Genomic DNA, 288,358 nt, shown 5'->3' on the forward strand with positions numbered 1-288,358 from the left:
AAGAAATCTAGATGTAGTTACATAAACAGAACACATATTTCAGATCATGCCAAAATAGATGCTACAGTGTAGAAATTTAAACTGATGTGCCCAGATAGAACTCCTTGGCAGAAGTTTTGGAACTAGAGAGTTGTAGTCCAATGAACCTGGAGAGCATTAGGTTGAGGAAGGACGTTTCAGAGTATCAGGGTCCCCCAGTACGGTATTGCAATGATCATTGGCATATTTTGCTTTCTTATTAGGGAGGTGAGCTCAAAAGTGGTACACAAGTACACTTACTGGGGATATTTGTAGGCAGTGACTTTCAGGTGCATACAGACACCTTCATAATTTCCTTTCCGTACACTGCTTGCCAGCACTGTTGCCTTAAAACATGATCTTGAATTGTGGAAAATGTCACAAGAGAGTCTGGGAGTCCTAAAGAAACCTATGAGAAGAAGAGGTAGGGTTGAGAATGATCCCTCTTTGTTCTAGGATTCCCTGAGAAGATCAGAATGCCAATGGATAGTCATGGAAGCAATGCCACTCTCCTCCTGAATGGTTCGAATTCATTCCTGAAGAAATCTCATTTTCCAGCCACAGATTTTTTTTTGAAGAAAGACTTTGAAACATCTGACTTACAGTAACCTTCTGAAGGGCTGGAGCCTTTCCATGGCAATTCAGAGAAGATAAAAATGGCTAATAGCTCTTCACCACCGTGAAAATCTTGTGTCAAATGGAGCTTAGCCAGGCCTTGTAGAGGGCTCAGTGATTGACCCAGTTCTACCATCCACAATAGCAAAGTGTGGCATGCAAGAATTCAGGGCTCCAAGTCAATAACCTCAACTTTAGAATTTCCAAGGTGGTGGTATTTGTGTCCATTTAAGCCAGATTCTTGATATTATGTTAATGCCATTGTTATGTGCATGGATAACACATTCCTTGTGCCAAACCATATATCATGGAACTAACATTTCATAAAACTGTCTTCCAGTTTTGAAATTAATGGCATTTATTCAGCAGATGGGGGTAATGTCTAAAGAGTTTCTGAAGGCTGCTATTTTCCCAAGGAAGATAATGAAAAAACTCTATTTGAAAAGGAGTAATTAATAGTTGCAACACATATCATGTGGTGCAACAATTTAAAGGGCATCTTCTCCATTATTTGTTTGCCATCTTTGACCTTATCTTCCCTCTTTTCCTCCTTGACAGCCATGAAGATAAACAGCAATGGGTGTTTTTTCTTTCCACAGACCTGAAACTGAACAGATTTGTTTTATCTTCCCTCACAATGTAACAGGTTTCTTAGACATCCTTTTACAATTCAGTTGTTGGCATCAGCCAGTTGCAAGTCCATCCCCCACATGACTCTGTGCTTGTTTCCATGGCTACACTGCTGAGTTTTTAAGTTGTTCATATTGTTCTGACAAGGTGAATATTTAAGCTGTTGCACAGAAAAAAAGTTTAATCCACAATTTAGTCTAGTGTTCTTGTGTATTTGTGACAGGCAGTCTTTGTCAGGAATATGATGCATACGTACCCAACAAACAGACCCATACATGCACCATGCATCACTTTTTATGCTCCAGCAATGGCAGGTGCCCATTCATTCTACCTGCAGTTCCCTCCATCAGTCTTGCTGGATGGGACTCCTAGCAGCTATAGTATGCTAATAGACATGGCTAGCTGGGGAATTCTAGGAATTGAAGTCCACACTTCTTCAAGTTGAGAAACACTGATCTAGAGGGCCACAGTTTTCTTGTCTTGGCAGTAAGGCGGCCCTCCTTAGTGACAGATTGGCAGAGTGGTCCTCCAGTTACTGAAACATGATATGCACAAGGATTGCAGGTCCCATTTTTCTATCTTGCTGTTTTCCTTCCTTCCCTCCCTTTTGCTACCCTGGCTATGGTTGAACTTTAGCATGCAGGTTTCTCAGGATCTGTCTTGGGTTGGGTTTGCTCTGCAAGTTTGCCGATGGCCAAATGCAAATCAGTCACTTGGACCATTTGCATCTCAGCAAATAAAAAAGCAAGTAAAAAAATTGCATTCTCATCATGGAGCAAATGTGACATTGGTTTCAGACAAGATGCCTGAGCTGATGTTCTTCTCTCAAGGGGAGTGACCACAATGTTTCCAGATGTACTGCATGTGTGAACATCAGGATACTTTTCAGAGACAGCATCCACTGAGTTCAGATTGCACTGATGGCCATCTGGAAATCACTGAACAAACACACAGAATTGTGTTGTGCTTCTTGATTCGGTCAAAGCATAACACAACTGTTAAATGCCTGTTGGTTCATTTACATGACAAACACTGCTGTTCCAGAAAGCTGCAGGAATAGCATCAAGATCAATTAAGAAGGAAAATAGTTTTGTTGCTTTGCTTAGTCTCTAGTATTTGTATAATATCTACACAATTACAGCGCTGAACATTAACAAGAACAGTATTTGTTTCAAAGGAGTTTCACAGTACGTATTTTGTTAAGGTTTTCAAAAAATGTCAGTGGACCATGCCAGCGAACTTCAGACATGCCCTGGAATGTATTTCTTACTTGTTGCTTTCAACCTTATTGCAGAACAACTGACTCTTAAACACAGAAAGAAGAGAGAGACAGCAAGACCAGGAGACAATGCATCTGAAATAAGCGACCAATCAGAAAAGCTATACAGTCTGGGATTAATTTTTTACATTTATATTATATGATGTTATTTATATGATTTATAAGGCCACTCATCTCACAACACTGACTCTTCCAGGCAGTGCAGTGGGGAACGGCAGAAATGCATGATAGCTTGTGACGTGGGGGGTGGGGTGGGGGAAGACGCCCTGTTTATTGGGATGACATAGTCAAAAGCCCCTTCAGGCAAGTGTTGAAAATTGCCATTTTGAGGCAAGTCTGCAAAACACTAGTGCACAACCTAAAATAGTTTTCATGTAGCTCAGCCTGGCTGCCCAAAACCTCCAAACCTCAATTGTGCTATAAATGAAATGCAATATTGAATGGGACCATTATATCTGGCTTCAAGGCTAACCTAGAGGGTTGTTTTTGTAATTATCCACAACTAATTGTGACTCGGTCCATTAGCAACAGTGAGTTGGAATTTGTTTATGACTAACTTAAATATTTCTCCTTTCAGTGTGTCACAATTATATGCATGGCTGGTTCAGAGATCCTAAGGGGGTTACATGAAATGTGAATAATAGATCAGAAGTGTTGGCATTCTTAAACATTTTTACAGAAGAAAATTCCAAGTGCTAAAAAAACATGGAATGGGAAACATTTCTTTTCCTGCTGGCCATTTCTCCATTTCAAATGGTCCTCCTCCAGAGCTGCCTTCTCCTCCGGAGTTAGAAATGCTAGGGCAAATAGGCATGTGCTCTTAGGGTATCTGGGACTACAATTCTTTGCCACTACGTTAGATGCACACGGAGTATGGGTACTGTGATCCAGCACATCTGGCAGGAACAGGAATAGCAGATAAAGAGTAAATTTGGAGCTCCAGAGGGAATTAAGTCCATTGGGGATGAGGTACAACAGAGAAATGGCTATTTGGGAAAGGATTAAGCATCCTCCCCGTTTCAGTGTTCCTAAACCACCTCAAGGTCATTTTTCTTCTTTGAAAGCAGCACCAGTGTTTTGCTACAAGTAGTTGCATGTCAGCTGTAGAGAAGCCCTTACAGAGCAATCTCTCTTCTAGGGATGTTCCTTAGGCAGTGTTGATCGGATGAAAAGGGAAGGCAAGAAGCTTACAGCAGGGACCTTGGGAAGAAGGAAGAAGCCAGGAGGCTCTTATTTCTCCCAGAACATTGCTTTGGCATTGCCATAAGCAGTGAGAAGTCAGCAATCTGGTCTGTCCAGATTGCTGGTCAAATGGACTGGTGGGCTGCTGGTGGTGGTAGTGGTGAATGGCAGAAAGGAAGCAGAAGGACCAACACTTGAAGCTCCAACTGCTAAAAAGTCCAACAAGTGAGGAGGAAAAGGACTTTGGCCTTGGTGTCCTAACCAATTTTGGCTGCATTAGGTCTTGATTGTCTAATATTTTAATATAACATGTCTTGCTTTTTCATTAATTTAATGTTCAGCAAAAGGAACAATTACCATAGCAACATTTTTCTTCTGGCACCTATATAGGAGAACATGCCGTTGAACAAGCTTCCCACACAAGTTCACAGATTTGCACATTGTAAACATCTGCATTTATACATGCAAGAGAGAATAGTTCAAAGAATTTACACATTCTCATGTTACTGTTACCTAACTCATAAATACATCTTCCCTTCTTTTTTCATGGTTCATCTCCATCTTACTGAAATCTTGACAGTGGTTCATGCCACCCCCAGACCTCCAACTACAAATTCCTGACAGAAAGCCCATACTATGCAAATACATCCACTGATAATCCATCTTATACTATTTTTAAATACATTAACTGAAATTTAACATTATAAATAAGACCACTTAAGGAAATATAGTTTCCACCATTGGCATTATGCTATTGCATGACCCTTTAAGGAAAATGTGGAGGTGCACATGAGATGCAATTATAATTTGTATTCATAATACAAGCTGCTGAAACAACCCATGCGTGTTCCTTGGGCCTTCATCCATGCTCTGTTGCATAGAGATATTTTAGAAACAGCCACTAACCAGGAGAAAAAAACCAAGATTGGTGACATTTGACAGCACTGATGCAGACAAGCATTAAATTCAGGTTTCTCATAAAATAGTCAACAAAAAGATGGCCACCCAAAATGAAATGGTTTGGAGCTTCCAATTCTAACTTTTAATGTGCAGTTTGACACAGATTAACTGCCCGAACACAAGGATTTCTTTTTTAATGCAAGATTTATTTGGAAAGAGAAATTGTGTGTCTGTGAAGAGACTCTTGGGATGCTGGGAGCGCAAGACTTTACCAGTGCATCTTTGTAGCTTCTTGGAGTTTCTTGTTTTATCAAACACAAGAAACTCAGTTAGTTTCAATTAGTTTTGAGTTTTTTTCCCACTGGGAACCAGATTGTCTGCTGAACAATATTTTTAGATGCAAATATTTCATATGTATCTTTGCCCCCAATTAACGTTTCAGATAAGCAAATTGCATTTTGTCTTTTTTTGTTGTTGTTGGTGTCAGTGCCCTTTCCCTAAAATTACCAGCACGATAGAGTCTGCCTGGAAAGAGGGTTCTACAGTGATTTAAAATACGCAGGACAAAAATTAACCCCCCCCCCCTACTATCAAATCATTTTCAGGCTTCACAGTTAGGATTTTTAACATGAAATTTACCATGCTTTCCTATCTCACAATTATTGAAAGCTGCTCACACTCCGATCAATACAGCAGGACAATTATTGGGTGAGTTCCAATATTTTGGTTAACGCTTACTCCCTTCCTTTCAAGGAAAAAAAAAAGCAGAAATGGGACTAAAGTAATTTGCCAGTCAACTTGAGACTGCAAAATCTCTAGCAATCACCAGTTTGCTAAGTGGCTTTAGACGTTCCTACCTTCACAATAATACTTTGGTGGTCCCATGGCTAAAGAGCAAGATTGTCACCTAAAAGACAAATCAAGCATCTTCCTCTGTTTCAACAAGTGACTGGCTTCAACATTGAAATGGCACATACACTTCCCAAGTCCTCAAAATCTATAGCAGCACCACCTGAAGTTAGGTTTTTGCTCATTGTTACAGAGGTCTTCACATGTGCTGGTCTCCATTTGGGTATATTTTAGAGCCTTATGTTTTGTTTGACCTCATTCAGAGATGTTAGTTCTGAATTGACATTTAGGTGCCTTTTTTGTCCCGTGGCAGACAATTGTCAGTGTGCCTCTGTGACTAATTGGACTAAGGACAGGAGCCTGCACATCTCAAATGAGTAGGTCCAAAGGAATTTCCCAGGTTAGGTAGAATTGTAAATTCACTACATAACTTTGTTAAACACACACACACACACACACACACATGTGCAAAAATCAAGTATACAAAATTGTTTGGTAGCATGAAAGGGAACTGGCCTTTCATATGCTTTGGATTTCTAAACTCCCTCCACCCCCATCCTCCAAAAGCTTGGGTTTAGAGAGGAAATGTGCATCATTATTAGCATGCAATATCTGAATAATCACAAATACACCGACTTGTACTGGAATATGCCATCTCTCTCTTGTGTCATGAGCATGCAATGTATTTTACAGAGAAAACTTCCAGCCCTGAGGACCTTACAGTTCACACTTGGCACAGGGAAGCCATGGCAGGAAAGATCATACAAAAAGAACAGGCCAATCTCAGCTAAACAGACAAGGAAATATGGAGATTTAAATAACTAAATAGCATTTTTATACATCCTTTTTCTGCCACTGAGGACATTAATTTGGTCAGTTACTTGGGGAGAAGTTGGAGAAAAAGAATTTTCCAATAGCATTGCTGTAATGAAAAGGAAGTTATTTCTATCCAGTGCTATGAAAGAGTTTTTGTTATACCAGCTTTGTAGGAGGCAGTTTCCCAGACGTCAGTCTGATACTAGAGTCGAATATGATACTCAGTCCACAAATATGTGATAAGGATCAGGTAGCTATCTGGATTCTTAAAACATTAGAGCGTTAGGGAAGGGAAAAAGGATTACTGGAGGAATAAGCAGGGACTCTTGTTAACATTTGAAATGTATTAGGTTTCTAATCTTTCTCCTGCCTTGTACTTAAAAAAATGCTTTAAGATACAATAATAGAAAAGAAAAAAATATAAACACCATAAGAGGAAAAAAAAATAGAGAAATTATTTGGGAATCTAAGTGATCAACTTCAAGAACCATTATGAGTACTACTAACATAAACACCTGGCACCATGGCAAGGTCTTGGTTCTCTTTTAGTCAAAATTGAGTGGTACTGGTGGTGAATTATATAATGAAAATGTGGAAATTATCACCATATGAAGAACTTTGACTTTATAAAGCATAAGGCATAACGAAGAGGACTATTTTATTATGATGGAAGTAGAGTGTCACCCAGGACTTAGAATCTTGGACTGACTTGTGTTCATTCTCTGCTTATGAACAGTGCAGTGGAAAGATTGGGCAATATTACTCTGTGTGGTAAAGGTTTAATGTTTTTATAAACTTTCCTTTAAAAATATGTATAACATGACTTCTACTTAAATTGGTATCAACCCCCCTCCCCCCAAAATTGGTCAGACTGAACTGAAACAAACAAGATATATTTGCACATATCTGTATTGACCATATCAATCTTCACCAATTATTCACAGACTAAACATGACAAGTCCAAAGATTAGTCTTAGCCTGACAAAGGTCAGCAAAGGAATATAATGTTTTGGATCCAGATTTGGTTCCTGCGGGGGAGGAGTGATTTTCCAGATTTCCTACCAGCCATCTAAAAATATCTGGCCATTGCTAGAATTCTGGAAGGAGCTGAAATTACTAAGTCACCATCTCCGTAACGAATGGGACCTCTCAGCTGGATCAAAAGTTCTTTGTTGACAGGAGAGCTTCTGTTAATGGAAAGTGTTGCCTAAATCCAAATCATTATGTTACATTAACATATTTGACACACCAATTTATCATAAAAGCTGTTAACAGAACAGGGCCCCACAATTACTGACTTGTATCTGAACTGATTTCTGAGAGATTCTGGAAGAAAGCATGAGCATCTCTGTAAACCAGAAAACATTAGTTATGCTACTGATGTCCAATTTATGTCCAATTCATTAATAAATCTTTACTATGTACCTGCTTTTTCCTAATCTTGATACTTAAAATATTCCCAGGTGGTTTGCTATTGAATTCACCAAGATTATAGCTGTAATCTGTTCTTTTGTTGAAGAGGGGGCACTGGTGGCCACCCCAAATTATCAGGTGGAGGCACATTGGCTGTTTTCCACTCTTCGGTCAGTTGTGGCATGCTAAGGACCCCTCCTCACATTATCCTTATCAACAAAATAAACACGAGACTTCAGCCAGCAGTAGGAATTCACACCGTAGTTTCTAGGCATCAGCCACTTCCTTGGAAAAAAGAAGTGGAGAGCAACAGCTTCAGAGACAATCTCCATAACAAGGAAAGAACAGTGCTGCTGCAAGAACTCAGAGGAAAGAACCTCAAGTTCTAAAGGGAGAATGCTGGTCTAATCACATCAGTCATCTCTGATAGGAAGGAGGTGGAACTCCTCTACAATCTTAGGATTTCTCTCACTCTTTTTTAAAATTTGACATTTGTGCAGTGAGGAGAGCAAAGTATAGACAAAGGCCAGCATCTAGCAGTTAATGAATAAAAATGTCAGTGAGAAATACAGACTTAAAGTCATGCAAGTCCCAGCAGCAAAAATGACTTATGTAAGCCTTATCACATGAACATGCTTGAGTATTATTAACAACTGTGGGCATTTATCAAGCTGAACTTGCATTGTTGACAATGAAGCCTTAATTTACATTGTACCAAGTGTTTAAATACCTTGAAGTGTTTAAATACCTTGCATTAAACTACGACAGTATCTGTAAATATTTCCTGATAAAGGAATGTGATTCAACTGAATTTTTTTAGCCTTTGTTGCAAGTATTAAGTGCAACCTTAAGCCACTTACCAAGGAACAAGCCCCATTACAGCACTGAGATCTCTCACATAGACATAAATAGGATTACATCATAAATTCCTCAGCTACATGGGAAAACTCTACTATATAACGTTTGGACACTCCTCACCTTAAAACTCCTCCATTAGCCCAGCAACCCTTTGTTTTGGTACTCAGGATGCTCTTTCCATCTTGTCTAGTGTTACCTGCTTCATCCTTCATGTTTGTCTTTAAAAACATGCAGTTGGAAGTTTCCCTTTCTAGCTACCTCCTATCATTTCAGGATGGTATGCCTGAGAACTTCATTAATTCTTTTCTAGTCCACCTTGGATTCTGCTTAGATCTATTGTTGCTAAATATTTTTCTAGCCTCAAAAGGCCTAGAACAACCCTACCAATGATTTACTAGGATCTCATGCAATTTTTCAGGGGATGCCCTTAGATGAAAAATCACTGTGCTGTAATAGGAAGCTCTGTTGGCAAGCGTGATTGTTTCTCAGAGTCACCACTGCTGCCTTCACTACTGTTACACCAAACTGTAATGGTCTGATCAGAATTTTCCCAATTTCCTTTGCAAGTAAAACAGATACAGTTTCAAACATTACAGTGACATAATGCACATTTAGTGCTGCTTGTATGTAGGAAGCTGGCTGTTTTACAACTATGAAGTTGTTAATACTAGTTTAAATCAACATGCAGTTGGAGCAGTCCATTTCAAGAACAGAACACTTCTGGCCCGACTAGAACACTTCAGTCTACTCTCTTGTGTACAACACAATAAGCATCGCCTATGTCTCTCCTGGGATCTTACAGCAACCTCCTCAAACTGTGTACTGTTCAGTTCTAATGCTGCATGCTCATTGCTCTCTCTGTCATTCTGAGTCATTTGGGCACCAGAACCAGTTCTAATTCAGTTATTCCCATTAGATGCATCTCCGTTACAGTCTTTTTGTGTAATATGGATTATAAACCAAGTTCTAAATAAATATATAGCAATATCCCATGAGTTATTTCTCATTTAGGAAAAGCCATAATGAAAAAACATCATGAGGATGAACTTTTGTCATTTCTTGATAGGGAGAAAGCTCATCAAGATACCTGTTGTTGCCTATAGAAACCTGAATAGAAAAATACATTTGGGCAATAGGTAAGGGGAGAAAGGGGAGATAGGATTACGTTTTTTATTAATTTGTAAGAAACAATATGCATATGTTTCAATTATAAATGGCATTTTCAGACTGATGTAATTATTAGTATCAATGAGTTAAACCAGTTTGATATTACTTGTCTTGAAGAAGTTATATTATTCTTCAATGAATTGTTTAAAAACAGATTTTAAAAAGTGAAGGACACTATCGTTTTGTTTTGTATCTCTCAGGGGGACCCATCTTTTATTGACAACCTCCAAACCTGAATGCCCTATGCTCCAAATACACCCTGTTGTATCCAGGATGTACTGGCAGCAACTCAGAACTCTTTGATTTATAATCAAAACTCCTGAATTTGTTCAAGGGGGCTTATCCATCCTTTCACAGATGCAACTTCATGATTCAACCCAAATGATTCAGTTTTGACTTGCCTAATGTTTTCAAATCTAAGATAAAATAGACCTCTCTTAATTCTTATTGCAGTCACCAGAAAGAAATATATACATACATGTATACGTATATGTATACAATATGATGTATTCAGCCCATGAGATATACCCATTCATCAATCCCTCCAATGTTGTTGCAAGGGTAGATATGGTATCAAGAAGGAGATTATAAAATCAACATCCCATTTTAGAAAAACAATCAAAGTATTCGAATGCACTGTTAATATAAATGGCTTCCTTGAAACTCCTTTTGATAATGAGATGTCTTCCATATAGCAGCAAGTCTTCTATTTCCTTCTTTCATCTTGTGTTCAGTCTGATTTAGGTTTTCCTTTTCCTTCTTCTATACCTGATCACAATCAGAACAACAGCTTTTGAAATGCTTGTGTAAATAAGGTGAATATTCTTATTTTTCTTCTGCATAAGTTGTGCTGTTTTCAGTTAGTAGTCTTCCCAATGCATGAGGAGAGCTGTGTTAGTCTATGGTAGTCAAAAATCAGGAGAAGCCTGATAGTTCCTTTTCAGAGTAACACATTTTATTAAAAGGCATACAGTAAGCTTTTGTGAGCTACAGCTCACTTCATCACATGAATTTGTTAGTTTGAAAAGGTGCCTACCAAGACACTGATTTTTGAACAATACATGAAAATAAGCTTTGGAATGCTAACAAAATATAAAGCTTCCAACCAAATTAAAAGTCCAACTAATTTTTTATTGTTAAATTTCATGTATTTCTTTCTCACATGATGCTGCATCTCTTGAAAACACTGTGAGGTACAATGGTAAGACTTAGAGCCATTTATATGTGAACAAGCTACATTTTATCCAGATTTACAAAATTAACAATGTATTTGTCTAAAAAGTAACAAAATACACAATGTTCTTTATATCATATAATTAACTAATGTTGCATAAGTTTTCTGTCATTCTTTTAAGTTAGCATACTGCAACATACTTTTATCTGTAAATTAATATTCTGCAAATAGTTGATATAGTTAAATCCTTGACCTGAATAGTGCTCCATTTCAGGGCTTCTTGCTAATCCTACAAATGTTTATTCAGAAGGCAACCCCACTGAATTCAGGACGCTTTCTCTGAAATAAGTATGTATAGCAATGCAGCCATGGTATGTGACCTAATACACCTTTAATGCTGCTATTCTACACACGGCATAGGGCCAGCCTGCCTTTCTCCCACTGTTTCTGCTCTACCTACCAGATCTAGCAAAGAGGGCATGCTCCAGGTCCTCTCTATTCAACAATATAATCTTGTTGGACCCATGAGTTGTGCCTTCTGGAACAGCATTCCCAGGGGATCCAAATGGCTCTGAGCTTATTGGCCTTTCCTGAGGCTCTGAAGACCTGGCTGTTTCCCCAGGACTTTGGGCCAGGAGGCTAGAGTAGCCCTGTTTTTGATGTGGTTTTTTTATGATTGGAAGGTGTCTGTCCTAACAGCCAGGAAACACGCTGAGACAAGGAACTGGTCTCTAATGTTTATTGCTAGTACATAACAGGAATCCTAACAAACTGAAGAAGCGTGGGAAAAACCCTGACATATAAACCCCAAAGGTTAAGGCAGTCCCGATCTGTGTCTCTTTGAATGGCTGACCAATTCCTCAGTGCTACGCATGCGCTTAACAGTCTGGATGGGAGCCCCCTGCTCGCCATCCTTACTCATGACAGTGTCATTTACCTGGGATGCCATAGGTTGTTGTTTTAATTGTTGGATTTTAATTTCTGTACACCACTCAGAGTCACTGTTGTGAGATGGGGACCTCATATAAATTATTTATATACAGGTAGTCCTAACTCAATTGGGATTGGCAACTCCATTGCTAAGCAATGTGGTCGTTAATTAAAACATCACATGACTATGCCTGACTTATGATGCCAGTCCTGCTGTGGTCATTAAGCAAATCACCAGTGGTCGTTAAGCACAATGTCACATGACCACAACTTGTGACTTACTGTCAGCTTCCCTATTGACTTTGCTTGTTGGAAGCTGGCTGCAAAGGTTGCAAATGGCGATCACATGACCATGGGATGTTGTGACCATTATAAATGTGTGCTGGTTGCCAAGTGCCCGAACTGTGATCATGTGACCATGGGAATGCTGTGCCGGCTGTAAGTTCAGGGACCAGTTATAAATCTACTTTTTCAGTGCTGTTGTAAGTTCAATGGTCGCTGCCTTGTTCAAGACCGAGGATTACGTATAAATATATACATGCATACAGGCACATATACGTATATACATATCTTCCTAGGAGTAACTCCACTTAAGATCACTTCTAAGTAGGCATGAAAATATTAACTTTATCACATGGACCCAGCTTTGGAATGAATTCAGTTTTGCAAGATTCCATGTTAAACTTGCTCCTTTATTATCAGAGCTATACAAAAGTTTGGGTTTTTTAAATCATTCTGATGTGCATTTGTGCATTCCATGCTCATTCTTTATTACTGGAAAGTTTTTTCTATTTTATTTTGCAAGGTTGCTCACTGATACATTATGTCTATCTCATATTTGTATTTATATTTATACTAGAGTATTTTAATGTTTTCATTTTTGTTGTAAACCACTCAGAATCCCCCCTTTGGGGGGAGATGGGTGGTGGCTAAATTTAATAAAATAAATAAATAAATCAGTGTAAACATGTAGACCCTTTATGGAGAAAAGCTGCTACTGACCTTTGTCAATTATCTACTCAGAGATATCTTGTTAACATCTATTCTTCTTTCACTCTTTGGAGTGAAACCCAGTAGACATACAGGTATCTTAGAGGACATCTTGTCTGTTTATCAATTCATAAGTAACTGAACTTCAATACAATTCATAATCCAAAGATGAACATGAAGTACAGTAAAAAGCTTCAAGAGTGCAATGCAGGCTTGGTCTGTCATGGATTTAATGAATGGCACAGACTGGTCATTTAGGAAAAAGGGGTTCATGGAAATGGCCTCTGCCTGATTTTTAGATTTCTCCTTACCAAACCATACCGCATTCAACAAGGCAGTCTGACACTGGGAATACCTGGACACTGCAAGGATGGGGAAATCTCCTTATCTCAGCTGTTATGTGTTTGTTGATCTGTACACAACTTTATAGCATATTGTATTTGAAGGCAAAAAGATGCTTCAGAGTTGGTAGTGACTCTCACATAGCATCTGGCTGCAATTCCTTAAAGCCTTCGAGTCTTGTCCTGCGATCATCTTCCTGCCACTGAATCTGAACTGCTCCACAGTCCTTATGTACCTAGGTAAGAGCTTTCTTTGAGAGCTGAAAGCATTTTCAAAGCAGAATCACTGCTTGTCTGTATGCTATGCTTCCCAATGGTTTATATGTTTCAAAAACCTGAAAAATCTGCTTGTCTAAACTGTGCCAACCTTTGGGGGCTGATTGGCACAGCTGGAAAAAGTGTTATGGGTTCAAGTTGCAAAATGGTGTGATCAATCACCACACACAGATTTCACAGAGGAGCAAATTTCTAAGGCTAAGTACCAGCAACAGAGAAGGACTGAACCTTAGGGTGTCTGTGTGTGTAGACAGACAAATATAGATAGGCTGCTCTGGCAAAAGCCCATTTCACAGAAAGGTACATGGCAATGCTAAAAACATGATGCACAAGAATCTGAATATGAGGCAAAAGGTGTTCTCGGTTTGGGGGAAAAAAGCCTTTGAACCTACAGTTCCCTCCATTTCTATAGCCTCCAGCTGCTAACCATCTTTCCTTCCTAAATCGCACATCAGGCTGAGAGTGATCCTGGAGAAGAGATACTATAGGTAGCTGGAACCCAACATTTTCCCTCAATATCTCATTAAAAAATAAAACAGGAAAATCATAGCAAACCATAGGTCAATAAATAAATAAACAATAGGGCCACTCTGGGTGGGGGGCATGACAGTTTTTCTTTTGGAAGCTTCTAAAAGTGATGCATTTCCCAAAGAAATGTTTCTGATTTGCTCTCTCAGTGTGCCAGGGATACAGCAGAGAAGCATGGACAAGAAGAAAACTTCCCTTCAGCTTAACTTTGATGACTAGATGTCCATGTAGATTCGTAGCACAAAAAATGGTTTGCCATTGTCCAGTTTAGCCTACAGCCCTGTGATTTCTTCATAGTCTCACATCCAAGTACAGTACAACCCTTAGTGTTTTTTTTTTTTTTAAGATTAGCAATGATCACTGTGACAAGATAATTGTATGCAAAAAGTTGGAAAAGCAATGAAATACCTACAGTGGAAGATTGGATCATAAAATTAACTGAGCTTGCAGAAATGGCGAAGCTGACCAGTCTAGTCAGAGAAAAAATGAAAAATACTCTTTTTGAAAGACTGGAAACTTTATACGGACTTTTTGTTGAAAGAAGAAAAGATCAAACTGATGATCTCTGGATTTGGGGATTAAAAAGGGCCAGATAGGATGGGGAAAAAAATAAGATAATTACTCAATAGAAAGATCAGCAGAAGGTATAACTGAATTTTTAAAATTCCCTTTCTTTTTTCTTTTTCTTACTATCTTTCTTTTTTGTATACTTTTATTGTACTGAAAAATTCTAATAATAATAAAAAAGTAATGATCACCTAGGGGCTGCCATTGTTATGGTATGAAAGGAAATGTGACTTTTTTTTTACCCTTTTAATTGCTGGGGGTGGGGATCTGGCTGGTTTAAAATACTAACAAACTATGGGCTCTTTTGAAAGATGTTCATATTCTGCTTTGATTATGGCAGAAGTGCAAAGGAATCTGATAGTGATAATTTACTGAAATACATAATAAGGAAACAATTGAGAGGTTGGTTAAAGCCAATAGTCTAAATACAGTGAGCTGTGGCGTATTGCTGACAAATCCACAACAATTGAATTGCAGTCAAAGGTTTAAGAAAACAAACAGTGGCATGGCTCCAGGGAGGCATTTTGGCTTTGGATGCCACACTGATGCCAATTTCTAGTCTTCTGTTTCCTTTGCTGTTGGAGGAACATTTTCCACTGAGTGGTTTAAATCTCCACAATTTTATTTGCCTTTTATAAAAAGGTCATCTAAGCTTCCTTCAGAAACATTTCATTGCCGATGGATCCAATGTTAAAAATCCTAATATCCAGGCCCATGAGTCAGACCTGGCCTGGAGAATAAGGTGGTGCTTTTGCTCACCTGGTTTGTGGTTTACCTTGGAAAAATCAACTGCAAATTGTTTATTCAGTTGTGGTATTTAAACATAACTTGAAAGAGGAAAAAATGTTCAGATTAAGAATTGCCCTTTGTAGATTTTTTATTTTTACCATCTCATTTTCTACATTTGATGGCATGTACACACTGCATTATTTTAAGATCTGTCAAGAGCTTGCAAACTATTTAAAAGAATATCTGATTTGTGTATATTTCTGTACCTTTCTGTGTGATCCACAAGAAGATATTGATAAATATTTTCTAAATATTTTATATCATTCCCCAAAAGATAACATAGTTAGGTAACATCTTTACTGAAGTAAGAACCTTTTCAACTCAAGACTGAATTCATGGGCACATCCATGCCATTTCCTTAGCAACAACACAGAGGTAATTTGCTCCTGCCTTCCTCTTGCATTCTTAGTCTAGTTACATTCCTGCTATTCATGGAAGTCTCCAATCCTAGCCCAACCATGCTTATCTCCTTAAGCCCAGCAAGATTCTGCCACCTACTGAGAGACTCTGCCACCTCTTTTATAATTTCAATCAGCCAAAACAAGCCAAAGTTTATTTTTGCTTTGAGATCTGCATAGCATGATAAATAGCTTCATACATGCTAATACTGTTTCATTTTGAGGGTGGGGGGGTGAGTACTCTTTACTGATGTGTTAATCGAGGGGATCTGGTTAGTTTGGAGTATTGTCCAAATCCAGTAAATAGGTTAATTCAATAATTAGATTAAATATTTCTATGAACACAGCCAAAATCAGGTAAGGTATCAACAAAAAGGGGGAAAAAGGATAGGAAAGAAATAAGAAATTCTAACAATCAGGCAGATGCTTTTAGCCACGAGATAGCTCAAACTATCTCTTTTGGGGTCCAATCCCATTTGTAATAATATTATGGGAAATAACCATTATATTTATATTTAAAGAAATGGAGTTATTCTGTAAAATCTTTTCAACAACAAAAAAGAGGTTTCTCAATCTGATACTCACATTTTTGTGTATCCCAGATGCAGTTGTTTAGTATCTCACCCAGCAAGTAGAAGATGTTTATTATTGCAGTTACAGTGGCAAAGAAGACAATTTTAGCAGCTGAACTAAGGTAATCCAGGAGAGGATATACCCAAACCCCAGTTACATGATATATCCAACAGACCCTAACAGAAAACACATACAGAAAATATCACTACTCATAATGAAATATTCAGTAAAAACACAGTAAATAATTCAACTCCCTCCATAAGAGCAGAAACCTTTGGATCCAACCCACTTTATGTAACAACTGTAATACTATTTGATTTCCAATCAACGTATTTAGAATTACTTACAATCAAAAGCAACAAGAAAATGAGGTATCTGTAGAAGGTAAGGAAGATGACCTCAACTGGGATAGGCCAGATCCGTTACCAAAACAACAAGAAGAAAAATGTAACTGAAGTACAGAACAAACATACAATACATGATTTCTCAACCAGGGTTCTGTGGAACTCTAGGGTTCTGCAAGAGGTCACTAGGGATTTCCTGGGAGATCACAATTTATTTAAAAAATTATTTCAAATTTGGGCAACTTCACATTAAAGAGGTAAATTTCATTCTTTATTTTTAGTTTAAGAATACTGTTAATGCATATATATAGGCCTATACATGAAACAAATATAATAATTTTGTAACTTCTGGCCTAAATTTGAAGCTGAATGTGCAGGGGTTCCCCGAGGCCTGAAAAATATTTCAAAGGCTCCTCCAGGGTCAAAAAGTTGAGAAAGGCTGGCATAAAGGCATGGGGCTTATGATTTTACTCCACACTTTGCAGATCAATCTCACAAGAGATAAACAAAAGCAAATTTTATTTTAAAAAAGAAACTAATATGAAACTCATTTTACAAGATACATGCAATGTTTTGACAGAACCCAGTGTATTAATGATCTACTATAATAATGAGCTAGAGCAGGATGTCCATTTGCAACATATTCAGTTCACAAGAAGTTAATAATGAGAAAATAAATCTGGAAAACAGCCTGAATTTGCATGGAATGTCTACTTTTGCCAAGGAAGAAGTACAAGATACAGCAAGGCTTGGCTTAGGTAAAATAAGTTAAAACGTAGCACAGCTTCTGACTAAAACAATTCCAAAACAAGTTCTCTGCTTCTTTTCCCTGGATCTCCAGTCATTTATTAGAGCTGTTGGGGAAATGGTACACCCCACTTGTTTTCCCAGCTGCGATACAGCAGCTTCCTGCTTTGCTTTCCCAGAATTCTGCCTTTATCTTTTAAAAGAATGAAACTGGTATGTATTGCAACCAGATGCTATCTGGCATTTAAACTGGCTAGGAAGGTGTGGTATTATAAACACCGCCTAGTTATTTTACAGCCCTGGGTGAGATTATTTCTCTCTCTCTCTCTCTCTCACACACACACACAAAATAAAGAAAAAGTATCTGCTATATTCAATTGTCCAAAATTTGCCACTTTCACTTTGAGGTTATTAACTTGTGTAAGAATAGGAGATTCTATCAGTTAAATAAATTTTGATTAATTTATAGTTCTGATGTCTAAAACATGCAATGGCATGGTACTATGGTCCCCTTGTTACCCTCTCCTATTTTATATTAAGAAAACACACACACACACACACAAGAAAACTTTTTAAAAACCCTTAAGTTTGTTCTTTTTTCTTTGCATGGAAAATGACCATCCGGAGTCCCATAAAATTCTGTAAATCAGTCAGAGCAACTACATGATAAAAGCCTCACTTGGAAGCACACCCAAAAGATCTAGACTGCAATCCTGTCAATCAGTGAGCTTTACTCCTGAACAATGTGTATGATTGCATTGCTACAGTGATACAGACTGTCATAAACTATCACCATTTTCATCAGGCACTCAGCAAATATTTTCATCTGGAACATTTAGGGTCAGAAACTCCATTTTCTCTCTATGATCTGCCCAAGCCCTGCAGGGGAGGAAGGTGATTATGTGGCATCACCAGAATGACAAACATGAAAAACTTAAGGCAGTCATTTTATCTCTTTTGTCCCTTAAAAAAGTCCAAATTGGAAATATTTGATCCCACCCACCCTAGAGGACTTCGGGGTACACAAATGGAGCCTGAGAGCTGCATGTGGGCAGTAGATTACCGGCTGCCCGTCCCTAATTTAGAAGGCGGATTAGATCAATTCTAATAAAGGAAATATTTCTGCAAGTGCTGCCATCTATCTATATGCTGGATACCTTCGGCTGATGTCAGAAAAGGGCAGAAATAAGAATGAAAATAAAACTGAGCATTATTTCCACATAAATCCATGTTGAAATTCTATTAGTCATGATGAGCTGTGGTTGCCAATTATTAGTCTCTGATGACAAAAGTAAATTGAATAAAGTTTCCATTCTCTTACTTTGTTGATAGGAAATATCATAAAATAGTCACCATTTTGCCATAGAGAGAACATGATCTTTGGATTTGTACTGAGGAACAGTATTTCACTAAAGTGTACTCACTGCTGTTGAGTTTTGAAATTCATGCAATCTTATTAGAAAAGGATTTGGGGAAGAACTTAATTGGCAGGGTGATTATCAGAAGTGGATATGGTTATGTCACTCTAATGGCAACATTTTCTCAATTTTTTCCTCTTGGGTTTTTGGGAGGATTTTAAAAAAATAAACAATGCTAAAACCATTTGAGGGCTAATTTTAATGTGTTTCTCATCTCAAAGTATAAGGAGACAATGCATTAGTTTGCAATTGGTCAGGGAAGCTCTGATGTCTAAAAAACAAGTTTGGAATTGTACGTTAGCCACTTCTGGACTAGACAATACAGAAATAAGTGAACAGATAGCCTGACCAGGTCTAAAGTGAAACTATGTTCCCTAAATATGGTCTGGTTTGGAAAAATAGAGTGATATGCTCCAAAATACTTTGTGTGAGAAAATCTCAGAAAATCTATCTATCTGCTTCACCTAATGAACCAAGATGTGCTAAGCATATTTCCAACAAAGTTTTACTGAAATCAATACAATATTTCTCACACATTTAATTGTGCTGTAATCAACACCATTACAGCACGATTGCTGTAAACGTGCTGTAAATATAACATCTAAGATAAGTGTTACTGGAACTAAAATGCTCCAGTAACACTTATTTTAAATGTTATATATCCAATAGCAGAAATTGATACTTACCCATTCACCAAGTTTTACTACAGAAGCCTTATATGTGAATATTCTAATGATTAATGGAAGGTGTTTTAAGGGAATGAAGAGTAGTGGGACAGAGTTCATTTTTTGGATAACTTCTTTAAGATACGGAAATCTTATTCTCCTGTCAACACTGTCTCCACCAACACCTTTTCCACCAAATTTGGAACACGTTTCTAGCTGGAATCAGAATAGGATTAGCCCTAGACCCTTTGGATTGTCTAATGTATGTTCTACAATAAATTGCCACTTATGATGTTTGTTTAGGTCTTGCATGCCTGACCTCAAAGCAACATTACAAGTAAATGAAAGACCAGATTAATAATGAAAAAAATTGACTTAAATTCTACATCAAATGTAAAGTCAGAACTACCCATGACTAGCCAGTCTGACCTCATTTGAACATCTAACTAAGACCTGCTTAATGCATTAGAATTACTATTGTCATCTTTCTCTTCTCTGGAAGTGTGGCATTATCAGTATTCTTGCATTGTCTATATAGGGAATTGGAAAAGTAGTGCTGCTGCCATAGAAACATTACCTGATAGCCTTTGTTGTGGAGCTTATTCCTCCTTGAATGCATGCTAACTCAATGCTGCACAATAATGGCCTGATCAACGTTAGGCATAAAGCTTCCATACAAGATTATTTGTTATTAACTCTAATGAATGCCTTCAACAGTGCAATTGTTGTCTAGGCTCATTATTAGATAAGCACAAGGGAACATGCATTAAGGTTCATTTTAGAGTGCCAAGTTGAAGCCATTTTGTTGAGTCCCTACCATTTTCCGGTGTTATAAAATAACAGACAATTTAGTATTAAATATGCCTGGAAAGAAAGAAATGAAGCTTGAACTTCCACTCAAGGTAGGTAAAAAAAAAAATTAAATGCACATGATATCTCACTATTATCATGGCAATAAAAACTGAAATTCTTTTTTTCTTTGAAAAGGAGTTAGATACCATAGTAACTTCAACTTTTGTTTATAGACTAATGTCAGTCTACAGACATACTAGCAGTGCAAACTGTTTCCAGATATTCAAGAAATCTACTGGATTATAACCTACCTTGTGAAAATGGTTTTGGTCTAAAAAGGAAATCTATTTGGCAAGTAGGGCAACAAGACCCACATCTTGAAATATTATGATTTCAGAATCTGAAAGTAGAGGTCACAGTCTTGGAACTAGGGCATATAAGATTTAGCTAAATCCTAAACCAAGCCAATCTATCTGGACCAACCTTGTGGCTCTGGCAGGTAACAGGAAATGAATTGGGACTGTCATAAAATAAGTATGACTCAGTCCTACACAAAAGTACTATGTTCAGCAAAAAGTGTTATTTTAAGGTTTCGGTGCAAAATACCAGTTTTGGAACATAGCTAACAGATGTGTTACTGTATGACTCTAGTCTACCTATCAAGAGGTCTGCCTCTTGATCATGGAGAACTGTTGGTCAGATTTTTCAATAACTGCTTTTGGGGAGAGATGTGGAATATTACATTATTCTCTGCTGCATTTTATTTTGCTCTGATAGTTACAGGTAGTTACTGTTCAGAGCCCACTCGTTCAGCAACCATTCAAAGTTACGATGGCTCTGAATGAGGGGACTTATGACCATTTGTCATAGTTGTGGCCATTGCAGAGTCCCCAGAGTTACATGATTGTGATTTGGGTGCTTGGCAACTGGCTCGCAATTATGATGGTTGCAGCATCCTGTGGTCACATGATCTCTATTTGCTACCTTCACTGCTGGCTTCCAACAGGCAAAATCAATGGGGAAGCCAGCAGGAGGTCACAAATGGCAACCACCAGCGCTGTGACCACACAGGATTTGCCTAATGATGGCAACTGGAACTGCCGCAACTGCTGCCATAAGTCAATGCAACCACATGACGTTGCACTTTATGAACACATTGCTTAGTGACAGAGTTGCCTGTCCCAATTACCATTGTTAAGCAAGAACTCTTTGTATATTTCATTGGAGTAAGACACTTTTTACAGAACTCACTTAGCTTTGGGTAGAATGGGGTAAAATTGTGATCTTGCATTATTTATACTTCTCCTTCCTGATTCTATTGATTATCCTTCTTCCAAGGAAGGTATCCTCTTTCTTTCAATCTTTAATTTTTATATCATTCACAGATATCAGCAATTAAACAACAAAAGGGATTAACAAAAAGTTCCTCACCCAAACTGTGAAGGTGCCCTTTTGCAATCCCCCAATTTGCATCCATTAGCCTGAAATTGGGCAATAAATCTCCTCAGAAGGCATAGTTCTGCCTCTATATGTCATCTAATTATGTCAGAGATGAAAAATGCAAGTTATTAATCTCATTTAAAAATTAGAGGGTTTTTTGCATCTATTCTCTGATGGTTTCATTCCTTCAGAAAAGCCTGTTCAGCTAGCTTTACAAAGGTTACAGTTTGCATTTTTCCTATTTTAATCAATAGGGAAGATCAAAGCTTTGAGTTTCTTAATCTTGTTTCAGATTCAAACCCTAGCTTGAATTGGGCAACTTTTGATTTGGTTTGAGTTAAATTGCATTTCTGCATAAATCCTCACAATGAGGCCCAAGCTAAATCTTGTGGTCTGTATTCATCTTTACTTGAAACACCTCACTTTTGCAAGACTGAGCAGTGAAAACTGATAGGAGAAACAGAACGCTTATTTTTAATTTTGTTGACTAGAAAAAGAAAGAGGCACAGCAACAAATTCCTAAATAATGTCTCATGGGGGGAAAAAGTCCCTAAAAACGTAAGCCATATAGTATCAGAAAAACCACAGTGTGAAAGTTTCCATCAAATCCTGCTTGTGAAGTCTGGCAAGACTTCGAGATATCAGTGATTAGATTTCACAGTGTGAAAATGCATTCCTTACCATAATATGTAGCCAACTGAAATAGTGCACACAGCAATCAGTCCATAGGTCCTGCTGGGATATTCATGATGGGTTGTTCTCATCTCAATTAATATAAACGGTAAAACAGTTGTATGCTACAATGAAAACAAACAGTAGAAAACAGTTCATACAAGCATCATCTTCCATGAATTTATGAAGTAAAGTGTTATATTAGCATTTATTTCTGAGGTATTTCAACTTAATGATTGCATCCTGTAGATATAGAAAAATATTTTTAAAACTGTATAAGACTGCATAAAAAGATTATTGGGTCTATCCCTGGTGACTGAATAGACAAATGCCTGCCATCTTGACTGGATCCTGGCAATAATCATTAGCTCAAGAACATTCCAGTGGTCTCCTTGGTTCCAGCCATCCATTTTATCTATTGTTTCCCCTTCTTCAACTTTCTTCAATCTTGCAAAGAGTTTTTCTAGTCCATCATCCATTCCCATCACCTGCTCAAGGGATGTGAGTTTCTGCTTGCTGATCATTGCCTTCTTGAAGCTGATTATCTTCTTTTTCTTGCTCTTTCTCAATGTCCACCTTTCTCAGCCATAGGCTACTACCAGGAAAACACTGCTTTAATTCTGATCTTCTTTGTAATAGAAATATCATTATCATTTAAAGAACCTATCTAAGTTTGTTAACTGCTTTCCTCCCTAGGATTAAACTCTTTACTTCTCTGTGCATATATCTATTCTTGAATCCTCCAAAACAAAACTATCCTCCTTTATTTCCTGTCAACTGAAGTTTACTAACCATCAGACTGACATTATCTTTGCCTTCTAAATATTCAACATTAACCTGGATTTTTTCACTTTGTTTTACTTTCATGAGTTCTGTTACAAACTATTTTTGGATACCAAATAGTATCTCAAATTAGTATTGTTAGTATTTCTAACCTCCAATTTTGTTTCCTGCTGTTATCTCTTTCTATCCTGCTATTCCTATCCCTGCCATATATATTCTGTACTATTTGAAAAGTTATAGGGATAATATGCGCCTTGGTCTCACTCCATTCCTACTACTATATTCTATTTCTCCATTCACTTTTTACATTAGCTTCTTGTTTATTTTAAAGGTTCTTCAGAAGAATAATTAGGGGATCTGATATGCTAATGAGCCTTAGCATATTCCACATTCCAGCATGATCCACATAGACAATATATTTTCTTGCTTTTTCCATTATCCATCTTATGTTAGTTATCTAATCTCATGTCCCTTTAGTTTTTCTGAAACCTTCCTGTTTATTTAGCATTTCTCTCTCCATATATGGCTCTAACATGAACAAATAAGAACTACTGGCAATGGACAATAGAGTTGCTCACCAGCAATTAAAAGTGCATTCAGAGTGGTAACCATGTAATAATTAACATAAATTGAAGAACAAATGAATTTTCCATTTTATATACACTGCTTCACAGTCAATAAATTTTTGTAAAGACTGAGCCCAAACAGAATGTTAAGTTTGACAGTGTGATCTATCAATTATTATACACAGGAGCATTATGTTTTAAGTAGAATTAGTCCCACTGTTGACAACCAAATAAAAATCAATATAAATACATATATTCAGCTGTGACAGTCACAGGATGAAGAATTGATCAGTAGAAGCAAACTTATTGGAAGGGAAAGATTATGAGCAAGAAACAAAGTGCTAATATTGTTCCAAATGCATTTCCCCCTTCTCATATATATATATATACACACACGCACACACACACAGACACATACACACATACATACATACACACACACACACATATACATACATACTGTATATAATCACATCATGTTTTTATATAAAGAGACTGTTCATTTCCCCATTCTCATCTTTACAAGAAGAGAGAGGCAGGGTGCAAAATTCACAACACAGTGAAGGAGTATTACATGTTGTATTACATTATATACTATGATTGATTTTTATGTTTCCCAAAACAATTTTTTTTAATCCTAATTTTTCATATTCCTGAAGTACACTTGATTTGAAAGCAGCAAGAAAAATCAAGAGAAAATAGTTCAATTTTAACATCTAGTTTTGCCCAAAATATAATAACCACTGACACTATATAGAAAAAACACTTCCTGGAGGTCAGCATATTTTATTATGAGACAATACCCAATTGTCCATATCCTTACAAAAACAAAAGTATTTTTGTTGCAGAGTTACTATTGATAAAATTTTTCAAGAGACACAACTGCTGTTGAAAGGAGAACGCTTCTTTTTCATGAGAATTACATTTTTGCACTTCTTTATTATTGCATTGTTCATGGGTTTTATCCAAGTATATTATATTAGAGTAGTAAATTACCTTAGGAAAGAACAATGCCATGACAATTACTTGGAAAAAAAAGACTCAGACATTAACAATTCAAATCAATAGAGAAGGCAAATGCTCTTATGGTACTTAGCAACACTTCCTTGTTTAATGCCACTTTTTCTATTCTTCAAGGAAAATAAGCTAAATCTGAAGTAATCAGATATGCAGTTTATCACTCCTTTGCCTTGTGTTGTTTTTGCATAATACTTGAAGCACCTTCTCTGAGGCAGCTGTGCTCAAGGAACATAAGCTATCAATTCCTGTACAACTCCATTTCAAAGGGCCTTCTGCCAAATATTCTTGAAGCGACAATTGTCCAAATTTCAAAATCAGATTGCTCTTTGAAGATGTAGTAAATTCTGCCAGCCTTTGATAATATTTATTTCCCTCACCTCAATCTCATGTATTTCCCATGAGAAAAAAATGCTAATATCAATCTCTGATGAAATCTGTACCTTACATTTAAAAAAGTACCCTAAGAGCAGCTATTAATTGTAATTGACGTGCTTCAAGGCACTAGGTCATGGATGTACAATGGAGATCCCAGAGCTATCTACGGTCCCTAGAAGCATTCGGGCTGGCTCTCAGAACTGTTGCAAAATTTGTAACTGTGATTTAATGTTATAGCAGTGTACAGTGATTAAACACATGGGAAGGAATTTAGTTTAATTACAGCGTATTTAGTTTTGTCCTGCGTCTTCTGGTTTTTGGTTTTTTTGTTTGCAATAAAGGGTTTGGTCAAAAGAATGTTTGTGTAAGTCAGAGGTAGAGAGACAGCATACTTCTTATATTTTAGAAACTTAAAATAATAATCATGTATCCCATAGAAGAGAATATATGTAGTTCAGGGTTGAACTGTGGAGTCCTTGGTGCTCTCTGTGCTTGGTTGTTTCCTTGCAGACGTTTCATTACCCAACTAGGTAACATCATCAGTGCTGGTGAGTGTGGGGTTTGCTCCCTGTTTATATACAGTAGCTTGCCCTGCCAGTTTTGGTGAGGGGGTGGTTTTCTCCTTGGTAGTTCCTTGATTAGGGTGTTGTTTTCTGCTTGTTTGTCTGATGTTAATCCCTGCTTATCAGGGTGTTGGCTGATAGAGGGGACGTATGTATGAATTAATAATACATACATTAATAATACATATGTTAATAATACTGTATATATGAATTAATATATTGTTAGAAGAGTAGCGTAATATCAGAAGGCTGGAATATGACTATATTACTCCATTTTTTAAAAAGGGAATCTAGAACAAACTACAAATGAGAGGTTATTTAAGTCAACACTTCTGAGTAAGCTGGTCATAGTATTCTTTATAGGTCATTCAGGCTTCTGAAACCTTAGAATTACGTTGTTATTTAAATATTCATAGACTGCAAACATATATATATATATATGAAAAATATAAGTAAAACCTATTACAGGCAGTCCTCACTTAATGATGATAATTGGGACTGGGACTTGTCGCTAAGCAATGGGGTCATAAAGCACGATGTCACGTGACTATATTGCTTAGCGATGGCAATTCCGGCAGTCCCCACTGTTGTTGGTAAGTGAGAACCTCATGTGACTGCAACTTGCAATTTCCTGCTAGCTTCCAACAAGCAAAGTCAATGGGGAAGCTGGCAGGAAGTCGCAGCTCTCAAGCAGGCTGGTGGGTGGGTGAGTGAGTGCTATGGAGTGCAGCAGGAGGGGGTGCTCCTGCACCGTATGAGGGTGGCTGGGTGGGGGAGGGAAGCTGTGGCACCATGGGAGTGTGGGTGGTCAGGGAGGGGTGCTGTGGCATGGTGCAAGTGCAGGTGGGTGGGGAGGGGGGCTGCAGGGGTGTGCGAGTGCAGCTGGGCAGGGAAGGGGGAGCTGCAGTGCTGCACAAGTGTGGGTAGGCAGGGGACAGGGGTGCTGAGGTGCTGCATGAGCGTGGCCCAGCCTGCATGCATGTGCTATGGGGTGCAGGTGGGCTCCTGCATGTGTTACAGAGTATAAGATGCCTGAGATCTCATACTCCATAGTGGGCTTCTTGGGAAAAAAAGTGGCAGGAGTGACTTACCAAAGCAACTTCTGACTTCCCCTGCAGGCTTCCCCCATTGACTTTGCTTGTGGGAAGCCAGCAGGGAAGTTACAAATGGCAATCACATGACTATAGGATGCTGCAACCATCCTAAGTGTGAGCTATTTGCCAAGTGCCCAAATCACGATCACGGGTGTACTGTGACGGCCAGAACTTTGAGGACTGATTGTAAGTATCACTCATTCAGCACCATTGCAACTTCTAATGGTTGCTGAATGAGTGGTTGTTAACTACCTGTAAAATCTTTGTTTTAAAACATAAAACAAAAAGTATGTTTTCAAAGCCTTCTTAAAGGCCAATAATATTGTCAATTCCTGCATTTTTAGGAGGAAACACATCTTATTGCCCAGGAGCAAAAGGCCAAAAACTGAGTTATGCTGACCTTCATAAGCAATGGTGAATCCTTTATAGCAATAAGTCTTCGCTTATTGCAGAATTTTGCAAATTTTGCCAGACTGAGGATTACATTTAACTTTTCTGTGGTGTGCTGGACCCCTCATTCCAAAGAGCTTGTTCATGTTTAAAATTAAATGCAGGTAGTCCACATTTAGCAACTGCCTTGTACAGAGACCATTCACAGTTACAACAGTGATGAAAAAGTAACTTTGCCAACAATCCTCGCATTTACAACCTTCGCAGGTCTATAAAGCAAAGGAAAGCTGAAGTAAGATTGTAAGCACAGTTGCAATTTCACTTAGCAATCGCTTTGCTTAATGATCAAGTTGCTGGTCCCAATTGTGGTTGCTAAATGAGGACTGCTTGTATAGTTAATAGGATTACTTTTCAATCATCCCTCCCTCTTCTGTCACATTAAAAATACATAATTGACAACTATTTTTAAGGTCTCTGGGGTCACCATCTGAAGTTTTGAAGCAGTGCATGTAGTCATTGCAAGTTATACATCTCTATCAGAGTATTTATCTGGATAGGGATGATCTGAAAAATATAATTTATCTGGATTTTTACATAGGCTTTGACAGAGTCTTACATAGACACCTGTACAATGTCTATGTACAGACATTGTACAAGAACAAGAAGAAGACAGCAGGTATCAACAGAGAGCTTTCACAAATGACAGATGTAAAGTTAAAAAGTATCTCCCAAGAATATGTTTTGGAATTGGTGCTTTCCAATAAATTTAAAATGAACTGGAATTAGCAGTAAAGTATTAGATATTTAAAACAAAAAACAGCAACAAAGAACTTCAGAAACTTAACTAGATCGGCACATATAACACCTTTACTGCGCGAGCTGCACTGGATGCCAGTTTGCTTCCGGGTCCAATTCAAGGTGTTGGTTATGACCTTTAAAGCCCTACATAGCATGGGGCCAGGCTAACTGAGGGACCATCTCATCCCCACAACATCGACCTGCCCCACCCGGTCAGGCACAGAGGGCATGTTATGAACCCTGTCGATAAGAGAATTCCATCTGGCGGGTTCCAGGAAGCGGGCCTTCTCTGCAGTTGCCCCTGCCCTTTGGAACATCTTGCCCCCAGAGGTGAGGCAGGCGCCTTCACTTCTGACCTTCAGGAGGGCCCTGAAAACCTGGTTCTGCCATCTCGTGTGGGGCGGGAAGGTGGGCAACCATTCATGGGGTTGGCTTGTCCCTTAGACCCCCTCCCACCTGATCAGAATTTTTAAGCTCTTGGATTTTATACTTATTTATATTGTATTCTATATTTGTAAATTGTTTGTATAAGATCTTAATTGTCTATTATTATAGTCTTAATTTTGTTGTAAACCTCCCAGAGTCCCTCTTTTGGGGGAGATGGGTGGTAGCAAAATTTGAATAATAAATTTGAATAATAAAAACTTCACACTGGGAAATGGACATTACAATCTAAACCGCATTTCAGTATGCAAGCAATGGATATTATGAACCCCCCCAAACCAATATATGCTGATCAGTTCTGAAATGGTGTGTTGAGTGAATTGCTCAGTGAAACACATGAACTGGAGTGTGTGGCAGTTATGAAAGTTTCACACTGAGTATTAATAGGAAATTGAAAATAATACCGCCAATATTATAATTTTTTTTTTTTTACAAATCCATGGTGTGAGTTGCAGAAAAAAACATCAAAATATTTTCTCTATGATGAATGACAGTATTTGTGGTTTTATAGCTTAGGGAAAAAGGTAAAAATATGGCAGAATTGTATAAACGTATGTGTATGTGGAGAAAGTAAATAGATAGGTCTATCTATCTACCTACCTACCTCATATAATACTAAAATCCAGACTCATCTAATTAGCTAATGGTAGAATATTTAGAACAAATAATAAGTACTTTTTCTCATAGGACACAGTTAATGTGATTTGTTAATGCAAGAAATCATGATAGCCATCACTGGGATGGGATAAAAGGTGATAACACATACTCATAAAGAATATAGCTATCTACAGATCTTACTGATGGCTATATACCTTTAATAATAATTACAAAAAGACTTGTTTCTAGTGAGAATATTAAGCATATTTAATTTCTACTTATGCTTTAAAAACCCAGGAAACCAGAAATTAAGTGTTCAATATCCATGCAGTATAAGCTACAGAATACTTTGCTGAGTTCTATGTGCTGCTATGGACTGAGAAGTCATAATCCCTTCCCTATCTCTACCAACAAAATTTCCATTATTCTAAACAGCTCCTGTTACTATTATATCAGAAACTGAACAAGTCTACAATCCATTCACAATGATTTTCATCAGATGTCCCTGTGGATTTCTGTTTGATAGATAGTGATATAATTTGCAATACTGTACATGGTTCCTGATGCTATCCTAGCTGCTACAGTAGTTGGGCAAGGATAGATTGAACAGGTTCACAATTCATCTATTATCACTTCCTATACTTACATTTGATAGACTTCTTCCATCAGCTGATGACCAAATATTGTAATAACCAACAGCACACCCATGTGGGGCAAATACGCGAGTTTGGTTATGAGCAGCAGGAAGAAATCCTGTTTGCATGCCCTTTGTAATGGATGCATTTTTCAGTATAAAATTCAAATTCCACAATACAGTGAAAAGTGAGTAGTCAGGTTCCTTAAAATAGCCTTTAAAAGGGAAGTCTGCTAAATATACACAAATCCTCTCAGTATGGACTTTGATCACACAGTTGTTCCACCATCTTGACTTTTTGGACACCTCCTACAGATACCTCTGCCCTCATCCTTTGGCAATGTCCAGCAACCCCTCAAAACTCATACATTCCACTTCCAGGCCCAGGCTTAAGCATCTGTCCAGGAAACAGCAAATCCTCAAAACTCATCAAGTTCTGACTTTTACAATGGTGTATGCTGAAAATTGTTCTGAATACCTAACAGAAGTCTGAATAGCGAAAAGTGTAAACAAATGTTACAGGTAGTTACTGTTCAGAGCCCACTCGTTCAGCAACCATTCAAAGTTACGATGGCGCAGAATGAGGGGACTTATGACCATTTGTCATAGTTGTGGCCGTTCCTTTTATTTTATGAGCAATCAAATGTAATTCAAATGTCAGAGTGAAAAAAAGAATGAAAAATGAAAAATCTGTGCTTATCTGTCCACTGTGAACAGATATTCCTTTGCAAGACTAGATATTCCTTTGGTCTGAACTTGTTTCATTGTATGTTTTTGTTCTTGTCTTATAAGACATATTGAAGTATCTTCATTCTAGAAAGCAACCATCTTATGCTATTTTAGTTTGTTTAACTTAAATGAATGTCATTGTAATTGATCAGTAAAATATGCAATTATCAATATATGCAATAAAGCCTGCTATAGAGACATTCTTATATCTATGCGCTGAACTTTTAAAAGCTGACTTAAACCATTATTTTTGACTTATGAGTGTGGTTACAATACTGCATTATGCAAACAGCATTAAGTTAATGCTAGATGAAGCTACATTGCCAAGCGTGCACAGGTATAATTAATCAAATATATTTCAAAAACCAAATGCTTCCAAGAGGTTATTGATTTCTGGTCATGACACATTTTCCATATGAGGTGGCGCAGTGCTGGTGTCTCAGATGTGCTGGCATGTATTTTTCAGTGACTAAGCCTTAATCCATCTTCCTGGCTCCCTGCCACTGATGCACTGACATCTGCAACTACTCATGCCTGACAGTCTCATGCATGAACTATGTGGCTTCAGAGTTGGACAAAATTAGTACAGGAGTTTTTCAGTATACTGTGAGCATAATCAAAAGCAGATATGTAAGAGGACCAATTTTGAGAGGATGACATACCTATTACAAATAGTATTATGTAAAATTATATACATACTCTCTTATGGTAATATTTCAGCAACATGAAGTACATTCATTCAAATAATTAAATGTTAAATAATATTTTGTACAATGCTAATACAATAAATGTGCAGAACAACAAGCCTGGGACAGTATGCTAAACATACCACAATAAAAACATTATCGAGGTGTAAGTCAGTGGCAATAACTCTATCTGCCCCTTCTCACTTATTCAATATGTTAGGGTATTTTATATATAGTATTGTGTAATATATATACTATATATCACATATACACACATAAGCTCCCCAAAATGTCACATAGCCACTGTCCAGTGCTCATTTCTAAATAGTTCTCCTACAAAATAAAGGAAAATATTATTTTTTCATTTTACAGATGACGATTCCAGACAAGGACAGATGGGTAGTCAAGCACCATCTCTAAGGTTATGGCTGGCATTACAACCATTCAGGTCAATGGAATGTTTTCTACATGTTATTGTCAAAGCATACTCCTGAAGCAGTGACAGTCCAACCATAATCCCAAATGTATTTATAAGCATTTCCAAGTATCATTACATTACTGGATGCCTATGTAAAATTGGAATGGGATAAAACCTTAACTTTTCTGGTCTGTAACCCCTGGACTGTTTAGCTAATTGTAATGTGAACATGCACATACCAATATCTAAAATTTAGCTTTACCATGTTTTCTTTACTTTTAGTAGTTAACAGGAATGCTATACACATTCATCAGAACATTCCATAGTGTATCTATTATTTTTTAAAAAATTAAGCATGGTTAGATTAATTTTACATGATGAATCAATGTCTTATTTCAAGCAAGACATCTTATTTTGGTGACACCAAAAATGTATTTTGCTAGCATAGCCTGTTTCTGGTCTTGCTTTAATACTCTTTCTTCCTGGTTTTAAGTGGACCTGTCCTGACTACCAGGAAACACACTGAGACAATGACTTGGTCTCTAATATTTATTACTAGTACTTAACAAGAATCCTAACAAACTGAGGAAGCGTGGGAAAAACCCAGCCATATAAACCCCAAAGGTTAAGGCGGTCCCGATCTGTGTCTCTTTGAATGGCTGAACAGTTCCTCAGTGCTACGCATGCGCTTGACAGTCTGGGTGGGAGCCCCCTGCTCGCCATCCTTACTCATGACAGGACCCAGGACGTGGTTCAAGGCAGCCTTTCTCAACTTTTTGACCCTGGAGGAACCCTTGAAATAGTTTTCAGGCTTCGGGGGACCCCTGCACGTTCAGGCTCAAATTTAGGTCAGAAGTTACGAAATTATATTTGTTTCATGTGTAGGTCTGCATTAACAGTGTTCTTAAACTGAAAATAAAGAATGAAATTTACCTCTTTAATGTGAAGTTGCCCGAATTTGAAATAATTTTTTAAATAAATTGTGATCTCCCAGGAAACACCTAGTGACCTCTCAAGGAACCCTAGGGTTCCACGGAACCCTGGTTGAGAAACCCTGGTTCAAGGGTAGTACTTGTTGTTCTGGTTTGCATCTCGATGGGTGACCATAAGGCCTATATCACCATGATTTTCATGATGGCAGAAAACTGGATAAATATAGGAAATATCTGACAGGAAGTCACACATAAGAAGATCAAGACCTTGCCCCTTTTGTTCCAGAGTGCAGGACAAAGAATAATGGGTTTAAGTTACAGGAAGGAAGTTTTTGACCAACTACTGGAAAAAAACCTTCTAAGGGAAATGGCAGTTGGGCAGTAGAACTAATTATCCAGAAAAATGGTTGGCTCCCTTCCATTAGATGTATTGATGTATGGGTTGGATAGTTGCATGTTGGAGATGCCTTAATTTGGATTCCCACAGTGAACAGGGGGATGGATTTGATAGTCTAAATAGCACCTTCCAACTTTATGATGCTGTAATTCTAAATAAATAAAAAATTGAAAGACCATTTTATCTTAAAGTAGCTCACAGTTTCTCAATGATGACAATTTTTTGTCCAGCTAGAACTTTTTTACTTCAGGAGTAGAGCCTTATCAAAGAATTTAGATCATTCTTTGGAGCATTTGATCTAACCTCCTTCATCAGTAGGGTGGCTGGCCCTGTTAGTTTTGGTATACACTCACCTGTGTTTTTCTGGGTTTCTACTACCTTTGAAGACTACTGAGAATAATTCTGTCTCCTCTTCTCAGTCTCGCCAATTTACAAAACAAAGGACTTTGCCAAAGGTTTAACATTCCTCATGATATAAGACACTTGGGAGGTATTTGTGAAGGCTTAAATTAAATGTCTTCCAATGACAGCATCAATAATAATGATTACCTTGGCAGAGCTAATGCAATTTAGAATAAGAATGTGATCTAAAAAGGTTCAGGATCCCAACTGCTATAGGATGGTAGAATAGCTTTTGAACTTAACAACAGATCCAAACCCTAAATCCTCTTCTTCAGTTGCATTCATTTTTATTTATTAGGTATTGAGGAGAAGGGAGATCTTATTTTCTGGCTCTACTACAGAAAAAAATACATATCTGCATGCACCACTGGTAGCAATATAACACATGAATATATACATAATCAAGCTATTTTCTCTTTTGCCCATAAATACTTCCATTATTGTTAAGGCTACACTGACTTACACTGACAGGTATACAGCAGGATTTTATGTCAACACCTTTTGTAAAGAAAAACTGCTCTATTAAATAAGTTGTGGTGATGTTTATATTTCCGTGTTACAGAAATCTTGAGTAAAGTATCATTGGGACTCATTTTAGCTTTGTACTTGTTTAGGTTTATTGTTACTGTGCTTTTATGACTAAAAGAGATTTTAGGTCATTATGATATTTCACTTTAATTTAGGCAATTATTATTCATTATGTGTAGTATTGGGCCTGCTAATGTCCAAGTAAAACAGAAAGTAATTAGATTAGAAAGTGAATCTGAGAATTAGCCCTCATTATGAACTGGACTGATACTTTTAGTGATGAAAGCACTAAATAACTGATTAAGTTATTAGGCTCCCCATGAACTAGATATCAAACAAACTAGATATTTGGTACTCTTAAAGTACCCTTTCATATTTTCATAGAATTGATACTTATTTTGTATTAAAAAAGAACTGTTGACACTTTAATTCCATGCAAGGATAAAAAGGCAGAAGATAACAGCAATTAAAAAACAAAGCCAACATTTTTCTCTAACTATTCCTATGTGAAAATTTGATGGCATTTTTGTGATTTAACTGGTGAATTTCTTCCAGTACTGAATGGCGACAACTAAGCAAGACTTGAACCTTTTGAAAAGGTTTTGATTACCGTATGGAATTAAGTAGTTCTTTGACGAGGTAGGAAAGCAGCTTGAAAATTAACTCTTATTTTTTTAGACACAATGGTTGTGGGGATTCAAAGATTTAACCACAATAATTGCAAAACTGCATTTGAAAATGACCTGATCAAATGAACATTTTTTTACCACACTTTCTAGGGCAGTACAAATTTTTCTAAATTTCAGCTTCAGAAGGAACTAGTTTCTGTCTCCTTATGTGTATTACAGCATCACTGGGAAAAGAAAAACAAAAACAAAAACAAAGAGAAGTGGCTGGCCTGCACTCAGACGCAGCCAGACGTCGCTCACAAAGAAACATACAAGGCTTGAAACTGATGCAGCTGGTTTAATGATTTGAAGAGAAGATCTCCTGCATGTTGTAAAACGTCTAATACTTACATTACTCTATTAGAATATAAAGTGTAGCTTTCTCACATCTACCTTAATTAACTGTCCACATTCCGATAATACTTAATCCCATCTTAAACAGAATTCTGATTCAGGCATAGGAATGCTCAATATTTTCACACATGCTTACTCTGCTTTTAAACCCCCCATTATTAGCAAGAAGCTCTACAAACATCTTCTATCTACATTCATCTGAGCAAGAGCAGAATTTGGTTACATGGTGCTTCTACAGACCTTCAAGCAAACTTTGATTGCTGCTGGAAAAAATATCTCACAAAAATCCTGTAGTTGTCTACCTTGTAGAAAGGACTGTATAAATTGATATAATCTACATCAGTTTGATGTCTTTTTAAATAGACTATGTCACATATGTCAACTTAGATCCCCTCACATATATAGAACCCCTTAAATGTATACAAAGCCTAGAATTTGTCGTAAAAAGCAACTACAACTTTAATGTTAACTATACCTTTCAAAGAAGTCCCTGGAAGCATAGAAAACAATCAGCAGCTATTTCCACCAAATGTGCAAATTGTCAGACAAGTTATACACTTAGGTTGTGCATTGACAATGGCTTGAACATATTTTTATTCACTCCCAAAATCACCTTAAACTTAATTTGGCACAGAGATTTTTGGTTCATCAAGGCAAAGTTCTTAAACTCAATTCAGCAGAGAAATTTTCTGTTCTTCAAGACAGAATCCTGGTTTATTGTTTTTGTTTGTTATGAATTGCATAACTTCTTCATTGCAAATTGAAAAGTTTATGCTCCAGATATACATCAAGTCTCGTAGTGCACCCAGGGCAACATTACTTGTCACGGCTAAACAGTCTACACATCTGGCTGCTGGACCTCACAAGGATTTCCCAGCAAGAAAAGCAGCATGAACACAAAACTGCTATGCCATACGATTAAAAAAGAAATCATATTTTTGCAAGCTCCATAACTTTGTTAAATGACACAATAGGTATTTTAATATGAAAATACTATCTGCTAAACAGAAACTTAATCTGCTTAGCAAAAAGGCCCTTAGCTTCAGGTGCAAACCACTGATGCAAACTAATCTGAGCACATATCATTACATCGGCGTTAACGCTATTCCATTCTTTAACAATTACCACTGCCAAATAGGAACAGCCAAAAAGAACAGTGTTGAAATTAGGAAACGCAAATAAGAGGATCAGAATGGGAGAATACAGTTGCTTATGTTTACAGAATCATAGAATTAGAAAATGCCATTTAAGGCATTGAGTCCAACCCCTTGCCCAACCTCTGCTTAAACACATCCAATAATTGAGACCCTACAATCTTTCTGGGTAATTGGTTCCACTGGCAAATTGCTGTTACCATTACTAAGTTATTTCTAACATTCAAGTCACCTTTGGCAAGAGTAGTGCAGCATTCTCCTTGCTGACCTTTTCTGCTGACATTTCTTCTGTTCAATAAATTCTGAATGAAGCTACTAAAATAAATTTATTGTCTATTGTCTACTGACTATATTAACCCCATTCCCAAGTCTCTGCAGTTGCTTCTTGTCATTTGAGCATCTTGCTCTGCATTTAATCTCTCCAATTCTTCTTCCTTCCCTAGTATAGACTAACATTTGTAGATGTACCAGAGATTTGGCTAGATTCACATATTGTGCTAAGCCACTGTTTGGGTTGATTTAATTTATGAGGCTGTGTGAATCCAGACAGATGGGATTTATTAAATAAATAAATAAATAAATAAATAATGATTAAACAAATTAGCATGATGTATGATTATCTCAAATCCTGCAGTGCTGCCTCATTGTGATGGGGGGAGGGGAGGATGTTCCTGGGAGGGATGAGTGAAGAATGGTGTGAGTATATGATCCCAGTAGGTACACGCAAGGTGTGAAGGTCATCTCAGCTGCCAAGCTAAAGCAAGCAGGCCCCTATAGAGGGCTGTAGTGATATAGGAAGATGCTGGAGGTGGATGATCACTTTTGAGACAGAGGCAAAGGCATAATTTCATACTGAGCACAAGAAGGCAATGATATATCATTCCTGTATTTTATCAAGAAAACACTATGGATAGACAATATAAAGTGATTGACGATACAGTGCCAGATGATGGATTCCTTAGGTCAGATGGCACTCAGCATGCTATTGAGGAAGAGCTGAGGATCTTTTGGAGTACAAATGGTATTTATTTTATTTTTTTCATATATAATTTTTATTAAGAATTTTGATTATAATAGTAAAATCTAAAACAAACTAAAGAAAGTAAAGAGAATAGAAAGATGGAGTAAAAATTGCAAGAAAAAAGAAAAAAGGAAGAGAGAAGAAAGAAGAAAGAGAAAAGTAAGAATATGAGAGCCAGTTTGGTCTAGTGGTTAAGGCAACAGGCTAGAAACCAGGAGACTAAGAGTTCTAGTCCTGCCTTAGGCATGAAAGCCAGCTGGGTGACTTTGGGCCAGTCACTCTCTCTCAGCCCAACTCACCTCACAGGGTTGTTGTTGTGGGGAAAATAGAAGGAGGAAGGAGTATTTGGTATGTTTGCCACCTTGAGTTATTTATAAAAATAATAAAGGCGTGATAGAAAATAAATAAAATAAAAAATAAAAATAATAAAGATAAAAGAAATATATAGAGAAGTGACTTTCAACCTTCATCACAAAAAGTATAAACAAATTTAGAGACTCTTCACCCCCTCTAAGGTTACAAACATTTATATCTTCATCCCATATCCCACCTCTTATCTATAAACAAAGCCATAGAACATCATTTTTTCAGTCCTGGAGTCAGCAGAAAGTCCATAAAAGGTTACCAGAAGTAACAACATATTGTCATGAGTGAGGATGGCGAGCAGGGGGCTCCCATCCAGGCTGTAAAGCGCATGCGTAGTACTGAGGAATTAGGTGGCCATTCAAAGAGACACAGATCGGGCCCGCCTTAGTCTTTGGGGTTTATATGTCTGGGTTTTTCCCACGCTTCTTCAGTTTGTTAGGATTCTCTGTTATGTAGCAGTAATAAAACACTAGAGACCTATTCCTTGTCTCAGCGTGGTTCCTGGCTGTTAGGACACATATCTTGTTTTAATGACATCTGTAAAGATGTTGAAGATGGAACCAGCTATACAAAAACAAGAAATTCTTCTAAAAGAACTCTGAACTCAGGAGGTTCCAACCCCAGATTGGTACATCAATGGACAGATAGTAACTGTTTCAAAGATCAAACAAAGATGAAAGGAGTATACTGAAATTCTGTACACTAGAGATGTCAACATCCAAGATACCTTAGAAGATATTCCCTACTTATGGGTTTCTGGGTGAGGTTCCATGGCAAACTAGATGTCTCTGTAGGGGATGGCACTGTGGCAGAGATCAGCAGACAGATTGTGGATTCTGAATTTCATACTGAGCACAAGAAGGCAATGATATATCATTCCTGTATTTTATCAAGAAAACACTATGGATAGACAATATAAAGTGATTGGTGATATAGTGCCAGATGATGGATTCCTTAGGTCAGATGGCACTCAACATACTCCTGAGGAACAGCTGGTGGAGTCTCTTTGGACATGGAAAGATCATGAGATTGCCCATCTGCACTCTGGACAGCTGCTCCTTCAGGAACGGAGTTTTTTGTGGTTGACTTGTGAGTTGAGTAATTGGGAGTCAAGGGATTTTAGTAAGGCTCATAACCAAAATGCAGCCTGTAAAGAACCTAAGGTTCACAAAAGCCTCACTTTCTTAATCACTATCACATGTAATCAATTTACAGTTAAAGAGAAATCTTCTGATCGGCAGGGTAAGAGAAAGCCATTTGGTGAGTCAATATTTTTTCTGGATTAAAGAAGGAGGAAAAGAAGTATTAAAGGATTTAAATCTGTAGCAAAAGCTTAACAAAGATTGGATGCAAGAAAGTTTAAATGGATAAAGGGGACAGTAATTTTGAAAGATTAATTTTTGGTGAAAGTGCTTATGAAAATATTGGAACTAAATAGATAAATGGACTGGATTTTTGTGGGAATGTTGTTTAATATTGAAGAACGTCGACAACTGGTGGCTTTTACAAAACAAAGAAGATAAGGTAATATGAGATGGACTATGACTGTGACTGTAACTACGGAGTGCCAATTGAGACTAAAATATTAAGGATACAGAAAGGCAAAAGAGCAAAAAAAGGAAAGCCTGCCTTTTACTTTTTACCTTGTAATTGAGACACTTTCACTTTTGTATTATAATATTAAAATGGCAACCACCAGAAAAGTGGCAAAAGCAGAAGGGAGGAGAGGATCATTAGAGCAGCAAGCAAAAGGAGGAATTACACATTTGGAACTACACACATCTGTTGCAGAAAATGTTTGAGGAATTGGGTAAGAAGTTGTCTGAATCAGTTAATGCTAATTTGACAGCTTTTGAAGAAAGAATGGAAGAAAGAATTGTAAAGAGAAAAGAGAAAATGAAAGAAGTTAAGATGAAAGAATCTATAGAACGAATAACTGGAGATGTAAAACAAATTAATGACAAAGTGGAAATTTTGGGAAGTAAAACAGAAGTTATAAACAGAGAGATGGAAGAAGGTTCAGATAACCTGGCATTACTAGAATTGAGAGAGAAAGACTTCTGCTTGGGATTCAGAGGGATCCCAGAAGATTTTGGTGAAGATACTAGAGTTATCAAAGCCTTATCAATTTTTTTGGAATGGGATGAAGAGGATACAGGGGCAGAAATCGACAAGGTTTATAGAATAAATACAAGAACTGCAAAATTAAGAAATGTTCCAAGGGATGTCCTGATGCACTTTGTCAGAAAGAAGACAAGAGACCAAGTTCTGCAGCAGCATTTTAGTACAAGATTGAAGATTGATAATACAGATGTAATTATGCCTAAAGAAATTCTGATTAGAATACTGTGTAAGAGAAAAGACTACTTTTTTCTGACAGATAGACTTAAACAGAAAATGATTCAATTTCAGTGGGACAAACTGGAAGGAGTGATTTTTATTTTCAAATAGCAGAGGTTTTGACTGAATTCTGTGCAGAAAGTGAGAGAATTTCTAGAAAAATTTAAAGAACTGGAGAAAACACAAATTGATCTGACAGATGAGACCACACGAAAGCCTCAACAGCTGCAAGAGGAAAGTGAAAGGGATGTTACTGAATTAGGTGCTACAGGTATTGACTTTTCTAAATTGTTGGCCGGATTATGGATTACAAATGTTTAATGTGGAATATAAATGGAGCAAATGCTCCTTAAAAGAAAAAAAAAATCATTATTTCAATTAAAACAAGATATAATTTGCTTACAAGAAACATATATTAGAAAAAAAAGGATATAAAATATTTGACTTGCAAAAATTTGGGTGAAGAATTTATTGCAGCACGAACAAAAAAAATGCGTTGTTTTTATATAAACCTCCAACTGCAACTGGAACTTTTACTGACTGATGAGCATGGCAGATATGTTGGGGTGGAAGTTAATTTGCATGGGGTTAAGAGACTGATAATGGGAATTTATGCCCCAAATGAGGATAAATAAAGCAATGTTGTATAAAGGACTTACAGATGGACTAATGGGCTTTTCTTATGAAAATTGGTGTTTAATGGGAGATTGGAATGGAGTACCCTACTAGTAGACAGACCTTCTGAGAAAAATATTAAAATTACGCAGGGTAAACTACCAAAAGTTTTTTTTAATTATTTGATTTGATAATCGTTGGTGTGTGGAGACATAAAAATGGCAATTCAAGAGAATATACCTATTTTTCTGAAAGACATAAATCCTTTTGGAGAATAGACATGATTTGGATATAGAAGAATTTGGCTACTAAGGTTCATAAAATAGAGATACTACCAAAGACTTTTTCAGATCATAATCCAGTGAGTTTGGTTTTTAAATGGAAACCCAGTTATTTCAGATGGAGGTTAAATGAAATGCTGTTGCAGAAAGAGCCAATAGTGGAAGACTGTAAAAAAAATTAAAGTTTTTAAAAATAATCTTAATAAAGGTACAGATCTAAGAATGGTTTGGGACACAAGCAAAGCTTTCATGGGAAGTTACTTTATACAACATAATAGTGAATTTAAAAAGAAGAGGCAAGAGAAAACATAAGCTTATTTTGGATAAGATAAAAAGAAGAGGAATTAAAGAAGTTTCTAGAGAAGATACGTATATCTCAACAAATTAAGCTTCTACAGAGACAATTATTTATATTAACAGTAAGAGAAATGGAAATGAAAATGAATCATGCAAAACAAAAAAACTTTGAGTTTGCAAATAAAGCAGGGAAGTGGCTGGTATACAAATTACAAAAAGAAAAAAAATGATATTGAAATTACAAGATAATAACGGATAATGTGGCTATACAAAAAGTATTTCATCAATATTATTCCGATTTATATAAAGGACAAGAAATTTCCCTGGAGAAAACAGATGAATATTTAAAGAAACAAAATTTACTGAAGATTACAGAGAAACAGAAACAGATTATGAATGGACACATAACAATAAGGGAAGTTTGCGAACCTATAAAAAAGACTAAAACAGGAAAAGTGCCTGGACCAGATGGGTTACCAGCTTCTTACTCTAAATGTTTTGAGGATGAGCTTTTACAACCTTTACAAAATACAATGAATTCTATTTTACAGAGGGGAAAGATACCAGAGAGCTGAAAGAGGCTAATATAGCATTAATACCTAAGGAGGGGCAAGATTTGACTTTAACAAGAAACTATCAGCTGATAACATTATTGAATAATGGTTATAAGTTGTTACAATGATTTTGGCTGAGAGGCTGAAAATAATTTTGCAAGAATTTATTCGTAAGAATCAGCGTGGTTTTTTAGCTAAAAGACAGTTAAAGGATAATATAAGAAATTGACATTTTGGAATACTTGGAGCAACATAATGAAAAACAAGCCACACTGATTTTCTTAGATGCAGAGAAGGCCATTGACAATTTGAACTGGGATTTAAAGTTTTGGAAGATAGGAATTTTGGAGAGAATTTTATTAAATGGATAAGATCAATTTACATTTCACAGATAGCACAAATAATTGTCAATGGAAATCTAACAAAACCCTGTGAGATAGAAAAAGGGACAAGACAGGGATGCCTGTTGTCTCACCTCCTGTTTATTTTAGTTCTTTAAATACTGAATACAGATATAAGAGAAAAAAGATTTAAAAGATTTTTAAAAAGATTAAAAAAGAAACTTATATGAGGTATGAGCCCACTTCTGACTCCAAAAACAAAACTTATCTGGAGTCAGAAGGGGAAAACAAAACTTATCAAGAGGGACTTGGAGAAGCTGAACCAGGAAGTGACTCAGCAGAGCGGGAGAATTTGCAAACACAGATTGGACAAACTCCGGAGGGGGATTTGAATCCTCCAATCAGTGCTCAAGACAGGAGAGAAGAGAAGTGCATGAATCAGAGGGCAGCCCAATTGGCTGCAGAAGAGAAAAGGTGTGGAAAGGAACGCATTAAAAGGCAAGTGCACATTGAGCAAGCTGCCAGAGACAACCGATCCTTTGAGCTCACAGCAATTGCAGAAGAGTCCTTACCAGAGTCAGAAGCCTTGCCTGTAGCCAGTGTGGAACCAGCGCCAGCGTCTTCTGCCACTGCGGACCCGCCTGCTGCACAAGCTACTCCAGTCGAGCCTCTCCCTGCCGTTCCTGCGGAGCACAGTCTCACATCCAGCTCCAAGCCTCGTTGTATCGCTCCAGTGCATTCCAGGTGTGCTCCCAGATTCAAGCCTTGCCTAGACTCTCCAGTCCAGTCCAGTGTTGCTTGCAGACTTCAGCCTTGCCTAGACTCTCCAGTCCAGTCCAGCCTTGCTTCCAGTTCTCAGCCTTGCCTAGACTCTCCAGTCCAGCCCAGCTTAGCCTCCAGAGCCAAGCCTTGCCTAGAGGTTCCAGTCCAGTCTTGCCTAGCCTCCACGTGTCAGCCTGGTCCTATCTGCGCTCCAGTTCACAGAACCTTGCCTCCAGCTTCTGCCTTGCCACGCATTCTAGCTTCATCAAGTCTGACGGCTTTGATCCGAGAGCTAGCTGAATTCTGTCTTGCTGTTCTGCCACAGTCTGATCCTGCAGCTTTGCTTGTTCATCCGTCATTGCCTGGGTGGTCTTGATTGAAACTGCTTGCCTTATTTATTCACCAGGACTTTACTGTTGTAAATAGTTGTTTTAAATAAAGAGTTTGATAATAATTCTGTCTGGCTGGCTCATAGTCTGAACAGGACAACTTATAAGTTAAGGGCATTTGCTCATGACTTGGTTTTGGTGGCTCCACTAAAGGGAATTGAAATATTAATGGGAAAATTAAAAGAATTTGGTACACTAGCAGGTTTTAAGATTAACAACTAGATGGCACGCATGGCACGCAACTGGAAAGAGTGTGGCCATGGAAATACATTCTAAACATAAGATTTCAGAATTAAATCTTGAGGCCTGATTTAAAAAATGGGAGAGTGTTTGACGCTTAAGTATTCCTTGTGCCCAAATGAATAAGGTTGAGTATTTGAAGACTGTCCCAAGCCAACAGTGGCAAAAAGGTATATCTAAATTTGTACGGCAAGAGAAAAAGCCACAAGTTAAATATAAGGTATTACAAGATGCAAAGGAAACAGGAGATTGGTTTTACCTGATTTGAAATTGTATTTTGCAGCTTGTTGTTTGGTTTGGATGAAAGAGTGGCTGTTGCTGAGAAACATAAGACTTTTAGAGTTAGAAGGACATGACCTGAGATTTGGGTGGCATGGATATTTGTGCTACTAAAAAGTCAAGGTTAATGTAGATTTCAAAAATCATTATGTTGGATGTGCCATATTGAGAATATGGAATAGATACAATTCCAGGCTGTGCCCAAAAACACCTTTGGGGCTCTCAGCACATGAAGCATTCTATAGATGAGAAATAACAGGCAAACACAAATGGTTAACATATTGTGAGATGCTAGAATTCTGTCAAGGGGAATATAAAATAAAATAAAAAAAACAACTGATGGCAGAGGGACATAGTTTTCAATGGCTTTCTTATATATAGTTATCAGAAAGATTTAAAGTAGATAAAAGAATTTATGGTATTAAACATTGTAAGACTGATTTTGAAACAGAATTGTATACAAATGATGACCATGTGATTGCTAAAATGTATAAACTTTTATTGAAATTTGAAACAGAAGAAGAACAAGTTAAGGAATGTATGATGTGGGCTAAAATTTTGGTTATAGAAGATATTCCCTACTTACAAGAACTTCTAGTATTAAAAGATGAAGTTAGATCAGTACTCCAGTCATTACCAAGTCAGAAAGCTGTGGGAACCGATGGGATATATATAGAAATATTTGCAAGCAACAGAAGAAGAATCAATAAAGATTCTAACCAAACAATGGCAGCAAATGTGGAGAACAAAACAGTGGCCAACAAATTGGAAGAGGTCAGTCTATGTAATACCAAAGAAAGGAGACTTAACAGTGTGTGTAAACTATCACACAATATTCTTAATTTCACATGCTAGCAAAATAATGCATAGGATCATTAAATACAGATTAGAGGCCTATATAGAAAGGGAGGTGCCAGATATTCAAGCTGGTTTTTAAAAAAGCCAAGGAACAAGCAACTTTATTGTTGATGCATGCTGGATAATTGAGAAAATCAATACCAAAAATAAGTCAATATGTGCTTCATTGATTATAGAAAAAAAGGCCTTTGATTGCTTTGGCCATATCAAATTGTGGACTGTGCTTAGGAATATGGGAATCCCAGATACCCATTTCCCATCTCATTGTTCTCATTCCCATCTCATTGTTCTCATGCAAAATCTATACACAGGTCAGGAAGCCACAATCCAGATGGAACATAGCAAAACAAAATGGCAAAGGAGTGAGACAAGACTGTATTACTCTCCCCTTATTTATTCAACCTATATGCAATATATATATTGAGGGAAGCTGAATTGGAAGAAGATGAGCATGATTTTAAAATTGGAGGAAGAAGCATCAGAATAACCTGTTCTATGCAGATGATACTACTCTGATAGCTGAAAATGCAAATTATTTGCAAGTTCTAATAATGAAAGTCAAGGTACACAGTGGAAAAAAGGTCTAAGTTTTATTATTATTATTTAAATTTATATGCTGCCCGACTCCCAGCGACTCTATATAAATATAAAGACCAAACTAATGACAACATATTTATCTATTTATTTATTTATTTCTAAAATTTATACTACTGCCCATCTCCCCCCACAGAGGGACTCTGAGCATATACAGCAACTAGAATTGACAATGAAGATATTGAAGTGGTGGATAGCTTCTGCTTTTTAGGATTGACTGTCAACAGTAAAGGAACCAGCAGTCGAAGATTACACCACAGATTAACATTTGGTAGCGTAGCCTTGGAAAACATATTCAGATGCTGTGATGCATCACAAAGATCTACAAAAACCTACAGAGATTAGAATTATGCAGGAAATGATGTACCCTATGATATTCTATGGAAGCAAAAGTTGACTTTGCAGAAGCAGGATAGAAAGAGTACTGATACTTCTGAACTTTGACAAAGGAGAAGATTCCTGAGAATACAGGAAAACAAATGAATCAAATAATAAATCCAAAGTTTCTCATTTAAGGTACAAATCGCTAGGCTCAAATCATCATATTTTTGACACATTACGCAAAGACCTAACTCTCTGGAGAAGTCCATAATGCTGGGAAAGGTGGAGAGAAAGAGAAAAAAAGGACAACCAGCAGAAGGGTGGATAGACTCAATTATAGTAGCAATGGGTCTACTATTGGAAGAGCTGAAGGACCAGGTTTAGGACAGATTGTCCCAGACAAAAGCTATGTGGTTGCTAAGAGTTGACATTGACTTGATTGCATGATGCAAGAGCAAGCCATTGCCTCTTAGAATAAATCCAAACTGTAACAAGTTTAACATTTATGTAAGTTCTACTGATTTAATTGTTTCAAATTAAAAGTAAATGTGTTAGCAATATCACTCTTAATATGGTTTGTTTCTGTGATCATTTGTTAACCAAGTCATACAGATCGGGTTCATATACTAACATTAAGCTATAAATAATGTTTTCCAAATCACAAAGACTGGGATCACACATTGTATTAAGATCATACCAAGCATCATGGCTTAATGTGAATGTATGTAAAATGAAATTTACTGTGGAAATCATTCTGGAACATATGTGATTACAATGATTTGATATTATTAGAATAGCAATATATCATCCTATATTATTCATATTACATTTCTTAGCAGTATCAAGCAACATACTAGAACAAGATGCATGTCATGAAGACTGACTTTAAGTGTGCATTCATGACATGCTTAGTAATGAACATGCCCTACTAATATCCTTATTATGTCAGCTGGCTCCTCCTTTTGTCCAAGCACAGGATACATGCTAATTCTGAATGGAGAAAGCAGTCATAAACAAACCTTTTGCAAACCATGTTTATATGGCATAGGGCCTGGATATCTGAGGGACCACCTATCTCCAACTGTTTCTGCCTACCAGTACATTCAGCCAGGGTGAGTGTGCTCCAGGTCCTCTCAGTTAAACACTGTCCTCTTGTGGGACCAAAGAAGCGTGCCTTCTTTGTCACTGCTCTGATCCTCTGTAAAAGCATCCCACAGAGATACATAAAGTACCCACTCTTCTGGGGTTCCAGAAGGCCCTTAACTCCTGGCTCTGCTCCCAGGCCTGGGGCTAATGTGCTTGTGGAAGCCCTGTTGTGTTTTTATTATTATGGCTGTTTTTTAGTTCAATCTGTCACATTTTATGTTTTAACTGTGTATTTGAATTTTATAAGCCGCCGATTTTAAGCCGATAAGCCAATTTTATAAGTCTATTGGAATGGGTGGTAATAATAACTTTAATAAATAAATACATTTTTCAGGTTTGTAGCTACTAGGATTTGTACACAACTTGTGTTTGCATGACATTTTTATCATTAACAAACCATGAACAGATGGTTTGGGAGCTAATCCAGTCCTCTTGTTCAGGGCAGGAGCCTGCAGGCACAAAGTAAGCAACAGGAGACCATATCTGTTGCTAAAGTAGAGGCATCTGAAGGATTGAAGGTTTTTATCAAAATGACAAAAGCCGTATTGTGACACTGTGATGCAAGCACCATCCTTTTGTACATAATTTGTGAATGGGCTCACTAGTGCAACAAAGCTACACCTCAGTTTCTAGATGTAACCTAGATGTAACATCTTGAGTATCTAAAATACTTTTCAGGTCAGTTGCTACAGAGCAGGCAGAATAAGGAACTGGTGTTTCAAGTTTAGAGGCAGAGACTGTGTCTTCCAATATTACAATTTGAAATTGTCAAAAATTGTTTATTCATTATTTGACCAGAAAACAGCTACTTGAGGTTGATTTTATGATAATGTGGTCTATGGCTAAAGTGGAGCAATCAAAAATCACCATAAGGTGGACTGAGGACATTTTTGTGAATACATGTGGTATGCCACATCTTTCATTCCAAAGAAATGAGCATAGCAGTGACTATAGCAGTTTGGGATCATTAGACTCTGGTAATCAATAACAGAACTGCAGTAGAAAGAAAGGCAAAAAGCGTTTCCTCTCCTTTCAAATATTGGAACTTGTATTAAGCACAGTACCTGTCAGTAATTGGTCATTAGCTTGTATCTGAAATTACTAGCTTGCAAAAAATTTTCAGGTTTCTCAAAGATAAAAAATACACAGGAGTAGAGATTGCTTGCTTGCTGGAATGGCAAGGAAGTAGTGGGAAGAAAGAAACTTACAAGAACATTCCTGAGTTTGTCCAGTAGCATCACAACTCCCCACCTCCATATTCACAGGTGCAGATGATTGAACGAAGCAGTAATTCTGATTTGGCTTGTTCTTGATCTCACATTCCTTTCAGCTCAGCCCCATCAGTAACCCATATGACCTCATCTCTCTGGCCCTATAATGTACAATCAAGCAGTTGCTTCTCTTAAATGCCCAGGAATGACTATGTGTCACATGTATTCCCAGATGAAATCCCCAAATAGGTTCCTGGGTCTAGAGAAGGATTTTGGCAAGTCAACGTTACTTCAAATTATTGTAAATAAAAAATCTGGCAAATTACCTCTTTAGATGTAGAAACCATTAAAATAGGACATTTATTTTTATTTATATTTTTAAACCATCCAATAGCTGAAGCTCTCTACAATAAAACACACTAAAAACCAGCTTGAATAAAAATATATACAACAGAATGCAAAATAACACCACACTAGGCAGCTGTGAGGCTGGCATCCAAAACTAAAACCATATTAATTAAAATACAATTAAAAGCCAGTGAAAAAGCCTGAGAAAATAGAAAAGTCTTCACCTAGTATTGAAATGATGCTACTATGGGTGCCAGTCAGGCCTCTCTGGGGAGGAAATTCCATAAATGGGATGCTACTACAGAAAAAACTCCTACCTATAGAAGCCCACCTCACCTCCTTTGATGAGGGAATGGGGAGGAGGGACTCATTAGATGATTTAAGCTCCAGGCAGTATAATGGGCAGAAGGGATAACCTTGAGGAACAGGAGGAAGAACCACAACAAAGACAATGGTCAGATAAAAGAAATTTGAGTCCAGCCCAGAACTGTAACCAGAGTAAGCGTCTCAGACAAAACCCTTCCTAGTTCTCTCTCTCTCTCTCTCTCTCTCTCTCTCTCTCTCTCTCTCACATATTTTTTTTAGAATTTTACAACACAATAAAAGTATAAAAAATGAAAACAAAATAAGAAGAAAAAAAGATGGGAAATAAGAAAAAAGGAAAGAAAAGAAAAAAAGAAAATAGAATTTTCACTTCTGCCCTACTTTCTATTGAGTAATTGCCATCTTACTCTTTTCCCTCCCTCTTTAACACTTTCTAATCCCCAAATTCATAAATATTAGTTCAGTCTTTTCTTCTTTCAGCAAGAAGTCCATATAAGGCTTCCAGTCTTTAAAAAAGTCTTTATTGTTTTTCCCCTGACCAAACTGGTCAGCTTTGCCATCAATTTTATAATCCAGTCCTCTACTGTGGGTATTTCATTATTCTTCAATTTTTGGGCATACAATAATCTCACCACAGTTACCATATACATTATTAGTTTTCCATATTTCTTTTCTAGTTCAACTTCCATAAAACTCAATAAAAATAGTTCTTGTTTCATTATAATATTAATCCACAGTATCTTTTGCATCATTGTATGAATTTGCACCGATAATTTCTTTGCTTTTTCACACATTTTACATGCATGGTAAAATTTCCCCTCTTCCTTTTCACACTTCCAACACTGATTTGATATTCCTTTAAATATTTTTGACAGTTTAGCGGCCAGTGTCGTATACCATCAGTACATCATTTTATAAAAGTTCTCTCTTGAATTATGACAAAATGTAAATTTAACACCAGTTTCCCACATTTTCTCCCATATATCCATATTTATATTATAACCACAGTTTGCAGCCTATTTCACCATAGTCTTTAACCTTTTCAGCCTGTTTCAAACCTTGATAACAATTTGTACATTTTAGGTATTATATGATAATCATTTGTACATCTTTCCTCTTCTCAATTCCAACTGTCCTTTTGTTCATATTAAATCTTGCTTTCATCTGATTGTAAGAAAACCACTGAAAAGAATGTCCAAGACCCTCCCTAGTTCTCACGAAGATAAAAGGGAGGTAGGAAGGGGGGAAAGCACATTCAGATTTGCAAGATTCTGTTACTATAACCTTATAATAAAGAAGTATTAGCATGCATGATTTTGGTTTCCTAGTCAGGTTTACCTTGAAGGGCTGACAGGTAGGTACACGTGGGAGAAGATAATCCTTCAGGTAATCTGATAGTAAGCCATTTAGGGATTTGGAGGTCAAAACCAGCACTTTGAATTGGGTCTCGAAAAAAATGGCAGTTAGTGTAGATGGTGAAGAACTGGCCATTCTATTTTGAACTAACTGACGTTTCCAGACTGTTTTCAAAGACAGCTCCATGTACAATGCATTGCAATAATTCAATCAGGAAATTAATAAAATGTAAATAACTGTTGCAAAGCTGTCTCTATCCAGATAAAGTCACAGTTGGTAAATCAGCCCATGCTGATAAAATGGCTTTCTGGGCCACCAAGGCCACTAATGACTATAATAGATTTAGGAACATCCCCAAATTGTGAACCTGCTCCTTTAGGGACAGAACAGGCACGATACAATTCAGCTGGTCAGATACATCACCCACAAACAGTATCTCCACCTTGTCTGAACTGAGTCTCAGTTTATTGGCCCTCATCCAGTCCATTACCCTGCCCAAGCACTGGTTCAGAATGCCAACTGCCTCACAAGTGTTAGATGAAAAGGAGAAGTAGAGCTGGGTGTCATCCGCATATTGATGGCACCTCAACCCACATCCCCAGATGATGATGATCTATCCCAGAAGTTTGTGTAGATGTTAAAGGGCAAAGGGAATAAAATGGAGCCCCAGGGGACTCCATAAACCAACTGCCATGAGGCAGAGGAGTAATCTCCCAGCACCTACTTTCTGGGAAATGGTCATCTAAGTAGGAATGGAGCCACTATAATAAAGTGCCCCCACACTCCAACTCTGACATTCTATTTAGGAGCATACCATGGCTGTGGTATTGAAAGCCACTGAAAGGTCTATGAGGATCAACAGGGTCATACTCCCCCTGTCTTTCTCCTGGCACAAGTCATCCTACAGAGCAACCAAGGCTCTTTCTATTCCATAGCCAGGTCTGAAACCGGATTGAAATGGACTAGGAAATCAGTGTCATCCAAGGCAGCCTTGAGTTGATTGACTACCACCTGCTCAAGCAGCCTGCCAATGAAGGAAATATAGGCTACTGGCCTATAGTTGTTTTCATCCTCTGGGTCCAGGTTTGGTTTCTTCAGAAGCAGCCTGATCACTGTCTCTTTAAAGAGGCTGGAATGGCTCCCTCTCTCAATGAGGCATTTACAATCTCCTGACAGCTCCTTTCTGCTAGATTTAATAAATCAAGAAGGGCAAGGGTAGAGCACCTAAGTGGTAGACTGAACATGTCGAAGTACCTTGTCCAACTCCTCAGGCCTCAAAGACTGAAATTTATCCAGTAAAACAAAACAGGATGGTGCTTTGAACACTTCTACTTCTCAAGTTGCATTAACTGTGGAGACTAAGTTGTGACAAATGGAAGCAACTTTAATTTTAAAGTGTCTTGCAAATTTCTCACAGCAGGTTACTGAGAATACAACAGCCTCTTTCTTTGGGCCAGATTGCAACATCTTATCACTTGAAAAACCTATGCTGGCAATACTGAGAAGATGCAATGGAGGCAGAGAAGAAAAGTTTAGTCACTGCCCTGACCATGACTGAGTATGCAAACTTGACTCACAGAGCTTTCTATGGATGAATGGATGGTGATGTACAGCGCTGGCCACATGTTTAACAGGGACCAACTCCAGGTCAGCAAAAATCCCTCAAGCTAAACTCAAATATATTTGGTCATAGGTACAGAGTCAGGCAACCCTTGGCCCTGGCTTGCAATTTCAAAATAATTTCCAGCTCCTGTTTCTGGAGCCCTCTTGACTGTGTGCTGAAGTTGGCACAACTCTAAAAAAAATCAATCATTCATTAAAAAAAATCAATCATAAAGTAGACAATAAATATATAACCATTGTGTAAGAATTAAAAAGAAAAAAAAGGGGTGGTGGTAAATGCCAAATCAAATGGATAATATCCCGAGATCTTGCTCACTCCATGGCATTGCCTTAAATACTGTGGCTTTTACCATCTCAAACATTTTGAAGTCCCTTTCCACCAGAATGTTGCCCACCCAGTATAGACGAAAACTTAGCAAAAATCTACTGCAGTTTGCTACATGTTTTAAAATGGCAAATCAGGTCCTAAATCACCTTTCAGTCTTATATTCTCAACTCAGATTTATAGAATAATTTCATAGTCTTGTTAATTACAATACCATATTGGCACAGAGTTGTTTAAAGTTTATTAGCAAAAAAAAAAGTATATATATTTTCCTCTAGGCCTGGCTCAATTTCAACTGGGTACTTCCTACTTTCAAGTAATCCACTGAACAGCTGACATTTACACTATGAAATAAATAAAATAAAATCTTTTCAGCCTACAATATATCCCTATCATTAATAAAAGTAATTGTTTCTACAAAGTGGAATTTATGCAACAAATCCTCCTTTTAATAGTTTTTAAACCGAAGAGCTAAATCAAGATTGTTCTTTCTAATTTATGGAATCAGTAGGGTGATGCCTCTTTATTTTAAGAAACACATCATAAAAAACATACTTAAAGAAAATCATTATTATTTTAAAAACAGAGAAACATTAAGAAATAATAAAAACTCAGGAGAAATGAGAGTAGAATCATAATAAATGTTGCTACCTTTCTAATATTGTTCCTATATAGTACACCACAGAGAACCTCAATGTAATTCATATTTTATTTGGCAATAATTAATCGTTTTAAAAAAATAAAGTGTGTGTTCAAAGGAATACATGGAAGGATGTAACCTGGAACAGATGGCTTAAGAATGCCAGAATGAACTGATGCTTCCTGCTGCTGGAGACAACAAAGATGGAAATGTATGGCTGCCAAATTGCCTTAGCTTAAGGTATGTCCAATAAACCATGAGCTGATACAGGAAGGGCAAAGTGGTGGAGAACAGCATAAATCCACTTAAGGTACTAGTACAATTTACATACAGCTTTTTTGCTCGCTTTTCATGTATATGTAAAACAACAGAATAGTTCTGAAAGCCCTCCACAAAGAATGGATCTCTTTTAGGAAGTGGACTTAAAGAATTAATACTAAAAGCAATCACATGTAAAAATAGTTTATAGGGTACATGTAGTTTATGATGTAGAAAACACAAGATTTGAGGGGATCTGTCTCTAAGTAGCATGAAGAGAAAATGATAGAAAATCCTGATTTTATATATTTTTATTTATTTATTTATATTTTGATTTTCGTCACCTTTCACTGATTTTCCAAAAGACTCACTGTTGGAATAAACCATGAATGATAAAGTTTTGGGAAAGGAATGGCCAAGAAGGATAAAACTGGCTTAGTTTTTTAAGGACATTACAGTAGATACAACTGGATTTCTATCCTCATAACCTTTATTTTTATCCTTATAATCCAGCTACTCTATGTGACATTTCCCCCTCTTCTTATTCTAAATGATAGAATTACTCTATCATTTCCCAGCAACTAAATTGCTATTACCATACTCCAGACAGAACTTACATTTTGAAGTGAGTTTTCAACAGGCAATACAATAAACTTTGAAATCTCACTCCAAAGACAAACTTGATGACTGGACTTCAAGAATCTGCAACTATCTCAGCTTTGCACCCACAATATATGAATTTTAATAATCTCCTTGGATGTTGAAATAAAAAGGGTCTTCCCCTTGGCATAAGTTTATATATGTCTTGGCGTTAGTTGGCCAGATTTTCCATCTTGTTCATATTTAAATTGTACTTTTAATCTTATTCTTCTATATTATGAGCAACCCAGAATCAATTTGGAGTTGGGCAGCACTGAAACTGAATAAAATAAATAAAATAATTGATGTTTGCCTTTATTACAGGGCTGCTTTAAAAGATTAACACATCATGTCAAATATTTACAAATGCACTCACGAAAGCAAGATTACTATACATCGTACTGTGTCAACATAAGCAAATGTAAACTTGAATTTTTCTCTCTGTGACAGATGCTTCTAAGACATAAGTCTTCAGATTGGAAGATAAAATTGAAAATGACAGCCATTGTTCCCTGAAAATAAAATGCAGTAAGAATGCACTTAGTTATACTGTTGAGGGTAACAGTCAGGACAAAAATGATTGGATTTTAAGATTGGGATTATAATTTAAATATTTATCAGTATCCAAATATAGAGCTGCTTTGCTGTGTATGTACAATAATAAATAGAACATTTGGCTGCACTGTCGTCCTCTCAGTGATAATAAGATGTAGATTTGTATTTATTACAGCACTTACTCTGCAAGGTATAAGAACCCAGCCATGGCAGAAAGTGTCAAGTTGTTAAAAAACCTGGATTCTGTCTTATTTTTCTGAGTGGGCAGCAGCAGGAGAGAAGATGAATTAAGGTCAGAATATGATTTTTTGGAATCAGTTTAAGAGAAAGTTTTACAGTGATTAGGTCTCTAGTTGTACTATGCATAGAGAGGAACACAGGGGAAAATGCTCTGTTCTAACAAAAGGAAACCAGTGAATTAGAGGCTACAGGAGGCAACATGGACCAGTCGGTCACATCAGGAAAATATAGTTATTTCTTTAAAAATTCTACATTAAAACTGAAATTCTATGCCTTCCAAAAGCAACCAAGAATAAACTAGTTCCCTTCTAAGGTTGGAAACAGGGCTCTATCCTTGGAGGAGACAGAGACCTGATATCTCAGCTTCCTTTCTGCATTTCCATCTGCCTCCAAGGTTGGTAACTCCAGATCATGGACAGCCCCAAAAGAAACTGAAGTAGGGCTTGGACAGAGGCATTCTCTATTTGAAGAAACATTTAGACTAACTTGAAAGGGGGTCTAAATGAAATAAGCAATGGCAAACCACATAGTGTTGCCAAGAATACTACATGAACCTATCTATAAAAACAACAGGGTTTAAACTTAACTGGAAGGAGAATTTACCACCATCCACAGTGGGAGGGACATTTAAACAATTAACAACAATAGAAACAAAAACATTATTTCTACCATAATGGTATACAGAAGGCTATATATACTGTTAACTGAGACTATCAACATTTCTTCTTCACTCTTTGAGCTTCCCTTACATGTTCCAGTGACCTTTGAGGCACATAGATTACATGGAGGGTTCTCCTGGAAAGGCTACAGTAGTTCTACCATCTGGTTAAGAAGTCAGTTTAAAGAAACAGAAACAATATTGCCCTTCTTTCTTATTCTTGGGAAAGGGGACCTAACTGCAGAGTTTGTGATCTCCTGCTGTTATGGGCCTGCAGAACACCAGATTACAAGCACCAATTGTGCCATTACGTCTTATGCCATGCACATTAATGGCAGACATGCATTACGAAACACAGTACCATATTTTTGAAATATATCCATTCAAAATGTGTTAATATATTTTGAAGACCAAATTATAAAAGCTATATAAGAAAAAGAAGGAAAAATGGCAAAACATGGATAGGATGTTTTATATTGTGTGACTCCATCAATAATTATGAGCTCTTGTTCCTTTTTTGTCCATCACTAGTGTTAAAATCTCATGTTCAAAAGTTTTTATATGTCATGGACATAATCAATTAGTGTGATATCCTTATTGTGATTGTGGCATTGGTACATACATTTGCAGAAGTAACTGTTAACCATTGATTGATATCCCTAACACTAACACTAACCCATTTGGTGGGGGGGAAATGTGCAAGACAGCCAAAATAAGTGGGTGTAACTGACTGGTGTGAGCGAAAAAGGAAGAACAAGCCTTATATGATACAGTTGTGACACAACTGCTGCCAAATGCTTCTTTCATGAAATAAGGACTCTATCAAGGCTTTATAGTACATTCTATTGCCTAGATCATTAATGGAAATGGTATGGATTGATTGATTATATGCCATGAAGTCAGTGTTGACTTTTGGTGGCCACATAGATAGATTTTCTCCATGACAATCTGTCTCTAACCTGGGCTTTCAGATCTTCTGCCACTGTAATTGAGTGCATCCACCTTGCTGCTGGTCATCTTCTTTCCTTCCAGGAAATGGCGATACTGAATGAAAAATGTGCATGCTGGCACCAGTTCCCCGTTAGAAGAAGAACAAGCTGAGCCTTTTATTCCGTCTAAGCTTCCTATCTTATGCTTACCATCTGAATTATTTCCTGAAACTACAACTGGAGGTACATACCATTCTTGCCTCCAAACAAGTAAGCTTCTAAATTGTGGTAAGTATAAGACCCAATAGCATTTTATAATATCAGGTTCAGATCAGAAGCAAGCAACTAATCAGTTACGACTCATGCAGAGATGCAATATACAACTCCCTCAGAATGTAGGTAGGTCTGCTGCAGATCTGTATTAAGAGAGTAGATTTTCAACCATACCTCAGCACAAATGGATTAGTGTTTTCTGCTCTCCAGTAGCAGCTTCAAGAGGCACTATGAGTCAAGAACAGTGAGGTGCCTTCTTTGTGAGTGGATAGGTTGGGCTCAAAGGAGTTTCTAATTAATTATCTTATCAATTTATTATGGCACATGCAAATTGTTCTCTCAATGTATACTAAGACTGCCTGGCTCACAGACTTTGAACTCTTGCCTTAAACACATTAGGATAACTACACATAAGTCCTGCCAAATAGTATTAGGCAGTTGCTTTATGTAAGCCAAACCTAACTAAAGGTGAAAAGAAAAAGAGGGAAAGAGTGAGGAAGAAGGGCATTATATAATTCTGTTAGTAAAGTAAACTGGAACAGTACAGAATTATGCATCAAATTTCCTCTCAAATTATTACTACTACTATATGCCATCAAGTTGGTGTTAACTCTTAGCAGTATCTTAAAACTGATGTAAATTATTATCTTCGAAGTGGTAGTGTTCAAACCCTCCTGTGTAGGTTCTAGCATATACCTTTCAAATAAAACTATCAGAATTTGCATGTGAAGACAGCATAAAAATCTATCATACAAATAGCAGCAAAATAAATCAACTACTTTTATCTATTACATATGCCAAATTTCTCTTTTGCAAATCTCACACAGCTTCTCCTCCTTGTCCTTAATTGCCCACTTGAGCTAGCAATGTTTTCCCACTCCTGTATTTTCTCCCATCTCCCTAGAAACAAGCTATAGCCACCTCCTGCTTATTCCACTTTTATCCCTCTTCAAGTGCCCACAAGATTTATGTATCTATTTATTTTCTTCACTACACTTGTTTGCTTATGTAGGTGTGAACAAAACCTGGGTCATCTGTGCCTTGGCCATATGCTTACAAAAAATGACAGACCCCTTATTCAAACATCCAGTAATTCTGCTGTTGCCTGAATATGATTTGCAGCTGTTTTGCAGTTGGGTACTCTTACCCATCTAGGGGTTAGCTGACCGTCACAAAAGCCAGCAGAGTCAGATTTGGCTAGTACTTGGATGGGATGTTACCAGGAAATACCAGAGCTGTAGGCTAAATTGATAAGTGGGAAAAAAAATCCTAAATCAATTCAGTTTGTTACCAATACAAAAGTGTCAGTGAAGACATCAGGAATCAAGCTTGACTTCAAGGTGGTTTTACTTAATATGCCTTTCTTGAAAATTTTAATATATATTTTCCTGTCTCCTACACCAAAAGTGCAAACACCGGTTCACTAAAAAGATACAATGCTGCCTACTTTGCAAATCTAATTTTCTGGAGTCATCTGTTATCTATGTCATCTTCCCTGTGTTATATATGTGATTTCACATATACCTATCATGTATGATCACGGAGGCCTTTATAAAACTCTAACCTGATCTTTAGTACAAAATGTAAAAACTGCTGCCTTTTTGTAGCCTGCTACTAAAGCTGCACTGTATTGCTTTGCAGCCAAAATGCAATCATTCAAAGCCACAAAATTACATCACTCTCATTAGCATTTTATTTTTTCAAAAAGCTTTCTAAACCGCTATACAATCCTCATCTGACATTTATTTTGTTCCTTAGCATAACAGCAAGGAAGATACTTTATTTTTTTAGTTGAAACAAGAACAATATTACATGACTTCAGTGCATTCAAATGCAGTGATAACCATTACTACATTTTGCCAGAAAATTGTTAAAAGATCAAAATGCCAAAATAATATAATTTGTCTGTAAGTCACATGACTTGAATTTGTTATTTTGAAGTTGTTATTTCTGAACTCTTCTGGGAATGGGAAAACCTAATAAAATTGCCAGATATAACAATACTGGCGTATCATATTTAGAGGTATCTTTAAGATTTTGCACTAAAATAATCCCAAGACACACAGAAATGTAGTCTGTAAAAGAATTAAAGGTGTAAGAAAGATACGTATTTCATACTCATAATCAGTGAATGCAATAGGACTGATAAAAATCTGATTTTTTTGTTACATGTAACAATGCTATTTTAATAATCTAACATATCTAACATTTTTATTGCTTATGAACCATCAAGTCAGGGTTGACCACCTAGATATACCTTCTTCAGGAAGTTAGTGCACTGATCACCACCATAATTTGAGTCCATCCTCTTGCTGCTAATTGTCCTCTTCTCTTTCCTTCCATTTTTCCCAGCATTGTGGGCTCCACAAGGGAGCTGGCAGGAGACTGTGAGTTCTAGTCCCACCTTAGGCATGAAAGCCGGCTGGGTGACCTTGGACCAGTCTCTCTCTCTCAGCTTGAGGCAGGACTCAGCAGTGTTCTTGGAGATTAGGGGGTAAATCAAGAAGTTCTGCCAGATTCTACCTGCCCTTTTCCTGCAGGACTCAAGGAGCAGAGTGCTTCAAGCTGAAGGTATACTGACAGGTATACACTAGGTATACTGAACAACCTGAGGCAGAAAGTTTGCTGGATTAAGATTCTTGCAAAGTTTTAGACGATTAATAACATCTAATTCAGAGGAGATGCTCCCCCCTCTTTAACCCTGTATCTGGTAATCATTTTGCATTGCCAGCAACTGCAGGTAATACTGAACTTAGGCACCTACTGTGTGTCGTTTGCCAGACAGAAAAGACACAAGCAGCATCCATCAAAGGGGAAGAATTTGATACCACAGCATATACTGTACATTTTCTGAGGGACAACTTCAGGACCACAGATCAAGAGCACCATGGCTTTAAGTGTGATGTGTTCCCTGAAGATGTAGCCTGAGACTTAGAAATTTACAGAAGGTGAAGAAATATAATTACTGAGTGAGAATGCATTTATCTACTGTTATGGCACCTGAAAACACCAAGGAGGAGACATATGTAATGGATGTTGAAAGGTGCGCTGTTTACACAGAGCCCATTTGTGTGAAAGTACAGAAACAAAAAAGATGAACCAAGAATTTCATAACAAATAGCTCTGTTCCATAGCCACTTGTATGATATACAAATTACATGAGGTTAACAAGACTTTTCTCAGTATAAATGTATGATCTTCCCATCTAAGAACTATGGGTAAAATGCAATAATATTCTACACTTTTGGAATTAGGATGGAACTATTTACCTCTCTCCCAACAGCCTGCAATATATTCTAAAAAGCTGTATTGTCTGCAAGGGGACAGAATGGATTTTGTCCTATTTAACTAACCTTCTTTATTGGTCATATCTCCAACTTATTACCAAAGTTGTATTACAAATTTTAAACAAAGTAGTAAACACCTTTTCTTTTTTTTAGTTGCATATGCAGGCATGTATTCATATTTTATAGTTTATATAAAGCTCATACCAATTGAGATTTGGCTCTCTTTGTCACCTCATAGTGGCATCCCTTTCATCCTTAATGCCTTTTTATGTAAGTACAATATGGTGCAGACTGATTTACTGATGCTGTTTTCATGGTTCTCTGGAAAATTATTCAATAAAATTATTGATGCATAAATCCAAACTCTTAAAAAAAAACTTGGTTGTCTATTTTCTAACTCCAATCTTGTATAATATTTTGGAAAAGGTTACCCTTTTCTGTACTGAGCAGCGTAAATATTTTGTCAGTTGTTAAGGATGAGCTAGAGAGCGAGATCCAGCCACATATCCAAATTCAGCAGGAAGACTCAGAATTGCATTAGAACTTTGTTCCATATTGTGTTTGGTAAAATACTTCAGACACCAGCAGAAATACTAGCTATTCAAGCTACTCAGGAAAACATGAGTGAATCCTTGTTTCCAGTTCTGCAGGGGCTTTCAACTGAAATGTTTTTCAGCACCCTTTCATGTGATTGCTTATTAATAGATACCAAACACATTGCACTGATGAACACAACTCTATGATAACTGAAGAAAACAAAAGATTACTAGTTCTTTGGGTTATTCTACCACATATAGAAATTTGCATATTACAAGGAATGAACATAAATTGACATCTATTTCAAAAAATAGTCAGTTGGTCACAACAGGGTAGCAGCCTTGTCATTTATCTCATGACTCTTCTTATCTGAATTACCAAAATCTTGGTTACATGAAAAAAACAGAAAGACATTGGAATACTATTTGCCAAGGGTGTACCCGACAGAACAACAAACTAACAGAGCTATCATGGATCCCCTAGTCCAGGTGTCCCCAACTCCCGGGCCACGGACCAGCACTGGTCCGTGGCCTGTTAGGAACCTGGGCCGCACAGCAGGAGGTGAGCGGCGGGTGAGCGAGCGAAGCTTCATCTGTATTTACAGCCACTCCCCATCACTCACATTACCGCCTGAGCTCCACCTCATGTCAGATCAGCGGCGGCATTAGATTCTCTGTTAGAATCCAGTCTGGGTTTTGCAGCAACAGCAGGAAAAGTGCTGAGCTCTGCAGCAACAGCAGAAATAAAGTGCACAATAAATGTAATGCGCTTGACTCATCCTGAAACCATCCCCCACCCGGTCCGTGGAAAAATTGTCTTCCACGAAACTGGTCGCTGGTGCCAAAAAGGTTGGGAACCGCTGCCCTAGTCCATTGTAGACCTCTTTGCTGATTATACAGAGTGTGTGTGTTTGTGTGTGTGCATGTAGACACGCCTTTGAGTCAGTCTTGACTCTTGGTGATTGCCTGGACAAGTTCTTGCAGTTTTCTTAGTAATGCTTTTAGAAGTTGTTTACCACTGTCCTTGTCTTAGGGGTGAATGAAAATGACTAGCCCACGGTCACCCAGCCAGCTTTGTGCTTAAGGGAGGGCAGATTTCTACCTCAGTGCCTTTAACCATTACATCATTAATCACTACATCAAACTGGTTCTCTGCTATATTGATAAGTTAAACCAAAAGCTGTCTGTACAATAAAAAGTAATAAAAATACAATCACACAACAAAGAACAACTAGAAAAACAGAACATAAAAAAGCAAGAAACTTTCTAAAGCCTTTTTTTCCTTCTCTTGTTTATACATTCAAATTTATTTTACAACCAAAAGGCCCCCACAATTTATACATACCTAAAGCATGCTTTTTCTTGCTATCTAAAAGAAAGAAGGATGCTGTTTTCTTTACAAAAATTATCTCAAAGCCCGAAAGCCCTATCTTCGACTGTACTTCCTAATGTCTCACAGCAACTGGCTGACGCCCTCTAGTTATGGTTCAATATGATGGGGAACTCTCACACAACATATTACAAAGGCACTAGGCTGGAGGAAGCAGATTTGAGGACTTAAAGCCAGCCTCAGAAACTTAACAGGTTATCTAAAAACCAGCACTGTATTCAAAATATTTTATAATAATTTAAAAAGTGGAAGAAATTTTACTCATATTCATAAAATCGCTACAAATTTCAAAGCATTAAAATGGCATAAAGACTGAACTACATCTTGTGTACCATTCAACCTGGAATAGATCTGAGACCTACACATCTGACCACTGATGGATAATAAATCTGTCACAATATAGAAGCATGCCATTGCATAAACAGTTTGTAGACAAAATGGGGGTAAAGAATAAATATTCCTTCTGAATTTTTTTTTTATCCTGCCTTTATTATTTTTATAAATAACTCAAGGTGGTGAGCATACTTAATACTCCTTCCTCCTTTTTTTCCTCACAACAACAGCCATGTGAGGTGAGTTGGGCTGAGAGAGAGTGACTGGCCCAAGGTCACCCAGCCGGCTTTCATGCCTAAGGCGGGACTAGAACTCTCAGTCTCCTGGTTTCTAGCCCAGCACCTTGGCAGTCCTTAAGTTTCTGCTAGATAGAATACCTGAAAAAGTAAAATGGAAATGTGGCTATTGCTTCACAACTTCTGGAACCACTAAGAGTATACTACTGCTCATCTAAATATATGGAAAAACATAAATGGAAATTCACCACCCAAATGTTGTCTCAAAGTTGAAATGAGGTAGTCAACCTAGTATCTTCCAGATGCTCTGCACAATCTTGCACCCTGGAGCTAATGGGTGTTGAAGTCCCAAACATTTTGAGGGCTCAGTGTTGCTTGCCCCCAGTCCATCATAACCATTAGCACTGTCAGAGTTTCTACTGTGCACAACAACAGATTTGTATGTAGGTTTGTAGAATGTAAACACATACCCATGATTTTAGTAGCAGAAGATTCAAAGTCTCAAAGATGAGGCTCAGATAGGTAAGTTGTTTTTACTGAAGATGTGAAAGAGGTACTTATAATCAGATCAGCTACTTATAATCAGTTCAGCTACTACAGAATCTATGAATCTAGTCATATTTGTAAATCAGCTCAAGGGTTAAAGCAATATGCTAAAATGGATAGGCATCAAAATTGGAGTGAGTCTTGGGTTTCTGAGGGCATTGGAAGAGATGAGAAGTGTGGATGTCATCTGCTATATCCCATGATTTCTTGGAAGATCTGGGAGCAAAGCCAGATCTTCAAAGACTGAAGAGTGGGAGCCACACAGATTTTGGGAGGGGCGGATGCTGTTCCAGACGGCAGATGCTGTGACAAAGAAGGCATGTTTCCTGGGTCCCAAAAGATGACATTGTTTAATTGAGGCGACTAGAGCTTGCTCAATCTGTCTATTTACTGGGTGAGCAGAAACTATTGGAGGTAATCAATCCCTCAAATAGCCAGGCCATATGCCATTAAGGGCTTTACAGGTCATAACCTGCACATGAATTGTACCTGGAAGCCAAATGGCAACTAGTACAGCTCATGAAGCAGCAGTAACACATGAGCATATTATGGCACACATATCAATACTGCACCATTGCATTGTGAGCCAGCTGTAGCTTGAGTGGTCTTCAAAGGCAATTGCATATAGATCACAGTGTAGGGTGCACTGCAGTAGTCCATTTTTGAGGTAACTAAGGAATGAGTGACTGTCTGACCAATGTTGTGCTCATATTTTACCTTGGCTTCCTCCAAGATCCTTGCAACAATTCTCTGACTACCTTCTCAACAGGGAATGGGTCATGCTAAACAAAGCTGCTGGGTGGCTATTGACAGACACAATAAGGGCAGAGAATTAATGATGTTTCATGGACCTTGCCACCATGAGGTAATCCTGAATGTGGGTTCTTACTTGTGTTTGATTGGATTCTCTCTTTGTCTTCCTCTAATAGTACTCCAGGCTTCTCTTCTTCCCATCTCCTGGAGCTCCTCAGAGAAATAAGGTGCACCCCAAGATTAGTTTCTCACAGATTCTCATTAGTCAAATTTATTGAAAGCAAAAGGAGTTAGAGAACAGAATTTTGATAAGGAAGGAATGCACAGCTTGTCTGACCCTGCAATACTTTGCAAACTACCATTCCCATACACAGAAAATTCTATTACATTTATTTTATTTTACGTTGTCACAATTCCTTGATATCTAAGATAGACTGGATTAGCACAGGAAGAATCTCTGGGGTGCCTTGATGAATGACCTTATCTCATATTTCATTAGTCAGATCTTATTTAAATTGATTAATTAATCCTGTTGTTTTCCTGTCCATACCCTGAGCTAACTGAAAGTCAGCAACAAGTCATAAGGGAAAGATATCACAGTTGGCAACCAACTGCTTGAGAGAATCATAAAAGTAGTCCTTAGGAGTGTACATTCTTCAAAGCCTGGTTTGGGGTAGATAGTAGATAGTTTGCATGCAGCTTCTAAAATGTGTAGAAAAAAGTGAAGAACTTGCTCAAGGATATGAATAGTCCTAAAGCCCAACATACACTTACATTTAATTATAATTCATATCCAGGTATATGGCAATTTGATTTTACTGTGTTTATTGTAAGGCTATACAACAATTGGGTTCATAGGTATCTGCAAAATCGAACAGTTATGTCACAAAAACAAAAACAGTTTTGCGACTCAAGCTCTGCCCTTTACCTATACGTGTGTAATATCACTAGGGACATACAAAAGGGGCAGAGCTTGCATCATGATCTCACCCCCCCTCCTACTCTGGATGCCCATGGCTTGGTCTAAGGTTTAATATACGGTTGGATGACAAGACATAACAACATAAGAACCGCCCAGAGTCCCCCCTTTGGGGGGAGATGGGTAGTGCCAAAATTTAATAAGTAAATAAAGAACATTACAAATGGCTGCTACTATAAGAGAACTGTTAATTTTAGTAACAGACCTTAATTTGGTAAATGCCTTTCAAGGGATAAATACTAAACTTCCTGATATACCTATGATAGGAAGGTAGAATCCAAAGATGTTAACTAAAAAATGGTTAAATTAACAAGAATCAAATCAGGCACATAGGGAATCTATTTAAGAAAATTATTTTTCAGATCAATATGATACATGACAAATTATGCTACAAATATTTATTTTTTAAAAAAGTATAGGCAAATTCATAAATACAAGAGGGAGAAATAAAGGTACAACTCAAAAGGCAATATAAAGCAGTGAAATATTGGAATTATGAAACAGATTGCAACCAAGAGCCTCCTTGCCACCCACACTTAATGGCAACAAGTTCAGAGGAAATTCCCTTCCTCCCCCTACACTTCCAACTGCCAGCAGCTGCACAAGATGTCTGGGAATTATGGACAGGTGGTCACATATTTCATTTTGTATTGCAAAGGTCTAAATCTGAAGCATGAAAGCAGACACTAAGTTATGCTGCTTTTTCTGACTGAGGGGTGAATAACCCCATTGCTCATTATATCACATCATGCATTTTGAGAGTATGCCTCGATTAAAAGCAGAGAATGGCCAATGTCACTGAATGACCCATGACTTCGGAGTTTGAATGTGAAAGGCAAACAAAGACCTTTCTTGCTTGGAATACTAACTTCAAACTGTCACTGAAGCTTTGTTGATAAAGACAACCCTATGTACCAAAGAATGATCAAACTCTATTCCTCTTTCCTCTCCAATAGCCAAACTCTTTTCACTCTTAGTACACTTGATCACAGGGATTTCAAAATCAATAGCAAAAACATTGTGCAACTTGCCTGAGCTAGTTTTTTAATGCCTTTTTTGTAACACAACTCTTTACTGGTATTTCATTAATGAGATGAACAACAAAGTGAATTTAGCACATAATCCTGACAGAGAATGTAAATGACAGGAAATAGCCAACAATTTCTCTTGCCAAATGGTATTGATGCACCACTCTTTCCTACTGCTTGTGTCCCTTCAACCTGTACAATTCATAAGTAAGATACATAGTCAAATTCTGTAGGGCCCCATGAGGCTAACATCCGTACCCCTTTATCTGTTTCATCCTTGAACAGTTCTTTTACCACATCAAGGAAGAACTGAAATCTATAGTTGACATGTGGCAGCAAATTAACTGAAAATGTCAAACCCAATCCTTAAATGTTCATCAGTGAAATCTTGTTATGAAGTATGGGATAGCTTGAGAATTAGGAAATCCATGGACAGAAAAAGGTAATTTTCTAGTTCATAAAGAACAAATATAATATTCTTACATGCATTGAATACCTTCCCAACATCCATCTAGCCAAAATGTGGTAACTTGTTTCTTCTGTATTAGAGCTTAATGGATCCTGGTTTGATTCTAGATTAACTTTAAAGAAATTGAAGTTTTAACACTAAATGAAGTCTACAGTATATATTGTTTTAATTGAGGTTTATTTATAGGGCATTTTCCCAATCAGCATTTGAAAATGAAAGAACTAGAAGATAGCATAGAAAGGAAGTGAAAGAAAATGCAATTCAAGGACACAGGAAGCCAAACATGTTAATCGTAGATTGCTTTAGTGCCAAAAAACCAACCTATTTTTATAATGGTAACTCATCAAATGAAAACAGTGAAGAACTTTGAAGGTCTTTTTTCACTTGACATATTCCTGTCCCTATAGTATAAGTGATATTACCCATGAATAATATAAAAGCTAATTCTATTATCACTTCAGATTTAAAATACTGCTATTGGAGCTTCTTTTCATTTTCCTATACAGTAATGTTATTTCCAGAAAAATGAATTTCATATTAACATAGCAATAAAAATATGCAGGTATCCATGGCTACTGTTGTGAGCTCAGTAATATCATTTTTACAGCTGTGAATATTTGTAATTATGCCAACTAAGCTGCATTAGAGAAATAACTAATAAACATTGTGCCTTATCTGAAAAGGGGTATTTTTCAAAGTAGATATAAATTTTTATAACTGAAGATTGACATTATTTTTATAATTTCAATTTATCAACCCCAAACTAGTAATCCGATAAAAATAACTGGAAAATAAAGAGGATGACCTTGATGGAGAGAGGAGAGAGATCCATTAACAAAACAGCAAGGAGTGAGACTTCTGGTGGGGACATGGTGGACTGAACAGCTGTGCCTGCGGGCTTTGCAGGCAGAACTGACAACATGGCATTATTTTCAGGCTCAGGCAGGTTTTTCCTGAAGCGCAGGAGTGTTTTTCCGGGAAAGGAAAACACTTGGAATTACCCCATCTGTCCTCCAGAACAGCAGCTTGTAGCCAGAAGATCGCAAACAGAGTTCACACTTGACTGGTAAGAGTAGCCAGGAGGTTGGGACGTCATCATTCTCCAAGCAGCACTGTAGCCTTAAAGAGACATTAAGACCGGCCACCCCATTTCTAAATCACCCAATTTATGTATACGTATAGGTATATGTACCCCAAGAGAGGCTTTCTACATCAAAGAGAAGCAGTTCTCTTGGTGCTTATCCCAAAAATTAATTTGGGATTAATTTTTTAAAAACATCTTTTCAAGTTTTGGCTTGTTTTCCATCCAAATATTAAGGATTGAGACTAAATACTTGTCTCCCTGTTATTATTTTTGTACTAAATTTGAAGATATTAGCATTTTCCTACACGCTGAATTTGTCATGAGTGAGGATGGCGAGCAGGGGGCTCCCATCCAGGCTGTAAAGCGCATGCGTAGTACTGAGGAATTAGGTGGCCATTCAAAGAGACACAGATCGGGCCCGCCTTAGTCTTTGGGGTTTATATGTGTGGGTTTTCCCACGCTTCTTCAGTTTGTTAGGATTTTCTGTTATGTAGCAGTAAATAAACACTAGAGACCTATTCCTTGTCTCAGCGTGGTTCCTGGCTGTTAGGACAGAATTGGCTGTTTTGAACTTTCAGTTTTCTGCTCCTACTTTCCCTGGGGAACTGTCTGCTTATCACTTTCACTTCTGTAAACATGCTCTGGAACACCTTCATATCCTTGACTTTTGCTGGTTAAACTCCTAGGGGGCACCATAACCTACTGCTTGAGGTATGGAGGATCTTAAACAAACTTTCTCTGACTTCCACTGAGATTTCAAACAGATTCTTTCTGATTCTTACCAAGTTTTATGCAAGGCATTCAGGACATTGTGGAAAATATGAGCTTTAAAAATGTGTCACTTGGATGGGGATGCTGTGGAAGAATTTAACCGTGACAGAAATGTCTCCTTGGCTTCTGTTGAAATGCTGGATGAAGTCTGGATAGTTGAGTTGAAGAAATCACAGGCAGAGATTGAGTTGCAAGCCATAAGTGAAATTGATCTTCTGATGGAATGCCATGGAAAAGAAGGGGTTATTATGTATGGGAGGTTTCCTGAAGAGAAGTTGGAGGTTTTGAAAGGGGCAGTTGGGCTGTTTGATTTCTGTAAGAAAAAAGCTCTGTGCGCATTGTGAGGACATGTAAATGCTCTGGTCTATTTTGAAGTGGGATAAGGGTTTAAGAATATCTCTCTGGATTGTTTTTAGGGTTTGGCTGATTTCATTTATCTTTAGTGATTTGGATTAAGATTACTAAGGTATAAAAATATTATTTGGTTTTGGGTTTAATATATTATTAAAATTGTTGCATTATCAAGTATAATGGTAGACAATTTATATACTTTTTAGTTTGATTTTTATTATAGTAGACAAGAATGTGTAGAATAGTAGTAGGAAGGAAATAATTAAATAAATGTTATCCTGAAGGTGATAGTTGATTAGGAGATACACACAGACACACACAGAGACATTCACACTTCTTCTTCTTCTTTTTTTAATATAAGGGGAAACTTATGTTATACAGCAACTGCATTTAGTGATTTTTATAACTTGCCAATGGAATGATTTATAGAAATAATGTGATTTTGGTTTAATATAGAGTAAGGGATTATGGAAAATTGTTGTATATTGTTGCTGTTAAAAGTTGGAAGTCACCTCTTTTTGTAACTCTAAAAATGTTTTTTTCTCTTGTGTTTTCACACTTCAGTTTTTTATTTTTCTTTGTAGTTTTTTTGTTTTTCTGTAGCTTTTATCTTTGTTTGAAACTTAATATAATTCTTATTAAAAAAAAAAGAACAAGGAGCAACACATGATTTGAGTCCAACACAACAAAAGGTACAGTGTGCGTAATATCAGACAGACACCCCTAATTTATATGAGAATAAGAAAGGGAGGAGCTAAAGCTTAATCAGATTTGCAAGATTCTGTTACAAAATAATACAATAACCAAAGAATAATCTAACATACTATATATGATTTCTTCAAACTGTACATTATTTAAGTGTATAATTTAGTTTCTAATTTACTTTTCAGAATTATTGAAAAGCTAATAACCTTTTTTGTAATGTTTATACTAATCCTGTTTTCAGATCTAAGTGAAGAAGAGTGCTATCATTATCTTCAGGGTACATCAAAATGCTCAACCATAGCAACTAACAGAACTGGAATGAGAATTAACTTTGATGAGAGAAAGATGGAGGATATGTTGCTGAAATTGGCTACATTTACATTTTTTTAAAAAAATATTACTACAGGCCACAGCCCTCTTTTCTTTAGAATTAAAGAAGAGGATTGTTTTTTGAGATTAAGGAACTAAAATGATGATGTTATTGCTGCTACTCTTGATATTTTTTGTCTGGACTAAAATATAGTGGTGATAATTCCCCTCCTCCTATTTTAATGTCTCAGTCTTTGCGAAGTCTGGGCTTATGCTCCATGTATGAAGGATATATCCACATGGACTATATCATCACCACACAATTAAAAGCAATATGAAACACAGATTTTAGGCAATGGATGGGACCCAAATACTTCAAGAATGCTTGAGGATTTTGGCACACCCATTATATTGTTTTACTTGTTTTCTCTGGTACATTTGAAAGTCTGCCTCATTTTTTTTAAAGGGTTGACATATAGCATTGGAGTATGGAAAGAAATACTCTTGAAGAAATGAGTTGCAGTTATTTCAGTACTTGTCATTCAAAGGTTCAACCACTGCTCTCTTTGATAGAGAGAACAAATATCTCTGGGAACATGGCAGTTAACAGTTTTCTGATCAGTAAAATAATGAAAAACAAATTCAATTCCATTGAAATCCAAAAGGACTTAAAGGTATACTGAACAGAGTATAATAAGTAATAGGTATGACAAATATTACAGATTGAAGGTAAAAATACTTCTACTCCTTTTAAGTTTAGCACATGCATCTGTATAAAAAGGAAAACATTTTCTTTACACAAATAATTCCTTTCAATACTCTAACAGAAGAGCAAATGAAATTGCCAACATACTGTATATCCTTTATTGGGATAAACAAAAGATCAGATTTTCGATTGCGTATATAATTTATAATTTAAATATTATAATGTATAATATTTCTTTCTTTTAATTTTTTGCCCAGCAATATATAACACATTATTATCTCGGTGCTTAAGTTCTTTCAGCTGACTGCTATTATCACCTCCTTAGTTCAATATAAATTTTTCTCTTTCCTTAAACTGGTCTGAATTTTAGGAGCAAAAAAACACTTTCCAACTTGGAGTTGACTGTTTTGTTTCTGGTACACAATGCATTTCCAAGGCCTAAGCACCACACAGGAGAAATTCCAGAGCTTTGGGGCCATAATAAGGTAAAGGTAAAGGTTTCCCTTGACGTAAAGTCCAGTCGTGTCCGACTCTAGGGGGCGGTGCTCATCTCCGTTTCAAAGCCTTGGAGCCGGCGTTGTCCATAGGACACTTCCGGGTCATGTGGCCAGCATGACTCACGGAACGCCGTTACCTTCCCGCCGAAGCGGTACCAATTAATCTACTCACATTTGCATGTTTTCGAACTGCTTGGTGTGCAGAAGCTGGGACGAGCAACGGGAGCTCACCCCGCCGCGCGGTTTCGAACCGCCGACCTTCCGATCGACAGCTCAAAGAGAGTGACATTCCTACAAAGTGACCCTAATTACACCCAAGTTGCATTGCCTGCTAGTAGAATGGCCACTCTTACTATCAAAAAAAGAGGACCCAACGGGGCAGACTTTTGCCAAAACTTGCCCATGTGAATTAATAATGATAGGAGATGAGAGATCCGACACTCGACCCCTGCTGTTTGGGGTGCCGCAGGGTTCGGTTCTCTCCCCTCTCCTATTTAACATCTACATGAAACCACTGCGTGAGATCATCTGCCACCACGGGATGAGGTACCATCAATATGCTAATGATACTGAGATATATATCTCCATCCCAGGTGAAGTAAGGGATGCGGTGGCTGCCCTCTCTCACTGCCTGGGGGCTGTGGGGGCCTGGATGGGGAACAACAGGCTTCAGATGAACCTTGGTAAGATGGAGTGGCTGTGGATTGACAGCTCCTCGGTATCTAGGAAGTTGTCATCGTTAGTTCTGGATGGGGTGGCACTGCCCCATTCAGAACTGGTGCGTAACTTGGGGGTCCTCCTGGACTCACGACAGTCGTAGCCAGGAGGGCCCTTGCACAACTTCATGTTGTGCGCCAGTTGTGACCTTTCCTGGATCAAGATGCCCTCTGGACAGTCACTCATGCCCTGGTCATCTCCCACATAAATTACTGCAACGCGCTGTACATGGGGCTACCCTTGAAGAGTATCCGGAAGCTTCAGCTGGTCCAGAATACAGCTGTGTGAGCAGTGATGAGTGCCCCAAGATCAGCACACGTAACACCTTTACTGCACGAGCTGCACTTGGTTCCAGTCTGCTTCCGGGTCCAATTCAAAGTGTTGGTTATCACCTTTAAAGCCCTACATGGCATGGGGTCAGGCTACCTGTCTTATCCCCATAACTGTCAGGCTACCTGTTTCATCCACATAACATCAACCTGTCCCACCCAGTCATGCAGGGAAGGCATGCTGCAGATCCCGTCGGCAAGGGAGTTTCACTTGGCGGGATCCAGGAGGTGAGCCTTCTCTGCAGTGGCGCCCGCCCTTTGGAACATTCTGCCCCCCAAAGTGAGGCAGGCCCCTTCGCTCTCGACCTTCTGGAAGGGTTTGAAGACCTGGTTCTGCCGCCTCGCCTGGGATGGGAAGGGCAAAATATCTTCCTGGAGGTGGCTGGTGACATAGAGTTCTCCCTACCAAATGGAAATTTTCCCACTTGGATTTTATATTTATAATTATTATTTTAGTATTGTAGATGCTGATTTGGTAATTTTATGTTTTGAGGTTTTAAAGGAGAATTTTATTGTAAATTGCCCAGAGTCCCCCTCTTGGGGGGAGATGGGCGGTAATAGAAATGTGAATAAATAAATAAATACGTGCAAATGAACATGTTAAATAACTGAAATTTATACAGAATTACAATACATCTTACCATAGCTGGAAAAGCTGAACACATAATCTTTATATCTGTTTTATCTGATATCTAGACACTAATTACTGCTATCTTATGAAAACTCCAAAATGCCCTTCCCCTTCACTTTTGAAAGAAATTGATTTAGTCACAAAGGTACTGCTTTCCTAGCACTTACTTAATGAGTATTTTTAAGAGTTCAAGTGAAAATGAAAATGGAGATTTGGAAGCTCTTCTCCCTCCGTGAAACACAGTATAAATGAAATGGAAAACCCACATTCCATTCTTTTCCTCCAAAGAATTATAACTATACATATTTCATCTCTCTTATAAATACCTCATAACAATCCAAAAGAAGCCACAAAAATTTATTTGGCTATGATTGAGTAGATTTAGATTTACAGCAAATGTATAGACAAGTTCAAGAGAACATAACATTATTGAAATCCCAATGAATATATTATTTAAACTACCAACTAGTAATTTAAAGCACAATTGAAATCTTGGCCTGCGTTAGATAAGGTAGGCTTCATGTCACTTTTTATTTGCTAGTTTCACTGGATAGAATAGCATACAGTGCAGGAGTCCACATCACCATTAAAACATACTAGCATCAGACCACTATGAACCAGCCAACATTCAAAGAAGAAGTATTAGCTAGAATCTTTTATTTATTATTATGGAACAACCTCATGAAACTCAAAGATACATGGAAGTTTTATTGAAGAAAGGTTGCATAAATGGGCAGTATTATTTTTGCTTCATTCTTACTATTAGGGCCATGATGGCAAAATTTTGCTATATATTTCTATATATAAAAATGCTACTTGTTAAATCAAGTAATACAGCATTTTTCTTTTTATGTTCATCTTTCCCATCCACAAAGCATGTATCTTTTTTCAAAATGATACACAGAATTCACTGATTCATTCATTAAGCATCGGAAATGCACTAACTGAATTAAGTGATTTAGTGAGAACAAGTCATCAGGCCCACAGATGGATCCATGGTAGTTGTCCCATTCATCATCTTCATCGGCTCTGAATGCAAAACTTATACAGATCTCCTTTACTTCATAAAGAATACTAATTTTCTGCTATTGTATATTCTGACCTCCAGCCTTTCAGTGTTAGTAAACAACTTCCTGAGGCCCTACTTGATCAACCTGATGCTAATGAGCCTCTTAGGTCATGAAAATTTCTGTCCAACCCCCCACTGCCTATTAAATAAACATTAGGATGGCCCTGACCCCTTGAAGACCTGGCTATATGCCCAGGCCTGGGGTGCCAAGTATGTGAAGGGCCCTGTTTCCTGATTGTGCTGACACCGCCAGATTGTAACATCTCTTGGCTGTTATTTGTATTTAATTTCTTTTTGTACTGTGTTTGTTTGCTGTTACCATTATTCATCACCCAGAGTCACTGGTTTGAGATGGGCAACTATACAAATTGAATGAATGAATGAATGAATGAATGAATGAATGAATGAATTTGCAATTGGGTATCACTGAATTTAGTTCTCTGCAGAAGAGGAAAGAAAGAAGAAAAGACAGAGATCTTGACTAGTGAATATTTTATTTCAAAGGAAAAAGAAGTTGTGAAACAAAAGGTTTGTGAGGCAGGAAACATTAGTTTATGAAAATGTGATCACTGTCATGCCAGTTCAGGCACTCAGTAGAACAGTGATTATTAGCAGGCAGAACCAAGGGCATCTCAAATTTCTTTACTATTTGAATGCAATGCTGTTTACGCAGATCATGCTTATTTCCAAGAAGCATTCCAAAAGTCAGAAGACGTTTCTAATTTATCATTATCCCCAGAAAATTATACATTAATTTAAGTTTTAAAAAGGTAAAGTCTCCCAGTTTTCTATATGGTAAATGTATGGAAGTGGTTTGCCATTCACCTTTTCCAAGATGTTGTTTCAACTTCCCAGTCTAGTCATGTGGAGATCTCCAGTATAAAATTCTACCCGGGCCCAACCTGCTTAGTTTTTCAGCCAGATAAATTCAGCCAGGTGCTAATACCAACAAAGGCAGTTTAAATGTCACTCTTCTATAAAATAATTCTTACTTTATTACAGACAGACTTCATGGGGGCAGAGAAGGGGATTGCTGTGTTTTTTGCATATGTCTTCAATTGAAAGAAATGTAGTTTCTTGCCAAGCCTAAACCAACTTGATCATACTGTACAGTTGTGATGAAAAAACCCTCTACCACCAACAAAATGCTAAATGTGATGGAATTCAATTGCTATAGCAGCAAATTAAACAAATAAATGAAATACCATGGAATGCTTAAAAAGAAATATTTGTGGCCTGATTAAGACACAGTGAATTTTAAATAGGCATGTTTTAGTTTATTAAGCAAAATTTAGTGAAAACAAAGATTATTATTTAGCAAAAATAAATTTGTAGTATTATTTGAAAGTTCACAAAAAGTACAATCTCCTAATCACTTTTTGATATATCTCAAAAGCACTTCCACCTATAGATAAATAGTGCTGTGTTTTGATTTTTGTGTGTTGTATCTGCATGTATGTAAGGAAAAGAAAGAGACTATGAAAAGGAAAGGGTTGGGGAGGAGGAGAAAAGAGATCTATACAATCTTGCAATGCTGAAACAGTAACCCACTTACAATTTCCTGCAAAGTAACAGCTGTCAAAATGGTGTATAAAGTCTACCATCCCTTAAACTCTCAAAGCAGTGAGATACAGATGTTATGTCATGCTCCTATGTATGGAGTTTCACATGACTTCCATGTCCAATTTTTCTATTTGTAGTGTCTTGTATGGTATTATTCAGTTACACTGACCACCAGGAGGCACTGTGTTACCGGCTTCATCCTTATTGGGAATTGTCAGACGCAGGCTACCCATACCTGATGATTCGGATTCCCAGTAAGGGTGAAATCGGTAACGTGATGCCTCCTGATAGTCAATATAACTACAAAGTAACAGCACTACCCAGAAAAAAAAGGTTCTCAATTCCTGCTCTACTTAAACAGTAAAAAAAATACTGTTCTACTACTTTTAGACCACATGGATTGAGTCACAGAGTATCAAGATCATTGATCAGTCTGAAGAACTTAAAACAGACAGTTCCCTTAGACCAAATACAACATGCCAGTAATCTTGTTTTTTTTTCTTTCTTCTACCGGACATCTGCTGCTACATAGGTAGCTTTTGTTATTTCCACCCCACCATTCTCAATTCACTAGTTTTCCTCAAGAAAGGTAAGTTAATTATACTGTAACTGAAGTGAATTATGTCCTTAATGATAAACATCTAGATCTGAACTTTATGTAGTGTGAACCTGTACTGATTACCTCCTGTTTAATAATAAACTGATAGTGTCCTAACAGTCAGGAATCACGCTGAGACGAGGAGTAGGTCTCTAGAGTTTATTACTGCTACATAAGACAGAAAATCCTAACAAACTGAAGAAGCGTGGGAAAACCCAGACAGATAAACCCCAAAGGTTAAGGCAGGTCTGATCTGTGTCTCTTTGAATGGCTGCTTAACTCCTCAGTACTACGCATGCATTTTCCCCCCTGGATAGAGGCCCCCTCCTGCTCGCCATCAGTACTCATGACAGATAGTTACATTCAGATGTCATAATAAATTATGGTTCTGATGAAAATAAATCGTATTGAATCTTCAACTCATATGTTCCCCCCTTCTCCTCTTCTCCTTTTATGTGAATGTTAAAATAATATTTGAATTCTAAGCTCTAATTAAACTAAACTACAATTTTTAAAATAAGCTGACATAACCTGTAATAGATAAACAGAATTTATCAGTTTCAGACAAAATGATGAGCTAGAGTTAATAGAAAAAGGGTAGCAGATGCTTCCAAATTATTTCTTGCAGCTGTGTTGGAGAGGAGAGCTTAAGCCTCACTGCAGCTCAATTCTGTCATATGATGTCTGTACCTAGCCACTGTTTAATGATAAGATTCTTAGAATTGTAAAAAGATTCAGTATTCTAAGGATTAGAATTACCTTTATTATCTAAGGGTCAGCACAGTTTTTGCAAGGTTACTGTAAGTCCTAAGTGAATAAGGATGGTCTGGAAGTGCTTTTAGACTTTCAAAAATCTTCTGACAAAGGCACTTGCCAAAGCTTCCTGAGCAAATATTAGCAGTCATTGATGAGTAATTGATTAATGTAGGAAGCAAAGAGTGGGGATAAATGGAGGTAAGAAATATAGGGTTTTTTTTCACCCAAGGGTCTATACTGAGATTTAGTGATTGAGACAGGCATGAACTACTTTGTTCATAACTGATCATAGTTGAAACTAGGAGTAGTCACCAAGTTTGCTGCTGCTATTGCAGCCAAATTAATCAAAATGATAAAAACAAAAAAAATTACAAGAAGTTCTGAAAAAGTTCTGAAAATAAAAATAAAAATAGGTAAATGGGGAATAAAATGGCAAATGGAACACAATGTAAAGTACTGTAAAATGATCCACAGTGAGCTAAAAATCCTAATTTCACATATAAGCTTATGGGTTCTAAGCTGACATGACTGGCCAGTGTTGAACAGCTCAATAAAAATGTTGACTTAGTATTAGCAGCTGTAAAAAAAACCATATATATTTCATGTTAGAAATTATTAATAAGGGGAACAACACTAACATTGTTGTATTGTAATAACTTATACAAATGAATAGTCATGCCGCCCAGAATCATTGCATGCGAGATGGGCGGTAGAGGAATATGACAAACAAATGAACAAATAGATAGACAGATAGATAGACAGACAGACAGACAGACAGACAGACAGATAGAGTAACCACATTTCAATACTATGTTTCTTCTTTCAACATCTCAAAAAGTATACTGCAGTGCTGGCAACACTGTTGAAATATGCAATCAAAAGGTTGAGGAGTCAGTGATTATTTTATCAAGAAAGGTTACAACATACAGACCTTTAGCTGAGAAAAAAACATATAAGAGGGAAACACAATAGAGGTATTTTCTTATTGTATCACACAATACAGAGATGGCCACCAATTCAGGTAGGCTTTAAATTGGGATGAGGCATATCATATATATAGGGATTGGTTGTGATGAGAATATAGTATCTTCAGTCTCAGAGAAGAATGCCTCTCAATATAGTTGGGAGTACGATAATCCTCTGCTAAGGAGTATTATACTACTCTGCTAATGACCACTCTCATTTTGTGTCTAACTGGAAACTGTGGTAACAGAATGCTGGATCAGATGGTCATTTGGTCTCCCTATAATCCCAACCTTAGTAATTAATATGGGTGTTATTAAAACTGGGTATTACAAGTTTGCCACATCATAATTACTTAACTTCTCCAAATACAGGTATAGTACAATATACAATGTTGGCCCAATACATTTATCCTAAACTTCTTTCCTCAATTCCTCTTTGCAATATAAGTATATATAATTATTTATAACAGTGGACTACATTAGGCTCAGCTACATCTTCTCAATCCCTGCAATATGTCTTTTCTTCTCCACCCATATTTTTCCATCTATGCTTTATAAATAAACATACTGGATTGTTTATTGTCCGTCTTGTAGCTGAAGTCACTGTAATGATACTGTCTTGAACTATTTCCTATGAACAGCTGTCTCTTTGATCACTCTAACAACCAACTAAAAATTTTGGTTTCTTGCCAAAATAATTGTTGTTACAGTGTTTCTTATGTTAATGGAAAATTATCACATTTATCTTTTCTCATTTCAGTTATGCCAGTTTATATTAAGAAAGCAAAATACCTAAAATACATGGGATAAAAAACAAAATCCTTACATATAGAAATCAAACAAAGATTTGGCTTCTCTAATCACATAATTTTATCTTAGTAGTAGCAAGAATATTGTTTATATAGCTTTGCTGTATTAAATTTAAACTAAATCATTTTCAGTGAAGATGTACTAGTGAATTGGCATTTTTCTTAGAGATAGATAGATAGATAGATAGATAGATAGATAGATAGATAGATAGATATTCCTGATTTATTAGATGTGTAAAAATGGATAACCATTAACAATAATGTTAGCTGCATGTATAATCTGGATGCATCACACTGTGCATTCTTAGTCTCAATCTTAAAAACGATAAAATGAAAATGCATGTACAAAAAATGATGTGTGCAGAAGGTTGCCTGTTTACTCTTCTGTGCAAAACATGATCAGATGCCCATTTATGTGCCTTTTTTCTATTTTAAATTCCAATAAAGGATTTGAGATTCTTTTTGAGTTACTGTGCTACTTGAAGAAAGCAAAACAAAACTCGCAAAGGAAACAAGCAAACAAAATACAAAGAGAGGATCAAATTATATATAATATGCTGACACATAATTCCTATAATTATCAAGTTTCCAGTTCTGCAAATGTATGCCATTTTTCCACAAAGGATTTTGTTTTCTTTCTGCATTATTCCAATAATCCTTTCCTGGCCATTTCTGTATAGTATAGCTGTAAAATGAACTATAACACTGTAATTGTTCACAGTTCCATGATTTGCAGAATATGCAGTCACGATGACTAGGGTGAGGATTTCTATGACCTAAAAATGTTGGAAATATGCAAGCATTTATGACCTTAAAACCGTTTAAATATGACCAATTAAAGCAAAAATATGACTTTTAAAGCAAAAATATGACTTCGCAATTTTTCTGAAATTAGCACCCAATTGTTAAAAATCTGTGCTTTCACACACACAGACACACACACAAATTAAAAGGTTTATTCTTCTTCACTTCCAGTGCAGAAGTGCTAGTATTGAAGGAATCAAATGAACATTTTGAGAGTAAAATGGTGATCCCTGGATTAGTTTTCATTAACAGCAGAATTGCATTGGATGACCACGTGCATCTTGAGGTTATCAAACTCAAAACTCCTTCTGTTGTCCACCAGTATGTTCCTGTATTTGGAGAAACTCCGTTCGGCATCACAAGAGGTTATAGGAACAAATTTGAAAAAAGCAAACTCATCTGGAGAAAATTCTGGCTCGAAGTCTTCAAATTTTGCTTCAAGTCCATTTAGAACATTACTTATTTTGCAAAGTGTTGAATAACCCAGATTAGATTGCAGCACTCTTTGCAGTTTATCACTAATTTTTTCAGCCACTTTCCCCTTTGCTTGCTTTAAATCACACGCAGTTTGTTTTACAATCTTCAGTGCATCACTAAGTTCCATTCCTACAGTTTCAAGGCTGGTGATTGCTCTTGATAATCCACTGGAGTTAGATCCTATATATGCTAAGTTCCCAGCCAAGGTTTCAGAAAAGGAATCTTGCACAATCTTGATGGAAGAAGATTCACAACAGTCAAATTCTTTAACTATCTGCTGCAAGGAAGCATAATTTGTGAAATAATACATAGCTGCATCCAGCCAAGTCCCCCAACGTGTCACAACAAGTTGGGGAGGGAGAACCAAAGTAGGAGCAATTTCTTTGAACTTTTGTACTCGAAGCTTTAATGAACATTTTTTTCCCATTCGAAATTATCTTATATACATCATGATAGTTCCTTTGAATCTCTTTGGCCACTCTGTGTAAAACATGTGCAAGGCATGTGATATGGATCATTTTTGGATAAAGAAGTTTAAGTCCCTTGGCTGCTTTAGTCACGTATGGAGCAGCATCTGTTACAAAGATACACTATTGCCCCTTTTTACACCATCTGGCCGGAGTAGTTTCATAGAATCATCAAAGAGCATAGCAATAGTGGAATTGTTTACTCTTTGTAGAGTTTCACATGTTAGAAGAAATACTTCACCAGGCTTGTCACATTTCAGAGTGCCAATAATAACATTGGCTACATATCTTCCATTTACATCACTTGTTTCATCTATTGAAACCCATACCTTATTGTTGTCACCAGCAGGTCTTATCTTTTCTAACACATCTTCTTAGCAGGCAGAGATGTAATTTTTCCTTACAGTTGATTCATTTGGAATTGAGTGACTGGTGTACTTCTCCAAAAAATGCCTGAGGCTACCACTATCTAATTCCCTTAAGGGAATATTTGAAGTAGCCATCATTGTACAGAGATCCTTACAAAATTTTGACTGGGTATTTGATGAACCTGCAGTTGAAGAAGCAGCTCTCACGAAAAGGAGACGTTGCCTGTTCTCAGTGAAGGTAAATCTTGCTAAACAACTCTAGTGTTTTGCGGTGTCACAATGTTGTTGAATATTAAAACGCTTTTGGGCTGATACCTTAACTTCACACAATTTATAAAACAAAGTATCACTATTGCTACTGAAAATCTGCTCCCCAAATTCTTGAACAAGATGCTGTAATTTCACATTTGCTGAACATCTACTTTTAGGCATGTTGAAGTCAGATTGCAGCTCTCATGTGACTCTACCACCTCAAACACACACACCTGAGTTGGGGGGCAAATGAAAAAAAGAAAAAAGAAATAAAAAAACCAGGCAAATTCTAACTTTTTTTTTCAGGTCTGGTCGGGGAGAAGTCTCTGCCTACTGAAGTCATTTTAAAAGAGGTTGCTTTCCCTCTCTTACACACACACACACACACACACACACACACAGAGCCTTGAGTTGGGGTGCAAATAAGAAAAAGTAAAAACAGGCAAACTCTCACCATTTTTTCAGGCCTGGTCAGGAGAGAAGCCTTTTCCCTTTCCCTCCCTCCCTCCTGCACACACACACACCCCTGAGTTGGGGAGCAAATTAGAAAAAGAAAAGAAAACAGGCAAATTCTCATCTTTTTTTTCTGGCCTGGTCAGGGGAGAAGCCTTTGTTCCCACCTCTCTCTCACACACACATACACCTCCCTGAGTTGGGGAGCGAATAAGAAGAAAAAAAACAAACAGGCAAATTCTCACTTTCTTTGCTGGCTCAAACTTGCTGGCTTATCAGGAGGGTTGCCAATGACCAAAATATGACCAAAATATGATGTTTGTTATAAAATTAAGCAGAAATATGACATAACACCTTTAAAAAGTCAAAATATAACTTTTCAGGCAAAATAAAAAGCATCTAATTCTCACCAGATTACTCTAAAACATGTTTTAACTTACTTACAAATTCAAATAAAGATTCCAGAAAAAATATGACATGTCATAGAAATCCTCGCCCTAATGATGACTATATATTACATGACTGGGAAGATGAGATTGCACAGATACTGGTAGGATTCTGTAGACATTTATATAGATATGAAAGTTGAGGAAAAATGATAAGAGTATAGATGCCTGATCCAATACAGCTCTTATGTTCCTGTAACTTTCTAGAGCAGGGAGTGTCCACATAATTTATTTGTTCAGGCACTAAGCCTGGCCAAAGATCCAGTATTCTAAGCAGCTGTCATTCTCATTTTACTTAGAGTATTCAAAGAGGACTGTGCAGGGTGTTCTTCTGGATTAAGATGATCCTGCTGAAGCCTGGCATTTACTTCCAACAAGCACACAAGACAAACTACTCTTTCTTTGTTATATATAGACCTATTTACAATAATTACATATGACTGCCATTTTCACTCCTACTTTCCTTAACTGCCCAAAGGTCTTCTACTCTCAAACAATTCTACATATTCTGCTTTGTTTTCCTTTATGCCCCAAATTCCTTCCAACTGTCCCTTTTCTTTGAAATCCCTTCCAAAGATCAATATAACTTCTTTAATAGAGTCTGAAACTCTTAATGCTTAGTCAAAATCTAGAGTAGGCAATTTTATTTCTGTGCTTCCATTGCTTCTTTCATTCCTCCTTTCTCTCTACTGTTTTGTTATCACTAGCTGTATCATTATAAAAGAAATAATCAAATACAAATGCAGTCTTATTCCTTTTTATCAACATCATTATGGGGGAATGAAAACTATTTTTGATAAATCAATATATATAAAGATATTTAGGATGTATTCTTAACCTCACTTACCTAAAAATTCATCCCACAAATATATATAGAATTGCACTGTAATTCATTCATTCAACTAGACTGGGGCTCATTTCAGTCTTCTCATTAATCTTTTCTGGACTTTTTAAAAATCAGTATGTTATTTATGTATTTCTACTATATCACTCTATTCTTCTTGTTATGCAGGATTAGAAAATTAAGTAATAGAGCAGTACATTTTAGACACTTGACAATAGCAGCAAATGCTTGCTTAGTTCAAAGCATTTAAAATGAAACACTCCCATAAACAAACATTCAAAATATCAAGTCGTCTGATTTTAATCACATTTTCTCAAGGAAGACTAAATTTATTTAAGATTTACTATGTGCATGTACTACTCATGGGCATTGCTAAAACTGGAAGGAGAGATGGGGAATCTTCTTCCCTCATGCTGTGCTTCTTGGAGATCAGCTTTGGAGGGCTGAAGCCCATTCTGCAGTATCTGAAGCATCCCAGGGGAACTGTAGAAAACAAAACACATCTAGCCCTTTAACTAGCAAAGAACTGCCAATGGATTTTAATCAATCCCATGCAGGGAATGGACTTTTCACAACAAATATTGTAAACCACCCAGAGTCCCCCTTTCTTAGGGGAGGTGGGCAGTAATAGAAGTTTGAAGAATGAATGAATAAATAAATAAACAAACAAACAAACAAACAAATAAATATATATAGTATTTATAAAGGCATAAATGATTTATATAGCTTACTCTATGGAAATTAATCAGATTCTTCACTAAATTAGCAGCAACAGCCAGGATTTATAATCAAGGGCCTCATTGGAGTCTTGGAATTACATGCCAGGAACAGTACTCCAAAAAATGTGTTAGTCCTGAGCAAAAACTAAATTTGATTTAATTTAATGTAAATGTATATTTGAGAGCCAGTTTGGTGTAGTGGTAAAGGCACCAGGCTAGAAATTGGGAGACGGTGCATTCTAGTCCCCCTTTAGGCATGATGCCAACTGGGTCACCTTGGGCCAGTCACTCTCTCTCAGTCCTAGGAAGCAGGCAATGGCAAACCACTTCTGAAATCTCGCCAAAATGCAGAGGCATGTCCAGGCAGTCACCAGGAGTCAACACTGACTCAAAGAGACACAGGCACAAAAAAAGTATTTTTAAATAAAAAAGAAATATTAGTCCACATATATTGAATAATTCTTTGTCATGTTAAAATTAAATTCAGCAGCAAATACTGAAAGGGTTCAGAGAGTAACATCTAAACCTTTATAGGACCCTACAGCTGTGAATGTGCACTTCTGATTTATAATAACATAAATTATAAAAGTATGATGAGCCTTAATGGACAAATATCTTCTGCTCCAATAGGCACAGGTGGCAATAATATTTAGATGACAAGGCAGCATATTTGGAAATCAACTGAATTTACTTTCATATAAACTGTTTAATCAAGTCTAAAGCCTAAAAGGTTCTTGGAGATCAGCCAGAATAGCATTTCAAATCTAATTTTCTTTTAAATTATACCTTTTCTAACTACCCCTACCATAGAACTTGCTTCTTTAGAGCTGCTGCATACTGTGCAGATTGTTTCACTGAACTATTCCAATGATCTGAAGATCTGTTTTTTTGGTTGGCCTCTGTCAATTCAGTCCCCAACATTTTATAAGTGAAGCATGAATTCCTAGCTTCAATATGCATTACTTTACACTTGCTGACATTGACTTGCATTTGCCATTTAGTGGTCCAGCCACTAAATTTGGAGAGATGTCTTTGGTGATATCTAAAAAGATGCTGACATCTTTTTAGATGCATACATTTTCCCCTTAGACACATGTAAAATTATGTTCTGATTTATAATTCATCTCAAAAGATATATAATGAAAGTTCTTGAAGTCCAGTCTAAAATCATGGCTCTCTCCAAAGAGTTAATATGACGTTGGTGTTTTAAAAATAAAATATTCTGTTAGGAAAAAAACCCCACTTCTCTCAAATGGGTTACTGTGATGTACAAAGAATCAGAGTGAATAAAAATGAAATTTAGCAGTGAAGATAATGTTATGGCTAAAGCATTAGAAATCATTAGACAGTGAAGTGGTGAAATACCCCAACAGCTAAATGCTTCCATAGTGACTCAGCCAAAGGAACACTTGAATAAACAAAAACTGACAAGACTATTTGTTTTAAAGTCTTTTAACAAGGTCTTCTACAGAGCTGTATATAAAAATTAATAATAGGCCCTCACAGACCATTAGAACGTTCACATTATTTGTTATGAGGGGAACAATAAGAGAAAAACTAGTCACTTCGTATGCTAGTTATTCTAACAATTCCAGTCTAGAGAAAATCCAATTTTTCTTTCCATTGCATTTCCTTGTTCCTCACAGACTATGAACACATGAGGCTGCTGTGACAAACACCTATATTCTTACCAAAAATGCTTGGAATTTCACACTTTCAGAGTGAAGCCTAAATAAACACACATCCTCTGATCATACATTACATTCTCCTTCATAACAGTGCAACTAATTAACCAGCAAGGCCTTTTGATCTGTAAGTTTAGAGCAGTCAGGAAGGTGGCTCTAGTCTCTAAATTATTTTTATATTAGGAAGGTAAAATACTGTCATTAGAAATGGATTTTTACTGATCACTGGATTATGGGCATCCACAGTCTTGCTGCTTTTGTCAAAATGATGCTGCTTTCTTGTTGCTACTCCACCCTCCTGCCTGCGACCCCACTGCATTGGGCAAAACATGTATTGACCTACACTAACAAGTTGGCTTTTACTTGACTGATCCCAAAATAAGATTTCATCCACTGCTTTTACAAGTACAGGTAGTCCTTGTCTAGCAACTGCCTCATGCAGCAACTGTTCACAATTACAATGGTGATGAAAAAGTAACTTTGTGACCAATCCTTGCATTTACGACCTTTGCAGGTCTATAAAGCAAAAGAAACCTGAAGTAAGATCATAAACACAGTTGTGGTTTCATTTACTGACCGCTTCACTTAACGACCAAGTTGCTGGTCCCAATTGTGGTTGCTAAACAAGGACTACCTGTAGTCCAAAGATGGTCTCCCTTTTTCTTGCATGTTTTGAAATCTAACATTTGGTAAATGTACTAGTAAAATTAGACTTACTTTAGAATGGAAATTTGTTTCTTAGGTTCTCCTGTTGTCCCTTTCATCCCCTTTCTCTTCCTCTTTCAACACCCTCCCTTTTTTTAAGTACTTGGGCATGTGATTTTAAAATATAATTTTTCACTAAAACCCTTCTCATAGTGGTTATACACCATCAGACTTATTGTCCATCATGTAAACCAGCCAGATTCTGAATCCTGGATCTTTCTGTATGTGCAACAGATACTTATCAATAAACTACAGCCCCTTCCTAAAGCATAAGAACATTGGAAGTATGTTAATAAGTTAGATTATTTACATATATATTGCGATCATTATTATCTACTCTGACTGGCAGCCAGTACGTAGAATCTCAGCCTTAGGGTTCTTTCTCATAAACTGTTTTTTATCCTTTTAACCGGAGATGCCAATAAAAAACCCAAGACTTTCCTCGTGCAAAAGGTGCATTCTGCCCCTAAGTAACACTCCCTTCCATCTTCAGCAGCCAGGTGCCAGCTTTTAAAAGAAGAATTTGTGTCTGGCCAAACCATGTGGCAAAAGAAATAATTAACAGTTAGAACCAATGGCTGAATGCTTTGAACCTAAGACTGATCTGGATGTTGTCATCGCCATGGCACTGTAGAATTCATGTGCCTTGATACTTTAAAGTAAAGGGAAGCATTCCATTCGGGCTGCAACAGAGAAGTCTGGCAGCGCAACGAACCGGCGGTGTGGTGGATTGGCGGATTGATCTAGGGGGACCAGGCTACTGACACTACAGGCCTGGGGGGGTGGACTTGGCCCTCAAGAAAGTGGACTGGCTGTTGGCCTTGGTGTGGCAGACCTTGCTGGTGAGGAGTGGGGAGTGTAAGAATAAGAACTTGCCCATCCCCCCCAACGGCCCCCGAGACGGCAGGAAGCTGCGAGGGCCCCTCCAGAGTGAATGAGACTCTTCCTCAGCGTGAGAGATAGGGGGGGGAGTCTGGGAGTGTGTGATTGTGAAAAAGAGCACTCAGCCCCTGAGTGAGAGACAGAGGGTGGGTGAGGAATGAGGAATGTTGAGCAGTGAGAGAGTTTGAGGGGGGGGGCATAGCGAATGGGGGGGTGATGGTTGGGCTCTGACGGCGCCGAGAGCAGAAGCTGGTGCGCCGGAGGGCCTACCATCACCCTGTGAGAGATTGTAAGGATGTATGAATGGAAGGAGGGAGCCTTACTTAGAGCCAGAGACTCCCAAGGTCCAGGAGTGGGGGCTAATGGATTAGGAGTCACTGGGGGCTGTAGGGCGGGGCACATTATTGAGGTGGTGATGGGTAGGGGATGCTATGGCGGGAGCTGTAGGGCAGGCCATCCTCAGGGAAGACGCCCCCGGTGTTTGTTACCGGTGGCATGTTCCAGCCCTCTGTGCTCAGACCCAGGCCCTGGTCAGCAGATCCATAGGGGCCCTGGTTCCCAGTTGTTGCTTTTTAATGCCAGGTCTCCTAACAGCCAGGAACCACGCTGAGACAAGGAATAGGTCTCTAGTGTTTTATTGCTGCTACATAACAGAAAATCCTAACAAACTGAAGAAGCGTGGGAAAAACCCAGACATATAAACCCCAAAGCCTAAGGCGGGCCCGATCTGTGTCTCTTTGAATGGATACCTAATTCCTCAGTACTACGCATGAGCTTTACAGCCTGGATGGGAGCCCCCTGCTCACCATCCTTACTCATGACACCAGGTCAGTTAATAACAAGGCCCCCCTCATATGTGACTTGATCACTGAGGAGAGGGCAGACCTGGCATGTATTACCGAGACCTGGCTGGGCTTTGAAGGGGGGGTGCCCCTTTTGGAAATGTGCCCAGCTGGGTTTACAGTATGGCACCAGCCGAGACCCCAGGGCAGGGGAGGTGGGGTGGCTGTTGTCATCTGAGAGTCTCTTGTGGCCTTCAGGGGCCCTGCTCCAAAAGTGGCCGGTTGTGAGACTCTGTTTTTCAAGTTGGGTTCCCAAGAACAGTTGGGAGTGTTGCTACTGTACCAGCTTCCCTGCTGTGTGGCAACCTCCCTGCCTGAGCTGCTCATGGCCGTCTCGGGGCTGGCGGTGGAGTTTCCCAGGCTCATGGTTCTGGGGGACTTCAACCTGCCATCCCTGGGGCGTGCCTTGGAGGTGGATCGGGAGTTCATGGCTACCATGGTAGCCATGGGCCTGTCCCAGATCATTCGGGACCTGACTTAAGACAGTGTCCTCACCCCAGACTTTTCTTGTCGGAGCAGTGGCAATGTGATCTGAGGGGAGAGTTACAGCTGTCCCCTTTGTCATGGTCAGACCACACCCTGGTGGCCCTGAGATTCTCTTATGCCACCCCCCTCCGCAGGGAGGCAGGACCCATTTGATTGGTCTGCCCCCGGCAACTGATGGACCTGGTAGTGTTTCAGAAGGAACTGGGGGTTATACCCGGTGATCTGCTGCATGGTCCAGCAGAGGCCCTAGCTGCAGCCTGGAATAGGCAGGCAGCTGGGGCCTTGGACAGGATCATGCCTGTCAGTCTCTCTTGCCCCATCGAACCCCGCACTCCCCATGGTTTATGGAAGAGTTGAGGGTTCTGAAGAGGATTAAGAGACGCCTAGAGTGCCGCTGGAGGAAGACAAAGACTGAATTTGACCGAACACAGGTTAGAGCAGCAATTAAGGCTTACCTTGTGGCGATAAAAGCAGTGAAGTGTGAATATTTCTCCGCTCTTATTGCATCTGCAGAATGCCGCCCAACGGCCCTGTTTAAGATCACTCAATCCCTTTTGGGGAAGGTGGGTTCGGTGACCCACCTACAGGGCCATGCAGAGGAATTTGCTGAGCATCTGCAGGACAAAATTGCTCAGATCCGCTCCAAGTTAGACTCCAGGAGTGAGGCTTGGTCTGGAGAGATACTAGGGGAACAGGCGTACTCGGTTATCTGGGAGCAGTGTGATCCTGTTGGACCTGAGGAAGTGGACAGGATCCTACGGACAGTAAATGCCACCACGTGTCATCTAGACCCATGCCCCTTCTGGCTGGTAAAAGCAGCCCGGGAGGTGGCATGTGGTTGGGTCCATGCGATGGTTAATACATCCTTGAGAGAGGGGGTGTTCCCTGCTACCTTTAAAGAGGCGCTGGTGCACCCCCTCCTCAAGAAGCCATTGCTGGACCCTACTGTTCTGGACAATTTTTGTCCATCTCCCACCTTCCCTTTGTGGGGAAGGTGGTTGAGAAAGTGGTGGCTCTGCAGCTCCAGAGGGTTCTGGAGGAAATGGATTATCTGGACCCCTTTCAGTCAGGTTTCAGGCCAGGATATGGGACAGAAACTGCATTGGTCGCACTTATGGATGATCTCTGGCAGGAGTGGGATGATGGCAGTGCATCCATCCTTGCTCTCCTTGATCTCTCAACCATGGTATCCTTTTGGGGCGGCTCAGGGAGTTGGGGGTGAGCGGCGTGGTCTTGTGCTGGTTCACCTCCTTCCTCCAGGGCCGGTCCCAGTCGGTGGTGATAGGGAGCGAGAGTTCCAACCCTCGGCCCCTTCTTTGTGGGGTGCCACAGGGTTTGGTACTCTCTCCACTCCTTTTCAACATCTACATGAAACCGCTGGGTGAGATCATCCATCACCACGGGGTGAGGTATTATCAATATGCTGATGATACTCAATTGTACATCTCCATCCCGGGTGAGGTAAGTGATGCTTTGACTGCCCTCTCGCGGTGTCTGGGGGCTGTAGGGGTCTGGATGGGGAACAACAGGCTTCAGCTGAACCCTGGTAAGATGGAGTAGCTGTGGGTTAATGGTTCTTCCGTATCTGGGACATTATCATCTCTGGTTCTGGATGGGGTCGCACTGCCCCACACAGACCCAGTGTGTAATCTGGGTGTCCTCAGATTACACCTCGAAGAGCAGGTGGCAGCCGTGGCAAGGAGAGCCTTTGCGCAGCTACATGCTGTATACCAGTTACGCCCTTTCCTAGATCGGGAGGCCCTTCGAACAGTCACTCACACCGTTGTTATCTCTCATATAGACTATTGCAATGCACTCTACATGGGGCTACCCTTGAAAAGTATCCGGAAGCTTCAGCTGGTCCAGAATGCAGCTGCGCGAGCTGTTTTTGGTACCCCCAGAAGGGCACATGTAACACGTCTGCTGCGCGAGCTGCACTGGGTACCAGTTTGCTTCTGGGTCCAATTCAAGGTGTTGGTTATCACCTTTAAAGCCCTACATGGCATGGGGCCAGGTTACCTGAGGGACCACCTCTTCCCCATTACATCAGATTGTGCAGAGAGGGCATGCTGCAGACCCCGTCTCTAAGACAACTTTGTTTGGCGGAGTCCAGGAAGCGGGCCTTCTCTGCAGTGGCGCCCGCCCTATGGAACTTGCTGCCCCCAGAGGTGAGATTGGCCCCATCACTTCTGGCCTTTCGGAGGAGTCTGAAGACCTGGTTCTGCCACCTCGCTTGGGGCGGAGAGGGGAATAGATCTACATGGGGATGGCTGCTACAGACCACTCCTCGCATACTTGGACTGCTTTAGATTCTTGTGCCACTTGGACTTCGTTATTTTTTACTTTTATTTATATTATTTATTATTGTAATTTTATATTGTGGATTTTATAATTGTTGTTTTAATTGATTACTGTAAACTGCCCAGAGTCTCCCGAAGGGAGGAGATGGGCGGGGACAAATTGGATAAATAAATAAATAATATGCTCTGAGATTTCCACAGGAGGGGATGGGAGATTCTAAGTGCTGACTTAATATGTAAATATATAAAATGCCACTGAAGATACTAGTTTAAACCAAAGTAGCTTAAAGTAGTTTCCTACACCCATCCTCTTGGAGCCTTTTGCAAAGCTTACCTAACATTGGAAAACTATTCTGAATCATAGAAGCTTCTTGTGGGAGGAGTTAAGGTGAAAAAAAAAAACGCAATTCCATTGATCGCCTTCCACTGGATGCCTCTCTGAATCTGCGACACTGTGCAGAAATATACATTTATGTAAGAAGCTACTTGTTAGCACGTTTTTAAATATTTGTACCAAGAACTTCAATAGTCTTTTAATATACATAAACAAAACACACTATAAAAGTGTTTCAGAATGGAGTAAATATAGGATTCATTTCAGATAGTTAACACATGAAATCATGAATACGATAAAAAGAATAATTCCAGCAAAGAAATAAAATTTTCATAAATTTTGATGCTGGGGAAAATATCCAGCCTTTTCTCCTGGAATTTTTGGAAAACTGGAAGGGGAGGGAAATGAAATTCTTTTTAAAAAGAACACTTTGTTTATTAAATGTCACCTTTAGTATGGACTCAATGTACTATGTACATTTTATAAATAACCATGCTTGGAACTTGGGAGATTTAACAGCTGTCTAATAACTTTGTGATTTCACATCTGTCTGTGGCCTTAATTCTGGCAAAACTAATTCCCTATTGATATTAATAGTAAGGAAAAATAAGCTGTGGTAAAAGAGTTACTTCTTTAAAAAAATACTCGATCACCTCGATTGACACCTCTGTCGCCAGACAGAGTCCTGCTGGTTGCAAAAAATACTAAAAAAAGAAAAAAATACTAAAAAAATATTAAATACATTTTTCTGCTGTTATTCAGTAAACATCCAAGGATACTTTATACTACATATTTCAGTATCTAGAGATGAATAAACAGATTGATCTTTTCTTAATATTCTTTAAAGGAAACAAAAATGTTCTAGTCATTGTACTTACCATCCCATGATTCAGCCAAGTTGGTATAAAATTATCAAGGAGCTTGGGGTAAACAAGTTCTCTGTCATAGATATAGATGCTCCAAAACATTATCACAACAAACTGGGGTAAAGAGAGAAGAATATATACATATATGTTTTATGCATATAAAGTCACATTTTGATTGTAAGAATTACATTTTAATGATATCAACCATCAGCCAGTTACTACTGTTCTAAGTATTCTGTTGTGTTTGTTTTTAATATACAGAGTGGTGTAAATCTAGGATGGCTAGCATATAGATATACAGGCAATCCTCGTTTAACAATGGTAATTGGGCAGGCAACCCCATTGCTAAGCAACAATGGCAGTTGTGGCAGTTCCAGTTGCCATCATTAAGTGAATCTCACATGGTTGTTAGATGTGAGGTCACGTGATCTCCATTTGCGACCTCCTGCCAGCTTCTCAATTGACTTTGTAGTTGGAAGCTGGCACTGAAGGTTGCAAATGGCAATCATGTGACCACGGGATACTGCGACTGTCGTAATTGCGAGCTAGTTGCCAAGCACCTGAATCACGATCACATGACTGCAGAGGTGCTGCAACAACCAAAACTTTGAGGACTGATTTTAAGTATCACTTATTCAGCACCGTTGTAACTTTGAAATATGTAACTTTGGGAAATATGTGGGTCTTATGTACCCTAATATAACATGCTGAGTTGGCTAGCTAAGATATAATATGCTTGACAGCACACACTAACTGTAAAGATGTTATAAAAGGGGAAGAAATGCAGTGCTGGACACAGTACAGGTAGTCCTTGACTTATGACAGCAATTGGGACTGGAATTTCCATCGCTTAGTGATGGCAATCCCTGCAGTCCTGGTTGCCTTTGTTAACTGAATTCCACGGTTGTTAGTCGAGGCAACTTCCTGCTGGCTTCTCACAACCAAAGTCAGTGAGGAAGCTGGCAGGAAGTTACAAGTCCCAGGCCTGCAGACAAGTAAGTGGCTGCTGCCGGGTGGGGGAGGGAGCAAGGGGGGACTGTGAGGGGGTGCACAAGAGGCACCGTGCAGGTTGGGGAGGTGCAAGAGGGTGTGCGAGAGACATCGTGCAGGCCAGGGAGGGTTGGGGAGGGTGCGCAAGAAGTGTTGCGCAGGTCAGGGAGGATGTGTGAGGATGCAAGGGAGTGCACGAGAGGTGCCACATGGGTCAGAGAGGATGCGTGGGGGTGTGTGAGTGGCTGGTGTGGCAACAGCACAGAGGGGCTGAAGGAGAGTGCGTGGGTTGGGGAGACTTTCCCCAATGATTTGCGACCTTCCCTGCCGGCTTCCCCATTGATTTTCTGGGGAAACCAGCAGGGAAGGTTGCAAATGGCAATTGCATGATTGCAGGGTGCTTGGCAACCAGTCCTAAGTGCAAATGGGTTGCTAAACACCCAGATCATGATTACATGATCGTGGGGGTCCTGGGATGGCTGGAACTCTGAGGGCTGGTCGTAGCCACCATTTGTTTAGTGCTGTTGTAACTTGGAACGGTCACTGACCAAATGGTTGTAGGTCAAGGACTATCTGTATTCTACTTATCTCATGCAGTATAGGACTGCAATTATAAATCCTTTGCACAGATCCCATTGCATTAATAGGATGTGTCTGAAAGCTGGACTCATCATGTTGTACACACTATGAGTTGTTTTCAAAGTAAGGTTCACACACTGCTTATCAAGCACAAGATTTCCTGCTTCCTTCAATAAAAAGTAGTAATTAAGACATGTTACCAAGATTATTTGTTGTGTATAATACTCCAGTGATGAATTTCACTGTTCTTAAGTAGAAAGATTAGTAAGTGTTGCATTGATAACAAATAAATACTTGTTTATGGCATTGTTACCAAGGGAGTCAATGCAAACATGGCTTAAGTATGATGTCAAATTATATTTGGACATCTGTAAGGTATTAAATCAAGAGAAAACATTAATTAGGAATAGGAATAATTAAAAATGAAGAGAGTATTCAGAGAATCCTGAAATTCACTAATGTTTAAAAGTGAGGAATATTTCTCTCAAAGGCCATTCATTTTTTTTCAAGTGATCTTTTTGCACCAAATTCAGTATTGAGTTCTACAGCTTCTGTGGGGAAAGAACTACAGTTCAGTGATGCATATCTCTATCCCTAGCATTTCTAAGAAATAAACCTCTAAAAATTAATTCCTGGAAAACCACCACCTGGTGGCAATATAGCTAGCCAGACAAAAAGTCAAATATATATAGTAAAACAGCTTTGGATCCTTAAGTCCCAACTATTCCAAAATAATTGGATTGCAATCTTAGTTGCAACCTTCAAGAGGAATTCAGAAAGGTTCTAATAACATATAAATGGAGTCTGACTGAACAAATAATACCAAAGTTTGGTGTTTACTTTATTTACAAAGTCATGCAACACGCAATATGCCTATGTGGAAAAGTAATTGCCCCCTAGATTCAGTAATTGGTTGCACTACTGTGAGTTGCAATAACTGCAATCAAATACTTCCTCTAACTGGAGATCAGTCTCTCACATCGATAGGTAAGGATTTTGGCTTATAAAACTCAGTATAACATTTTAGACTTTTTTAGTATGAAATCCTCATTTCAAGTCCTGAACAACACTGGTTTTTCTGTAAGTTTTAGATCTGGAGTTTGTCTTTGCCATTCTAAAATACTGAATTTTTTCTTCTCCTGTTCTCTTACAGCCCTGCTTGTATGTCTGGAATCAGTGCATGACTCATTTGTGCTTTAGCTTATATAGATAGCTGATATTAGGGAAATTGTTGTTGTTTATTCATTTAGTCGCTTCCGACTCTTCGTGACTTCATGGACCAGCCCACGCCAGAGCTTCCTGTGTGTTGATCCTTAGAACATCAGATTCGCCATTCACCACCAGCACCATCGGCCGCTAGCCATCCTTTCGGCTTTGAGCTAGCTGCATCATCATGTCTGGGGCTAGTTGAACTCATCCTCTGTTCCTCCCCAGTAGCATTTTGACCATCTTCCGACCTGGGGGTCTCATCTTCCGATGGTATACCGACATATCTCTGGTTGTTCTGATCCATTTAGTTTTCACGGCAAGAATACTGGGGTGGGTTGCCATTACCTTCCCCAGGGATCGCATTTAGTCTGACCTCTCTGTCATGACCTTCCCGTCTTGGGTGGCCCTTCACGGTTTAGCTCATGGCATCATTGAGGTGCTCAAGCTCCAGCACCATGACAAGGTAACAATCCTTTGCTGAAGATTAGGGAAATGCTGTGCTCCAAAGCCAAAAATTCATTTAGGAGACAATGCAGATGCATACATGCCACACCTATCATACATCCCTAAAGAAGCTGTGTCCTTTCCTGCCTTGCACAGTAGCCCCATGATCCTAGGAAAGTACATGTTTGAGTTACTGCATCCTTAAGTCAAAAGCATATTTTCCTATGATCAAGCCACTATTGTGAGAGCCTAGGAAAAGATGGAGCTTCTTTAAGGAGGTGATGACAAGTGTGGGAGGTATACCTACACAAACTTTATTATCCTGTGGAATTCTATACTATAAAGCATGCTTTCTTCAATGATTGCAGGTTACCCAGGTCCTGAGGCAACAAAGCATATTCAGTCCATGACAATATCATTTTCATGCCTGAAAGATGGTACATTTTTTATTGCAATGCTTGGTTTCCACCAGACATAATCACACCAGTATAGTCCAAATAGCTCCACTTTTGATTCTTGAACATTTGTCCAGAAGATTGGAGGAAGGGGTCATCTATGTGTTTTTTGGCGAACTACAGAATAGCATCCATGTTGTTAATGAGCCATGGTTTCCACCTTGCTATTTTCCCATGAATCCAATTTTTAATCAGTGTTCTTCTGATAGTGAAAGTCACAAGCGCTGAGTCTAGCCAAGCAGGAGCCCTGAAAATCCCTGGATGTTGTCCTGGGCTTCTTTGGGACTTCCTGAAACATTTTTTGTGAGCACTTCAAGTGATTTTGACCACACAATCCATTTCAAGATTATATCTCTGACTCTAGATCGACGGAGCCCCAGAGCTTTAGAAATTGTTTTGTGATTCCAGACTGACAGGCATTGCGTTTTTACAGAGGCCTTCAGATATTTGAGTGGGGCGTTATATCCATCTAGAATCTGTGTGTAAGAATGTCACTATAATGTGAGAAGGCAAAATCTGTGACATTTGTATAGGACTGGGCTGGCTCAAATCAGCTCTGTTTTAAGAGGAACTCACACCACTGATATTAGTTATCCCTGTAATTGAATTGACTAAGCTAGGGAGTTGATTACTTTTCATACCGGTGCATTACATGTTAGATGTAATAATAATATAAAAAAGCACCAAACTCTGGTATTATTTAGTCACTTAGGCTCCTGATATATATCACTAGGGCCCACATGAAGAACTGACAGTGGCAAAGTTGCACAGAAATTCAGAGACTCTGAATGGTGTATGTGGGTAAATACTTTTTCACAGATTTGTATTTTTTTAAATAAAAATGCTTATGTAGTCCACAGTACTTTAACTTATTTTATTTTATTTTTGTATATGTATATGTATATATATTTGTCAATCTGTTAGGATAAATATAACTTTAGATTTGTGCCAGGAGAAAGTATATTGGATTAGATGCAAGACACTGCAAGTATAAAATACTCTGCAAGAAGCATCTTTTGTTGGCAGTATGTTTTCCTCTCTGTGGTGTTGACATGCAAATGAATGAAAGGTCAGCCAATGGAGAAAATAATAAAAACAAGCCATTTTTTTTTTCTGAGATGACACTGCATTCAAGAGCTCAAGGTGAATTGGCATATTAAACAAAGGCACTAGGAAAGAAACTTCCAGTGCTAGATTTCAAAAAGCAGGCCTGATATTAATGGATGATTCAACAAAGCTGGCATCCATTTGAAATATCCTGTGAAACACAGAAAACTTATTGACCTTGCCAGTGAGGTAAAAGTGAAAAAGAAAGGAAATTTCATCTGTCCCTAACCAAAATCAGTCAATGGATCCAAAACTGGTTGCAACCATCTGGTGCTCCAGGTGGCAAGAACTTCTTTAAAAAAATAGGTAGGCCAATGGTTCAAAAAAGCATGCTTAAGCACATAATTCTAATTTTAATCAAGTTACCCATTTAACTTGTCCTAACAACCAGGAAACACACTGAGACATGGAACTGGTCTCTAATATTTATTGCAAGTACTTAACAGGAATCCTAACAAACTGAAGAAGCGTGGGAAAACCCAGACATATAAACCCCAAGGGTTAAGGCGGTCCCAATCTGTCTCTCTTTGAATGGCTGAACAATTCATCAGTGCTACGCATGCGCTTGACAGTCTGGATGGGAGCCCCCTGCTCGCCATCCTTACTCATGACATAACTTCTCTAAAAACTCAATGACCTCCCCTTGCATAAAAATTCAAGTGTTCCAACATATAATCAACATAATCACTGAAAAGGAGATTTGGATCACAACAATTCCTTAAAGATGTATCAACTCTGAATATAGAAAAATATAGTAAAACAGAATATGAATCCCCCTTCCTCCCCCTCTCTTGCAGCCTTTTTTATTTTACCAAGGGTTTTATTGACTCATTGCTATTTCCCTGTTTATGATTCTTCAGATACTGTTTCATTATTTGTTCAATTTTTTAACATATCTTTCTGAGATTTTACCCAGATACCACTGCTGCCATTGTTGTTGTTTATTCGTTTAGCCGCTTCCGACTCTTCGTGACTTCATGGACCAGCCCACGCCAGAGCTTCCTGTCGGTCGTCAACACCCCCAGCTCCCCCAGGGACGAGTCCGTCACCTCTAGAATATCATCCATCCACCTTGCCCTTGGTCGGCCCCTCTTTCTTTTCCCTTCCCTAGCATCAGCATCTTCTCCAGGGTGTCCTGTCTTCTCATTATGTGGCCAAAGTATTTCAGTTTTGCCTTTAATATCATTCCCTCAAGTGAGCAGTCTGGCTTGATTTCCTGGAGGATGGACTGGTTGGATCTTCTTGCAGTCCAAGGCACTCTCAGAATTTTCCTCCAACACCACAGTTCCAAAGCATCTATCTTCCTTCTCTCAGCCTTCCTTATGGTCCAGCTCTCGCAGCCATATGTTACTACGGGGAACCCCATTGCTTTAACTATGCGGAGCTTTGTTGTCAGTGTGATGACTCTGCTCTTAACTATTTTATCGAGATTTGTCATTGCTCTTCTCCCAAGGATTAAGCGTCTTCTGATTTCCTGACTGCAGTCAGCACCTGCAGTAATCTTCGCACCTAGAAATACAAAGTCTTTCATTGCTTCTACATTTTCTCCCTCTATTTGCCAGTTATCGATCAAGCTGGTTGCCATAATCTTGGTTTTTTTGAGGTTTAGCTGCAAGCCAGCTTTTGCACTTTCTTCTTTCACCTTCATCATAAGGCTCCTCAGTTCCTCTTCACTTTCAGTCATCAAAGTGGTATCTGCATATCTGAGATTTTTAATGTTTCTTCCAGTGATTTTAACTCCAGCCTTGGATTCCTCAAGCCCAGCATGTTGCATGATGTGTTCTGCGTACAAGTTGAATAGGTAGGGTGAGAGTATACAGCCCTGCCGTACTCCTTTCCCAATCTTAAACCAGTCTGTTGTTCCGTGGTCTGTTCTGACTGTTGCTACTTGGTCGTTATACAGATTCTTCAGGAGGCATACAAGATGACCTGGTATCCCCATACCACTAAGAACTTGCCACAATTTGTTATGGTCCACACAGTCAAAGGCTTTAGAATAGTCAATAAAACAGAAACAGATGTTTTTCTGAAACTCCCTGGCTTTTTCCATTATCCAGTGGATATTGGCAATTTGGTCCCTAGTTCCTCTGCCTTTTCTAAACCCAGCTTGTACATCTGGCAATTCTGACTCCATGAATTGCTGAAGTCTACCTTGCAGGATCTTGAGCATTACCTTACTGGCATGTGAAATGAGTGCCACTGTTTGATAGTTTGAACATTCTTTAGTGTTTCCCTTTTTTGGTATGGGGATATAAGTTGATTTTTTCCAGTCTGATGGCCATTCTTGTGTTTTCCAAATTTGCTGGCATATAGCATGCATTACCTTGACAGCATCATCTTGCAAGATTTTGAACAGTTCAGCTGGGATGCCGTCGTCTCCTGCTGCCTTGTTATTAGCAATGCTTCTTAAGGTCCATTCAACCTCACTCTTCAGGATGTCTGGCTCTAGCTCACTGACCACACCGTCAAAGCTATCCCCAATATTGTTATCCTTCCTATACAGGTCTTCTGTATATTCTTGCCACCTCTTCTTGATCTCTTCTTCTTCTGTTAGGTCCTTGCCATCTTTGTTTTTGATCATACCCATTTTGGCCTGGAATTTACCTCCAATGTTTCTTATTTTCTGGAAGAGGTCTCTTGTCCTTCCTATTCTATTGTCTTCTTCCACTTCTGCGCATTGCTTGTTTAAAAATAATTCCTTATCTCTTCTGGCTAACCTCTGGAATTTTGCATTTAATTGGGCATATCTCCCCCTATCACTGTTGCCTTTTGCTTTCCTTCTTTCTTGGGCTACTTCTAGTGTCTCAGCAGACAGCCATTTTGCCTTCTTGGTTTTCTCTTTCTTTGGGATGTATTTTGTTGCCGCCTCCTGAACAATCTTGCGAACTTCTATCCATAGTTCTTCTGGGACCCTATCTACTAAGTCCAGTCCCTTAAATTGATTCTTCGCCTTCACTGCATATTCCTTAGGAATATTAGTGAGCTCGTATCTAGCTGATCTGTGGGTTTCCCTGATCTCTTTAGTCGGATCCTAAATTGTGCAATAAGAAGTTTGTGATCGGAACTACAGTCAGCTCCAGGTCTTGTTTTTACCGACTGTATAGATGTCCACCACCTTTGGCTGCAAAGGATGTAGTCAATCTGATTTCGGGGTTGTCCATCTGGTGAAGTCCACGTATAAAGCCGTCTCTTAGGTTGTTGGAAGGGAGTGTTTGTTATGCACATTGAGTTGTCTTGGCAAAATTCTATCAGCTTATGTCCTGCTTCGTTTTGTTCTCCCAGGCCATGCTTACCTGTAATTCCAGGTGTCATTTGACTGCCCACCTTAGCATTCCAATCTCCTGTGATGAAAATAACATCTCTTTTAGGCGTGTTGTCCAGTAGGTGCTGCAGATCCGCATAGAACTGCTCTACTTCAGCTTCTTCAGCATCTGTGGTTGGGGCATATATTTGGATCACTGTGATCTTAGATGGCTTGCCCTGAATTCGAATTGAGATCATTCTATCGTTTTTTGGATTGTATCCAAGCACTGCTTTAGCCACTTTACTATTAATTATGAAGGCTACTCCATTTCTTCTGTGGTCCTCTTGTCCACAGTAGTAGATCTGGTGGTCATTTGATGTGAAGTGGCCCATTCCAGTCCATTTCAGTTCACTGACGCCCAAAATGTCTATCTTTAATCTTGACATCTCACCAATAACCACATCCAATTTGCCCTGGCTCATAGATCTTACATTCCAGGTTCCAATGGTGTGTTGATCCTTAGAACGTTGGATTCGCTGTTCACCACCAGCACCATCGGCCGCTAGCCGTCCTTTCGGCTTTGAGCTAGCTGCATCACCACGTCTGGGGCTAGTTGAACTCATCCTCTGTTCCTCCCCAGTAGCATTTTGACCATCTTCCGACCTGGGGGTCTCATCTTCTGATGGTATACCGACATATCTCTGGTTGTACTGATCCATTTAGTTTTCACGGCAAGAATACTGGGGTGGGTTGCCATTACCTTCCCCAGGGATCGCATTTAGTCTGACTTCTCTGTCATGACCTTCCCATCTTGGGTGGCCCTTCACGGTTTAGCTCATGGCATCATTGAGGTGCTCAAGCTCCAGCACCACGACAAGGTAACGATCCTTTGCTGAAGACTGCTGCCATTACAATAATAGTATTAAAATCTGTTTTTTTAAGAAACTGTGCCTATTAGATTTCATGGCTTTATTTTCAGGAAGTAGAAAGGGACTTTTCATGCAGCAAAACTCTTTTAATGGACAAAAGCCTTCTGAATGTGCATAATGAATGACAATGATAATATTATAAACATATACAAAGTTATACAGGTAGTCCTCAGGTTACGACCACTTGTTCAGTGACTGTTCAAAGTTATGTCAGCGCCGAATGAGCAGTACTTACAACTGGTCCTCGAAGGGTCACAGGACCCTTGCGGTCATGTGATTATGATTTGGGCACTTGGCAACTGGGTCGCCCTTATGATAGTTGCAGCGTCCCACGGTCACGTGACTACCATTTGCAATCTTCCCTTCTGGCTTCCCTGAAGCAGTCAATGGGGAAGCAGGCAGGGAATGTAGCAAGTCGTAAGTTGCTTCTACTGCTTTTTCTCCCAAGGACCCCCGCTATGGACTATAAGATCCCAGGGATCTCGTGCTCTGTAGCACCCCCTCTACCAGCCTGCCCTCTGTACAGTGCGCCTGCCTGCAGCACCCCCTCCACTCATAACCCCCACCGACCCACCCAAGGCCCCTACTGACCCATCTGTGCTCCCCAGTGCCTGCCCACGGCCCTCTCCAGCCCATCCCCAGCCCTGCTGGCCCACCTGCGGCCCCCACCAGCCTGCCTGTGCTCCCTAGCACCCACCCATGGCCCCTGCCAGCCTGTCTGCATTCCCTAGTGCCTGCCCGTGGCCCCTTCCTGTGCAAAAGTATGTGAACCTCTAGGATTATCAGTTCATTTTAAGGGGAAATTAGAGTCAGGTGCGAGTGTAGAAGGTCCTGCCTTATTTAAAGAATAGAATTCTGAGTATTCACTATTAAGTCTGATCTTCACTATACAGGTATGTAGAAGTGTGGCTTGAATAAAGGAGATTTCTGAGGACCACTGAAAAACAGCTGTTGATGCTCATCAGGCTACAAAACTATTTCCAAAGAGTTTGACCCCACCAGTCCACCGTCAGGCAGATCGTGTACAAATGGAGGCAATTCAACACCATTGTTACCCTCCCTAGAAGATCACACCAAAAGCAAAGCATGTAATACTCCAGGAGGTCTCAAAGAAGCCCAAGGTAATGTCTAAGGTACTAAAAGCCTCTCTCGCATTGACAAATGTCAGTGTTCATGAGACCACCATCAGGAGAACACCGAACAACAATGGTGTGCATGGCATGGTTGCAAGGAGAAAGCCACTGCTCTCCAAGAAGAACATTGCTGCCCATCTACAGTTTGCAAAAGATCATGTGGATAAGCCAGAAGGTTATTGGAAGAATGTTCTGTGGACGGGTGAGACCACTTTTTGGCTTGAATGGAAAGCATTATGTTTGGTAAAAGGAAAACACTGCATTCCAGTATAAGAACCTTATCCTATCGATGAAACATGATGGTGGCAGTTTCATGGTTTGGGCTTGCTTTGCTGCCTCTGGACCAGGATGGCTTGCCATCACTGATGGAACTATGAATTCTGAATTGTACCAGCATTTTCTATGGGAAAATGTCAACGTATGTATCTGTGAACTGAAGCTCAAGAGGAAGTGGGTCATGCAGCAAGTCAATGACCCTAAACAGACAAGTTGTACAACCAAAGAATGATTAAAGCAGAAGAAAGTTGTTTTGGAATGGCCAAGTCAAAATACTGACCTTAATCCTACAGAACTGTTGTGGAAGGACCTGAAGTGGGCAGTTCATTTGAGGAAGTCCACCAACATCCCTGAGTTGAAGCTGTTCTGTAAGGATGAATGGGCTAGAATTCCTGCAAGCCAATGTGCAGGACTGATCAACAGTTATTGGAAATGTTTAGCTGCAGTTATTACTGCCCAAAGGGGGCACACTAGTTACTGAAAGCAAAGGTTCACATACTTTTGCCACACACAAATATGTAGGTTTGGATCATTTTCCTCAATAAATAAATGAACAAGTCTAATGTTTTTGACTTATTTGTTTAATTAGGTTCTCTTTATCTAGTTTTAGGACTTGTGTGAAGAACAGATCATGTTTTAGATCATATTTATCCAGAAATATTGAAAACTGAAAAGGGTTCACAAACTTTTAAGCACTATTCTATTTGTGTTATTTTGCTGTTCTCTTTCCTCGACAGATGCATGCACTTTAAATTGATATCAGTATTTTTAATTGTTTTAATCATTATTTTTATAAGTGTTCCTACATGTGTGCTTGGAGGCATGTTTAATGGAATGTAAATGACACACAGAGATAAATTATAAATTTAAAATTGGGAAATACAGTTCTCTTTTCTATATTGTACTCCTATACTATATTATCCACACTGTAATTATGTACTAAACATTTTTGTTAATGTAATTACATTGTATGAACAAATAAATTACTTAGAAATGCACTAAGTAAATGGCACATTTAGTATATAAAATTGCACTGAAAGAAATGGGTGGCTATGAGTTTTTCTTCTTTAAATAACTGACATTTAAAAAACAGATTAAATATCAAGGGTGGTATACTCTAAATTGGAAGGAAATTCCTTTCTTTTCATGGTACTTACAACTCCAATAGGGAAAGCTAAGACAGCCATCATCCAGTCACGGAGGGAGATGAGTTTTCTTAGTTGCCTTTCTTGTTCTTGGATGTCATTTCCTTTAGTCAGAAGGCTGGAAAGGTCAGTCAGTACACAGATTCCAAAAAAGACTGCTTGAATAACCTGCATTAAAAATATAAGCATCTTGAAACACAAATATCTCGATTTCAATAACAACATTTTGATGTTGTAGAAGACTAGGACCTCAAAAGTTCCCATTCTGTCTGCAAATTAAAATATCAGAGGAATCTAAGACATTCCAATGTGTTCCAACTCAATTGGAAAAGCCAAATAAAATTGTCATTATATCGAACAATTTCTGGGCAATTTTAATTCCTGAAGGCCATTTACAGAAGATAGGATGGAAGAATCCCTACAAGGGTGAAGAGGACCCTGTGTGCACAGGATAAACATAATAGTGTTTTTATGAATGGCAGGAATCCAAATGAAGCATTCTCTAAGCATGTTGGAGGTACTATCTATCAAATGAATCATATCTTCTGTTCATCCAGCTTCTCATGAAAGTACCTATCAATTTTTAACTAAATTAAACTTCATTAAACAAGACTGGAATGGCAACCACCTCTTCGATCATGGAACCAACCAGATATCATAATGCAAAATTCAGGCTTGCTTCAAGCACTTTCACCATTCAATATTTATATACCTGTAGGAGGCATACCCTGCTGCATTGCTCTATCCCTGCCTGCTTTACCTCTTTTCCCAAGGGATGGAATGTTGGAAGGAAGCTTTAAAGTATACTTGTCTGAACATGAAAAGAAAAAGTTCTGAATCATAGGTTAGCGTTTCCAATAACAAGTTACATATGCAGGCAGGCAGGCAGGCCAGAAGTGGAGGATCAGAGCACAAAGGTAGGAGCAGCATCCCCAACATTTATAGGAATAATCTATGAATGCTTAGGGATTGAACAGGACTACTACGTGAACCACAACAGAATTCAATGCAGTAGACTCTGAAGAATCCGTCACTTTGAAGATGCAAAGGGAGCATCCCTTTAACTACTTTTCATTAAAAGGGATGATTGGCTACTAAATTTTCTTCAAACTCTTAACATTTCCTAAACAGGGTCTTTGGTAAATTGGATATTGACAGCCAATTGATAAATAATGCCCTCAATGAGCATTTATAATTTTATTAGCCATCAGCATTCTCATATTTTTCCAATCAGGATGAGAACAAATCCACTGTCCATGGTCCCTGGAGATGCCTCATGAAAGCTGGTGAAACAAATTCAGGTATGAGTTTTAAGGTAGTAGTTTAGTCAAGGTAATAGTTTTCCAATCTCAGATGTGATTTTGCCAAGGTAAATGTTTATAGTATACTGGCAAGCCTTTCAATCAGATTCTTCTCCTAGCATTACTTTCCTAGATTCCAGTTCCTGTATCTTATCAATTAGCTTCAGAAATTAAGGCGGAGCAGTCTACAAGACAGAGGTGATTAGCACAAAAAGTTAAAAATGAACATATGCTTTACAATTATCAATAATGAGGCCAGGAAAATGTAGAATTTTAAGAGAGAAAGATTTTTTTAGGTGCAACTCAAGAATGATTATGCTATAGAAACTTGTGTATTTAAGCTTCAGCTAGAATGGGCCCTTACATTCAGTGTATTTAAATTGGGGGAGGGAGGGTCTGTATCATTAAGGTAGTAAATACAAAATCCTGCACTTCTATACTTGCATTACCCTTTTGCATACAACAGCCATGGAACTTCAGCTAATTTAAATCTCATGAAGCCCAATATATCATCTATTTTAAAATACATAGGAAACAAATTGTAAAAAAACCCCAACTCATATGTTTTAGAATATGAAAAATGTTGCCTACCCCAGGAACATTTTTTCACTCTTTCTGTATTGCTTTCTATTACTGCACTTTTTAGTTTGTCTTTTTTCTTTTACTTTTTTTAAATATAACTAAATTTAGTTTTTTTCTTAAATGTAGAAAATATAGTTTTCTATATTTTGTATTTTATCTGTATTCTGAAATTTCAATAAAGCTTTATAAAAAAAAAATCACACACTCTCTATGGGAATATAAATTGAACATCAATTACAACCTGATCTTAATCTCCATCTGCTATTATGTATTACAAGGTCACACAGGGAATCAGTCTGTAATGATATTAGGCATTTAGTCCACAGTTTTATTAAGCAATAAAGAAGACCCTAATATTAGACTTATATTCTAAAATTCATGTAGCAATTATAGAAAATGAAAAGAAACATGCATTCTGGTACCATAACAAGTCTTAGACGCATATCTTATGGGCCTGAGCGAGAGAATCACCACCAAATTAAAAAAAAACAAACACCTCCTGACCAATTCGCCTAGCCATTTCTTAGCTACGGCTGGTATGTGATAAATATCCCTGTTTAGGCCCCTTCTAAATGTACAAAAAAGGAGGCATCTAAAAGAAGCAAAGAGAAGAAAATTATTGCACTCACACATGCACTAACCCCTATAGCTGTTGTGATTTATAAACCTGTTTATATATTAGTAAAATATACAACCTAAGACACCTGAAATACCTGTTGTTCCCTTAAATTGGAATATAGTTCTCATTATCCTTTCAAAACTTTCAACTCTGCATTCATATAAAATGCTCTGTAATTTAAATCTATTCACTTTACCATATGCTTTATCTAAATCATCAGTAAATTTTCTTCTTCATATTCATAATTTCTGCTACATTTGTGTAACAGATTTTCTTATTTCCTTGACATAGTTTTTAGCAATTTTATTATTTGTGTGCCTTCCTTGTTCTAATCCTAATTATCAAGCTATCTAGAGTTGCAGTTGCAACTGAACAGCCTTAAGTCAATTAAATAAATATATGTTCCCCCAAAATTTAAATTGCTAATGTGACAGGAAGAGTAAATTATTAAATATGATGGACAAAATATTTAATTATTAGTAAAAAGAGTAATCATACTAACTATAATCACTTTCAGTTTCAATTAATTTTAAATTAAATCCAATTAAATTTTATAAAAACTCCAGTTCCCAGCACAACTTAAGGGCCAACTTCAGCCCTTCACTATTATTATTAGTAATAATAATACTAATATTATTAATATTAGCGATGTTTGAGTCTAGTCATTATGAGTAACTCAACAAACATAGATAAAATAAACTGTGGCTTAATACAATGTGTGAACCCAGCAGAGAATGCACACGCTTAAGATATACACAGGCTCATTCAAATTGTAAGAAATTATTGGTTGCCATTATATTTGAACCCGTGCAAGATCAAAAAGAATGTGCTAAAACTAGGAAATGATCAAGCAAATTGCAAAACACAAGTAATAAAGATACCCAGGAAACATCAAGTAAATGACTGCTCTTTTTAGGATTAAATAAGTGATTGAGAAAATATATTTCTACCTGTCAAAACCATAAAAGCTTTTATTGGAATGCTAGATAAACATTCATCCAAGACATTTAAAGAATTTGTAAAATATCTATGATCCGCTTTTTAGAGATGCCTCAAAAACCTTGTACATTTTTTTTTCAAAAATTACTCCCAGGATTTTTCAAAAATAATTAATAAAGGTTTAGTCAAAGTATGAGCAACTTCTTTCACTGCACAAGGATGCATTTTGTTGACTTTGACGATCTGAACTCATTCAAGATAAACAGATAATTGCTGGCTACGTTAACTTAAAGCTGAAAAAAATCAAGCTGCAATTCAACTTGTTCTTCACAATTTTTCTTTTGCTGGACCCAGACTGTGCCAAAATACAAGTTCAGTAAATTCAACTTGTGGGAGTTTTATTTTTTTCCTCAAATGTCTTTCTCTTTAACTGATTTTTCCTAATTGAAACCAATCCTTTTCCCATTCCATTCTGGCCCTCAGTATGCTACAACCATCATGAGCATGGGTGCAGAGAGGACTCGTGGACCTATCTATTACATCTGCTATTTCTTAGCTCATACTCTGGCCATGCTGAGGAGAGGCATCATGAACCTAATTAGCTAGAATCCCAGAACTACCTCCTTTATCCTGATCTAGTACTTCTGGACCAACTGCTTGGAATGCACTTGAGATCTTGGATGGAGAGGCTGTGGTGAATTTCTTCTGCCATAGTTTCTTAGATATATTTTAATTTTTTTAGAGATGTTTTAATTAAGTGACCTAATTTTAAAATGGTCTTCAAATGGCATTGAAAGAGCATTAAAGGAAACCCTCTACGGCTCTCAACCTTTTGCAGACTAGGTTCTTTCTCTTCTCCCACTTTTTTTTGTAATGCAGAATACTACTCTGGTAGCACAGGACCCTCACAATTTATGCTATAACTTATTCTATTGCCTTCTACTTACTCATAAGAGATTTGATGCAGAGACCCTAGAGGACACTTCTACTTGTACAATCATTTCCAGTAACTCCATCTAGAATATCGGAGCCTATTTCCCATGCCTTTTCCAAAAGATACTAATCCTAAAAACTGGACTTTTTCTGATTTTTATATTTGTAAAGAAATTTAATATTTAATTATTAGTAAGAAGAGGTCAGGTCACAGTATGATCAGGTCACAGCATCTGTATTCATAATGTCAACATGACACATATACTGCTTGCCTCACTAATAGCCTGGAATCTTCTTTTTGTGAACAGAGAAATGGAACAACACTTTCATATCCTTTTGGATAAGAACCTAACTAGGTCTGGACATACGAAAAAATGTAATACGTAAGTAAATACCTTAACTCTAGAGCAGGCCTGCAAAACCCATAGAGGGGAAGCGGCCACACTGAGACATTAAGAATAATTGCGGGCCACAAAGGAATAGCTTGCACACCAATCCAACTATTTTGCGGCTAGTGGAGTGGTGACAGCAATGGAACAGGCGGTGTTGGGGACTCCTGGAGTTGTTGGAGGCACTCATCAGCATGTCTTTTGGGGCAGTGTCAGCTGCAGATCCTTCCTGGGGTGGCAATGTTTGGCAGCGGTGAAATGCTGTGGGCCCAAGGCTGCTTGGCAGGCTGTACACAGCCCACAGGCTGGATGTTGTACAGGCCTACTCTGAAGGCTTGCTTCATAAAAAATAGGAGGGTCTCTAATCTTTACTATCCAGGGAAACTCTGGCTTGATAGAAAAACATTGGTTCTAATATGCAATGAAAATGTATTTTCTGCTCCATAAAGTGAAACTGCATTTCTTTTATACAGTGATGAAAGGGCTGCACAGCAGGAATGGAAAGGTAGACCAGGATGTGTGCATTTGTCCTGAGCTCTTCCTCTTCAATTATGATATTGATGCCAATTCTGAGAACAAGAGCCAGCCTGGCATCATTCTGAAAACAAAAACAGAAAACCCTGTACTGTCTGTCTCTGTGGATGTTTTCCCCACTGAATGCACCAACATTAAATTTCTGGTCCCCGCTGTCAACTGCATTTTTGCACTTTTGCCATATATGAAAAAAACATTAAAAATTCACCCTGACACCTCCTTAAATAAGCATCCCCTTTTATTTAAAAAAGCTTTAAATTACATGCTAACTGCTATTTCTTCTCCTCCTGCTGAACTGTACATACAAAATCTGCCTTTATTACTTTCCATATCATTTACAAGGCAGGGCATTTTCATTAAGACTATATCATCCATTTAGCAAATATGTCTTTATGTAGAATATATTTTTATTAGATTACGTTTCATATTTTCTAAAGTTTAATTTTGCTTGACCCCTACTCAGCATTTTAGATCATACAATTATTTTGACTTAAATGTATTTATATTACCCACAATATTACAGTTGTGATTAGTGATATATCCTAGGCACCCTGCCAAGCATCAGTTAATAATTGGAAAGGCCATACAACAAGCTAGGTAACCTCTGGCATAACTAGTTGAGCAAGGAAAGAGACATTCACTGCAGCTGTTTATACTAAATGAACTTATAGATAAGTTTCCATTATGATGAAAACCCTATCATGTTTTAAAATAAATAATTCACACAACAGAAAAATAATGATTTAGATAAGTCTTTCTCTGATACGTAGCAGAAAAATTATTATGTAAAATGTATAAAAATAATAAAAGGTGGGATAAAAAAACCTAAAAAAATATACAGAGCATATCACATACTCCAAGATAAAGTGGCTTCCCTAATAAATGTTAAGTAAGAGGAAGGCAAGATCTTGCCCTGTTAGGACACCACTGTGACATTAGAATGTTAAATCTATAAACAATTTTTGAATAAAGACTTTATGATTTATTACATTTTTTTCCTTATCTTGCCTGACTCTAGGCTGCATTTTCATGTATTCCTGGCAGCTTTAAAACTCGAGGCAGACTAAAGTTCTGGATAAAACTACATTACTATATGGGAAAATATCTGGAGAAACAACATATCCATATTGTCACCAGGAGTCAATATTAAATGGGGGAGGGGGGTACTTAATTCAATTGGTACTGGCCATACACCAGCAGTGCACCAACTCAGGCAGTACCTCAGTGCTGTGTATGTTGTTTATGTTGCAAGGCTGTTTATGCTTGCTTTCTTGACCTTTTGTCCAGTTCTCATTTACCCACCTCAACTTGCAGATTATGTCTCAATTTCATACTGAGCTTATCTTCTCTATTAATTTATTAATGCAAGGCTTAATCACTATAAGCCATAAATAAAGCATACGGTATTACTAAAATAATGGACAGCCAGTTTGGTCTAGTGGTTAAGGTTCTGGGCTAGAAACCAGGAGTCTGTGAGTTCTAGTCCCGCCTTAGGCATGAAAACCGACTAGGTGACCTTGGGCCAGTCATTCCCTCTAAGCCCAACTTGGTGCAATGTAGACTAGCCTCCTCGTGGTGCATCCCGGGCAACGTGCCTTGTCACAGCTAAATAGTCCAAACATCTGGCTGCTGGACCTCCCAGGATTTCCCAGCAAGAAAAAGCAGCATGAACACCGAACTGCTATGCCATACGATTAAAAAAAACAACTAAAATAATGTAGCCATCCTTGCACTATCTGAGTAAATATAAAATAGTAGAAAACAAGAACATTCATAAAGCTGGAAATCACTCTGATGTCGGAGACACAGTGTCAGCACCTGATCATTCGAGCATTCACACAATCACAGTCAGGAGGCTGGGATTCCTTTAACTGTTTTAATGAAGCGTAATGAACGGTACAGAAGGCAAGCTGCAAGTAAAGAGTTCCCGCTCAAACCTAACTTTAAAAACTACATTCCCTTAGTTAGTCCCCTTTCCCATGAAACCATGTCACCCCCCCCTCCCATCCAGGTGGTGTTCCTGGTATATCTCAACCCCGTGTCCTTGATGTCCACCATAGCCATAATACACCACTTCACACTCCAACTTCACACCCCCTCCCATCTGGCGACACGGAGTCTATTCTTTTGACAAGGAAATGATGGCAGATGCTCCGATACGGGGTTTTGTAAAACCTTTGATCGGGGGGAACTGACATACCACCCCCCCAAGAAAGATTAAGAAAATAATAAAAAACAATAACATATCAAATGGAATTGGAAAAATGAGGTTAGTAAGGTGAGGGCTTAGAAGGATACTTCGCATGAAACTTTCTGGTTAAAATAGAAGCATTAACATGATATGCATTAACCCACTCAGGATCTGGAAAATGCTTCCATTGAATCAAATACTGTAAAGATTTGCAAAAAAAACGAGAGTCCAGAATGTCTTTAACTTCAAAATGTTGATGGCCATCGATCATGATGGGTGGAGGGGTTGCTGCAGGCTGATGCCACTTAGAACATTCCGGTGCAGGTTTAAGCAAGCTGCAATGAAAAACAGGGTGAAGCTGTTTGAGGGTGGGGGGTAATTGTAATTGAACAGTTACAGGATTAATAATTTTGGTGATGGGGAATGGCCCAACAAATTTAGGGGGAAGCTTCTTTGAGGGTTGTTGTGAGCGTAAAAATTTGCTGGAGAGATAAACAAGATCACCAACTTTAAATTTCCATTCTGGGCATCTGTGCCGGTCAGCAAATTTTGTCTGAGTTTCATGTGTGTGATCTAATGCCTGGCGGATGACTGGCGATCTGGGTAGCCCAGTCAGCTACTGAGGAGTCAGGCAAGGATTGCAATTGAAGTTCAGGTATTGGAACGAAGTCCTGGCCATAAACAATATGAAAAGGGGAAAAGCCAGTGCTTTGGTGAACTGCATTATTATAAGCAACCTCAGCAAAAGGGAGGAGGTCCACCCAATCATCCTGTTGAAAGCTAATGTAACAGCGTAAGAATTCCTCTAGGGTAGACTGAGGCCGTTCAGTCGCACCGTCCATCTGCAGATGGCTTGACGAGCTGAGGGATTGCTGGACGCCAATTAATTTTAAAAATGCCCGCCAAAATTTGGAAGTAAATTGGACGCCTCTGTCTGAAATTACAGATGTGGGACAGCCGTGGATCTTATAGATATGAGTGAGAAATAGCTTCGCTAATTGTTGAGCAGTTGGGATTTTAGCGCAAGGTATAAAATGAGCTTGCTTGGAAAACAAATCTATTACAGTCCAAATAGCAGTCTTGTTTTTACTCTCAGGTAAATCTACAATAAAATCCATGGCGATTTCTTTCCATGGAGCCTTGGGGGAGGCTATGGGTTGTAAAAGTCCTTGCAGTTTCCCCCTCTTCCTCTTTGCCTGGGCACAGACATGGCATGAGGTGACATAGGACTGTACATCAGCACGAAGGGAGGGCCACCAAAATTGGTGCCTCACCAAGTGGGAGTTTTTGTAAAGGCAAAATGCCCTGCAGGTTTGATAACGTGGTAGCACTGTAAAATTGTCTGGCGAAGACATTCAGGCAGGTAGATTTTGCCCTTACAATACCAGACCTTGTCAATTTCAGTTAATTGGGCTTTGTTACATTGTAGCCAGGGATCATTAGGGAGCGCCTGAAGCAGTTCCTCTTTTAGGTCAGTCTGCATTTTCACTTTCCCGGCTACTGCTTGTTTGCGCATTACGCAAGCCACTCCAAGCTGCTTCTGAGAGAAAACTGTGTCTACAATTTGGGTTTGGGCAGTGTGATATTGCGGGAGGCGAGAAAGTGCATCAGCAAGAAAATTCCTCTTGCCAGGGAGGAAATTTAGGGTAAAGTTAAAGCGGCTAAAAAATTGAGCCCAACAAATTTGTCTTCCTAGTCAGAGCAAAGTACAGTACATTATTCTAATTTATGTTACACAGTGGCTGAGAGGATGCATTTGGGAAGCTTATGAGTAAGGTAAGTGTGATAGCTCTCTCCCAAGTTGCTCCTAGCAAGTGGAATGTAGGCCTGATAGTTTTGATACTGGATAGCCTCTGTAATTCCTTTACCAACTAACCTAATCATTTCATCGGTGGTTAATCTCCCCATATGTGGCTTCAATGTACGATCGTAAGGTCTAATGTGTATGTATTATATACAAATTTCTCAGTCCACTTATGTAATGATTGCCTAACCTAATGGAACCAGACTCACAAGTGTAACTTTATGAAATCTGATTTATTGAAGGATTAGTATGCAAATACAGAGAAAGCTGAGAATGAACAAAAGCGCGCGAATTACAAACTAAAAACCCTCCGTGCGAACGAAACCCCTCCCTTCACCCAACCGGTTCAAACTCCCTTATCCCCAGGTGCTGGCAACGGACAGTGCCAATCGCCTGGGAAGAAAACCTTGAAACCAAAGCATAGCCCAAACACATTCCAAACCTAGAAAGCAGATAAGCAGTCCAGCGCAACAATGCCTAACTGCACCCCCCCAACCCCGCGTTAGTGAAAGGCATGTGAAACGTTACGATGTAAAGCACTCATCGTAACGGGGAACATGACATACCGCCCCCCCCCCCAAAAAAGTTAAGGAGCTAGCTTTGAAGGATAAGCCAAGTGAAAACGGGTTACCAGAATTGGAGCAGAAACATCACGAGCAGCCACCCACTCTGGGTGGGGAAAATGCTTCCATTTGACAAGGTATTGAAGAGTCCCCCGGGCTCTGCGTGAGTCAAGGACCTCCTTCACCTCAAAGTGTTGTTGTCCATCAATCATGATGGGAGGAGGGGGAGGAGGCTGGTTATGCTACTTGTCAGAATGGGTGACAGGTTTGAGCAATGAACAGTGAAAGACAGGATGTAACCGTTTGAGGTTATGAGGCAAATCCAATTTGAAGGTGACAGGATTCACAATCCCCACAATAGGAAAGGGACCAATGAATTTAGGACCCAACTTCTTGGAAGGTTGAGGGGACTTAATGAACTTAGTGGATAGATAGACTTTGTCCCCAATCTTAAAATCAGGTTGGAGAGATCTGTGCCTGTCTGCATAGAGCTTGTACGTAGCTTGAGCATCACCCTAAGCCTCTTTGATCATTGGCCAAGCATCAGCAAGTTGCGCAGCCCAATCAGAGGGGGAGCAGGTCTGCAGAGCAGGCTGAGGCAACTCTGGGATGGGAACAAAGTCCCGTCCGAACACAATGCGAAATGGGGTGTGCCCAGTGCTCTGATGCACAGCATTATTGTAAGCAACTTCAGCAAAAGGGAGCAAATCCACCCAATTGTCTTGTTGGTAATTAACAAAGGAACGCAAAAACTGTTCCAGGGTTGAGTTAACAATCTCCGTAGAGCCGTCAGTGGATGAATGCAAAGACGTGGACAAAGCTTGGGTTGTGCCAATCAATTTCAAAAATGACTTCCAGAATTGCGAAGTAAATTGTGTGCCTCTGTCAGTCACCAAACGGGAGGGGGTCCCGTGCAACCGGTAGATGTGGATCAAAAAGAGGCGCACCAGTTGTTGAGCTGAGGGAATGGAGGCACATGGAATGAAATGGGCCTGCTTAGAAAAATAGTCTTTTACAACCCAAATAACTGTTTTCCTCTGACTGGGAGGCAAGTCTACAATAAAATCCATGGAAATATCCTCCCACGGGGGGGAGGGACTCGCAACTGGCTGCAGGAGCCCTTGGGGCTTCCCCCCCTTCCGTTTAGACATTGCACAAACAGGGCAGGAAGCCACATAATCCTTAACATCCCTTCTTAAGGTGGGCCACCAAAATTGGCGCCTTACCAGGTGCAGAGTTTTAACAAAACCAAAGTGCCCAGCCACCTTATCATCATGAGAACGAGTGAGGATTTCAGCCCTTAACGTTTCAGGAACATAAAGTCTATTTTGTTTCCAAGGCAAACCATCAGTAAAAGAAACATTGTCTTTATTACATTGCAACCAAGTATCTGTAGACAGCTCTTGTACGAACTGCTGCTGCAATTGAGAGGAAACTGGCAATCTCCTCCCTCCCCCGACGAAGGCCGAGCCGGAGGCTGCTGCGCTCTGGTGTGACTGCGTGTGACAGCCTGAAATCCTAATTGTGGCTCGGTCCAAACAGTACCTACTATAGCCGGCGCAGGACCAGCGTCCTGGGGCAAGCGGGATAGAGCATCAGCCAAGAAGTTCTTTTTGCCTGGAATGAACTTCAGCTGGAAATTAAATCGGCTGAAAAATTGAGCCCAGCGAACTTGCTTAGGACTGAGGCGGCGGGGAGTGCTGAGCGCCTCCAGATTCTTATGGTCCATCCAAACCTCAAAAGGACATGTAGCCCCCTCTAAAAGCCAAGCCTCCAAGGCAGCTTTTACTGCAAAAGCCTCCTTTTCCCAAACATGCCATCTACGTTCAGTTTCAGAAATCTTGCAGGACAAATAGGCGCACGGTTTTAGGTGATCAGATGCATCCTTTTGCAACAAGAGCGCCCCAATTGAGAAATCAGAAGCATCCACTTGAACCACAAAGGGTCTAGTGGGATCAGGATGTTGTAAAATTGGCTCAGCAGTGAACAGGCTCCTAAGCTTGTCAAAAGCTGCTTGGCACTGGGGCATCCAATTCAGAAGTGCGCCTGGGTTTTTCACCTTACGGGTGTCACCCACCCCTTTGGTTTTTAAGAGATCAGTGAGGGGTAGAGCTATCTCAGCGAACCCCTTTACAAATTGGCGGTAAAAATTGGAAAATCCTAAAAAATATTGTAATTGCCTTCTGGTGCGTGGGCGCTCCCACCCCATGATAGCCTGGATCTTGCCAGGGTCCATCTCAATGCCTTTAGCTGAGATTCTATATCCCAAATAATCAAGTTGCGACTTATGAAATTCACATTTGGAAAGTTTGGCAAACAATTCTGCATTTCTGAGTTTGCTTAGAACCTTTTTCACTAAAGATTCATGCTCCCGTTCAGTTTCAGTGTAAATCAAAACATCATCTAAGTAGACCAGTACCCCCTTAAACAAATGTTCATGTAACACTTCATTGATCAATTGCATAAAAACACCTGGTGCCCCTGCCAACCCAAACGGCAAAACCTTGTACTGAAATGAACCCAATGGACAGTTAAAAGCAGTTTTCCATTCATCCCCCTCCCGGATGCATATGCGAAAATAGGCTTCACGTAAATCCAATTTTTTGTGGGACGCGGTGGCGCAGCGGGTTAAACCGCTGAGCTGCTGAGCTTGCCGATTGGAAGGTCGGCGGTTCGAATCCACGCGACGGGGTGAGCTCCCGTTGCTAGTCCCAGCTCCTGCTCACCTAGTTCAAAAACATGCAAATGTGAGTAGATTAATAGGTACCGCTTCAGCGGGAAGGTAACGGCATTCCGTGTAGTCATGCCGGCCACATGACCACGGACGGGTCTACGGACAACGCCGGCTCTGCGGCTTAGAAACGGAGATGAGCACCGCCCCCTAGAGTCAGACATGACTGGACTTTACGTCAAGGGAAACCTTTACCTTTACCTAAATCCAATTTAGAAAAGACCTTCCCCTTGGACAGATGTGCTAACATCTCCTTTATTAAGGGGATTGGATATTTATTCGATATGGAAGCGGCATTTAATCTGCGATAATCTGTGCATAATCTCAATGTCCCATCTTTTTTCTCACGGAAAAGGACAGGGGCGCCAACCGGCGAGTTTGCCGGCTCGATGAAACCCCTGGCCAAGTTCTTATCCACGAAGTCTCGTAGCACCTCCAGTTCCTTCTGGGTCATGGCGTAGATTTTTGGCTTGAGTAACATGGCGTTGGGGACCAGCACTATGGCACAATCAGTTTTACGATGGGGCGGGAGCTGATCCGCTTCCTTTTCCCCAAAGACATCCGCAAAGTCCCGGTATCTGTCTGGCAAGCCCTCCAATGGAGGCACATTGAACTGTGGAGCCATTGCCCCAGCCCTCCCCACTGCAGCCAACGTTAACTGTTCCGCAGCTGGAGCCTTGTAAAAGCCATCTGGAAAAGTCAGAGTCCTACGCTCCCAATTGATATGGGGATTATGCCGGACCAACCAAGGAATCCCCAGAATGACAAGGGGGGTCCCCACAGGGGCTACCACAAATTGCAACCCCTCTTGGTGGGTGCCCAATTGCAGAGCCACCATGCCTGTGAAATGAGTCACCGGTTTCCCTCCTGCCATAGAACCATCCAGCTGGGTGAAAATCATGGGCTTTTGTAATGGAAAAGTAGGCAACTCCAAAGCAGCCACTAGATCAGGGTGCATTAAACACTTCAAGCACCCTGAATCGATCAACCCCCACACCTCTACGGTTTTCATGCTGGATCCTAACTTCAACTTTACGTTTAAAGTGGGGCAATTGCCACTCACCAACACATCCTCGTGCCCATCATCCACCACCTGCCCAGAGGCACTTCTTAAAGCAGGTGGCGGGCGTTTCCCGCCGGTTCTTTGGGGTCTTGTTCCTCCTCTCCCTCATAGTAAGGAGTCTCCTTGACTTCGGTCTTACCCTGGGCTGCTCTCATCTTCCTGGGCAGTGTGGGTGACTTTCCAGGTGACTTTCCCTGCCGAACCTCTGGCCGGGGTTTCGGGCACACAGCTGCTCTGTGCCCTTCTTTTCCACACCGCAGGCACTGACCTTTTGCAAAGCGGCTCTCCTTCTCCTCCTGCCATACCGTTCGCCCCGTTCTGCCCGTGGTGCTCGTGGACTTGGCAGCTCTTATCATGGCCATTTGCTTGGGATCCTTCCTGCTTTGTGCAAACTTAGCGTGGGCTTGCTCAACGTTCCCTGCCAGCTGGATCCAGTCATATAGGGTAATAGGATCTTCTCTTCCCAACGACCATCTCAGCAACTCGGGCCTCAGACCATCCTTAAACATTTCTATTAAAGTCGTTTGCGACCAATTGTCCACCTTTGCAGCTAAAGCTTGGAATTCAAGGGCATAGTCTGCAACGGACCTTGATCCCTGAATCAGTTCCCTCAGAGCCACCTTAGCTTTCTCTTTAGCTAATGGGTCAGCAAAATGCAACTTGAGTGCCCACAGGAATTCTTCGAACTCGTCTAATTCCAGGGCATCCATCTCAGTTAATTGGACAAACCAATCAGCTGCCCTCCCCTTCAGTTTGGTGGCAACAGCATTTACCTTAGCCCTTTCAGAAGGAAACAGCCTCCCAAACTCCTCCATATAGCTTTTAGCATTGGTCAGGAAAAATGACAGCTTAGTGGGATCCCCATCAAACTTGACAGTGAAATCCCTGTATCTCGCGCCCTGCGGGCTCCTCTTCCTCTCCTTCTGCCCAGCCCTTCTCCTGGACACAGGGGATCTTCCCAATCGGGGGGGGGGGAATTCGAAATCCTGACTGGGATTTCTCTTCTCATCCTTATTTTTCCTCCTTCCTCTGTCTTCTGAACGCCGTGGGGGCGATGGGGACGAACGTCTGGGACTGCTAGATGGTGATTCCACCCAATGCCTTCTCCGATCCTTCTTCCTCACACCCGAGGGTGGGGGGAGAGATGGGGATGACTGTCTGGAATGATGTTCCCTTCTCCCTCTGTCCGGGCCCCACAAAGCCAATGATATTTTCATCATCATTTCTTCTAGGGACTGCATCCTGGCTTCCCACCCTTGTAACCTCACAGGGGTCTCGGAATCCTCCGACCCTCTCTTATCGGTCCTGGCTACATTCGGGGACAGCAGGTACCTCTGCTTCCAAGACGTCTTCGACGTCCCTGGTAGGGTTCCCTGCTCCTCATCCCACATCACCTGTTCAGCCGGCGATTCTTCTGCTTTCTTAACCACTTTAGATTTCACAGTTTTCCCTTTCGCTGGACTGGAACTCGAAGTCTCCTGTAGGTCCTCCGACTCCGGAGTGGGGGCCTTTTCCCTTCTCTTTACCGTGGAATCCGGCTCCCTCGCACTCGAATATCCACTTTCTCCCGAGTAAGGAGTAGGCTCAGTCATCGCTAACTTTATTTCCTCACAGATTACTCTGGAAGGATGTTAACGGTAAAGTTTTAGGATTCTCAGCTTTATGTAATGATTGCCTAACCTAATGGAACCAGACTCACAAGTGTAACTTTATGAAATCTGATTTATTGAAGGATTAGTATGCAAATACAGAGAAAGCTGAGAATGAACAAAAGCGCGCGAATTACAAACTAAAAACCCTCCGTGCGAACGAAACCCCTCCCTTCACCCAACCGGTTCAAACTCCCTTATCCCCAGGTGCTGGCAACGGACAGTGCCAATTGCCTGGGAAGAAAACCTTGAAACCAAAGCGTAACCCAAACACATTCCAAACCTAGAAAGCAGATAAGCAGTCCAGCACAACAATGCCTAACTGCACCCCCAACCCCGCGTTAGTGAAAGACATGTGAAACGTTACGATATAAAGCACTCATCGTAACAGGCAACATGACAACTTATCTTCAACATGCATAGTTTTACGCATTTTATGTACTCCATCACTTGCCTTCTTTCTAAGCTAGACAGACCTAAGTGTTTGATTTAGCAAGATGCAGGTGGGGGTTCGTCAACTTTATAAATTATCAAAGTTCTACGATATGGAGAAAGATGTGCTAAAAATACAGTTATAACATTATAATTTGGTTATGATGAAAGGAAGAGTGCTGTCAAACAGGAAGTTCTCTGATAAGTTGCAGTTTTGTACACTACAATTTACACCTCCATGAGCAAGTATGTAAAATTGGTCTATCCTGTTGGGAAACCATTATTCTACCACAAAGTATAATTTACTAGACATTAAGCTCCACAGGAAAAGCCCAGTCTGAGGCTTCCTTCATAATATATTTTTTCCTGCCCCAAGCATTTATGAAGGCTGCCTATGTATTGTTAGAATATTAAAAAATAAAGTACAATAAAGTCTCCTTTGATTTGAGTGTGACTCCCTGCGACTTCATTGACAGATTCGTGCAATTTTCTTGATAATGATTTGGCAGTGGTTTGCCATAATCTTCTTCTGGGATGTATTTTTAACTTTACAGTCTACCCCACAGCTCTGATACCATCTTCAGGTCACCTATCCAAGTACCAACTAGTCTTGATCCTACTTAGCTTCCAAGCCCAGGCAAGGTCAGAAATGTGCTGCCATCTATTGAGAAAGCAAAAAAAAAACGTTATCTCTACTAAATGTAGTTATTTTTTCCAGTCTTTTTCTAAACAATTTAACACACTTTATCATGTATTTTTCCCGGCAGGAAATTGTATTAAATCTAGTCTCAAATAATTGAAAAGAAGATATAACATTAATACAAGGCCATCATGGTCAACTGCAGGCATTTTTTCATTCTTGAAAAGATAGATATAATATTGAGAAAGGGGGGTTATTTATCCATTCAATTTATATAGCTGGCCATCTCACATAGATGACTCTGGGAAGCTCATGCACTTAAAAACAGAAAATAAAAAATAGTTACAAATAAACAACCAAAATAAAAACCATTAAAAACCAATTAAAATAATGAAAATTTAATTTGCAGAAGATCATGTTTTAGGTTATCTTTACACTGAAAGATTGAAAATTCAAAAGGTTCACACTCTTTTAAGCACCACTGTACATCAAGTACCCAAGCCCTGGGTCTCTGTGATAGAAAAGACTGAGCTTAGTTTTAATAATGAACTTTGGTCCAAGGAAGCACATTCTTTGCTTTTGTATTTACACCCATATTCAGTGTTACTGTGCACAAGGTTGGAAATTGATGAAGTAATTAAAATTTGAGGAGGCAGATTGAAACATTGGAGTTATACCTGCCACTTTTATACCTGTCAAGAGGGGTCATGAATCACTGTTATGATTTCTGATTCTCAGATCTTTGTGGGTGCGGCAGAAGATTCTGAGGATGAAAATCAAACTATTTCTTTACGGGAAAGACATTCTCTTTGTTTGGGGCCATCTAAGCTGGAATATATTATCTTGCCATCATCTTCTGTGATGATGGCAAGTGATGAAGAATCCTGAACAAAACCTTCCTCCTCCCAGCTTTGCAGAATTCTTAAGACTACAAAATTAGGTAAGGTCCTTTAAAAGTTCAGCCAGTTCCTCCAGAATGAGCAGAGCTAACTATGGCTGTCTATATAACACTTCAGGTTCTTTAGTGTTGCTGGAATATTTTTATATGCTCCCACCAGGAAAAAGCTTCAGCTAGCAATACTCACTTGGAATCCTGTTTACTGTTTCACCACTGAGGTGAATGCCCTGTCCACTACTTCGCTGTCTTTGTTGTCAATTCTAAGGCTGGTTGCTGTACCTATTGTCATAAATTTACTATTCTTTATATTTAATTGTAGATCCTTTTTGTCCACTGTGCTCCTTGACTTTCATTACTAGAGCTTGAGGATCATTTGCATTTTCAGCTATTAGAAGAGTGTCATCAACATAGCACAGATTATTGATATTTCTTCTTCCACTTCTAAAACTATACTCATCTTCTTCCAATCCTGCTTCCCTCAGTAAGACAGACAGACAGACAGACAGACAGAATAAGGAGTGATTATGCAGCCTTGTCTCACTCCTTGGCTGACCTGGAGCCAGTCTGTTTCACCATATACTGTCCAGACTGTGGCTTCTTGTCCTGTCTACAGATGTTGCATTAGGGCAATGAGATGTTCTGAATTCCCGTTTTCCTAGTTTTAGTCTTTTGTATAAAGTATGACATCATAAATTTGGGGAAAAGTTTAACTAATCCTCCCTCTTCTAGAACTACCAAATAATGGGGTGGGGGTGGGGATCTGTTAGTTTTGAAGGAAGGAGGTGTATTTGTCAATCCTGCAGGAGTTAGGATTATTTACTTTAAAAAATAAATAAAAGGAAGATGCTTATGCTTTTCTTTTGGAGGCAACACAAATCTGCAGATGAAGAATAATTGTCAGCCCTACAAGGTATACCAGATTAGGAAACCAACTCCACAGGAAAACTAAAGCTATATTTTGTTGAGCGATAAATTCTGTTAAGCTAAAGTAACAGAACCTTGTGAATCTGATTGTGCTTTTCCTTCCCTCCCTCTTATACCCCAGGGAATCAGGGAGGAATTAGTGACTTTCTTCTTAATACTATCTCCCTTCCCAGGACTTAAAGAATGCTTCTGTCCTTTTTGTAAAGTTTCTGAATATCTGCTTCAAGGCCATCTCCCCGGCTCTCTATGTATAACTATATAACATTCCACCCTAAAATGACTGGAGATGAATGAAAGGCTGATCTATCTTCTAATTGTATATACAGCCTCAAGATGCTCTGATTTATTTTTTTTTAATTCAGGGGGCTTTTATCAGTGGGATCAAGTGGGATCAAGAAACCACACAACTGGTATAAAGCAGCTGATATTTTTCAACATTCATCAGAATAAAATGTCTTTTCTAACCTTCCTGTTCATAGGAATGTAATGTAGTAAGTTTGACTTACCATTATGTTGCTATAATTTAATACAAAGAGAAATGTATATAGAAAAATGGATGAAGCAAATGGAATGATATATGCTTTGGGTTTCCAATATAGGATACAAGTTTTGGAGTTTCCAAGGCCAATGTAGTACAAAGCACCTACTTTAGCAACTTGTTAACTGTACTTATTATTAACTGTTGGACAGTATTTTAAAATCATGCTATTATTTTTTTTTAAAAGCCTCTATAAATAAAACCAAAATCATAGTTTATAAATCACTTATTAAGCTACTCTCAACAGCAATTATTTTTCCAAATTTTATAATATGATCTAGTTTAGTTCATATTTGGACATTAAAAATAAAGAAACTAAGAAACATCCATCAGTAAGGCAACCAGGCCTATCTTAAGATCTGTTCGAAATCCTGTTGCAATCATTCTGTTTATATTAAAAATACTGGCCTTCTATTTTTGTTGCCAGTCAACAGATCAACATACAGGTACGAAATGGGTGCATTTAGAGAACAGAAGACAAAATAGCGAACCATTGAAATGAATTATTCACAACTAGCATGATCTGAGCATCAGATCTGATAAAATTTTGTAATACACATTAAAACAAAACAGGTCAATAGATGCCTCAAAGAAATTGAATAACCCCAATAATACATGTAAAATGAATGTATTACTCCCTATGTCAGTCTTTGACGTTACAAAGTAAAATTGCAGGTAAAAATGTCAAGGTCCATTTTCTGTCACTGACAGGAGACTAGATAGCCTTTAAGCAGGCAGTGGAGACAAAAGTAGAATTGGGCATTAGTTAGATCATAGTAAGCCATAGTTTGGTTTAACCATAGTTGTTAAACAAGCAACAGTGACCTTGTCTATTCAAGCTATAATTTACAGTTTAAAAATTGCGGAGTCTGAATTCACACAACATGCCAAGCCAGTAAACAAACCATATTACAGTATAGGTTAATGTACTATGTGACCCAGCAAAGAGCTCTTAAACATACTAGGACAATACAAAATAGATAACAGTTTTCTAAACGTTTCATTCGAAAGATGTGAGTAATGCAGCCTTTGCTGAATACCAACAATATTGGCATTGTGTTAAACTACTACTCCTTCATCCCAGGCCAACATGGCCATTATGTTGCTAGATGGGGATAATGGGACATATAGCCTGACTCATTTGAAATTCACTAAGTTGGCTCAGTTATATTCTGTAAAGAAACAGAATAGAAACCTCCCAGAATCAGTGGGAATTGGGTGGCATAAAAATTTAATAAATAATAATAATAATAATAATAATAATAATAATAAATATAAATAAATAGCTACAATGTAAGTGATATTTTCACTCGGATGTTCACACAGTATGCCCAGAAGTGGCAATTCTAAAGAAAAGAAACCAGCCAACCCTTCTGAATTGATAAACTGCTTTTAGTAAGGGGTTTACTTGAGAAAAAATATAATGTACAATCATGACATTCATTGGGGTTGTTATCCATTAAACTGCTACCTATAATTCTCTTTTTCCTTATAGCAAATATCATTTTTGGAAGAGTGCTTTGTATTGCTATTTCTAAACGTCGGGGAGCCAATAATCCTAATATATTTCTCTCTCTTCCTCAGCAATGTTCATTTGCCGAGTTAACAAAAAGACAACATCTTCAGATGACAGAGTTGCGATTGCAGTGACTTTTTTCTTTCTTTCTTTAAAAACGACGGTGCGAATGAAAAACGTCTTCCTTCGCAGCACCTCCCCTTTTGGCGTCCCCTTAAGTGCTGCCCCTCAGGAGTCCTTCCACGCAAAGGAGGCCTCGTCCCCGGGCCAGCGCCGCCAGACTGCGAAATGAGGCAGGCAACGAACTCGGAGACCCGAGGAGCTTGCGTCGGAGTGGCTGCCGGCCAGATTTGGAGGGGGTGCGCAGCCACCCTCCTTGCCCAGGAGATGGGAGCGTATCCTCACATCCCGAGGAGGCGGCGGTGGCGGGGCAAGGGGACTTACCAGGTTAATGAACGTCAGAAATTTCCAACTGCCTCCATAGGTCTGGTGCGCTGGCATGTCAATGGCTTTGTAATTGCACAGGATGGAAAAATAGGACAGGAGGATGGCGACTCGCAGCACCTGGCCGGGCACGAGCGCCATGTTGCGTCCTCTTCCTAATTAAGGCCTGAGCGCCGAACGAACCTGGCGGCTGGAAAGCAACGGGCGCGCGCTTAGTTTGCTGTTCAAGATGCGCGCGCCCGGCGCGCGCCGAGCTGGGGAATTAGCGTGCGAAAAGGGCCGCACGCGCCCGGCACTTCTCAACGTTCTTCACGGGGTTGAAGGCAATGTCAGCGAAGGGATAGCTTTCTGGCGTTAGATCCACCCACAGTGCCCAACTTCCGGGGTGCTTTTGGACGCCATGTTTAATGTTCCTCAAGAGAGATTTGCCTATAGAAAGCAGGGAAGATGACTCAACCTGGGCGCCAACGTGCCACCGCCGCCGCCTCCATCTCCTCCTCCAGACAATAGAAAGTTGCGGTAAGGTGAAGGGAGGCGTTCACAGCTTCCATCACTCCCGCGCAAATATACTTTGAAACCTTCAAAAGCGTCTCGGTCTGAATGCCAGCTCGTGGAGCATAGGAGGAGCTTCGGAGGGTTGAATTTTGAAGGACTACGTCATTTTATTATAGGACCTTTGCTACAACTTGAACGGTGATCTGTATCGAATTGGGGGCTGTGTCTCCCGATCGGCCTCCACCAGCCTTCCATATAAATAGGGAAATAAATCACAACTTCTTCCGCTAGCCTAAGGGGCTGATGCCCTCAACTTGAAGGGAGCCGCTGAAAGGGGCAGAGCAGTTTTTCTTTGTTTTATTTAAAAGATGCACGCACGCATGCACGCACAACTATTTTACACTGCAGTATCAATTGCAAGAACGTCCTTTGCTTTTATTTTTCCTGAGAAATGGCGTCCATTTACAGCTCGGATACGGTTCTGGTTTTTTTCTCTGATTTTTCATGGGGAGCGCGTGCTTATTTCAATCTCAAGTTTAAGTGCGTGTTGCGCTATTCAGAGAAGGAGGATGCTTTCGTCTTCAGACTCGTGGATCGTGGTCCCCAAACTACAGTAACTGTCTACAGTCAAGGGGGTCATACGGAGTTCCGGGTTCGGTTCCAACCTTGAGCATCTCCAGGCTGTGGGGTGATGCCGATAGCTGGACTTGGGAAACGTTCTGAACGTCGCCTTCTCCTTCTGTCTCCCTTTCTTAGGTTATTCCTAACCTGGCATTATTCTAATGCACATCTATCTTGAAACCCAGCTTCTGTTGCGAGGAGACTTAGTGCGAATCTTGCAAGAGCTTTTAAAATTATTCCGCTAATGCTGTCCCGATGAGGAATGAAAAGATCCCACCCCTTCTTCCAGAGCGATAGCTAGTTGAGCGATCCTCGTCCTGCTAAAATCCAGTCCACAACTGATGTATTTATATAAAATGTGGCATTTTCTTTAAGCACCCAGTTTTATCTGAATTTCAGTCTTCAGCATTCAAAGGAGATCCAGCATCGTATATTTAACTTTTTCCTGGCCCTTGTTTTCCACAAAGCATGTTGATCAGTTAAGTCGTGTCAGACCCTTCGTGACGCCATGGACCATAGCAAGCCAGGCCTTCCTGTCCTCCACTGTCTCCTGGAGTTTACTCAAATTCATGTTCATTGCATCGGTGATGCTATCTAACCGTCTCATCCTCTGCCATCCCTTTCTCCTGTTGCCTTCAGTCTTTCCCAGCATCAGGGTCTTTTCCAGTGAGTCCTATCTTTGCATTAGGTGGCCAGAGTATTTGAGCTTCAGCATCTGTCCTTCCAATGAACAGTCAGGGTTGATTTCCTTTAGGATTGACTGATTTGACCTCCTTGCAGTCCAAGGGACTCTCAAGAGCCCCGTACAGCACCACAGTTGGAAAGCATCAATTCTTTGGCGCTCAGCCTTCCACAAAGCATACTAAAATCTAAAACATCAAATAATGGGATATACACCAGTTCAAAATTTCCCTTGATACTGACACTGCCACCTGTGTTCATTACATTGTGCACTTTCCTGCCATGAATTATTCTCTGAATAACCTGCTGAACAGAACCCTAGTAATCTCTGGCATCCCTGATTTTCTTCTCTGCTGAAAAGTTGAGGGCACCCATATAACACTATTTAAAGATTTTGTCCATTTTGGTTATGCATATTTACTTGCTTCCAACTTTCAGTTAGGACACAGCACAAAATATTAAAACACAATCACTTCTGTTCACACACATACAACAAAGAGACAATGAAGGAATTTCTATCGAGCATTTAAAACCTTAATAAAATTGGAAAAAAACCCTATCAACAAAACCCAGATTATTCCTGGGCACCAACCTATTATAAGACAGATCCAGAACAGAAAAATAGAATACCATTCATCACCTACAGGTAAAGACTTAATTAATGTATTCAGACTTAAAATCAGGTCTGTGCAATGACACTTTTTGTCACAGGTATTCAGCTGTAGTTCAGTATTCACTTTGAATGTTCTTCCAAAGTGAACTGAAAATAATAGAATGAAATTTCACAGAATCAAATGCAAATTCTTTCATTTAGGAAACAGAAATCAAATGCATGGGTGTAGGATGGGAGATTATTCTCCATGTAATAGTACTTGTGAGAACTTGGAATAGTAGATTATCAGTTTAACGTAATTAGAAGGGTGATGTAACATCACAAAGACAAATGAAATTTTTGGCTGCATGAATGGAAGTGTAGTTTTCAAAGAATGCAAAAGTAATAGTTCTACATTATTCTATATGGAGCAGATCCCTTGAATTCAGTCCTGAGCACCACACTTTAAGAAGAATTCAAAGAAACTTGAACTGATGCAAAGAAAAGCAACAAGAATGATCAGGGTGCTAGAAACTAAATCCTGTGAAAGTAGATTGAACCATTCACAATGTTTACCCTTGAGAAGGGAAGAATGGTATAGGAGGGAGGAGTACAGTATGACATCACTCTACATGTACATGAAATAACATTACAGAAGGTCAGGATCTCTTTACTGTTCCAAAGTGCAGCAGAGGGAATAATAGGTTTAAATTTCAGGAAGATTTGACTGAATGCTAAGAAAAACTTTATAGCAGTAAGAGCAATTTAACAGTGAAACCAATTACCCAGGTACATTGTGGGCTTCCATTAATTAGATATATTCAGGAAGAAGCTGAACAACTATCGGGCAGGGGTGTTTAATTTGAACTCTGGCAATAATGTCCTAACTGGTCCTTCCAACTATAGGATTCAGTGATTCTAAAAAACAATACTAACTAGCAACATCATAACAATACAAACATCATAGAGATAAAGGAAGAGGAATAAAACCCTGTAATGCCAATTATAACTCCATATGAAGTCCTGTGACGTAAGTATAGGACCTAATAAAGTCCCCATACCACATGAGAGATCAAAGACATCACAAATGGCATGCAGAAAATAGTGGGAAAAATTCATATTCCCAGGATACTCATTACTGACCTCAGCATATCCACCCTTAAACCAAGGAATTATAACAGCCAATTGCAAAAAAGCTGAGAATTTATTAAGAGATGATTCACTATTTATCACAGATTAAACAAAGAACAAGGGTGCATATTACACTGTATGTGTTAAACAACTTATTGATTAAGAATATACAGTATTTATTATGGTCAACCACTGATTTCTTAATGGCTGTCAAAAAGTCATTTTCACTGCCTGCATTTCCCACATTTCATTACGGCCTAATATTTCCCCTGTCCGCCCAAAATAAAGAATATATAATAGGTCTTTCTCAGATAGTGTATGCTACATGCATCTGATGAAGGTGATTAAGATCTGGAAAACTTCAAGCAATAGTAAAAAAGGGGGATAGTACAACCCCCCCAAACACTGGAATAAAAGGGGAGTGTGGTTTAGATATAATCCCAAGGGGGGTGACCCTTGGTTCCTGCCTTTTTAAAATACAGGAAAGGACTATAGCTGAATGGTAGAACTGTTCATCTCCAGCACCATCATTTGAAAGGATCTGAGCTACAGCAGAAAATGATATAGCCAGTTAAATCACCCCACTTTCTCTATGAATATGCTATATGATGTATGTATGTATGTATGTATTATAAAACTAATATATCACTCATGCCCTGGTCACCTCCCAGGTGGACTACTGTAATGTGAAATATTTAAACTTTATCTTAAATTTTAGTGCTTCCAGTGAGGAGACTGGTTTTACTTTATCTAGTATTGAATTATTAATTCTCACAGTCCAAGTTAGTCTCAACAATATTCTCCAGCACTACAGTTCAAAGGCATCAATTTTTCTTCATTCAGCTTTTATAATCCAGTTTTCATAGTAGTATGTTACTTCTGGGAAAAAAATTGGACCTGACAGTACATACCGTTGTTGTCAGTGTGTAATGTCTCTGTATTTAATACTTCACCTCAATTTGTCATAATTTTTTTATTTTATGACTCTCGTCACCATTCCTATGAATTTTTGAGCTTAGGAAAATAGAGAATGAGAGAGACAGAGACAGAGGAAGAGAGAAAGAAGAATACTCAATATTAAAGGAACACTATTCACCAAGAGGTAAGTAGGCTGAGAAAAAAATCCACTTATGTTTAAGAAATTAGGAACAAGCATAGTTTTTCACATGAGTGAGATGGATCAGAATTGGACCCAAATGTTGGCCAGTTCCATAGGAAAAAAGAACTTCCCAATAGCATCCAACTGGCTTTGTAGGTACCTGTTATCTGGATGAATTGTTGTAGTAGGAATATACAATAAATGCATTCTATTTTACTTTATAAACATTGAAACTGCATTGGTCACACTTACGGATGGCCTCTGGCGGGAGCGGGATGGAGGCAGTGCATCCATCCTTGCTCTCCTTGGCCTCTCAGCGGCTTTCGATACCATCGACCATGGTATCCTTTTGGGATGGCTGAGAGAGTTGGGGGTGGGCGGTGTAGTTCTGCGCTGGTTCACCTTCTTCCTCCAGGGCCGATCCCAGTCAGTGGTGATAGGGAGTCAGAGACCTGACCCTCGACCCCTCTATTGTGAGGTGCCGCAGGGTTCGGTGCTCTCTCCGCTCCTACTTAACATCTACATGAAACCACTGGGTGAGACCATCCGTCACCACGGGATGAGGTATCATCAGTATGCTGATGATACCCAATTATACAATTCCATCCTGGGTGAGGTAAGTGATGCAGTGACTGCCCTTTCTTGGTGCCTGGGTGCTGTGGGGGTCTGGATGGGGAACAACAGGCTTCAGCTGAACCCTGGTAAGATGGAGTGGCTGTGGATTGACGGCTCCTTGGCTTCTGGGAAATTGTCATCTTTAGTTCTGGATGGGGTTGCACTGCCCCAGACAGACTCAGGGTGTAATCTGGGGGTTCTCCTGGACTCATGACTCCTGCTCGAAGAGCAGGTGGCAGTTGTGGCCAGGAGGGCCTTTGCGCAACTTCAGGTTGTGCATCAGTTACGCCTGTTCCTGGAACGAGAAGCCCTCCGAACAGTCACTCACGCTCTGGTCATCTCCCATATAGACTACTGCAATGTGCTCTACATGGGGCTACCCTTGAAGAGTATCCAGAAGCTTCAGCTGGTCCAGAATGCAGCTGCACGGGCCATTTTTGATGCCCCTAGGTCGGCACATATAACACCGTTGCTGTGCGAGCTGCACTGGGTGCCAGTTTGCTTCCAGGTCCAATTCAAGGTGTTGGTTATCACCTTTAAAGCCCTACATGGCATGGGGCCAGGTTACTTGAGAGACCGTCTCATCCCCATCACATCGGCCCACCCCACCTGATCATCCAGAGAGGGCATGTTATGGACCCTGTCTGTAAGAGAATTTCATCTGGTGGGGTCCAGGAAACGCCTCCTCTGCAGTGGCCCCCGCCCTTTGGAACATCTTGCCCCCGGAGTTGAGGCAGGCCCCTTCACTCCTGACCTTCCAGAAGGCCCTAAAGACTTGGTTCTGCTGTCTTGCTTGTGGCAGGAAAGTGGATAACCATTTTTGGGGGTGGCTTGCACCCTTGAGTCCCTCCCACCAGCTTGGAATTTTATAGCCTCTTGGATTTTATATTTATTGCATTTTATAATTGTAATGTGTTTGATTTTTATGAGATTTTAATGTTTATGGCTGTAGTTTGATTTTACTGTAAACGGCCCAGAGTCCCTCTTTTGGGGGAGATAGGCGGTAATTAAATTTGAATAATAAATAAATAAATAAAATTTATTTCTACAGTATTTACATGTTTGTGTTACTTTTGTTATCACTAATTTATGTTCATATGCATTTCATAATGCTACCATTTCCATTTTTTCTTATCCATTCATATACTGTAGTTCAAGAATTATTTGCACAATGTGATTGAGAGTCACTTGTTTTATTCCCTTAGATGAATTAAAGCAATATGCTTTGGTTTTAACATTTAAGGGACATGAATAAGCTAATGTCAAAAAGAAGTTTTGCTGTCTAGCAACGATCTCTGTGTATAACATTAGCCACTAAAATCTGCATTTTCTTTTTTGTGGGAAAGAAAAGAAATATAATTTAAAGGAAAATATGGATTACATGTGTTACTTCTGTGATTTCCACTGTCTGCTTTTAGAGAGTACTGCATCAGATTATGTTTTGTTTTTAATAGATCAGGTGACAATACAGGCATCCAATTAAATGTGTTATCAAATTACAGAAAGATACTATACCCTATTTTATGGACCCATTCCAAGCAAATGTCTGCAGATAGTCTGTGATTCAATGGTTCCTCAGTTAAGTGAAAGCCTAGCATCCAAGGGAAGATGCAAGCAAACAGTTTTTAGAAATCTGTAATCTAATTGTGCAGGATCCTAGTTGCATGATCTATTGGAGAATTCACTTTTTATTAAATAGTTTATATAAGCAACAGCAGTCTAGGCTGAAATTTCCAGCTGTGCAATTGAAAAGTGCTGAGGTCTGAAAATATTTATATATCAACACTTTTTCTTGTGTGTGTGTGTGTTCTCCGTATACATGTCAGTCCATTCTGTACATCTATTCAGTTCTCTGAATTGTATCCTGTTGAGACTGCCTGTAGAAGGGATACAATTGGTAAATTGTATTTTCCTTCCTCACTGGACCTCCCATACCATGATAGAACTAATCTAGGAAGTTGGGGACCCTCCTGAGCAGATTTGAGGGACAGACTAAGAGAAAAGTAAAGAATACTTTTGTTTCACAAATGGAAGTCTACTCACATGATAATGGAGGAGAATTCCTTTCTGTTCCTTTCTGCAACTTGTTGCTGGTAACTCAATACTGGACTTGCAACACTCCTCTTGCTTTCTATTTATGAAATGCATCCTGGTTTTACAAGTTTGTACTTGTCAGGGACAAACTACTGTATTGCCTTATGATCTGAACAATGCTCACCTGATTCTGCATGTGAAAGGAATGAGGGAATCCTTAACTTGACGTGAATTATTTGGCTTCTCAAACCAGATTTTGCAAGGGTAAAAGGTGTGCTATATCTGGGTAATATGACCAACTATGGAAGAGGAAAGGCATTTGTTTTTAAAAGGTATGAAAAGTGATCTGATAGACAAAAATTAATTGTTCTGGCATGCACATTCATTTAATTTGTCCCATTATTAACTCTAGGCAAACAAGTTGCTTGGATTTTAAAACAACATGAAAGACTACAAAAGCTATTTATCAGAGGATGCTGAAAAAAATGAATGCACACTATGTGCAATGTGACTTGAAACACACCATTGATACTGCCTTCAACTTTCTGAAATAATGAGCCTCCAGAACCAAGGTTAAAAACATAGCAGTAGAAGATTTAGGGGTTTAGATTTATGAGACAGTGGGATACTTTTTGGGATAAGCCAGCTCTGTGCAAAAAAGGAGGATATCAAACTTCTGTCACATAATGTTAATAAGGTGGTAAAACAGCCTTAATCTAATTCTGGGGGAAAGCCAAGAAGATGCGAAGAACACTTGGTTTAATAAAATTCATATTTGAAAGGTAAAGGTAGAAATTTTTGTAATCGTTTACAGGGATTCAGTGTGGTTCTAGAAAATGTAAATAGTCATTAAAGGTGTAAAGTTACACGTGCCAAAGAAAATGCAAGGATGAGCTAGAATATATGTACATATATACATATGCTAGAAGTCTCCAAGCCAAAATGTGTGTTTGTGTGTGTGTGTGTGTGAGAGTATGCATGTATGTATGTGTATCTACACACACACACACACACACACACACGGATGGATGCAGAAATTCAGCAATCCTGGTCCTACACAGAAAGCTGTCAGGGCAGTTATTATCTTCTCCACTTCCCACCAAATGGTTAGTGATGTAATAGAAATGGCAGCACAGTGTACAACGGCTGTTAGGAACGAAGGAAGACAGGCATATGTCATGCCTAGAATCAGTAGAAAAGGAATTAAAAATAGAACTTCCAATACAATAACACCCTTATAAAAATCTGTAGACAGACCATAGTTGGTGTATCATTTACAGTTCTGGCCACTATACCATAAGAGGTATTACGGAGCAGGAAAAGGTGCAAAAAAGAGCAAGCAAAATTATTAGTGGGCTGGAGCAGCTCTTTTATGAGGAAAGGCTACATTTGAGGCTTTTTGGCTTGGGGCAAAGGAGGGTAAGGGGAGACATGACAGAGGTATATCAGCCCATGCACAGCTTAAATACAGGCAGTCTTTGCTTACTGACTGCTTGTTCAGTGAGTGTTCGAAGTTATGACAGCACTGAAAAAGGAGACTTATGACTGGTCCTCGAAGTTGCAGCTGTTGCAGTGTCCCTGCGGTGACCTGATCGCGATTCAGATGCTTGGCAACTGACATGCATTTATGACAGCTGCAGTGTCCTGCAGTCACGTGATCACTATTTGTGACCTTCACAACCGACTTCCGACAAGCAAAGTCAATGGGGAAGTAGGCAGGAAGTTGCAAGCTGTGGTTATGTGATGTTGCGCTTAACAACTTGTGATTTGCTTAATGATCACAGCTGGAACTGTCATAAGTCAGCACAGTCATGTGATGTTTCACTTTGTGACTGAATTGCTGAGCGATGGAGCTGCTGGTTCCAACTGCAGTTTTACCTGAGGATTACCTGTAATATGATGTAGGAGAGTTGCAGAAGACAAGAAGTTGGTGGTTTGGGAGACCATTACATTGGCCAACTCTTACTTTTCTTACCTGGCTTAACCCACAACTATTTGGAGATTCTGGCAAATTATTGTTTCAATTCACCTCTTCACCTCTGACTTCTTTAATTTATATTTTATGCATTGGCTTTGCTTAACAATGAAGGTCATGTCCTGTACTTGTCTAGAGACTGGAAAGTAGAATGTAAACTTAGGGCTATGGATATGGACTGCAGAAATGGTGATTACATTTAGATGGCAGCATAGAAATATATAAAACAATGACATTTTGCTGCCATCTAGTGTCCATATAGATTTTTGCATCCCAGATCTGGTACTGTAGTCTTTTAAGCATCTTACATCCTGTAATGAGACAATGTAAAAGACAGCTACTGGGGATTCCTTTATAAACCTCTCTGTGCAGTACATCAAACCTGGGAAATTGCTGTGTATACTGCCAGAAACCCTGTTAATTCATATGGAAGTTTCCAACAACTGAAGGAGATAAGCTTGGTTTTCTATCCTGATGCATACTTAGTAAAGTGTGACATTTATTTATTTAATAAATTTATGAGGCTGCCCAAAACCATCATGACTCTAGGCAGCATTCAATATTAAAGCAGTTTGAACAATACAAAAAAAAATGCCCAGAGAAAAATAGACATAATCTTTGACAGACCATTCATCACAAATGGACACACCACCCATTCTACTGCAAGGCCTGGGGGAAAAGCCAGGGTTTAATGGCTCATTAACAAGGTCAGAGTGGGAGCCATATAAATCTCATGGGAGGGAGTGTCCCAGACAGCAGGTGCTACAGTAGAGAAGGCCCTCTTCCTGGGTCCCATCAGATGACACAGTTTAATTGATGGGACCCAAAGCATGCTGATTCTGCCCCTTTATACCAAACAGGCAGAAACCACAGAAGACAGAAGGTCCCTCAGATAACCAGGCCCTATTAGTTCTAGCCAATATTAATAGCCCTGTGTTGTCATTATCTGGTATCTGTAAAGCATTTGCCTACACAGTTGTGCATTACATGTAGTGAAACAGAAGTTCCCTGCCTCTTTAACAATGTTAGAACTTAAGGTCATCCACTGAGAATAAATGTGGGGAGATTCAGGATTAAAAGAAAAGAAATTAAATGAAACTTTCTTTCAGCACTTATGATAATGGCAGCCAATTTGAAGGAGTTTGAAAAGGGACTGGACAAAGCCACCTGTTGTTTATTTGTTTAGTCGCTTCCGACTCTTCGTGACTTCATGGACCAGCCCACGCCAGAGCTTCCTGTTGGTCGTTAACACCCCCAGCTCCCTCAGGGACAAGTCCGTCACCTCTAGAATATCATCCATCCACCTTGCCCTTGGTCGGCCCCTCTTCCTTTTGCCCTCCTCTCCCTAGCATCAGCATCTTCTCCAGGGTGTCCTGTCTTCTCATTATGTGGCCAAAGTATTTCAGTTTTGCCTTTAATATCATTCCCTCAAGTGAGCAGTCTGGCTTGATTTCCTGGAGGATAGACTGGTTGGATCTTCTTGCAGTCCAAGGCACTCTCAGAATTTTCCTCCAACACCACAGTTCCAAAGCATTGATTTTCCTTCTCTCAGCCTTCCTTATGGTCCAGCTCTCGCAGCCATATGTTACTATGGGGAACACCATTGCTTTAACTATGCGGACCTTTGTTGTCAGTGTGATGTCTCTGCTCTTAACTATTTTATTGAGATTTGTCATTGCTCTTCTCCCAAGGATTAAGCGTCTTCTGATTTCCTGACTGCAGTCAGCATCTGCAGTAATCTTTGCACCTAGAAATACAAAGTCTTTCATTGCTTCTACATTTTCTCCCTCTATTTGCCAGTTATCAATCAAGCTGGTTGCCATAATCTTGGTTGTTTTGAGGTTTAGCTGCAAGCCAGCTTTTGCACTTTCTTCTTTCACCTTCATCATAAGGCTCCTCAGTTCCTCTTTGCTTTCAGTCATCAAAGTGGTATCATCTGCATATCTGAGATTGTCAATGTTTCCTCCAGTGATTTTAACTCCAGCCTTGGATTCCTCAAGCCCAGCATGTTGCATGATGTGTTCTGCGTACAAGTTGAATAGGTAGGGTGAGAGTATACAGCCCTGCCGTACTCCTTTCCCAATCTTAAACCAGTCTGTTGTTCCGTGGTCTGTTCTGACTGTTGCTACTTGGTCGTTATACAGATTCTTCAGGAGGCATACAAGATGACCTGGTATCCCCATACCACTAAGAACTTGCCACAATTTGTTATGGTCCACACAGTCAAAGGCTTTAGAATAGTCAATAAAACAGAAATAGATGTTTTTTTGAAACTCCCTGGCTTTTTCCATTATCCAGTGGATATTGGCAATTTGGTCCCTAGTTCCTCTGCCTTTTCTAAACCCAGCTTGTACATCTGGCAATTCTCGCTCCATGAATTGCTGAAGTCTACCTTGCAGGATCTTGAGCATTACCTTACTGGCATGTGAAATGAGTGCCACTGTTCGATAGTTTGAACATTCTTTAGTGTTCCCCTTTTTTGGTATGGGAATATAAGTTGATTTTTTCCAATCTGATGGCCATTCTTGTGTTTTCCAAATTTGCTGGCATATAGCATGCATTACCTTGACACCATCATCTTGCAAGATTTTGAACAGTTCAGCTGGGATGCCGTCGTCTCCTGCTGCCTTGTTATTAGCAATGCTTCTTAAGGCCCATTCAACCTCACTCTTCAGGATGTCTGGCTCTAGCTCACTGACCACACCATCAAAGCTATCCCCGATATTGTTATCCTTCCTATACAGGTCTTCCGTATATTCTTGCCACCTTTTCTTGATCTCTTCTTCTTCTGTTAGGTCCTTGCCATCTTTGTTTTTGATCATACCCATGTTGGCCTGGAATTTACCTCTGATGTTTCTAATTTTCTGGAAGAGGTCTCTTGTCCTTCCTATTCTATTGTCTTCTTCCACTTCCACGCATTGCTTGTTTAAAAACAACCCACCTAGAGTCATGTATATGAGATGGGCGACTATATAAATCACATAAACACATTCATGGAGGATTGATAGATCCAGTAGACAATAGATCAATGTCTACTGTATTTTGACAGATGTTTATTATCTCCTGACTCTTAAGTAGCATGCCGTATATATTGCTGGGAAGCAAAAGTGGAAGGGGGCTATCACCCTTCACCAAGGCTTGTAAGCTTTTAAAATTAACCTAGTTGACAAAATGTTGGACTAGTTCGACTTGTGGCCCCATCCAGCAAAACTTCTCTTATGATTTTATGAGAATATTCTACATAAGACTTTGAAGAAAAAAACTGAACAATTTGGGAAAAGTAATATCCTACCTGAGAGCAAGGAAGAAAAATTTAACTGTGAATGAAACTTGATTGACTGACTGACTGACTGACTGATTATGTGCCATCAAGTTGGTGTTGAGTATTAGTGACCACATAGATTGGCCTTCTCCAGGATGATCTGTCTCCAAACTGGCCCTTTGGGTCTTCTAACAATACACCCATCACTGCTGTAATTAAGTCCATCCACTTTGCTGCTAATCATTCTCTTCTCCTCTTTCCTTCTACCTTCCCAAACATTACAGACTTCTTAAGAGAGCTAGGCCTTCACATAATGTGACCAAAACATGATAATTTGAACCTGGTTATTCATGTTTCAGGTGTGAACTGGGGTTTGATTTGTTCTATGACCCATTTGTTTATTTTCTTGGCTATGATATTCTTAGGAGTCTTCAACACTAGGTTTTAAAAGCATCAATGCTCTTTCTATCTTGCTTCTTCAAAGTCCAATTTTTGAATCCACAGATTGTCTAAGGGAATGAAAAGGACAATACATAACTATGCAAAATGGACAGCAATAAATAACTATGCAACATAAAGTTTACTTCATTACAATTCTTATTATGAATTCAAGTAGCATTTGCCAGAACATTCTTGCCTTCAGAGAATGCTATTTTCACATGACAAATATGGATTCAACGTCTTCTACATTTGTAAACTCTCTTTCTCATTTTTGAAGAGGTTGATGAACCCTGTCTTGTCATCCCACTTTTCTGACAAGTCCTCAAAGTATCAGGAGTACAGTGGAGTGGGCAATAGTCCATCATTTCTGTGGAGATTAAATTAGAAGAAAAAGGGGATTGTCCTGTTTGCACAAGACAACAGAGAACATCTAAGAAACTTCTGGCCTTATCAGTCTCTTCTTGGGAGCCCACAAGTGGACAGGACAGCACAAAGGATTTTTTTTTTAAAAAAGTATACTTCTTTATAGAATAGTGAGAGTTCTAAATTCAATATATTACTGAGAGCCAATCTGCTATATTTAATTCTTATTAAACCCATGTGTTGTATTTAATACTTACTCTGATATTTTATGGAAAATGATCCACCTCAATATTTTTGTGTATGAATCAACCACGTTTAAATGTAATATACAGAACATGATGACCTTATTAACAAACAGTTATACACTGCATATGTTATGTTTCCAAAGTAAGAAATAACTTTTGATCAAAAAAGAATACTAAGGAAATATGTTGATTTTTGTTCAAAGTAATTTTCTTTTTCTTTTACCTTCCTCAATTTTGCTGACTTAAAATTTCCAGAGATTTTATTTCTCTACTTTACTATGCATGTATTAATGGATCTTTATACTTACTGTAAGTTTAAGTGGCAACATTTATATTTATATAGGACAGAATTGGGAGGCCCATAATTTCAACAGAGTATTGATTATAGACTTTATTTTGCTTGGAGAATGTGTGAACTATTAAGCATGACAATTAATCTTAAGGAACTGTGTATTAAGTCCTGCTTGCAGAAGAAAATCCTGACACTGTGAGTCATGCCAGACCTTTCTGTAACTTATTGTTTAAGCAAGATTTGAGCCTTTCTGTATGAGGGTGACTATGTCTGGCGATGAGAAATTTGGGACCCAGAGGTAAGTGTGGGAAGAATGTTAGGAGGAAGTTATATGCAGAAGCCCTAGCAAGTCCTTAAGAGAAGGTGGGAACAGTATTTAAAAACATAATTAATTTCACAGTACAATTACAGGCTATTGGTCACTGACACGAGTTTTGAAAACCTTAGGATAAGGAAGCGTCAAGAGCTGACGGGTAGCCATAAAGATTGGTTTGATAGGTGTGAAAAGATAATGGAAGCAGAAAGCTTCAAAGCTTCTTGTACTGCTTTGATAACCAATGATTCCTCCATCCTAACAAAGAGAGAGAGGGAGAGAGAAAGAGAGAGAGAGAGTGTGTGGGTGTCTGTAGGCTTTGTGCCAGGTACAGCTATGAGACCTTCCCCCTGTTCTTGGTTCCCTAACAGACTCAAGATTAGATAAGTAGATTTCCTGCAGAAAATTAGGAAGCTATACTTTTAAAAAAAGTATGCCATCTAACAACATCTAGGAATGAATTCTGCCCTTCATATATATTAGACCCAGGGTTTGAATCTAGGCCTCTTCCTCCTGCTTTTTCAAGTCAGTAGCCGTGTGACTATTTCTATGCATCGAATTTTTCTACTATCTGTTTCTTGTCTGCAAAATGCCTTTCTCTGCCTCACTGGCTTCAACCCTTACAACTAGTATTCCATTACAGTACTGTAAGGTCTATCTTTTCTCTCATACTCTTCAATATAGTATCTATAAAGTTGATAACATTATCATGGGATTTCAAGTAAAATACACAGCATGCCTTGAAACTATGGTAACTTTCAATATTATTTTCAGGGTGGGATAAATAAGACAGAAACTATTCTGGTTGACTTTGCACTCCTCCTGAAGGAACAGGGATGCAGCCTGCTACTGGGTATGCTGTAAAATTTAAAATTGGCTTCAGCTTTTATTTGCTTTATCTAGTTAATCAGATTTCCTGGATAGAGATAGGCTGGCTACATTGATTCCTATGCTGTTATATCCAGGTTGATTATTACTTGCTATGTGGGCTGCCCGTAAAAAATAGTTCAAATTCTGAATTCTGGATTGAGTGTTTAAAACTCTGGCTGTGATTTATGTAGACCACAGATAAGTGTTCTGCAGACCCAGGGCTATTTTTGGCAGCCTGTAAAGCCCATTTGGCTATAACTGCTAGAAGAAGGTCCAGTTTCCCACCATTTGGAGATATAAAACAGACTAGAATTCCAATATAGTTTCTTGAATAGCCACATCACGGTTAAAAAAAAAAAGCAAGAACTTGTAAAATCCAGCTCTACATATAGGTGTGGTATGGGCCCACCTGAAAGTGTTAAATGCAGCTTTGGCTTCCGAAAGATGGTTTATTCCTGATCTAGGTGAAATTGTGTGTATATGTATATGTGTGTGTGTGTATGTATTCTGAACAACTAACATTAGCTGCCTTTATAACATGTTAAATTCAAAATTCTTACATTAAAAGCCCTAAATGGCTGCTGGTGGTGCTTGGATGGGTTGAAAATTAGAAGGAGTATCTCTCCCATTTCAACCTCTTTGTGCATTAAGCTTGCAAGAGGGAAACTTTCTCTATTCCTGCTTTAAGAGAAGTTCATCTAGAAAAGATTGAGCTGTGTCAGTAAGAGTGCCCCCATTTTGTAATGCCCTCCCATAGAAAGAATTCCTGATACCAGTGTAATAAACGTTTTGGTGCCAAAACGTTTGACACAGACGCTCCAAAAACTTAAATTAAATTAAATTAATTAATAAATGTTTCAAGATTTCAAGCTCCTTGGTCATGTTTAGATTTTATTTTATTTATTTATTTATTAATAGTTAAGATGTTTAACCAGGACTGGGAAGATCCAAGATCAGGCCTACCCCTAGACAATTTACAGCAGATTGCAGTAACACCAAAATGACCATACACATGCAGCAGCATACTCAAGAAATACTGCCATTTATACTTGTACAGCAATGACTGATGCAAGTACATAAGTCACAGTTTTGCATGACAGCATCATGAATGTATCAACATTTGCCTCCTTTTACCTTCCTGGGCAGATGCCTATGCCTCTACATGGAAACTTACTAAGTGACTTTAAGTCATTCACTCATTCAAGCCCAACCTATCTCATAGGGAAAAAATTGGGGAAAAAGTTGGAAGAGAGACTGCTGTTTCAAGTACCTAGAGGAAAAGCAGGGTATTTCATCTGGTCAATCTAGGAGCTTTATACCACCAGTGGAATGTACTTCTATTTTATCCTGTACCTAAAACCCTAGACCTTTCATATTCCAAAGCTGGGTCATGACGTCACATCACTGATATCTCACCACAGGGCTTCAGCCTTATGCAGCCATATATGTCCTCTATATGAAGACAATCCTGTATTTTAAGATACCATGCACAAATCTATGTTAAAGAACTGGAAGAAGAAACGGGGAAGCCTTAAATTTGATCATCAGTTATGTGCCTTCTTTCATGGTCAAAAATAGAGACATGCTTAATGTTTTATTGGCTTCCTCCTCCCTCCCCAGCATGCATTAGTAATTGAGCTAATGCAGTCCTGGTCCTTGTGAGAGCAGTCTTCCCCTGAAAACGCTTCCAAATAATGAGAGAGATTCTGTCTACTGATTTGCAGAAACTTTATTCCCTGCTGTTAAAAAAAAAACTGAAAAAGTTTGTTCACCTTTTTGGTCACTTTATTATGTAGATTGAACCAATCATTCGACAGTGCTAGGAGGATTTTAAGTTGTCTGACTTTTTGCATTTGTTCTATGCTTCACATATATCCTTTTATGTTATAAATTTTATTATGGTATACTAAGATGTCTGAAGTACATTCTACAAAAGGATATGAATTTCCTTTTACAGACAGCTTTCTAAATCCCCTGCCCTTTATAGAATTTTTTTAAAATAGAGAGAATGTAGTTTCATTATGTTTTTGCTTGGATTTCTGGATAGGCATAATGCAGTAATAAGATTTTGAAATAAAGTATTGTTTTTAAAAGGAAAAGCGCTTTATTTCATCCCCACAGCAATTTTAAAAAATAATAATAAATTACCATTCTGAATAGGAAATACACTGGCCTGAAGCAGATTTATAAAATAAAATACTATTTTGAATAAGAGCTTAATTTCAGCTTTGAAGCAAACCTTGGAAAATAAAATACTATTATAAATAGGAAACACCCTTGCCTGGAGCATTAAAGCAGTTTTTGGAAATAATATACTGTTCTAATTATAAAGATCCTTGACTGGAGGCAGCACTTCATCTTAGCCACCCAAATCTAGATTGTATTGTGGTTAGCAGCAGATACTGGCTACTCCCATCTTTTTCTACCATGAAGACTCCCATCATGTAGCAAAAAGGGAACTCATTCTCCTGTCTCTCTTATGTTCCATAAAGATGGAAAAAGTGAGTTCACAAGACCCAGCAAGAACTGAGTTATGCAGTGGCCAAACAGGATATACAGTAACCGTGTGATGGTTGTGATGGGCTGGAAGCCACATTTCTTCTTTGGTTTTTTCTTCTCCACTGTAGAAACTGAGGCTCATATTGGGTAGGATAACCCTGGCCAAAACAGGTTGGCGGGTATGATCTATTAGTCCATACACTGTAGACTGTGGAACAGCACAGCTTACCTGGTAATATAAATTGCACTTCTGTATTTATTACAGTAACTACTTGGTGCTATGTGCATATGCAAGTCTCTTCTTTTATTTTGGCAAAACTTAAGGAGATAGCCCATCTCAGTTTGATGCTTCTGATGGAAACCAGCCAAACTGATTATATCATTTTATTCAAAGAACATGAACCTGCCTGAAAAAAACAAGAACAAAACCCTTAAGATTGAATGTTTGCCACACTGTACAGAGAACAGAAGAAGATCCCTGCTGCGTAACTCCAAGACCTATTTGTTCCTGCATCCTGTGTCATCCAGAGGCCAAACAGATGCTTTGTGAACATTCAGAAGCAGGATATGAGGGTAGCAGTCTTGTTAACACTGATGCTTTGGCATATTGTCTCTGGACATAGTATATACATATCAAGACCAGGAGCCACTGATAGAAATATCCATGAATTTGGCTAGGTTTAAAAAAAAAAAAACCATGGCCACCTCCACATCTCACAGCCACAATTTCAGCAGTATAAACTACTGTATGTATTCAATTTTTTAAAAAAAGCAACTTCCTTTTATCAATCCTGAATCTTTTTTGCATTCAGCTTCAGTGAATGGCCCCAAATTCTGATCGTGTGTGAGAGGAAGAAAAATGTTTCTATATCTGATTTTCCTTGCTAGGTCTGATTTTACATTCTAATATTACATCTTCCCTTATCTCATGTCTTTCCAGGTTACAAAATCTGTCATGCTATACCCTTTCCTCATTAGAAAGCTCTTCTAGTCTCCCAATCATTTTGATTGCCCTTTTCTGCGGAGAACAGAACTATACATAGTATTCCTTGTGTGCTAGCACTGTTAAATAATTAATTGCTCCAATAATTAAAGCCAGTGTAATACAGAACACAGTGTGTCAGATACCAGGCAAAATTCTGGCATATGGAGGTATCTGCAGATATTACAGTAAAAGGATATTTCTTCCCCACTGAGAGTAGATCTTAAAGAAATTACAGTCAGTGCAAAATTCTCTCAGGATTCAGGCAGCTACCTCAGCTAACAGGCAGATGCTGTTTTGCTTGTTTTAATGTTTGTTCATAGTGCATTATGGCTGAAACACAATCTATAAATTTTTAAATAAATGAATAAATAACATTGCATAGTCTGTATGTACATTGAAATAAAAAAAAATGTTTTTAAAAAGTAAAGTGGATACCAAAAAAAAAGTTCTGAAAATAACTGGTGTTTAATCTCCTGAACCTGTTTAATCTCATGAATTGCTTCAAGAGAAATATTGGTTTCTCTCTTTGATTAAAACTTCACAAATCCATCCTAAAACTATTTGTTTCATATGAATACTCATGTTACATAAATTTCTGGATTTCCTACAGGCTTCTGCTATAGGAGGTTATCTTTTAGTAAGTGGAATTATTAAGGAAGTATTGTACACAGCACTTTTTCCAACTATTTTGGCAATTAAATACTGTAAGACATCCAACCAAAGTAATGCAAATTAGAATCAGACATAAATGCACTTTAGAGTATTGTCCTGTTTAGGCGATAGACTCTGAATTAATTAATAACAATTCTTTATTAAGCTAATTTTACCTCAGTGGAAGGTCTAATAATAATTAACAGAAATTTATTATTTCAATTTTTGAAACTGAATTCAGTATGGAATTCTGAATAGGAAAAGAATGGATTCTACGTACAGGGTAATTAACTCTGAGGAAAACTGATTCTTAAAATTAAGGTATAAACAAAGAAAGTCATAGGCAACAGACAGAATACAATTGAGGAGTAAATGGATTGTTTGCACTGTACTATTTTACCAATTGGTTGAAGATTGTAGAAGCCGTTGACTCTGAGGCGTTAAACAGGGCGGTTCCGAGGGAGTAGAATTAACACAGAAGCTGAGGTAGAGGAATCTGGTGATCTGAGTGTTTAACAAGACAAATCGATGGTAGAACTGGAGAACTGAGACAGACTAAGGTGAGGCGGTGACAGTGGCTTTTCGAAAGAATCAAAGATAAGTATACAATGCTGGGGCGAGAGGTATAGATATAATTACAACAGGGCTGAATTCAGGAGCTGACAGTTGAATGATGATGTCAGGGGCTGACAGTTGAAGCCCCCCTGCACAAAGTGCTCTAAGGCAGAGAAACAGCAGTGACTGCTGAGGTAATTAAGTCCCTAAGGAAATGCGGAATTAGGAGCCAAGACAAATGGAGAGGCAGGCGGAAGAATGACAGGCTCTACAGGAAGATCGGGGTTATCAAGATCAAGGTTGCTTTCTGAATTCAAAGATGGCTCTGAACACGCTGAGGAGAAATCATGAGGCTGTAGAGAGGAACGGTTGTCTCTGACAATTGGCTTTGGCTTCTGGCGTTCTTTATATCTTCGGCTTTCCCGCCTTTTTTGCGTAGGAGCCAATCGGGCTTCTCGTTGCTTGGCCCTCCTTGCCGCATGCTGCTCTCGAGTGCTGATTGGTGGTGGCGAACCCAATTCACTTCCTGGCTCCTTCAGCTGTTCTGCTTCTTCCCACTAGAGGCTTTTCTTTAATTGTAAGTCTTCTTCAGTTTTTTCCTCGGCTTGGCTTAGCTTAGCTGTTTTTCCCCACTGTCCCATTCATCCTCTGACTCAGTCTCTATTCTAACAAGTATGAAGTGAAGCTATCTGGTATGATGTGTCCTCTCTGAACAATGGGCATTGACACCCGAAGTGCTGCTGCAGATTGTAATTTAACCCAGCTATTCCTTTCTAGCTGAGTTCAACTGTATCTTCCTGTCCTCCATTCTCCTCCAGCAGAAGTAGGCTTTCTGTTGTGAGCCTACTTCTGTCTATTTCTGTTGTGAGCAGAAATAGAACAAAGCATGTTCGGAACTGAAATATGGAAAGATTTCATTGAGAAGGCAAGATAAAGAGGTGGTTGATTTTACAGACCTTGGAGCTGTAATAACCCTAAGTATTAAGCATCCTAATTTAATGTGCAATAAGGAATCGCATAAATGGCTTATGGAAAACAAGGATAGGAATCTCTTTGTCCCCATTTAATTTCATATTGTCAGAATCATGGTCGTAATTTGCAGTGTATAATCTCATCTCAAAACTAAGTTTAAAAACACTACCTTTGCTGAAAAATGAAGGAAATGCAGTCATATAGTCATTCTGTATCTTTCTTTCTTCCTTCCTTCCTACCTTCAAAATTTAATTCTCGGACATTGTGGCATTATTTCCATAATGCTAACATAATAATTCTCTATTGTGGACCACTGGAGGAAGGATGCAATATTGGTGGGTGATAGGAGGGGTCTTCAACTCCACCTCCCTCCTGCCCCAATGTACGGTACAACTTCTGGTATGGATTATGTAATACTTCCACTGCCACTATCTGTCTTCCTGCAGGAAGGAATTCTCTTGATCAGGCTTTTCTTCCTATATGCTACCTTGTAAAAAAGATAGGACTTTAAGAGCCTGAACAACATACTCACTTGTAAACTGGCCATAATAATAATAATGATGATGATGATGATGATGATGATGATGATGGTGGTGGTGGTGGTGGCGGCAACAGCAATTATCGGAAATCAACTCTATATTGTCACCTTGTGCTCTTAGTGGCTCTGAGGTTTATAGCCAGAACAGCAGCTCTGTCTCTTTTTGAGAAGATGAAAAAGAAAACCATTAATCTTATGATTTAAAAGTCAATTTTATAAAAAAAAATAGGCAAAAGGAAAAAGAAAATTGTCTTCTGGCTTGCCTAGCCAACTGCCCAAACAAATGCAACAGTAACTCAAACATTAGTCTTTCATAGAATGCTGCGAGAAGACTGGATACAGATCTAGGAAGGCAGGACCTGAGGTTCAAGTAGCCTAGATGGAATAAACATGTAAGAATGGAAATTGCATAAACACAATAAACTTCTGGTACAAGAATCAGAGGTAAAATCCTTGAGACAATTAATGGACACTTTCCAAATATTAGAACCTAAAAAGCAGATTAGCATACCAGGAAACAAAGTAATCTGAAGTTAGATACTGATCTAAACCTTACCTCCAAGAGGACTGATTTCCCCTCAGCCCACATTTGCAGCTAGGTCCTCTTGACAAAACCCTGACTCCCTGTCAACCCTTTAAGACAGGCAAGGTCAGAAAACAGGATTCGTAGAAGTCTTGGAATGTTAAGGTGGTTAGGGTCTGTAGCAGAATATTGAAAGCCTGTCAAGGCCCCTTTTTACTTCATCTTATATCTTACACAATCAAGGTGGAGTTCTTTCAAACTTCTTTCTTATGCTTTCTGCTTTTGCAGGACTCAGATACCTTTTCTGTTATGCTCTGGCAGTCTCTCCCCTTTCTCTGAGTAAAATCCACATTCCATCACATTCTCACAGATTGCAACCTTCAATCAAAGTTTTAGGAGCACTTCCTCTTGGCTCCTGTTGATTCCCCAGAGATTTCTAGGTCACAGTTGGGTACAATCTCTCTCCAGCCCAGATATACTGTATTTAGCTTTGTTCTTCCCACAGACCTCAGCTTTATTCTGTAGCAGTGTTTCTCAACCTTGCTGGCTGGGGAATTCTGGGAGTTGAAGTCCACACATCTTAAAGACACAGAGGTTCAGAAACACTGACCTAGAGTCTCTGCCTCCTCCCTGCCTGGAGCAGGTCTTATTTCTTGCTACATGAAGATTTTCTTGGCTCCAAGTCACACTCTCCTTCATGTGTAGTTCTAGAAATGTTCAGCTTTGCTGATACCATGGTTCTTCTTGTCCAAGCACTGCTTAGTTCTCTGCTTCTTTTGGAAACTAGATCACCAAGATCCTGTGGCCTAGTCACATTTATCATCATTTTATTATTTATTTTATTTATTTATCAAATTTCACCACCACCCATCTCCCCCAAAGGAGGGACTCTGGGTGGTTTACAATAAAGCTAAAAGAATAAAATACAATAAAAACAAACTATGATACTTAAAATATAAAATATAAAATGAAATCAAGGTGGCAGATAACATTCTAATTCGGTTCATACTGTATATATATGAGGACCACTTTAAGGCGCTAGCCACCCCCAGGATTGACTACCCCCCTTCCCACCCCAAGTGAGATGGCGGAGCCAGGTCTCTAACTTTTTCCAAGGCCAGGAGAGAGGGGGCTTGGCTCACATCTGCGGGAAGAGTGTTCCAAAGTGCGGGAGCCACAGCAGAGAAGGCCTGCTTCCTGGACCCTGCCAGTCGACATTCTCTCATGGATGGGGGGCTGTAACATGCCCTCCCTGAATGACTGGGTGGGGCAGGTCGATGTAATGGGGGTGAGGCGGTCCCTCAGGTAGCCTGGATCAATGCCACGTAGGGCTTTAAAGGTAATAAGTAACCAACATCTTGAATTGGACCCAGAAGCAAACTGGCACCCAATGCAGCTCTCTCAGCAGAGGTATTACGTGTGCCTACCTTGGGGCACCTAAAATTGCCTGTGTGGCCGCATTCTGGGCCAGCTGTAGCTTCCAGATATACTTCAAGGGTAGCCCCATGTACAGCGTGTTGCAGTAGTCTATATGGGAGATGACTAGGTCTCTCAATCCAGGAAAGGGCATAACTGGTGCACAACATGAAGTTCTAGTCTTCATCCAGTTTGGTCTAGTGGTTAAGGCCCCAGGCTAGAGACCGGGGGACCGTGAGTTCTAGTCCCGCTTAGGCATGAAAGCCAGCTGGGTGACCTTGGGCCAGTCCTTCTCTCTCAGCCCAGCTCACCTCACAGGGTTGCTGTTGTGGGGAAAATAGGAGGAGAAAGGAGTATTAGGTATGTTCTCTGCCTTGAGTTATCTATGAAAATAATGAAAGTGGGATATAAACAAACAAACAAACAAACAAATCTTGCTTAAATTTTCAGTCAGTCTCCCTTTCTCTCTCTTCCAGGTGTCCTTCCTCCTTTCTCTTCCCAGGTGATTTGCTTTCCTTCAGATCCCCCAGCTTTCTCTCTCTCCTTTGTCTCAAAACTAAGCTTTTTTTTTTTTGAGGCCTGGATTTTGTAGTCAATAGGAGCTCTCCTGCCTGGCTGTTCCAACTTAGGATTGCATATTAGCTGTTCAGCTGATTGTGGTGGGAGGGAAGGGTTTGTCCTGTCCTGTCCTGCCCTGCCTTGGTGAATGGGGGATTCGTTCACTACACTGTGAATAATAAAGTGTGATAGTTTAATTTTCATAGGAAAGTATTTATTGACATTCACATTAGGCTATAAGTGGATTTTTTCCCAGACAGAATATATATGCCAGACTGAGAGAGCTACCATAATTATTTAGATTAGTTTAGGGTTAGCACTCTCTCTTTCCTCAATCACTGCTTTTCCTCTGTGCAGCCTGTATGGTACAGGTATTTCTTTGGATGACAAAGAATGTATAAAAACTATGCTGCTATTAGCTGATAGTGATCCTCTGAGGCACATAACCCTCTATCATAGTTTTAGTGCTTAAGCCACCTGTCTCTTTCACTTACTATTTCACTTAACAAGAGTGAGTGAGATTTTCTGTTGATTTGTGGTTTGTTTAATTTTCAGAAGCAGGCAAACATGCCAGCAAAAACAAAACTTTTCTATGATGACTCAGAAGGAGATGCAGATCAGGAAAAAAGTGCTTAATGTTGGCATATTTTTTGAGCTCTGGCATTGTGATTTATGTGGCTGATTTATCACAATTAGGAACTCAGTGCTCAGTGTTAAAATAAATTACTCTGATCAAAGACAAAGAGTTATTTTATAATAGCTTGCATTTTACTGCCCTTTTGAATCTCAACCTCTTTGCTTTGTTGTCTCCACATCGGGGAGACTATTGTCACTTTTAATCTTGTTAGGATTCTTGCCCAGTATGACTTTCCCTAAATAAATAAATACATTTGAAGACTTGCCTGTTGGCTAAATGACACCTCATACTACAGCAGGTTGGAAGTTCAGTAGACAGAAAGGTGAGTGATTGGTGAGAGGAGCTGACCAAGGAAGAGCAGGCTATAAGCATAAATATTATTGTTTATGTTTTAACATTTGTAACAATTTTTTAAAGAAGGCAATTTCAACTTTTGGGAGGGCATTCTTAATTATTGGGCACATAATTCAGTTTGATTCAAATTATGATTCTGTTCAGCATTTATTTGGGGGGGCATTCTTAATTATTGGGCACATTAAGTATTTATAGTGAGTGCAAAGCAGCAGTATTTTCCCAAAAGAAACCGGTGTAATCTGTTCTGCTGAATGATGGTGACTACAGAACTGTAGTCCTTCCTTCCATAGTGAACTCAGTGCTCTGAATGCCAATTTTAATAGAGAGAAATGACATCCTTGGCATACCAGAGAGAGATTTTGGCAAACTTGGAAAAACACCAAAGGGTGAAGAGGATAGAAATAAGAAGAACAGGAAGGGCTGAAGGAGGAATTCAGCCCAACACTCAGTACTTCAGTGAATACAAAACCAACCCACCAACCCTGAATACTGTGAGAGAGAGATGGAACAGAGGGCAATATTCTGGAAACAGGCCTTCTTTACAATTGCATAGGAATTCCTCACAGGGGGCTATTTTCTTGCATTCTATCTTGTTTTATATGACAGGACTGTGCATAGACTCAAAATATTTGAACACTACAATAACATCAAATTGCAGCAAATGCCTTCAAATACATTTGAATATTTTTTTGCATGAGTGGACCCAGATTTTTATTGAATTAAATTGAAAGTTTGAATGGAATGGTTTGAACTGACAATTCATATTAATTCTTCTAATCAAATTAATTGCAGAACAGAATCATAAATTTGAATCAAACTGAATTTGATTTGAATTAAAACACAAATTGGAATGAGATTTTGGCTGATTTGCACAATGTGTTACAAATCTTTCACTTTCTCCATACTAATACTGTAGATCACAGGTCATAGCAAATGCTTGATCGGAAGTGGGGAACACGATTTTATTTATGCATATATTTAGTTGGATCCCATAGCAAGTCTGTAAGAGAATTGAAATGGCCTGTGGTTGTCTTTCCTATTTCATGGAATTTGTTTTCATATATACCTGTAACCATGGTTACTTTAAATATTAGTCTGTTTGCAGGGTGGGCCTGAGTTGTCAGTAAAGAAAGATTGTCTCCTCTCACCTATAAATGAAGCTCTTCTTAACCAAGTTCCCAGCTGCTGTTGTTTACATGTAGTTTCAGACTATGTAATCTAGTCCTTGATGTCCTCCAGGTGTTTCAAACTATTTTTCCTACACTATTTTGCCATGTCTGCCTTATAATCTTTCCAACAACTTATAAAATAAATCTTTTTCTTCTCTCATTACTAATGGAGGATAACAGATATTAGAATGAGTAAGAATATGCAGAAGTAAAATTGCACTATAGATTTCTTGCTTCATAGTTTAAATTCTTTGTCACTACATCAGCCTAGTCCTACCAGTACAATATTCTTAAATAATCAGGGGAGTCCATGGGACAGACTTTATTGATGAATATTTTTGATTGCATCAATAGAAAAGAAGTAAGCAAACAACACAAATATTCATGGTTCAGTTCCAAAAAACATTCAGTTCCAAAGTTTTGATGCATTAGGAAAGGTTATTCAACCTCAGCTGCAAGGTACCATAAGGAATGTGCATGGCAAGCAGCCACATTTGTAATACTGTATAGCAGAAGGACATGCAAAAAAAAAAAGGAAATTCTTTTTTTTGACATCCTTTTCATAAGAACATAATGAAAGCCATATTTCTTCAGACCAAAGGGCATCAAGTCTAACAACTTGCTTTCTACATTGACCTACCAGGTGCATCTTGATGTACACAAATCAGATGTACACAAGCAGAACCTGTAAGAAAATCTTCCATATCACAGGCTCCCAAGCAATTGGTATATGTATATAAATGCATGTATGGAACCATGTGTCTATGTGTGCATGTGTGTATACTCACATGCTGATCTACACATACATACAGATATACATACACACACATATGAAAAAAGAAAGTTAATTTTCATGGCTAGCCTATCTTTCCTGCCACTCTTCCTCCCAAAAAGCAGATATAGCTAGAATGAAAATTCAGGACAGGATCTCTCATGCAGTAAGAAAACAAACACAGAAACTTTCCAAATACTTCCCAGTTTCTCTGTTGCATAAGTGCAATATTAAATGCAACAGACTAGACTAAATTCTGCTAAATACTAATTTCTACATACAGAGCCAGAATTTCACGTAGAGGAGGCCAGATTATGAAAAGCTCAGGATAGAAACTGTGGCCAAATTTTCCAGAGTGATCCAACATACATACTAAAATGATGAGGTCTTCTAGAAGTTTTGGCACAGTGTATGGTTAGCACTTCAGAGTTTTGGTAGTCATTTTTGTTATATTCTCAGAGATATGTAATAGGTCTCTCTCTTATACAGACTTGTATATATTATGGTTGGGATCACACAATATACTAAAATAAACTAAATAAACTATATAATAGCTTAGTCAAAAGTTATTTTCCCATTATTTCCTCTTTTATATACATGACAATCCCTTGCTCTAGAAGATGGAAGGATCTTCTGGAACTACAGGAGAAATGGTGCAGAAGGTTGTAGGAAGAAAGGAACATTTTTGCTCATGGAAGGCTCTACTGGCTCTCTACCTTCAAAAAAGGGTTGGACTAATTCATGGAAGTCATGGGGACTAATGGCTATTAGACCTGATGGAAGGGTGGCTACCTTTAAAAGCCCGCTCTGGAAAACCAGTGGGCTTCCTTGTAAAACAGGTTGGCCACTATGAGAACAGAATGTTGGATTAGAAGGGCCAGGGGTCTGATCCAGCAGGGCACTGCTTATGTTTTTATGTTATGTTCTTACTTTTAATCAGTGGAGAGATACAAGTGAATCCAATTTTATGTAGCGTTGGTATATATGTATGTGCTTACAAAATATCTATCTACCTACCTATCTACCTACCTACCTACCATCTATCATCTATCATCATCTCATTTGTTTCCCCCACAAACCAGGAAGGACAAAAGACTAAGAATTTGAGGAACTTACTGTACAAAACTTAGTATTTAGAGTTGCTTTTGTTTCATATATCATACATTAGGCCTTTCAAAACTCCCAGAACAATCTTGGAAACAAAACCAATTCTAATATTTTCAAATTATCACTTATTTCATTTTTTGCAGCATTGCACTACAGAGGTAAAGATGATTAGAAGTTTGATATAAAGAATTAAGTATGATATACAACGTGTTCCAGTTAAACCCAACAGTGAATCAAACATTCACACCAGCATACCAACTCCCTTTGCATTGGCAAGTTTTGTCTGGAGCAGGATATAGGTGCTAAGAATGTCTGCTTCGCACACTGTAATTGCTGTTAATTTCATTCCTAGATAAAAAGAAGAAAGCTGAGAAATCACATAGTGCTATGGTTTTCCAGCTTCCATGCTAATAATTATAACAGCAGTGCAGTTTTCACGTTTCTTCTTTGTATTTCTTAGAAAATGTAGGGACAACTCATATGCCCAGATAAAAATTGGATCACAAGAAAAGTTGGATGTGAAATGTTTGAAGTTTATAGTTTCTGCAGACCATTGTCAGAGTATGGGAAACCTGCATGTGGGGCCAATGGGAAAATACACTCTGCATTTCTATATTAGTATATATGAAATCAAGAGAAATGAAGAACCTCAAAATTGCACTAAAAATGGAATAGCAATTCATATTCATGCTGTTACAAATGCTGTTGTCATGTCATACCTAGGTATATGCTGTACAAAATATAAAACAACACATTTTCCTTTGATGTATCTATTTTTAGCCCCTGTATTTCTGCTCATACCAGTTAGGTGCATATTTAATTAAATGCACGCTTCTTCTTTTTTTAGCTAGGAACCTAGCATATGTGGATAATAATGAAAATACAAAAGATTGCTTTCCAATGAGACCTTCACTGTGCAATTTTCCTGACTCGTTTATGGAATTAAAATGGCGGTTCAGTTGATAACTTCAGTGAGTAATCCTCTTGTGTTTTCTCACTATTCTATTAGTACTTTTTTTCTTTCTGTGGGGAATTTGTTGAGGGAAACACAGATAACCTCACTGTGTCTTTTAAATGGTAGATCTAGAACACTTGCTTGGAAGTATCTATATCTATCATGTCTGTCTGTCTGTCTGTCTGTCTCTCTCTCTACCACTAAATTGCTCAGTAGTTCATGGACATCTTCAGTGAGCTTATCAGTGCCTGTTATAGTGGCATTTAGATATTGGCAGATATTGGATCTGAAAGTAAATGTAATTCTGACTTTCAGGAAGGCACCTGATAGAGAATGCCTTTTGCAAGTAAATGAAAAGCACCTACATTCAACAGGATATTTGAATGAAGATTCAAGCAAAGGTTTTTTGTTTCCTGTCAGTCAGTAGGTACTAGGTAGGGTAAATACACTCTTGAAGCAAACTCAACTTCTGGTGGCTACATTTATGTTGTTTTCTTGGAAATTTTCAGAGGTTGTTTGTATGTGCCTTTTTAAAAAACTTCTTGGTTTAGTCAATCATTTTAGAATTTCTAGGTACTCCCATATCTCATACTAGCCAAGGCCAGCCCTGCTTAGCTTTTAAGTTTGGCCTTGGTTAGTTATTCTGCTGAGGACCAGAAGCACTAGAATTATACTGGGAGGAGGATATCACATCCAGTTGACTGAAGAGAGTGTGGGGCATTTCAGATCTTATGGGGAATTATTATAACAAGGCCCACTATCTGCTTTAAAATAGTTATAATAACCAGAAGAACAGCAGAAATAAAGTCTTGAATGCTGCTGCAGGGAGAATAAACATTGAGGAATGATATAACTTACTGTCTTGTTTGTTGGTTTAATGGAAATATTTGGTTGTCCATTATGAGAAGTAGGCTAGTGGATTAGATCTTCCAGGAACTTTCTTGCACTCTTATTTGCATTTACAATTTTGTTGATGTGCTTAATTTGGTTGCTATAATAAATATCCATTGATCTGTGCATATAACCAAAACTAATAATATGTGACAATGTGGTCTTCATATTATAACACCACTAATAAAAGATGTTTTTAGAGGCTTAGTAACAAATTGATTAAGACAGTCACAGATGCCATCTTATACTGGTTGTAAGGTGTGGTAAAATATGCTTATGTAAGGTTGCTTCCAACTATTTCCATATATTCCTTCTGCTTGCTTTTCACACTGAACATTAAATCAGGGTGCTTATCCTATGTAACTTTTCTTCCACATATGTCTTGTCTCTTGGAGCCATCTTCTTGCATTTTTTAATATCAGCATAGTAGTAAATGACCAAATTAATTTTTTCCTCTTTTATCAAATAATCTAATTTTGATAAAACAAGTGTTTAATTCAAGCTGTGGTTGGCACTTAAGAGATCCATTTTTCAGAAATTCTGAGTGCTTTTTATGTTTGGCAGATATTGAACACTGCTTTATACAAATGGTTTGGCAGACCTTTCCAGCAGCTTCCATTCAATGTGCTACTTAGCCAGAGGACGAAAAAGAATCTGACAAATAAAACATATATTATGTAAATGAAACATTTTTTTCAGGATGAAAATGATATTAAAGGTTCAATATTCATAATTATAGTTTTCTGAGAACTTTACCCATTCTGCATTTTATTAGATGCCATTATCACCACTGGTGTATTAATGTCAAATAATAATGTATATTAATGCAGCTTAGGTTAGTCCAGCTCTTAATGCGGCTAATTTTTAGTTATAGATTGCTCAAAATAAATCTTCCTTTAAGAATACAAAGCTCCTAAGCAGCAACCCGTATTCTCTAGACAAATTATTTGATGAGAGCATTGCTATGCAAACAGGGTAGAATGTCCCTTCATTTTAATTATGCTTTACTCAGTTTCTTCACTCTTCCCACTTTTTTGAGGAAATTCAGTCATATTATAAAATCCTAATAGAATTAGAGAAAGGAACAAATGTCTTCAGCATCAGCATCATATATTTATACAAGGTATTCCAATACCAAAATAGTTTAATCCCTAATATTGGCCTGCCTGTAGCAGAAGAAATGCCATAGTTTGCATTTCATGCAAGTAGCTGAGAATGTGTATGAATGTATCTGTGCAGAAGTGTTTTTGTTTGTGTGTGAGAGAGAGATGGAGAGAAAGAGGTAAAAAGAGAAACAAAGACATTTAGAAATGGATGTAGAGCGCAAATGTATTTTGTTGCATGTTACATAGATGCACCCAGGCATTGGACATCATTTCCCTACTAGTGATTTATTGCATCCTCTAGTCATCCAAAATAAGAGTAATGAGGACAAGTTTTATATCACTTCAGAGACGGCTTGGAGATACTATGTAGCTGCTATAAGTTACTAGTGGGGAAATGGCTTAAGGCTTAAAACAGACATGAGAATGGCACTGAGGAAAGTACTGTACTTCTAAAGTAATGATACTGTTGTGGGTTTTTAAAAATAATTTTATTGCAGTTTTTAATAAACAGTAAAAACTAATACAAACTAAACTAGAAGAAAAAAGGAAAAGTTCAGAAGGTGCAGAAAAAATAAAAAGAAAAGGAAAAAAGAAAAAATTAGAAGAGAAGAGAAAAGAAAAAGAAAAAGGCAACAAAAGACAATAATAAAGAAGTGGCTTCCAACCTTAGTCACACTGAGCATTAGCTAATATAGTAACTTTTCACCCTCTTTTAAAGTTACAAATAAAAAAAAAACTCTTCTCCCTATAGCCTAACTTTTATATATATACACAATCCAGAAAACATCATTTTTTCAGTCCTGGATCAGCAAAAAGTCCATTAGGAGTTACCAGAAATATCAGACAAATAGTTTATTGCTGATCAAATAGTCCAACTTTATATTACTTCTTTTTGCTCTGCACAATCTTGACCTTGAAATCATTCCAATGGCATTGCAGGATTTGATCTTTCATCTATGGCATTCAAGAGGAGACTTCAAAGGTTTCATCAACCTACTTTGTAAATCCCATAAAGAGGCGTCATCCAGGATTTCTTGTGGCAGCTGCAATATTACATGTACAGATCCTTTACTTCCCGTAAAGAAGCATCATCCAGGATTTCTGGTCATAGCTGTTCCATGTCCAGATCCTTTTCTTGATTTGTCTTTTGTATTCCCATTTTCATAATCCCAATTTTGTTGTCTTCCGTGCCTTCAAACTCTATAAAATCTATGTCAGGTAAAAGTTTTTTAAAGTTTTTCTCATCATTTTCTGAAAGTTTATCCATTGAAATCTGTATCCTTTCTGAGATATTAGTTATTAATATCTCAGTCCAGTTTTCAAAAAACTCTTTAAGATAAGAAAAAGTTATAGCCAGCTTAGCCATTTTAACTCTTTTCTGCCTGGTCCTTTGGTTCCCTCTAGTGTCCATTTGCAACCTTTATCAAACCTCAGTTCCTAATGTGGGTTTAGTTCTGTTTGAGTTGTTTCCCACAAATATATTATTTAATTATATACTGTACTTGTTTTTCAAATCTTACAGCAAAAATAACAAATATTCCAAATCTCTCTGGTCTCCCAATCTGATTAAAACTTTCTTAAATCAAAATCCTTTTTTTTTGTGCTTTTTGCCAATTGTATATTATTTTACATTCTTAAGTTTCTGTTTAAAATTTCTTAAATCCAAAGAAGAAGGCAAAACACACAAGGTGTCAAATCAAGTTTGCCATTTTGAAGGTCTCTAATATCCATAAAGTGGTTAAATTGAGCATTTCCAAATGTGGTTAGAAAGTGAGTTAGGCTGGCTTAGTGTCCTTACTAAAGGCTCCGCCACTGCTTGGAGCAACGATGTCATCTCTTGGCATTCAAACCTGCAGGATGTTGGAAGTCCTGGCAAATCCAGCATGCCTCATTAGCATGTGAATTAGCATGTAAATTGAGTTGTCCCACAATGCAACTCTGAGGAAGCTGTTTTGTTGCCAATCCCACTTCCTCTCACTCTCTTTCCCCTTCTTCCACCCAGGGAGAAGCAAGCATGCTGCTCTGCTCTCCATTCATCAGGGCCATGTGCTCAGGCCTTGATGAAGGATTCTGCCCCTCTCTTCCATACAGCTCTTGGCAGCTGTAGGGCTGAGAGTTTAGGGCAAACTAAGTATTTAGAAAGAAAAGAAGAACAAAGGAACTTCATCTTTTCCACCAAGATGGATGCTACAGAAGCAACAATACAGTAAGAAATTCTTTTACTAAACTTAACCTAATCTGAGCTATCTAAGATAATTTTCTTTTTCTGTGCCAGCTTCTCAGATGTGTTATAATCTCTGCTCCATTTCAGTGGTTCTAGCAGGCCACTAAATTGGCTTCACAGGAGACCACTGTTTTATTGTCTCCTCATGAGGAGACAGCCATTCAGAGCATTTGTGGGTGATCTCCTTTTTCAGAGAGATTCAGAGGACCAGTCTACTCACCAGCCTTTTGCTCTTCATAGCAGTCATCACCTCTGCTCATTCCTGGAGATGTCTTCAGTCAGCCATGACTCACACCAGAAGTCCAGTAACAATCCTTTTGTAGTCTAAGATGAAGTACATACCACCTATATTGATTCATCTGATATAGATTTAACATACCTTGAGCCCTAGCCAATTGTACTGCTGATATGCTAATTCTGCTTGCAAGTGGACTGATTTACAGGGAATGTGATATTGGAGAATATACAAATTAATTAAAACAGATGCATGAGTATGTAACAGAGCACAAAGAATACTTGCAAATGCCCGTACATTACCCACTGCTATTCTTACATCACTTTCAGCCCTAAAAGAAACAGCTACAATATAGTGTAATTAAACTATATAGCCTGCCTTCATTCATTCATTCATTCATTCATTCATTCATTCATTCATTCATTCATTCATTCTGTTTTTATGGCCACCCATCTCAGATAAGTGACTCTGGGTGGCAAACAATCCATAGTTGAACTTTATCCATAATTAAGGATATAATAATATTTGCCACTGTAAACTTCGTAAGGTGTGCTGCCAAAGAAAATTAAAATATGGATAAAACTGTACATACACATTATGTAACTCTTACTCCAGCTGATCTTGATCTTGATGCTCTGGAATTCAATGCTCTGCTTCTCTATTTCACAAAATAGTTTCCTATTAATATTACATTACCTTGAATTTAAAGTTTATGAATTTATTAACCAATCTTGCAATAATCTAAAAATGCTGAGTTCTTTCACAGGCATCATAGCAAAGCTGATGAGTGTGTTGTTTACATTATTTATCAGTACAAGTGAAGAAAAGACTGCTTAGCTTACAAACACATATTTTCTTTCCCACTTCCTTACCTTCCCCATGAGAAGTGAATGTTCCAGAGGTGGATGTTATTATCAACTACTCCCTTTTGGCAAGCCTCTAATCTTTCCAAGTATTGCTCAAAAGGCACACAGAATTTTGGTTTTACTTTTAAATTAGATAAAATTAGATAGCTTGAATATCTGATCCACCTGGCCAGTTAAGGTCTTCTTAAGACTTTATTTTATATAGCTCTCTTCCTAGATAACTCTCATTTATATTTAGTATTTCTTTTTTTAAATAAGCATGATGCTGTTATATGTAAAAATATTAATCCAGCATAATTCCTTTCTATACTTTCCATAAACATTGATGTATTGTGGAAGTTCCATTATGCTATTTGTTCATTCTTGAAAATAATACTTTATTATTTTTGCATTTATTGGAGTTTGAATTTATCCACAGTTAACAATGAAGGTGTTTAAAAACAATTGATTAAATAAAAAGAGTATCAGGTAAAATCATAAGTTAGACAAGATGTAAAAAAAAATTAAATAATGAAAAGCTTGATAGAAAAGGTTTTAGAGTCTACTCATTGGCTACAAGATAGGGACCAAGTGGAGTTCTCGGAAAGAAATGTCACAAGTTTAGAGTCACCTATAAAAAGCCTACTACTTACCACTCAGATTTATATAATTATACCACCCAACTTAAAAACTTGGGGGGAAGGGTTTATAATAATCACATCAACATGAAATAAATCCCTGTATAATCCACAAAATTCCATAAAAATAGAATTATTCATGTAAAAATTCCAGTAAATAAAATACCCTTCCACATTAATCACCAAATTCTCACTGGAACCATATGATCTTTGCAAACTTTACAAAGGCTAGCAAGTTGGGGGCATGTGTACCTCATGGGTTGTATTTTTTCACAGTGTGAGGACATACAAAACTCTAAGCCTCCACCCGCTTTACTTCATGTATGGTGGGAACCCCTGGCATCCCTTTTTGGAAGAATACACAAAATAGATAATATCTACTAGGAAGAGATAGTCCAGTAGTCCTTGTCCTGTCCCAGCCCATTCACACGCAATACCCCAGGGAGGCAGTTGTAAAATTTTACTGAGAACCTGATGAGGTAAACTTGTGAGGTAACAAACAGGCGGCAAAGAAGTGAGAGCGCAAACGCACACACTCCAGAGAAACAAGCCTCAGAAGTCTAAGGCGAGCTTGCCTTAAGGGAGTTTTCACGTTCAAACAAGATTAGTCAAGTGAGTCCAAGAGTCAAGAGTCAGGTCATGAGGTTTCCGATCAGGAATCAAGGCACGTGGAGTCCGGTAAGCAGACGGTCCTCTCCCAGACCAGTCTGGGCTTGTGGCTCCCTTTTTATAGAGGCAGACCTGGGTGGAGCTTATTTAGGAGGGCGGAGCTATTTTCTCACATGCAGCCTCGCCAACCTCCGCTGTTCCTCCCTGCTTTCCGCTCTCCTTTCTTGAGCACTGGGAGGGGGCGGCAGCCGGAGCCTTCGTCCTCACTCATCAGTGGCGCCTGTGCCTGCTGCTTGCTGACCAGCCCCGTCTCTGACTGCTCAGGCACCCAGTCATTCATCTAGAGCTGTCTGCTTGCCCTCCAACTCTACATCAGAGGCTGGCCGCCCATCCTCTTTGACTGACACTGACTCTGAGCCCAAACCCCACATGGATTCCGAGCCTGAGCCCCCCATGACAGTCCTGGCTAGATACTTAAAAAATTCTGAACAACCTGAGATGTTACCTAACAACAGTCTAACATCATTTTATGGACTCCCTCCTCCTGAAAAGATCAGAGCTTCCATGACATTTTACCTCAAAACCTCTCTCTGGCATGATGATCCCAAAGGATACTATCTGAATATATTTGCAGCCACTGAGAAGTTCTGGAGAACCAAATAGGTATACTACCTCTGATTGGTCATTCCCCAGTTTAGGTGGTTCATTAGTCATAGTCCTATAATGAATTTAGAAGCTAGACTGAGATAGACCCATCTCAGTGGGTCTATCTCAATAAGCAGTGCCATTCTAAACTGTCTAAAAATTGAAACATCAGCTTTATCACCTTATCTAAGACTAGGAAGTTAAAGAAGATAATAGATGTCTTCTTTAAAAGTCTGACCACAGTGTTGTATCTTAGAAGTACTGACCATTTCTGTAGCCTACATTGGTTCTCCACTTCTGGCTGCTTTTAACAGAAGGGACATACAGCTATTGGGCAGGTGATAGGCTTTCAGTCTCCCTGAAGTGTGAATATCACATACTTGTGCTATAAAAACTGAAAGTTATCTGTGCAGCCTGAGCAGACAGTACTGTAAACACATTCATCTTTGACTGATGTAACTATGAAGGCTGTTGTAATAGACAGGAGCAATTCTATCTGTATATAATTATTCATAATAGGCTTCTGAGGGTTTCAATGCTCTGTCCTCTGGGTCTATTTGAAATGGGCCTGTAAATTCTTGAAAGAGTTGTGTTGATTACCACAAGCAGATGAAATGCTAGAAGATAAGTAAGGATTTTTATCTCAATCACTGCCACAGGGCAGTCTGTGTGATATGGTGTAAGTAGCCTGCTAGTTACTTTAAGTGTTTACCATTGTATTCTAGTTCTTGACTCAATGGTTTCTTTGCCCTCAGCTTTTTAGCATACAGTACCATGAAGAGAAAGAAGTTCTGTGGTTTGGTGTGATGCTTTTGGTGTGATAGAATCAATACCTCTGACCACATCCTAACGGTCCCTGAAAGACCACCTGTAAGAAATCTTTCCAGATATGTCAGGGAGTAATAGCTCCCATCCTGAACACTACCTGCCAACCTAAACATAAGCAACCTAAACAGGGTCCTTCAGGTCAGCAACAGAATTCTATGCCAGTCCAGTAGATCTTTGTGGCCTCATTTTCTAGCCAGTTATAGCTTTCTTTATTTTGAGCTGTCTCCCTTTTAGCTGTTGAGAACTAGCTTAGTGCTGAATTGGGGTGCTTTCCTGCTATCCCACCTCTCTTGATTATTTTGTATTCATACTCCCTCCCCACTCAGGATGAAATAATTTCCAGTAATATGGATCATACTTCTCTGATTTTACTGTATATTATACAAATGATGTAATCTTTAACAAGTGAATCACCTCCCCCAAATTAATCAATCTGTGGAAACAATTTTAAAAGAATCAAATGTCTATAGGTGTATAATATAAGTGTATTTTTCTTTCAGAGTTCTAATGAACAATTTGCAGCATTTTATGTGTTATTTCTTATGGATATATAAGAAATATACTCAAAACCTATAAACCAAAACTTGCTTTTCTAATCAAACAGAAATTCATTAAATATCTCTTGCGCTGTGTTTGTTCTTCCTTCTTCTTATTAATTGAAGTCTCTCATCCTTGCAATGGTTTGTTTTGTTTGTTTTGTGTCATTTTTAGATCATTTTAGTCTGGACTGTCTGTCCTGTTTTAGTTTTTTATTAATTTTTATGGATTTTTTAAAAAAAATTGTACGCTGCCGAGAATCTATTGGAGTTGGGTGGCTACAATAAATTTAAATAAATAATTAACACAGCAAGCCTTGTGATTATCTTAAAGACCAGCAGATTGAAGAAAGTATAAGGATGTCTAGATGTGAATCTACTTCATTATATGTTATTGTATGTTAATATGTTTTCTACTACAGATTGTTACTATGGTAACTAACCATTTTGGGGGTGAAGAGGTTGAATTTAATTGTCCCCTTTTCACGTGTTAATGGTTGCATTGCCTAAGGGAGGAACTTGCCTGAACTTGTTTTAGTTTCAGTTTCCCTTCGGTGTAGGCTTGCAGAGAATATGCAGCTGAAAGAAATCTCTCCTCTCAGCAAACAGCCTTTAAATATGTTTGTTTTCTATAAATAAAATTATTTTTATAGAAATGCCTGGTGTGTGACTTTTCTGATCTCTCCTGGGCCAAAGGCTTTCAAGCACTCTGCCAACGTTGTACTCATGATGGTGTTATTTTATTTGATATATAAACTTTCTTTGCATACAGGTGGGACAATCAAAGTACATACATAACTCAAATAGAAAAAAAATGAACTGAAAACAGCATAGAAGTTTTTAAAAAAACCATTCAAACTGTAGATTGAAAAAGTGTATCTTGAGTTCTGGTGGGGACATGGTGGATTGAACAGCTGTGCCCACGGGCTTAGCAGGCAGAACTGACAATGCGGCATTTTTTTCAGGCTTAGGCTGGTTTTTCCTGAAGCTCAGGAGTGTTTTTCTGGGAAAGGAAAACACTTGGAATTACCCCATCTGTCCTCCAGAACGGTGGCTTGCAGCCCGAAGATCGCAAACAGCATTAGTGCTTGACTGGTAAGAGCTAGCCAGGAAGCTGGGACGTCACCATTTTCTAAACCACACTGTAGCCTTAAAGGGACACTAAGACTGGCCACCCCATTTCTAAATCATCCAATTTATATTTCTTTTAAGTACATGTACCCTAAGAGAAGCTTTCTACAGCAAGGAGAAGCTGGCTCTCTTGGTGTTTATCATTATTTTTGGGATTACTTTTTTAAAAAAAAAATTCTTTTAAAGTTTTGGACCTTATTTTCCCTCCAAATACTAAGGAGGATTGAGAGTAAATAATTGTCTCCCTGTTACTATTTTTGTACTAGATTTGAAGATATTAGCATTTTCCTACACGTTGAATCAGCTGATTTGAACCTTCAGCTTTCTGCTTCTACTTTCCCTGGGGAACTGTCTGCTTATCACTTTCACTTCTGTAAACTTGCTCTGTAACACCTTCATATCCTTGACTTTCGCTGGTTAAGCTCCTAAGGGGCACCATAATCTACTGCTTGGTATGGAGGACCTTAAACTTTCTCTGACTTCCACTGAGATTTCAAACAGATTCTTTCTGGTTCTTACCAAGTTTTATGCGAGGCATGCAGGACATTGTGGAAAATATGAGCTTTGAAATGTCTTACTTGGATGGGGATGTCATGGATGAAATGGAAGAATTTAACAGTGACAAATGTCTCTTCGATCTCTGTTGAAATGCTGGATGAAGATTGGATAGTTGAGTTGAAGAAATCAAAGGGAGAGATCGAGTTGCCAGGCATAAGTGAAATTTATCTTCTGATGGAATGCCATGGAAAAGAAGGGGTTATTATGTATGGGAGGTTCCTGAAGAGAAGTTGGACATTTTGAAGGGGGCAGTTGGGCTGTTTGATTTCTGTAAGAAAAAGGCTCTGTGCACATTGTGGGGACATGTAAATGCTTTGGTCTATTTTGAAGTGGGATAAGAGTTTAAGAATATTTCTCTAGATTGTTTTTAGGGTTTGGCTGATTTCATTTATCTTTAGTGATTTGGATTAAGATTACTAAGGTATAAAAAATATTATTTGGTTTTGGGTTTAATATGATTAAGATTATTAAAATTGTACTATTTATAAAAATAATAAAGGTGGGATAAAATTAATTAATTAATTAAATAAATAATGGTAGACAATTTATATGCTTTTAGCTTGATTTTTATTATAGTAGACAGGAATGTATAGAATAGTAATAGGAAGGAAATAATTAAATAAATGTTATCCTGGAGGGGGTAGTTGATTAGGAGGTGTGTGTGTATGTGTGCGTGCATTTCTTCTCTTTCTTTTAATATAAGGGGATGGAGCAACTGTATTTACTGATTTTTATAATGTGCCAATGGAATGATTTATAGAAATAATGTGATTTTGGTTTAATATGGAGTGATTGATAATAGAAAATAGTTTTATGTCCTTGCTATTAAAAGTTGGAAGTCACCTCTTTTTGTATTTTTTAAAAAAATTATCGTGTTTTGACATTTTAGTTTTTTCTTTTTTTTCTTTGTATTTTTTTGTTTTTCTGTAGCTTTTATCTTTGTCTGAAACTTAATAAATTTCTTAAAAAAAAAAGAAAAGTCTATCTTAACTCATTTTCTAACAATGGAGAAAGTGAAAACCACAATTATCTATGGGAGAAGGCCTGCCCAAACACACCCAAATAGTTCTCTAGAAATGGAGAGATCTTTCAAAGGGTAAGCCCTTGTTAGATTCTTAATGAGGAAATTAAACTCTTAGGTAATTAGGCCCTAAACTATTGAATACAAAAAGTGCATATAGTAATAATTTCATTAAAGACTAACAACAACTCTTTCCAAAGTGATGCTTTTTAGTTTCTTTATTTAAACATCCTCTTACTGCCCAAATAATGTAAGCCTTCCTGTTATCTTTAGCATGTCTTTTAAAAACTATTTAAAAGTTTTCTGGAGACTTTAATTCTCTTTTTAACATAATGTAATAAAGCTGTAAACAGTATAAAATGATGCTACAGGGGATGTGAAGTGTGAAGCACCCAAACTTTACCTAACACTATGATTTAGAAAATAATAGCAAAAGAGTTGGTATCCTAGATTACAGAGCATTGATGGTATCCCCCCCAATCTCTTCATTCAGCACTCCCAATCACAAAACAATTTGTTGTTTCCATTATTGTAGTGAACAGCTAGGACCTAACCTAGAGATTGCAAATTCATAGGTCTGAGAAAGGTTCTGCAATTCTTCTGTATTACCAGGCCAAATTGTGGTAGTATGGTTAAGCTCTAATTTGAAGTGGTGCTTTCACCACAAACACTACAGAAATAAGCTGCAAGGTTAGGCAGGGTGTGTGAACATTGAAAGTAACTACAAATTATACACACATCACAAAAACTAGGAGGTATCCTCCATTTCAAATCATATGTGTATGTGTGTGTGTGTGTGTGTATAGTTATTTCCGAAATAAAGTAAGTTGTAAAACATGGATCAATAGCTCACATCCATGTCTACAGACCACACCTGTATAGATATGTTTTGATTTCATAGCAGCATAAAACATAAACCTGAAATACAGCTCCTTATGGCTTTCAATGGACTGCTATCTTGCCAAATCCACTTTCTGGTTGTATCAAACTGTTAGGGCAGCAGAGGATATTCTGAAGATTGTTATTTTTATGTTGGTCCAGGTAGAAGGATGTTGACTCTGAATATGAGGGAAATATGTGTAAAAGTCACAAGCTGTTTGATAGAAGATGTGGAGGCCTTATAGCTGGAAATGAAAAAGAATTTGCTCTTTAATGGATATACACTGGAGTGAACCTTGATAGCAGAAGTAGCATGAAAAGTTGGAAGGAATACCAACAGGAAAGAGCAGCTAGGTGCCCTGTAAAATTATGCTCACAAAGCAGGGTTTTATGCCAAGATGGCAACACAGTGTGGGAGATATGCACAGTTACTGAGAACAGATTGCTGATGGTTTCCTCCGGTCAGCACATTACAGTCATATGAGTGTTAGGAGGATCTGTTTTGGTTCCATTACATCCGATTTTTCCATAATGCGTTCCATCAGTTTTCTACCCGCCTTGGGAACAGGCAAACACAGCCGTCGTCAAACAAGCTGACCTTCCATTTGGCTCACAGCGTCCCAAGTAGAGCTCGGGAAGAACCACAACACCTCACCCAATAGTAAGGCTGCGATTAGACTGACAGCCGTGGCAATCCGCTCGATCTTCTGATACTGCGACGAGTTTACCACGTCTTACTTCCCGCATGAACAGCACCTCATCAGTTTCTGCCAAAGACGAAATAAGCTCAACCTGTATTAAGTTGTCGACTGTAAATCCTGCACTCCCCATTACATATATCAAACAATATCGATTAGTCAGAGGTGAACAAAAGTGACAATAGCTAATGATCAAAGCCAGCAGCAAAATTCCTAAGCGAATCGTTTTCCGCCGGGAAATGGGCAGGGCGTCTGAACTGCTCGAAGAATGTGGGGCATTATATAGGGTCGAATGCAAAAAGCGGTGTAGAACCAGAGACGCTCTGCAAACGGCAGATCAACTTTCCAACTGAATATAAACGATTCGCAGAACAGACGGTTGTCCTAAAGGTTGGAAGCAGCTGCAAAAGACGAGCTTTAAAAATGCCGCAGGAATGCAGTCAGCGTGGTGTTTTTTTGTTCTTAAATTTGGTTCTTCTCCCGGCAGATAATGTGACCTTGGCCGGGCAAGGGAGGTGCAGAACCGGGAAGGAAAGAAACAAAAGGGAAAGAGGAGGAGGAGAGGAGAAGAGGAGGAGGGAAAACGGGCAGCAGAACAGAAGATCCCACCCACATCCTTAAAGGAAATTCTCAAGCTGGGAAGGCGCACAACTTTCGCATGGCAAGTTGAAACCGGCTCTCCGGGGAGTTCCCTTTGCAGGGGGAGGGAAGAGGAAGCGAGATCTCCCCTGACCGACGGAGAGACTCGCAGCTCCCTGCGCTCGGGGAAGCCCCGCCTCCTTCCTCTCCTTCCCTGCCTCCCTCCCCCGCTTTGCACGGAGCACCTCTCATACACGCTCCGTCTGTCAAACAGACACACGTTCGAGCCTGGGCTCTGGGGAACTGGATCTTCTGGTTCAGCCTCCTTCCCTCCCTTCTCCAGGACGCAATGGGGGATCCGATGACATCACTGGCTGAGCTCTCCCCTTGCTCTCTCCCCTTGTAACTTCTGTTCTGGGAAGTGGTGCCAGGAATAACCCAGTCCGTCTGCAGATCAGAGGCACCTATCATCCAGAAGGGAGGAAAAAAACAAACACTCGCACACGCACCCGACAACTGCGGCCTCTCGGCCCTGTCCTTTAAGACTGGTATATTTATAGACATACATACACACACACACATATAAATATAAATATATGTGTGCGAGGAAGATATTTTTATTTTGTTTAATCGAGGAGAATAAAAGGAGAAGGCGATGATCGATATGAACAGAAACACATGAATCAGACACCCTTTGGCTGTTGGAATACCTGTCGTTATATAAAGCCAAGCTGCAAGGCACCTCACTCCAGACCCAGCCTTAGTAAGAGCGCAACAAGAAATGACGCGCGGTGCAGAAGGCTTTCCTTCTTGACTCCCAGGTGAGCTTTTTGCTGCAAAGATGCCTGCCTCCCTCACCTCATTTATTTCCAGTTCCCCTCTCTTTTGGGGAGGGTAAAACAACTGACAGTTCTTTGACGTGGCCCTGATCCTTGTTACTGGAGTTACGATGGCCGTAAAACAGGGAAGCGGAGAAAGGATCGGACTGTTTCATTATCTGCCTTTCGGGGGGCAATAGAAAAGCAAGGGCTTGATGGCTTAGTGGCCCGTAGTTGTAAAGATGCACTGCCCTTCGGTGTCTTTTGAGCAATAGTTGGAAAGATTATTGGGTTGCCAATGAGGTGAAAAGGGAGTGGTCGGTGACAGCGTCCAGCTGCGGGCCATTTAATTCCGCGGGGGAGATAGGAAGGGTGGGAGACGATACGTACGTGTAACCTCCCCGTCCCTTGCTTCACTTGTCTTGTGGGTACGGGGTTTGTCCCAAGCCGCCCGTTGCACAGAACGTTTACTGCTGCCTGCGATGCAGCGCATATTGATTAATTGAAACCGATCTTGCAGAGACCCTCGCGAGCGCTGTCACATGCTGTGGAAGAGGACGCCACCCAGGTTCCAGTGTGGCGCTTCTTAATTTGCATATTAGAAGTTCAGATCTGGCAACCTGACTCAAGAACCGCCTCCCTTCCCCTTCCCCCGCCGGCAGACAATCCGCTCCCCTTTCTGTTGTGTGTGTGTGTGTGTGTGTGTGTGTGTGTGCGCGCGCGCGCAAGAGCGCGCGAACCAGGTCTTTTGCTCGTGGCCTACTGTTAGGGAATGTGGGGAATACCCAGCAAGTAAGTGTATGCAGATTAGGAGCAAGCGGGCTTGCGTAATCTCCTTCTGTGGGGAAGAAGTATGTGCATGGTTACTAATGAGCAGATGAGGAGGCGGAGGAAGAGGACACAGAGCTCAGAGGAGGGGACGCGACACGGCGGTTGCTGCCGCTGGGGTTCGGCTGAGGCACCACTCTGCCCATTTCAAGGTAGCTAGTGGGGAGGTGAAGAGGACACGCGCGACGCCCGCGCGCGTTGGGGCTGTTGCGAAGGGCGGTGGGGTTTGCTGTCGGAAAGCATTTCAGCCACTGGCTTCCAGGGGTCGGGGTGACTTGGCAACCGCCTGAGCTGGCTTCGTTACTTCTTGTGGCTGTGGGGCGGAGGTGGCATGTGGGAGCTCCTGGTGGGGGCCGAGGAAAAAGCGCGTGGTGGTGGTGGTTGTGGTGGTGACGGCGGCGGCAGCAGCTGTGTGCGCGGGGGAGGAGGGGAAATGAATGTGCACTGCGAACGGGGATGGGGGGGAGGGCGGACAAGCCGAGGAGAAGGATATCTGTGTGTTGCGCCTTTATGTCTGTTCCCTGAAGTGGGTGGAACGTTGGCCCGTTCCGGGAATGTTCCATGACGTGTAAAAGCCACAGGAAGGGGGTTAACAAGGGGCTCTGCCTGCTGCTGTTGCTGCTACGGCTGCGAAAGCAGATGTGATCTCCCTCTCTCCCCTCTTCTGCAGGCTGGCTTCCTTAGGGGTTTGCAACGAAATCTGGCTCTCACCTCCGCCCCTTTCCCCGTTCATAGTCTGTTGCAGAGAAATGTTTTTCTTATATAATAGGTATGCATATGGATGTTTAGATACGATTATGTAACTTACATGCTTGCTCCATGTAATCCTCGGCCCTTAAATATCTGTACGGAAGTGTGAAGGATGCGGGCTGGAGGAGAGATTGAGAAGAGTCCTTAAACTCTTGCTTGATAGCGTCCTTGGGGAAACTGGAGGAGGAGGGAAGGAATAAAGCCGGTTCTTACCGTTTCTCCATGGCGTTTATTGCCTTGTACTGTGATAATGGGAAATTAACATTTGTAGGGGAAATCCCTGGTTTAATCTGGTCGCCAATACTCCACCTTTATTCCACGGATCATCATGAATGCAGTTTTCAGGGGATCTTAAACATAATTACATACTTGAAATATTTGTCAGATACAGCATTGCTGTTTCTTGCCTGGAAAACAGATGTTATCTCTTCTGTTTATATAGCTCTAAGGAAAATACACAAAATTGTTTAGGACCAAGAACAGTGGCCTAGTGTCAAGACTTCATTTATATGTTATAAGGGAGAAGATCTTGATAGTTACTTTTTCCACACTGTTCTACACTATTCCGGTATACCACAGGGATGCCTCTATTCTTTTAAATCGTGCATGTTCTCTTTAATAAAATTCAAGACCTATCATAATTAAGTTTGTATTAATACTTAATGTAATATAAATAAAACTGTTTTGCAATCTGCAAAATATTCTTGTTCTTGCTATCTAATTGATCAGTTGACATTTTTTCCTGAACTCTCTAAAGGGCCTTCATGATTAGATAGATGATTTAAGAGAAAATATTGCCAGTTGCTTTGAGATTTGGGGTTAGAAAAATGTGCTTAATAAGAGCTATCCATTCACGTGTTTTTAAAAAGAGTGGTTTACAGAATTGTATTCATTTCAGTGGAATTGCAAGAAAATACTTTTAGAATCTTAGTGTTGTTATGGTGGAGATACACGAGGGAGTTTGCAAATGGAAAATGTGAATGAAACCCATGTTTCATTTTTGTTTTATTAAAAGAAATGTCTGTGTAATAGGTCTCAAGCTTTGATTTCTTCCTGTTATGCTATTGAAATAAGGCTATTCTAAACAATAGAGTAAGTCCTATAAAACTCTATGGAGCTTACTTCTGAGTATACACGTATAGGATTGCTCCATCTATCTCTTTGTCCAAAAACTTCCGTACTCTTAAAATTGATGGCAGCTTGCACCATTTCTACATAGATTAAAAATAAATTTTCTTATGAAATCTGTAAAGGCAAAACAGTTGTCAATTCATGTACTCAAGTAAAATGTTGATAGTGCACCTGCATGTTATCTGTTTTTCATATTAAAGAGTAGCACTGAAAGTATTCCTACTAATAAAATGATGGCATTTATGGAAAGTTTCCTAGGATCTGATTTTTGTCATAATCTTCAAACTATATCTTTCGTTACTTATTTTTTAATATTTCCATGTTGCGTGAAATTTGAGAAATAAAAAAGCTGATTTATGTGGGGGGGTCTTGGTGATAATAGTTTGACTGCAGTCTAAGAAGTGACAAATAATTGAAATGCAATATATTATTTGTGTTTTAGTTTAATATTTTAAAATCTCGGTTGGGATGGTTTCACCTGCTTGAAACCAGGGTACACGATAAATCCAAAGAAAGATTGCACATAGTTCTTGACAAATCTGTTAAAAACAGTGGAGGAAAAGTATATGACTTTTATAAAGTGTAGTTTTGTTATTGAAGAGGTTTCAAATTTTCTGTTATGGTAAAGTCTTAACAGTTATAGTTGGGATTCAGTTTTAGTAAGTGATTCTAACTTCCCAAGAGTTCCAACCTTGTACATGGCTTTGCTAACTACTGCCACTAGATGGTGATAAACAGCTAGGGTTTTCTATATCTTTGCTGCCATCTAGTGGTCATCCACATTTTTGAAGCCCATATTTTGTAGTTCCAGCCTTCTGTAACGTTTTCAGTAACAATTGAGTTTGAGTATTGGGATGCAATACTGAGGGCAGATTATCCCCATGATGAAACCTACAAGCATTCTCCAAAAGCTTGGAATACATCCCCCAGTGCTCTTCAGGTGTGACCACTGAAGGGAGAAATTATTAAATATATGAACAATCAAATCTTACTAACTTTTCAAGTTTGTCCTGGACTTGTCCAGTTGTCGGTTTCTGACAAATCAGCCTGAAAAGGTGATGCAGCCGTACCATCGGGGGTGTAGATGGAACTGACAGATTTTACAAAGCCCATTCCTCCTGCAGGATTATAATGAATGAGACTACTTGTTGAAGAACGATCCTTTATTGGATTCTTCATCCAATTAGAATAACCGCCTGGAGTCCCCTTTTCGGGAGAGATGGGCGATGATTAAAAAAATCAAAAAATAAAATTAATTAATTAAATAACAGTTGAACTTCATAATAGCACACTTCTCCATAGATTTAACTATGAGATTTGAATTTGTACAGCATGCTAGGCTAAAATGTAGATTGTGTGTTTGTAGTTCTGTGTGTATGCAAATACAGCTCCTGTATTGTAAGAGCAGTCTCATGAGCTTCATTTCTAACTCAGAAATTGAATCTGGGTTTTTTCAAGCAGCATCATGTTGAGTAATCTCAGGAGATGCTTCTGTTGGGTAGCAAGTTTTGTTGAAAGACTGTTGATAAAACAGCAGGGTAGGAGGTTAAAAAAGTCAAGACTTGGCTGCCAGCTTGAGTTTTTTGATGCCTCCTGCCCCCCCCACGCCCCCTCCCCGCCAGCTTCACTGATGGAAACAAACTGCCAGTTAATTTAAGAAAGCTCTTATAATACCTGAGGACCAAGAGGAATTAAATGTGCTACTGGCACTATATGGCAACTAAAGCAGAATGTGAGGGATATAAGTGGTTGAAAGATGTAAGTTTCAAAAGGTATATAAAAAAGAAGAGGGAGAGAATGTCAAAAAGGAAACAGTATTGCACCCCACTAGAAAGGGATATAAAAACTAAGAACGTGAAGTGTTGATACCAAGCTGATAAACTGAAAACCTTTTGATCTTCTGAAAAGCTGCTCTCATTTAATCAATTATATACACTATCTTTAGAAGATTCATTCTGTCATTTCCTGTGGCATATAGATGCAACATAAAAAAAATTAACGTCTTTTCCTTTAATACTGTTTTATGCATACACCAATGTGTGCAGATAGAATCAACCTTCTAAACTTAATCAACTTGCTCAGATTCCTTTAACTGGGGGCATCTAAGAGTTAAGAAAGCAATGTGAATCCAATGATAAAGGAAATTTAGTGAAGAAAGCTCAGTCTTTAGAACAAGAGGATATGTGCTGTTAGTTGGTGGAATGGGCATCTAAGATACAGTAGCTAAGGGAGTGAAGAGGCAAAAAATCCAAATAGGGGTAAGGTATGTATTTTCATTTTCATTTTCATTTATAATCTCTTCCCCTTGTCACTATGTGCAAATCTGATTTTAATTCAGGATAACATTTTATGCATCTGATGAAGTCAATTGTGGTACATAGAATTATGTCATAATAAATTTGTTAGTGTGAAAATGGCCACAAGAGACTTTACTTGCAATACATTCACGGAACTACCCTCCAAATATTTATTTGATCTAATCAGCCAAGCATTGGCTGTAAGTCAAACTTATGAAAGACCTAAGTTTGGCTCAAGTGACACTGGTTTTCCCATTTCCATAATAGGTGTAGATGACCAAATATAATTTGGTGTGCAGAAACTAATTTGAAGAAATGCTTTCTTAATACTTAATTCAAGCTGTATGGCAACAATTCAAGAAACAGCCCTAAAGGGTTTTTAGATTACTACATTTTTACATGTGTGAGATCTGTTTATAGAGTCCTTGTTACTATGAAGACAAAACCAAACCAAATAAAAGTGCATTCGTGTGCTTCTTGCTGAGTATCAATGCATGAATCTCCTTGGATCATCTTGTACTGATAATCCCGCTGACTTTCTACTAGTAGGTTTATATGGTTTACTTTATGTCAGTTAATTTAGAAAAAAATCTTAATAGATATAAATCGGTATTATGGTCATCTGGAAGTCAAAATAAGTCCTGGTTTTACAATCTTAGAGATTCCTTTGATATAATGGAAGGATTGTTACTGTATGGTTATTGATGAACATGTTTTATTTTATTGTGGACGCAGAGTGTAACTTGTAGAACAGTGGAAGAGAGACAAGTAGCACCATTTTGTTTTTCTTTCTCCAGAACAACTTCCTTATTCAAGGAACAGTAAATTATAGAAAAGGTAGTTACAATATAAAATTGTTGTATTTTTTGGCAGAGTTAAAGTGTGCAGGTGCTATTGGAGCAATGGGTTTTACAGGCCCTCTTGATCCTTTGCTTTGCTCAAAGGGAAGAGTGCTCCCTCTGTGTGCCTGTGATGCTGAGATGGCTTATGAATCATGGGAATACACGTGCACTTGCCATTCTATAAACCCAGCAGCAAAAGCTATTTTAAATAACTGGTAGGCAGGGGAAGAGGCTGCAGCAGATAGACCAATATCCTGCTCTAGCCCCAGGTATATTAACCACTTAATATCTGGTTAGAGCCAGACATTAGAGGTGTTACTTTTTGCTCCAAAGAGCTACCCTCTCTATCAGCTTTCTCCAAAGACTTCTCAGTGAGCATTCATTGAGGAAGATGATAAAGAGAGGACAGTTCAGTTGTAATGGTTGACAGTGGTGGAAGTTAATCCTGATGAATGTTGACATTTATGTATTGTGCTTATATATTGCTGGACTCAGAAATGACTCCTGGCAGTTTGCATCATAAAAAATACAAAAACATAATAATAACCTAAAAAAAAAGAAACACATTTCTATCATACACATTGTCTGAATTCTCACAACACTAAGTCATAAAATGGTTTGTTCTGTTTTGATTCAGCATACGCGAAACTGAAAATTTTGCTTTTGTGGTAATATGTCATGTTCAAACTCAACAAACTATGGTTAATTTTAACCAAAGCTTTTGGACATTATGTAATTTCAAACCTGTTTTATGTAGCTGAAGTGTTCTACCAAACTGCATTCCAGTAAAGAGTAACCACCACATGTTATAAACTGGAAGAAAAGCTTTTAATTTCTTTCTCTTGGCCACACAGGGAGGGAGGGAAAACAGAGCTGCCTTCCTGAGGGGATACGTAAACAGTTACACTGCATGCTAGTAAAGAGTTTTATCTTCCCTTCCTCTTATGACACCCAGTTCTCTCTCTTCTGACAAAGAGGAATCTTTTGTGTTACCAGATGTCTGGACTCCTCACTTGCAAAAGGCTGTCCTTCTCTATTACTTTCATTGTTTCCTTTTTGATTTCTTCCACTTTAATTTTTATCTATCTATCAAATTTATATAGCTGCCCATCTCACACAACAAGTGACTCTGGGCGGTGGACAACAAAGCTAAAAAAAAAAAAGTTAATAAATATCCAAAACTACTGTCGTTGTCATCATCATCATCATCAAAAACTATAAAAATGAGGCTAAAAAGAAGAAATAGTGGGCGAAGGGATGTTAATAATAATGAAGCCACCTCACTATCTCCCTGCCTTAGTTTCCTCTGGGGCACTTTTGGGAACATGACATTTGCTTCCTTGGTTTTACACGATCAGCAGAAAACCATAGATAATATCCATGTTATAGAACAATACGCTAGCGGCCAGTCATATGGACCTTCCTCTGTGAAAATAATGGTTCCTACACTGTAGTGCTGTGTATATTTCCTTTACATTCAGCTAGGTGGCAGAATCTAGCTGACTTTGGCTGATCTCAGAAAAGTAAGCAGGGACAGACCTGGTTAATCCTTGGATAGGAGACCACTAGGACATTTCAGGGCTGTAGGTCAGAGGCAGGCAAAAGTGTGTGTAAAAAAAAATCATTCCAACTGTGCAGTCACCCCACCCCATTTTACATGCATTGTGATGCACATACAAAGAGGGTATGGCTTCAGTTGCATTGTCATGGCCATCCTGAATTTTTACCCATCCTACAGATTTCCCTAGTATATGCTAGTCTGAGAAGTTTAAAGAACTGTCAATAAGAAGGCAGCAGCAAGTCATAGAAAACGATATGAACTTGTCATGTGTAGCATGGAGTTCAGGAGGGACTTACTCCATAGAAAATGTATTTGTTACTATATTTTCCATCTTCTAGTAAGTAATATAGTGTCTACTTATATAGAGAGGGTGTTGATAGAAACCCTTAATTAGACAGTTGTTTCCCTAAGCTGTAGTAAGAAAGGTATGTGGGCTGCATAGTCCAAAGGTTTTGGATTATATTTCTTAGTAGCATAAAGGCTCTATTTAGTTGTAAACAAATATGGTTTATTTGTTATAGCAACCAATTAGTATACCTGCTTATTCAGAAAATATTATATGAATTTCATTTTAAGTCAGCCCTGTTTTCTTTATCTACTTTGTAAGCAATATGTTGATAAGATCAAGCATATGACATAGAACATACAGTACTGTTGATATGAAACAAACCATTTTGGGGTTAAATCTTTTAAATACAATAGTATTGCAGTTGAGAAGTGTTGAAAACTGTTTGGATTCTACATATTAGTGACAAATACACTAGGCAATAGGTACCTGATTCTTATTATTTATTAACTGAAAATCCTGAATTTTAATAGTGTTCATCTGTTTTTTGCAAGGGGGGCATGATGCAAACATTTTTTGGAGGAACTTTTATAGTGGTGAGACTAGTTAGATTTCTTGGTAGCCACTATCACATGTAAGCCATGTGTGCACATTTACCATATATTCTTCTCCATGTCACAATACACTATATATGCTTATCTGCAGAAACATGAAGTATCTTAATTGCAGAGTGTGCAGCCCGTCACACAAACTGTATCAGCAGTTACCAGGAGCCCATGTGTGATTATTAATAAGTGCTTTGTGAGTTCTTACTGTGCTAAGGCAATCTATTGTATTGTGCTTGTAGCAGTGAAGCCTCTCTGACTGTGATTGGCTGAACATTGTTCAGAGGTTAAGAAAATGAAAGGAATAGATCCCATCTTCCACAAGGGAAGGAATACATGGTCTGTTTAGCTAGACTAAAATATTATACCAGGTAGGCTGGGGACCAGGAAAGTCACAGGATGTGGTGTTTAAGGATCTGAGCTAAGGCTCTACAGGAGGGGTACTCAGTGTTTTGGAAGCCAAGGCCACAGGCTGCACTCCAAAAAGGAGACTGTCCTGCATAAAGAAGTAAATGGGGCCAGGACAAAAATTAAATTAGATTTAATTTAAACTTAAGCTTCATTAAATTAAATTCAGTTAATATGATTACGCCCTATGACTTTTTTTTCTTTTCTGTCCTATTAAAAATAGAATTCGGTGGCAATTTTGAGCTGAGGGGGCAGATCTAAAGAACAGGTACCACCCTAAGGCCCAAACAGTGTTGTAAGGATAAAATAAAAGTATGTAGATAGAGACTTGAAGAGAAGGAAAAAGGACCTGTGTGAGAAAGAGCTAATCAGATTGCTGGATTTGGAGACATTTCATGGTGATTATAACTGAGAAAAAGGATAGAAGTGCTAGATAAATTTCAAGGTAACTTTTTATTGAATTCTACTACTTTTGAATAGATGGATGGATGGATGACCAGCATTCATATGCCACTTATTTGAGTAAGTATAGGTAGAATACAATATGCAATCTAAAAACAACCATAAAATAATACATAATTCAAAGATACAATAATTAACGTAGAAAACAGTTACTATCTAATTAACATCTTCCTTTGGAAGAAAACTGTCTTTACCAGTATTTGAAAAGACAGCAGAGTGTGGGCCAGCCTGACCTTAGGAGACGTGTTGTTTCAGAGAGGGAGGGGGACTGCTTCTGAGAAGGTCATTTTCAGGTTCCCAGTCCCCTGATCTCTTGTGAGGTGGACACCCAGAGTATCCTTTCCTGCTAGATCACGTAGGATGGGCATACTCTACTTGGAGGGTACAGTCCCAGGACTAACAAGGGTCCAAGCTACATATGATTGAATATAGGATTATATAGATCTCTTCCTAGACAAGCATCTTGCACTCATATGAAGAATCGAAGTGCATAGTAGTGTCAATACATCGTAAATTTTGAAAAACTACATGTCCTTGGAACTCTTGCAAAATGAGTCTTTTCACCTTTTGTACGTCTGATACAGATGAACTTGCATACAAGTGAAGTCATCCTGTATTTGTGGTCGTTGTATTATTCATTGGACAAGCAGCCTTCCAAGTCCCTTACCTCCCAACTTGCATCTCAATCAGTCCATCTTAGAAAAAGACCACAAAGGCTTGCTGATACAGGACTTTGGTGAAGAGAAGACTTTATAATCGCTTCAGTGGGTTTATTTTTAGTGTCATATATACATCATCTCTTATGAAGCCTCTGTGTAATATTAAGCTGTGGGTGCACAAGGCTTGCTGATATGCTTCCATTGTGTGCAGGAGATGTTTTAGGCCTCTCTGCATTTCTTAATAGCCATGCAGTGAAAGGAGTATACAGCTGTTAATCTGTGCTGGGGAATTGGGTATGCTCTCTTGCTTTCTTCAGTATAGCCTTCAACTGTTGTGAGTGCTGGGGAATGGAATACCTAACCAGTGGCATCCATAACAAACTGTAATGAGGTCAAAATGACAGGATGTGCATCATGACATGTCTGTCATGACATCATTGTATGAATAGTGTGAGTGTGTAATGATGTCTTGACATTTAACGTAAGTACATAAATTCTGTTGCATGTGTGCACTTGTCATTTTTCCTCTCTCAGCCTGCCCCCATCATGGAAGCCCATGTATCCTACTGTCCATCTTGTTTATTTCTAAATAGTTAAGCAGGAAGAAATGCTCATACTTGCCGTGCCAGGCGTTATTATGTGCAGCTGATCCCTTTGCTTACTTCAGAGTAACCATGCCAGGGGAAGATTACGCAACAGGAACTTTTATGCTAAATCTGGAGCAGATTGGGGAGTGTGTATAGAACTGGCATATAAATAGGAGATCTGGCAAGACAGAAAATAGAAATGGGGTGGAAAGAGCTGGATTTATTCTCTCAGTAGTGTACCACTGCTATAAATGCCCATGTCCCTTTTCTGGGAAACTGAACAAACATTTCTTCTCAGTACAAAATACTGAAATTGACATGAGAAACAGATGGGATGCAAATGATTGTGAGATTCACAGGTCAGCAGCTTCATTCTCAAGCCAAGACAGAGTCTACCATTGATGGCAATTGCCAGCTTGTGATAGGGCTCATAGATACACTTTGGTCTGTTTGTTCCTACCCCTATTATCTGCTTTTTCAGGAACCAATGCCTGTGTGTAACCGTTCAGGGATATGAAATTACTGATGGAGAAATTATGTGCATTCTTGAAAGTAGTTATCTACGTAGTACAGTGGCATGGGCTACAGACTGAGTCGTACTCAGTTCAAAATTAACTTCTGGTATGAAGACATTAGGTGTCTTTAGGTAACTCACTAGTCTCTTAGTTTTAATCCATTTCACCTGTGCAACATAGGGATCTGCTTTATGAGGATGTTACAAGGATTACTTAGAATGTATGGAATGTACTTTGGACAGTCAAAGTGCTAAATGTTATCATCACTTAGCCTGGAATTACAGGGAGTTAACTCTTTGACTATGGGCAATCCACTTAGCTATCAAGGAGGCTGAGTTGTATCCTGGCTTCCTGGGGATATCTTAAAAGCAGGACTAGTGTTGCCAGACATGTATTTTTTTTAAAAAAGAGCAGTTTCAACTGTTTTTAAAAGAACCACTATCGCAGTGTTCTTATTAATTGCTGAGGTATGGCAGGACATACTTTGATACTTGAAGTGGGGCAGGACATACTTTGGATTTGTTTTTCTATTTTATATTGGAGAATGATTTATGAGTGGGGGAACTAATGATAACTCCATTGGCATGGATAGATAATTACCTGATCCACTTCAGACTTCATGTTCTTTATAATTGAATGCCCCTCCAGGCTGAAGAAGCTGGATAGGTTTCTGAGCGGGATTTTGCTGCTGATCTAATAGTGGTCTTGACAAAACCTTAGGCTCTGCTTTGGAATGAGATGACATGGGCTATCAGTGCAAATGTCTTCAACCCTGTCTTAGAACCACATCATCTGCAAGGGGATGGATCCTGACAGAGTTGTCAGTGAATTAATGATAGTTGATGCTGGACTACTGCAATGCACACACTATTGTGGTAGTGCAGAATGTGGTTGTAGGAAAAAGATGGCTGATACTTGTGACTCATATTGTACACGGCATACAGTGGTTACCAGACTTCTGCTGAAAGTGCTGTTTTTTTAAAGTCTTAAGAAACCTGGGACCATGTTACACGAAAGACTATCTCTTCCCATAGTAACCTGTCTGCATTTCAAGACCCTTCCTACTTCCTTTCATTTGAGGTTTGATAAACTGGTTTTCACAAGAGAGAGGGGCTTTTCTGCAGTGACTCCATGCTTACAGATTGTCTTGTCATCTAAAGTATGTAAGGTCCTATCACTGGCATCTTTTAAGAACACCCTAAAGCCCAGTTGATTCTCTGCTCTGGCCTATTAGCTGCATTGTTACATTGTTGGTTTTTAGTATGTGATGAGATATTGTAACTGCTGGCTGAGCTGGTTTTATAAACTTTTGATTATGCTTTTATTGTATGTGATTTTATCCTTGTAAGGTTTCTATACTATAAAGAATGTATAGAAGGAGACATTTCACAAGTGAAACAAGAAACATTTCTTACCTATGAAAAGAGGCATGTGTCAAAATTTCCTACTGAGCTGTTGAAATAATATTTGTCTTTTAAAAACCTGAAGAATATAAATGGCATGATCTGAGAATCATTCAGTGCAGATCCATCACTCTTACTGCAATGTAAACAGTGTTCAGAGAAGATGTTAGTGGTAAGCAATTACAATTTTTCAGAGGAAACTGACTTGACTTGTTTAGATTCTACTTCAATTTTTAAAGTTTATGGAATTTTATATCTCATATTTAATGATATTAATAGTTTGAAACATTAATCCTGCTGTAGCTGCTTGTGCAAATTAATTTCTATGACCTGTGTAGAAGCTGTATGGCTGTTTTATAGAATGTGAAATGATTCAGTCTTCTTAGCTCTGCTCCAGAGTCTATATTTCTGTTTTAATATTAAGAACTTCTATGCAGAGGTCTGTGTTCACATAATAGCTTCCCTACCTATATTTCATCATGTAGTTCTTAATCATTGTCTGTCCCAGATTAGAAAGTGTACATTTTTTCTGAATGTTTCAGTTTGCAATATGCCAAAGCATTTTTTAAAGAGAACCATTCTGTTGTCTTAAAATGTATATCCAGGAAAGATATTGCTTTGAACCCATGTAATGGCAATCAAAAAAGAGGCTGGCAGAAAACAAGGTGGTTAGAGACTGTTACCTATGACACTAACATGAGTTTACAATAACGCAAAGAAGCAGTTGCTGATAGTCCTGACAAAATAATGTCCATTAGGTCATAAAGAGTCGGAACCAACTGAATGACTTAAAAACAACAAAATGTCTGTAGTTTGGGCTAACCGATGAATAAGGCCAATGCATAAGGTCCAAATATTTTTCAACACTGAATTTATTTGGCATACAAAAGAAAGGACAGGTCAGACTGAAATAAGAAGGGCAGCAGAAATGACTATCTTTCCAGGAATGAGGGGAGTGCAAGTGCATGTTGTCTCTTGTTATAGAAATCAGCCCAACAGACAAACAGCTAAGCAGATATGCTAACTAAGGATTCTCTTTCACTATACGGTCAACTATGCAAAGGTCTTCCCATTGACTTTAATAATTTTGAACTGGAAAAAATGGAGTTGTCCCAAAGTGCAGAGGAACCAGTGAAAAATGTGGCTTATACAGAAAGCCTGTAAAAATGACTAGTTCTCGCCTATTTCAGTATTCACACTTGGTGGTCCTAACTCGCCATATTAATTGCTTTGAATCTCTGTACAGTGATGACTTTAGCTGTCCCTAGTAATGTGTGCAATTGGTGGGGAGATTTTGCATTTTTTTTTTCAACATGGTAGATGTCCTAACAGCCAGGAAACACGCTGAGACAAAGAAACTGGTCTCTAATGTTTATTGCTAGTACATAACAGGAATCCTAACAAACTGAAGAAGCGTGGGAAAAACCCAGACATATAAACCCCAAAGGTTAAGGCGGTCCCGATCTGTGTCTCTTTGAATGGCTGACCAATTCCTCAGTGCTACGCATGCGCTTAACAGTCTGGATGGGAGCCCCCTGCTGAGCTCTGTGGAGGGAGACCGCTGGAGTTTCCCTGGTTGGAAGCAGAGGCGGAGATGGTTCCTGTTTCAGCTGCTTGCCTTGGGGGTCCCATTGCTTGGCCTCTCGCTGGGCAAGCTCTCACCATGTGCCCCTGGGCTCCGCAGTAGAAACAAAGGGCTCTCTCTCTCCTTCTCTGCCTCTCAGCCTCGGAAATCAGTCTCCTGCTTGCCCCAATCTGCATTGGCTCCTCTTGTGCTGAGTGAGAGGATGCTACGGAGAGAGCTGGAAATCCTGAAAACGCTCTGAGGGTCCTGTTTCTCCCCGGTTGCATCTGCCTGAGCTCTTCTAGTCTGGCATCTATGACCACCGATAACTGATATAAGGCTTCTAGGGTAGCTGGTGTTCCCTGGCGCACTAATTCATTCTTAATTTCCTCATCCAGCCCTTGTTTGAATTGGTCTTTTAATGCACTCTCATTCCAGTCCAGATCTCCTGCTAACAACTTGAAATCAGCAATGTAGATTCCCACCCTCTTGTTACCTTGCTTGAGCTTCCGAATCTCTCGGCTGGCCATGGCCTCCCTGATCGGGTCGTCAAAGTGTGCTCGGAACCCTGCCAAAAAATTCTGGTAGTCGTTGAGAACCAGGTCGTTGTTCTCCACCATGGGAATAGCCCATTTGGCTGCTGGTCCCTTTAGCAGGCCTAGGATGAAGGTGACTCTGGTTCTGTCTGTGGGGAACTCTGCCGGTATGCTGTCGAAAAACATTGTGCACTGTGTAGGAAAGGTTCTCAACTGTACTGCTTCTCCTCCAAACTTCTCTGGTAGACTGCCCTGGGATCTCAAGACTACTGGCGGAGCTGCTGCTGCTGCTGCTGGCGCCGGTTGTGGGTTAATCGGAACTGGTTGTTGTAACTGCTGTAGCATGGCAGCTTGTAATGTGTTGATCTGGAGATCTACTTGTTGTTGGTGTTGTTGCAGGGCTGCTGCCAATTGTTGGATGGCGAGCCGCATTTCTTGGTTTTCTGAAGACATTTCCAAATGTCTCTCCTTAATTTCTTGTTCCTCCCTCTTTCGATGGGAGTAAGAGTTTGTTAGGATTGATGTCCTAACAGCCAGGAAACACGCTGAGACAAAGAAACTGGTCTCTAATGTTTATTGCTAGTACATAACAGGAATCCTAACAAACTGAAGAAGCGTGGGAAAAACCCAGACATATAAACCCCAAAGGTTAAGGCGGTCCCGATCTGTGTCTCTTTGAATGGCTGACCAATTCCTCAGTGCTACGCATGCGCTTTACAGCCTGGATGGGAGCCCCCTGCTCGCCATCCTTACTCATGACAGTAGATGTGCAAAATTGGTCTAAGTCTACTTGTTTCAGCTTTATGACTGTGAACAGTTGGAAATTACTAGTTCTCGCCTATTTCTCATTATGAGAACTAGTAACAATTTTGCCCTTTACCTTTTCTTTAATCCTGTATTCAGTATGAATGGCAAAAGACTATAATATTTTAGATTGCTGTATCTGGAAACAAATGCCTCCATCCCTTGCAACAAGCCCACTGAAGGTAATTTATTAGAATATGGAATTAGGTACAGCTTAAGTTTTATTAACTCTTTAGAATTGATTCATGTTGAATGTGTTTTTTAGGATTTAATTTTTACGGGGTTGTCTTTTTTTAATGGCTACTTGTTTTGTATGAAATATTACGCAATATTATGTTGAATAATATTGAGTTGGCCTTTTGTTATGACCTTTAAAGCCCTTCATGGGCTTTTATTTGAGGGACCGCCATTTCCTGATTACATCTGCCCACCCCATCAAATCCAGTAGAAGAGGTATGTTGTAGGTCCTGTCTGCTAAAGAGCTACATCTGGTGGGAGCCAGGAGAGGGCTTTTTCTACTGTAGCACCCACCTTCCAGAACATCATTCCTCCTGAAGTGAGGTTGGCTCCATCCTTGTTAATTTTTTATATGTCCCTCAAAACCTCGTTATGTCATCAGGCTTGAGGGTCCCAAGTGAATGGTGACTTGCTGAGGTAGCTCTATTGCTATTATCTGTTGCCCTCTTCTTGCCTTTTTATATACTTTTTAAACTTGTTAACTGTTTTTTATATTATTGTTTTTTGTTTTTTATTGTATGCCACCCAGAGTCACGTTCTGTGAGATGGGTGGCTATATAAATATGATGAATAAATAAATAAAATAAATGAAGAGAATTTCTGTTTACATTTGCTCCAGTACAGTTTTGCTTTACAATATCTGCAGTTTGTCACTTGATCCTGGTTGATAGTTCACGTCCGTAAGGCAGGCTATAACAGTGGAGGACAATTTGGATCACATGACACTCTGTCGACGAAGTGGATTGTGGTTGGCAATCCACAGGAGGAATAAATAGACACTGGGATTATTTACAGGCATGTGTGCTGGAGCACAGAAGGTTCCCATATGTTTCAGGTTGATGATACAGGGAAGCCATTTAAAGTTATGGTCTTGAAAGAAAGATTGTAAATAGTGATGTTTGTTTCTTTGATTATGCCCTGAAAGTTTAAGTATTATCTTCTAAACTCATTGAAAATAATACAGAGTGAAAACATTTTTTAATCTATTCTTCTGTAATCTTGGACTACTTTTCATAGCAGGAGCTATTATGGTTGTTTCTATTTCCAGCTGTACTTCTCCTTCTTTTTAGATTCCTGGATATGGGGACTGACAAGTGTTTTGCAGTAAATTGGGCACTCTAGGTCTTGTATATACAAATGTTTTATCAAAAAGAGCTGAACTTGTGCAGTGTTTTTTTTTCCTTGTCACTTGCTCCTTCTTACAGCAGCTTTCTCTGGTGGCCTCCTTCCAAAACCATTCCTGAGAATCAAGGAATCCTCTGGAACCACGGGGAATGGAGAATTGGTGCATTGCCATGGCATGCTGGAATGGCAGATCTATTTAGTTTGTACTAGATATACTGTATTAAGGTGCAAGCCACATCTTTTCTCATATAGATTTCCCCCCCAAGCTTTTTGCATATGCTTGTTGGTTTATTTCAAAAAATAAGGCAAGCTATATGAGAAATATAATTTCTTAATGAACAGTTCATGGCAGAGAGACTAGTTGAGTTAGCTTTTGAGTAGGGGCTGCTAGAGATTACACATGCCCCTTCACAAAAAATCTTTTGAATGAATTAGGAGTTTTAAGAGTATTCAACTTGGCTTTGACACATTTTCTTTTTTAATCAGTCTGTAACCTAGTGCCTACCTATTTGGAAAGAAAGGTCATTGAAAGCAGTTGTATCTGAATATAGAGTTGATGCAGAGATTTAAGCATAAGTTAACAGAAGCTGGCACAACCTCTGGTATAAAGCTAAACACAAATTTCAAGAGGTGCTTACTATTTATATGCAGTTTTTCTTTTCAGATTCAAAATAAAAAAAACACTGAATAAGGTAGGTGACACCCTTTCACTGAGAAGTTTGTAACACCTACTTTGGAAGGAATAACAGCTTTCAAATTATTATTTTTGCCAGCCATGCCTTTCTATTCTTATTTTAATATTTTCCCCACTCTTCCTTGCAGAACTCTTCTAAGTTAGAAATATTCTTAGGTCTGCTTGCGTGAGCTGCATGTTTGAGACCTTCCTATAATATTAAAATCAGGGGACTTAGAAAACCATTTCAAAACCTTTATCTTTCCTTCCTGTAAGTACTTCATGGTTGATTTGAAGAGATGTTTTGGATCATTGTCTTGCTGAAAAACCCATTCTCAGTTTTTACTGACCATGAGGTATTAGCTTGAAGACCAAGAAAAATCTTGACTGAAGCTGCCTGAAAGCCGGGCAGATCATCAGAACAGAACCCACAGATTACTTCAAATAACCTGTTGAAAAGTTTAGCTGGTACTGAAGTAGTAGTCCACAGATTCATAGTGCAGCATTGCTTATGCAGTGATGATCTGCTTGGGACAGCGGTCAGAAGAAATATTTTGTCCAACTTCATCACAAAAATCATAATCTAAAATATGGAGAAGAAAATTTGGAAATATTTTGAAACAAAGTATTTTGAACTGATGAAAGAAGAACAGAATTGTTTGTTACAACTATACAAAATACATTTGGAGAAAGAAGGGTGAAGTATTTGAAGAAAATAATACCTTGTCAACTGTTAAACACAGGGGTGGCTCTATTATACTTTAAGATTGTTTGGCAGCCTATGGCCCAGAAAATATTGTGTGGGTGGAAGGAAGAATGGATTCTACTACATATCAATATATCCTAATGTTCCATAATCAGTGAAGAAATTGAAGCTTGGATATTTCAGCAAGATAAAGATAGTAAACATACCTCCAAATCAACGGTGGATGTGCTTAACAGGAAAGCAAAATAAAGGCTTTGGAAATTAAAATATATAAATGTAGTTGGAAGATATTTAAGTTTCATTAGAAAAAAAGAAAACATTGGTAACCAGAATTTAAGTAAGCCATTGTTAATGAACAATTAATATAACTTTCAGATAATCATGCAGCTAAATCTATACTGGTTCTGGTGTTCTATATCAATGCATTTTCTTGATCTGCCCAGAGTTGTTGAGAGTTGGGTGGCATACAAGTTTAATAAATTATTATTTAATAATAAATTTTCATGATTTGCAAGATAAATATGTCTTGAATAAATGGCATCATAACAATTTGTGAGCTGTGTGGAAGAATGAAAAATATAGGAGTCCATGCAAGGTGCATTCCAGATTTATTCTATCTTCATTAGAGAGGTGTGTGTGTGTGTGTGTGAAATATCCATGTTCACACCTTAGTACCATGATAATTTCAGTTGCAGTTCTGCTACCTAGGCAAAATCTGTTCAACAGACTTTTTAAAAGTGTTAAGTTGTTTGGATGATAAAGAAAGCATCTTATTTAGCTTTTCACCTGGAAAAGGAAAACTTCTCTTTTCACAGAATATACTAGGACATTTTATTTTTACTGACAAAAATGTAATAATTATTAAACAATTCAGCGAGACAAGAAACTGGTAGCTATAGTACTTTAACACAGAAAAGCCTTACCTAACCTGATGTATTTCAGTTATATAAGAGTTCATCATCCCCCATTCTATGTTGGCTGGAGGATTGTGAAACCTTGAACATCTGGAAAGCACAACTGTTTGCTTTGCTTTCCTTTAGGTTTGTTTATGTTTTATATTAACTGACATCAGTAATTTCTTTTTGTATGTCAGCAATAAGTTTGTAGTATTGCTAAATATATCTGCTGTTCATAAATGTTATTCCTTAGCTACGATCTGAGATTTCTGTGAGATTATGAACCCATAGAAAAGGAGGCCAGGTTCAACAACGTATAAAAAAAGTTATTGGGTAGCATTTAATTTGTAATACTGGGTTCATAAAATAAAATCAGTGGTTTTTTATATGCCATGACAATTTGGATCAGTGCCCCAGGAAATTTAAAACCTGCTTTAGAATTAGTTAAAAATTCTCTCAAATTTGGAGCTACGTTCCCCAACCATTTCTATCCTAGCATCTGCAGCCAGCATGCTGGAAATTCTGAGAATTGTAATAGCACATCTGGAGAGTATGTGGGGAGATTGTTGTAATGGTTAAAAATATTACCCCCATATCCTTAACTGAAATCTTATCTCACCATTAACTCTGTACTAGCTAGGTTCACATTTTATGCTATATTTTAAACATGATTTATTAAATAAGGTACAGTGGCTAGGTTAATGCATCATCCAATATTTCTTCAGTGGGAACAATGCTGGGACTCTTTTTTTTTTTTAAGGATGAAATTGAAACCTGGTCATTAACTCTATGCTATAGAGAGCAAAAAGCTTTGGCTGAGCGGGTAAATACATTTTAAAAACAGTAGCCTTAGAAGTTGAAACTGACTGTGACAGCAATCAGAATGGTTGTATCTCAATCCATGTTTCTCTTACTTATATTCCAATTTACTTACAGAATGTATTTTTTTTCCAAATACCGCAATCTAGAAATGTAGATTAATGCTTTCATAGAAAAAAAGTGCGAAGTGATATTGATAATCAGCAACAATTATACAAGAAAGCAGGACTGAATCAGAATTTGTCAGGTTCTCTGACAAAATGTTTTACTGTAAACCAGTTTAAGTCCTTGTGAATTGTGGCAATATAACCCTTATAGTAAATAATACTATATTCTTATTACTTGATATTATTTGTTACATTTTCATCTCAGTTTTAAAATGTGTTCTTATCCTGTTGGAGATTGAGGTGGTGAAGAAATTGCATAAATAAACAACAAACAAATAATAATATTGCAATATAATGGAAACCTCTTTACCGAGTAATTAACCAGAATTAGAAGTCATGTGAAACAGAGAAAATGTCCCACAGTAACTGGTTGTACAGCTTCATTTTTACATTTCTTCTTGTATGTCTTGGACACCATGGGAAGTAAGAACAGGTGATAATTCAGATAACAGTGGAAAGAAATATCCTGGAATACATGAAAATATTGTAACCTTGGGCAAAAGAGGTGAGTTAACAGAACACATTATTGAGTAACCTGATTATCTGATAAAGATATTAAACCTGTAGGACTTGTACTGAGTTTGTGGAAAATTCTTTTAGTATGTTCCTGATTGCAGAGGTAGAAGTATGTGTACACCATGTAGTAATTGCACATTGTGGAGCTCACCAGTTTAATAGTAAATTATTCATTTCAACAATTATGATCTGTATAGCTTTTTCAGGGATTCTCTAGATACTGTTAAAAATTTAAATGTGTCTTTAATAGTATAATGCACACTTTTGTCTTCTAATAGCATATATTATTTATACCTAATCAGTAAATGGCAAAAATACTGAAGCAGTATTAGTTTATATCAGTAGGGTCAGCCACAGCTGGTTCCCAATACAGTTGTATAAGTGTCATAATGTTATGTGAAATTCTAAAAGTAAACCCTACTCTGCTACAGAAAGCTTACTGGAAGTTATTGAGAACTGAGGACCCGTGCTGTGACGTTTGCTTCCATTTGTTTTCAAGAAGGTTCTCCCCATGAAGTGGCAATGTGGGTTTTGTTTTACTGTGCCAAGAAATTTGTAAATCCTTACCAGTAATTATGTTGATTCTGGTCACTTGCTATAATTGCAGGTATATAATTGTGCTAGATTCCAGAGTTTTACTCTACCCAGTTTTGGCTCTTTCGCAGTGGGTTTTCATAGTGTATCCTCTGTGGTTTCTTTAATGGGCTTTTTACTCAGAACAGATGGCATATTATGTTGAATGTTTGCAATGCTGACTGATTTTATCCTTTTGATTTCCCACAAGGGATGCCACACTTATCTGCAAGGATTCAGTTTTGGTCAGAGATTGTGTTTCATAGGTGACAATAGTCTCAAATCGTTCACAATTACTGGTATCAGAATTACCTGAGCCTTTAGGAAAGAGTGAGTCTGTTGGTGGCCCTTTTCAGGATGGTCCAAACAAATATGCTTGTTCATCAATTCAAGGCAAAGCAACTAAATATAATGGATAATATGCTACTAGCAATTTGTGTAAAAAGTTAATGCTTGAATCTCTAATTATAGATGGGTGTTTATTTTCATAGCTTTAGTTTCAGTGGAGAAAAACAAAAATTGTACAAGTGCAGAAACTTGGAAAAGCAGATATTGGAGACCTTTTAGCTTCCCCAGGGTAGTTCCAGATGAGGGTTTTATGAGCAATCATCCTGCCTCAAACAGATTTTTACTTTGGAGTGTGGAAAAAAGAATAGTTATGATTTTCCATATGTAACTCTTTGTTTTCCCACTGTTTCATCTTTTAAGGATGAAAAGAGGAAAGTTAAACAGTTCTGGTTGATTGGTAACACTAACAAGGAGCCATCTTTCTGAAAGCACCCTGAACATATGGGGAGGCAGTCTGGGCAGTTTCTGGAGAAAACGTTTTCTCAAATACAGACTTTGCATGTTTTAAATTTTTAAAAATGCAAGAAAGAAGTAGGAGTTAACTTGCTTATTTCAGCACTTGTTAAATGCATTTATTCCTCTGCACAATTTTGTAAAGTCCTGTTGAATTCAGTGAGTGTTGTATGCAGACATTTTAGAATCAAAGTCCCTTCTATTCTGGTATTTTGCTTTTCATGATGGTCTATGATATATTTCCAAGAACCCCACATACAGGACATGAAGCCAGTAATTCTCTTGGGTTATCACATCCAGCTTCTGCGATTTGGCTCATGCTGGCTCTGAATCTGGAGACTGCATATATAAACATCATCAATAATAATCATACTTTGATGGTATACATGAATCTGTTTAATCCTTATTAAACCCATCTAAGCCTATGGCCTTCAGCGCATCCTATGGCAGTTAGTTCCCTAATAAATTAATTATGTATTGTGCACTCTGTTCCAAAAGGTCTGGTGGAATTTTTGTAGCTGCCATTTTATAAAGTATTAAGAGCTATAGTCAGAATAGAAAATCCAGAGAGCCCCTGTGTGTTTTAATTATTTATTCAGCTTATATTTTAAATAGACCTGCATACATTGAACACATGAAGCAGTTTACAATAAACAATCAAACACAATTCCAAGCAGAAGAAATAAAAATGTAGTAAAATCTTCTAAAACCAAAGAGGTGACAGTAATTGTTGAAAGTTCAGTGTTTTACCAATTGCTCAAAGGCTGAAATATTCAGGGAGCAAATCTAACTTCTGTAAGAAAAGAATCCCAGGCTAGAGTCTTGTTTATGACTGTTTCATCCTATGGAGTCCTTGGTGCTCTCTGAGCCTTGTTGTTTTCTTGCAGACGTTTCATTGTCAGACTAGGCAACATCTTCAGTGAGAAGAGAGAGTGGGCCTTGCTTTCTGCTTATATACCGTGGTTTGTCCAGCTTGTGTTGGTGGAGGTGTTGTTCTCTTCTTGGGAGTTCCTTGATTGGGCTGTTGTTTGCTGCTTGATTGACTGACTGAGTTAATAGTTCCTTGATTAAGGTGTATTGTGCTGTTTGATTGTTCATCTGGTGTTAATCCTAGTGTTAATCTTTGCATATCTGGGTGTTGATTGCTGGAGAGGAGGTGTTCTGGTCTTTTGGCTTTCCTATTGTCTCTTCTGAATGGTATGTAAATGTTGTTTACCTCTATGTGTCTGTTGATGGCTGCTTTGTCTGAGTGCCAAGCTTCCAGGAATTCTCTAGCATTTTTGGATTTGGCTGGTTTAGGATGCTCACAGTTTCCCAGTTGAAAGTATGGTTAAGTCTGTCCATGTGTTGTGAGATTAAGGAGTTCTCATCATGTCTTCTGACTGCTAGTTGGTGTTCATGGATACGCTCTGCTAGTCTTCTGCCTGTCTGTTCTACATAGCGGCTGCTACAGTCCTTACATTGTATGTTGCAGATAACGCCTGTATTTCCTTCTTGGGCTACTGGGTCTTTGGGTTACTTAGGATGTTTTGAAGAGTTCTAATGGGTTTATGTGCTACGGTGATGCTGTGTGGTTGTAACAGTCTGTTGGTGGTTTCTGAGATGTTTCTGATGTGTTGTTCTTTATTCATTCAGTTGCTTCCGACTCTTCATGACTTCATGGACCAGCCCACGCCAGAGCTTCCTGTCAGTTGTCAACACCCCCAGCTCCCCCAGGGATGAGTCCGTCACCTCTAGAATATCATCCATCCACCTTGCCCTTGGTCGGCCCCTCTTCCTTTTGCCTTCCACTCTCTCTAGCATCAGCATCTTCTCCAAGGTGCCCTGACTTCTCATTATGTGGCCAAAGTATTTCAGTTTTGCCTTTAATATCATTCCCTCAAGTGAGCAGTCTGGCTTTATTTCCTGGAGGATGGACTGGTTGGATCTTCTTGCAGTCCAAGGCACTCTCAGAATTTTCCTCCAACACCACAGTTCCAAAGCATCTATCTTCCTTCTCTCAGCCTTCCTTATGGTCCAGCTCTCGCAGCCATATGTTACTACGGGGAACACCATTGCTTTAACTATGTGGACCTTTGTCGTCAGTGTGATGTCTCTGCTCTTGACTATTTTATTGAGATTTGTCATTGCTCTTCTCCCCAGGATTAAGCGTCTTCTGATTTCCTGACTGCAGTCAGCATCTGCAGTAATCTTCGCACCTAGAAATACAGTCTTTCACTGCTTCTACATTTTCTCCCTCTATTTGCCAGTTATCAATCAAGCTGGTTGCCATAATCTTGGTTTTTTTGAGGTTTAGCTGCAAGCCAGCTTTTGCACTTTCTTCTTTCACCTTTGTCATAAGGCTCCTCAGTTCCTCTTCACTTTCAGCCATCAAAGTGGTATCATCTGCCTATCTGAGATAGTTAATGTTTCTTCCAGAGATTTTAACTCCAGCCTTGGATTCCTCAAGCCCAGCATGTTGCATGATGTGTTCTGCGTACAAGTTGAATAGGTAGGGTGAGAGTATACAACCCTGCCGTACTCCTTTCCCAAACTTAAACCAGTCCGCTGTTCTGTGGTCTGTTCTTACTGTTGCTACTTGGTCGTTATATAGATTCCTCAGGAGGCATACAAGATGACTTGGTATCCCCCATACCACTAAGAACTTGCCACAGTTTGTTATGGTCCACACAGTCAAAGGCTTTAGAATAGTCAATAAAACAGAAATAGATGTTTTTTTGAAACTCCCTGGCTTTGGCAATTTGGTCCCTAGTTCCTCTGCCTTTTCTAAACCCAGCTTGTACATCTGGCAATTCTCGCTCCATGAATTGCTGAAGTCTGCCTTGCAGGATCTTGAGCATTACCTTACTGGCATGTGAAATGAGTGCCACTGTTCGATAGTTTGAACATTCTTTAGTATTTCCCTTTTTTGGTATGGGGATATAAGTTGATTTTTTCCAATTGGATGGCCATTCTTGTGTTTTCCAAATTTGCTGGCATATAGCATGCATTACCTTGACAGCATCATCTTGCAAGATTTTGAACAGTTCAGCTGGGATGCCATCGTCTCCTGCTGCCTTGTTGTTAGCAATGCTTCTTTAAGGCCCACTCAACCTCACTCTTCAGGATGTCTGGCTCTAGCTCACTGACCACACTGTCAAAGCTATCCCCGATATTGTTATCCTTCCTATACAGGTCTTCTGTATATTCTTGCCACCTCTTCTTGATCTCTTCTTCTTCTGTTAGGTCCTTGCCATCTTTGTTTTTGATCATACCCATTTTGGCCTGGAATTTACCTCCAATGTTTCTTATTTTCTGGAAGAGGTCTCTTGTCCTTCCTATTCTATTGTATTCTTCCACTTCCGCGCATTGCTTGTTTAAAAATAATTCCTTATCTCTTCTGGCTAACCTCTGGAATTTTGCATTAAATGGGCATATCTCCCCCTATCACTGTTTCCTTTTGCTTTCCTTCTTTCCTGGGCTACTTCTAGTGTCTCAGCAGACAGCCATTTTGCCTTCTTGGTTTTCTCTTTCTTTGGGATGTATTTTGTTGCCGCCTCCTGAACAACGTTGCGAACTTCTGTCATAGTTATTCTGGGACCCTATCTACTAAGTCCAGTCCCTTAAATCGATTCTTCACCTCCACTGCATATTCCTTAGGAATATTAGTGAGCTCATATCTAGCTGTACCACAGATGCTGAAGCAGCTGAAGTAGAGCAGTTCTATGAGGATCTGCAGCACCTACTGGACAACACGCCTAAAAGAGATATTATTTTCATCACGGGAGACTGGAATGCTAAGGTGGGCAGTCAAATGACACCTGGAATTACAGGTAAGTATGGCCTGGGAGAACAAAACGAAGCAGGACACAGGCTGATAGAATTTTGCCAAGACAATTCACTCTGCATAACAAACACTCTCTTCCAACAACCTAAGAGACGGCTTTATACATGGACTTCACCAGATGGACAACACCGAAATCAGATTGATTACATCCTTTGCAGCCAAAGGTGGCGGACATCTGTACAGTCAGTAAAAACAAGGCCTGGAGCTGACTGTAGTTCAGATCACGAACTTCTTCTTGCACAATTTAGGATCAGACTAAAGAGATTAGGGAAGACCCACAGATCAGCTAGATATGAGCTCACTAATATTCCTAAGGAATATGCAGTGGAGGTGAAGAATAGATTTAAGGGACTGGACTTAGTAGATAGGGTCCCGGAAGAACTCTGGACAGAAGTTGGCAGCATTGTTCAGGAGGCGGCAACAAAATACATCCCAAAGAAAGAGAAAACCAAGAAGGCAAAATGGCTGTCTGCTGAGACACTAGAAGTAGCCCAAGAAAGAAGGAAAGCAAAAGGCAACAGTGATAGGGGGAGATCTGCCCAATTAAATGCAAAATTCCAGAGGTTAGCCAGAAGAGATAAGGAATTATTTTTAAACAAGCAATGCGCGGAAGTGGAAGAAGACAATAGAATAGGAAGGACAAGAGACCTCTTCCAGAAAATTAGAAACATTGGAGGTAAATTCCAGGCAAAAATGGGTATGATCAAAAACAAAGATGGCAAGGACCTAACAGAAGAAGAAGAGATCAAGAAAAGGTGGCAAGAATATACAGAAAACCTGTATAGGAAGGATAACAATATCGGGGATAGCTTTGACAGTGTGGTCGGTGAGCTAGAGCCAGACATCCTGAAGAGTGAGGTTGAGTGGGCCTTAAGAAGCATTGCTAATAACAAGGCAACAGGAGACGACGGCATCCCAGCTGAACTGTTCAAAATCTTGCAAGATGATGCTGTCAAGGTAATGCATGCTATATGCCAGCAAATTTGGAAAACACAAGAATGGCCATCAGACTGGAAAAAAATCAACTTATATCCCCATACCAAAAAAGGGAAACACTAAAGAATGTTCAAACTATCGAACAGTGGCACTCATTTCACATGCCAGTAAGGTAATGCTCAAGATCCTGCAAGGTAGACTTCAGCAATTCATGGAGCGAGAATTGCCAGATGTACAAGCTGGGTTTAGAAAAGGCAGAGGAACTAGAGACCAAATTGCCAATATCCGCTGGATAATGGAAAAAGCCAGGGAGTTTCAGAAAAACATCTATTTCTGTTTTATTGACTATTCTAAAGCCTTTGACTGTGTGGACCATAACAAATTGTGGCAAGTTCTTAGTGGTATGGGGATACCAAGTCATCTTGTATGCCTCCTGAAGAATCTGTATAACGACCAAGTAGCAACAGTAAGAACAGACCACGGAACAACAGACTGGTTTAAGATTGGGAAAGGAGTACGGCAGGGCTGTATACTCTCACCCTACCTATTCAACTTGTATGCAGAACACATCATGCGACAAGCTGGGCTTGAGGAATCCAAGGCTGGAGTTAAAATCTCTGGAAGAAACATTAACAATCTCAGATATGCAGATGATACCACTTTGATGGCTGAAAGTGAAGAGGAACTGAGGAGCCTTATGATGAAGGTGAAAGAAGAAAGTGCAAAAGCTGGTTTGCAGCTAAACCTCAAAAAAACCAAGATTATGGCAACCAGCTTGATTGATAACTGGCAAATAGAGGGAGAAAATGTAGAAGCAGTGAAAGACTTTGTATTCCTAGGTGCAAAGATTACTGCAGATGCTGACTGCAGACAGGAAATCAGAAGACGCTTAATCCTGGGGAGAAGAGCAATGACAAATCTCGATAAAATAGTTAAGAGCAGAGACATCACACTGACAACAAAGGCCCGCATAGTTAAAGCAATGGTGTTCCCTGTAGTAACATATGGCTGCGAGAGCTGGACCATAAGGAAGGCTGAGCGAAGGAAGATCGATGCTTTTGAACTGTGGTGTTGGAGGAAAATTCTGAGAGTGCCTTGGACTGCAAGAAGATCCAACCAGTCCATCCTCCAGGAAATAAAGCCAGACTGCTCACTTGAGGGAATGATATTAAAGGCAAAACTGAAATACTTTGGCCACATAATGAGAAGACAGGACACCCTGGAGAAGATGCTGATGCTAGGGAGAGTGGAAGGCAAAAGGAAGAGGGGCCGACCAAGGGCAAGATGGATGGATGATATTCTAGAGGTGACGGACTCGTCCCTGGGGGAGCTGGGGGTGTTGACGACCGACAGGAAGCTCTGGCGTGGGCTGGTCCATGAAGTCACGAAGAGTCGGAAGCGACTAAACGAATAAACAGCAACATATCTAGCTGTTCTGTGGGTTTTCCCTAATCTCTTTAGTCTGATCCTAAATTGTGCAATAAGAAGTTTGTGATCGGAACTACAGTCAGCTCCAGGTCTTGTTTTTACTGACTGTACAGATGTCCGCCACCTTTGGCTGCAAAGGATGTAGTCAATCTGATTTCGGGGTTGTCCATCTGGTGAAGTCCACGTATAAATCCATCTCTTAGGATGTTGGAAGAGAGTGTTTGTTATGCAGAGTGAGTTGTCTTGGCAAAATTCTATCAGCTTATGTTCTGCTTCGTTTTGTTCTCCCAGGCCATGCTTACCTGTAATTCCAGGTGTCATTTGACTGCCCACCTTAGCATTCCAGTCTCCCGTGATGAAAATAATATCTCTTTTAGGCGTGTTGTCCAGTAGGTGCTGCAGATCCTCATAGAACTGCTCTACTTCAGCTGCTTCAGCATCTGTGGTTGGGGCGTATATTTGGATCACTGTGACGTTAGATGGCTTGCCCTGAATTCGAATTGAGATCATTCTATCATTTTTCGGGTTGTATCCAAGCACTGCTTTAGCCACTTTACTATTAATTATGAAGGCTACTCCATTTCTTCTGTGGTCCTCTTGTCCACAGTAGTAGATCTGGTGGTCATTTGATGTGAAGTGGCCCATTCCAGTCCATTTCAGTTCACTGATGCCCAAAATGTCTAGTGTTATCTTTTTCATAGCTTCTGTTGGTTGGGTTGTAGTGGGTTGGGTGGTGAGGCACTTTTTGATAAAGTTGGAGGTGTATCCATTTTGCTGGAAGATGCTGTATAGGTGGTCTGTTTCCTTTTTCTGTTATACTGGGTTGCTGCAGTGTCTAAGTGCTCGTCTGAATAATGTTCTTACGCAGCTCTTCTTGTGGGAAGTTGGGTTGTTGCTTTGGTAAGGGAGAACTTGGTTAGTGTGGGTAGCTTTCTGGTAGACTTGTGTTTCTAACTTGTCATCATTTCATCCGCTGATGAGGATGTCCAAGAAGGGTGCATCCTGTTTCATCCTGTCTAGGATATTTAATACTTAAGCCCTTGAATGAAAAACCTAGGTTCTGTTCTAGTATACAGAAGCCCTGGGATGTAGACCAAATATATGATAGTGACCTTCTGTAATTATATTACAATTGATAAGCATAGGCTCACATTGGGAAATAAAAGATAAACAGATGCCATGTTACAATATCCATACAAGGACATTAAAAAATTTCCTTATTTCTAACATAATTTAAGGCAGAGGTGTATAACCTCAGATCCCAGGGTAATATGCTTTCCTGGAATCTTTGGATCATCTTCCAGAGACTAAAAAACTGGCACTAAATTGTAATTTTTAGTATGTCAGAAAAGAAAAATATTAAACATGGCTGGAGAGTAATTCTATCAACTATACTGAACTTTATGTAGAAAATAAAAGAAATTTAGCTGTTTATTCTATATTTTGGAGTGTGGGCCTCAGCTCATAAAAAGGTGCACACCCTTGACTGAAGGGAGAAAAAGTAGATTTTTCTGAGGTTTGTAAAAGAATCCATTCTCTTTTGGTAGAATGTTATCTGAGAAAGGCCTTTCACTAATCCTTAGATCGAAGTCTGTTGGTGAGAAGCTATGGGCTCTTCTTCCATTTGGTTCTGGGGAGAAATTTCGACCTGGCATGAGTCTCACACTGATGTGAGCCTTCCTGCTATTGCTTACACATATGAACTAAATTATAACATATTTGCTTAGGTGCAGTTCTCTCTTTTCAACCAATCCAGTTTATATAGTCAAGAAGACCCTTCTGTTGTTGCTTTCTTCTTATAGTGAGATAAAAGAAGGAGAACAACTCAAAATGTTTATTAATGCACAAACAAGTGATCCTGCTCTCCCCTCCCCACCCCTCCAAATATCACAGCTGTAAAACTGGGTCTTCAGTAGCTGTTCTGTTACTTTCAAGTAGTCATTTGGTCATTTTTAGTGAAAATGCTTGGGTCCTTGTAATATTGATTAGAGTATTATTGTTGCCTAGCTTATTGTTGAATCTATGAGATAGCAGCTATGAAAGTGACTATCTGTCTTAATTTGTCTAAGGGGTTTTCTCATTGTTTCCATGAATGAAAATTTAAATAAATATTGTGAGTTCGATATAAGAGTTTTTTTTTTTTTTCAGAGCTAGGGGTTTTAGCTTTTGTTTTGAAATATGTTCTGCTGTAGTTAAAAGATGAAAGCCCTTGTGGCAATTCTGTTGTGCTTCATTTTTCATATCTTCCCTCCCTGCTTTCTTTAAACATTCCTATAGCTCATACCTATGAGAATTGTTTGCGTTCAAGAATTTTAAAAAATCCAAACCACATAAAAGTGGAAGATATATGGCCTCATTTTCTTGTGCCTTCTCCATTAAAATTGTGCAGTCTTTGTGATAAATTCATCAGCAGCATCTGCACTAAAAAGTTTGCATCAACTTGTTTTTAGAGAAGCCAAATGGAGGGAGAAGTACAGTTGTGCCACCTCAACCATTTTGCTGGCACAAAGCACCCTTGCTCTTGGCAGCTGGGTGTGGCAGGAAAGAAGTTCTGCGGTGAACCACATTTTGCTGGTCCCTGAAGGCTTTATCCAAATGTTGTTGAAGTTTATAAAAGAGTTTGCTTTATCTTCTCCTGAAGTTAGATTATATCACTTTATAAACATACACACATTTATGCATATGTTCTCTTCACCCAAAGCACACACAGAATTTATCCTCATTAGAAATTACTGTTCCACACCCAAAACCACATTAATTGGAGCTCACTGCAGATATTAAGAGGATCAAAGACAATTACTTTTCCTACTGATGTGTTGATCAAATGGCTGACTGGTTATTTTATTTTTATTTTATTTTATTTTATTTTATTTTATTTTATTTTATTTTATTTTATTTTATTATTTATTTTATTTTTCAATTTATATAGCCACCCACTTCAACAATGACTCTAGGCTGAAGTCATTGATAAAAATAAAACAAATACATACATAAAAGTCAAAATACGCAGCAGCCAAGAAAACCAGTAATCATCCTACTAGCCAGGAGATGGGTTCCTTCACACACTTGAGACACCAGGCCCAAGCACAGCTTTAGGGTCTTTAGGGCTTTATGGAAGCCCAGCAGGGTTGGGGCCAACCTAGTCTCTGGAGGGAGAATGTTCCAGAGGCTGGGCACTGTGGCAGAAAAGGCTCGCCTTCTGGGCCCCACCAGCCTACATCCTTAATAGATAGGACCCAGAACATGCCCATCCTGCTGGATTGGATAGGATGGGTAGAAACAACCAGGTAAAGATGGGCCCTTAAGTAACCTGGCCCCAAGCCCTGAAGGCTTTAAAGACAACCAGCACCTTGAATTGCATCCGAAAGCACATTGGCAGCCAGTGTAGCTCCAAACTAGAGGTGTCACATGCACTGAATAACCAGCACCATTAACTACCTGTGCCACTGCATTCTGTACCAGTTGAAGCTTCCGAATGCTCTTCAAAGGCAGCCCCATGTAGTGCATGCTGCAATAGTCCAGACAGGAGGTCATGAGGGCATGAGTGACCATTAGCAGGGCCTCCTGGTCCAGGAATTGGCACAACTGATGCACAACCTGAAGGTGTGCAAAGGCCCTCCTAGCCATGGTATATAGTTCCAGAATTATATATAGTTATGTAACTATATACAGTAGTTGTAATAAAACTAAAACCCCAGAATACATGTGCATCATCTTTTTTAGACACTACGTCTTGGCATTCTCCTTCCTTCCTTCCATCTACCCACCCACCCACCCACCCATCCATCCATCAATCAAATTATTACAAGGCAGGACAGAGTTTGTGGAATCTAACAAACAACTTATGTATTCTATAAGTATGTTCTTATCATACTGAGATCAAATTGGAAATGATGGGGCAGTTACATCTGTTTTATTCATAGGTCTTCTGTCTTCACTTAAATTGTGTTTACCCTAAGGGAAACCAGTCCTTCCCAAAAATTTACCTTTAAGAGTTGTCTTGAATTAAGAATACATTAATGAAATACAGCTTTTCTTCTTCTTAAGTTCTACTTAAAGTTTTTTTGAGGACAGATGTCTTAAATTTAGGCTTCCCTTCCTTTCAAGTTGATACAGTAAAATGGACTTAAGAAGGTATATTCTTTGAGGACTTCCGGGGAAGGAATGGCAGACTGAAGACGGCTCTGTTAAAAGTGGAGCTGACGACCACAAGGGAACGAAGAGCTGGGGAATAGACCGGCTCTTTGCAATTCCTCTCTGGAGAAGGAGAGGACTTGAGATTGCCCACAAGTGCTCCATACAATTGCTCCTTGTGAGGAGACCGCAAGACAGTGGTATCTGGCCGGTTTGGAGCTCTGGGAGATGAGGGAATAGCCATCTAGCTCAAACCACAGTCAGCACCTTCAAAAGGACACTGGGTTTGCATCCTTTTCTAATCACTTTTGGAAATTGCTTGTTCACTGCTTTTCAGCTATTAGGAACCTTTGGATTGACAAGTGTTATAGCTCTGGGTGAGTTTCCTTCAATCCTTAGTGAAAGAAGTTTTAAATACAAGTTTAAGGATTTTTTTTCTTTTGGAATAAATAGCAGAAGGGTGATTAGAACTTTGATTGTGAAAAATTACAAACAGACTAACGGTCCAGATGGATTTGAAGTAAGATTTTGGAATTAATTATAAGAATCCTTCCCATGGGAAGATGCTTTTGTTTTGAATTTTCTTTAAAAAAATACGATAGGATGAGATTTTGAAGGTTGGGTGCTAGAGGCAACCAGAAGGAACTAAAGATTACAATTAAATGAGAAGAACACTTAAATTTGACTTAGTAATACAGCAAAATATTTTAACATTGGATATACTGAAGGATATTTTTTTCACAATGCACCCAGAAGTTAATTTTAAGAGCATCTGTCTTTATAAATAGACTGTGTTTAAAAGATGTTATGCAAGAGGAACAAATTTTACCTGACAAGACTGAGAAAGATCTGAAATTGGATTTAACAATGACAGGCTACAAGAATGATATGGAAATAAATGCTATGCTGGACATACAAAAGAAACTGGCTGATGTCTTAATTAAAAGGGGTATTCAAATAACAAACCAAGAGAGTGACCTGGATAATTTTCCTATATAGGGTTTACAAAAGAGGCTTGTTAAATGTTTGAAAAAAATTGTGAGAAGGGACAAAGAAAAAATGAAAAGTAATCAAGTTCTAGGACATTATTTGAAGGGATCAAGATTGTTAAAAGTAAAAGGAAGGAATATAAATTTGGTTTATTTGATCAAGGTTAAAATAGATATGTTGTTATCTCTGGTAACCCTTAATGGACTTTTGCTGAAATGATGAGGCTTTAAGGATTTGTTAGATACGAGATGAGATATGGGAAGAAGTGATCATTTGTTGTATTTTAAGAGAAGGTGATAAGTTAACTAAAATTGTTTATATTGTTGTGATAAAGGGGGAAGTCATTTCTTTATATATTTCTTTTTTTTCCACTATGTTCTTATTTTTTTTCTATTTTTTGTTTTCTTTTTTTACTTTGTATTAGTTTCTATCTTTGTAATTGTAATTTTTAATAAAATTACCATTAAAAAAGAGAAGGTTTATTCTTTATGTAAAAAGGAGTATGTAGGAAATGGGAGGGAAAGTTCCACTATTACCTTATCTCTCTCTGTTCATTATATTTAAGCAATTTAAGCTCTGGGAAAGCTTAAAAAAACAGAATGAAACAATGGTATGATTGGGCTTAGAGAAGATGGAAATTTTGCTCTCTCCCTAGTAAAGAATGCCCCTCTCCCTCCACACATGAAATATATGTATATTTCATTTGTGGGTAACTGTTCTACCTTCTGATTTGATTGTTCCTTAGTTAAATGTATATTCAGAAAAGGCTGAACTCAGTTATGAATTGTTGAGGTTTAGACTAGGAACCCAAGCAGATGTTCATCTGTTTCTGGCATCATTTTTAAATGGGCCTATTTAACCTATAGTGGAAAACCACCTAATGAAGACCTTGGCTGAATGGATATCAGAAAAAATTGTTCATTGTTTCCATGAAGAAGTGGAGTACAATTAATCTGCTATTTTAGGATAAAATTTTCCACATAGTTCTTCAGTAACAAGGAAGGGTAGACACCCTTCCATTGAAGCACAGATTGTTTATTATGGTACCAGGGGCAGAAAAAGCAGACCTAAAAAGGTATGTGGATGCAACCCCTCTATATAGAGTTATACAAATTAGAATATACATATGATTGGATATAACAAAATAATTGATTGGATAAAGCGGCACATCATGTGCCTAGTGAGGTGAGGATAGTGAGGTAATGAAGGTGATATTGCAAAGACAATGATATATTGAGAAGACAAAGGATGGGTTCTTTCAATTAAAGATGAATGTTGATATGTTACTGACAAAATGACATTGCTTCCTAAAGCTGTTCTTGCCTCCCAGCATCCTTTTAAACTTTTAATCAACATTCTTGTGTCTAAATGTTTTATGGCTGATCCAACAGTTTTGTTTTTCCCTGGGAAAGAAGTATGAAGAGGGGTGATTTGCTTGTCCTAACTAGCCCATATTTCTCTTGCACTACCATAAGCTACATCACACTTTTCAGAGTTGTAAAGTCAAAACCGCAAGTGGTCCAAGGAACTTATGAAATCTTCTTCCAGTTGTTCAAGGACCGTGTAAAGAACAAGTTTTAGACAAAGATTCTTCTGTCAATGAAATCAGATTGTAATCCTTTAGGACAGGTAGTCTTTCAGTCTCCAGAATATAATATATCATAACATCTCACTTCCAATAGTGGAAGACAGTCCTGCAATAGTATAACAATATATGAACATTTCAAGGGAAGATGTATTTGACACCCTAAGATCAAAATAGGTCTGTATGGCTCAACAAAGGCAATCAAAGCATGCTGCTTAGAGGATCATGTGAGTTGTATTTCACTTCTGGAGAGCACCGGATTGGTAAAAGTCTTAAGTCTTTTTGGACGATAGAATTGACTGACCCAGCTTCAAATCAGTTGGATTTAGAGACTAATGCTAAAAGGTACTGTCCCTAGTAGCTGCTAGTTTTCAGACTGTAACAGCAGGCCAGCAGAGGGGATATCCACTGCTTATTTTAAGGTACTGGCAATTTCATACAGTTGTATAAACTAAATTACCCCTGATCTGTTTAGATCTTTAAAAAGTCCAAACTAGGGTCTTTGATTTGGGGCTGGAAATGCCTTTCTAACCATTTGATTAAGTGAGTTGTAGCTCACAAAAGCTTTTGCCTTTTAATAAAATGTCTTAGTTGGAAAAGGTGCTACTAGACTCATTCTGATTCTTTGTCACCATAAACTAAGATGACTCTACTTCTACACTTTCTAATCAGTGTAATTGCTATGTTGTGGCTAAGTTAACAAATAGTGTCACAGCATTCATTCATTCATTTGTTCGTTCGTTCAGGCTTGTGTGCCATTCCAATCCAACAGGATTCTGAGTGGGGTACAATGTCTTTCTACAGTAAAAGTTAAAAAAAATGGTAAAATAAAAGGAGAAACCCAGAATAATAACACCAAAGCCACTAAAAAAAACCTAGGGAACAAAACATCCAACCATAGCCTGGGGTGGGGTGGGGGGGTTAACTTACACTAGATCCCTCCCAGGACCTTCTTAAAAGGCCAGATTAGTGGCTGTCCTAAAATGTAACAGGATGCGGGATAGTCTGATCTCAGGTTGTAAGCTATTCCCAAAAAGTGGGACTGTTACAAAGGAGGCTAACATTACAATTCGGAAAGATGTGATTTAACCTGTTAATAGCAAATGGGATCATTTGGTTTTATTAATTTATTTGGTAGAGACTTGAAACCTGCAGTCCCAAAGGACTCTGGGCAACGTATGATAAAAAATACAAATCAAGAAAATAGGAGAAAGGGAAAAAATCAGAAACAAAAGATAAAACCCAAGATAAGTGCCTGCAATCAACTGGAGTGAAAGGCTCATTGAAATAAAACTGTTTTAAATTATTTCTGGAACATCAGCTAAGTGGGAGCTGCACATGCTTTTGGGGGAGAGTATCTACAGAGTGGGGACTCCAACTCCTCACACCCTATGTACCTCATAAGGAGGGGGGACTTTCAGCTGGACTTCTCTAGATAACTGGATTGGATGAGCAGATTCAGCTCTTGCAAGGCCCTGCCTGATGTCTCCCAGTGCTGTACTGTGGTTTTAGCCTAGAAATCTGTGTGACCCAAGAAAGCCTCTAAGGTATCTAAGTTATAACTAATCACAGCATAGTATTTCATATCCGTTCAGTATAGCGGGTTTCAACCATTTAGTCTGAATAAATATTTGAATGTACACCTACTCTACCAACTGAAGTTGCAGAATTTCCTTCAAAGGCCGCACAGAGCACATTACAGGAGTCTTCTCAGATGTACTATATCCATGCATGGTGGAGATTTGGTCTTCCCTTTCTAAATAGATTACAGCTCTAAAGGATCATAACTACCTTTGGTATTAGTCATGGTTGTTTGGATACTATTTTGTAAGGTTCAAGATTCATATTTTGCTGTGACAAGCAGATGGTGTTTTTCCTCTGCCAGATCTTTGCCAAGATGGTTTAATACAGTTCTTCCAATGACACAGATCAACAAGAGATAATTACCAAAAGCTTAACATTCAGCACATGCATATTTGTAGTACAGCTTATTATATTTTGTTGTTAACAAGTGTGGTGTTAAAATAATGAATCTGAACATTTATATCCTATGTAGTTGCATTGCTGTGTACTGTTGTACAATAAGTCCTCCATGCAGTCAGAAAACGCTTTTTTAAAAATATGTTTGGTATGTTTCTCTTTCCTTTCTCAGGGCATATGATTCTTTCTCTTTGCATTATGTATGAGATTCTTTGACTTTCAGCTGTCCTGATTTAAAGTCTGTGTAGAGTTGGATCTATGGAGGAGATGATCTTTGTGGGCCTTATGCTACCCTTGTCTTTAAAAAAACACCACCATTCTGCTATATGTGGAACATCTACGTATAAAGCTATATGGAAAAATGACCAGTGATTTTATAATGTATTTTTTTAATATATTACTTTAGTATATATTTTGAGAAAGTAAAAAAGCAATTGTTCTTGTCATATTACGTTAATAAACATTAACTGTTTTCAGGGTCTAAAAGCTTGGCAATCTGTTGTTTAATGATGGTACATGATTATGGCTCTTTATTTAGAAGCTGTTTTTTCTTACCTGTTGCTTTTTTTCAAGTGCTTATATGCACAACAGAAGACAGTGCTACAAGGTTGTCACTGACAGTGTGGATTTGGATCTTTGTAAAGACATATATCAGCACAGCAAAACACAGAAGCACATTCTTCTATTTCCTGTCTCATGTCTCAGAAACACAAGAGATGATGTTAAGAAATATAGTAATTTCTTCGTACAGTACTTTCTTTTTTCTCCTTCCTCACCTTCTGGATATGCAGATAAGATATTTATGAGACACTTACTTCACTGAGCCTTCAAAAACAGGCTTTCCATTCTTCAGAGCAGGTGTAGGAAATAGGAGCTCAGGTGTGGGTTCTCTGGAAGTTATGCATGTTCTGATGCATCCTGAGCAAAAACAGTATCTATCAAGATAGGATTTCATCACTGAGCTTGGAAAACTGTTATATATGTGAGTGCAGAAATCACTGCTGCTTTTCAGTAGGTGTAAATACACATAGATGGCAGACATCACCACAAGGCAGAAAAGGAAAGAGCACTCTCTCTCTTTCCGAATGTATTGGACATGGTTGAACGTTGACCCTTAATTTGCTGACAACCTACAGGAGCATAAAGGCAATGACGTCTTTGCTTGTTTCATCTGCACAACAGGAAACATTCATGGCCTCCCGTTCTTCCTGCTATGAGAAAGTAGTGTTCTTTTTTCCCCCCGTGTCCTGGCTGAGACCTAATTTCAGGTTTGCATTCTACAGTGAGCCTGTACTGCTGGCATACTACTCTGATTGATGTTTCTATCTGGTACAATCAGCCCGTCAATTTGTGGCTGCTGCATGTTAGCAACAATGACGAGAAATATAATGTTAGTCTCTTCTCCCCCTTTGCTAGATTTGAAAAAGTGCCAGGGGGCTACAATCCCTTTTGCAAGGTTTATTTTACAAAATTACAAGCTACTGCTGATCTTGAAGGAATGTTTGGGGAGATGAATATTTGGAGAGACTGTGTCATATGTATAGTTAGCTAGCATTTCATCACTGGGGTATAGCAGTATGGTCTAAAAATCCAAATGCTGTTGAATATTAAATTTTATTTTCCTTGTTTTAAGAGTTTCTTCAAAATCTTATGGTTTGAAAAACTATCAGAGAGTATTAACCTGTAATATAAAGCATGATGATAGAAACAACACTTTCTTAACACTTTTTTTTTTGCCTGCAGTTGTGAAAAAAATAGAGTTTTTATGTTAAATAATTTAATAGCCTTGGAAAGATTATTGCTGTAATGTATTGTTTTTCTATTATGAAACTCTTATTTGTTGTTTGATTTAATTAAGTTGATTATTAAATTTGCTGCAGTTGTGTATGCAGGTAGTCCTTGCTGAGTGATTGCCCTGTTTAGCAACCATTCACAGTTACGACAATGATGAAAGAGTAACTTTATGACCAATCCTTGCATTTACAACCTTTGCAGATCTGTAAAACAAAGGAAAGCTGAAGTAAGATCCTAAGCACAGTTGCGGTTTCATTTAGTGACCACTGCGCTTAACGACCAAGTTGCCAGTCCGAATTGTGGTCCCTAAATGAAGACTACCTGTACTTTTCCTCCTCAGGAAAGTTAACTAGAATTTAATAATGAGAAATGGGAGAACTGTTACTTTCTGTAGAATGCAAACATACTTTGTGTTGAGTTTTCACTGTAATTTAGTTGAGCTTAGAATGCTGTATGGCTTCATGTAACCATGCTCAGTTGGATTTGTTCTCTGATTTTCATCAGTGTTACTCCAGGCACCTCTTCTGGTGCTTCATCTCCTGAGGCTCCTTGGTAAATCAAGGAATCTCCTGGGAGGATGATTAGGGAGAGACCATTTGATGGCAACCCAGTGATATTGACTGGAACCTCAACTAGGGTCTCAACAGAGTTTTCCTCTTGACTTCTGTGAGACTCAACAAGCATCCTCTGGAAATCTGTTGGATTCAAAAGATACCTCGGCGGATTGTTCCAATTGGTCCATCCTCTGTGTAGAGATTGGTGGCAGTGGTCAATCTGTGGTAATTATCCATTACCAGGGGCTAGTTCTGAAGTTCCCTACCACCAGGTCATATCTATACTGCTCTGTGGTATACACCCACATTTAGCAGATGGCCGCCTCATGCATCAGGTCTCTGATGACCTGGGATAAGCCCATGGTTGTCATAGCAGCCATGAAATCCTAAGCTTTCACTGAACCCGATCCAGAGAAAGAAGCACAAGCAGCCTAATATAATGGCATTCTTCTATGATGAGCCTGTGTGTAGGTGCATAATTTGGCAGAAATAAATATCTACCTTTCTTTTGGAAGGCTTTGTTACCTCTATGGGAATAAGTGTCTCCTCAAAACAAGGGTCCATCCCATACCACAGAAGTTCTGGCCCTTAATGCTAGACCTGTCAGTTATGAGCAGGTCTTAGAGAAGATGACACAAGGATTATTTCAGAGGAAGATACTGTGTTTTTTAGTATTATGTTTGGTTCCTCAGTAGAAGTAAATGTGTTTAAATAGATGAGCATTTCATCTGTAAACATTCAGTTCCAGAGACAAATGCATTTTTCTTGCTTTTTTATTTTTTGACAAAAATGTTCTGTAGAATAAGATATATTACTTATTTGTTGCTTTTGTACTTGTTAGGGCTCTTTTAAAAAAATATTATCATAAGCCTACAAATAAATAATAGTCTTTTAAAAAAACATAGCCTTGGGAGATTTTGTATCTCATTTATGAAATAAGGAAAGAGAATCTTATATGAGTACATTATGAATAAGAACAATTAATTTTAAGCCTGTCTTCAGTACAGTGTTACCTGCCTTTCCCCAATATATACAACACCATTATGATATTATTGAAACCTAAATAAAAATGTACTACTGTTAAGTTTAAAAAATAGCATACAACTGTGGACTAAGGCAGAACATGGGTAGACAATAGTTAAGACTCTCACTCTATTAAGTAACAGTTATGTGGATCTGCAAAGGGTCCATCATAAGCTGGCCTTAGTTATAATTCTCCTGGCCTTGCATTTGAATTTATTCATCATTAGTTTTTCACACTGTTACCATGGGGGAATTCTATAAAACTATTAAGAGAGTATAATATAGAGATTAAATTTTGGTTGCTAGAGCCATCCTATATATGGTGTGTTTTTGTGTATAATACGGGGATGCCTTCTAACTTCATGTGGTCCACAACTCCCTTTTTTTAGGGGGAAAAAAAGATTACACCACTGAAATTTGTGGCAAAATGCCAAAAATTAGCAGCACGATTTTCTGTATTTTTTAAAAGTATGTATTAAACCTCTGATATATTTAATGCATTTATTTTAAAAAGGGCATCAGATACCTAAAAGTCCAACAAAGAGTCCTGGATATTCTAATCCCACGCCTTTGGTAATGTCACAGGCAGCCTGTCTGTTTATTATAAATGTTTTCTGTGATCAGTTAATTCAAAACCCAAAAACTCAAAGGCATTTCTCTAGCAGCTGAGTGCTTGACTGTTTTGATTCTTCCTCTAATTCTCCAGGTATGTGGAGAAGTCATGTTAATATTTTTACACTGGTATCAACAGAACAAAAGCAGGGCTGATGATCTCAGATGTTGCTTTCTTTTTCCTGCTATGACATTTATTGTAATTGGCACATATTACTTGAATGAGAACTGTTCATTGAATGAGAACTGTGAATGGGGTGGAGATATTAAGCTGTTGTTATTGTTCATATCTAGAGCCATAGGTACATCTGCATGATATTTACAGGGGCCATTGATGTTTCCACATGGAAAGTTGTAAAATTTAGCTCTTTTTTAAAATAATGGATAATTTTTAGGGTCATTAGAAGTTGTCTGTAAACATAAATCTTCTAAGCACCACTATTGTACAGCAGGCACAAAAATGGAAATGAGCAGAGGCAGCACAACTGTAGTTCTTTGTGGATGACACTCCTTTTGCTACGCCTTTTCTTTTGTTCCTTTGTTCTGTTCTTTTACTGGGCTATTTGTTTGTGTGATGTTTCCTTTTCACAATTTGCATAAACAGTTAAAACCAGAATGGTAGACTTCCTCTCTCACATTTCCAGTTTCTCAAACTTTGTAGAATAGGCTTAACTTGGTTTTTGTAGTTTTCACTTGGGGAACCTACTGCATTTAATATACTAAATAAAATGTTGCTTTCACCTGGAAAACAATACTGAAACTTGTAAACTGTGATATTTACCATTTTGGCTATCAACTGGTAACAGTGTTAAATTGTGTTAAACTATTGCTGATATAGGATTTGTGTGTGTGTGTGTGTGTGTGTGTGTGCGCACGCGCTCTTGAGTCATTGTTGACTCCTGGCGACTGCCTGGACTAGTGCCAAGTAAATACTATATCAGTATGGTATGATTGATTGATTATGTGCCATCAAGTCGTTTTTGACTCCTAGCAGCCACATAGTTAGATTTTCTCCATGACAATCTATGCCTAACCTGGTCTTTCAGGTTTTCTAACTGTGCACTCCACGCCATTGTAACTGAGCCCATCCACCTTGCTGCTGGTCATCCTTTTCTTCTCTTTCCTTCTATTTTTCCCAGAATTAGAGCTAGGTTTTCGCATAAGGCATCCGAAGTAGGATAATTTGAGCCTGGTCATTTGTGCCTCGAATGAGAATGCTGGGTTGATTTGTTCGATGATCCATTTCTTTGTTTTGTTGGCTGTCCATGGTATAGTATAGCTAAACTTATTTGTATAGCTGAAAATAAGTTTTAATGCTTTCCAGACCTAAAGCAACAATTTACACAATGTACTGAAGAATATACAAATAATAGGCAACATACTGGAAACCCTCTAAAATCTTAGGTCCAAATTAAAACGAGATGAAGAATATACGGGTGGAATCCAAATATTTCTTGTCCAGAAGGGGCAGTAATTGTCATGAGTACTGATGGCGAGCAGGAGGGGGCCTCTATCCAGGGGGGAAAACGCATGCGTAGTACTGAGGAGTTAAGCAGCCATTCAAAGAGACACAGATCAGACCCGCCTTAACCTTTGGGGTTTATCTGTCTGGGTTTTCCCACGCTTCTTCAGTTTGTTAGGATTTTCTGTCTTATGTAGCAGTAATAAACACTAGAGACCTACTCCTCGTCTCAGCGTGATTCCTGACTGTTAGGACAGTAATCTTTTTCCCCCTAAGATGAAGGCTGTGACTATGACTTTAAATGGAGGCTAAGCCCTTATTAGAGAGCCAGTTTGGTGTAGTGGTTGGGGCACCAGGCTAGAAACTGGGAGACCATGTGTTGTAGTCTTGCCTTAGGCATGAACCCAGCTGGGTGACCTTGGGCCATTCATTCTCACTCAGCCCTAGAAGGAAGGTAATAGCAAACCACTTCCAAAAGTCTTGAGATAAAAAATTGATTTATTGGAACACTATCTGCTAATTTTCTAGGCTCCTGTTCTGCAGGATACTTCCGACAGCTCTGGTTTGCTTTTGTCCTTTTTTGAAATAGATGGGCATACTTCCAACTGGAGCAATGGTTTGCAATCTCCCATCATTGTTCTTTTCTAAGAAAGGTTATGGGACAGAGGCATGTCCAGAGGCATGCTTGGAAGTTAATATAATGTTAAACATTTCACTTTGCAACAGGCTAATTTCTCATTAAATTAAAAAAAAATATGACTTTTTTAAAATATAAAAAGTCAGGTGGGGCAGGGAGCCTGATGGGAAGTCTCAGACATAGCAATCTTGGGGTTTTATAGTAGGGAGTAATTTTAATTAGATAGGCTTTCTCATGTGCTACTATTTTTGCAGCCAAACACAATCTAATTAGTGGAGGAAAAATGTTTGCCCCTCAGTTCAATTTATGAAAGAGGCAAGTAGTTCTCTTTCTTCCTCCTCCTCCTCCTCCCTCTCCTCCTCTTCCTGGCTGCCTTCCTCAGAACTGGATGGAAACTCTTGAGCTAAGGTGTTTTGGTAGGGTCCGAGGTGTGGCAGCTGTCTGCACTGCTATTCCAGCCACAGGAAAACATTTCTGTTCGTTGAAGGACAGACTAAAGACTAAATAAAGTCTTTTTGGAGATAAAGAGGTGTTCAAAAACAATAGGCCACTCATGCTGCTGTTGCAGGATCCTTCTAGAAGAGGCAAGAGTTTTTTCCCCCCTCAGATTCAATACATTCTGAAAAAACGATGTTGCCAAGAGGTTGTTTTTTTGTAGATGTTTCCTTTACATGAAATCTGCTATGCAGTGTAAGGAGAGGTGGCTCTGATCAGGCTCTCTGATCTGAACTGAAAAGGTTGTTTTTAAAAATCACCCCTCTTTTTGTGTTTAATGCTAGGAATTTTCCACTGTGAAAGCTGAAAAAATTCCTCTCAGTTATACACTACCATTTACCAGCTTAAAAACCTGTAAAAATATAATTTTCACTAACTACTTAGTTGCACAGGATGCACTGCATGGAAATTAGCAGGTGCAAATGAAGTCAGTTTAAAGAGGGAGGGAAGATTTTTTTTTTTATGTGCATTTCTTAGCTTTTCTGTATGAAAGTGGTTTTAGAGTGAAAGCTAAATGAAATTTCGGTTTAGGCTGGTGATCAGAAGGCAAAATTTTTGTTAACGGTAGTTAAGGTATGATTTGTACAGTAGTGTTCAAGTTAGGTTTGTTGCTCCAATAAGTTGATTTGATGGATGCTATTTTTCACATGTGTTTCCTCTGATTAATTTTTAATGTTACATTTTAGTTTTACTTGTTAACTCTATTTGTGTTTTATTCTTGATCACTATTGTTGATAGAAACCTGGGCATACACATCTTCCTAGCCCCTAATCCTACCTAAACTTCTTACCCCCATGAGTTACTTGAGGTTCTTTATATACTGTATTTATTTAGAGAATCTCAAGTGACTCATGGGGTAGGAAGATTAGGTAACAATTGAGAAAGATATTTTTCTTTTCCCCTTGATATAATTTTCATATCTGGTGGACTGAAAACACCAGCAAACCAGCCCTGGGCATCACTTTGCCTATGAGGACCATGAACACTGACGGCTGAGAAAAATCCTTGGAAGGTTGCTATTGTACTCGTAAGGAGTCCTCTATCACTCATTGGAGTCCTCTTATTTAGACTCTAAGATGGAATGGAGAGGTAGGTGATTCACACCTTCCTCATAACTGCATTCCTGAGCTGTGAGCTCTGTTCTGCCCCATGCATAAATCTGAAACAGTTAACATATGCCTGGAAAGAGGAAGGTTCTTAATATAATGTAATATTACATTACATAATATTATAATGCTTCTTTTTGCTATGGCCACCATAATTTAGAGTGAGATATGCCAGCATGCTGTAATGGTATGTGGGAATGACCTTAAGAGATGAGGTGAAGAGACACTGCCTAGGTAATGGTCAGATCAGAGACCGCATCTTTCCAGCTGGATAGTGGATGGGGCAAGAGGCTCCCTAGTCTCTCAGGCTGTAAAGGGGACAGCAGGATAATTGTATTTTCAGACTTGCAAGATTCTGTTGATGTAGCCTTACAATAAAGTAGAATTAGCTCATTTGGTTGTGTTTCCTGTCTGGTTTACCTGGTAAGGCTGAAATGTGCTGACAGGTATTTTTTCCCCTCACTTCTATTGACATCTTCATTAATACACTGGTACTGGGACCAGGAAGTTTCCTGTGAGACTTATTAGGTGTTGGCTGAAGCATACCACCTTAATACAGGCCTTGATACCCTCAGGACTCCAGAGCAGAAAATCTGACTCTCCTCTCACTGTAGCTATTTGGTGGGCACATCCAGGGGGCATCTTAAGTGATGATATAATTGAAATATATCTTCCTTGTCATGGCATAACTGAGTAGTGGGAATCTTCGTGTTTTCACTTTTGCTTCAGTTAATCTTCTCATAGTGAACATGTATTTGGGGTGGTCTCTTTTCTGTTTCTTATGCCAATATTCATTCTGTTCTATCATAAGAAGATCAGCCCTGCTGGATCAGGCTAAGGCCCATTTTAATCCAGCTCTTTGTTACTCACAGAGACCAGTCAGATTCCTCCTCCTTTCTCTGCTTGCAAGTTTGAGGCAGAGAGGGAGACATACTGCTTCCCTGCCATTTTCCCCTGCAACTGGTGTTTAGAGGCACACTGCCCACAATTTGGAGTTTTCAAGAATAATAGCCTTTGATAGACAAATTTGTCTGGTCCTCTTTTAAAGCAATCCAAATTAGTGGCTTTACATTTTATAATAATGAATTACACACTTTGATTATGTACTGTGTGAAGGAGTTGACTGTTCTGAATCTCCTTCTCAATCAAGTTCACTGGTGGCTCATGGTGCTAGTATTTTGAGAGAGAAAGAAAAACCTATTCTTACCCACTTTCTCCATGCTACACATGATTCTGCATACATTGATCCAAGTCCCTCTCAGTGGCTCTCTTTCCAAGCTAAACAGTCCCAAATATTCTAGCCTTTTCTCACAGGGAAGGTCTTTGAGCCCTTTGATAATTTTGGCTGCTGTTTTCTGCATTTTTCTCAGTGTTATTTTTTTCCCCGAAAATTGTGAGCAAACCTTTGCACAGTATTCCAGATGTGAACATACCACAGATTTGTACAAGGACATTACATTGTTGACAGTTCTGTTTTCAACCCCTTTCCTAGTGATCCATAGCATGGAATTTGGTCTTTTGACAGCTGCTGCACACTGAGTCAACAAATTCATTGAACTATCCACTATGACCCCAGGATCTTTTTCCGGGATAGTGTCAGACTGCTTAGGCCCCCATCAGGGTATATGTGAAATAAAGCATTACCTTACACTTTCTGAAATTGAACCACATGTGTCAATTTGGCTGATCAAGTTAAAGAGATATTTCTTTGCAATTACTTATACCTATAGCTTAGTATCATCCACAGCCTGGGCAGCTTATTGCTTCTCTTATGACAAGAACATTTATGACCATATTTAAAAGCATTGTTCCAGCAAAGATCCTAAAGGGACTGCACTTATTGCCCATCTATTCTTACTATTCCTACTTTTTGCTTTTTAACCTGTTAGTTAGCAATCCATAAAAGGAAAGGGTCTCTTGACCTATGACTGCTGAGTTTATTTAAGAGCCTTTGATGAGAAATCTTACTAGGGTTTTTTTTTTGGAAATCCAAGTATACAGTGTTGACAGGGTCACCTCTATCTCCATGCCTGTTGACACTCTCAAAACCTCCTTGTTCTCTAACAATCTGATGCCATGACAACTCCTTCTGAGCTCTGGATGTTGCATGCTTATCCTCAGTTCCAGACTGTTATGCCATATATATCCTAGCCTTGAAGCAATACTGACTTACTTTTGCTGATAGTTGGATCCCTGGAGCATCTTGTACAAGAACCTCCTAACTGCAAAGAAGGGTATATACAAAAACTGTTCTCCTTGCTGTATTTGAATCCAGTTCTCTGGAAACATTCTGGCATTTATTTCATGTGTCTCCACAATGCCATTCACTCATCCCTTTTCAAATTCCTTTATAATTGGCTCAGCCCTTTGCTCAGTGTAGGAATCCAAATTAGCATCTTCAAGATATTATCATCCAGCTTCTTCTTGAACACATCCAGTAAAGGGAAGCCCACCACTTGAAAACAAAAATCTAATTGTAACATGGTTTCCATTGGGTGATTGTGTGTAAGAATAAGTATTTTACCCTTATGATGACTTCAGCCAGCAGCCTATTAACTATGTTAGCGTCTGTTTCTTCTCCTTCTATCCAACTGCACACATTAGAAACAGTATACCTACAGTCTGAGTGTATTGCAAATATAAGATTGCTCCTCCCTGTCATTTTTGGGGGGTACTTGGTATGCTTAGTATGAGTTGACTTAATGCCATTACATTTTAAAGAGCTAAGACTAGAGCTATGATAAAAAGCATGGATGCAGGCACTAAGGGACATGGCTGGCAGTCCACAATTCATGTTCTGCATGTGTGAAAAGTCCCATGTGTTCTTGCACTTTAAATTCTGCATTCATTTAGCTATGAAATAGCAAGGCGTAGCTTGATTAAAGGGATGGTATTTTAGAATATAAAAGTAGCATCTGTTGCAAAATGTTTCAGCATGGAATGCTTTTGGTAAAAGAGATTCTGGGTAAGACCCTGTTGGCTATAAATACTGCCTGGGACAATTTGCAATTATTTTGAATTGACCTGACCCTCTTCCTTTTTCAACTTTTTCTTTTTACCAGTCCTCTCATTATATATAGGGTTGCTGCTTTGAAGTCAAGCATGACAGGGTTAGACTTCTTCAAAAGTTGTCCACCTGTGCATGTATTGAATGTTTGTGGTCACTGTTTCCAGTTGGTTTAATAATTTTAGGTCTTGGCTAAGATTTTGTGTTCTCCTGAGGAAAGTAAGTTCAGGTTCATTTCTCTTCTCATTGGCTTCTTGGTGGCTGTCCCAGAACACAATCATACATTTGTCTTGAGTAACATCTGTGTAAAAATACGGGTATTTCTGTGCCAGCTAGAAAGACAGAACTGTGTTAGAAATTATGATAACTAGCAGATTCTGAAATTGGGACATGTCTATTTTCCCATTTAAACGGGGATATAAATAGTTTAAAGATTTCTGTCGTGTAAAATATGTTTATGTCACCACTCAAGACTGGTAATCAGGCTATAAAATTCATAATTTTAATTGTGAAAAACAGAAATTTAGCTTATGTGTACTTATAGAGACATTTAGTGGATAAAAATAGTGGCACAAATGGATCCTATGTTGTGGGGAATAATTGCTTTTGTTTTTTTAATCTTGTATTTACCACTTGTGTAGTCAGTTGTATCTGTGTGTACATTTTGTCTCCTGTTAATATTCACATAATTTCTTTGTGCTCCAGATAGATTGTCTTATCTCTCTTCTTTTTTCTTTTGTCCTCCTCCTCTGTGTCTCACACCTACTCTTGTACTTTTAAGAATTACTTCTATTGCAATTTCAGAACCTCAGTGCATACAATTACATTTGATGACATGTTCCATTTAAAGCTGTTTGTTCACTCTCGTTGATCACCCTTGATATTTTAGCCCATAGCTGTTCTTCCTTCAGAGATCTCTGCTGTCGAGTGGGTGTGGGTGTGTGACCTTATATCACCTGAGCTTGCACACCAGCCTTTGCATGGTATCTATATCTCCAGGAAATGTTTGCTGCTGCCTGCAGTTTCCTCTGCTGTTGCTTCCCCCTCCTTTTTTTGGGGGCCATCCTTGACTGTGAGCAGCTTATTAAAAAAGAAAAAGGTTATAATACCCACCCCCAGCCCGCCTTGCCATTTACAAACTCAAGCATGTTTGTCTGTGAATTAGCTTTTCAAAGTAAGGCTGAAGACGAGTTGACAAGAAAATAGATGTTACATTTTGGATTCTGTTGTTGTTGTTAGCATGTTGAGTCATTTTCATTAATAATTCCCTAGTTGAGTCAGGAGTACTGAGCATGCAAGAAAGACAGAGATCCATCTCATATTCAATTAATTCTTAGAATGGTATATACTGTCCAGCCTCCCTTAAGCATTCAGAGCAGAGAACTGTGGATGTTTACATCATTCATGTCCTGTACATGAAGTTTACATGACATCGACTACCCCTCTTGGGGTAGGGATGGGGTGTCTCTATTTTTACACAGTGTTTATTCTGTATAGTATTTATACTTATATTGACCACCATATTCAAAGAAGTATCTCTTCTATTGAGCCCCCCAATTGTTTCTCTCTATGACCTGGATCCCAGATTTTTGTTTTGTGACTAGCTTGAATTGCTTTGTTCACAGAGTGAAACGTAGGAACTAAATCAAAGTGGTTACATATGTATAGACTTACACTGGCAACAGCAACTGTCATGGGCATTTTATTTCCTTTCCACCCATGCTCAGTTAAGAAAGGAAGCTGTTGATGAGAACTGATAACAGCCAATGATGTAACATGTAGCACTATGCAATCAAGTTAATATATACTGTAGTATCATCAGTTGCTTAATAGGATTATTGTCATTGGGGCTAAGTAACTACCAGTTCTTCTCCTGGTCCTGAAGAATATAGAGGATTTTGACAGATTCAGTAATGTAGTTGTCAAGCTCCCTTTTAACAATTGCCTTGGATTGTAAAAAAATAATGTATTAACTTATCTTTCCTAACTTGCTTAACATGGGGAAGAGTTCCAGTTGGAGACTCTACTGAACACAGAAGTATGCAGTAAAAAGGGCAATTTTGGTTTGTTTTTGCATTTGATCTACCAACTTTTCTATAATATATTTTATTCATAAACTATAAAATTTATTGTAAAACTATCAGGGTGCCCCAAACTGCATTGAATGTATTGAATTACTGCTTCTATCGTCCCTAACCAACATATCTGTTAGCCAGAAGTAACGGGGATGAAAGCTGATTTAGACTGATATGAATGGAGGAAAAACAATTATGATACCATAAATAACCATATTGAAGTAGATTGCTGAGGCTAACCAGGAGAACGTTATGCAAGGAAAGTAGGGAGCAAACCTAGCTGAGTAAAAATAATAGCAAAGGAAAAGCAGTATTTTTAAAATTATGGTGCATTTCAAAGTAAACGTTTATCTCAAGTGAATGAGACCTTCCCCTTTGATGGTTGTGGTCCAAAACTTCCTGATCAAATCATGGCAGTAAACCTGATGAATCCATAGAGCTGACAATAAAACACAGATTGTTTTGGTTTGAATGGTATTCCTGAGGGCAGAAGCAGTTTTCAACTGACTTGTTTAACAATTACTGGAGAAACTTCAGAAGTGTCAGAAATAATCACTTCTAAGCAACTGTCCTGGTTCCCCATCCTGCGTATGCATACACATTCAAATGTACAATTTAATATTTTAGAGGCTCCGAATCAATGACTGTGTGTGATCTCCTCTTATGAATAAATAGCATGTAATAAATAAATAATAATGCAGCTGCTGTGATTGGCAGATGGTCTGGGCAGAGACCTAGGTCTGTAGGTTTAGCCTCTCAAAACTTACTCTGGGCTTTGGTCCCCAGTTTGCTTGTGCAAGCCTGTTCCTGGTTTGCTCAGGGAAAGTAGGAACAAGTTTAGACAGCGCTCCCCCTATGCCCAAGAAAACCCAGTCAGCCTTAAAAGAAATAATAAGAAAAATAGCCTTTAAGTAACTTGAGACTCCCCATGGTTTGAGCACATTGGTTATATAGCATTCGATCCAGTGACTATGACATCATTTTATTATTTATTTATTTATTTATTTATTTATTCATACATACATACATACATACATACATACTTCAAATTTAGTCACCACCCATCTCACTCAGAGAGCGACTCTGGGAGGTTTACAATAAAAACAAGAATAAATATTCATTAAAATAGAAACAATAAAAACAATATTCTTATATAAAAATGCAATCCAAGATGGAGGTGTTAAAAGATCTTAATTTATTGGAGCATCTTCACGGTGCTAACCACCCCCAGGATTGGTTGCTCCTCCTCACACCCCATGTGAGCTGGCAGAGCCAGGTCTTCACTCATTTCCAGAAAGCCAGGAGAGTGGGGACTTGTCTCACCTCTGATAGATAATTGGAATAAAACAATAACAAAGCAAAAACAGAAATAACAACCCCCCCTGCTAACTCTGGAGACTTTTATTTATTTGCTTTATATAGCTGCCTATCTCACACATGTGACTCTGGGTGGCTTACAAAGATTAAAACACAGAAAACTCACCACATATACCCCCCCAGCACCTACAGATAAATAATAACCCCACTCATCCCCCACAACAAAACAAAAACAAAACAAAATCCAACCACATCAATAATTGTCCTGTTCAGACTATGAGACGGCCAGGCAGAATTACTATTAAAATTCTTTTTTGAAATAACTATTTACAATAGCAAAAGTCCTTGTAATAGATCAGGCAATGCAAATCAATCAAGTCCACCCAGGCTGCAAAGGACACTCAGGCAGTGCTGCAGGTTCAGACTGGGGCAAGACAGCGAGGCAGAACTCAGCTAGTTCTCTGATCGAAGCTGCAAGACTTGAAGGAGCTAGAGTGCATGGCAAAGGGGAGGCTTGAGGCACAAGTCTGCAAACGGGCATGCAGGTTGGACCAGGCTGGAACACAGAGGCTAGACAAGGCTGGACTGGAGCATCTAGTCAAGGCTTGGATCTGGAGACAAGGCTGGATTTGGCTGGAGCATCTAGGCAAGACTTGGATCTGGAGACAAGGCTGGACTGGGCTGGAGCATCTAGGGAAGGCTCAGCTCTGGAGGCAAGGCTGGACTGGGCTGGAGCATCTAGGCAAGGCTCAGCTCTGGAGGCAAGGCTGGACTGGGCTGGAGCATCTAGGCAAGGCTCAGCTCTGGAGGCAAGGCTGGACTGGGCTGGAGCATCTAGGCAAGGCTCAGCTCTGGAGGCAAGGCTGGACTGGGCTGGAGCATCTAGGCAAGGCTCAGCTCTGGAGGCAAGACTGGACTGGAGCATCTCAACAAGGCTTGGGACTGGAGGCAGGACTGAATTGTGCTGGAGCGATGAGGCAAGGCTTGGAACTGCAGGTGAGGCTGTGCGCAGCAGGAACGGCAAGGAGAGACTTGACTGGAGTGACGTGTGCAGGAAGCAGGTCCGCAACAGCAGAAGACACTGGGTCTGGTTCCACGCTGGCTATAGGCAAGGCTTCCGACTGCAAGGACTCTTCCGCAGGTGCTGTGTGCTCGAAGGATCAGTTGTCTCCGGCAGCTTGCTTTTGGTGCACATGCCTTTTAAAAGGATCCTTTCCACGCCTTTTCTCACCTGCAACCAATTGGGCTGCCTTTTGATTCACGTGCTTCTGTGCTCGTCTTTCTCAAGCAGTGATTGGAGGATTTAATTCTCCCTCCAGAGTTCAACCAATCAGAGTCTCTGATTTCTCCTGCTCTGCTGAGTCACTTCTGGGTTTTATTTCTCCAAGTCCTTCCTGATAAGTTTAGTTTTCCCCTTCTGACTCTGAATAAGTTTCATTTTCAGAGTCAGAAGCAGGCTCAAACCTCACAATAATAGCTCACCTGACTCAAAAGCCTGGTGAAACAGCCAGGTGTTCAGTGCTTTATTTATTTATTTATTTATTTATTAAAATCAGTTATAAATTGATTTCTGCCCGATGAAAAAAACATAGTCTATTAACATTACAACAGAATAAGGACAAAAATAAAAGTATAACTTTAGTGCATGTCTAAAAGTTAGTAGGAAGGACCTGATTTGATGTTCTTCAGAAGGTGTTTTGTAGTCAGAGTTGTTGCTATTTGTTTTTTCTGCTTTTGGCTGTAGAGAAATTAAGGTTACTGTGGTAACAAATCACTCTAGCAGAGTCAGAAGGTCAAACTTAAGTATCCTTAGTTTTGGGTGTGAAAAGGCATTACCATATAAGGTAAAAGCTCCTGATTTGCCTGGAGGGCAGCTTGCCTGGGCTTGTTAGTTTCAGTTTCCTTTCTACCTGCTTCTCTTCCCAGTCCTCTCTGAGCATGTGTGAATGCACAGCTTGAAAATATGTTTTTGTGCTTTCTGTAAATAAATTTATTTTTATAGAAATGCCTGGTGTGTGATTTTTCTGATCTCTCGGGCCATACGCTTTCCAGCACACTCTGACAAGAGTTGCGCTGTAGAGGAAGTCTTGTCCGGTTCACCATCAGTCTAGTCTTGCTCGATGTTGGTGTGTTTGTGTTGTTTGTGTGATATGTTTGTATAGGATATGAAGTGCTGGGTTGTTTCTCTTCACAAAGATGTTGACTCTTTTCATGGTTTCCCTTTAATGGAAGCTTTTCTGTGTACCTTGCTAATGGTTTTATTCATATATGTGGCGCTGCCTGAGAACTTAATTTATTTCCTACATTTGTATCTTGCCTTTTCCTGCAAGGAACTGAGTCATCTCTCATCTCACTTTACCCATCCAAGAATCCTGTGGAGTGGGTAACATCAAGAGATAGTGACCAAACTAGACTTATCCACTTACCAACTTGAACTTCCCTACTGCTAGTGCAGCACTCTAACCACTATGAGTTAGAGACAGTTTGTATGTTTGCATCATCAAAGAATGGGATTCCAAAGAGCAGAACGGGACCCACTAGTAAACACAATGAATTAACAACAGATAGAGAAAATACACTTCAGAAGCAGACTTCAACTCTAGAGAGCTTTGAAAGTATTTAAAACAAACTTTTTGTTAAGAGTTTAACTATACTGTTGCTTCCTCATTTTCATGTTTGGAAAAAGCATTTTCAAAAGCAAGGAGTTTAAATGTGCTCTTTTGTAACCTCTTCTGCCCTCCTTTCCCCTCCCCAGTAAACTCACTGTGTTAGTGAAAGAGTCTAAATAAAATACTTTATTAATTCATATCCGTTCTTTACTATATGTGTGAAATTCTCCAGAAACAGAAAGGCCCAGGACAGAATTTAGTATGGGGGAGGAGGTTACCTAAGGACAGCACAGAAGCAAGTAGAAACAAGAGAGATCTTACTTAAGAAAACTGAAATCCTGTTGGTATGTATGTATTGCAGGTGAGGTAACACATAGGGGCTTTTGACAGGAGGGCCAAAAGCTCCATGATTGTAGCAGCCTCCTCTAGCGATAAAATAATAAACAGAGAGAGTTCTCACCATTTTGAACCTTTCCGCACTGATGGATTGACATATTGTAAATAATGAAGAAGGTGCATTTTAATCCTGGGATGATCTATATTCATGAAAAAAAAAATGCTTGCGGTTCTGCATCAAAAACGTAATAGTTATACCTTCCAGGCAAATATTTTGGAATCACAGTTTAAAAAAAACAACAACCCTTAGTTATTATGTATATGACTGCTGCGATATGTCTCTCTCCCCTCCGTTCCCACAATAACAGTGGAGGCATAAAGGCCTGATTTTACACACACTACGCCATAATATGGTTTGTTTGCTTTGACTTAATGGGATATATCAATTGATACATTATAGCTTAGCATTGTGTATGAATGCTGTATGAATGTATGAATGAAATGTATGAATCCTTTGCCCATTAAAATGGATCTAAAAAGAGAATCAAATAATTGTTTCTGATCCTAGCATCAGAAGAAACTGTGGTTTGTGCAAACCATAGTTTGCCACTTAGTAAAACCAAGGTCCCATTTTTTTTCACCTCTTCAGCTTTTCCTGCTGTATAGCTAAAAGCATAGCCTCTGATGCCTCCTCTGTTCTGAGGCTGGGCTTCAATTAAATCAAATTTTCACAGCCAGGGTTAAGATTTATCAACTACCTTGATTATGATTAAATTCTATTCTAACATTTGTTGAGATTGCCACCTCTGTCTGACCAGAACTGGAACAGGGTACCTTTCATTACCTAAACATCCAATTATTTAGATTAGCTATACAAATGTAAGAGAAAGAGAGCGAAAGAGACTAATATACTAAATTAAATTTCAGACTCGTTTGTTAATGGTAAAGATTATTTTTCATAGTGTGAGAAATGATGATAATTAATATGGGATTAAATATATATCTTGATTGTAAGGACTAATAGTTGGCTATTATCTGTTGCCTGCAGAGATGATGGCATATCAAGAAAGAGATCTTTAACATACATTTATATTTAAGAGGAAACCAGATGCAAAAAGCATAATTCAGGGATATTTGCTTTCAGCCATCTGTGTTGTTAAGCAGATGGTATGCAGACTATCATACCTGCTGCAGTTTGTCTTTTGGTTAGGGTTCATTTTAGGTCTTAATGATAAAAAGTTACATAAAAGCAAAAAAACCTTGTATGCTGCATATTTAACAGGCTGTATGGAGCTCACTTCCTTGATTTTTCTTCTCTCCTTTTTCAGCAGCCTAACAATGTTTTCTTCTACAAGATTTTTTTTTTTTTTTTTTTACAAAATCATGCTTGGTCTCCTATTATTGAAATTAAGTGTCTGAATTAGTTTCACTTTGAGAGAGTTTCTTAATTAATTACAAATTATGCCATGCCTAAAAGAATGTTTCCCCTTTTGCTAAGATTGCAACATAGTAATAAAAGTATATTTCAGCCCTTTGACTAATTTGCATTAGAAATCTTTACATCCTAGTAACTTGATAAATGTAGGTGCACAAAATATATTTATGTTCTACCAATATTCATGATTTAATCATTGGGATACAACTTACGGTTTTTAAGATACTCTAACATGAGTTTTGTTCTGTTCAACAATTACTGTTAATCGCTGGTTATTTTTAAAATCATGGAGACATGTTTTATGGTAGAACACACCGATGTATACATAATGTAAAGTTTAACTGCCTTTAAGTTGAACTCAACTCCTGGTGATTTAATTGAGACATCCATGCATTATCTTGGCAGTAATAGGGAAGTAGTTTGAAACTAGCTTTCTTCTAGCATGTTCTTTTAAAGCATCTCAATCTAGCCTATAGCTCTGGTGTTTCTTGGACAAATAGTAACTGGACTCAGTCTTCCTTAGTTTCTGAGCCCAGATAAGGTCAGCCAGACGCTGCTACTCACTGAGAGGATGTTTGCATTAGGAGGATGTTTAGTAAGGAATTCATTTTCCCCAGATGATACAAGTATGTGTCACAGGATGATGGAATCCAGTGTGACCAAACAATTGAGAATGGGTTCTACCACTCCCTCTTACTTTTATTTTTCTATTTCTCATTGGAAATAGGAAGCAAAGGAGCCAAGCTTGTTCAGCATATCAAGTAGTAGTTTGCATGTTTGATATAGTGGCTGCATGTTGGCAGAGATGTATTCTCATTTCCTCTCAGCAATATAACTCAAAAGTGGTTTCTGCCTAACCTGTTTCAAGGTGTGGGATACCCCGAATCTGCAGTTCTTGACAGTTATCTGACCCATGTAAAGCACATCTGCTTAGGAAACTGCAATTCTTGAAAAAGAATTGATCATCAGGAATCACAAGGAAGAGAAGCCAATGCTTTCACTAGAAATAGTCTTCATGCCTTCTTTTTTTATAGTATTAGACTGAAAAAATGGGCAAGAAATGGTTGAAAATGTGGATATTTGAATGCATTTTTCATAACATGTAATAAAATACACTGGTACAGTCTTCCTGAAATATGAAATGAATAGAATTATAATTTATACAGGAAAAGCCAAAAATGATGGCCACATTTTTCAAGTTCTCTTCTCTCAGCTCTGATTGTGAGATGTTGATTTCTTCTTTTTTTCCAGTGGCCGCTCTTGAACCATTTCCAATTTTACAGTGGGATTTAATTGACACTTCTCTCAGCTAATAATCCCATTGTATTAAAAAAACAATAGGTCTGACCTGAACTTGGCTTTTCATTTGATTTGGATGTTTGGGTGTTTTCGTTCTATTGTACAGGTTACTAAGTATCTACCTTCTTATGTGACATATCAAATCAAATCAAACCTTTATTATAGTCATAGACCAGCATAAATGTGACATAGAATTTCACATAGTAGCAACCTGCTCAAGTATTTTCCCCAGAAAAATAGTATCTGAAGCCATCAGTTAAAATCTGCTCATGAGAATTATGAAAATTGGGAGTATGGGAATTTATAGTACAACATGTCTGGAGAACAGTGAGTTGGGAAGTCTAGCTTTGGGAAAGATCCATGTAGAATAACTGGAACTTTCATTTTACAAGGAAACATTTGCTAGTTTCTTGATCCAGCCTGCCAATCCTGCTTCTTCTTCCAATCTCCTATCAAGCATGATGGCCATACTTGTCTAAGAGCCCTGTCCTCATCGTCAGATCTCAGTTATTTATTCAGTGGAACAGGACTAGTTAAAGAGTGCACTGTCCCCATCAGTAGAGGCCAAGATACTAATTATCTTAATTAGGTGACGGACATGATTACCTATGGAGTTTCAGTTATATTGTATATGTGGTAACGAGAATTGTATGCTTAGGCATGATGCTATATACCCTTACGGTAATTTGGAAAACGTTATAAGGGCCCCATTAAAATGCAGTTGGCACCACAGTAGCTGCAGGATGACATAGTCTGCTTTTTTTTCAGTGTGCTTAACATACAATTTACTTGGTTTCTGGAGATATAAGACAGGCACAGCATGCTAACGCACTGCTTACTGAGGCAGAAGACAAAGGAGGGAAACGTGTAAAATGTGCAGACAAAAGTGTGTGATACTAAAGGAGTTAATGTTATGCAGTGAAGTTACCTCTGTGATAGGAAGTGTAGGAACAGTGTTCTCCATGGAATGCATCGCCATCTGAGCTGCAAAGGTTTCAGTTCCATGGCAACACAGAAGAACCAATTGTGTTCAAGGTGTAGATTCAGAAAGAGGAGTTGGGACTGTGTGCATGATGTGGCATGGAATAAAAAGTAAGCACTCTGAATCTTTTTGGTTTTTTAACACTTTTTAGTCTAGAATAAACTGTATGTGTTTCGAAAGAACTCTGGTTCAATAGTGTCACTGAAAAAGGAAGATATCAACATCTCACAATATTCTTCTCTGGTCATTTATTACCCCCACTCTTTTTAAGGATAAAGTACAGATAAGGACACGATGAAGTGATCTACAAACCTTCAACACTGTAAATGTTATTGGGCTATAGCAATGAAATATGGGATCAAGATAACAAAAATAGCCTCTAAGATTATAGGTTGTTGCCCAAATTATGCAGGTTTAGGCAAGGGCATGCAGCAGAACTTATTTTCTGTAAGACACAATGCTTTCCTGCTGATTATTTCCTCCTCCTCCTCCGTCCTCCCTTTGCCTCCTGCAGACTTCCTTTTGCCTTCCCTGACTGAAAAGTGGAGATCTCTTTCTTTATTCCAGTCACAAAAGCCACAGGAGGATGAAGGGAAGCTAAACAGTTTTTCTGTTTTCCTTTTGCATCTGACCATGGTCTGCTGTTGTGCACCATGGCTGCAGGGGTAGGATGTGCTGAGAATATCAGGATTTCAAAGCAGCCAGATGGAAAATCTCTGCATTTGCAGCAGCAGCAGCAGCAGCAGCAGCTGGAGTGCCTGAGCTGGTGGGTTAACCAGGCAGCCATAAATCAGGCTTGGTTGAATGAATGAAGATGTATTTGCAGCTGGTTTGCACTAGAATGTGCAATAAAAGAGAATATGACATTTTGTTTTCCTTAGGGCTACACAAGTGTTAGCGTGTGAAGAATAGGAACCCTTGTGTTTTGTGTTCTTGGAAAAGAATCTTTTGCTATATATGTTCCTCAGAGTAAAATCAGTCACCAAGTTTCTATTTTTGTTGGCTCTTCCCTAAAAAGAATAATATTAGAACACATAATGGGCTAATTCTGACATAATGTCAGGGACTTGGATTTTAAGGGAGCATGAGAACATGATACCAGTACTGAGTAAAACAACACTTCTGCAGTTGGATCTGAATACCACCCCATAGAAACATCTGAGTCTCTGTGTGTATCTCTGGCATGTATCCCCATACCTGTGTATAAAGTTGTAAAAGTGACTTACTGAGTCATTTCTGGTGAACAAAGTTTATTTCTCAACAACTAGCAGAGGTGGTTGAGCTACCATGGTGGAACAGTTAGGTGTTGGACTAGGACTAGAGAGGCCCAAGTTCAAGTCCACCCTCAACTACAGACGCTCACTGGATGACTTTGAGCCAAATTTCTCTCTCTCTCTCTCAGCCTAACCTACCTCACCGGATGGCTGTGAGGAAAAAGAGTAACTGCTACATGTGCCACGTTAGGTCTCTTTTAAGACCACAGATTATCTACAGACAGGAAGATTAAATATTCTGTAGGCTTGTAACTTTTGTGTACCTATAGATATTGTGAACCCATTCATGATAAATAAACATCAAATAATGTGATGCAATCTTTACGTTTAGTGGTAAAAGCTGGAGTTATCAAGCACCTTCTTCTTCATTTTCTTTTTGCAGTAAATGGATTCCCTGCTTGTATGGATTACAGGAATTTGTGAGTTCATAGTTACAAACAAGGTTCAGTATCTCCCTCAGGAATGCTACAGCTGCAGACTGAAGAGGCTGCAGGATGTGGCAGACCTGGCTGCCCTTGTCTGGGTCTTTTTCTGGACTCAGAAGTTAAGCAAGATCAGGCCCGATTAGTATTTGTATAGACCATCGGGAATAGTAGTGCCGTAGGCTAAATTGGAAGTTGAAAAGTATTTCAGAAAAAGGCAGTGGTGAACCACTTCTGCATTGTTGCAAAGAAAGCTGCAGGTACATGGCCATGAAGTTTCCAAGAGTTGAGCTCAACTCAAAGAAGACTTTAGCTTAAACCTAACAGAGTATTTTTTAATATATTTAATGTATGAGTGGACTGTTCTGCAAGTTTAGAAGATGTATCAATAATTATTGTGTTAAAATTAAAAAAGAAGCAACAGTGAGAGGGGGAAGAAATACCCGTTTTGTACATGGTGCTAAATCACAATATGGTTTGCTTGGCTTAACCAGAGGTAGGAAGCCAGACATTGTGGATTATAAGAAATGGATTATGTCATAGGATCAGTGCAATGTGTGAACCCAGTCAGGATGTGACAACCAAAGTGAGACAGATGAGAATGATGGACCTGCCTATTTAAGATAATTTTAAAAACTGGCCATATGCCCCAAACCCTTCTGGGACTAATAGATTTATTCAAATTATAGTGCACCAGAAACAAGTTTTAAAATGAATTTAAAATGGACCAAACCTACATAGATTTTATCATTTTTAAATTTTTTAAATATTTTCCCAAGAATACAGCATACAGTCATTTTCATTTGTGTGCTTGTGTGGGGAGTGAATAGACAGTGATCAGAAATATTCAAGTCAATAATGATCTCAGTTTTTTACAGACAGCTATAACATGGGATGAGAGCCAGTTTGGCCTAGTGGTTAAGACATCAGGCTAGAAACCAGGAGACTGAATTCTAGTCCTGCCTGAGGCACAAAGCCAATGGGTGACCTTGGGCCAGTTCCTCTCTCTCAGCCCTAGGAAGGAGGCAATGGCAAACCACTTCCGAAATCTTGCCAGGAAAACTGCAGGGACCAGTTGCCAAGAGTCAAGACTGACTTGAAGGCATGTGTGTGCACGCGCACGCGCGCACACACACACACACAGGCTAGGGGCGTGATGCTAGCAAGTCAGGGTATCCCAGGAAGCAATCTTAATTGCAAAGCCAAAGAACAGGAGAGTGTCATGTTTTTCTTATCCCAAAGCCAAAGAACAGGAGAGTATCATGTTTACCAGTGAAAGCAGAGCTCCTGTTCTTCCACACAGGCTGAATGACAGGAGGTAATTCCTATTACAACACGCCTAAAAGAGGTGTTATTTTCATCACGGGAGACTGGAATGCTAAGGTGGGCAGTCAAATGACACCTGGAATTACAGGTAAGCATGGCCTGAGAGAACAAAACGAAGCAGGACATAGGCTGATAGAATTTTGCCAAGACAACTCACTCTGCATAACAAACACTCTTCCAACAACCTAAAAGACGGCTTTATACATGGATTTCACCAGATGGAAATCAGATTGATTACATCCTTTGCAGCCAAAGGTGGCGGACATCTGTACAGTCGGTAAAAACAAGACCTGGAGCTGTCTGTAGTTCAGATCACGAACTTCTTATTGCACAATTTAGGATCAGACTAAAGAGATTAGGGAAGACCCACAGATCAGCTAGATATGAGCTCACTAATATTCCTAAGGAATATGCAGTGGAGGTGAAGAATAGATTTAAGGGACTGGACTTAGTAGATAGGGTCCCGGAAGAACTCTGGACAGAAGTTCTCAGCATTGTTCAGGAGGCGGCAACAAAATACATCCCAAAGAAAGAGAAAACCAAGAAGGCAAAATGGCTGTCTGCTGAGACACTAGAAGTAGCCCAAGAAAGAAGGAAAGCAAAAGGCAACAGCGATAGGGGGAGATATGCCCAATTAAATGCAAAATTCCAGAGGTTAGCCAGAAGAGATAAGGAATTATTTTTAAACAAACAATGCGCGGAAGTGGAAGAAGACAATAGAATAGGAAGGACAAGAGACTTCTTCCAGAAAATTAGAAACATCGGAGGTAAATTCCAGGCCAAAATGGGTATGATCAAAAACAAAGATGGCAAGGACCTAACAGAAGAAGAAGAGATCAAGAAAAGGTGGCAAGAATATACAGAAGACCTGTATAGGAAGGATAACAATATCGGGGATAGCTTTGACAGTGTGGTCGGTGAGCTAGAGCCAGACATCCTGAAGAGTGAGGTTGAGTGGGCCTTAAGAAGCATTGCTAATAACAAGGCAACAGGAGACGACGGCATCCCAGCTGAACTGTTCAAAATCTTGCAAGATGATGGTGTCAAGGTAATGCATGCTATATGCCAGCAAATTTGGAAAACACAAGAATGGCCATCCAATTGGAAAAAATCAACTTATATCCCCATACCAAAAAAGGGGAACACTAAAGAATGTTCAAACTATCGAACAGTGGCACTCATTTCACATGCCAATAAGGTAATGCTCAAGATCCTGCAAGGTAGACTTCAGCAGTTCATGGAGCGAGAATTGCCAGATGTACAAGCTGGGTTTAGGAAAGGCAGAGGAACTAGAGACCAAATTGCCAATATCCGCTGGATAATGGAAAAAGCCAGGGAGTTTCAGAAAAACATCTATTTCTGTTTTATTGACTATTCTAAAGCCTTTGACTGTGTGGACCATAACAAATTGTGGCAAGTTCTTAGTGGTATGGGGATACCAAGTCATCTTGTATGCCTCCTGAAGAATCTGTGTAACGACCAAGTAGCAACAGTAAGAACAGACCACGGAACAATGGACTGGTTTAAGATTGGGAAAGGAGTATGGCAGGGCTGTATACTCTCACCCTACCTATTCAACTTGTATGCAGGTCACATCATGCGACAAGCTGGGCTTGAGGAATCCAAGGCTGGAGTTAAAATCACTGGAAGAAACATTAACAATCTCAGATATGCAGATGATACCACTTTGATGGCTGAAAGTGAAGAGGAACTGAGGAGCCTTATGATGAAGGTGAAAGAAGAAAGTGCAAATGCTGGCTTGCAGCTAAACCTCAAAAAACCCAAGGTTATGGCAACCAGCTTGATTGATAACTGGCAAATAGAGGGAGAAAATGTAGAAGCAGTGAAAGACTGTATTTCTAGGTGCGAAGATTACTGCAGATGCTGACTGCAGTCAGGAAATCAGAAGAAGCTTAATCCTTGGGAGAAGAGCAATGACAAATCTCGATAAAATAGTTAAGAGCAGAGACATCACACTGACAACAAAGGTCCGCATAGTTAAAGCAATGGTGTTCCCTGTAGTAACATATGGCTGCGAGAGCTGGACCATAAGGAAGGCTGAGAGAAGGAAGATAGATGCTTTTGAACTGTGGTGTTGGAAGAAAACTCTGAGAGTGCCTTGGACTGCAAGAAGATCAAACCAGTCCATCCTCCAGGAAACAAAGCCAGACTGCTCACTTGAGGGAACGATATTAAAGGCAAAACTGAAATACTTTGGCCACATAATGAGAAGACAGGACACCCTGGAGAAGATGCTGATGCTAGGGAGAGTGGAGGGCAAAAGGAAGAGGGGCCGACCAAGGGCAAGATGGATGGATGATATTCTAGAGGTGACGGACTTGTCCCTGGGGGACCTGGGGGTGTTGACGACCGACAGGAAGCTCTGGCGTGGGCTGGTCCATGAAGTCACGAAGAGTTGGAAGCGACTAAACGAATAAACAACAAACATGTTATCTGATGGACATTTTTTTCTTCTGTCCTGATGTAAAAATGCAAAGCTTTGTGTAGGTCAGTTGAACTGTAATACTGTAGGATTATTACATTGTGTCAGCTGGGACCAAAAGCAACTCAAGTGAAAGAGGCTTGCAATTTCAATTCAGTATTCAAAAGATACTATAAATAATACTGCATTTTGTGAAGAAGAGACTCTCAGGGCACAAAATAAGTAGCTGCACAATGCCTGATATATAGTGCTTCCAAATGCTTTTGTTTTTTACATTTTTACATTTTAATTTTGAGGCATATAGACGTTAATTGATTGAAGCAGGGAGTTAACATTGTATAGGTTTAATTTAAAATGTATACATAATATACCCCAAGGGGTTGTTTCTTAAACTATGGACACTGTCTCACACACATTCTATAGTAACACCACTGAAGTTTATTTTAGCTAGATATAATTAAAATGCTTGCATGATTTCCTTTTTTTTTTATTTTATCAAGGAAAAAAAATAGAACTGCCTTCTAATTTTTCTCATCCATGTTTTCCCTTCTCATATTATATTTAGAAAATCTGTATCCTGACCCAAAAGAAGTTTTTGGAGAAGGTAAAATGAAACAGTGGAATAGATAATGTGCACAACACTTTCCTTATTTGCAATTTCCATCTAAATTACCCCTATCCCAAATAAGGCTTAGCCTCACAAACATGAGTTTGGAACTACATTAAGAGAACGGAGTCTATCTTGATTAAAAAAAGAAGTCTCCCTCCCTTGTATATAAGCTATGTGTCATGTTCCCCGTTCCGGTGTTTGTCTACATCGTAACGGTTCGCTTGCCAAGGTGCTGATATGTGTCTGGGCTGGGAGGGTGCTGCTGAGAGCCTTGTACAGGAGACGTGCTGATCTGTGCCTGGTGGAATGTGTTTAGGCTATCTCTGAAATGTCAAGGTCTTTTTGCCCGTTGATCAGCAGAGCTCGTTAGGAGCACCTGGGAATGTGGGGCGAACTGTATGTGAGGGAGGGGGTGGGCTGTTGTTTGCAAAGACGCTATTTAGTTTGAGTTTAGGCGCGCTTTTCTCATTCTCAGCTTTTTACATGTTTGCACTCTTGTCTAAATAAATCCAGAACCTGAATTGTCATTTTGAGTCTGAGAGTTTTATTTAAGATAAGGCAATCATCACATAAAGCTGAGAATCATTTTTCAAACCAACCTTGCTACTCTTTACCGGAAAATTTTCTTGTGAAAGAGGAATTAGCGATGGCTGAAGGGGGAAAGGATCCCACGGAGCTCGAGGAGCAGGCGGAACAACTCCCGGAGTCGACGTTCCCGAGCAGGGACCCAAGCCCTGTTCCAGCCCAAGCCACACCTCAGTCCGGGGACTCCTACTCTACCACGGGGTCGAAGAAACCCCCGCCAGATGACATGGAGACACAGGAACAATTTTTATGGGATGCCCTGGTGGACCCCCGTCCAGGCACGTCCCGCTCCACATGGAAGCTCCGCTGGCCCGACACTCCGAGAGGTGCGACCAGATGTATCAGGGAGCCCACTGCTGGGAGGTCCAGCGCTCAAGGACTCCGCTACACCTGACAGGATTAGGGTCCTGGAGTCCAAGATCAAATCCATGGAACATGTCTTGCGTTCTATGTCGGCTGCCTTTGGGGACCTAGTATGGATCGTCTGAGGTCCTGGGGCAATGAGAGCACCTAGCCTCCCGCCTTCCCCATCACCGGCTGCTGGAGGAGGAACCCCACCACGTACTTTTCCATCAGGTCTGCGTGGATCCACTCCCATAGGGGTGGCCCCAAGGCAACTGTCAGGTGGGGTCCCGCAGGTTGGGGGAACTCCCCAGGACTTCCGGGGAAGTTTGATGGTGACCCCGCTAATCTGTCCTTCTTTCTCACCAATGCCACCAGCTTCATGAGACGGCATGGCCACCTCTTTCCTTCGGAGGAAGAGAAGATAGCTGCAGTGGCCACGAAGCTGAAAGGCAGAGCTGCTTACTGGTATGTACAACTGTCAGATTGGGGCCCCTGCCCTGGCCACATTCGATGCCTTTTTGGCTGCGCTGAAGCGCTACTTTGAAGATCCCTTGGCTAAAGAGAGGGCTAAGGACGCTCTTAAGGAACTGGTTTAGGGGCAGAAGCCTGTGGCTGATTATGCACTTGAATTCAAGGTTTTGGCAGGAAAAGTTCCTGAATGGTCCGAGGCCACCTTGATTGATCGCTTTAAGGATGGACTCAATCGCGAAGTCTTGCGCTGGGCACTGGGCCGGGATGATCCCAACTCATTACATGATTGGATTTGCCTCGCTGGTAAAGCAGAACATGCCCAGCGCACTTTTATGATGGCCACGAAAGAAGACAAGCCTGTCACCACTATCCGAGCTCCGGTGCTTCCGTCGACTTCTAGATGGGATGCGGAGAAGCAACGCCGCTTTGTTCGTGGTCAATGCATCGCCTGTGGAAAACCGGGTCACCGCGCTGTTGACTGCCCTAAAGCTAAGGTACCAGATCGTTCCGCCAAAGTGCCTCAAAAACCAACCAAGAAACCGACCAACCCTCCTCGTCGGTTGACAGGGGCGCTGGCTACTGCGGACGACGATGACATCTACACCCCGGGAGATGAATTAGAGGCTTTGGAACAGCTGGCGGGAAACGACTTCCACCTGTCTTAACCGGCGCCTCGGGGCAGGTGGTTCGATCTGGGCGCAATCCCGACACGGTGAGTGCTGATTGCCCTATCCTCGCAGTCAAAATTGAATTGGGATTTCAATCCAAATCCCTCGAGGTCTGGGCTTTATTGGACTCAGGCTGTTCTCGATGTTTAATCCATCCTGACTTAGTCAAGGCATTGGATTTGCCCTGCTTCCCTCTCCCAAAGCCGCTGGTTTTTCATTTTGAGTCTAAGAGTTTTATTTAAGATAAGGCAATCATCACACTATGGGTCTATTAAGTGTTAGGAAAGGGAAAACATTCCTTTTGTTTGATTTGAATGCAAGCTTATCTAATTGTGATTTGCAAAGTGGTTCCCAAGCTGCACAGTTATCCTTTGAAATGCCCCCTTCTCTGAATTCTGCAAAGCAGTTCACCAAAAGTATTAGGAAGAAACACATGCAAATACTATTTATACAAATTATAGTGCACTATATCAGGCAAAATTGTTTGCAAAATCTGCAACATATTAGGCAAAAATGTTAATGTTTGAAGAGATGTGCAGAAAAATGGATACAAATTGTAGTGCAAGCTTTTCTTTAAAAAATCTCAGCCTAGCATGAGAATGAGACAGATTGAAATAAGAACGATCACATGAGAAACTGAGATAAACAAAAATGGACAAATTCACAGAAATGAGAGATTGATTGATTATATGCCATCAAGTTGTTTTCAACTCCTAGCAACCACATAGATAGAAAGAGAAACTAGTACAAATTAGATTGAGAGTTGCTGTGATCCCAAGACTTCTGGGGAAGAAATTGTGGACTGAAGACGGCTTCAAGATAGTGGTTTCCAGTGTGTTTAGAGCTCTGGGAGATGAAGGAATAACCATCTTGCTCAAACGGCAGTCAGCGCCTTTGAAAGGACACTACGTTTGCCTACTTCCTTTTCTAATCACTTTCAGAAATTGCTTGTTAACTGCCTTGCAGCTATTAAGAACCTTTGGATTGACAAGTTTGTCAGCACTGGGTGAGTTTAAGAACTTTAAAAAAATATATTTTGGAATAAACAGCAAAAGGGTGATTAGAACTTTGATTTTAGAAAGCTACAAATGGACTAAAGGTCCAGATAAATTTGAAATATGATTTTGGAATTAATTATAAAGAATCCTTCCTGTGGGAAAATGCTTCTGTTTTTTATTTTTTTTAAATAAAACATAATAAGATAAGATTTTAAAAACTGGACACTAGAGGGAACTATTAGGAACTAAAGATTACAATTAAAGGAGAAGAATACTTAAATTTGACTTACAATTACAGAATGAAGCAAAATATTTTAACACTGGACATACTGAAGGATATTTCTGAACAATGGACTCAGAAGTTAATTTTAATAGCATCTTCCTCTATAAATAGACTGTGTCTAAAAGATGTTATGGAAGAGGAACAAGTTCTTCTTGACAAGATCGAGACTGACATGGACATACAAAAGAAACCATCTGAGTCTTAGTAATTAAAATGGATATACAAACAACAAACGAAGAGAGTGATCTGGATAATTTTCCTATATTGGATTAACAAAAGAAGCTTGTTAAAGTTTTGAAGAGTTTTGTGAGAAGGGACAAAGAAAAAATGAAAAGAAATCAAGTTCTACAACATTATTTGAAGGGACTGAAGATTAAGTTTGTTAGAAGTAAAAGGATATAAAGTTGTTTTATTTGATCAAGGTTAAAATAGATACGTTGTTATCTCTGGTAACCCTTAATGGACTTTTGCTGATATCAGGACTGAAATTATGATACTTTATGGATTTGTTTATAGATAAGAGATGGGATATGGGAAGAAGACATCATTTGTATTTTAAGAAAAGGTGATAAGTTACTAAAATTGTTTATATTTGTGATGAAAGTGGGAAGTCATTTCTTTATATATTTCTTTTCTTTTTCTTACTTATATTCTTATTTTTTCTTTCTTTTCTATTTTTCTATTTCTTCTTTTTTTCTTGCTTTTCTGCACCTTCTACTCTTCTATTTTTTTCAGTTTGTGTTAGTTTTTACCATTGTAATTGTAATCTTTAATAAAATTATTATATATAAAAAAGAGTTGTTGTGACCCAACTAGAAATGATTTGCCATGCCACCCTGTGATCCATGTAGCAAAATGCTGGTCCCAATTGTACATGGCCGCATGTCAGTAATTGTGGAGGCCACAGGAAGCAAATCAGTGGGTTGTGCTTGTCTTGGCAAGTCATAATATATACAACAGGTATGTTGTATATAGAGCTAGTAGGCTTTTAGGGACAAATAACTTGTTACCTTAAAGGATATGTGGCTCCAAAACCCTTACAGTGACTGAATTGTAGTCTTATTATTAAATATAGCAAAGTAATATATTCATTCTGTTAAATGGTTAATCCCTGGTAATGGCTCCATGGAGTATCTTTCCCCAATCCTTGCCTTCCTTGCATCTAGTAAGCAACTTATAATGCTCTACTGTTTCAGTATGTTTGTGCCCTTCATTGTCTCTTTGTGCCCTTTGTTGTCACAGGTGTCTTGTTATGGATGGCTTTTAATGATGTGCTGGAACTATGTTGTTCACATTCCCAAGTCTGTACAGATTGTGTTGGCCTTTTAAACCCTTAAATGAACAAATACATTTGGCTTTTGGCCTGGCCCTACTCTGTCGTAACTTTTGGGAGCCCAGCTCCTGATAGTCCTATTCATACTTCATGCTCTTGATGCATACAGGCTTCTTAAGGTTAAAGGATGCCTCCTTGTCAGCAGAATACAGAGCAGTTGCAGCGTGATGTCAGATAGGTTCCACTCAGCTCCAAACAGGATGTCTCCACCTTTTTTTCTTACCCTTATCTCTTCTGTTCTGCTGAGTGTTGTTACTTTGGGTAAATCCATACCTCTCCTGTTCTAAGGACAGATTTGCTACTTTTAAAATTAGGATTTACTGTTTCCTAGATTATTCTTAACTCAGTGTAAAACAGAAAAAGTTTGGCACATCATTGTTAACGTGAAAATGAGGGAATTTGTGTTTTGTGTATTAAGTGAAAGTGCTATACATAAATGCTCCTGATTCTTTTCTAATAATTTCTCATCTAGCCACACGTTACTCATATGAGCATGATGAAGAGTCAGGATGGAGTGCTTTAAATCAGAGGTCAAAGAGAATAGTAAAATTGTATAAAGCTACGTCTAGTTTGTTGAGGACTGATAGTGCAGGATTGAAACCATTTAAAGCTGGTTTATAAACTACAGTCAATGTTGACTATGCAGTGTGGGTGCTATTGACCCTGCAGTGTGGGTGTCACAATAGTTTGGGTTCTTCCTTTACTAGCAGGATGATGTGAGTAGTGTGTGAATTCAACTGGCAGTAGCAAATAATTAAAAAATAAAACCCAAACCAAATACTTGGTTGGATGGCACATAACAGATCTTAGTATCAGTTGGTTCTTTATTACATTACCATGAAAATAAAAGATGTGGAAAGCAGGATAGCTTTGGGTTATCCCTAGCCCCTTCTCTTTAGATGTGTTGGATCGGAACTCCTGTAACCTCCTATCAGGATGTGCTGCAGCCATGCCAATTTTGAGAATTCAGAGCCAATGCATCTGGAGAACACTACATTAGGGAAGGCAAGGAGCAGGCCCCTTGTACATATGAATTAGAATTTCCTCAAAGTTTGGCAGGGGGTTCATTACTCTATTAGACTTGCCCGTTTTAAGCTTCTAGGTGTTCGCTTACTAATAAATGTATTTATTCCCCATTTCCTCATGACTCTTGAGCCAGCCTTCTTCTAAACTAAAATAAAAATCCACTGCTTTTGCCAAGCACACACTAAGTACTATAAAAATGTTTAAAACAACAGAGATACCCATAACAGCAAAAAATAAACCGAATCTGACATCCCACAGCCAGTACTAAAGCCTCAAGAATAATAACTGCCGTTGCTTTAAAAGCTGCTAGAACAGGTAGAATCTGCATTAAAAAACTGAATCCTGGATGTGAAACACAAATGCCATTTTACATTGCGTTATTTATTATTCTATTGAAGGAAAGTCTGTTTAAAAATTCGTAGTAGAGATGCTTTGTCTTTTTTCAAAGAGGGTCTATAGGTGGGATTCAAAGTAGAAAGGAGAAGCCAGGTGAGTTGGACATATTTAGAGAACAGACAAGGCTTTTTTTTTTTTTTTTTACCAAACATGTAATAAAATCAGTCTGTTCTATAGCATCACTAGATTGAAGTCAACGTGCAAGATAACACATTAATTTTCTGACTAAGCAGATTTATGTTGGGTACACAGATTAGTTTTCTAATTTTTATTTATTTATTTTCTATCCCGCCTTTATTATTTTTATAAATAACTGAAGGCGGCGAACATACCTAATAGTCCTTCCTCCTCCTATTTTCCCCACAACAACAACCCTGTGAGGTGAGTTGGGCTGAGAGAGAGTGACTGGCCCAAGGTCACCCAGCCGGCTTTCATGCCTAAGGCAGGACTAGAACTCACAGTCTCCTGGTTTCTAGCCCAGAAGGCAAACAGTGATTCCCCCCCGCCCCAGGAACTTCTGAATTTTCTCCATCTTCTGGTTTTAAAAAGGATCTAGAACAGTTTAATTTATTTTAGTCAGCTTGGTAAACTACTATACCCTATCCAGTTATTTGTTCTTATGAGCATTTTTTATTTGCCCCAAATAGACTTAACTAGTGAAATGTTAGTGATATAAATTGATTATTTCAAGAATCTGAAAGTGAAGGATGGGTCACACACCTGGCCCTTCCCTTACTTTCTCAGTTATCCGTTGTTTAGCAAGGAGGTCATATTTGGTCAAATATGAGTAAAGTTCTGGATTGCATGGTGAGTGTCATCCTTCCAAATCCTCACTCATTCTAGTAAATATCTGCATCAGACTAATTCCAGAAAGTGATGTGGTATATTAGCAGAATTTCTATTGAAATGATTAGGTTTGTTCCCTAAGAAATAGGTATTATGAAATGGTCTAAAATTTTTGCCCCTTTGAGGTGAGCCAGATTAGGAAATAGACTCCACAAGGACTATTGGAACTCAACTTTACTATTGTAAGGTTTAATAATAGAATCTTGAAAGCCTGTTAGAGTTTCTCTCTTCCATTTCTTATACTCAGAACAATCAAGATAAGGCAATCTTGAGTTTCTTTCTCACCCCGTTCTCTTTTTCAGAGCTCAGCTGTTATTTACATAACTGTTCTTGCATTACTTCTTCAAGGTTATCTCCATATTCCATAAAATAGTTAGTCTATACTTCCTTATTTTCAGAATTTGCTAATGTTTTCATACTATCCTATATGATGAACAAAGTATTCTACAGTGTCTGAAGTTTTACAAAAACAGCGAGATCAACACTCCTACTTTACTACCAGTCATTTCTTGCAAAAGAGTCATTTGATGTATACTAGTGGTTAAGGCACCAGGCTAGAAACTGGGAGACTTTGAGTTCTAGTCCTGCTTTAGCACAAAGCCAGCTGGGTGACCTTGGGCCAGTCACTCTCTCAGCCCTAGGTAGGGTTACCAGATGTCTCCTTTTTGTCCTCATGTCCTTTTTTGTCTTCTGTTGGGCAGACATAGCTGTAAAATCAAATATTGTCTGTTTTTTTGAGTGTCTTCTTTTTTGTTGTTTCTTACAATTTTGGACAGTTTTTATGGCAATAGGCATTCAAACTTTTATATATTGTGACCTTGTAAATTGTCTGTTTCTTTCTTTCCCTTGTCCATCAACGGACCTGACAGCCTATATTTACGTTATTCAATTTATTTCCTAATTCCAACAATCAGCTCCAATTCAGCCCCTTCAAATCTATTATCACTGTGGTCTGTAGATCACGTGACTTGTCATACATTTCTGTGGTGAAATTTGTAAAGTGTGTCGTCGATTCTATAGTATCGTTAGAGTATGCTCTTGAAAATAAATATTTGTTGGAAAAATATTGCGATTAAAAAACCAGCCTTTCTGATGCTGGAAAAAGTAATTTCATATGCTTGTAGGCTCAAGGACATTTTTTTTGCAGTTTTTTCATTGTAATTTTTGTCACGGATGCCAAGAAAGTTAATAGTTTGTCTTCCTTCCCCCCCCCCATTTGTCCTCCTTTCCAATTGTCTGTGTAGTCCTTTGCCTATTCAGATATTAGGTAACCCTAGCCCTAGGAAGGAGGCAACGGCAAACCACTTCCAAAAATCTTGCCAAGAAATCTGTAGGAACTTGTCTAGGCGGTTGCCAGGAGTCGACTTTAAGGCACCTCCGCCCTCCCCTGCAAATTATTGCAAACTCCTCATAAATAATTGGGCCATAGCACCATACATTTCCTCCTCCTCCTCTTTTTTTTTCTCATGTTTTAGTTCAAGTGAAATCCACTTACATATACAAATATACACAGGAGTTAGGTTGAATGAAATTTATGTATACATATGATATAAAAATAATACTTGCAGTATCTAGTTTTAAAAATACTCAATAGCATACTATTTTAGAATAATTTTAGTCAGTTTCATAGCCACTGGTAAATAGGAAAAGTAGTTTTATTGACTCATATTTTTTAGGGACACGTGTTCATAAATCTTAGTTATGGTGTTTTGAATTGCCTCTGTATGATGCCAAAATCCCTCACAGATCTTAAGTTCAGCTGGCCGCATGCCTTGAACCCTTCTGGGACTAATAGATTTATTTAAATTATACTGCACCAGGAACACATTTTGCTGTATTAGTTAAGATTAATTTAAAATGGACCAAAGCTATACAGTTTTTATCATTTTTCCCTTTTATAAATTATTTCAATTTACAAATTGCATTATCCCAAAACTATCAGACTTCCACCCCTGGCAAGACATTCCTCTCCTCTTTCTTACCCTATAAGAATTGCCATGATCTCCAAACTGCTCTGGGGGTTCCTCAACTAACTCTCTAGAGTAGATCCTGAGGGTGCTCTATGATTAATGAGCCACATTAAGATGGTGTTGATTTTTTTTCATTTGAAGCCATATTGTGCCCAGGAATAATGATGAAAATTGTTCCTGCTCCATTTGTTTCTGTCAGCTCTCTTAATCTGCGGTGATCAGCCAAATGAATTCAAGTATCACTTGAACTACATGGCTACTGTTATCTCACAATGGCTCTTATGCCACAATGTCTTCTGAGAAAGAGAAGCTGGAACTGCTCTTTTTATAATTTATATATAACTTGATAATTTTGGTGAGGTTAGAGGGGCTCATAGATCACAGTTAGGTACACATCTACCACCTGATTCAGGTAATGCTAAATCTGCAAGTACATATAAAGAAATGCTTTCTTTTTCAAACCATTTTTTTTTCATGTGCAGAACAGACTATGATTGGCAGAAACACAAGAATCTGTACTAGAGTACATTACAGCAAGGGGGCATAGGCATTTTTTACAGCTCTTAATTGGGCAGGATTGGGAAAAAAATCTTTAGAGTTTTAAGTATCAGCTGATCATATCTAGTCTTTTCTCAGTTGGAAATTAATATACTCTTGTATAATCTTTCATCAGTTTATTTTTTAAAATTTATCATTCAATTTATATCCCACCTTTATTTTGTAGAACTCAAGTGGCATACATAATGCTTCTATTTTCCCCACAACAACAATACTGAGAGAGAGTGAACTGGCCCAAAGTTGGCCAGCTGGCTTTCATGCCTAAGGACTAGAATTCATGGTCTCCTGGTTTATAGTCCAGTCCCTTAACAATTACACCAGACTGGTTGAAAATAGGCCTATAGTAACTTATTTACTAACGCTTCGTTACCATCTAATGGTTGTCTAGATTTTTGCAGCCTGGATATGGTAGCCTTTGTTGAAAGACATCCTCATCCTAGAATCATGAAATATAAAGCAATGGTTACTTAGACTGGGAATAAAATAATAGGTGCTAGACTGTTAGCAAAACATCTACAGTTCTATGCAGTGTGGTGCAAGTCTGTTTCCATGTCATTGTGTCTAAATCTCTTCTAGAACATACGTGGGGGTACATGAAGTTTTCCAGGAGAAGAGAGAATACAGTCCACCAGCAACAACTATTTCTCAGATTTGAAGGCCTCTAATACTCATATATAGCTTAGTATGCTAAAAAAGTGGTAAATTGAAAATTCTGCTACTTACAGTTGAATAGACCCCATTGTTTTTGTTCTAATATTTTTGGGCTGAGTTTTCTTTTCAGAGTATCATGCTTTCTTCATAGCATCTTTCAGAGTTATGCAACTGTTTTGTCAAAATAACATTAATGAGGATAGGCCTTATATCACTTTAACGATGGCTGAGCGATTCTATGACGATGTTATATATGGGGAAACGATCGTAATATTTTGAACATCCAGCCCTATTTCTTCTATTCTTAGCTCTGTTTTGCTGGATTCCCCTATCTACATTTCTGTTAAATTTTATTGTTTTTAATCTGTCATGATTTTTTTTTAGAAAATAAGTTGCTGTTTTCCTGGATACTGGTGAAAATTGCAGTGGACAGCGGACTCATAATGCTAATTTGGAGACAGGAAGAGAGAATAAATACCAGACTTCTCCCTGAGTCCTGTTTGGGATAAATCAGCTTGATGTCACCAATGAATATTTCTGCAGAGGGCTGTTAAACTAGGGCAAGCAGAACTGCCAGCATTTACACACTGGAGAGAAACGTGAGTGCTTAGCAAAATCTGTGTGCTTAAAATAATTTGCACTTTTATTTATAACAATGTTATCTTCATTGGGGAGAGTCAGGTAGAATGTATCACAGGGCAACAAATGTATTTTTTTTCCACCATTGCTTGTTATCTGGTGGGGATAAATTCAGAGAGAGTGAAATGGCCTTCATTGTATCATATAAAATGACTTCCATATAGCTTTAAGGCTATTCCTCTGCAATCTGTATTGGGACTACAACTCCTGGAATTCCTGGCTTTTGGCCTTGCTGGTTAGAAATCTGTAAGTCAAAGACTCAACATATTTAGAGGGCACCAGATATGCTACTCTAAGGAATGATGATAAATCACGATCAGTAACTATTGTCTGCCAATTTAGAATCCAACAGATTTTCATTAGATGAAAAAAGTAAGGCGGAAATGACTTAGAAATACTGTAACTATAAATTGAATTGACTTTTATAATTTCATGCTTTTATATTAATGTAAAGTACATTCTAACATTAATCTTGGATTTTTTTTTACATAATTTCAGATTGAGAAATAAAAGCTGAATGACAAAGTTTAATTGCCATTTGCATTTCTAGGGTTGCAATCTCTCAATGAACCATGAATGGAGAATAAAATACAGTAACAGTTACATATAATAAGAAGTTAATATATGCTACAGAGACAATTTAAAATTGTGAAGACTAAATCAATACTTTAAAAAGATTTAAAATCCACACAGAAAAATGTTGCTGTTAACATTTTTTTTTCAAATCTCATCCAACTGGTTAGATTTGTTTATTAAAGCAATTCAACAAAATGCTTGCTAGTTCCTAGGGGAAACAAAAGCATATAATATCATCCACTATCTTAGCCTGTTTGTTTTGAATATGCCACTCTCAAACTAGTCCTCCCATGTATTTTATCCTGAAACAAAAAAACAAGAAATATTCCACATTTTAATTCTTCAGAATAGATTTTCTTCTTTGATGACTGCCAGTATAAAATATTGTCCCATTTCTTTTAAGGGATATTTCTTGGGCTGGAATAACCAGAATATAAGAGTTTTGGGACTGGAGGACAACATCACTAAGTGGCGGTTGGGTGATGGGGGATGAGCCAGTAACCTGAGAGCCAGTTTGGCCTAGTGGTTAAGGTGCTGGGCTAGAAACCAGGAGACTGAGAGTTCTAGTCCTACCTTAGGCATGAAAGCCGGCTGGGTGACCTTGGGCCAGTTATTCTCTCCCAGCCCAACTCACCTCACAGGGTTGCTGTTGTTGGGAAAATAGGAGGAAGGAGTATTAGGTATGTTCGCCGCCTTGAGTTATTTATAAAAAATAATAAAGGCAGGATAAATAGATAAATAAATAAACAAACCTCCCCCCTTCCATCTTATGAAAGCCATATTAATGGGGTTGAAAAAAGAACTTTGCCTGAGGACCATATACAGTGGAGATGGAATCTGAACATACCCACAAAAATCTCCACTCCTTTGCCACTACAAACTTCTGTTCAAACCGCACTGTGCACAAATGTACACATAAGTCTCTTCATCAGCACCTGTTCATTCGAGCATTCACTCAATAACAGTAGGAAGGCTGTGTTCCTTTAACTGTTTTAATGAAGCGAAATGAATGGTACAAAGGTAAAGCTGCGAATGGAGAGTTCCTGCTCAAACCTAGATTTAAAACTACATTCCCTTAACTGGTTCCCTTTCCCACAAAAGTATGTCACCCCCCCTCCCATCCAGGTGGTGTTTCTGGTGTATCTCAAGCCATTGTCCTTGATGTCTCCCATAGCCATAATAATACACTTCACACTCCAACCTCACACCCCCTCCCATCTGGCGACACAGAGTCTACACCCATTGAGAAGGAAACGATGGTAGATGCTCCGATAAGGGGTTCTGTGAATCCTTTGATTGGGGGGATCTGACACTCTTCTCCTCATCGGTTGGGGAAGGAGTTGTACGTTGCAGCATCCTCTTTAGTTCTCATCCTCCTTTCAGGTTGTTCTTCCTCTTGATATCCTCCAGTACCTAAAAATGTGTTGGTACAAAGGACCGGTTTTGCTTTAAAATGGAAAACAGAGGATGGTGAAGCTAGGTACCCTCTCCAGAATGAGTGAAAGGGCATTGGGGAAAATTAAGATGGTGAGTGCCTGGAGTTTTGGCAACATTGCTCTTTGTACTATATCCAGACACAGATTTTTCCTTAGGGTATGTATATTTGGAGAACAGCAGGTGATTTCAGAGGTGTAGAGTATTCTCTTGTTGAGTACTGATTTTTGTATGCCATTCAGAGTAATGTTGTTTGAGTTGGGTGGCCATATAGATGTTCTAAATAAATAAACCTGGTGCTAAGCTGCTCATGCTAGGGCAATGAAAGATGGAATCAGGATGTCTGTACACTGGTAAAAGAGTTAGGCTATACACACAGATGTTATTAGATTCCTGTGCCACCATTCATTCAGTAATTTAAGGAGCTGTATGTTGTTCTCCCTCCTCCTATGTTTCTCCACAACAACCCTCATGTGAGGTATGGAGGGATGAGAGAGTGACCAGTCTAGAGTCCCCCAGTGAGTTTTGATGTTACTAGTCCAACATCTTAACCACTACACTGTGCTGGCTGTCTACTTCATGAGTAGGAGAACGCATTTGGCTCCTTAGAGGTATCTCTGAGTTGCATCCCTCACTTTATCATGGATATGTGAATGACTGCAAATAATACAGTTAGTAAAAGTATGTCACTGAAAGTGGCAGATATCACCATAATGGGAATAAAACTGTCCTTTCAGCTGGATCTGTGGCCCAAGTTTATCCGAGGCACAGAAGAGTAATGAATCCTCAAGAGACATTTCAAAATAAATCCCCCTCCTAATAATATGTAATTCTTGATTTACAACATATCATTCCAGGGTTTTTTGCTCAGGCATTCAGTTAAGCTAAGGAGAGTAAATACTCATCATTTTTACCTCAGAATTTTGTTAAAAGGATATTGCATTTTAAAATGGGGAAATCAGTTGCTTTTAAGATGGTTTAATACATGTATAATCAATGAGGTGGGGGGGGCTGAGGAAGAGGAGAAAAACCTGTAAAAATATGTATATACTAAACAGATTAACATGTGTGGGGAAATGAAATCAAAAAGCTAGTAAATGAAAAATGAACAGGGTAAAAGTAAACTTTGTATGTCACATTTTCTACCTAGCATGTCTTGTTCTTCTGAATCTATGTAATGTAGTATCAAGACATTTTCTAATGCTTGCAATGCTGTAAATTCTTTAAACAAGCTGTTTGTAGTTCTGTTTGCTACAAAAGCTTTAACTCCAACATTTCATTGCCACCTGCAAGCAACAAATTGACTTTGGGTCCCTTGTAAGAATATCTAAATGTAGGCTGTTGAATAATCCCTTTGAGGGCCCTGTAACTATTTTTATGCCTGGATATGCGTCATCAGTGGGTATTTTCTCTGGTGACTAGCTTACATCAGTAGGTCTCCTATCATACATTCTATATGATTGATGGGAGTCACTGCTCCTCTTTAGCTTTTATCCGTGACCTCGCAGAATGGACAACTGGAATTTACAGGCTGTGGCAGTCTTTGGAGTGACTGGAGAGATGGACAGATGGTATTTTTCTGATAAATTCAGGTAGTGCTGGAGATGCAGTTCGGTGGGGAAGGGGGGAAGAGGAAGAGTGTTCCTGGTCTCAAAAGCTGTTAATTCCGGCTCGGTGGCTCTCTTTTCACAGGAAAGGTATGCTTCCCTAGCCAAAGGAAGAAGCTGCAGGCAGATTTTAAGATGCAGTGTGTGGCTTGTGTGGTTTCCTAGCGATATACGCTACTGCAATGTAGCAGGAGCAGTGTGCTGTGGTTCAGTTAGGTGATCTGTTATTGAAAGATTGCTTGCTGCTTTGCAGCTTGGAGGGGATGCTGTGGAATGCTTCGATATGTGCTTATTCCCGTAATCAAAACAGCAAAATAAAACAAAAATGGGGGGAGGGGAGGGGACGAATTCAACCTAGGTGAACCCGTAAGGGGCAGCAAGTAAGGCAGCTCTTGAATTCAATGGGGTGCACCTGCCTCCAAGACCTGCAGAGCTGCTGGTAACAATTAATTTCCAGATCTTTCTTAAGTCATTTCGGAGGGAAATCAGTAGTGCTCATACATACACATTACTACTTTAGCCCCTTCCTCTCCTTTCCTTTGATCGTTTGCCACCTCCACCCTGCTTCCTCCTACTGCATGTGTAAATGAGGCTGCAGTATAGTTGTGTGATTTTGGTCGGGCGCGTTCTGTGAGGGCAGCTGAAAGTGGAGAGCTGGCTTTAGGCACTTTTCCTTTCTTCCTTTCTCCCTCCTGTTTACTTCTTTCGACAGAAACGTGATGGCAGTGGATGCCGTGCTCAACTCTTGGTGACCTCTGACTTGAGGACTGTCAAGCTCTTTTGCTGGCAGTCAGGCTGACAGGGGAATGGCAATAAGGTGCATAAATACTAGAGGAATGAGAGGCCGAAAATAACCATGCAAATGCTCTGTGGCTGCCTGAAGACTGCTGGGGATTTGCCTGTGAAACTGGGTAATGGAAGGGTCATGGAAGGAGGTTTTCCTCTTTTCCTCTAGGGGAAATTTCTTCTGCTAAGAGTGGGAATCTGTTGAGTGGGATAATTCTGCCTTTTCAGCCTTAAGGGGCAGCTCAGGCAAGCAGGCAGGCAGGCAGCCTTATTTTTCATGGATCTGGGATGTCTGATCTGATGTATTGTTTTTCATTATTGCTAAGCCTAGACTTGGGATATTAAGGATATAAATTCTAAAATCTAGTATGCATCCATGGATTTGTCTAAAAAATAAACATAAAAAATAGGTGTTAATCTGGTATTTGATGTGTTAAAATTATGTGCAGTCCCATATGTGAATCATCACAGGCTATTAAGTTATTAGGCCAGGAAGTTTTGCATCAACTATTTGGAAACCTGACAGATTGTTGGTGTTTTGACACCTTCTCTCTGAGGAAGCAGAAACATTCATACTGGATGTTGGAAAATGTTTGGAGTTAACTGAGGCAGGTGTGATTATATAGGTCTGGCTCCCCTTCTTCCATTAATTCATGATTGGTGAATTTTGAGAAGCATGCAAAACTGTTTTTATAGTGCAGTTCTATCCATCTCTGCCCAAAAGTAAGCCCCACTGATTTTAATGAGACTTAATGGCTAGGTACATTTGTATAGACTGTAGCCTTAGAAAATATAAACATTCAAGTATATTCTACAATATGTGATAGCTAGTAGAATGTAAAATGTACATGGTTATGCATGGTACTTTATTTCAAGATCCTTTGATGACTCATGCCAAGTTGGTTATATAATTCACAGTCTGCAAAAGGTTAAATTCAAAATCTTGATGGGATTGAGTCATTTGTTGGGGAAGAGAATCACAAATCTCATCTGGAGTTTAGTGCTTAGAAGATTTATGGTGTATGGTTTTTTTTTCTATGCATTTTTACAGCCTTTGATGAAGCATCAGAGAGCATCCAGGTTCTTCTTGAAAGAGGGATGCTGTATGTGTTTTATTGCTACTGTCTAGTAGCATAGATGGGTTTTGTTTGTGCGTTTAGTATATTTAAACTAATGAAGGAATTTTTCCCAAAGTTATTACTACTTTTAAGCTGCAGTTGCTTTTTTGGGTAAAATCTGACTAGACTCAACTACTTGAGCTGCCTAGATCACTTTTCATTTTGGTGTCTGTGGTCTTGTACCATTTTGGTGTCTGTTGTCTAGTTATCTTAGATCAAAACTGCACGTTTGAAAGCCTATGTAGAACAAACAACAGTGAATTGTAACTCTACCTTTTGACGGGGGAGGTGTAAGCACACAGCAAAAACATGTTTACTGAGTCCTGATAGCCTGCCATAGACATTTGGTGATGGCAAGATGGATACACAAATTGTATATCTCCATTGTGTATTGATTTTTAAGGATACAGAGATTGATAGGTAGATTTAAGTGTTCTTTTCCAGTATTACAACATAATTTGCTGCCATATTCCAGGGATTTTGTAGCTATTTTCAACTCATATTTCTGGTTAAATTAAAAATATAAAGCAGGCAATAGTTGTTCAGTTTCCCCCAAAAATTGCTAAACTTTAAACAGAAAAGCCATCATAGTATTTATAATTCTTATGGCAGGTTTAATAGACATATGGTGCTTAAATATTGGTTCTAACTTTGGTTGATTCATATCCTAAAATGTGTAGTATCCAGATTGAATGGAATTAAGGATGTGATGGCATTTGGTATTTGATGGCAAAAATGGCTTTGGAGGGCATGGAAAGACACATGTAGCACATGTCTGCAACTCCTTACATCAAATACATCTTTTCCCAGGATCATTCTGTGGCCATGAAATCTTGGGAAAAGACATAGCTGCTTTAAGAAGTTGCCAGTCAGTGCTAGGTGAGCACTACAAAGAATCCTTTTGCCTTCGAATCAACAATGCTGGTCTCTCTCTCTCTCTTTCTCTCTTTCTTTCGCTGCTCAGCTCTACATCTCTGGGTGGCAATGAAGATTCTGGGCCACTTTATTTTTATTAGATATTATTATTAGAGACTACTATATATGAATTAATGGTTTGTCTGGTGATAAGTTTACTTACAGTTGGGGAATACTTGGAACTGAGCTTGTTCATTCTGGTGGCTATGAGAGGGAGACATTGTATAGGAAATGTGCAAGAAAAAGAAAGAATGATTTCCACTCACTTCAGAAATACTTCTTATTGCTCTGCCTTTTGTAAACAGTGTATCAAATTTGTATATTGTTGTTGTAAACAGTTTCAAGCCACATCACTCAGTTATGCTTGCCACACCCTATTAAACTGCCCAGAATCACTGGGAGTCAGGCGGCATATACATTTAATAATAAAAAATAAATTAATTAACATGCTCCTGAATTTCTATGGTAGATGCTCCTAGTTTACTATGGAATGGATTGTATTATTGGCAAATGGGATGGTTATTTATATATTTCTGTTTAATGGAGCAAATACTTCTATACCTCAAGGATTTCCTTTCTTGACTGGTCAGCAATAGTGGGATTTGCTTTTCCAGAATGAGAATGAGCTGCCTTTATTTTGTCATTATTTTTTTTTAAGGCATATGCTTGTTTTAAGTGAATACACCCAGTAACTGCAGGTGTAGTCTGGATGCAGCTGAGATGGGTCAAAATGTGTATAGATGAAATGTCAGCCTCTTGTTTAGTCTATCCACAGTATCAGTTACATCTGATACAGCACTAAAAAAATGTACTCTAAATGACAGAATGATTTCACATCAGATCTATTTGGGAAACAAGTGAAGCAATAAACAGGAGAAGATTCGACCTTTTGACTGTGCTTTAATTTTCTTTTTAAAAACAAAATTAACAATTAACAATTCTATTCATGTAACCTTAGAAACACTGTAAGTCTCGTGTTCAGTGAGCTATTTTGCACAGTGGATCTGGACTTGGAGTTTAAAATGCATTCACCATCAAATTATTTAAAAATACAAGAAGCAAAAAGTAAAATTCAGAATTCAGTCTGAACTCTTCATGGTTTCTCACTTTCAATATCAGCTTTTCATTGCTGAATTTAGTATGAGAAAAGATACTTGAAATTATTCTAGCAAAAATTCTAATGATATTGAATTGGTAAATTTAGATAGAAAGCAATACCATTATTGAATTCTAGTAGAGTGATGTTTTCAATAGAAGTGACTTTAGAAATCCTTGGAAGCTTACAATAACTAGCTTATAAAATGCTTCACAGCTAAAATTGTTAGATTTCATGTTCTCTATTTTATATTGGAATATGTGCTCATTTTTTTCTCTTTCTCTTTTTTTTCTCTTTATCCTGGAGCTGAAAGTTTATGTGGCCAGAAATTTTTCAGTAAAGGTACAGGCACTTCATTAAGAGACTATGTTGTTCAACCTCTATTTAAAAAGTTGGTGGCAGCTAGATAAATCAAATAAATAAATACAATTTATTGAATATGTAAATAAATATAATTAAATCAAATGTGTTGATTAGGTACTGGTACAGTTGACTCAACTTCAGGTTTTCTTGGATGAGTCTGTTTATCTATATTTTCCTACAGTTTGTTTCAGTGTACCACTTGTACTAGAAGGTATAGCAAGTCTGTTTCACCCTGTTAGTTTTCCTGGAGTTCTCAGCAGCATTTGATTCAATCAACCATATTATTTTTCTGCAGAATATAATGAAGATTGCAATCAGTTTGGTGTAGTGGTTAAGGCACCAGGCTGGGAGTCTATGAGTTCTAGTCCTGCCTCACGCATGAAATCAGCTGGGCAGACACTCTCTGTCAGCCCTAGGAAGGAGGCAAAGGCAAACCACTTCTGAAATCTTGCCAAGAAAACTGCAGGGACTAGTCCAGGCAGTCACCAGGAGTCATCAAGGACTCAAAGGCACTCCCCTCCCCAAGTCTGAAGAAGACATTATGTTGCTTAGGTAAAGGTAAAGGTTTCCCTTGACGTAAAGTCCAGTCGTGTCCGACTCTAGGGGGCGGTGCTCATCTCCGTTTCAAAGCCTTGGAGCCGGCGTTGTCATAGACACTTCCGGGTCATGTGGCCAGCATGACTCACGGAACGCCGTTACCTTCCCGCCGAAGCGGTACCAATTAATCTACTCACATTTGCATGTTTTCGAACTGCTTGGTGTGCAGAAGCTGGGACGAGCAACGGGAGCTCACCCCGCCGCGCGGTTTCGAACCGCCGACCTTCCGATCGACAGCTCAGCGGTTTAACCCGCAGCGCCACCGCGTCCCTTATGTTGCTTAAGATCTAGTAAATTATGTGACATGCAAGATAGGTGTATTTACATGGCCAAAAGTCCAGCATCCTTACCATGGTTCTTATTCATAGCTATTCTCATATTGAATTTGTGCTTGAATTTCTCTGTTGCCTACTTCTCTCCTCCTAATACAAATAGAGAAGCAGATTGGCTGTACAGTCTTTGCCAGCTTGCTTAGTCATTAAGACACAGTAAAAGTATGCAGTACATATGAGGTTCATATGATACAGAACTGCAGCTGCTTCCACTATTATTTCTCAGTATTGTCTTCATGGAACAAGGCCAAAGATACGAACCGCCCCCAAAGATTTTGGATTCACCCTATTTTCCTGTCCTTTTTTCCAAGAAAACATAGAAAAATTAAAATTCTGATTTTAGCACCGTTTACTGATAAAAAAATCATGTTGTTACTTTAGAAACATAATGCAGTATGCATAGTTTAGTTTGCTCATAAAATCATTATACGTAGTATATTTCATTTAAAACAGTTGTTGTTTCATAAATTTTAAAGTGTGATGAGGTGGGTGTTTGTGCCACAGAATTACTAAGAATTTGATTATTATTTATATATAACAAAACTATACTAATGAATCTAAACAAATGCTTAATATACTGAATATGAAACTTTTATTTTTTATTAAACATTTGGCTCTTTCTTCCTGCTCTGTTCTTTTGCAGAGTTCATTGGCCAGGTGGAGGCCTTCTTCCAATTCAGAAACTTGTAGATCTGCTCTGTTCTTCTGAGCATGCAGCACAATGCTTCCTTCTTTCTAATCTTATATTCTCAGAAATGAATGTACTGCAGCTCAATCCATAGCACTATCTGTTAAGGCCCAGTCAGACTGGAAGAACAGGAACAAATCCATTAACTGCTAAAAAATTGACGTAGAGAGTCACTGCTTCCTTTTTCCTTCTCTTGTGAAATGTCAGTGCCTCTGGGAGGCATGTTCTTGTCCTCAGGATAATAATTGCAATGATTCTATATATAAGAGTCTTCCTTTTGCATAGTTTTGAGAGATTGTGTGGGATGGGTAAAGTGCTTCACTCTAAGAACATTTCATAGAATCATAGAGTTGAAAGGGACCGAAGAGGTCATTAAATCTAATCCTGTGCACGCTGTAGGAGTCATAACACCATCCCCACTAGATGACAATCCAGCCTGTGCTTGAAAACCTCCAGTGAAGGGGAAGGTTCCACTGACTGACAGCTCTTACTGTCAAGAAGTTCTTCCCTAATGTCTAGTCTGTATCTACATCCTTGAAGTTTCATCCCATTAGTTCTAGGCCTACCCTCTGGAGCAAGTGAGAATAAATCTGAACCCTCTCCAAAGTGACAGCTATTCAGATATTTGAAGACAGCTATCATGTCCCATCTCAACCTTCTCTTTCATTTCATCTATCATTGTAGCTTTTAAGGCTAAATCCTTTGCATGTGTATTGGGGAACTGATGGTTGAACTCAGTAGGACATGCATCCACATAAGCATGCATAGATGGCACATTACTTTAAAGAAGCCTTAATGTACTTTCAGGAAAGTGCTGTCAATACTGTAATGTTGAAGTTTTTTATTGGAGATATTGAAAAGCATTGATAGTTCATCAAAACTGCCTTTATTATTTTAATTGGATGTTCTGTCATATTCTTGACTGAAAGCATGATCTGATAGCCACTCTGCCATTACATGGTAATGTCTGAATAGCTCAGTTGCTGTATTTTTGATTTATACACAACCTAACCTTTGGAATATGAAATTTGGCATGCTTTGACAATTTTGAATCTAGTCCAGTTCAGCTGGAAAAGTGCCATTGACTATAATACAAACAGAATCTAGTCCTAAATCAGAGAAATACAGTTTTGTTTTGAGTACATTCTGGTCCCTACCCCACAAAGTAGTTTTTAAATTTACACTAAATTTCATTCCTGGCTAGTGATGAGGAGTGTTGGAATTATATTTCTGAGATACAAATAATGCAATTGGTGAAATATACAAAAAAAAATGCTGAGCACAAATTGCCAGGATTCTGTACTGGTGATGAAGGTATCTTACTGAAACATTTGCATTTGGAGAATCTATCTATCTATCTATCTATCTATCTATCTATCTATCTATCTATCTATCTATCTATCTATCTATCTATCTATCTATCTATCAAATTTGTTACCACCCATCTCCTCCAACTGGAGGGACTCTGGGCTGTTTACAATATTTACATTTAGAGAGAGACTGTAAAATATTCTAGAATAATTGTTGATCCGAAAGATCCCAGCATGTGTGGATTAATTAGAGAAGAATTTGGAATATTTGTGAATATTTTCTGCTGTTGATTTTTAAGAAATAAAATTCCTCTGGATAAAGGAATAAATCACAGTATATTAGCAATTATAGCCACAATTCACCTGAACTGAGATTTTTGTTCTTTCTTTCTCCTGGTTTCAATTCAAAGATTTAAGAACAAGTAGTTAAGCTTTATGGGAAGCATAGTTACTACTTCTTCAGATCTGTTCATTTCAGTTGGAGAATGTTACACACATTTGCATCAATTCGGATAGATTTTAATTAATAGATTTTGATTTCCTATTTTCCATCTAGACTTTTTATGTAAACTATTCTATCATTTAAAAGTAGTTCAGTCCTAAAGGCCCTTACATTGTGTTCAATCCTACTGAATTTCTTAGAACTTACTTTTTAATAGATGTGCTTATGATCTTGCCCTCAAAGTACAATTTTTTAAATATGTGAGTATAGGTACTTTGGGAAGAGTTGTATTCTGAGAGTAAACCTTACTTTTGGTTGGTGGAGGATATAATAATGCTGGAAGGAGATTGGTGATAATTCAAAGAGAGATGTATACAGGTAGTCTTCACTTAACCACGGTAATTGAGCGCAGAATTTCTGTCACTAAGCCATGTGGTTGTAAAGAGAGATGGCACTGCTTAGCAATGACAATCCTAGCAATTCCCCTTGCCATCGTTAAGTGAATTTTACTTGCCATTAGCCTGAGCACCCACTCCAATCCAAGCCATTCCGGATTGGTTCCTCCCAGCCCTGAACACTGCCTTCAACTCCCCCCCACCTATCTCCCCCTGTCTCTGCCCTTTTGGAAGTCCTGCACCCTGCCTTGCAGGGCGGGAAGCTCACCCGCGCGGCACAAAGCGTCCTGTCCCACCTGCGCGGGCGCAAGGCCACCAATAGCAAGCTCCTCCCTCCCCAGCCTGCATTCCTTCACCCAGCTGCCTCCTTCCCCAGTTCCCCACACCTACCTAAACTCAGCCCCCGCAGGAGAAACAGAAGCAGCTGCCTGCCTTTGTGAGTCCTTTTTGGACCCAGCTTCTCCGGTGATTGTTTCTTCCACGTGGCTTCCTTCAGAACGCGATCTTCTCAGTTTACGCTATCTTCTCAGTGCCTCAAGCCACATGGGTGAGCTTCCCGCCCCGCAAGGCACGTTGCCGGGCTTCCAAAAGGGCAGAGATGGGGAGGTGGGGGGGAAGTGGAAGCACCCTTGCAGTCATAAATGCGGGCAGGCTGCCAAGCGCTCGAATTTTGATCATGTGACTGAGGGGGTACTGCAACAGTCGTAATTTTGGGCACAGGTCATAAGGCCATTTTTTCAGCGCCGTCATAATTTCCAGTGGTTGCTGAACAGATGGTTGTTAAGTGAAAACTACCTGTAGGTAGTTGCAAGGTAGTTCTGAACTGAGGCTTTAGCTCAGGGCACAGCACATTAAAAGGACTTAGGGATATTATAGTAAAAGGCGGAAAATGGGAAAGAAGAAAAGCATGGGTAACTCATATGGTGTTAATGGGGGCTTTCCAAAACCTTTATATATTCTTCCATTTCCAGTTGAAATATAACATCTGCATTGTTTCTAATAGGACTGTGCATGCTTCAGAATTTTGCATGATTGAGAAAGAGTGTTTGGATGGTGCATGAGACATTAAAGTAGTAACATCGTGTGAACCTAAAAGCAGGCAAGCTGCTTGAGGGAGTCCCATAAAGAAGTGGCTGCTTTCATGAATCAGCTGCTTAAAGTCAAATTTCTTCCAAATCATTTTCAAAGCGTGCACAGTCCTAGTTTCTAACTTGTACTTTATGTAAGCTTTTCATTCAGACTGCTTCATTAGATTTTAAGAATTGATGAAAAGGCTCAGGGCCTCAGAACTGGTTGTTTTTCTGAAATGTTAGGCTTTCATATAAGCATCTTAGGACACTTTTTTTCTGTCTTGGGAACTGAATTACTTCTGTTTTTTGTAGGGACTCAGCACCTGTGTATTGTTGCATTTATGGTCTCATTTTGTTTCTCCTTCCTACATGCAGATGAACAATTTAACAGGCTCAGTGGCATGATTTCATGAGAAGGTAACAAGGTGACATATTTCACATTACAGATGCATAATCTGAAGGCCCAGGTCTTCATGAAGCCCTACAAAGCCTTGGATGTGGCCCTGGAAACTTCTAAAAGTTCTATTCAATTGTAATTTTTATAAGACAAATGTATTTAAATGTTTGCCTAGAAGATCACATGTAAATATTGACTATATTTAATTTGAATTACATTTTCAAGCAAATTAGTGTTAATGTTTGTCCTGGCCCGACCCACAACTTTTGGAACGTGGCATACCATTCAAAGGCCAAGCACTGCCAGTCTCAGAAAAAGTTGTGTACCCTTGTTCCAGTTAATCATCAAGTGTTGGTTTTTATTCATTCTACTTCACTTTTGTACTGTAGGTATCAGTGCAGTAGAAATAGCATGGGGTGGGGTTTCTGTTGTTTGTTTTGCTACCTGTAGGAAATGCGTGCTTTATTCCTTCTTGCCTGCTCTGAACTGTAAGTCATGAATCCCAGCTGTAAGTTTTAGCCAGCAAAGAGGAAGGAATTTGTCTGCAGTACAGTAAAAGGAAGTATTTGCTGTGTTATTGTAGTACATGGCCCTTTGCCATTTTTGATAAAGCATTTAAGCGTTATGCACCCAAAGTCTACTGGCCTCTTGACCCATCATCAATCATCAGCTGTACAGTGAGTTTGCATGAAACGGTAGCCCAATAGGAGAGCCATTGTTTCAGCGTTGCACAACTTTTCTGGAAACGGAAACTACAGACAAAGCATCCCGGATCGCTCTGCTTTGTGCTGCACTGTCCTGGCCCTGAGCTGTTACAGTGCAGAGAAGCAAACACATTCAGGGTTAGGGGACTGAAGGTGGTTCGGTTACTTGTACCCTATGTAGTAGAATATATTTCCTTAGGTTTTTAATATATTGCCTTGTCTGTCTGTTTTTTAAAGATGTCAATTTGTATTCCATAGTTGTTACACCAGCTGAATATGATTTCAGAAATATGAAAGTGCTGCAATATTATCTCTGGTATTGTTATATACATTTTCTGAGGATATTTAGGAGTGCAACCTTTTGTGTATTTGCTCAGAAGTACTGTAAATTGCAAAGTATATTTTGGGTAACGGAGGGAAAGTTTAGTCCTAACTGTGTATAGCATAACTTTTTACAGGCTGTACTTGAATTCCATTTAAATTAAATTAAATTAAATTAAATTCACTAAATAGGATTACTTTCCATGTATTCAACAATACAGTAAGTTTTAGGGAAGCTCCATCTGAGGATTTTGAGGGTCTTGTGCAGCCCTGAGATATTACATTGCATAAGATCGCAGCCTTAGGGCAGGCTTTGGGTTCTGTTTGGTTTGTTCTTTGGGTTTGGTTTGTTTAAATAAATTGATTGATGCAAAATAAAGACAACTCTTGTTTCATTTTCTGTTGGCTGACACGAACAATCTGCAAATAAAAGTTGTTCCAGTAAAATATTTGTGTCCTCGGTTTATTTGAGAAGGTTGTTTCATCATTTATCTCTGCAATGTTCCTTCCAATCTGTAGAAATTAAGTTCACTTTTACATATATGCCAGAAGTACCCAAGGCCAGTCAGATGATTACATCTGATTACTCAGAGGTGTTGTTTTATCTCATAATTTGGTATTGTGTTTTAAAAAACACTGTGGTTAAAGGGATATAATATATGCAAATATACTGTATTTTAGTAATAAGGAAGGTTTTTTGGCATCCAAGAATCACCTCCCTCTTCACTGGGCTACTATTGCAGAGATCTTGGCAATTTGATAGGACAGAAAACTTGAGCTTTCTTCTCTTAATAGTCAAGAGCCAACTGTTCTTTGCTTGTACAAGAGGTACTAGGGAAATACTGCAATAAAATGATCAGTTTTTTCAGTATCCCACTGAAGTTTAAAACTTAAGTAGCCCTTTATGCAGAGGACAATTTTTACAGATGGCTTGCATTGGTAAATATTTATGAGACTCTTCCACTGTCCTTGTTATGGCAGTCTTTTTGATATTCAGAAAGATGTATTCATTAATTTTTAACGATTTCAGAAACTGGATGTGTGCTGGTCTGAAAGACCTTTCTTGTTCCTGGCCATGCGTTATATTCTTGTGTGGAGATAACTGGAGCTTATATTTGGTTTAAGATTATTTAACAAATTTAAGATTTGAGATTAATGTTTGCCGTAAAAATGACAATCATTTGCATCCATATGCTGGTTTTGTCTGTATGTGTGAAGGGAAAAGATATTCCTCAGACCTAACTGAGAATGTATGGGGTGGGGGAGCTGGCTGATCAGAATTTCCTAGTACTTGCTCTGATATGCACCTGTAGTAAATTATATACTGTTCAAAGTCCTAGATAGTAGCCATTTTGTATCTGAAGTTATCTGGGATCCCTATATATACTGCCTTCTGATCCATAGAAGAAAGACAATCTACATATAAGCAATAAGCAGCTCTTAGTTACGTTAGTGTCAATAAACTTTTAATAAAAGCCAACATATAATTTCCCAAGTGCCTTAAGGAACCAATTTTCTGAACTTTTATTTGGATCACTAAACTATTACCAAATCATGAGAAATTTTCCAAGTTCAGGACAAAAAGAAGTTCACTATTGTTTGACATTTTGATTGGTCCAATGTCTAACAATAGGGTATTATCCTATTTTGGGAACTTTGTATTTTCTTCTTAGGAGTATCATGGCCGTTCTTGACTTACTATGCCCTTACTGAAACTAAGTTTGTCAGTATAGAATAAGTTGGGCTGATTCCAAAAAAATAAAAAATGAACAAATTCATGTTTAAATAACAATGGCAGTTAAGATAATTTATGTTTGCATGGTTAGAAAGAGTCCTAAGCTCTAGTCCAGATGCCTGGAAATTTGCCATGAATTGGTAGGTGTCTGTAGTATTTCAGCTCCCAAAATGTGCTTATGTGGTTCTGAAATAACATGAGACTCCTAAAATAACAACCTTTTAACTTGCATCTCTGCATTGCTTGTTTGCTTGATCAAAATATTAATCAGAAGCTGAAGTGAGTTGACAACAATGAGAAAATGTTTTTATGTAATTAGCAAATCTTGATTTCCGTTTGTTTTCCTCTCAAGCAACTGTCAGAATCTACAAAATAGCATAATCAATATTGCATTTGCAGAGATGAGCTGAGTTAGGAATTCATCACAATTTTGTATGAATGCAACATTTTTGGGATTTATTAAACCAGTTGCTCATATGGGTTAATACTAAGCCTGCAACTACTAAACTTTCTTCACTTAGCAGAAGTTAAGACTAAAACACTTGTTCTATTTCAGGTGATACTCAGATTTCCAGAAATACTACTTTTTATAGAATAAACACATTTCATGCATTTGAATTTTTTATTGCTCATTCAGCAACTTTAAAATAGTAGCAGTATTGATTGTCAAAATGTAGGTCTCACTGTGGAATTCACTGCCTGTAGATGTCCTAACAACTATCAGAATCAAGCTGCCAGTGGCTATTTTATGTCTATACAGTATACTAATTCCTGAATTCACAGTAAAATATCTTAGATATTACATCTTAAGGGGCAGCAGTGAAAGATGAGACAACAGCGCCTTTATGTTCAGGCTTTCAAGATTACTGAACTCACCTGATATGACACAGAATGCTGGACTAGCTGGACTTTTGCTCGATTCATGTATTGCATTAAAATTACTGTTAAAATAAGGACAGCAGCTCTCAATTTAAAAGCTGAAATACGGATAAAAGACAAACCAGAGATTTTATTAAAATCATGTGCATGATTAGAGGCAATGCGCTTTCCCTTTCTCCCAGCCTCTTTATAGCCCTGCTCACGTATAAATCTGGTTATGTTTGGAGATGTGCCCAAAACTACGTAATTTGTAAAAAAAAAAAAGGTTGTTTCTCCATTTACTTAGAATGGGGAAAAAAGGATGGGAAAAGATGGCAAAGCCTATCAGACTATTCGAAATTCACAGATAATATAATATATCAGGTTGGGTTATTTGATGGATTTTATGGTCAATAACTCAGATGGCCGAACTGTGTATTGGCAGCTTAATGCTTATTGGTATCAAATTTTGCAGTTCTCACTTTCATAAATAAATCGTTCATACCATGCTTTCATTAAGTGTATTTTCAGCTTCTTGAGGTAGCATCATAGAAATACAGCAGGTCCCCGGTTTAAGAACGTCCTGGTTTATGGACGATTCATAGTTAAGAACAGACTGCCATAAAAGCTATTATATTAAAAATTTGAGTTAATTACTATGTTTCATGTTAAAAACATAATACTACTTTGTGTATTATTACGTTTAAGATGTTTTAGTGTATTTGGAAGTGTTTCTTAAGTGTTTTATATGCACAGAAAGGTAAAATATATACTACATACTAAGACAAACATTTGACTAACTGATGCTAAATAACTGTTCTGACTTACCTACAAATTTGACTTAAGGACAGACTTAGGAACAGAACTCGTTCTTGAACTGGGGACCTGCTGTACATGAATGGAACTGTGTAGTTTAGTGAAGGAGAAAAGAACAAACAAGCTAATGCAGTTTAAGATGAAAGTAACAAGATTAACATTAAAGCAGGAGTAACAAATTGGCTTCTTCCATCATGCCTACACTTCTCCTTTTACCTGAAGCACGTCCCTCTCTAGTACTGTACTGTTATTGGCCAGAACATAACAATACAGTCATACTAAATAATGTAATCATAAATGCTTGTAATCTGAAAGAACCCGTGCACACAAGAGAAAATGAGAAGGCTTTACCATCACTTCAACAAAGATTTCTAAAAGTATATAGCAATTGAACAACATGTGGCTACCTTATATAGCTATATAATACTAGACTGAATAATAAATGGGTAGCATAGAGTTTATCTTCTTCGCCTGGGAAATATTCCAAAATGGAGAAGGTGAAATCTGCCCTCAGTTCTTCATAACATTTAGAATATAATAGGATATGGATAATGTCTTCCACCATCATTGCACAGCAAAGGCAATGACATTCCATGTATGCAGTCCTTTTGTATCGTTCTTCCATTACAGCTACAGGTAGGGTATCACAGCAGGCCAGCCTAAATACCATCTGATATTTTAGCATTGTTATTAGCCATAATCGATTTGTTTAGTGGATGTGCTTGTCCCCAAGTTGTAATATGTTCTGAGGCTGCACTTCTGTCATGCTACTATACATCTAGTATATATTGTTCAAAGATCTTTTTAATGGGTCATAGCTGCATAGTCCTCAGCAGCTCAGAAGAGAGGTAATATGCCAGTTTTCTCATAACACAACTTTCACTGAGTTTGATCGTTATCTAGAAGGATCAGTGGAATTAGTATCCTGGGGAAAAATGACTTTGAATCAGTAATTGAGGATTGAGAAAAATATCCAAGTATTCATTTTTGGAAACCTAACCTCTGTCCCTAATACTTTATTGGATACACATCTGAATATTTATGAAATGCTTCTCAGAATTTGGTTTGTAATACTTCAGCTGTGTTCATGTTTGAAAAGAACCGAGTTCAGAACCATATAAAACTTTTGCTATAGATTTTGCTTCAAAGAATTTCAGTGCTGCAGTTATGTTGACCTCTTTTAGAATCATAATATGTTTGAATTTCCATAGCATTCATATGTGCTATTTGAGATATATGATCTGAATTGGCATCTCTTTATTCAGTGTGGTAAAAGCATATTCCAAGTTAATTGAAGCATTTGACCTACTCAGTTTTACCAGCTCCTACTCAATTATACACTATGAAACTCTTTCAAAAAGCCATCTTTTTAGTTTTCTGAAAGCTAATCTGTAATCTTTCAACTTCATAACATTGGATGAATGATCTTAAGGTTGTTTTTTAACCTACTTTCAAATAATCTCTTTGAAAGAATGGCAATATCATACCATAGAGAAGGACAGTGGACTGAGATGTACTTCTCAGTCAACTTAGATGGATAAAACTCCTCCTTGCCTAGGTGTAATGGATAGAATTTGAGTGTAGACATCCTGTTGAAATGGAAAAGTCAAGATTCATCACTATTTTGGGCAAGATGCTGGAAGATCCATAGGAAGATGCTGGAAGGATCAGTAGCAGTGGTGGAATGATTGTCAAGAAGGCGCTCTCTTTAGACTTTGTGTGCAGTGCTGTGGATCACTTTAGACTGAATACAGTACTTTTATTCATGCACAACAGTACCTTATAGATTTAGTGGACATTCAAGTTCGGTGGAGACCTATCTCTCAATACCCACACAGACACACCCCTCTCCTGAATGGTCCAATAAATTTAGGTTTTACTGTTAAGTTAAAGAGTAGTGGGACACAATCTTGTTTCACCCAACAATTTGTGATAATTGGGTCTATTACTTTGCCTTGTGATCCACATCTAACTTTTAACTTGGAGTTGAGATCTACAAAAGATGCATTGTGGCCTTCTAAAGCATGTACAAAATTTCTGTTAAGTTGATGTAACTTTTTTGTCTGGCTAATGGTCAATCTTCCCAGTCTAATGCCTGCCTGTTCTTCTGCTGTATCCAATCAGATGGTTTTACATAAATTTGCATAATAAATTGATTGTGATCTTTTCTCTGTTCTTATATATTAGGACAATAACAGATGTCCAGTCCTCTTTACTAAACTGCACATTTTTAAAAACTTAAAAGTGTAACAGGCAGCTGGATAAGCTTATTTCTTATGAGGAAAGGAAAATGCACATGGAGAGATGCCATACAGATATTGTGGTTTACTGATATTGCAACCATTATGCAGAAGAGATGTCTATGACTTACATGAAAACATGCATGGGGAAGAAGAGTTCCATTTACTCAGCCCCACAGATGAATTCCCAAAATTTTAAAATCTTTTTTCTGTGTAGCTGAGCTTAAATCGCTAAGTAGTAGATACGGGATGCTAGTGATAGCATTTCACATACACATGTCCTTTCTGCGGGATACAGCCTGTGAGGGTTCATTCATTTCTTGTCTGTTAAGAAACTCTCTGTGTAATCAGTGGGACTCTGTAGGAGCATTGTTTAAATTCATTTGTTTTGATTTTATTCTACTTTTCTCTAGTTTTCAAATTCTATGCATAAGTTGGCACTTAAAAGGTCATTTGGTACTCAAAGATAGTCTGCAGATTTCTCTGAAGAGAATATTTAACAAATTGCTGAAGAACTTGTCACTATTGCATCAGTCTATGGTATTTCTCCTCATTCCATAATATTCTTTGTGCTGTAAACTATACATAATTTCTCTGGGGCAATCTGGCATTTTGGAGTTCGGTAACACACGTTTGCAGAGGACACCCACCTTTATATTGATGTCTTTGTCTAAATCCAAGGTCTCCATTCAAGTTCTAAGTCAGCACAGAATGAGGCAACAAACTGAAACACACACTAGACAAGACAGAGGTGTCTTTAGTCAGTTGAAAGACAGAACAGGATAAAATATTAAATCTAGGTTGCCTAATTTGCACTTCCCTTGAACACTTAGGTTTGTAACTTCAGCCCTAACTTTAGCCCTGACTTTAGCCCTAATTCTGATTGTCTTATATGTCTTGGTAATGGCCAAAGAACTAGGTAGGAGTAGAACTTAATCTTAACCCATTCCTAAAGTAGTCAAATCTGACTACAGAGACAGATGGCAGAGCTATATTCCATCTGCCACTGAACTGCCAGTGACAACAGAGATGCAACTCATCCCAAGAGGCTACCTCTCTATGTATGGACAATATTCAAAGTGCTGTTAGAACCTCTAAAGCATGAGACCAGAATACTTCAAAATTCACATTTGCTCATATGAGATTGCCTGGTTTTTAAGATTATTGGGAGACCTCTTCTCTGATCCTATATTCTCAGACGGGCAGTTCACTGTGAATCATAAGAGAAGGTTTTATGAGTGGCTGTGTCCACCTGGATCTCTGTTATATTTGCTTCTGGCAGAAAGATTTATTGAGACAGGCTTTGGACCTCTTGTTTGATCTGACCAGTATTGCTATTTCTTTTCCCTAGATGTATGTTTGAGTTTTACCATTTTAATAATGTCATTTATATTTCAAAGTAAGCAGCTTTATACTATTTTTGATGGAAATATGAAATGTAAATGTATATTTTATATAAGGTGCCTTATATTATTTAATGCAGCTCTATTACAGAGCTGTAATTGGACAGATTATAGCTAATCTGTATTATGCAGATTTGCTGATGTTTATCAGTATTTGGTTATCAAAATTTTGACTTTGTGGGGAGTATTATCAGAAATTGTTTTATTGAGCAGCATCGATCTTTTCGCTTTGCTTTACACTGTTAAATAATTAAATTATACAAAATAGCTGTACTGAGCCAGATAGAGCAATTCACACAGCATAACACATTACATTTTGAAGTACCAACTTGAAAGCTTTGTCTCACTATATGCTTTACTCTCTGCTGTTGCTCCTCCTTTTTTTATACATGTGGATAGAGCATTAGCCATCCAGCTGTCTTTGCACATCAAGCCTGGCTAGTTAGGGCATGAAGCCCAGCTGGTGGCATCTAAATTGCTATATATGCTGAAGTTTGTGTGTTAAGAGGATGTGCAATTTCTAATTTAGCCCTTGGCCGGAATAAAAGATCTGACTTTATGAGCAGCAGCATATAAATGATGCTTTGCATTTTCAGAATGGGTTTATTTATAGATTGTTTATAAAGATTTTTGTTTAATACATTTCAGTCCAGCTAATAAAAAGTTTTACTTCACTGAAATATTCTATTTCAATATAAATACATCAGTAAAGATTATGGATGAATCTGTATGCAAATCTATTTATATTAGTTAATCCATACTGAGCTGGGTTTGGGGATAAGCAGCATCTTACAATCTATTTCCAATAACATGTGCAAAGGCAAACTGGCAAACAAGAAAAAAAAAAATCAATCTGTGTATCATACTGTTAAATGTAAGAATCTTTTCTTTGTGAGAATAGATTATATTTTTAAAAGTCTTTCAACAGTATACACTGATGGTCTGGAGGTCAGCAGAATGAATTTCCCAGAACTGATATTCAAAGAATACCAGCATTGATGGTTAGCACTGGTCCAAGATCTCATCTGAAGATCTTGTCTGGTCCAGTTCCATTACTAGTGTGTTTTTCTGGTGTCTTTTCCACCTATATTTTTAATAACAGTGGGCCACTGCTCATGTTGTTATATTTGGTTGGAATTTGTAGATTTTGCTACAAAGGCTGGTTCAAGCAGTGTCTATCCGTCAGTAGAATGGACACTGCTTGCAGAACAGATTTTCCCAGACCTCCACATGTCTTGTAGATTCGCTTAGGAGGTTTTGAAGGTCCCTAGAACAGATTCAGTATGGAAAGAAAGAGAAATATCAGCAGAAGTCCACTCACACAACATTAGGCAGAGCTCTTATATCTGCTGAAGAAAACCTGAATTCTGTCAAGGGAAGTTAGACATGGACTGTTCTTTTAATCTGTTAAAATAGTTAATCGATACATTCCATGCAATTCACTTGAGTTTATAAAGTTATACTTCTTAAAATTTCTACTGAATTTTGGAGTGTCAGATGAAAAGAGGGCTTAATCTCCCCCTGTTGGGGGAGATGGGCGGTGATATAAATTTAAATAAATTTAAATAAATAAATAATCTTTTTTTTTTTTTTTTTGCAAATAGCTGAATTGTTTAGAGATGGACATGCATATTCTTTGTTAAAGAAGACAGTGTTCCACTAGTGCAATGTACCATATCTGTCAGTTTTTGTAAACAAAGCTTAATAGGAAAGACCTTTTGTTGTGATGCAGTGACAGACATTTCCACTGAGGAGGTATAATCAGAAGTACACAATGCCTTGCATGTTCTTTCCTCTGTGTCTTCATTCTGGTTCTCATCCTGCTTTGAAGAGAGCTGTAAGTTACAGTTAATGCAAGGGATCGAGAATTCACATAATTATCATTGAATGAAGTAGAATGAAGTAGAGAGTAGGGCCTGCTTGGTTTTCTCCATCATGCTTCCAGGGACCTGGTCTTTCCCCCAGCATTCTCTGTCCATTGGGACTATAACCCTGAAAATCAAGCTGACTTATCTGAGCACGCACCCCATGCAATTAGTAAGAAAATTGCTTGCAAAATCCACCTTCCTCAAAAGAATGAGATAGTGACATGAAATGGGATGGAATTGTAAAAAATGGCCTTTTCTATGTCTCCAATGTGCCTGATAAAGCAAAGGATACCACCCTTCTCAAAATGCAGCTTTGAATACAGATTTTGTATTTTGTCATGATGGTAGCAGATTTTGTATTTTGTATTCTTACCACAATTCTTTAGTACTCCGAAAGGCAAAATGCACTATTTTTTTGTGAGGAAGAATCATGTCAATACCTCCAATATATGTATAACTGCAGAAACAAAATGACAGAGTGCAGCCATTTGGCACAATTGTAAATTGACATCTGTTTTAATCATAGTGGAATATGTTGTCACCTGATACCTTCAGTTCAAAGGTTGTCACATCTCTGAGAGATCCTAGATTTGTTAGCCATGTTGGCTGGGAATTTTGGTTTAAAATAGTAGGAAGGAGCAACATTGGAGAAGTTTGCCTCAGTCCAGGCAGGATGACATTCCAGGAGCATTTCTTTTAAATGCCACCTTCAGTGTGTTTCATGTCTTCTTCATGGAGTACAGTGTTTCTCAACCATAGCCATTTTAAGATGTGTGGACTTCAACTGCCAGAATACCCCAGCCAACAATTCTGAGAGTTGAGTCCACATATCTTAAAATGGCTAAAGTTGAGAAACACTGATATAGGAGAATAATAGACTGCATATGGAGTCTCAAACACATACTGTATTGTTGTAAGGGCTGCATTTGGTCTCGGGCTGTAATCCTGAAATATTTTAATACATTGATAAAATAGTCTTTTTAGCTTCCTTTTTTCTTAGCCGAAAGGAGGATCCCTAGCAGCTGGCTGAGATGGTAAGCTGCTGTCCTTTTTCCAGCTGTGTCTGCTGGTGAGATATGGACCACATAAAATGCCTGGAGGGCTGTGAGTTGGAGACCCTTCCCCTGTATGGCTTCTGCACTCTGGTTATATGTGCTGGAGTTACTTTGCTACTTTAAATAAAGCTTGGTGAATCATTCATTAAATGATAAAATAGACATGTCTTAGACCTTTGTTTTTGTTACTAAATAGTAATGCATTTGAATGCTAGATTTTATTACAGAAAAGGAAGAGAATGCATGAGTTCAAGGCCTACTCTATCCTTTAGAGTCTAACATTGTCTGTAAAACGGGTGGGCAACTTCTTGAAGGTGGGATACACACTTTCAGTTTTATTGTATTTATTTTGGCTTCAAAAGGAAGTGTGATTAAGTGATACAGATTTATTGCTGGGAGCCGTGGTGTGTGGATTTGAAGTATGAAACATATATATTAATGTTTGTAGAAACTAATGAATAAAAATTTTTATGATGTAAGCTGAATATGCTCTTGTCACTGCAAAAATAGGGTTGGGAAGTTAAATGTGGCCTTTGGAATATCCACTCATATGGCAAAAGCATTTCTGTTTGCAGAAATTATCTTTCTTATCATTTTATGCTCAAATATATTTAATTATTTAGATAAAACAAATCTGGGAGTCCAAAGTGGTCTGGTAGCCCCTTTTCTGACTAACAGATTTTATTCAAAGGCATAAGCTTTTGTGTGGTGCAGATTACTTCATCAAATACATGATTTTTGGCTACCATAGATTAACACAGCTCTCCTCCTACAATGTTACCCTTCTGTGGTTGCTTTTGGAAACAACTCATGAGGAGTAAATGACATGTGGAATAAAAGCAAATGGATGCACAACACCAAGTGAAGTTTAAATGTGCCAAATGGTTGCTAATGTGAATAACAGCCAGTTCTCACAAACATGGCGGATTGCACCTTGAGGTGTTTGGGGGTTCAAAATGGGAGTGGGGAATAGGAAGGACTAAAAGATTATTATTATTACCCCATAGTTTGGCAGCTGAGAACTTGACCCTAACATTTCCAAACTATTTACATTATTTTGAATACTTTAGTTTTTAATCCCAAAGTACTATAGTAGTGTGTACACTAGAAATCCCAAGTTTCCTAGAATACATTATTTTATATTGTGTTGGAATCACTATGCATTTGTGATGAATTCTAAAACCCATTTGTTTCTGCATGCCTCAAACCATATCTTTACTTCACAACCATTCTCCTGGAAATGTAAGAACAGAACAGCCAGTTGTTGGCCTGGGGTCTTTTTAGTTTCCTTTTAAATCATACTTCTGCCTATGTAAATAAATCACATGGAATTCCCAGTGAAGGCACTGTCAGAGGGTTAACTGATCTTTTTAGCTTCCTGTGAGAATAACCCTTCTCTGATTTTGATCTTTCATCCATTTAAATAAAAATAAGTCTGTGAGAAAAAGAAAAACCGATCAGGATTTCAGAAGACAAATTAGCTGAGCCACTTTTCTTCATCTGTTGTAGGTAGCACAGTTTGGCCAAATCACGATCAGACATATTAATCAACCTTTTCAAATAAAACTGACTTGTTCATCCTAACAGAAACTGATGGCAGCCATCAATAGCAATACTGGCTGACATATTTGGAGGAAGAACTAAAATCTTAAAATGTTATTCTAGAGCCTCTGTTTTACTCAAATAATCCTATCTTTTATCTTATTACATAAAAATTAGAATAGGAAATAGATACCAAGAAATCCTGTCTTTATCATTATTCTTTGTGTCAGATAATTGGCATTGCTGACTGCTTGTACTATTGTAAAATTCTTGGATTGGAAGTAGTCATTTATCAGTATTTGTAGTCTGGAGTTTATCCCATAGTCCAGTGTTTATTGAATCAATTGCTAATGACAGATCAACAAAACAGCAAACATGTACTTGTTTATGAACTGATTTCTGCATTAGATGCTGCAGAATAAAGCCTTGATTTATGACACTTCAGCTCTTTCAAAAGGCAGCACATCATTTTTAGTTCAGATTTAATGGCAGTCACTTTGAAAAAATTAATTGGTATAATCGATCTGCACCTATCATGTCAGAGATTAATTCAGTGTATAGTTGATCCCTCCGTGGAGTTTGAAAGGAAGAATATTGGGTCTAATGGACTCTTACATATTAAGCTTTTATCAATTATATATTTTTATAGTTGTAAAATGTTAACATACACTTGGTACACATCTGTAAGCCATGAAGTTTTTAAAAAAGAGTTTGTAAGAATACTGTAAGGGTTACATGAATCTGTTAATTTTGGTTTCATTCTCTTCCTTTTTTCCAACTTCATGTCTACATAAGTTTACATTATTTAAACTATATATTTGATCAGGAACTGTGAATTAGCATCAAGCCTGACTTAATCCCTCCTGTACATTCCTACTATGAAAGATTTTTAAGTCACCATGATAAATATTGTAAATTTGCAACATGCCAGTATACCTTTTTGGAATCCAGTGAAAAATATATAATGTTTCTACAAGGATCCATTTTAAGAGCAGGGGAGTACAGATTTTTGCCAGTTGGCAACCCAAGCTTAGGGAAAAGATAGATACTGTAGCATAATGAAGTATAGTATAGATATGCACACGTAAATTATTAGGGTTTATATGTCCTAAGGGAATTGGTAATTTATAACATAAATTAAATCTGCAGAGGGAATTATGCCTTATATATCAGTTCTCCTTTTAAAATCCATGCAGGAACCCAACAATAAAGCTTGTGACATTCTTAACTTGATTATTAATTTTGCAGTAGAAATACTGGGTTGCTGTTACTTTATTTGCTGGTAACTTTTTAAACATTGTGTTCCTTAAAATAGGTGCAGAAGATTATAAAGAGCCATTTTGAACTGGATTTATGAACCAAATAGTTTTGCTTAGGACCATTATTCACTTGCATCTCAGATATCAACAGAGGTAAGCAAGTTACACTGTTATCATCTTTTTATTCTAACTGGGGAGCAAAGCCTTCCTTTTACATGGGTTTTCTGATTATGAGCTTCTTTCATGCCTTTGCTCAAATAAAACTGGATATATCTGTAGGTACATGAATTATTAGTGTTAATGAACATGTTCAGGAAACACACTTTCTCTGATCCTTTTCAGATGCAGCAGAAATCTATTATAAAACAAGCTTGCTACATTAAATTTTGGACATGCATTTTTTTTCTTCTAGTGTTAAATGCTCATGTGTAGACTTGTAAAATTTTTGGAAATTTTGAAGCAACAATAAAAACCTCCCTTGCCCCCCAGGCTTTCACATTTTTACTCATGAGCTGGAGATGAGAAATGAAACAAGCAGCAGTTCCCTGTGACTATAAAATTTGGGCAACTGTGGTTTCTTTAAAATCTAGTTAAGTCACATATGCCAGAATCACAAGCTGAGGATTCAGATTATGACTTTCTGAAAATAATGAAACTTAAACAAATTTGTAGTTTACACAAACTGAGCATTATGAAAATTGAGATCAGCTTAAGGCTAGAATTCAGTGTTCCTGATATCCTTTTCCAGTATGGAAATGTGGGAGCTTATGGCTCATCAAACATTAACAAATAGGTAGTCCTCACTTAACAACCACAATAGGGACCAGAAAACTGGTTGTTAAGCAGTGTGGCCATTAAGTGAGTCAGCACATGACTGCACCCGATTTTACGACCATTTTAACGGTGGTCGTTAAGCAAATCCAGCGTCCCCAATGGATATTTTTTGCTGGAAATCGGCAAAAAAGGTTGCAATTGATCATGTGACCTCAGGATGCTGCAGCTAGTCATAAATGCAGGCCAACTGCTAAGTGTCTGAACTATGACCACATGACTGTGGGGGTGGTGCAGTGTTTTGTGATGGGCATAAGTGTGAGTACAGGTCATAAAGCACTTTTCCTGAGGCTGTCGTAAATTCGGACTGTTGTTAAATGAATGGTTGTTAAGCAAGGACTACCTGTAGTGGGAAACCAGGATTTTCTCTAATTTCTGAAACAGGCTAAAGCATCTTTACTGCTATCATTCTGCTTAAATGTCTAGTTTCTCTCTACTTATAACCATCATTCTTTGGGATGGTTATAAGCAGTAAAGTTGTATCTGATCCCCAGATTGCATACCAACCTTGAAGAGTGAAGTACTACCCCATCCAAGGTTAAAGATGGAATATCCCCAGATCTGGGCAGTTCAGACACCTAAAGCAGTCTTGGTAGGATTGAATCGGAGATGGTTCCTCCCCATCCAAACCAGCATAGCCTCCAGGCACTGGATTTAGTCCTGGATTTGGCAGAATATGATGTCATAGTTGTGCAGGTTATCTTAACACAAATTAGATACCAAAAGTGGGAGTGCACTATTTTAAAAATGCAATGGTATAATTTACATTAACTAGAAATGTTATTATTTTATATAAAAAATGAAGATGTTCTCATTGATGAGATCTCATTTTTCTGTTTCTGTATTGTTCATTGCCTCTGGATTTCACAAGAACATACTCAACATCTGTTAGACTGATAAAAACATTCCACTGTGGTTTGAAAAGTCTGGGTTTGCATTCCCACATGTTTGTATCTCCCCCCAGTTACACACCGAAAGGGACCAAGCATATTTCCCTTTTTCTGTGAAATGCTTCCTCATAGATGAGAATTTATTAAAAATGTTAATGATTGTTTTCAAATTTGGAATCCTTCTTGTAATGTCTGGCATGAGATTGCAGCCTGAAGTAGGAACATCGGTGGCTTTTCCTTCTCCAAGCAGAAGCAACTATCTGGTAGTTTTCTGTAAAGCCCCAAGGCTTATGTGCTTGCTTGATCCCTCCTGGCCTCAGATGGCTAATAAATGGGATGTTTCATGCTCACCCACCCCCAGCGGTGTTCAATGTTTAGTGTTCAGTATTTTGGGTGGTGGGGAGCAAGGACCTACAGTAGCATGCTGAGGGGAAAAAATGGAGTGCCTGGTAAGAAAGCAAACTAACATCCTATCTAGGCATAACATCCTGCCCTGTGCTCCTGTAGTGATTGTCTGAAAAAGATAACAGAATAAATGTTTCCCCTCCCAGCTCTTCTGAGAGTGCTCAGTGTTCTCAGGGAATGCATATTAAAATTCATGCAGTATCAGTGAATGAGTACTATTTAAAAAATGTAAACAAACGGACACACAAGGCTGTTATTTTGTGGAATGTAATCCTGTCCCTGTCTTGCTTAAACTTCCTGAAATGGCACAGGCAAGAGGAAGATCAGTGGAGTTAATGGTAATGTGCAGGATTGGGACAAATGTGTGGCTGGGCTGGGCCGGGCCGGCATAGCCATTACAGTGGAACAACACAAGAAAGGGGCTTGAACAAGATCTTTCAGCTTTCATTAGTGTTTGAGCTGTGGCCCTTCTGTGAATTGAGCCTCACAGAGATGGAACTATTGTATCTTTAGAAAACTCTGAATGATAATGAATGGTCCACTAATGGCATGTATTCCTCCCATCCAAGAGCAAGTATATGCTTGGCATTTAGGATACATGCATTTGATAGTGCTAATTTAGGCTCTCGAGGTAGTGCTGATATAATGGATACTGCTGTGCTTTGGAAAACAAAGGTTTAATTTCCATGAGGCAATTACAGAGTTGTGCAGCCTTTTTCAGTTAGAAAAATGAGTATGTTCAAAAAGCTTAGTCTTTGTGTCTGTGGCACTGCTGATAAAGAGAAACAGAAAGTAGAGCCACACCTGTATTGCACTGAGCCTGAAGGTTAAACACTAATGGAGTAATCTAAGTGGAAGATCATCATCAAAGTGGAAGATATTTGTCAAGCCCAGCAAAAATCTAAGGGACATTTTATAGATTTGGCATAAAGAAGTGACAGAACTTTATCTTGGATGATGCTTTTTTCAGATTGCAGGAGAACACATCTTCTTGTGTTATTTGTTTATGTGTTTATTAATATCTAGTGACTAGAGTGCTGTATGTGAAAGAACATAGGAAATTGCCTCTGTCCAACTGGCTTGATGGTTGCCTGAGTTTCAGACAGAAGTTTTTCCCACCTTACTTGAAGATTCAAGAAGTTGAACTGACATCTTCTGCATGCAGCAGAGATGCTCTGCTGCTGAATTGCAGCCCTTTCCTTTTAGTTTTCTCAGTTCACATGGAGAAAAAAGCACTTTCTCCTTGATTTTCATGAATGTAAAAAACATCTTGCATTCTAAAACGGGTTGTCATGTGCAGACCAGTGTCTGCTAGGTCACTGGGTGGGAGCTAAGAAGTGGAGTCCTTCATGACCACTCTCATACTGTCAAGACTTTCAACATTGTGTAACCTGATAGGTTGCGGCACTCTGAACCAGAATATTCTGGGTGTATAAAGATTCCCTGAGTATTTTGCTTTGTTTTTTGTAGAAAAGTAGGGTTAAAAGTATTTTAAATAAATAAATAAATTTAAATAAGCATGCTTCGGATTAGTTAGCCATCTCTGATCTTTCCATGTGCTTTTGTTAACATGGACTAGGAAAATGTGCTTGTTTTCTGACAATATTTGATACAATTATGCTTTCACATATGGAAGATATGCCTGTAGGTAGACGCTTAGAAACCTGGCAGTTCAGTATTAATCTTTCATTCAAACTGGTTTGTATTTATATGGAGAGTTTCCAGTTCACCTATGCACACCAGATATGAGTTCATAAAACATTTTTGTATTACTACAACTGCTTGTAATAATTTCCATGGAACTATACTTGTCTTGTGCATGTGCATTTTTTTCTGTATGTCTTAGAACCTGCCTAAACAAATTTCATGAACAATAATTGGTTATGGCTGGATATATTTTAATCTTCAGTGGAAGATGTAAAGTACATATAAGCAGTATGTTTTTCTTTTGGGTACTCCTCTAACGACAATTATTGAAGTCCTTTTTGTACTGTGCTCTTTGATCTCCAGCTAAAACAGATAGACAAGGACATTTTGAAGGAGAAATTCTATTATGAAATTGAATTCTTCATGGTTTCTTTATGTAACACAAAGCATTAAAAATCTGATATTCTGCTATGTCAGGTCATTCCCAGTTGGTGCCCCCAAATGCATTAGTCTGCAGTTCCCAATATAGTATCTATATTTAGTGGTGACTAGAATTGGGAAAGTAGAGTAGAAAAATTGCTTGAATTCGTGACTGCATATATTTGAAAATAGACTTATTGTTATTAGTGGAATTTATTTCCATATTAATAGTTTTAGCATTCCACTTCCATACTAGACTTCCAGAGTTGTTCCTGAAAGCAATTCTCTAATTCCAGTGGCATTATATGACTTCAAAATCAAAGCCTAACAGTTCATAATTTCTTAGATTAAAGTTTATGTAGAATTTTGAATTATAACAACAGCGGTGTACTTTTGCATCTATTCAAACAAGAGCTACTCAGTATTTGTGTGTTGACATAGTAGATTTTCTTAGTATTCCTGTGTTTGGTGTTTTGGTGTTATTAAAATAAAATTAATTAAAAATTGTAGACATTCTGTAAGGAGGTAAACTTCTCCATCCTTCAGGGTGATGTACGTACATATGGATAAGAACTAATTGCAAGCAAAATTATTTAATGCAAGGCAGTATGATCTTTGAAACACCATATCTAAAGATACATCTATTTAGGGAAATAATGAATATGAATTTATCTATTCATTTATACCCATATCAATTTTTCATTCTACAACTACTATACTGTATATCTGAGACAAAAAGTATGTCCTCCACACTTCTTATTTCTGATGAATACATATAAAATTATTTTAGTGAGTTTCCTCTTTAAAGAGGACCACATGGATTATTACTCTGAAAACATTCTTATTAGAAGTAATAATCCTTTAGGTGTAATCAAATGTCATGCAACCATACTTTTTCAAATGCTGAGAGAAACACAGTAGACAAACTGATGGCACTTCCTTCTCACTGTAATTGTCCACTGTCAATCCCTGAAAAGCATTTCCAAAGAGGACAGAGGAAAACAAACAAGCAAGCATCCCCTCAATATGCATGCAGTTGATTGCCTGTGGAAGCAAGTTGAAATAACAGTATCTTGTCGATTTCAGTTCTATGTGCTTCTCCTGAATGATTGAGAGGGAGTTGCAGACCTGTTGGCCATACATTCCACTTAGAGGACCTGCTAGTACTGCTGAAGAAAAGGGATGAGGCAGATGCTCTCTCCAATGAGAACTTACTCGCTTCCAAGCTTTGCAGCTTCAGCACAGCAGAGTGAGGTGAAAATGAGAATGTGGAATCCAGGATTATGGAGCTAATCCAGCATTGGCATAGAAGTCTTATGTGAAAGTGCCTTGACAATTTCTTTCACAAGAAAAACCTGAATCTTGGAGCCCTAATTGTGATTCCCTCCAAATGTGATGCTGACTGCACCTTTATTTCTGAGTGAAATTATTGGTATCCCTTTCAGTTTCCCCTCCTACCATCCTTGGTCACCTCTGTCTAATAAAGAATTTAGGTCCTTTGAGAAGAGAATGTTCAGTGCAATGTTGTCTGCACTCAAAGATGTTTTAGAAGTAGAATAATCAAATTTAAATTTTCCTCTCTGAAATTTGAACATTTATAGGAGATACTTACTTGTCGCCATTTTTATCCCTTTGCTGCTAATTGCCTTGATAGCAATGTCTTCTACTGCAGTTGATGCAGTATTCCCTCCCTGCCCTCTGCATACACACTTTGGTGAAAGAATGGAGGACTGGAAGATTGTACTGACTTCCTAAAGTCCATACAGCTATAGCCATGGAGCAGCCTTGCCTGCTGGCATCAATAGTACAGGTAGGAACCAGGAAGTGGAATCACCATGGTCAGGGTAGATTTAATTGTTAGGGTGGTTAATCCTTCCCGTTGTGTAGGACTGGTGCTCTTTAGGTGATATATTCACTGATTTTTTTTAATGCCTTCATTTGAGAGTTTACCTGTGTTACGCACTGCAATCACAATATGAGGCTTGCTGCATTGTACATATCCCTATGCTTCTTCCTTCAGTCCATTGCTATTCAGAAGCTGAATATGTTCCAAGCTGGCAAGGAATCTCTGATCCATGTTAGCAGCTTTTACCAGATGGTTATGTGCTGTTTTCAACTGAATATTAGTGGAACAAGTATACATGAACTGATGAGGTATACTATTCCATTTGTTTTTGCCAGAATGCACACACATACTGCATTCTGTGGCTATTTTGGCCACATGGTTTAGATTAAAAAAAAGAGTGAGACAGTTATTTGGGAGATTAATAAGATGGCAACCTTTTTTTTCCCTGTCCTATGTGCATTCACCCTTCGCTGGTGAAACAGCAAATGCAATTTAATGGCAAGTCATGAACTTCACTGAACTTGATCCAGAAAAAGACACAGCTGAGCAATCTAGAGGAAGCAGAATTTTCCTAGAAATATGCAGTTTCATACTGTACAAGGTCCTGTGGAGCTCATAAAGGTATCTCTGCAGTCAATCTGGACTCTTGGATTCTTTCAAATGAAGATTTTGAATTAAGCAGACTTGGACTTCTAATACGAAAAATGCACCCAGTGTGCCAGGAAGCAATAGCAATAGGGGCACTTGCTTGTTTCTACTTGCAGCTGTTACTGAATTTTTTGCAAAGTATGGGCAAATTTGAGAATGTTGGTTCAGTAATGGTTCCAAGCTTGACTAGTGGAAAATATGACAGTTTCAATGAGCAGTTAAGAACAAGTGAGCTCTTTTATTTCTGCAGGGAGATGGCATAGGCAGGAAATTGTCAACGGCAACCTGTGAGCAGCTGTATGATGACTATATGTAGGAGGAAAGAGTTCAAAGCTTTCCTGTCCTCCTATTTTTGACAGCTAGAACTTCTTTATTGTTAAGATTGGTTGTTACATGGGATTATATAGAAATAGTGAACCACAACATGATGCAGGTCTAGCCTGGTACTCACTGTATTGAGACAGAATGCTAGAATACATGACAAACTTGAAATTATATACTTTGACAGCCAGCATGAAAGCTAGACTAGGACCAGGGACCCCCAGATTGAAGTCCATGCTTCTCTGTAGAAGCTCACCAGATGCGTTTGGGCTAGTCATTATATGTCAGCCCAGCCTGCCTCATGGAGATACTGTTGTGGAGCAGAAGTTGGAGGAGGGAATGCAGTGTATGTCATCTTGAGCTCCTGAAGGAAAGGTGGGGTATAAATTTAACAAGTAATAATAATTATATGAAAATTATAAGGTTTGTCAAAACAACAGCCCATCAATTACAATTCTTTTGCAATATATATTCCTCTGCTAAATTAATTTACTGTTAACAAATTCTGACAGAACGCTCCATCGTCACTCCGATACACTGAAAAAAGACAGTGTGTCAATCATCTGTTCCATACAACCTTACATACGGTCGCTTTTCATGCCATTCTCCTAGTATGTCAGACAGAATGAATCTATACCCCTGCCTCTGCAAAACAGGAAACATTCTTGTTTCACCACATTTCAGACTTTACTCCTGTTTCTGTTCTCATAATTATACCTTAATTGCACAGATGTCTTCCCCAGATCCTACAATTCTGCACCAGATCCTACATTTTGGGAATATTTGCTGGGCAGATTAGTGTATTTCTGGCTCTGCTGCCATATATTTGAAAGGATGATGAAGTTAGTGTTTTTTTTTTTCCTTTTCTAAATCCTTTGAAATTTAATAATTTGGGGGACATTTGCCTTTCTCCACCTCCCAGCTTCTCCCCTGATTTCCACAGAACTCTTTTCTCATTTCCCTATAGAGCTTCAGCTTAGAATTTATTTGTGGGAATAGCAGTTACTTGGCAAGGGGGAAAAAAAAAAAAACCAGGGAGCAACCTGGGTGCTTTGCAGCCATTTCATCTTCTATAATCTTTCTAATCATCAAAACCATAAATCGTAAGTTCATTTTTTCCTGTTTCACACAAAAAGTCTATAAGGGGGTTCCAGTCAGCAATAAATGTAGATGCTGTCTTTTCTGTGATCAAAGAAGTCAGTTTGGCCATTTCAGGAACTTCCATCATCTTCAGCAACCATTCCTCCATTGTGGGTAGTGCTAAATCTTCCTTAAATCTGTATCATTCGTGCAGCTACAGCACCCAAAAACTGTGGTTCAAGCTATGGTTAAAAGCACTTGCTTGTAAAAATGCAGCATACCGGCCTCTCGGGTTCATGCTCACACTGGCTTTTAAGCAAAATCAGAAGGGTTGCAGCTGGATGTGCTTCCCTTGTAGCAGCATTGCCTTTTTTTTTTCTTTTAAGCAGTAATCTACCCTGTTGAACATAATATGCACTGAGATGGTGAATAGAAGCTGAGGGGATTCAAGCTTCTTTGGGCAGGAATGTTACAGATCGTATCGTCACAGAGCAAACCTAGGGTATCACTAAATGATAACTCTAATACCCCAATACAGAAGTGGGCAGCTTGAGTGGCCAAAGTCCCATATCTCCCCCAACCCTTGGATGTGGTCCCCAGACTCCCTGCAAAAGCTGCCTCTGAGTTTAAGTATCTGATATGATCAATGGGAAAATAATTTGATAAATGGAAAATAATCCCATGAGCGGCATTTTAAGTCAAGAGAAAATGAACTTTTGTCTGCTCACACAATTTTTCACAGAGCTCCGTCCTACCTCTCCCCTTAGAGAGTAACAGGTCTCATTTAATGCCAGGAAAAAGGAGTTAGATCACAGAACAAACTATTTTACTCTAGCCCTCGTTTGTTAGTGAGTAAATTAAGGTGGAACCTCTGTGGGCTGTCTGGTCCTCCTCCTCACAGACTCCCTAACTGATTGATACCTAGCTTAAGAGATAAGACTGAAATGTTCATCTGGCCCTCATCTGCCAGGTGTTTCTTTCCAGACTCCAAGAATGCCTTTACAGGCTGCCTGCCCTATTCCCTTAGACTGCCAGAAATACTGCTTTTGTGTACTTACACTGTGTATCCTTCTCATGTTCATAGATCCCTAATGAACAGTCAGCCTTTGTGTAAGCTTCTGTAAGTTATTGCTTTGCTTCAGTTTTTATTTTTAAATGGGGTATTTCCTCTGCTGGATTGAAACCTGAAAGGTCAGTTTAGCTGAAGCTTGTGAAACATGGTGTTCCCACAATCCACATAACTTACGTATTCAATATGGAAAGATAGATCAAAAGATAGAAAGTTAGATCAGATAGATGGATGAAAAATGGGCAAATGGATGGCAAAGATTTAGTATGGAAGTGGAACTCAAAGAACAAGGGAAGAGCTAAAGTACTGGAATGTTTTTGTTTAATTGAGAGGTTGTTTATTCATTGCCATCAGTATGCATGGCACTCTGAACAGGAATAAAAAGTTAGGTCTTTTCTCCAAGGAGTCTAGAGTTTACAAATGTGAGGTTTGGTTGTGCAGAGAGAACAGATGTGAATAAGAAATAATTTTAAGCAAATGCAAGTACTTGTACTTTATTCCTAGTAGAGATGCTGCTGTTTTAATAATCTCTGTTGGAATTCATTTGCTACAAAACTATATGCTAAAGGTGTCTTTACCTTTCAAGAACTTTCCAACATTTACTTCAGTTTTACTGAGATCTCATTCTTAGCAGTTGCTAGCTATGGCACTTCCAGGCATTGCAGGGTAATGTTGAAGCACAGAGATGGCAGCTTTAAATGCAGGTTTGAGCATGGTTAAATTAGGTTCACTTGTGGAAACATGAGTGCTGTTAATGATGAAACTAGAGCTTTGTTAATAATGCATTGTAATTATTGCTTCAGTCGGGCAATATCTCATATTTCTCCCATTTTAACCTCAGAATTCTAATTAAGCTTTGTTCAGTATAATTTTTCTACTTCTCTATTTTTTGATTGATAGATAGATAGATAGATAGATAGAAAGAAAGAAAGAAAGAAAGAAAGAAAGAAAGAAAGAAAGAAGAAGAAGAGACTGGGTGTCCTTGTTTTCAAGGGTAACATGCCTTCACGATGTAAGTACACTTGCACAGCTTTGTTGAATTGCATAGGCAGAGAATAGCCTACGTAATGAATACATGAAGGAACACAATTGTAATTATACAAGACACCTGATTAGCCCTGCCCTTTCCTCAAACAATGAAGATGTACGTCATTCTTCAGGACAAGCAGTGCTTTTGGCACTGTGTTGCCCACATTAAAAGAACCAAACAAACCTTTCTGTGTAAAAGGGAAAGGAAACATTTAATATATAATTGTACTAACATTGAAGCCTCTAGATCCCAAGTGATTGTCAATACATACCATTCATACCTCTACGAAAAGGTGGATTGCCCTTTCTCTTTTAGGAATGGATTATAATATATAGCAGAGCACTGGCTGTTGAAGTTCTTGGATTCAGTTCCTGGCATTTAAAAGGATTATTTCGCAGGTGATAGGAAAACCTTTCTGAGATCTGGGAAACACTTACCAGTTGGTTGACACTGGATTAGGTGGACAAATAGATTTTTAAAATGTGTGATCATTGGTGGGTTTTGAGTTAACATTGGGTATAATCTGATGAATTTTGATGGATAAGATTTCATAGGAGCTTGGGAAACAGAGCATTGCTGTTTCTGGTAGGTTGTAAGATGACACAACTCATAAGGAGGGAAACATGACAAATTATTTTTGTCTGAACTTGATAAGAATTTACCAAATTCTCATTTTCTGATCTTACTGCTGAGGAGAAATGTATGTGCACAAATAATGCATCTATAAAGGAAAATAGGTATATTGGAACAAAACAGATTAAAAAAAAATAATTCTATTAAAGGAAAATACGCTGGCCTAGACAGCATGCATTAGAAAGACAGTGTTCACTAAAAGGGATGTTCAAGGCCAAATGTGCACAGAAATGAATATAAATTCTACACAGATGTCCTAAATGTCTATGGCAGGCTGAGCTGAACTTGACTCAGTAAAACAAAAATGAGAGCATATTTGCCAGTTTCTTTCTTCAGTCCTGCCATGGGAGGAAGAAAAAGGGGCTGAAAGAAAAAAGGGCCATCTTTTCCTATGACAAGCATGTTCAGTATTAAGATTTACACGTTCTATCTATCTCATTGATATTGGAAGCGCTTGTGGTGCATAAAAGGGTAGCTACAAGATTACGGGTGCTCATGTTATGCTTGTACATACTGTTAGTAAAACGGGGGTGGGTGGCTATTAAATATGTTCAAAGACAAGCTAGAAATATTCTCGAATGAACAAGTCTCCATTTCAGAAAATACTGAACAGGCACTAGTCAAATGAGCAAAATTCTCTTCTATAATGGGTTGTATCCTCTTGAAATAACTAATACAGAATAGGTAGAGTATTTATATGTCTGGTTTGCAGGCTGCAAACTTTTATGTCCCCAAGAAAGCAGAATATGATAACATCACTAATTTTATACCACATTACTTCCTTGCATTATGTTATATACTGTATTATGCATTATGTCAGCCAATTAACAATTTGCAGAACTTCACCCCCCTCCCCATAACTCATAACTTCCACAAGAATTGCTGAGTTTAGCTGTAAATGGTTAATAGCTCTGTCGTGCTTGCCTGCCTACAGTGACATACAGGTACATATGTTTAATGATAATTCTTTCAGCAGATTCTGTACATACATACCCCTCTCATAGGCTTCATAAACTCAGAGAAGTTGAAAAAGCAACTTTAGATGGGTAGTAGGAAGAAGTACAGAAAGGACAACAGATGATGAGGGAAGGGAATTAAATTTGAGGTAAGCTATGTTCACCCTCTGTAAAATTAGCTAACTTCTCTGTGAGCAGATTTTTGTAGATTGAGATAAAGTGGCAAAAGGCTACATGACCTGGAATGAGGCTGTGAGAAGATTGGCAATGTCTTTATGTCATGGATTTGGGGGCAGAAAGCACATGGGCAAGGGAGGGGCATGAAAGCAGCGGACAGTAGGAAGGAATTAGAAAGAGAGTGTTAGGGGAAAGCAAGGGAAGGGTGGCCCAATTGCCGTGTGCCCAAAAGAACCCAAAAGGAAATGAAACAGGAAGAAATTTGAAATCTTTGAAGTCAGTCTTTCCACTCAAAAGAAATTGGTTGGGTGCTCAACGTGTTTTGGAGGAGAAAAAAAAACTGATAGACAGGGACAGAAGATGCTATCTGCTATTGGTAGGAACAGGCATACCAAGAGGACCACCTTTTTCTGGAACATAAACATCACTTCTGTGTGGCTGACAATTTTCAGAAGGAAAACAAATCTAATTCTGTTAGGGGGTGAATGTTTAAATTTAGCATAAAGGTGATTTTGGATTTGTATGGATGTACACATCACAGTATGACAAATCAGTGCCTTTTGTGATTTTTTTCCATTGGTGTTGTCTTTTAAAGTTGAACAAGTTGTCATCTAATTATTCACCATAGATAGAGGTGAATGCCATTTCTTAAACTGAGTGGAAATTTATTAGCTTATTCTGTTTCCTGCTTCAATAGTATGCAGTACACATTGGCTCACATTATATTCTTTTTATATGTTAGATCTTACTTGGAAATTTAGAAATCTGTGTGGTAAAATTGTACTCGCAGGAGAGATCTTGTCCTCCTTCTGAAGAGGCCCAGACTCAACTAGTTTCCAAAATGGAAATCAGTCAAAATCATTCTGACCACTCAAATGGAATAAAAGTTACTCAACACTTCTGCCTCCTGACAGCAGATGTAATCTTGATAATACTTTTATTTATTTCCTGGGTATAAAGGTTTCTGTCTCAGTCTGGGCAGTTGTCAGGGCAGAAGTGGGTTTTTGAGCTGGTTCAAGATTTTTTCCATTCATTTTTCTATTCATTAGCTTCTTTTTCTTATTTCATGTCACATTCTTACCTGAACTGTTAAATTGATAGCAGCTCCTGAATTTTTCAGTGATACTCAAAAATAACATTCCTAATTATATTTCTATAAACTTTCCAGGTTTTAATTTTAAAAAATGATTGAGCAGTGAAAAGTAGTAAGCGCAGGTTCTTTTGCTGGCTTAGGACAGTGCATGATGCACGGAGAGATATCTACAATGATATCACTGTGGAAATACTGCCGTGTACCAGAATGGAACATAGCCAATAGCATATATAAAAGCAGGATGCTGGTTTGTCTTTAGGTGAGTTTAAAACAAGAAAGAAAGGAAAAAAGCCTCAGCTGTTAGACTTGCTAAATATATGCACAGAGTCATACACAGTAGGTAGTCCTGGCTATATATAGATTTTATGCTTGCCTTTGTCTTTAATGACACCTCCACTGTACCTTCATTTCTCAGTGATCTGCTGCTTCCTGGGTTAAAAGGAAACATGTGATTAAAGGAGTGTTGAATCTTGTCAGATGTCATTTATCAGTGCGTCGATAATGGCTGATTTCTGAGCAGGAAGAAAAGAGCTTAATATAACAAGCAAGTGATTTAAAAAGGCAACTGCTCTGCTTAACAGTTTGCTCTTTGCAACCACTGAACCTTATCTGATCATTCATGCTCATCTGGATGCTGACGCCATACAGACTTCATTTGCATGATCTATTTTTACAACTATTTTCTGTCTGTTGGGAAACCAAGCAAGAGGGTTGGCTTGTCGTGATTTTATTTTCAGACTAAACTGGGCATCCTAAAATGTGGAAAGGAAAATATAAATATGCATATTAAGTTATCTCAAATATTTGAGTTGAGAGGCAGACCAATGGCAGCCAAGTGCAAGAGTTGTTGCACACAACTCATACAGTTGCAATCGAAATTATTCAATCACCATTGTAAATCAGGTTGATTGCCAAAATGTACAGACTTTCAGCTGTTTGCAATGAACAAATCAAACAAAAGCAATTGAAATAGCTCAGCACAACTGCTTCAAGTGGTGTCCCCAAATTCAACTGAAAATGCAACTTATCATGACTTTTCCAGTCTCAGAATTATTCAACCCCTTCATGGCAAGCATCTTCAGTACTTAGTAGAGCACACTTTTGCTGTTATGACCTGCTGCAAATGAGATGCATGGCCAGACACTAGCTTCTGGCAGCATTCCTGAGGAATCTTAGCCCATTCCTTATGAGCAATGGCCTCCAGTTCAGTAATATTCTTGGGTTTGCATGCTCAACCGCCTTCTTCAAATCCCACTAGAGATTTTCTATGGGGTTCAAGTCAGGTGACTGTGATGGCCAGAAGTTTTGGGATTCTGTTCTGTGGAGCGATGAAACAAAACTGGAACTTTTCGGCCCAATGGATCAGCGGTATGTCTGGAGGAAGAAGAATGAAGCATACACTGAAAAGAACACCATGCCTACAGTTAAGCATGGTGGTGGCTCGGTGATGCTCTGGGGCATCTCTCTTCCCCTGTGGTCCAGCTCTTGCAGCCATATGTTACTACGGGGAACACCATTGCTTTAACTACGCGGACCTTAGTTGTCAGTGTGATGTCTCTGCTCTTAACTATTTTATCAAGATTTGTCATTGCTCTTCTCCCAAAGATTAAGCGTCTTCTGATTTCCTGACTGCAGTCAGCATCTGCAGAAATCTTTGCACCCAGAAATACAAAGTCTTTCACTGCCTCTACGTTTTCTCCCTCTATTTGCCAGTTATCAATCAAGCTGGTTGCCATAATCTTGGTTTTTTTTGAGGTTTAACTGCAACCCAGCTTTTGCACTTTCTCCAGCTCTGGTAAGATCCAGGAATTCATGGCCTCCATGGCAATCAGAGCCTTGTCTCAAGTAATCTCAGACTCAACAAATGTAGGTGGTCATACATTAGATTTTGTTTTTGTCTCAACAGACATTATGTTATCCAGATATAGAGGGGGATTTTTATTATTTGATTGAATGGCCAGATACTATTGATAGCCACCCATGGCCTCCATGGAGTGAGGGGACCTATTTGGATGGTCCACCCCAGGCACCTAATGGATCCAAGTGGTTTCAGAGATTGCTTGGGAGTTTCCCAGCTCTTTGGGGCAACTTGTTTTGGGGCTTGATGAGTTACTGGCAATTGGAGGCAATCTGAACACTGGACATGATTGTCCCTCAGTGGTCTCTTTTTAGGGGATAATCCTGGTTGGCTTCTTGATTTAATGAGGCCCTCTAAGAGATGAAGCATCAGTGGAGTGCTGGTGGAGAAAGACAAAAAGGAAATCCAACCAGGCACAGGTATGTGTCCATGTTCAGGCCTAGATGATAGTGATAAGGGAGGCAAAGCATCTTCACTTCTCTTTTATTGTGTCACCAGGCTATTATCCAGCAGCCTTGTTTAGGGTGACTAATTTCCTTTTGGGGAGGAGTCAGCATCATGATCTCCCGCTTGCCCACTGTGACTAATTTGCACAGAACTTTGCTGATAATTCACTCAGATTCACTGGGTTAATCTCCTTATGGACTCCTTATGGACTAGAGACTATCTTGCCATATTATCTGCAACTCCTTTTGGCCTGTGAACTCTGAGGAAGTGGATTGGGTCTTTCTAGGTTAACCTCTGCCATCTATGGCTTGGATCTCTGTTTGTCCTGGCTCTTGTGAAGAGAGAGAGAGTGTGTGTGTGATTATCTGGACTTTGGAGATTGTTGATGCCTTTTTACAAGAGCAGAGCTGCCAACAGACCAAAGAGGCTGTCACAGGGTCTGGTGGTTACCTGGTCTCCAACCTCCCTTTTTGGGGAAAGCTTGTTGAGAAGTGGTGGAGGGTCAGCTACTGAATCAGGAAGGAGTTTACCTGAGTCTCTTCTGAATACTGTATTGTTTCCCAGGACTTAAGAAATGTTTCAGCCCTCTTTGTTTATATAATGGTTCATGTCTATTTCTCTAAAGATCATGTCCCTGATCCTCTACAACTACACAGCACCCAGAAGAAACAGCTTGTCTGGACCCTTTTCAGTTAGTGTTTAGGCCTGGAGATATGGGACTGGAACAGCATTGGCTAACCTTTATTGGGGGTAGTGTACATATCCTGGTCTTCTTCCACCACTCAGCAGCATTGACTGTGGTATTAACCGTCCAGAGTCCCTCTGGTGGGAGGAGATGGGCGGTGACAAATTTGATAAATAAAATAAAAATAAATGAATAAACATTCTGCAGGGACTGGGATTAGAGGTACTGTTTTGCAGTGGTTCCACTCCTTCCTCAGTGAGCAGTTTCAGTCAATAGTAGTGGAAGAGGAGAGGCCAGCCTAGTGCACCTATCTTGGGGAGTGCTGCAGGGATCAGTTCTTTCCCCCTTGCTCCTTAACATCTATATGAAACTTCTGGGCAGAATTATCAGACAGTTTGGGATGTAGTATCATCAGCATGCTGATGATACCCAACTTTACATTACCACCCTGGGCTGTGGGAGAGGCTGTTGATATATTATCCCAGTGCCTGGATGGGAGAGAACAGGCTAAAACTGAACCCAAGCAAGATGGAGGTGGTATTGGCTCACTGAGGTTCTCTTTTGACACTAGGGTTATCTCTGGAGAGACAAGCACTACCCTTGAAGGAGAAGGTTTGTAAAGTGGATGTCCTTCTGAACCCATGGCTCTTACTTGAGCAACAGATGGAAGCCATGGCTAGAGAGGCCTTTGCCCAGCTTCAGCTGGTGTACCAATTGTGACCTCCTCTGGTGAAGGAGGACCTGGCTACAGTAACCCATGCCTTCATTGCCACCCATCTAGATTACTACAAGGTACTCTATATGGGGCTGACTTTAAAGGCTACTTGGAAACTACCACTGGTTCAGACTGCAGTGGCTTATGTTCTCATTGCACTCAATGCTGGAAATATGTGAGCATTTGCGTCCAGGAGGCACTATTTTTCAATGGCAGCACCATTGCTCTGGAACAGCCTTTTGACAGAGATCAGACCGGTCCTTTCGTTGATGGCTTTCAGGTAGATGTTAAAGACTCAGCTGTTTCAAAGACTTTCTAGTCTGTTAAGTGAACTTGGTAATCTTTTATTTTTTTTATTCTACTGTTGTTATTTATATTGTCCTTTTCTGGTTGGTTTATGATATATTTGGATATATTCATTTTTTAAACGTACCATGGATGTTCCAATTAGCCTTTATATCATTAGAAACTGAGAATTACCAGATTGCAATGGGATATAAATGTAATGGATAAATAAATATAGGTACATTTGCACACTGTGGTGAATGCGACCTCATATTTCCATAATATATGAATCAGATGTAGGTATTCAAACTAATCTTAGTTAATAAAGAGTTTTTAAATCTTGTTTTCTCTCTCAATCATCCCCTCCAGGTTCACATGTAAGCATGCAACTGGGATATGGGAATTATGACTCTATATGCAGAAGTTTGTCTGTGGCTTTTGTTGAAACCCTTTGACGATTAGTATCCTGTTGGAATATTGGGGTCAGGAATTAAGGGATCTGTATTTCATAATTTCTAATTTCAGTTTTGTGGTTTTTAAATCCCATTATGTCATTGAGAGTGACTGGTAAAGGTTCAGTCTTTCTGATTAATTCTGAATGAATTCTGCATACAGTACAATTTTTTTTCCCTGTACTAAGGCAGGAAATTGTGATGCATTTCAATGTGGGCAGTCTCTGTTACTCAATGGAAAAGATGTCAACTGAAGGCAGTTTTGCCTCAGATATCTTCTAACAATGCTTAAAAAACATATTATATGTTGTTCATTTTTGTAATGAGTTGCAACCATAAAGCATGTCATAAGCCAACTTAATTTAAAGAAATATGTACAGTTGATGCAGATCAGTGATTCAAAATCTATCAGGATACATTATCATTGAGATGGGTTGGTTTATTTCCAGCTAACAGAAGTGGGCTTCAGGAGGTCGATTCTTGGAAACTCTTATTCCACAACAATCTAATGTGAATAGCAGGAGTTTTAGTGAGCATGGCCAGATCATTCTTTTCAATATTCAGAAATAACACAAGTGTGTGGAATAGAACTATGCAGCACTTTGAATTTGAAGGGAAAGGCATGCTTTAGAGTAGGCATGGATGCACACATACCAGATGTTGGCAACTCCCTAAACCAAACATGTATTTTCCTGGGATTGTGCTGCAACTGCGGAGGGTAACTGTGCTGTGTCAGGAAAAGGTGTGGCTGCTTTAAGGAGCTGCCAAGAGGTGCTACATGAATGCCCCTGTGTGTTCCAAAGCAGCTTTTCCCTCTGAATTTGAGGTGTTCCATAGTAAAAGCATCCGCTGGAGAAAGAAATAAATAAACTTGTTAAAGGAGATATTGAACAAACATCAGAATCTTGTTTTTCATTGTGAAAGATAAGCTAAGATTCCTAGACTGTTCAAAGTGTTCACAATAGCTTGTGCACAACATTTATTTATTTATTTGAATAGTAGCCACATCTTCCTAACACCGTTTCCTAAAAGTACTTTCGAAACTCTCCTGAAGTTCAAAAGTATTTTGAAATATGCCACGGAGGGAAATACAATCCCAAGTTGTGTCGGAAAACACCTTTGTGGCTCACAGCACAAGAAGCATTTTATAAATGAGAAATAATAGGCAAACACAAATGGCTAACTTATTGTGAGATACTAGAATTTTGTCAAGGGGAGTACAAAATAAAATCAAGAGAACAACTGGTGACAGAGGGTATAGTTGCCAGTGGTTTTCTTATTTACAGTTATCAGAAAGATTTAAAGTAAACAAAAGAGTTTATGGTTTTGAACATTGTTAAGACAGAGTGTGAAATAGAATTGTGTACAAATGATGAACATGTGATTGCTAAAATGTATAAACTTTTATTGAAATTTGAAACAGAAGAAGAGCAAATGAAAGAACATACGATAAAGTGGGCTAAAATTTTTGGTTATAACATACAGATAGAACAATGGGAAAATATGTGGTTGAAAGGATTGAAATTTACGTTGTTTTAATCTTAAAGATAGTTTTTATAAAATGATGTATCCTTGATATATGACACCAGGGAAATTGTCTAGAATGTATAAAGGCACTTCAAATTTATTTTGAAAATGTGAACAACAAGAAGGGACATTTTATCATGCTTGGTAGATGTGTAAAAAAGCTAGAAAAATTTGGATTCAAATACATACACTGATTCAGAGGACTTTAAAGATTAATCTACAATTGAGACCAGAAGTCTTCCTCTTAGGACTGATGGGCAAACAGTTGGAAAAAAGTCATGGAACTTTGTTTTTGTACATGATAACCGCAGCGAGATTATTGTATGCACAAAGATGGAAAGATTTGACAATACCTACAGTGGAGGAATGGTTGGTGAAGATAATGGAACTTGCTGAGATGGCCAAATTGACTTCTTTGATTAGAGAAAACACAATATCTGTGTTTACTGCTGACTGGAAACCTCTTATGGACTTTTTGCGTAACACAGAAAAAAATGAACTTATGATTTATGGTTTTGATGATTAGACAGGATAGATTATAGAAAGAAGAGAGTCATAATGTAACTTTAGAGAAAGGTAAATTTATAATTGAACTTATAACTGCTGTAAAGAAGATTGGAGCACTTCTTTGTATCTTTTTTCTTTTTTTTCTATTTTTCTTTTTCTTTCTTGCACTTTTAGCTTTCTTTTTGATTTCTTTCTTTTTCTTCCCCCCCCCCTTACTTTATATTAGTTTGTATTGGTACCTTTGTTTTTAAAACTTTTAATAAAACTATTTTAATAAAAATGCCATAGAGGGGATAGCTTTCCAAAAAATGTAAGAACAAACTTTCCTTTTAGAGTCTCGGTTTTACCTTTTCATGGCAATTAAAGAGAAGCTTCAGACTAAACTTGCAGTTTTGTGAAGCTCAAGTTGGTCCTCTTTTAGTCTATAAATGAGGGCCACAGAGCAGTCCTTTAAAGGTGACAGTCATCTTCACATTCAAAACTTGTATTCTGTCCCTGGTAGATGCCTCCTATAAATGACAGTTCCTGGCAGTGCTTTTTTATGATCATTTTTTTGGGTTTGTGTAGGATGTTCTAGACACAGCATAGACCAATAAGAATGTTAAAAAATAACTATTTGGGGTCAATCAAGACATACCTAATCTATCAGTGTGTTCCTACAATAGGAAGCAGGACATGATGATTTTAAAGTGTAGACTAGATAGAGTATATGTTACTTGGGAGTAAACACGATTTTGTTGCATTCCCCCCGAATAATTTATAATAAATCCAATAAAACAAGTATCTGAGTCAAAGTACATGTCCCCTTTGGTTATAATTATTTCCTTAAGCAAAAGGAAGAATACTGGTGTGAAAAAGCAGTGCCAACTTATGTAATGATTGCCTATTCCAATAAAAGGAGTCTCATCAGTAGTTACTAGAGAAAACTAATTTATTGAATGAATAGTATGCAAAGTACGAAGAAAGCTGAGAATGAGCAAAAGCGCGCCAATTACAAACTTAAAAAGCCTTGCTCCCGTTGCGAACCCTCCCCTCAGGCTAGCATAGCAACCACCCACCCCAGATGCTAGCAACCGTTAGAATCGGCCTGAGAAAGTAACCTTGAACAGCAGAGATAACCCAAACATACATTCCAGAAGATCACAAGTTAGCACAAAGGCAATTTACCAGCGTGGCCAGGCAGGCACGCAACTGCAGATATGACATGTGAAACGTTACGAGGAACCATAAACATCGGAACGGGAACATGACATACCGCCCCCCCACAAAGAAAAAAACTTAATTGTTAAGGCGCAGGTTTATCAGGGTAAGCAGCATGAAACTGAGCAACCAAGTGGGGAGAGTGCACATGTTGTGCAGGGACCCACTCTGGATGAGAGAAATGCTTCCAGCGAATCAGATATTGCAGAGTGGAATGGAAACGTCTAGAGTCTAGTATTTCCTTGACTTCGAAATGTTGTTGACCATCAATCATTATGGGGGGAGGTGCAGGCGGCTCAGGATGCCAATGGGTAGACTCCACGAATGGTTTAAGCAAACTGCAATGAAAAACAGGGTGTAAGCGCTTGAGATTGTGAGGTAAGTCCAACTTAAAGGTAACAGGATTAATCTGAGCAACAATAGGAAATGGACCTATGAACTTGGGCGCCAGTTTTTTGGATGGTTGAGGGGATTTGATGTATTTGGTGGAAAGGTATACTCTATCCCCTATTTGAAAAAGAGGTTGTGGTGCCCTTTTTTCGTTGGCATGTCGTTGATAAGTGGCTTGAGCATCGGCTAAAGCTTGCTGTAGTTTTGGCCAGGAATCTGCCAGTTGTGAGGCCCAATCGGTCGGGGAGGTGGGCGAAGTAGACGGTGGAGGCAATTCAGGAATAGGGACAAAGTCATGGCCGAATACAGTACGAAAGGGCACCGCCCCAGTACTTTGATGCACAGCATTATTGTAAGCAACTTCAGCAAATGGCAGGAGGTCTACCCAGTTGTCTTGTTGATAATTAACAAAAGCACGTAAATATTGCTCCAATGTGGCATTAACCGCCTCAGTATTTCCATCCGTTTGGGGATGAAAAGCCGTGGATAGCGCCTGTTTAGTGCCCAATAGTTTCATAAATTCCCGCCAAAAGCGTGAAGTAAATTGTGTTCCTCTGTCGGTCACCAAGCGGGCGGGGCTACCGTGTAATCTGTACACGTGAACTAGAAAGAGGCGTGCCAGCTGTTGTGCAGATGGTAGAGACGCACAAGGGACGAAATGAGCTTGCTTCGAGAAAAAATCCTTAACAACCCAAATGACAGTCTTTCTCTGGCTAGGAGGTAGATCCACAATAAAATCCATAGAGATTTCCTCCCAGGGGTGGGAGGGATTGGCCACTGGCTGCACAAAGCTCTGGGGTTTCCCCCCTTTTCGTTTTGCAGTAGCACAGACAGGGCAAGACTTGACATAGGCTTTTACATCTCGCCGGAGGGTTGGCCACCAGAACTGTCGACGCACTAGATGAAT

The 288,358-nt window shown here is 38.8% G+C and overlaps 1 protein-coding gene across 5 annotated transcripts; it reads right to left on the minus strand.

Moving 5' to 3' along the window:
- Window positions 1-7,180: 7,180 nt before the first annotated feature.
- AIG1 (androgen induced 1) lies at window positions 7,181-122,800 on the minus strand. 5 transcript variants are annotated; one of them, XM_063309218.1, is made up of 6 exons: window positions 122,235-122,769; window positions 101,557-101,712; window positions 90,046-90,147; window positions 22,381-22,496; window positions 16,306-16,469; window positions 7,181-10,495 (listed from the first exon to the last, which is right to left on the minus strand). In XM_063309218.1, the coding sequence occupies exons 1-6, from the start codon at window positions 122,373-122,375 to the stop codon at window positions 10,458-10,460; spliced, it is 717 nt and encodes a 238-aa protein (XP_063165288.1). In that variant the 5' UTR covers window positions 122,376-122,769; the 3' UTR covers window positions 7,181-10,457. The 5 variants fall into 5 exon arrangements, 4 of the variants coding, with proteins under 4 accessions (XP_063165288.1, XP_063165317.1, XP_063165304.1 ...); XM_063309247.1 differs by having other exon boundaries at window positions 122,692-122,750; XR_010068357.1 differs by lacking the exon at window positions 7,181-10,495 and adding an exon at window positions 62,904-62,980 and having other exon boundaries at window positions 16,332-16,469; window positions 122,235-122,793.
- Between the last annotated feature and the right edge of the window lie 165,558 nt (window positions 122,801-288,358).

This window comes from Candoia aspera, chromosome 1 (genome assembly GCF_035149785.1).
Source record: "Candoia aspera isolate rCanAsp1 chromosome 1, rCanAsp1.hap2, whole genome shotgun sequence".
In the NCBI taxonomy this organism is placed as follows: domain Eukaryota; kingdom Metazoa; phylum Chordata; class Lepidosauria; order Squamata; family Boidae; genus Candoia; species Candoia aspera.

Bases quoted from the DNA above. Each gene is read 5' to 3' on its own strand.
- AIG1 (XM_063309218.1), bottom strand. From the start codon at position 122,375: ATGGCGCTCGTGCCCGGCCAGGTGCTGCGAGTCGCCATCCTCCTGTCC. The intron at 16,470-22,380 runs GTAAGGAATGCA...GTTTTCTGTTAG, and splicing joins TCAGTTGGCTACATATTATG to GGTCTGTTGGATATATCATG. The intron at 10,496-16,305 runs GTGAGTATCAGA...GATTGTGATCAG, and splicing joins CATCTGGGATACACAAAAAT to GTATAGAAGAAGGAAAAGGA.